Here is a 207,237-nt window from a genome sequence, read left to right on the forward strand (position 1 = left end):
ATAATATAATATAACATTATATTATATTATATTATATTATATTATATTATATTATATTATATTATATTATATTATATTATATGAAAGAAATGAAACATTTGTTTTGTTATTGCTTTGGTTGTATTATTAATAATAATAATTATTGTTATTGTACTATATATTATAGTAATATTGTAAACTCTAATCTTTGTGTTCTGTCTCTTGTCATCTACAGTACGTGTTAGAAAGCACTTGTCTTCTATTTTGCATGGACACCTGCAGTAAGGCACAAAGAGTTAACACCGCCCCGCCCGTGCTTCTCTGTGATGGAGAAATGCTGGCCCACCGTGCTCTGCCACTCACCTCGGCCAATAGCAGCACTGGAAGATGATGTCATGCGATAGGAGGGGTGCCGCCGCTGATGCTGCTGAGCTCTTGTATCCGAGGAGCAGAAGAGAGTGAGGTGAAAAAGAGGATACAAGAGAAAGAGACAGAAGAGAGAGAGGGGGGAGACAGGGACAACACCTCATCAAGGAGAAAAGGTAAGTGTGGGCATCACAAAATCAAATGAGAGGCTGCATGTGCTCTGATGTTTTTTTGCGATTTGAACATTGATTACTAAAAAGAAAAAGGTTACCTTTGACTCAAAGATTCAAAGTGCCGCATCAGACGTCTAGTGGGAACTCAGTGTTCTTACAGCATGCTGTGTCTGCCATCAATAATGTATGCCGAGCAACTTTTATATGCATGAAAATTAATGTATTGGCAAATGTATCTGTATCTGTGTGTATAGATATGCACCAATGTGTTAAAGATGACATAATTCAAGGGTGCACTAGACTATGTCATTCAAAGGCAAGAGTCAGTAAACAGCCTTTCACACACATACACACTGACTGCAGTTTTTTAGGGTTGGATTTAGATTCATTTTGTTACTTATTGTGTTTTCTATTAATATAGTCATTTGAGAAATTATTTTTACTGTGTTTAGCCTGACATTATGCACGTATGCCATTTGGGGCAACAGATAACAATTATGTAAAGGAATCATGAATTTGTTTTGTAACGTTGATGTGAGAATATAATATATAATATTCAAAGTATAAACAGGTATCTGCTTCTGTAACAACTAATAAGCTGTAAATATACAGCTATACGTGCAGTAAGGGGCTGTTAATCCAAATGCTAATAAGTGTGTATAGACAAAAGTAGTTGTATGTATGAACAGGGCAGGGCAATGCTTCTCTCTCAGTGGTGTCTCTCCATAGGGGTCCATCCATGGCAGTTTTTCCTCATGATTATAGACTGAGACAGACATACACCACCACCCAGTGACCGCCCAGGCAACTATCTCTTTAGGTTTTAGAGCTCCCCAAGCTGAACAAAGCATCACTGTGTCCTTCCATCTAATACCTGGTATGAAATGTCATCTGGGCTGGCATCAGTTTGGGCATTTAAGATCATATCTGGTATTTTAGTTTTAGGATTTATGTAATGTTTAATGTTTGTAATGCTTTCTAAAATGGTCTTGTACTAAGTGGCAGCTTTCAGGCAGAGTAACAATACAGAGATTGTGCGTGACACTCCCTGCTGCCCCTCATCTAAATTCATGCTCCTCTTTCACCAAGTGTCCCACCACATCACAACAAGCGCCTTTTAGACACATCTCACAATGGATCTGCATTTGATTTCACATATTCTTCTTGAAAGTACGAGACATTAGTGTATTAATTAAATGGGATTTATTTGAGTTCTTTTATAATTCTGATGTTTCAGAACATTTACTTGAGGCCAGAGTGATTTATCCTTGTGCACTGTTAGACTTTTCAAGGGTTTTTTACAGTAACTTACTGGCAACACTGTTGCCAGTAAGTTACTGTAATTAAGAGTTACAGTACCAAACCGTATTTCAGTTTTGTGTAATACAGTGCATTACTGTAAAAACGAAGCTAATCAGTACAGTGCATTACTGTAAAAACTAAGCTAATCAGTACACTACTGTAATTATTTTTATTTGTACTAAATATAAATTAGATTTGATAATTTTATTTTTATCCTACATAAGTACTACTTTCATACAAACCAATTAGACAAAGTTATCACAAAATACCATTTTTTTATTTAAAACATTTCATATATATCACAAAATAAACATGCCAATGCTGGAAATGATGTGTGAATTTTTTACACATTAATGGGTAAGTTTAGAGACAACATTTTTTGTGTTAATTTTAACTCATTCATTGTGTTAATGATTTTAACAAAGTAAATATGTCAGAGAGGTTAGCACAAAGATGTGTAAACGTGTTAAATTAACACATTATGTGCTGTCCTTCACTGCAAACATTTTTGAAAACATACATAAAATCATAAACAAAACATTAGCATTTGACTAAATGAATGTAGAGTCATTGGTTGTTTAGCTTATACAAGTATTATAATGAAATATCAACCATTACATTCATAAAACTGCAGAATATAAATACATTAAGCATTCAAAAAGGAAATGTCCAAAACAGGACAAAACACAGTTCTTTTCACAATACAAGACACATAACCCCACCTTAAAAATAATTTCACTTATTTCCAAAAATGTGTTGGATTCATGTACACTGGTGGCCAAAAGAAGTATTTAAGTGGCGTAATGTTTTTGAAAGAAGTCTCTTTGATGCTCAAGAAACATTTATTATTATTATCAATGTCTGACTGTCTACTCCATCTTTTCTACAGCATAGGAGTAAAAGTCATCATCAAAATAATCTTTAAAAAGCCAACACAATGTTTTTGTCCACCTTTGTGAATAAATGAACTTCTCCAAAGATTGGTTCCTGTTCAGAACTTGATTGACAACATCAGAGTGTTCCCTGGTCTGTGTGCGTGTCCACAAACACAAATGTACTCAGTCCTTCAGAGGAGATCCCGGTTCCAAAACTATGAGTGAGAGTGAGAGAGAGAGAGAGAGAGAGAGAGAGAGAGAGAGAGAGAGTATTAGTGTCACATTATTTTTAACCTCCTTTTTTGTTAATTTTTATTATTATTTTCACAAAAACTTAAGAATATATATTTGTAAACAGCTTTTGTCAATAAATAGCATACAAAAGAACTAAATTAAATTATGCCAGATTAAATTTTAATACTTACAAATCCTAAATTCTGTCCAAAAATGCTGAGATGCATAGAAAGAAGTTGAACGACTGAAATAGATGATTTTAGCCCATTTCAGCTTGTCTGCAGTGAAGGGGTTCCTGTTTGAGACAAATACACAGTAAGAAACATGCAAGAAATCACTGTGTGATGATCGTTCTCCTTCCTACAGTAGTTAACCCACCTGTGCGCTGATATTAGGACCTTCCTAGTCAGGTGGAACTGCAATGGTAGAGTCGCTGGCTAATAAAATATAAAAATAATGCAAAAATATAAACTTAAGTTGTTTAGAATGCTAGATTTGGTCTTAGTGAGAGTTTTACTGCAGTGCTTACCTGGATACATTTAATCTGGTGAGACTGAACAAAGACAATGGTCCATCTTCTGATTGGTTCATTTGCTGTGTAATAAAGTTAGACATAATGCAAAGGTCACTTATTTGATATAAAGTTAGCCAATTTTATAGAGATTTTATAAGATATTGTTAGCTACCTAGTCTGCACCAGTGGCTCAAAAGCAATTTTCACATAGTGTATGCTAATCATTTCAGCAAACTTCTCAAAATATATCACAAATGGGCTGGCCTACCTCTGGAATCTTGCTAAGTCACTGGCGCGAATTGGCGCTTTGTTGCAGTTGCCTTTAAACACAAAAATGGAAGTAAATATTAAATTCCATAAAATAAAAAAAACTATAATATGGTATAGTTTGCAAACTAATGCTAAAACTATAAAGGTTCTCATCAGTAGGCCAACATTAAGATATAAACAGAATTTCACATTAGTTTATTCACATTTATTGTTAATGTAAACGCGTTGCTCGTTGGCATATTTTAACTCGACAATTCAATAATCTAACAATGTGTGTAAAATGAAACGTTAGCTCAGTTTACCATGGTAAAGTTCGTTACCGCCATGTTGACGACGAGTAACGTTAGGCTAACGTTAACGTTATAACATACGTTAAACTGGGCACAATCCTGTCAACATACACAGAATGTTTTTTTTTTTTTTTTTTTTTTTTACCTTGCTTGCTGATCTCTCTCTCTCTCTCGGTGAAGTGAATTCCGTCTCTTCCCCGGGCCAGACACGAACGTCGCGATCCAACAAAAGACAGACCCCATTACCTACACTGGATGTCTGTCTGACGCGACACGACAAATCCCAGACAGTGTAGTGATGCGCCGCGGCCGTTATATTTCAGACGTAGTCCGATACGAGTCCAAGCGCTCGCACTAGTTCTTACAAGGGATAAACAGGTTTGCATTTAAAGGTCCGGTCGCTTCAATGTGTCCAATATAGACAGCTTCTGGCTATTATAGCGTTGTAGACACGTGGTGTAAGGCAAAAATTAGGAAATAAAAAGCACGGTGGAATGGTGCCAGCCAGAGAGGCAGTTACGTCAAATACAGTGGTATACAGCAAATTTAAAAAATACAGTAAGTCTCTGTATGTGGTGTTAGACGTCACAGAAAATTCCCATGATGCAATTGGAATCACAGTTATTTACTGTAAAGAGAAATAGCAGTATAATACTGGGGGATTTAAAGTAAATAACTGTAGAAATTACAGAAAAGTCTAACAGTGTGGCCAGTAAACTAAAAACACACACTCGTTCCTAATCCTCTCTTTCTCTCTCTCTCTCTCTCTCTAAACAGGACAGAGCGAAGGGTTGTAAACGACACGCAATACTGCATAAACATGACCTTGGCAGGTAAGCCACAAAAAGTCAGCCCTGATTCTCAAACACCAAAGCCCACATTGTCAAAATCAATATTTTAAGGCACAGGGTATGATTTTTGTTCTGAAATGTTAACACAGGTGCTTGGTTTAAATGTTTTTACAGAAACTAGGAGAAACTGCTTTGTTTTAATACGTTTCAATTATTATGATTAACTAAATCAGAGTATCAGACATTAAAAAAAATGGCAATACAAACATTTTAGATTCGTTGATAATAAAAATGTAAATTTAGTTTGCCAAAGTTGTAGGCCTACACTTCAAAAAATATCATGCATATTTGAAGCAGGTTTAAATCTAAAAATATATATATTCTTTTTAAATTATGTAAAAATGTTCAATTTATTTTAAATAAACCTGTCTCCAAACAGGTTTCCCAAACGCTCCCTCAGACTCCCATTGGTCGAGCAGACCCCTAGTTCCGCCCCCCAAATCACGTGATTGGTTGGGTTTATCAGAGAGCCGTCTTCAGGGTTTCTTTTCTAACGCGCTAATGTTTGTAATTGCAAATGGACGAAAGAAAAAAGAATTCCATTGTTCTGTTTATATTACACCTATACATTTCACAAACGCTTTTATCCATAGCGACTTACATTGTGTTAAAGGTAGCCTACATTGAATACATTTTAGCAGTTCAAGCAATCCCTGGGAATGATGCTTTACTTTACCCTATGGTTAATTCAAAGTGAAATCTTTCAGGTAGCCTAGTTTATACATTTTATGTGCAATTGCTTACAGATGCTTTTAATGAGATTGTTTTGAAATGTGTACTTTTCTGTACCAATCAAGTATGATTTTGAAGAGAATGAAGGCTTTTGTTTATATTTACGAGGAATTTTATATTTACCTGACTTTTCCCCACACAGCATATCGAGACAAGGTGAAGGAGCTCCCTCTAGTGTCACTTCTGTGCTCCTGCATCAACTCAAACAATGCAGAAAATCCCACATACAAGGCTGAGGGTAAATATAAATAACAAAACATTACTCATCAGTGTTTCTATTTTATAAACACATCTCTACCACTAAAATGCAGTGAGCATAAATATAATGAAGACTTGATACATTTTGCTCACAATAAGTACTCTATGTGATCATTCTTAAAGAAGCAGTGGATCTCAACTGGTGTGTGATCAAAGATATGGAGGTCATTGAGCTGAACAAGCGTGCCTCGGGCCAGGCATTTGAGGTGATCCTGAAACCTCCCTCTTTTGACGGCGTGCCTGAGCTTAACACTTCCATGCCCCAGCGTAAGGACCCCTCACTGGAGGAGATCCAGAAGAAACTGGAAGCCGCTGAGGAGAGGCGGAAGGTTGGAATTTACACTCACATACCCAAACCATCACTCTCTTTGGTCTGATTTTGATGCTGAAACTGTATTCTCTCCAGTTTCAGGAGGCCGAGATGTTAAAACATCTTGCTGAGAAGAGGGAGCATGAGAGAGAGGTCATCCAGAAAGCATTTGAGGAGAACAACAACTTCATTAAGAATGCTAAAGAAAAGCTGGAGCAGAAGATGGAAGCCATCAAAGAGAACCGTGAGGCTTTGCTTGCAGCCATGCTGGAGAGACTACAGGAAAAGGTACAAACTAACTGACAAGGATGTAAAGTATACTTGAGTACTTCATTATATGTGAATGGCTGTTTACAACCCATTTTACTTTCATAATGAGACATATTTCATAGGGAAACAGGATATTCAACAAGAATAAAGGGACTTTAGGGCATGACTTTAAAGATTTGTTCTGAATGGAAAAGTATTTTATTGGTTTGTTTAGCTAAAAAGCTAAAACTAAGAACATTTTTACTTTTAAACACTTTTTTTTGTGTACCTTTATATGTGTAATTTTAAATGTATTTTCTACCATTCAAAAGCTTGGGATAGATATGTTTTTTATGTTAAGTATCTTATTCTCACCCAGACTGCATTTAAAAAAAATAAAAATAAAAATAAATAATAAATTATATATTATAGCCTATATTTTTTATTTTATTTTATATTATTAAAATTTAAATGAACTGTTTTCCATTTTAATACATTTTTAAATATCATTTATTCCTGTGATGGCAAAGCTGAATTTTCAGCAGCCATTACTTAGTCTTCAGTGTATAATTAGAATAATTCAGAAATATATTATATATATATATATATATATATATATATATGTGTGTGTGTGATGATAACACATTTTGTGTTTTCCTGGCCTTTGTGCTTCTGAGTCCCTTCCCAGTCTAACTATAGAATCAGTATGAATATTGCATTAGCATGGGGTGGAAAGTTTCTATACTTTGTTTATGTTGTTGTATTTTGCTTCACTCAGGCACACTAATAAATGCATCAACACAGATCAAGTAAGTTTTCTTTTGTGTGCCAATTTAGGACAAACACGCAGAGGAGGTGAGGAAGAACAAAGAGCTGAAAGAGGAGGCCTGCCGGTAGAGGAGCGCCTGCTGCGAGGACTGCTGTGGCTGTAGTCAAGGGGAAAAGATATGGAGATGAAACTGGTGAAGAGAAAATAAAACAAATGGTAGCCAATACATCTCAAAAAGGGGACATATTGGACATCGATAATGACAATTTGCTACACACCAAGCTTTTGTGGGGATTAACAACATCAAAGCTACTTAATGTTATTAAAAACAGAAAAAAATATTGTCTAGATGGCAATGCAAGGTGCACTAAAGGTATGTTGCTTGGTGGAGGACAGGAGGTTGCTTCAGAGCAGAAGAATGAATATACCAAACTGATCTTTTGAAATGACTTGGAAAGGAGGACAAGAAGTGAAATCTATGAAGAGATGCTTTTTATAACCTCTATATCCAGATGAATGTGTTAACTTAAACTACGTCTTAAAGTCATCCTTCACTAATGGAAATATCTCTTTACAGTCACAAAAGCATCTTTTTCCAAAACGTGCCATTTACTGAGGCTTCGGCTAAAGCTTTTTTAATTATCGTTTGATATTAATATTCAATAATCAATAGGGTTTCATAGAGCCTCAGGCATGCTTATACAATATGTATTATTAAGCATCAGTAATCAGATGGCTAGAGGTACAATATCTATCACATTTCCTGCTGTGTTGATGCAAGGTGAACATTTTATAAAATTAATATTAGATTATTAGAACATTCTGGATGCCTATAAAATCTGAAAGCTCATATTCCTCTCACATAATAAAAGTTGAGCACAGTGACACTTTAAGCACAACTCAGAAGCACATTTAGCTTTTTCATTCATTATTTATTATTTTGACGCTTATCAGTAGATAAACGCATAGTGGCATCTCAGAAAATGAAGAATGGAAGCACTCAGGTGTGAGAAAAAGATCCGGTTTGTATTTTGGAAATAGTTTGAAAGTTTTAGAAATGAATGGTGCACTTTGCTTTGGCATGCCACTGAGCTTTACCGTATAGTCTTGTTTCTTTTACTCGTTCTATACAAAGACAAAGGAGTTTGATGTTGGTACGCAGCATCAAAAAAGAGCCGTTGTATGTGCAATGATGAGAATTAATGTTAACCGAACTGATTTTGTGAGAAAATGGAACGTAAATGCTCACTGTGTTTGTAATTTCCAGATGACTAAATTCTCTAAACTATGTCAAATAAATGCTTCTCTTAACTAAAACGAAGGTTTGTTTAATGCATTCTAACATGTCTAATTCATACAATTATTGCACTGAAACAAACTATTACAAAGTGAAACTATCAAGAAAATCAATAAATGTTACAATAATATTTTATTAATCGAGATTACAATAAATACAAAGCAAAGTTTTCTGTACCTATAGGCAGATTAATACAACAATATAGCAGTACACAATTAAAAGTACAGTAAAGAACTAATTCTGAGGCACAACAATGGGTAAAACGCATGTACAGCCTAGACTAACAATGATAGTCTCCAGTTTAAGGGCGTATTGCGTGGCATTTTTGCTCTTCACTCTCCTCAGAACATTGATCTGGTAGTAGATGGGTTTAGACTCCAGTCCCAAGTCTTCCTCACCATCTTCAGTTATACAGCCTTTTTTTTCACATTTTGCCTCAGAGATTTTCTGTGGGATTCGTGAATCGTCAAAGGAAGTTCTGAATTGGAAGAAGAAACATTCACAGAACAGCCTTTTGTGTAATCAGTCAATCACAATCTACCTTCAAGTGAAATTCCCCAAAACTACTTCAAATCATTGCTACCATTCACATAACTGAGATTAAAATGAACAACAGTAATGATTGATCAGATCAAAGACTCACTCATATGTCCATGGTGACAAAGATCTGCTTGGAGACAGAGAGGCACTCACTGAGGTGAACAGAGATGAGTCCTGGACGACCAACGGTCCTTTCTTTTTACGTCCAGCACCTACATGTTTTGAATTTCCTTTTCTTTTACGCTTTTTCTCAGAAGAATCGCATTCTACACCTAATATAAGGGCAAGCAGGAAAAGCAGAAGCACAGCTCTGAAAACCTGAGGAGATGGAGACAAAGAGTAGAGTACTGCCGCGTGTTTCTTGGACTTTCTTGGTTTCTGTTTTGATATTGTTCATTTTACCCCAAAAAGCATTCAGCCCTTAACTATATGTGAATCTTAAAGATCCATTTTTTAGACTAACCTTAGACATCTAATGTTATGAGACATATACACACTCAAAAAACATTTATCGAGTAAAAGAAAAAGAAAACTAGAGCTTAATAAAACATTTTGTATAAATCTTAATGGACCAAGGGAATGTACCATTTCAGTTTATGTGATTCGTATTCATAAATTTAAAAAAAGAAAAGAAAATATGTTAAACTAAATGGTCCATTCCCTTATTCCATTAAGATTTATACTCGTTTAAAATTATTAATCCATAATATGAATAATATATAAGGATTATTAAATTCAGTTTGGTGGAATTTTACTATACAATTGAAATTCATAAATCTTAAAGAAAAAGCTTAGAAAATGTATATAGTTATTGAGTTGAATGTCAGTTAAGCATCTTTATTTACATAAATGAAGTGGTGCATATCCTAAGAACTAAACAAAACTAACGAAATTAACATTTTCTCACAACAAAATGTTGTCCTGCAGATCAAATTTCAAGTAGATATAATATCTAGATTATACTCTAAAATGAAAACAATCTCCTAAAACCGTTCTAGTCACTGGTAAAAAGAAAGAAAGAAAGAAAGAAAGAAAGAAAGAAAGAAAGAAAGAAAGAAAGAAAGAAAGAAAGAAAAAGGAAAAGGAAAAGGAAAAGGAAAAGGAAAAGAAAGAATAATTAGAGTTAAATGAATTGGTGTTAACTCACCAATGAGAGCTGCATCTTCAGAATACAAACTGCACTGAATCTGCTTCTGTTTATATGGGCTGGTGAGAAAGAGACAGAAACTTCCCGATCTTGACGTAGACAGAGAGACAAATGCAGAGTAGACAGTCATCTTCAGATCACTGAACTCCTTGACACATAGACCAACCTGCAATGCATTTCTTTTTCTGACATCAGTTCTTTTTTTTCTAGAAGAATCTCAAAGTGATAAATAAGTTCGATCAAAGGTAATCAAAAATTTGTCCGAATATTTTATGAAAAATTTGTCATTTAAATGAAGTAACCAACTACAATTTTCATCATGCAATTTGTAATCAGACTGAGAGACACGGGCACAACTCTCTGTGCCCTCCCACGCTCTCATGTCTCACCTACATACACATCAGTAGACTTATGAATAACAAATTTGTATACCAGCAGTGCATTGAGATGCACTTTATATGGGTCAACAGCTTTGACAGGATATGTCGATAATGTTCTAAAAGACAGGCTTTTGCTGATCATATGTGATAATGAGAGACAAAGTGACCCATATATATATATGAACTAATGCACTGCAAATACATGTTGATTGTGGCCATGCACATAAAAAACTTTTATAGCAAAACCTACGCTATGTGTGTCTTGGCTGTCTATTGAGAGGCCTGGGAAAACTTCGAATTTTATCATTTAAATCATCTTTTGTTGCACAGAATGACATCTTGCATCTAAAATCTGACAAAGAACTTTACTGTGTTTTAGGGTGAGCCTGAGTTAGGGTTTCACAAAGTACAACATGTTCCTGGATCGACATCTTTGTTGATCCTAGAACAACGTTCCACATAACCAGATTTGAGGGACAAGTTTACAGTTTGTCAAGTTTAGGATTACAACAAGGGTTAGGTGCTTCTACATCAGTTATTCACCCATCATTTCCCTCAGATTTTAGGGATAAGTTATGGGTAGGGATAGGACTACATTTTTAAAACAGCAATGTTGTTCCAGGATCAACCAAATATATTGACCCAGGAATATGCCTTTCTTGGCAAAACACATCGACTTCATCCACCTTTAATACATTAACACTTTACAATAATGTTCAATTTATTAACTTTAGTTAAAGGTATAGTTCAGTATATCTTCTTTTGTGTCATAAAGAAATTCATACAGGTTTAAAGCAACTCAAGGGTAGGTCAATTATGACATTTTTCATTTCATCATCTATCTTAATAACATGAATTAACAATGTACATCATTTCTTAATGTATTAATCTGGGTTAATGTTAATTTATAAATGCACTTGATTGGTGTCAGTAAAAAAAGTTATACTTTTATTCAGCAAGGACATTAAGTTGATCAAAAGTGACAGAGAAGACATTTCAAATGTTTCAAAATAATTCTATTTCAAATAAATGCTGTTCTTTTTAACTTTCTGTTCATCAAAGAATCCTGAAAAAAAATATCTATCAGTTTCCACAAAAACATTAAGCAGCACAACTCTTTTCAAAATTGATAAGAAATGTTTCTTGAGCTCCAAATCATCATATTAGAATGATTTCTGAAGGATCATGTGACACTGAAAACTGGAGTAATTATGCTGGAAATTCAGCCTTGCCATCACATGAATAAAGTACATTTTAAAATATATTAAAATAGTTATTTTAATTTCTAACAATATTTCACAATATTACGGTTTTTACTGTATATTTGGTCAAATAAATACAGCACGGGTGAGCATAAGAGACTTATTTCTAAAACATAAATAAATGCCAACTTCAAACTTCTGATTGGTGCACAGAAATAAACACGAACCAGTATTAATTAGTGCTGTGAAAGTATGGTTACTTCATGTTAGCTATTTCATTACCTAACATTAAGAGCATTTGATGTAAGGGCTCTCGTTGGAAAACCAGTGTAAAATTTGCCCCAGGTACACCAACTGATACTTGCAGCACTACACGATGCTCTTGCACTCTTCAACTAATTTCAATTTAGGTCACGGAAGTGCTGACTTGGTTCTTGAAACAGTACGTTCCAGCAGCCAACACTAGCATGACCACAAGCATATGATAACATCTCCTGAGTCATTCGAAGAAATTCAATTACAAGCAGATGAGAACAACAACAATGAAATGTTTAAAGTTGTATGGCATAAGAACAAGTTGCATAAATTCATTTTCGGTAACACTTTATTTTACAGTGTCCTTGTTACATTTGTTACATGTACTTGCCATAGCAATAACAGTAAATTATGCATCATTAAATGCTACTAACCCTTAACCAAATCCTAATCCTACCCTAACCCTATAATAAGTGCATGTAGTTAATCGTTATTACTTAGTACTTAAATATATAATTACATTGTTACAATTACACCTTAAAATATAGAGTAACCTCATTTTCTTACCCTGATTTCAAACCATATCATCTTTTCGTCCATAATGGAATTCAATGGGGTTTGGTTTTAAATGTTCTTCAAAATATTTTATTTGTCTGAATGAGAAGGTAAGTCATACAGGTTTGGAACGATCTGAGGGAGAGTAAACGATGACCAAATTTTCATTTTTGAGTGGTCTGTGCCTTTACAGTAGATCAGGAAACCATAATTCTGTTTACAATGTAATGAGAACATATTTTATTGCAACCATTGCTAGGGTTTCTCCAGCTCCCATGCAAAAAAAAAAATCACCAGTTCTGGGGAACCGGGAAGCTGGACAGCAATAAGATGCATCTCTGCATGCTCAAGTAGAAAGGTTTATAAATGAGGAGCTGCACTTTGCATTTAAATCATCATTTGCTCTACATCTATGAGACAATCCAGTCATAATGGTACAGACACTGAAAGGGCAATGTGGCAAACAGTAGAAGACTTGGAATGTCTGAAGCATGACTAGCTTGAGGTTATGTGGCTTTCTGGTGTTACGCAAAAGAGCAGAGATTCATGAAATGCTAGATCTGGATCTGTAGTCTATTTGTACATTAAGTATATTGTAGAAAAATACAGTCAACGAGAGAACAAAAGTGAGATATTCGTTTTTCTTTTTATTGACGGAGGCAATAGACAGAAGACAAATATTGGGATGGGAAGGGGGGATGGGTTCGAGATATGGTAAAGACTGGATTGAAAACTGCATCTCCAGCTTGTGTTTTGTCATTATTCTGACACTTTTTTTTTTTTTTTTTCAGTGATGTCAAACTTATCTTTTTAACAATAAATCATTATTTACAAGTTGTCACAAAAAAAAAAACTGGTCCAAGCTAAACCAACAGAGAAAACACATTTCTGTAGAACATTAACCAAGTCTATAACGGTGGTAAACATGAAACAAATGCATGTTTTAAAAAAAATTCTTGGCAAGAATAAAATAGTTGTTTTTTAAATGCATATGTACGCATCTACAAGCAAGGAAAAATGTACAATATGATGTTTGAGATCATATTTTTTTTTTGTTTAAATGCATGTATGCATGTAAAAGAATTAGAAAATGAACATTGCACACATATTGCAAATCTTCTGAAACAGATTAACCAGAAAACACATTTATATAAGGAAGATGATGTCATCAGCCACCATAACCTGGTTGTCGTCCTGCATGCGGGCGAGAGCGGCACGGACCTCGGTTTCATTAAACGGTGATGGGCAGCTCTTGTTGATGCTCTCCATTAGAGCGATCATGCCCACTGACTGAGCATGAGCGGAGCGGAACACCTCCAGCAATGCGGTTTTGAACTCCTTCAACCTACAGCAAACACACACATTGTGCATCAGACAAACGGCATCTGAAACAATCAGCAGACCTGCCAGCGAGTTTCTGTTTAGAACTCAGTCAGAAACAATACTTCAAAAAGAACGTGTCAGCACTTTGAAAACGCTGAGTGTGATACAGAAAATTTCAGCAGACAAATCCTGAACGCCTACCTGTCATCAGACAACTCCGTGTGACCATTTTGATCAGGTGTATCCGTTGGCTCCTCACCCTGCCTGGCAGGAGCTGGGGACTGAACTGAGGGGACAAAATATATTATTAATCATTTGTGCATTTTATATGCAGAAATCTTTTTGAAATCTTTTATATATTTAACTTACAAATATTTTTAAGCTTAAAAATAAAGTTATATATAAAAATAAAAAAAGATCTATGATTAATTTATCCCAATTTAACTTATATTTTAAAACATTTGTTTGTTTTTTGTTTAAAATATATTTCTTTTTTTAATAATGTGAGATATTTATTTTAGGATTAATTTAATTTATTTATTATAATATGTATAAAATGCCTGTTGTTGGTTTTTCTTACTTTGTGGTATGTCAGTCTCAGTATCAAAGTCATAAGGGTCATATGACTCACTGCCCTGAGATGGTCTGCGCTCAGAATGGCGCCTCCTACAGGACAAAAAAAAAGGGTTAGGGTTAGAAATTGTTAGCCTGGTAATACCAAACTCTGCTACTTCGCTTTGCTTCATAGACAGAGTCTGGCATGGCATAATTGAAAAGCGTTTTCTTTCTCGCGGGGGGGCGCTTGTCTTGTCGGTTACCCGTAAGCCAATCACATAACGTTTGGTTATGGCGTGTGTTATGCTCATGCTCAGCCGCATCGAACTTCCACTGTAAACACATGTATGATGCGAAAACAAAACCATCGAGCGAAATACCGGAGTGAACATGGCTGTGAACGACTTCTGCAGATTATTGAAGTAAATCTACGCATCCACGGTACAATCAGCGTCTACGTCACGGCACTCAGCCCGCCCTCTGTTCGTTGATTGGCCTGCTGTTTTCAGGCCGGAGGAAAACGGAAAGCTATGACGCTGTCTCAGACTGAGTACAGAAGCGAAATGAAATTGAGCGGAAGTACGAAGTCTGACGTAGTCAGGCTAAGAAATTGTTACAAAACACTGTAAACTAACATTTTATAAAGGAATCATTACACACCTGCTGATTTTAATAATGAATACACCGCTGTTTGGAATCAGTACGATTTTTTTAAAAGAAATCAAGTGGCAGTAAAGACATTTATAATGTAACATTAAAAAAAGAACGTACCAACCCCAGACTATTTATAGCTTGGAAAATTCATAAAAATCGACTTTGTCATGCTATTGTGAATAACACTAGACCTTTTTCTCTGTGGTTGAGGTGTTTCTTGTGCTTCATTCTCATCTTCCTCCTCATCCTCTGAGTCTGCGTCCTGCCCCCCATTTCTAGAGCGTTTACGTTCCTTCTCCAAAACCTGAGGAATGGGAAATGAGGGTAAAAGATATTCATTTAATTGATAGGAAATTTCCAATGGATTTAAATCAGCCACTGATGAAAGAACTATAATAAAAAGTAAAAACTCATATCTTAAAACACCAATGTAAACAAACAAATGTCAGGGCTCGAAAAATTTCAAAATCTCTGGTAGCCCTTCGGGCAGGCACTCTTCAGATTTTGGTAGCCCGAAATGAATTTTACTAGCCCAGATAAAAAGACAATTTTCAATGTAGAAAATTGGTTAGGAGTCAAAACAATGAATCAAAAACTTTTTCAAAACACAAAATATCAACAAATATGCATCTGGTTCTGACTGAACTGAAATGTGTGTGACAAGTATGGAACATGAATCAGTCTGTATCTGTGGCTCAGCCCCCAATGAGGGTATGATACTTTTTTTTTTTTAAAGTAACACTTTAGTTTAGGGTCTAATACTCACTCATACTCAGTCAGGGGGGTTCGAGAATTTTTTTATTTCTCTGATCTACATATGTGCATTTTAAGATGTTTTGAAGGCCAAAAAAAATGGATAACAATAGCTTTAAAACCATGTAAGTGGGCAGCTGATTATTTTTCTCTCCTCATCAGCATCACACTCCTATTCTCTTTGTCTTCCCCTCCTAAAGCTGAGCTTTGACTGATATAGGCTTTTCATTTTTGTCTGTCAGTGAAGTAAACATAGGGTCATCTGATAGGTTGATTTATGAATCATTTTCTCAGACGCATTAATTTACTGAAAGCTACTAGGAAAGCTAGGTAGCCTAAGTTTATTAAATTCATTCACAGTATGTACACATTCATTATTGATCTTATTCCTAAGGGCCGTAGACAGGGCTTTATAATCAAAGAGGTCCTGCATTTAAGGTTATTAGGGGGTTCAATTTTTCATTTTTTTGTCCATTTCAAGACATTTTAAGGCCAAAAAAAGGATAAGAAATAGCTTTAAAACAACGTCAGTGGGCAGTAGATTATTTGTCAATACCTGCTCTCACTTCTTATCCATCACTTTCTTTTTCTCTCAGTCTCCTCATCTTGCCCTGTCTCTTCCCCTCCTAAAGCTGAACTTTAATTTACTGAAGGCTACAAATTCAATATATTAATTCTCAATATGTACACATTCATTATTAATCTTGTGCCCAACATGAAAACGGCTTTGTTAATGCTCTGTTAAAGTCCCCTCACAATGACACCAAACTAATTATTAGTCACGTTACATAGGCCTATTTTCAGTTCAAAATGGCGAAATTCGACAAAAGTATATTCGTTTGTCTGATCATTTTTGTCATTCGTTTCACATTTATGACCTAAAAAACTGTCAAATATGAAATGTTTAGTTTACTTACATCTTATCTCGCAGTCGCTCTGCTCAAATTCGCGCTCAGAAGCTTCTGTGTATATAAAGCCCGCCTACTTTGATTTGATTGGTCATCTCAAATATTCTGACATTGAAAGACCAATGAGACTCAGATGAACACACACACACACACACACACACACACACACCCTGTCCTCTGTTTCTGACGTGCGCTCTGCTCGGAGCCACTGCGGATTGAAGATGAAGAACGCGCTGAATCTGATTATAACAAGACTTAAGCGAACAGTATTTCAGATAGCCCGTTGGGCAGGCCGGTTATACATTTTGGTAGCCCGAATCGAAAACAATATAGCCCCGGGACGTCGGGCAGGCGATTTTGCGAGCCCTGAATGTGACTAATGAGCTATAAGCAGAGGTGGACGAAGTACACAACTTCCTTACTTGAGTGAAAGTACAGATACTACTGGTCAAATATTACTCCGTTACAAGTAAAAGTTGTAAAGACCTATTTTTACTTAAGTAAAAGTACAGAAGTACTCGTTTTTAAAAGTACTTAAGTATCAAAAGTAAAAAGTAAATGTCAATGCATTGTTTTATTATTGTTGCATTGTTGTGTGTAATACTTACAGTACCTTATGCCTCTGAATCTATGCCTGCACTTATATTAATATCACATTTATTTCTAGAACACAGTTCCAGTAGTGGGATTGAATGTGAGATTGAATAAGTGCTCTCAATAACGTCCACAATGGTTTCAGACACCCAAATGGCTGTTCCCTCAAATATTGCCCTATTTAAAGTTTTTTGGCTTTTAGTATGAATATGTTAGCCTTACTGTTATCTATAAGCTAGTGTGCTCCAAAAAAGTGACAAAATTCGCATTTAGAAAACCAAACCCAACGTTGAAAATGAAAATCAGGTTTATGTCAGAATCCAATGTCAGATTGACGTTGATCTCCAACATTGGACAGACGTTGTATTGGGGTTGAAAATTAAAATCGGGTTGACGTCAGAAACCAACATCAGTCGGGTTCTGACGTCAACCCGACTTTTATTTTCAATCAATATCCAACGTCAATCTGACGTCGGGTTCTGATGTCAATCAGATGCAGGGTTCTGACGTCAACCCGACTTTCATTTTCAACCAAAATGCAACCCCTGCAACCAAAATCATCCATTGACTGATGTTACTTCCTACTCAAGGATCTGACAAAATTGTAGTGGAGTAAAAAGTACGATATTTGTCTTTCAAATGTAGTGAAGTTAAAGTAAAAAGTTTCCAGAAAAAATAATACTCAAGTAAAGTACAGATACTCAAAAGGTGTACTTAAGTACTGTACTCAAGTAAATGTACTTTGTTACTGTCCACCTCTGGCTATAAGCTATATTAACAAACAAACCTTCTTGAAATAGGCAAACTGCACAAGCTCCACAGCAATTTCTGCGTCCAACAGTTCCACAACTTTGCTCATGCGAGCTTTGGCGTGAGCTGTAGAAAGACGGATCAATGTCTCCAGGGTTCTGGCGGTGACCGGTGATGTCTGAGGGACAAAACACAGCATAAATTCTTCAAATGAGTTATCTTACAGCATAAGAACTTCATTTACTAATACCTGACCAGCAAAACCACTCAGACTAGCTTGAAAATGTGTCTGTATTTACCCGTGCAATGTCAGAGCCGAGCTGCTCCTGGTTGCGCAGTCTCGAGTACTCCTCTGCAATGTGATTGGCTGCATCTTGAGTCAGAACAGGAGAAAGAGCCTTGGCAACGTGGATGTACTTCCTCATGAACGCTTTACTCAACACTCTGTCCCTGAAAAACACAATAAACATTTAGCTGTATAATAATGGGGTGTTCATATTCTTTTGAGCTTTCTATTCATCCAAAAAGTATGAAAAAATGTATCACGGTTTTCACAAAAATATTAAGCAGCACAACAGTGAAAAAAAAAACCCTGGAGTAGACTGGAGTAATGATGCTGAAATCATTAAATAAATAGCATTTTAAAATGTATTAAAATAAAAATTTATTTAAATTGTAATAATATTCCACAACATTACTGTTTCTGCTGTATTTATGATCAAATAAATGCCACCTAGGTGAGCATAAGAGTCTTCTTTCAAAAACATTTAAACAATCTTACCAACCCTACACTTTTGAACGGTAGGGTAAAAGTATCTTAGAAAAGCAAAACATGGCAACCCTATTCAAATATCAAATCATTATTGAAGGCACATCAATAATGTGAGCTGAATTAGCATTAGTGATTTGCATTAGAGAAAAAAAAAAAAAAAGAGAGAAAAGAAACGCCACTTCATACTTTTTTTTGCTGCCATGGAGAAGTGGATTGTGTTTCTCATACACTTGTAGTTCCTCTTCTTCCTCCTGAACTGCATTAGGGTCTTCAGTGGCCAATGCATCGATCGTACCACCAAGAGCTAAAGCTGAAACACACAAACACACGCGAGTTAAATAAACACTACAACACAATACTTTCAAAATTCTTTCCTAATATAGAATATATAAAAAAAAATGACACAGACAAATCTGAAGTGTGAAGCTTTTGATGTTAAAATAATTGCTCCTATTCCATCTTTATCTAACTCTTTTTGGTGTAAGTGACACAAACAGAAGTGACACTTAACACGAAATATATAGCATAAAATGCTATCTATCAGCTTGTACCTGCTCCTTCCTGCTCATGGGGATCCCTGTAGCGGTGAATGCGCAAGACGTGGTCGGATACCTCACGGTCCTGCTCTGGGTCCATCTGATCCAGCATGATGAAGAGCAAATCAAAACGAGACAGCAGCGAGTCCTGCAGCCCGATGTTCTCCATGGGGGTCTTATACTGATTATACTGCAGATGAAGAGAGACAAAATCATAAACATGAAATACTAGGAAAAGAAAACACGACTAAAGTGTCGGCCCAGATCCGGCCCACATCTGGTACGTGTGGAATCCGACACTGTGTTGATGCCTGGGTGATATCTTGAACTACACTGGATATTTATCAAGAATAACATTATGAAATTATGCACAGATACGGATTACTCACAGATTCAGATTTTACAAACACCAATTGAAGCACTTACTCTGCCATAGACGGGGTTGGCAGCTGCCAGGACGCTGCAGCGGGCATTGAGTCGAGCATGGATGCCTGCCTTGGCGATGGTGACGCGGCCCTGTTCCATGACCTCATGGATAGCAGTCCGATCCATATCTGACATTTTGTCAAACTCATCAATGCAGACCACCCCGCGATCCCCCAAAACCATGGCACCAGCCTCGAGACGACGCTCACCTGAGGGACAGACACAACTTAATATTAAAAGAACAAACAAGAGCAAACTTGTTATTAATGAACCTATGGTTTCTTGGCTTGATGGTGTGTGTGAAACGCAGTACCTGTCTCTTGGTCAGTGGTGACGGCTGCAGTCAGACCTACACCTGATGAGCCTCGGCCTGTGGTGGCAATGGCACGAGGCGCAGTGTGCAGAACGTACCGGAGCAGCTGAGACTTGGCCACTGACGGGTCACCTAAGAAATAGAGAGATTTATGCAGAATTGAAACACATCTTATGCGTTCATTTACTAAGTATTTTGGCTAAATTGATTATGTTTGAAGCTGCCAATAAGAGTATAATCCTCTCGATTTTTTTTACAATAAATACTTTTTTAAAATCCATTCTGCAGGTTTTTCCGCAAAATCAGTTCAGATATTATTAAGAAGACATTCACATTTGTCTTAATCATTTATTTAAAAAAATTAAATCCAGGAAACTGCTAAATGGCGGCATCTGGTGGATCTGTAAAAAACAGCGCCCAAAACCAGCATTGAAGAACTGCAAGTTCAACAGAAAACAGGTCAAAACAAAGCATCGAAACGTTTTAGTTTATATTAATACAAAGTTGCTTTGTAACCTGAACCTATTACATATCATACATGTATTGTTACATATAATAATGTTTAAAAGACATTAAACATATCAATTGTTCTCTAAAGAAAAGATTTTTAAAAAATCTATGCTATGGGAATCATAAAAAATTTCATAGAAAAATGGGGTTTAAAAAGCGCAATTTAATAATAATAATAAATGTTGTTATTATTCTATAAAAATAGTATAATTAATATGATTATTATAATAAATATAAATAATATATTTAAAATATTAATTACAATGACATTGTTGTCTTTATTTTATCATGCTTACTATTTCTCCCACAGAATATGAATGGGTCTTATAGGAAGGGGCAACTCACAAGTTTGGGGCAAAAAGTTTGAAACGCTTGGTCTAGATCCTCCGTATGTTTTCAACTTAAAACTATTACATATCATATATGTATTGTTACTTATAAAGTTTATATGATATAAAAAAATTATATCAATAGATGTCTACAGAAAATGGCCCCCAAAAAAAAGCAGATTTCATCTGAGTTTACTTGCGATTTATATAGTTACAAAAAAGTAGTTCTCGATTTATATACAAAATTTGCTCATTATCTGTGCAAATCTAAGCAGGCCAATACCTATGAGAAGTAAGTTGATGTCTCCTCTAATGCGAGAGCCGTTCTCCAAAACCTTCTCCACCCCTCCTAGAAGCATACACAGGATGGCCTTCTTTATGTACTCGTGACCGTGAATACTGGGGGCCAGTGATCGAGCCAACTGATCAAACAAGTTCTAAAGGAGAAGAAAGACGAATAAGGCATTCATATTAGGAGAACATACACATGTAATAACTTAATAAAGTTCACTTCACAAAAATGTGCCTAAAACTTGAATGCAATCCAACTAGTTAAATTCAGCTGACACTTCCATTCAGAAACACTTCCATCCTCTTACCTTTGAGCGAGATCTGCAGAAGCTCTTGATCTTGGCTACATCATCTGCAGAGAAGTAGTGAGTGACTTCTTTACTCATCTGTTTGACGTGGCAGGCGATCATGATGGTCCTGAACAAACACACATGGGGAACAAGATATATTAAGGCTTTGACATAAATAGTATTATTAATAATAGTAATGCTAAAATAATATGCCAAAACAATTGAACCGCAGCTGGTGCAGCTGTACCTGAAGGTGCCCGAGGTAAAGCCGCCCTTCTTGCCGGGCAGGCAGCGGTAGGTCCCGATCACCTGCGTGCGGTCCCCTGGCTTTACACAGTCCACCAGGTCATTGTCCAGGATGATGTCCACAGAGCGGGGCAGCTGACCGGCAGGGGCTTTCTCTGGCATCTCCTGCACTGTGATGGTCTGATGGTCCTTATAGATAGACAGACCAAACTCAGTCTCCAGTGGATTGTTCTCCTCGTCCTGAATGGATCAAATATAGACACAGAGCATTAATAATAATTATTATTACTGTTGCTGTTGTTATTAAAACAATTTGACACTGAGAGAAATAGTAAGTGTGGTATTAACAATTTCAAATTATTTTAGTATTAATAATATTAATAATTACTATTGTTATTACTATGTAATAATAATAATGTTATTATTACTTAAATAATTTGACATTGTTGTCTTTATAATATCATACTATTTATCTCACAGAATCCCTTCGCATGGTGATTCTCAATCATATTCTGGTCTCAATATCTTTGCACAATTCCACTAATCTAAGTTGTGAGATGGGACAAATCATAGTACCTTGGTGGGGTAAATGGCACTTGAAGGGAAGGCTTCCAGAGAGGTCATGTCTGTGTATTTGCGCTCCATAGTCTTCTTAGTGGCTGGGCAGTAGTGCACACTGCGTACTACTTTGGGACGAACCAAGGAGCCTGTGAATACAGACAATCTGATCAATTCACTGTCCATGACATGCAAAATATCAAATCTTTAAAATGCACATAAAAAGGCTTGGACTTACATTTAGTGACAATGCCCTCCAAACACACCATGCTACCCAGCAGACGAGAGGTCAAGGTTCGAGGGGAGACGTGTTTGCTGCCGAAGCTGCCCTCCAGACCTACGAAGAACTCTTCGTGTTGCTTGGCGTAAGTGGCATCTATTGAAGCCACCAGATCTTTCAGGGCACGCTGGAATGCCACGAGCTCTTCAAAAGCATTGTTCAGCAACCTGAGGACCAGAGGTTGTTCATTTCAATTAAAACTTTGTCACACTTTACATTATAATGTTAAACTGTATTTTCAGTGCAATTTAATACGGAATACATATATTTATAGTTAACATGCATGACAATTCTGTATATTTATATATACTGTAAAGTAGGCCTAGTTCAATTATGCATGTGTACACTGTAAAGTGTAAGTGAGAGGGAAATGTAAAAAAAAAGAAAAAAAAGAAAAAAAAGGTTAAACACACTTGGCTGCTCGCTTTTCGTTGCGGCGGCGCAGGTCGTTGAGGTTCACAATGAGCCTGGATTTGTTTTCGCTGATCATCTGTCGTACTTTGCTCTGATAGATGCCCTGGTCTTGCTGAAAAAGGTAAAAGCCCAAGAAAAAGTTGTCAACAAACAAAACGTGAGCAAAAATACCCACGAAAAAAAGTTTAAAGTAAGTTACATTATGGTTTATGAGAGTAGGCCTTTGTTCCTATAAGACACATTAACTTCAATAGTATAACATGTAATAAGTATATAATACATGCGTTATGCTTACATCATCGTCAAGAAAATCCAGATAATCCCTTTGCGCCTCTCTCAGTTCCTGGTCGTCCAAAACTTCAGCAGCCATTTTTGTATATAGCTTCTAAAAATGTTAAGAAATACTCAGTGCAGAACACCTCGTGTCGATCGCAGCACTGTTGTGTGTCTTTTCGCGCCAACAGGCTTCTCTCGCTGTGGAATCCGACCGCTGATTGGTCAAAACACCAGTGACTTATTACCATATTCTGTCTTTTGGGTTGCGGCGTCCAATCAAATCCATAGCGTGAAGATTCGCCCGGCCCAGTTGAGTGTTTCGCGCGAAAAGAGAACCGGTGCTGCGCATGCGTTCACAACTTAAGATGCAGCGTATCCGGAGGAGCTGTTGTGGCAAACAATGGTCGTTGAAGACGAAAAACATGAGTCCATGTTACATGCTGTTTGCTCCTTTATCTTGTGCACATTTTAAGTCACTGTTGCGTGTTGCCACTCAGACAGTCTGTATATCAAATTGTACTATTTATTCAACATCATATCAAAGCATTTTACTTCCCTGCCTATCGATGATACAGAGCCGAGGAAAAGAAAAGTCACAAAATGATGTTATACACAGTACAAAGTACATAGTGTAAAATACACATTCGTTTTATACACGAAAATCACTCAGGTTGTCTTTTATGCATGATGCATCATTGATGGCCGACCATCCACCATAGTTTTCAGGCTACTTTATATTTTCAATATAGGTCTACTCTACATGTCTTGTTGCTGCCGTCATAAATAGTAGTACAATAATGAATAGCTAATTTTAAAGTCAACATCTCCTGAGAAGCAAAACAGGAGTTGAAAGACAGAACGATATCTACAGTCACCACCATTCACTTTCACTGTATACTGAAGCATAGTTAACCTGATTTGACAGGATTTTTTCTAATTCATTTAATTTTGAGAAAATTAGTCTTCAGCCATCAAAATCTGAATTTTACAATCATACAAACAGATTTTACTGTGATAAAAAAAGAAGAAAAAATATATATATATTTTTCTTAATATTTTACGTTTTTCGAACACAGTGAACTGAGTCATTTTCTGAGTCAGAATCCCTTCAAACACTAGTGATTTTTCGCCCCGCCCAAATTTTCAAGGAGCCGACACAACCGGTCTCTCAGTTGAGACTTGGACATGGACAGCACAGTTGCCAAGGTAATAATAATGCATAGTCTGAGAACCGGATTTAATCTTTAGGTTGATATGAAACCCCTTATCTTTTAAAAAGTGAAAAGTGAAGTCTGGGTAGAGTGAAGAGCGACTTCGACCATTGCCGCACAGGTGAGAAGCTACTAATATATACGTATCTAAACGATAATATTTACTCTTTTTTATTTAACGCATAGTTGCTACAGAAAGTTTACGGCATTTTTCCGGCAATAAAAAAAAAAAAAAAAAATTGCAGAAGGTTGTATAAATGTCACATTCTTGCTCTTTCTTTACTTAATAAGGCACATTTAAAAGTAGCCTATTTTGTTATTCTTCATTATTTATAATGATAATTTACAAGTTTACAATTAAATATACAAAATTTGGCAAACTGTTCTCAAGCCTTGCCTACATTGAAATGTGCTGTAAGGTGTGGTTTCAGCAGTAGTCTAGATAGTATTGAGTTTTTTTTTTAAATACAGAATACTAATCACAGAATGCACATATAATTGATAACCTAAACTCCCTATCTAGACAACATTTTTAGGCATCATACATATGCAACCATTACTGAAACCATCTATAACCCCCAACAGTGCTGTATATGGATATAATGCAACATACTAGGTTTCAAGACACAGCTAGTGTTTTAAAATTGAGAAACGTTGGTTTGGAGGAATATACGGCAGGGCACAATGTGAGTATGCCTACTTGGCAAACACAATGATCAATTCAACCAGGCCAGATATTAACTTATCAAGTGTAAGAGGTTTAGTTCAGCAAGAACTGGCTCTTTGTCTGGCAGAGGTATGAATCATGGCATACTGATTCCTCAGTATAATTTATCCTCGTGCTGTTTTCTGCTTCTCGTTGCAGCTCATTTTTGTTATTGATCCAGAGTTTCACCATGCCAAGTGGAGTTTTGGGCCGTCTCAGTGCACTGACATTGAGTATGCAGCAGCTGGGTCAGTTACCACACTTGTCGAACTGGCTGCCCCGTCTACCTTTACCTCAAGCCACCGTACTCGCCTCTGATGTGCCAAGCCTGTTTCGCGAGCCCTACATCTTGTCTGGCTATCGCCCTGTGCGTCAGGAATGGCTGAGCTACTTCTGTAGCCTCTTTCAATGTCACAATGAGTCGCTCAATGTATGGACACACCTGCTGGCGATCCCTGCGCTTCTACTCCACTTTTCTTTATTCGCAGGGGCATGGGGGCTAACACTCAATGTGGCGTCTTTGCCTCTGTTTTTGTACGTGTTGTCGTCACTTACCTACCTCAGTTTCAGCGTAGCCGCCCACCTGCTTCAATCACACTCTGAGCTGGCCCATTACTCCCTCTTCTTCGTAGACTACGTTGGCGTTGCTGTTTACCAATATGGCTGTGCACTAGGCCACTATTTTTACTGTTCTGAGCCAGAATGGAGACACAGCGTAGTGGGAGCTATGTTTCTACCCGGTGCCGCGGTGCTGGCCTGGTTGTCCTGCGCCAGTTGCTGCTACGCCAAATTCCGTTACCGCCGTCCATACCCCCTCCACCGGAAGATCTGCCAGATAATTCCCACCAGCCTGGCTTACTTGCTCGACATAAGCCCTGTAGCTCACCGCCTGGTCACCAGATCTTGGGACGAGCCAGTGTTGGTGTTTCACGCCCTGCAAGTGGTGTTTTTTGTGTTATCGGCTCTGTTTTTCTCTTGCCCAGTTCCCGAGCGCTTCTTTCCAGGGAGATGTGACATTGTGGGCCACGGACATCAGATCTTCCACATCTTCCTGGCCATGTGTACTATGTGCCAGCTGGAAGCAATGTTTAGAGACTATCTGCTGCATCAGCAGTCTGGAGTAGGTGTGCATGGAGAACACTTAATTTTACTGGCCGGAGGATCCTTCTTCTTATTGGTGCTGTGCTGTGTTCTGACTGCAGTTCTAATGAGAGGAGCTGTGCAAAGACAGCTGAAGAAAAAAGACTGCAAAACATTTTGAGAAGATTTTACAAAACAAATTTTGAAATCCCACACTTTCAGAAGAAATGTTACAAAAGTATGTACACTGTAGGCACGAATATGTACCTCTAAAGTACATATGCACCCTTTATGGGGTAAATAAAGTACAGAGGTGTAACTTTTTAAAGGGTAGCACCCCAGTGACAGCTTTTGTACCGTTTTATCTGAAATGGCAGATATCAGCCTCAGGGAGGCATTTTACTTTTGTGACTATCAAATACTTTTACAAATCAAATCAAACATAAATACTAAATGGGGATTTCCCCACAAATGAATTCACTGCTGACTGAGGATAATCTACCACTTAGCCGACATTCCTCTAAAATCCAGTACTGTATGGCTTTTACACAACTGGCCTATTTACTTGAAAACTGTTTGGAGTCTGAGACAGGAGTTTTTCGAAGGCAAAAACATTCAAATTAAGGAGTAAAGCTAGACTTGGCCCAAATTAGAGTGTGTGTGTGAGAGAGTTGGAGGGGTGTAGGATAAGGAGAATAAAGAGGCTACTTTTATTTTGCACTTAGCATAGTCAGGCGACTGTGTTGTGGTGGAGGAATGGATCCACTCTTGTTTCCTCAAGAACATTGATACAGAAAATACATTCTATTCATATGATTGAAATGCCATGTACAGGCCAAAACAAAAATGTCCTGCCTAAATCATGGTGTAATGATGTTGTATTTTTTTGTTTTGTTTGGGCAGTACAAATAAAGTTTTTGAATGCATTTATTGTACTTTCGTGTATGATGTATAGTATTTATTTTGCATAGTAAATAATTTCTACCTCAGTGGGGCAGAAATTCAGTTTAACCCTGGTGCCTTAGATACTGCTTTGTACTTTTGATTGGTGCTTTGTATTTTAATAAATGTTTACATTAAAATCCAAGCATTCTAATAAACCTTTGGTGAGTTTTGATTTTAGTTAACAAAGCTGAATGACACATCTTATTTATAATTAAAACCTTTACCATGCTATTTCATTTAGTAATTATTTCAGTGTTTTTAGAGCAGCCACATAATTAAAATACAGTTTATTATACCTCCTTTGTCCATTGGGAGGCAGCAGTGTTCAATTTAAAAACTGGAAAATATTTAAAGTTTCTTGAAATGTTTTAATTATTTAAATGTAATTCAAAACAGAACAAACCATATATCTTTAAAAATCTGTAAAAGAATGATATGGCTTTATACATAAATCAACTACTAAGCTAATTTCATGAACAAGAAAAATGCAAGTTAAGTGACTTCTTTCAGGATATAGTGAGATATGGATTAGGAACTGGAGTGGCTGCTGGAATCCAGAATGAGGAAGTGTGACTGTCAAATCCCTGTTGGATCAGTGTGTTGCTGCCAGTAAAGACAGGATGATGACAGGTGATCTAGGATCGGGTAACTGAGGTCAAAGGTAAAGGGAGATTCTCTTATTCTTTTAGGCAGACTGATAGAAAAAGGCTGTTTTATAGGAAGTTTCTAAAACAGATCTCTCACAGATCCAAGCAATAAAATAATTTTCATTTATATTCAGTTTAAAGATATGTATTTTAATGTACATTTTAAATTGTCTTAGTATCACTTTTTACTGCTTTTTTGGTATTACTTTTCATGCATTTTTAAAATAGTAATACACTAAACATTGCCGTCTGTTTGTGTTAACATGAAAGAGAGGTGTGACTTGTACATGTACTCACCTGTGTAGTAGCTAATCATATTTGTGAGAACAGCAATAACAGCTTACATTATATTCGCTTTCATTACTTTTGCTCATTGGCCCATCAACAATCTCATTGCTTGTTTTGATTGAAAATATCAACTGTGGGAGATATTGATGTTAGTTTCCTTCTATTCTTACCTTTCAGTCATTACAGAAACTGGATGAAGAGTGATGGCTCCTGTTGAGGAGGGTCTGATTCCCTGGTTATCAGGTTGTTCTTCATCTCTTCAGATTAGTATAGTGTCAGCCTTCTTCATCATCATTTATGTCACACTCTACAGCCTTTGTACAAGCTGTTTCAGGTAAGTCTCTTACATTTTTGTCTTTCACTGTATATTTAAATGCATATTTAGGAATTTATTATTCATTTTCACACTGATTCAAAACACACCCAAGAGAAGGGAGTGATTGTAACATAAGCTGAATTGCTGTGAGTAAATGGGTGATCTCAGTGGAATGTGCAATGACAGGTTCAGACGCACAAGTCACCAAGAGCCCAGTTCACATGCACGGCATGAATATCGCTTGTGTTTGTGATATTATAATAAAAGTAGGGACCTGTTTGTCAACCGCATATGTAAACCATCAAGATGCAGTACTGATAATAGCCTATCATGTTTGCATGCAAAAACCGTGCACTGTGGATGACATTTGAAATAGTGACTTTTCTTTTTATGTCTCCAGTATGTTTGACACTGACAGTGCATCATCCAGCCATTTACACAGACAAGAGAAAAGAAATATTCCATTGGAATCTCCACAAAATGTAAGAGACTGACATAAGACACCACACATATTCAGAAAACAGTAGCCTACATAAGTTTGTATTACTGTTGGCTGTTGCTACACTCTAAAAAATGCTGGGTTGTTTCAACTCATGTTTGGGTCAAATGGACAACCCTTACGAAAAAGAAGCATATTTCAAGTTCATTTTACTTGTAATGTTCAAGTATATTTTTAAGTATACTTTATGTAGTAAGTATACTAATATCAATGTGTACTTGTAGTAAACTTGTAAGTGTACTATTTCAATACTGCTTGGGACTAAATTGGCCCACTTTTAGTATATAAAAGAATACGTTTAAGTGTACAATAAGTGTAAGAGTAGTAAACTTTAAGTACACAACTAGGTTTCTCATTTGTAATGCATCTGTACTAAAAGTAAACTTATAAGTATACTAATAGTTTACTATTTTAATACAAGTAGTACATTTTTTAGTTTATGAAAGACACACTGAAGTGTACTCAGAAAACTACTAGTTTAGTAGTTTATACTGCAAGTATACTTGTACATTTTCTTTAAGTGAACATAACATTATACTTATAGTTTACTATTTATATATTATTTTTGCATTGCAGTATACTACTATGTACAAATTTTGATATTTTTTATACTAGAAAAATACATTTAACTGTACTTTAATTTTAAAAACATTTTATTAGCTTCATGCATTCTTTTTTATCAACACTTGAATGTCGGTAAGTTTCATAAAGAAAGGCAACATTTTAAACAAAAAAGTTTGTCAAAGACTACGCCTTGATCTGATTCAGAACGATGATCAAAACACAGATGGAGTAGATCGAGTCCAACACCCCCAAAGCTTCACAGTCATTTTTTTCTTCATGGGTTCGACATTTCATTTGGTAACATTAAGCAGTTTTGATTTACACGCTGTTTAATGTTTGATGATCACGTTATTTTACATTTGCGTGAGCAATCTTCTACCACTTGTTTCAGCTTCTTCTTCTACTGTGTTTTGATCCGGAGATTCTGTACTAGAAGATTTGTCATAGTGCCCCCTTACCGTATATAACAGTGAAAACACACGGATAGCTGGAAAATTTAGTCAATGGGGGGAAAGAGTAAAGTAGAATTAGAGTAAATTCCTATACACTACCAGTGGACTAGCCTACACAAAAATTCAGATACGCAGAATTAGAAACATATCTTTTTTATATCAATATTCTTATCAATATTTTCAAAGAATGTAAGATTCATAAGACTGTATTTGAAAAACTATGTAAAAAAAGTATATTTAATAGGCTACTCGATCAAAAGAGTTAACACAACTACAAGCCAAGTATACTTTGAATACTTAATTATACTTTTAAGTATATCTCAATCAAAATATTGAGTACAAGTACCGGCCAAATATACTAGGACTTTTCTCTCAGTATAAGTCAAGTACACTTAAGTGTAATTTTAAGTATATTTCTGAGAAGTACATAAAGTATATTTCTGAGAAGTATATAAAATGTAGACTGAAAGTATACTTTCTTATTTTTAGTTTAAAAGAAGTATACTAATAGAACACTTGAATAAACTTCTTTTTCGTAAGGGAAACTCAAACCATTGGGTTTAAAATGTAATTTTAAAATATAAAGCAACGGTTGGGTTTGTCCATTTTTGACCCAAACCGTTTTTTAGAGCATTTTTTTAGAGTTTACAATGGAAAATTGTTCAAAACTGAAGTTCCATGTAAACATTATTTGCCAGGGTTGCTTAAAAATAAATGTGAAGAATTTAGATAAAAATATAAATATCTATATTACCTGGTTTTATTCAAGTCAAAATATTATTTAATATGACCAAATCAACCTGACTTAATTAGGTTACACCAACAAAAATCATTGTAAGAGATCATGCTGAAATGATTCCTTTTCCTTGTGCTAAAAAAACTGCACATATCTACTTTCCCAGTGTACTATATATGACAGTATAAACAAAGCTTTTATTGAGTGGTGCGGATCACTTTTGACAATTTGCTTTAAGAGGAAGAAACTTTTTCCTGCTTTGAGACCAATTGCAATAGACTGTTGAACCATATTCATCCTATTATGGTCAATTAAAATCACTTAGTGCTAAATTGCAGCGAATCAGCAAGAGAGGTTAAGTAATTTCCAAAGAGTTATTAGATTAATCTTGTAAGGGAAATGACATTGTAATGGTGAGCAGATAGAGAAAGCTACTAATGATTTATAAAAAAAACTTTTTTAATCATGAAGGACTGGCATGTGACATGGAATGGGGAAAAAAAGTAAATAATAATAAACAATTATTCTCACAAATTGATGTCCTCATTGCAGATTATACCTGAGTCCCAGGGTGCTGAATGTGTGCCAGCTGCCAAGGATCTATCTGATCATATATACTCGCTCCTGGAGGCTGAACTGAATGAGGAAAATCCTTACGAGTGCATTAGAGAGCCTCCATCTGACAAAGCTGAAGGGGAGAATGAGAGCCCTTCCACAGCAATGACAAAGCCTGATGATGATAATCACTCTGTTTCAGCCCTCAACAAACAGGCAGTGGAGCAGCGTCTCTCTTCACCTCACACCCATGATCTACATTTGACCAGCTCAGTTGTTTATGCTGCAGTGAACTGGAAAAACAAAAGCACAAAACCTCTGTTTAATTCAGATACTGTGGTTGATATGAGTGATATTACTAGGGAGGCTGTCCCTCCCATTCCAGAGAAACATTTTTAGTATGATGACGCAAAGGCAACATTTTAATTTACAATGCAGCATTTATATTTATGCTTTTTAAGTCTTTATACATCTTTATAATTTATTAGTCTTAAAAACAGACTTACCATACAAAAACATTTAGATTAATAAATAAATATTATATCTGTTTTAACATCACTGCAACTTCACATAAAACTGTTTAAAGGAAGCCAAACACGTCTGGGTTATTGTAGGTCAGCATGAGTCACATGATATAATGCCTCGAGCCAATACCCAGACTGGATTCAGAGACTGAAACCCAACATGCTTGTGCTGTCCAGACCTAAAATCCCCTTTGGAGGATGAAGTCCGTCGGCCACGGCCGCAGACAGAAGAAAGCTTATAATCCCCAGACATCATTTACACGGTGAACGTGTTCTTCCAAATGTCTGTTTGCAAATACACAATGCTGAATATTTAGGAAATAGACCGAAGGATGTAGGTGAAAGGTGACACATGTCAAGGGATTGCTTTTGAATCTGCAGGCAGACTTCTGTCTAAACTGTACATTTAATTTAAAATGACTTATCCTGGGATACATTTTTATCTATTTTAAAGATGGACATAAATAAGATAAATGTTGATGTTTGTTACATGTTGTTTTCATGGGACTGTGTGTGTGTGTGTGTGTGTGTGTGTGTGTGTGTGTGTGTGTGTGTGTGTGTGTGTGTGTGTGTGTGTGTGTGTGTGTGTGTGTGTGTGTGTGTATAATAGTGTGGAATACTTTTATCATATATATCATTAATATTGAAAATAAAAGATGTATAATTTTAACAAAAAAAAAGTGATTATTGTAATGTGGTAGAAAAACACGTTTTATGTTCCTACTTGTTTAAGAAACACATGATGGAACAGACCAATAGACTATTTTTTGTCAAAATAGACAATAATTGTTATTCTCACACTGTGACTCACACACATGTTGTGTTTTCATGTTTTATGGGGACATTTCAGATATAGGATATTTCACCTATACCCATCACAGAAAGCTTTCGGCATTGCGTATGATTTCAAAGCTGTTTTCCTCATGGGGACCAAAAAATGTTTTGTCATTTTTTTGTCCCCATTACATTTACCAGGACCATACTTTTTTGTGTGGTTTATGACACTCTCCATAGGCGTAATGGTTTTTATACTGTACAAACTTTATATTGTTTCCCCCTAAACCCACCCTCACCCTACCCATCACAGAAAACTTTTTGCCATTTTTCTTCTTTTTTAAACACCATTTAGTATAATTTTAAACTATTCGGTTTACGAGGACACAGGAAGTGCTCTTGTAAACCCTGTTTACCTTGTAATACCCGTCATTATTGTGTCCTCAAATCATATTTACAAGAACACACACACAATCTACTATGTATAAAATAAAGAAATTTTAAAAAGTGTGGAGCACTTTATTATAGGCTAGGCTAGGCCTATTCTATATTATTAAAAATAGCTTACATGAAATAAACCCCGCACAGTTAACAATGGTGTAATAATACTGCGAATAGTGACTGTCTATATAGAATAACACAATTGTGTGGCACCGTGTTAAGCTTTATAAACAATGTTGTGAGGTGTTGCACTTATAGCTGAGTAATATTAGGGCACGTAAACCGACGCAAGCGCGTCGTACAGCCCTCCCTCCCTCACTGACTGACTCACGGCAGGCAGGCAGGCAGAGGAGCGCGCGTGACGTCAGCAGCAGGCAGCGGCGGCATCTCTCCCTACGAAAACAATCTAGGTAACATCATTAAACACGCCGGTTTTTCATTGACGGTATGGCAGATACTCAGGTTATTTTTTGTTACTGCATGTTTACAGACTTTTCCTACTATAATCATGTAGCCAGTATTAATGTGAACTGTTCTGATTTCAATCCTACTGCGGTCGTTTCGAGAGCGTACGGTGTTTAAAATGAGCTGTTTTAGCGTGGCTATCTAATGCATGTCTTTTAAAAGATTTTAAGTATGCATTTTCGAGAGTAATTTGCACAAATGTGATTTATTGTATTGCAACTGTCTGTTGTTTTGCCTATTAGATTGTGTACATTAACGGGGGTTGAGCAGAAACTCGTGTACGCACACGTTGTTGGGCGAAGGTGTGTCCTTCGGGGGACCGAGTCAGCCAATCAGAGCACAGCTTCCGCCCCCAGTGGGAAGGTTGTTTTTTGCTGGACGTAAACGCCCATTACGAGCGTCCCAGCTAAAGTATGGATCTGGATTAAACAAATGGCACGGTGTAATTTAACTGTTCCAAATATTCAAACTAAATCTGCATTTCCTGGAGGAAATGACAGCAAATGAATATCGTTACATTTTAGGCAAGCATGTTGTCGGCTTTGTGTAAATTAAACGCTGTCAGCAAGCATCTTATTTACTGTCATCTGTGATCGAGACAAGAATCAACACATAAGTGCAAAGGCGGACATGAACTGGTAAATACGTTAAAAACAACAACAACCGCAGTTCAAATAGATGCAAGAAAGAAAAGCTGACAAATAAATAGATTAAAAAACGATAGTTTAGTTGACTCAGTTGACACAATGATGTAACTTACAGAAAGGAACTCTGGAAAATTGTGAGCGAATGGATTCAAAACATTGGAGTCACTCCGATGCGGGTTTTGGATCTCTCCATGATTTCACTCCCTAAATCCGGAGTTACAGTATCTGAGAGGCTCACAGTGAGGGGGTGTGTTGCCCTAAAAAAAAAGTAAAGGCACCGAGCAACATCCTACTGCATTGCTTGTCCATATGCAAAAATCTACCGCGTGTATTCGTGAAGGTATTTTTACATTAAAATGTTGCCTTTTTCATGCAAATCCCATATCTGATTATTTAGGTTCACATTGAATTTCGGGTATTAGCATTAGTATTTTGTTTTGTTTTTTAAAGAGATTGATATTTGTAAATTGATTAATTTATTATTTTTGCACGTTTTCATGGCCTCGTGGCGTTGTCGCAGAGAATGGGTGTTATTATTAGCCAGCTTGACCCTCAGATTAAAACATGCAATATTAAATGAACGGTGTTGTTATAACATGCTTTTCCCTGTTTTCCAGATTTTTTTTACTGAGAGACAAAGCCGACTGTTTAGCTGAGAGCATGGCAGCGGTGAGATCCAGAGCAGGACTGGACACAATACCAATGGGCACAGAAGGACAGGACGGATTGGTGTGTATCACAATAATTGATATATAGCCCCTGCAACATACAAATAGAAGGAGGAAAGTGTGGATAGTCTGTATATATTTGATTGTTTCCAATCCAGCAGAGCTACATGCAGTGTTGTGGGCAGGAAGGGGTGAGCATGCAGAAGAAGATGAATTCAGGACCCGGGATCGAGTGGTCTGCTGATGTCAGCGCACAGCAAACAAACCTATCATTCTCACACTCTTCCCGTGTGGATTTACCTTACAGGTTAACCTACAGATCTTTGTTTGTTGTATTGCGCACAAAATCTTATCACTCTAATCCTAACTCTCTTAGAGAAGACTTTATCTATGTGTAATGTTATTGTGTGCATCATGTTCTTCGTAGATTTATGTTGCAGTGTAATGTAGTGTGAACAGTTTTCTTACTCTCTGCCATATCAGAAGTCCTGAGTCGGTGGAGATGGATGAGATCATGGCTGCAATGGTGCTCACCAGTCTGTCCTGCAGTCCAGTGGTCCAAAGCCCCCCGCAGAGGGACCTCCTACCAGGTGAAATGGCTTCTTTTGGAAACCATATCTTACCAAACAAGGAACACTATTTCAGTGTATGCTTGTTTGACAAACCAACGCAGACTGTTTATTGGAAACAAAATCTCATCAGATTTGAAATAGAATTTAGTAGACTTTTTGTTTTTATTTTCGCTCTTTGAAATATGTTTGTTTGATTGTTTTCACCTTTAATATACACTTATATAAATGAACAATTATTGTATTGTATTTTTATTGTATAGCATAACACACAACCCCAAAATGAATGTAGCAATTCTATGGTTATTCCTGTGTTATTTACATGTTTCCTCTCTTTTTATCATAGGGGACATGGAGTGTTGCGGAGGTGAGCTGTCTGACAGCGGCAGTAGCGGTTACTGGAGCTGGGACCATGGCTGTGTAAGCCCAGCCCCTTCTCCATCGGTCACTGAGATGGACAGGAGCTCGGGCCAACTGACAGACGAAGGACTGCACATGGAGCTGGACCAAGCCGCATGTGAGGAGCCGGAGGCCAGGAGGTGCAAGGTGAGAATGAGAAGACTGTCAGGTTGCTGAACCTGAGGGGGAATAGACAGCGTTTTAAGCTGATGTTGTAAAAATACATGTGAGTCACTCTTTGTTTTTCTGTCTCACTCTCAGAGCTTGAGCAGGGGAGCATACAGGTGTCTGTGGCCTGGCTGCGGGAAAGTGCTGACATCACGGGTCGGAATGAAACGGCACATTCGCATTCTTCACCTGGGGTGAGTATGTCCGTGCATACCGAACTCTTGGAACAAATGAGATGGCATAGAACCGTTATGATGCATCTTTAACGCTAAAAAGCCTTCTGTATTATATCTTATATGCAACTACCATTCAATATGAGCCATGAAAGCCTAGTGTATCAAATATGGTACTCCACAAATAAAACATATATACAGACTTTTTGTTTAAAGGTTCAATAAACTATAACATTAAAAAAGATTTTTTGGTAATGCATATTACTAGGACACTGGCTTTTAGTACTTGTAAAGCACATATTAATGCCTTATTCTGCATGACCATATTCTACATCCCTTAATTCTGCCCACTACTTGAACCTAACAACTACTTTACTAACTATTAATAAGCAGCAATTAGGAGTTTATTGTGGCACAAGTCATAGTTAATAGTTAGTTAACTCTTTCCTCGCCATTTACGGAATTTTCCGGCTTTCCGTGTTTTCACTGTTATACACAAGGGGGTGTTATTACGCAACTTCTGAAACGGGACTGAATCTCCTGATCAAAACACAGGCAAAAAAGAAGCAGACACAAATTATATGTAAGCTTGTAAAATAATGCGATTATCAATATTAAACAGCATATAAATCAAAATGTTACTGAATGGAATGTTGACCCAGGCCGAGCTATAGCACTTTGCAAGGACTCAATCTACTCCATCGTAATCTTTGACAAAAATGTTCATTGGCAAAAGATTTTCTCTGCTTTTTGCTCAAAATGTTGCTTTTTTATGAAACTTACCCATATTCAAGTGTTGATAAAAAAGGAATTCATGAAGCTAGAATAAAAGTTGTGGTTTTGTTGTTGTTTAAAAGCAGAGGGTCTGTTATATACGGATATTCATACAACAAAATATTCTGGGGGCCATGAAACTTTTGTGAAAATGATTTTAAAAAATGGCAGTGGCTGGCAACTTTTTTCAAAAACGCTGACTTGGAAAGTGTTAATAGGGAGAATTAGACCCTAATCTAAAGTGTGACTGTTTTTTCTGACTATTATTTCATATGTCAGGGTTAATAATGTTAAGCAATGTGTTTTATTGGTTTGAAAATCCATGTATACTATGAAAGTTTAGATTATTTACTAGGTCTGCAAATATACAACAAATAAGGTTTCTTATTCTTCCCATTATATGATTTTCTCTCAAACAGTGGGGGTTCAGAGCAGTCCCATAGGGAGGAAGACTTCTATTACACAGAGGTCTCCTCTGAAGATGAGGAAACTGCACCTCCATCTCCTGCTCCTTCCTTCTCAAGCGGGGCCTGGACGTCCTGCAGCTCCACTCAAAGCCAATCCACCCCAGGACACCAAGATACTTCAGTCCAGTCAACCCCACTCAGCCAATCAGCTCCAAGCAGCGTGTGGCAGATCCACACTGAACATCTCTATCAGGTACAGATGACTGGCTGAAACTGATTGTTTGATGCTGTTTGGAAATTATGTATAGAAATCTTGTCTTAAATCTTTGTGATGTAAGTGTGTTTTGTTGCATGTGATTTAGTTTTTTTCATCACTGTGTTGTTTTACTGCAGGCCTGCGCGCCCATTCAGGTGACAGTCTCTCCAGGTTCTCCCACCTTTTGTACCTGGAGCCTGCCTGGTGGTGTCCAGCAGAAACCTCAGGTTGGTCTGCCTCTCCAAAAGCACTTAACATCATAAGTGATGCATTTTAATACAGTTTATGCCATCTGGCCTTTTATTACTATGTTGCTCTGTAGATTCCAACATCTCGCAGCCGGTCAGTGAGTGTTGGAGAGCAGTGGCTACAGCGGAACAGCACCCCCACCAGATCACAGACCATGAGTGCATCTCCTTCCAGAGGGCACTGTTCATTCAGGTGAACCGCTTAGTTAAATGCTGCCCTCTGTAGTCAAGAAAAAGGTCTCTAATCAAAACTAAAACTCTAGTAGCACAAATAGTGCATATATATATATATATATATATATATATATATATATATTGTACCGATCAAAAGTTGGAAATTGGAAACATTACTATTTTTAATGTTTCTGAAAGAAGTCTCTTATGCTTATCAAGCCTGCATTTATTTGATCAAAAATACAGAAAAAACAGTAATATTGTGAAATATTATTACAATTTAAAATAATGGTTTTCTATTTTAATATACTTATAATTTATGTGATGCAAAGCTGAATTTTCAGCATCGTTACTCCAGTCTTCGATGTCACATGATCCTTCAGAAATCATTCTAATATGCTGATGTATTATCAGTGTTGGAAACAGTTGATACTTTTTTCAGGATTCTTTGATGAATAAAAAAGAAAAAAAAGAACAGCATTTTATTTAAAATATACTTTTTTTTTTTTTAACAATATACACTACCGTTAAAAGGTTTGGGGTCAGTAATTTCTTTCTTTTTTTGAAAGAAATTAATACTTTTATTCAGCAAGGATGTGTTAAATTGATAAAAAGTGATTGTAAAGATGTATTGTTAGAAAAATATTTAGTTTTATTACTTTTTATTCATTAGTGAATCCTGAAAAAAGTTCAAAAATTCAGCTTTGCTTCACAGAAATAAATTATATTTTAAAGTATATTAAAATAGATATCCATTACTTGCAATTATATTTCACAATATAACTTTTTGATCAAATAAATGCAGGCATGATTAGCATAAGAGACTTCTTTCAAAAACATTAAAATAGCAATGTTTCCAAACTTTTGACCGGTTTTGTTTCCAAACTTTTGACCGGTACTGTATATATTAATATATTATATATATATGCCTTTGCAGCCTTTCAGATACATTGTAAAATGTTTAATGACTTAAAAATGTAATTTAATTTAACATTACACAACATAAAAAGTCATTATAAAATAAATAAATTTAAATCAAGTAGAAATAAGTGTTTACTATAATTTTTTTAATAAAATCTTTTCCTTAGGAAGGGCCGCGGTGAGGCCAAAAAGTGCCGGAAAGTGTACGGCGTGGAGCGCAGGGACCAATGGTGCACCGCCTGCCGCTGGAAGAAAGCCTGTCAGCGGTTCCCAGACTAAACTGAAAGACTTTAGGAGACAAGGAAGAATCTCCATTTTCTTTCTTTTCTCCAACTATTTCCTGCACTGTAGAGGATCCCTCTTTTCACTTTTCTACCTTTTTTTGTTTTCCTATTAGCGTTAAAAGTGTTTTGACTATGATTTCCCAAGAAGTGAACGCTGGTACTAGCTATCGAGACTGTGGAGTAGTAGGATCCCAAGCTCTTAAAGGTGAACTCTCCCTCTCACTAGACTTAAGGTGTAACCCTGTATTTGAACGAGGTGTTTTTCTACCCCAGTCCTGCACTTCATCCATACCTGAGATATTTAAGTGATTGTTGATTTTTGTATACTGTGGACAATGTATTGCTCTCAGCATTGTCATGATGTTTTTTCTATTGCCGTTTTGTTAGCCTGAAAGGTGTAATAGTGTAATGTCATGTATTGTCTTTTTTTTCTATGTATTTACTCAGAATTAAGTCACAACTTTTGAGTTTCGCAAGGTTTGACTATCGTTTGCCACAGCTCTTCCTAATCAATCTAAACTGCCAGATATAAAGCTAGAGTGAATGATATTGGCCACAATGGTGGTCACAGTATGTTGTCTGGAGATAAAAGTGCAGCTATAATCTTTTGATTGAATACCAAAGTGCTATTGCAAAGAGTTAAAGGGAGCTTGACTGAATACTGCCCGGACAATAGATCGGGCTTGTTTCCTTTTGTAAGTTTTTCGACATCCTTCCAAAAAGTGTTAAGGTCTTGTACAATGCCGGATCATCCCCTTGGAAACATCTAAAAAGATTCGAAAGCATAACATCACATTGAAAAAAGATATTATGTATAATTAAGAAGACACAAGATAAAATATGCAAATGTCACAAGCTTGTCATTTGTGCATGACAAATATCAAGAACAATTGTAAAATTATTTTATTGGCCTTTTGTGTGCATTTCATGTACAAGTGGCAAGGATTAAAAGAAAAAACTTCCATAAATGCTTGCAGAATGTGTTTGAAATGAAAATTATTCACAAAGCCAAAATGTCTACACAGACAAAACCATACAATTATTTGCAGAATACTGTAAAGTATGCTGAAAGACTACCTGCTAGTTATTTTTTTACATGTCCGGGGTGTCAGTTTTCAAAACCTATTCCGTGACATCCGATGAGTATTAATGTGAGGGAGAATCTGTCAAGTACTAAGATGATCTCATTTGTATATGTTCATGCACAAATAAATGCAGAAAGCTGGAACACATGCTACATTTATTCTCATCAGTTGGAAGCAAACAATTAAATGTGCTATTTCTGTGGAGCCAAACCGAATTGCACAAATAATGACTATGAATTGTTCTCAAACAAGTTTTCTGAACACTTCTGAAGGACAGAGAGCTACCCCACATTTTCTGATTGGCTAACACGCACGGGCCACGGTCAGATTCTGCTTTGTCTACAGAGCCTATCTGTCACATTAGATGCATTCATGCCATGTCGTAAATACCGTAACGATTCTGAACTGTAAAAAGCTGGTAACACTTTATTTTAGTGTCCTTGCATAATTACTTGCAACTAACCCAAAATCAAACCTAATCCTAACCCTAAAGTAAGTACATGTAGTTAATTAATATTACTTAATATTAATATTACTGCAATAAGGACACCGTAAATTAAGGTGTAACCAAAAAGCCTTCACTTGCTTGTTGGACTTGTAATTACAACATGTAAACTCATGCATTTTTGAGAGCTACGACTTGTACCACATGGCCTGACCACTGCAGATTTAAAGGGTTAGTTAACTGAAAAAAAAATTAAAAATCGGACATTTATTACACTGTTGTTCCAAACCTGACTTTTGTTCATCTTCGGAACACAAATGATGATCTTTTTAATGAAATCTGAGAACTTTCTATCCCTCCATTGACAGCCTATGCAACTACCACTTTCAAACCACAGAAAGGTAATTAAAGACATAATTTAAGTAATCCATGTGACTCCAGTTGTTTAACCTCAATTTTACGAGGAGACGTGAGTGCTTTGCATACGGACCAGAATTATCATTTTTGGGTGAACTAACCCTTTAAAGTGTGTTCAACTTGAAGCGGCGCTGTGCATACCGATCGGTGTATGACATCAAAGCACCGCAAGAGCGATTCAAAGCATTCAGAGCTTTATTTAAGATAGGCTAATTATGACATGGCGTGAATGCAGCTATTTTCAGTGACATCTGTCAGGATTTTTTAATGTGTGGTATTCCACAAAATATGGACAATAATTTCGAGTGTAAGCTCTAGGGGGCAGCATTGACTCACAAAACCATCAAAAACCCTAAAGAATATATATTGGGACTAAAAATTATCACCTGTTGTTTTTGATTTTGAAAACCAGTCTGATTGATCCCAGATTGCTTCTGATCTTGCTTCCTCAAATTGCTTCTGAGATTGTTCCATACAACACAGCTGTGTGCAAACAATCAATCTTAGCACAATACAGTGTGCAAGGTAAAAATATAAAGTGCTTTTCTCTCAGTAATCCCCAAAACAGAACAAGAAAACCGACTGCTCTCATTTGTAACTGATTCACGTGCTCAATTCAAGTTTCACTGCTTTGCCTTTTATTTTATTTTTTCACAATGCTTCAAGGTTAATTCTAGGAGTTTTGATTCTGAAATAAACAATCAGTTCTCATCAGCAACATTTGTCCTAACGACTTGATTGAGATGTATTTGATGTCTGGAACGGCACCATGGAAATGTCAATGATAAAAACCAACGCTAAACAAAATATTCCTCTTGTTTGATTAAACACAGATTTATCTAGTTCTGGCCTGTGTGGTGCATGACAGATGTTCACAGTTACTGATGGCTGATGAGCAGTTGAGTTGAGGTAAGTGAAAAGACCAGGGCCTGTAGGCCTTTCTATAAGGCCATCTAAACTTCACTCTGTCTTCGGATTCTGGTGGAGAGGTTACGCCCCGAGCGGCCCGTCAAGCTCAGGTACTGCCTCAGTAGCTGACTCACGCGCTTCTGGTTGTTCCACTTGCGGGCAGATTTCCTTATCCCTATGAAGCCACCGTAGCGTTTCTGCAAAGGCCTTCCGGAGCTCACCAATTTCCGGAAACCGTGACGACCTTTCAAAAAACCTCCGAAACGCTTGGATACGCCCACGGCTGCCTCATCGCTCTTCTCTTCTCCTACACCATCCTGGTCCTCCTCTGTCCCCGGGTCAAGGTCTGGGTCATATGAAATTCCGAGTTTCTCCTCCTCTGAAGGCTTTTGGCTGCGGAGTGCTTGCGCGGCGTGTCGAAACCGCTCCAAAGCCTCAGTATACTCGACACCATTGTCATTCTCTATGCTCACTGTGGCCAGAGGCTCCACTTCATCATCAGAGCGCTTTGATGTTTCCTCCTGCTGTAACGGTAGTGGAAGCTGGTTCAGACCCGCAGCTTGGTAACACAAATCCCAGGTCAATGCAGGAGAAGCCTGTGCCTCACATTCCAGGATACACACCTGCAAAATAGCAGAGATTGTTTTTTGTGTGTTTTTTTTTTTACATGACATGAAAAATAGTTTCATAATAGAGATTTTTTTTTCTTTAAAACAGATAGATAAAATGGACAATTACTCATCAAAATGGACTGGACTGAACACAATTTTAAGGTTGAAATGATTTCCCTCTTTATAATACAGTAAAAACAGGAACATTGTGAAATAATATTATTACAATTTAAAACAACTGTTAACACATGTAACAATGTAACACAATAATACATTTAAAACTTTATTAGATTATTTCTGTGATGGCACAGCTGAGTTTTCAGCATTATTACTCCAGTCTTCAGTGTCACATGATCCTTCAGAAATCATTCTAATATGCTGATCTGGTGCTCAAGAAACCTTTATTATTATTATCATTATCAATGTTGAACAGTTGTGCTGCTTAATATTATAAAAACTATATATTTTTTTGTGTATGTTTATATTTTGTTCCATTAAAATAACGGATAGAAGAATATAAAACATTTCCCATTGAAAATGGAAATATATTTTATCCTTTGAAGATGTATGATGTTTTTTGAATTTGCCCTTTCTAATAAAAAATCGAAGTATAAAACATTCCTAGTGGCACAATGTGCTGCATGCAAACGGTCTTACCGGTGCAATGAGATGTGAAATGATTTGTGGCATTGGTGCAAGAAATGATATGATAATTGAGTGACTAGAATGGGATAAAAATCTTTCTTATGTATGTATGTATGTATGTATGTATGTATGTGATCAGCACAGCAGTGCTCAGCTCTAGACAAATGCAGGTTCTTTCCTCAAAATGTTCGTGTGATACCCTCTCTAAAGACGATCATGTAGCGTGAGCCTGTTTTTTATTATCTCCCATTTATAGGGGTAAATAGATCATAAATGGTCTAGCGGCTTATACTGTAGCAGTGGAGTGAAACTAGAAGTTGCATGCATGGAAAATAATTGGCCATTGCGAGTTAAATGTCGATGGCATCTGAAAAACAATCAGATAGAACATGAAAGACAATATATGGGGATAAGAAAAACAGATTTAGCATGCACTGTATGCGAGTGTGAATATACTGTCTTCATCTGTTGTTGAAATGTTAAAGTCTGACACCATTGTGGTGTCACAGAGGAAAACCATGCCCAAAGGGACACATCTGGTCACAGAAAGAGCGCCCCCACCAAGTGTCAATCTCTACCAAAACATCAGCAGCTGACAGCACCACAGCAGCCAATTATGGGCATGCATTACCCCAGTCACCCCAGTCACAGCTGTTTGGTCTACACAGTCATTAGCAACTTCATTACAGCCACTATTGTGACAAAGACCAACTTTTAACAAAGTTGATTTGTATTACAGTTTTCTCATCCACTCCTGCTTTAAGATATCTTATAGACATATTTGATTTATTACTTGTTTTATTACAAACACCACACACATATGTGCTTGCTGAGCATTTCATTTCAAAACCATGAACATTAATAGGGAGTTTGTACTTTTCTATTAGTAGACGGGGCACTTACCAATGTATTAAAAGCTTGATGTTCAGGTAGGATGAGTCCACAGGTTAAACAGTCCCCTTGGCAGTCGCTGTGACCCGAGGAGCACAAGCATAAGAGCAGCAGGGTCCATAAAGGGGTCTTCATGATTTCTTCACGGAACACACACCGGATTAAACAAAAGTAAGAGTAGCCACTGGGAGCTCTGATGAAGGAAAGAGAAGAGGGGTGAGAGGTTTGACTGGTAATCATTTTCTGCATTAAACAACTGCAGTTTACAACTTTTTGCTGTAAAGTGTAAAGTCTTCTACAGGTATACTCTAAGCACTTTATAGTGACTAAGACATCATAGGTTCATAAAGTAACAGAGCAAAGTTGAAGTGGTCCCAAGAAAAACTCTTAAAAATGAATGTGCAAAGCAATTGGGCTCAGGGATTGTAATTTAGTCATATTTGCCCCTTGGGTTCATCTTGCGCACTCATTTTATGTCTCCAGTTCTAGCAGGGCTTTTATTTTTTTACCAGGGGTCTGTGGAAGGTACTCCACAGGAGCTCCTTGGAGATGATTGTTACATGATATATATTAATATATGTATATATTTTTTTTATAATAATTCGATTTTTTTGACATTTCTAACTACACTAACGTTGAAAAGTTTGAGGGGGAAAAAACTTGAATCCTGAAAAAGCTCAACTGCAAAATCCTGCATTGATAATAATAAGAAATTTTTCTTGATATTAGAAATAGAATGATTTCTGAAGGATCATGTGACACTCAAGAGTTGAGTCATGGGTGCTGAAAATTCAGGTTTGTCATCACAGGAATAAATTACATTTAAAAATATATTGAAATAGAAAATATTTCTCAAAATTACTGTTTTTTGATTAAATAAATGCAGCCTTGGTGAGCAAATGAGTATTACTTCTTTCTTTTTCGGCTCTAAACTTTCTTGCATTATCACAAATTTTCTAACTATATGAATGATCATTTGCTAAATATTTTTGATCTAATGGGGTAATATTCTTAATGAAAGCAATTATGAAGTGTTAGGCTTCCAATCAATTTCCAGGGGATGTAAAGTTTGAAAGGTCTAGTACATTTTACAAGGACGTTCCCGTGCACATCCAAAGCCAATTTGACCTATAGCTAATCAGCTCTGGAAACACCTTTTTTTTTTCACCCTTGTCAATCAGCTAAACGAATTCCTGCTAATCCCAGATATTAGAACTGATAATTTGGCTATTTAAAGATAAACCCAGAAATGGGTCAATTTTTCCCAGAAGTCAAACTCATGTCCCTCTGGAGATAAGATCAAGACACGACAATCACAATGAAGACCAAAGTCTCAATCAAACCTATTTGCAAAATTCACACATGAAAGTATAATGATGTGGATCACCACCACCACTGAAACATGTCAAAATTCGCAAGCCACCATCTGTTTTTTTCCCCACACATACTGAAGTTCATTAAGGAAACTCATCATAGGCCCTAATTAATGTCTGAATTAGCGTGTGTGGCATAATGAGAAGGAAATGAGTGCGGGAGAGAAAGAGCGGGAATGCAGTTCCCATCAAACTCTGACTCACACACTGCGCCAGCACACATTAGTCACGACCGCATTAGGAGAGAAACGCACACATGCGCGCACCTCTAAAAGCTTTCTTTGATGAAAGCCAACAAAAATCTTTCGGCGGAGCAGTGATGAAAAGTTGACAATAAAAGCATCTTGAGATGTCTCTGCTCAATGAGTATGTATAATTACAGCCCCTCATGTGGACATGGGAATCCAATGCACTCTGAGGGAAGGACTATCAAAAAACACTACACAAAAAAAGTTTTCCAACCAATTAAATCCCTTGCATCATTAATACAGTTCAATTTAGAGAGTGATTTGATGGAACTTTTTTATGATCATCCCCTGCTATAATATCCTATTAAAAGTGTTTGGAGGAGATAATGGAAATATGAAAACAGCTGGAGGGAAAGTGCAAAGGCATCAACCCTAGCAACTTATCATCTGCAATACTAATTCGGTGCCTGTATTCCCAGTGAAAAATAAATATACCAAAATGCATTTGAAAAGTAAACTACAAATACAGTTACATATTTATGTACTTATTATAAATACCCTGCAATTGTACTTTTGGTATACAAAATTGATGTACTTAAATCTACTTAATTGGAACAACTAATTTTGAACTAAATGCACTTTAGTTATCCAGAAATTAGGTCCAACTAAAGACAAGGTAGTATATAACTTAAGTATATATGATTGTGCTAAAATGGCACTATTGCAAATATACTTTAGGTACACTTTAAATATCTTGCATTTAAAGACTGATATTATACAGAGATCATACTATCCTAATAGTGATATTAAAATGCATTTTAGGGTTAATATTATGAAATGTGCATTGTGCATGAAGAAATATATTCCAAATAAAGTTTAATTATAATATTTATATCAGTAAGTCTCAAGCAATATGTCAGTCAATATGTTAATTGGTTTTTTTTTAGTAGTATGAGAATAAATGTTTTTTACATTTTGGTATAGGTTTTTTGGTTATTTTGCTGAGAAATAGAAGTGTCCTGTTTGACCTAAGGTACCTATTGACCACAGTTTCATAGAAGAGATAGAAGTCTTTACAAAATATTATGATACATGTCGTTTCAAACCTGTATGACTTTATTTCTTCTGTGGAACACAAAAGAAGATAATATAAGGGAAAGTTAGTGTTGTTTGGACCCAATTGATTTTCATTGTACTGACAAAGAAGGTTTGGAACGATATGAAGATGAGTAAATGATGACAGATATTTTATTTTTGGGTCAACTGTGTGTCTATGAAAGCTGCACGCGGTGATACATTTCCTCATAGGGAAGGTGCTCTGTCCACAGTCTTTGACTAATCTAAGGGAATGCGACTAATCTGATTTGATCAGTCTGCTCGCTCTCTCCTACAGCCACCTGATCGTATCACCTCCACGGTAAACACCAAACCCCATTCTCATTCTGTCCCCGCGCCTTGGCTGAAACACAACTGCTTTGAGTCACCACCAGATTCTGAAAATCAAGTCTGCTGCTTTTCTTCTGCTTTGTGTTTTTCCCATTTCTATTTTTGTCAACTGTGTCATGACATTCCAAGAATCAGCAAATAGGCTAACAATTACTTTTGTTTGTTTGTTCCACAGCAGATGGAAGGAAGAACGTGACCTCTTTCTCATTTCTCATCCACATTAATACCATCCGCTGAATGCACTTCATCTTGGATTTATTGCACAGTAAATGATAGCTCACCTGTTTGCTACATCTAGCACATTTTTTTTCCCTGTCCTTCGCAATAGCATCCTATCAAAATAATCTAGGTTCTCTTCTTTGTCATTACCATTTCCGATGAGGAATGGGGGGATTCGCATGGTTACTTTAATTGAGAGCACAACGATAGCCAGAGGGCTCAGAGTCTGCAGTCCCGTTGCAGATGATCACGGTTCCCCTCCTCACACACTGCCTCTTCACTGGCAGAACAGCAGCAATCATTGCATTATCCTCCCCGTGGCCATGACAATGAGCATAAAGAGAAGGGGGAGGGAGTGAAAAGTTTCTTTCTTTATTTATTTTTGAAGAACTATTTGCATGATATTTCAATTGCGAGGAGAAAATGCAATAAATGCCACTGTCATCACCTTCCAAATCAAAAGCAAAGGTGAAAGTAAATGCAAACATCAGACATACATCAGATGGTTTGACTTATGGAAAGTCACAATTCCTTCACAGGGTTTGCGATTTCAATGTAAAAATGATATAGGCATCAGAAGCAGTTATGATAATAATGCTCACATGAGCTGTGGAGGTGTATACAATTCTAAATTCTATAAAACATTATGGCATTTAGTTAACAGTCTTAGAGTCCAAGTTAAGGAGCAGCTGAGAATGGGATAAAATACATTCAATTAAGTCTCACAATTATGCATAATTACAAACGATGTGGTTATGGCAGCTTCAACCTTTTACTAGTTTTATCTAAGTGATCCCTCGATTCTGTGCAGCTCACAATTTTTATTGCAATTAATATTAAATATGTTGCTCAAGCTTAAAAGTTGGCAGCTTCTGTAAATCCAGTGAGGGCATTCATTGATTAAATAGATTTTATCTAGCCATTATAAGAGAGTACAACTTTAATTGATAGATGTACGTAATTATGCATGCAATGCTTCTGGTCTAATGGATTTTAGGGTAAAAATCAATTTAACATGGCTCAGGTAATTAGGAGAACTAGTCTCCCTAATGCAGTGCAACGTTTTAAAATAATTACATGAAATTAGACAAGCAGCTTTCATGTTTCAGTTCAGAGGATTGGTGCATGCATTTATTATGGGATGCATAATCTGTGCAATTTGGAAGATTTATTTAGATGCGTCTTAAATTTTCCTAAGTCCTCAGATGCATTGGTTTGAAAGATATTGGTATTGGATACACAGATATTGGTTTAAAATATATGTCCACTTTTTAATGACATTCATGAATGCATGAAGATATTTTGCAGGCCTTAAAGAGAGAGTGCTTCTTACAGAGAATTTGCAAATAATGAATATAATAATAAAGGACAAATGAAGTTTAAAAAGTTAAATAAATGTATGTTTATATATAATTATAATCAATACATACATTGTTATATTCCTTAATTTGGGTAAAAATAACATTTAAAAATTATCTAAAATTCAGCTGTATCTATCTTCATTTACATAATTTCAAATAATGATTCAACTATCATTATCTTTTGTATTGTTTAATATGATATATTGTTTATAAAACAAAATATAATAAAAAAATTTACCATAATTAAAAATGAACTAAACTTTTTTAACAAATAAAATCATCACAGATAATTATATATAACAGTTCATATTTGTGCCTTGCCTTCACAAAGAATACTTTGCATCATGCATTGTAATATATATATATATATATATATATATATATATATATATATATATATATATATAAAATAAAATAAAATATGTATATGACCCCACACAAACATATTTAAATTTATCAATTATTTATTTCAGTCTTTTTTATTATTGATGTTATTTACTAGTATAAATGAAATGTTGTCTTAGAAGCTGAAAATATTAAATGAATAGCGCACTTGTTGCTATTCTGCGCAGGCTGAAATTTGATTAAAAAATTGGAATGAAAAATAAGCACTAAATACTCTAGTTGAATAAAGGGAGTCTCAGTGGACACATTGTTATAGGTTTAGTTTAATTACAGCTGTAAAAACAGCTGTCTCAGAATTGCTGCTCTTTCCCTCTTCACTGGCAAACCCAGCGCAGACACTCAAGTGTCTGTGATCAAAGCTTTGTATGGAATGCATTTGTTAAGTACTGTTGTCTAGTGTTATATGCAAGTTCAATCAATTGTAAGCGGACTAAAAATGTGTGAGAGAGCCTAACACTACACCTCCAAAAAGAAACATAATCCGGGTTTTTTTATTCTATTTTTACAATAAATCCATCCTTTGTAAAAGTGGCTTATTAACCAATTTTTTTTTTTTTAAGAATAAATCAAAAGAAAGACAGATGTCTGCAAATGAAAAACTTAACAAAAAGTTTACAAACAACAGCAAGAAATTCCAGCCACATAGGTTAATGTCGGTTAATTGGTAACCATGAAGATGATTAATGAGGAAAAGCCATGAGTAATGGAAAACAATATTATTTAAAGAGCAGCACTTAATATTAGCTCATTCGCACCCCCATAAGAAAAATATTGACTGTGAATGCAATTGCAGTCATTATAGCTTCAACAAATATTAACATAAATAGACAAGCAATAAATAAATAAAAAGCGAGTAATCACAAAATACTTGTCACATCAGGAAAAAAAGAACCAAATGACCCAATAAAACAGGTCTAATCTGCATTCTTTCACTGTGGAATTAGAATCAATACAAAAATACAGGCATCACCATGACACCTTGTTTTACCTGCCGTCTGCGATAAGAGGTTGTTGTCAGTCTCTCTCTCACTTTCAGTCTTGAGGTGTGGTGGTTATGTCCAATCTTCAGCTTCTTGGTTTGTTCAACTGCTTGCCTGCTCCCTTTCTCTCCCCTCTTATAACGACACACCCCTTCCACTGGTTCAGCCCCCCCAGTGTCGGTGGATGGGGCTACACCATGGCAGGGTATTACGCACAACCTGGACAGACATACAACCCTTAGTCAAGGCTGACGTATAGACCAACGTCATCTCTTTCTCCATCCCAAAAGATAGGACCTGGGCTAAAAATATGCATCATTCAAATTGTATATCCATTCAAGCAATCATTGGTTTTATCTATTGACTGTATATGTCCAAACATAGTTCCCATCAATTAACTGATGATAAGAAACATAGATAATGTTCCTTTAACAAGATAAGCGCTAACTTGGGAGTGAGAATTGCAAATTAAGCCTGAGACGCAATTTACAGTTGAGCGGTGCATACAAGAGAAAAACAAAATCTCCCAGAGGCAAAGGGAAGTCTCGGTGGACGCTGACACTTCACATCCACTCCAAAAGGAAAGACGGGATTGTACCAGTAAGGATAAGAAGACAAAAAGGAAAGCAATGTTTAAAAGAGTAATGAATAATACAACTATAAAATTAACTTGATTTTATACAGCATTTAAATCAAATGTATTTGTTTTTAATATATCAGCCTTAAAACATTAAAACATACTTCATTGGTTCCTTGCAAGTTGCAATTTGAAATACAATTGATCTGAATTGGCCACAACCCACAGGAAGTTGACTTGAAATTTAAAAAGGAATGAGAGGAAGAAGAATTTACTGAACTGCAATTCAGAGAAATTCAACACAGATTTGTCTTACACTTTGGCCCACAAAAGCTTATTTATGAAATATGATGTAATTTCAAATTTCTATCTGTAAGCCATATGAAGTCAATATTCAAAGTCTTTCTTGACAAATATTCCTTTTCTAGTTAAATATTCCTACACTGTGAAAAATTTCAACTGATATATATATATTATTATTTATTTTTTTGCATTGTTTTTTTTGAGTTTTACTTACTCCTAAAGTCAAGATAACTTTTTTAAAAATGATTTCATTAATTCCAATACATTGGAAAAATCTATTGGATAAACACACTAAATTAAGTTAAGAAGATTTTTTTTTATGGCGTACTTGTCACGTAGGTGGTCAGGAAGAAGACGAGGTGAGGCACAAAGGATCTTATTTACAGCACTGTTAACTTTAATATACTAAACAAAGCAAAAAATACAATGAAGACAAACACTAGTAACAGTGTGAGCAAACACAAACAACACCAGTCAAAAAACAGACTCAACTGAGGCAATATATCAAGCAAACTCAATGAACAAAACAAGGAACAGGTGTGTGAAATCAATGAAACAATAAGTAACCATGACGACGACAAACGAAAACATACTTAGCAACCATAACAACAGAAGGAAACACAAGAAATAATGTGATACAAACTAAAAATCCACGCAAAAAAAAAACTGAAACAAGAATGTGACAGTACTACCTTGCATTAAAATTCAAATTTGAGTTTGCTAAAATCAATTCACATTCAAATCCAGGTAGACCAGCAAAAAACAGCTTGGATCTGGTCTTTCCCAGCAAGGATGTTGTGATCTTACATAATGAGCATATATAAGCATGCAAAGCCATCAAAAAACACACGAAATCCAAAAAAGCACGGGGGAAAATTGAAATACTGTAACATTGTGTTCCAGCTGATAATTACTTGAATGAGCACATTATAATTGTAAGTGGTTCAGCCTTAGAAAAATAAACTAATTTGGGAAAGACCAGTAGCTAATACAGGTCTGGATAAGAGCACACTTTAAGTAACAATAGCTTGCTTTGATCTTCCTAATCATGTAATTTCAGAGGCTGTTAAATAACATGGATTAGATGCAAAAATAAACACAAATCCTGATTTGTAATTAATCTCTAAATGCACATAGTGATTATAAAAAACATGTGTCATGCATTTGTGCCACTGATGAAATGAACCAATAAGCATCACAATTATTAATTTGATGTGTCCAGTACTCAGTCTTTGATAACTCGTTCCTAAATAATATACAACCAAAATAATCCACCACCTGAGTCCCTGTCCCATGCATTTGCATACTGTTTCATGCAGTAAGTCTGGAATTAGATATTATACACAGACAAACAGAAATGCGCCTTGCCGCTACGGAGGAACTCATCAGATTCTGTGCCATATCATATTACAGCAGTGGCTGAATCACGGAACCAGCACCTGAACGCATTGTGGTGAGATACCACCTCAGAGTAAGATTGAAGTCAGTTTACGCAAGATATGCAATTATACGAGTAGGCTTATTCACCTCTGTGACGCAGAACGATTGGGGGGCCTCAATGTTGTTTCATTCCCTTCATCATTCCAGGGCAAAGTTTTAGTGTTATATGAGGCGATGAAGAGCACTGAGGCTTGTCCGTCCCTGTGAGACACTACTATGTTTTATGGGAAGCCCTAGGCAATAATTTTCAATGATGACTATTAATTCTAGACAATTGATTTAAACAGAATGACCCAAAGACATGATTCAATAATTATAAAATATGGGAAATATAAAGCCAGTGGGTGAGAGAGATTGAGGCTATAGAATTTTCTCAAGGCTGTAGAAAATCAACACAAAACTAATCTGAAAGGACTAGATAACATATGGCACTGAGCCGGAATATATCTCAGGACACTGACTGGATGAGGAACGAGAAATTATTTGGTTATTGGTTAGACATAATGTAGGTGCTGCTATAGTTAGCAGAGAAGTAAAACTAGAAGAAAATAATTGGATGGGTATTTTCTGTAATGTGAGAATGGGAGTGACAGCCTGTTCAGACAGTGAGGGCAGGGGATGTTCTTGTGTTATCATAGAGGTTTCCTTATCTGTGTCTGACATTTTGGTAACTTTAGGCAGGCATTAAAGAGCCACCTTGTGTCAGGGATTTTTATCACATTTTAAAAGTTGGAAGGACTTAGATTCTTATGGGGGATTTTAGTGCTTTTAACACAAAATAGCTATAGAATTACTGTTTAATCCCACTTTTAAAGTTGGATAATCCTTGATTCTGAAAGGGTATATGGGAGACCATGAGGTGTCAAAGAAAGAAAGAAAGAAAGAAAGAAAGAAAGAAAGAAAGAAAGAAAGAAAGAAAGAAAGAAAGAAAGAAAGAAAGAACATAAACCCCAAATGATTGAATATTTCCTCTGTTATTGCCCTTGCAAAAAAAACCCAAAACATTATGGGGTAAATTGTCCTAATGTAACCTACTATTAGGTTAGTTTTTTTCAGCAAAATCTTAACAGCAACAATGTAAAAGGAAATGCACTGACATGTCAAATAACTTTTTTGACCAACAAATTGTATAAATGTACAACATTTAAAACACATGTGACAACTTGCCCCGACATTATTTATTAGTAGGCTATACAACTCTTGATCTGACTGCATTTCAACCTACCTTTATTATGTAGCTGCGTCTTGTCTGAATGTATGCGTGGTTTTGTTGTGCTTACTAACAAGCGATAACAAAAATATGATTATATTGAATTTTAAGTTTAGAAAATTGAATTCACAATATATAGGCTATCATTTTCCAAACTATATAATTTAACTGGGTTTTAAACAGATTAGTGTAGTAGGTCTACTGGGCTTGCGTTGTTATGATTATCAAACCAAACCAAATTACACGCAAAACCTGACAAAACTGCATAATTACGTTTCTTGATTTCCAAACACTAATAAAGGCCTTTAAAAGATTTGTATCAAGGCGAGCATTGTTAAAGAGAGTTTCATTGGTCACTTTTGAAATGGGTGTTGACGTTCTAGTATCTTATTGGTGAACGCGGTCTTCAGAAACGGCATTGACCAATAGAAACGCAGAACACCACCAGACGCGCGAAGATCTAAAAAATACGGAAGTTTTATTACGGAAATGAGGTGCTGTTTACGTTTGAGTTGTATTATGAGTGCTTTCAGGTGGGACACTGACAAGACGTTTTTATATGAATTACATGTGGATAAAAAACAAACAAACAAACAAACTTTTGAATAACTACACTTTCCATTTGACGCGATTTAATCGGTAAGTTTATTCACATTATTGACAAAAAGCAACAGGAGTGGAAATGCTAAGTAGTGCAATAATTTGATGGCGTCCATTTCTCTGTTATTTTAAAAGCAAGATAAATGTTTATAGTAAAGACAGTTAATTTGATTAATATGAACTGTGTTAATAGGAACTGTAAAAACAATTGTGTTGTCTAGTTAAAGGACTTTGTTTACACACACGCACACATTATATACAAATATATTTAAAAAAAATTATATATATATATATATATATATATATATATATATATATATATATATATATATATATATATATAAATAATGAAACAGATTGTGGAAAAAAATATTTTTGAAAAAATATTTTATTCATATGTTATGCTATGTCCTCTGTAGTGGCCTACGTGGCCGGTTTTAGTGGATAGCCAGGTATTTTTCAGTTTAGTTTGCGCCTACCCTATCCTGGGTTTAAGCACCATGAAAGTGGTTAGGCTTTTAGCAGTGTTCATCTCCATAGTACCTAATGCTCCATCGCTAGGTTGGAGGTTATGTTCCAGGAAAAGAACCCGAAATTGGACCAATCAGCTGTGACACACGTCTGATGCAATAACGTGACTCCACCTGTTCCTAAATTAAAGGTCACACTCACTACATAGTGAAAGATTTTTAAAGACAAAAAATTTGTCTGGCTTATAAGCAATGCTTATTTATAGTAATAATTTTGTATGATTTAGATATTCTTTATGTGATTATACCCTTAATCCATTACACATGTAAAGTTTTTAGTTTAGCAGTTATTATTAAGCACTTAGTTTAAATTAATATAAAAATATAAAGGTAATATAAATAAGCTTTAGAATCAAAAGATAAAGCGATAAAAATGACTACATGTGAGCTTAAATGTTCAATTCTCTCTATGCCTATATCAAGCATATAAACTAACATCACAACTATTATTTGCACTGATATAGAAAGATGTTTTCTTTTATTTGTCCTCTTTCTTAGACAGCTCTTTTCCTCTTGCTGGGTAAATTTGTTTAAATTCTTATATTTTTTTTCAATCTCGTAATATTCAGCAGAAGAGAGAAGTGAATAGCAGTTTCCTAAACTCCTAAACTCAGGAGCAAAGCTTGAGTTGACAGAGGAAGTTAATGATCAGCATCATGGTACCAACAAAGCCTGATTGGATTGGATTGGTTTAGTTTTGTTAATTCTAAACTAATCCCGCATCTCTGAGTTTGTTCAACTACCATCATGGTATGGGCCCCAGGACTCAGTTGTTTAAAAAATAATAAGACATGAAATGACATATAGCCTAGGCCAAAACAATGGGATTTTATTTTTTTATTTTTTTCACCAATCAATTTTTAGGTTTTAGGATTTTTAACCAAACTTTGTTAAAAGATGATTCTCTACTATGTTATGAAAGATATAATGGAATGAATTGAAATTCCATTTTACGTTATGCAATATGTGGGTGAAATAGCCATAAATGGGTATTCCCATTCAATACAATGTATTTATATCAGTTAATCAGTTATTAGCCTATATCAGTTTAATGTCAGTCAAAATTAATTTCAGTCCTTTTTAAAGACCAAGGAGGTGTTGTTGTCATGGTGAAAACTCCAAAAAGCCCTGAATGTGCTCTTTACAGGACATCCAGACTTAAAACTGTGATGTGATTGTGTATGTCAGAGAAATTCACTAAAATATAATGTCCACAACAGATATATATATATATACACATTTAATTATATATAAATATAATTTGCATACTTTTTGTAGTTAATGTAACTCATTTTACAGTTTTTTTCCCCCCCTTGTAATATTAGAACAATGGAATAAAACACTCAACACCTGAGAACACCAGCGGATCTTGCATATGATTCTGTGAACAACAAAGGCTGCTGGGATGGATGATATATACACTTTGCAACAAGAAGTGGGACGAGGCAACTATGGAGTGGTCTTCAAGGGACACGTGACAGAGACTGGCTGGTGGGGCGATAGGGGTGACACAGTGGCCATTAAACGTCTACCATGCTGTAGCCCAGAGAGTATAGAGCTGTATTTGCAGGAGCTCTGGGCTATGAGAATCACTGCACAGAACCACCCCAATGTCATCTCTCTATACAACTGCCTTCTAGAGACTGGACCTAGAACACTGCAGCCCCTAAGATCAGGGAAGCTGCCTTTGGATTTGGTGGAGAGTGTTCTCAAAGGGAGAGTGGTGGACGAAGACTCAAAAACCCAAATGAGGAATCCTTCCAGGTCAAAGAGGAGACTTATGTCCACAGAGGAGGTTCCCAGGCGCTGCTTTGCCTTTTGGTTGGTGATGGAGTACTGCGACGGAGGGGATTTAAACCAGTACATTCTGTCCAGGCCGCCGGATGCTGAGTGCAACCATGCAGTGCTTGAGCAGCTCAGCAGTGCCATTACGTTCCTGCACGGCTGTGGAGTAGTGCACCGTGATATAAAGCCAGATAATGTTCTTGTCCGTCTTACTAAAGCAGGACCGGTCATGAAGGTACAAAAAGGATGCAGTCTAAAATAATATACCTTGTTATATCAGCCTATATAAGCATCGACTTCTAACAATGATATTGGTTAAAATGCTCAATGCTCATATGAGGCTTATGGAATATTTGGAGTCAAACTAAGTGCAATTGTCATGGGCCGATTTGCATTTTTTCCCATGCTTTCATCTTGCTTTTGAAATAGCCTACACTGCTAATGGAGCCACATTGTCTTTTTTTCTACCGCCTTCCCTTTTTACATTTTTTTTTATTAGTCTGTAGGCATGGAAATTGCTCCACTTATAATAAATAACAAAGCAATACAAAAGTACGTATTTGCGTGCTAGGCATAGCTCTGGTGTTGCCCTACAATATAAAAACTATTCACAATAGTGCCCGGAGAACATAGATAAGAAAACGACAGTTTATGATGTAAAACATTTGGAATATTGTTGTCCCCCCCCCCCCTCCAACAATTGACTTTTATGTAAAGTCACAAATTGAACCTGACCATTTTTAAGCCTTTTCTGTTAATCAATACCAGAGACTGGGTATGTCAGCTACAATGCAAAAAGGTCTAGCAAAACAATCAGCTTACAGATAAAGTTAGAAATGGATTGTCTTAAAATCCATTCTTCTAAAGTTTCAAATAATGAGTTTTTTACGTTTCATTGCATATAGAGACAATCAATGTAGTGTGCTTTGAAGCGACTGATCCATTTTGCCCTAGATACAGTCAAATATTAGGCATCGCACAATGTGGATAATAAGTTGCCTTGGGCTTTTCTAGAGTTTGAGTTGTCTATAGTTGTTAAAGTACTTGAACTTCTGTTTTTAACTATTTGAATGAGTGCTTTTGTAGTTTACAATATTTTCCATTTCAAGTATATCAGATATTTACTGTAGTAAAGTTTCAATAATATTAGACTATATTTAAAAAAATGTCCTTATTCGGTGGAACTGTCTTATGCAGAGACAAATAAATGATTTGAATAGATATAAATGGTTTAATAGATATAATTATTTAAAATAATATATTTTTAAATATTATACTATTTAAATACTTTATTATACAAGTGTTTAAATGTATTTTAAACAACAATTTTAATGGTTGTTAAATGAATATAAATGTGTAAATTAATATTAATTTAAAAAAATACAATAACCCCAGGTCTGAAAGCTGGTTCTAGTTATTAACAATGTTACCTCCCTCCTCATGTATTACAGTTGGCAGACTTCGGCCTCAGTAAGATGGTGGACAATCCTACAGATGGCGTCCAGAATAGACTGGCTCTTTCCTCTACATGCGGCTCAGACTTCTATATGGCTCCAGAAGTTTGGGCAGGCCGTAGTTATACAGCCCAGGCTGACATCTTCTCTGTGGGTGTTCTTTTCTGGGCTGTGCTGGATAGAATCATTTTCCTAGAGGATGGCACCAATCAAGAACAACTGGGTGAGTCGAGCGAGGGAAAATACTGTGGCTCATTTAGCATTACCCATTTAATGTTTTTAAGGTCTTCGTCTTTACTTAATCAATCTGGATCCATGATGCATGTATTTTTATGATTAAAATGAAATAGGAACTTGTAAATGAGGTATTATGATCGCTGATTAAAATAAAACCCACCATCTTGTGATTGTCACAGCTACTTCACAGGAAATAAAAATAGGAACAGGAATAGAAATTCTCACAGTTTTCAGAGCCTTGCACTTGCATTGGCAGGCAGGTGGCTATTTTGGTTATTCCTCTTACTACTTCCCTCATCCGGACCACTTTATATTGGTGAGAAAGCTTTGTTGTTGAGTGCTTGATATAGTAGCCCATTAACTTAATGCGTAATAGCTGAGATAATGTAAAGTGGTCTGAGGACGCAGGTTGTGTATGAAGTGCATAAGCTATTCAGGCAGTCCTCAGTAATTACTCGGACCCAGCGACTTTCTGTGCTGCTAGCAGGCATTCAAAAAGGTCAAATGTCGTAGCTTATTTATATAAGGGCAATTAACATCTTTCCACTCATTAACCTCTCTGTGTGGTGGGTATGCCTTGAAGTTTTGTGAATAATAATGAATTTGTACTCGGCAAGTTGTGCTTGGAAAAAATGCATCTGTTTGTTATTGTTGCAACTATAATGAACAGGGCAAATTCAAATGCAGCGTTTGGGAGATCAAAGAAAACTCCTCGCACAGTAATGAATGAAGGACCTGTTTCACAAAATGCTTGAAAATTGATTAAGCATAACATTTCCTGATTAAGCATAACAACGTTTCCTGTTTATTGTCGCTCTAGGTGCATATGTAATGCGAGGCCGCTGGCTCACCCCGTTAGGTGAAGCGCTGAGTCAGAATCCCGACCTGCAGTTGACCATCCCTATGAGGTCAAGACGTGCTCCACCACTGCCGCCACCTCTAAACCACGCTATGTGCGAGCTACTGCTGGACATGCTAGATTCTGACCCTGACACCCGGCCCACTGCAGACCAGCTGGAGAAGAGGGTCCGGCGAGCCATAGAGCTGGGCTGAAATCAGAGCAGCATGCCAACAACCAGCCTACTTTGTACACTGAATAACTTGAAGATGGAGCCAATAAAAGTTATCGAACAGTACTGTTCGTCCAGCTGGAAATTGAGATAAAAAAATTGATTTATGTGTTACTTGCCTTGCATTTTCATTTAGTGTATCTGTTACTATATGATGCTTTATGAATTATAAGTATAGTATATAGGGCTGCACAATATATTGAAACTTCACAACTGTTCAAATCGCAACGGCTTAAGATAACAATGGTTTTAATACTTCAACAAGTTGATATAACTATATACCTGTCAAAAAGTTGGTGCTTTTTTAATTGTTTACATTGCTGAAAATAATTTGTATGGAATGCTACAGTAAACACTGCTGTTCACATTCAGTTGTAGTAATGCTTTCTTTTCTCAGATAAAACTTAAAACATGTTGGTTATATCATTTTCAGTTTTAACTTAATTTTACACACTTAAAACAGTATCATTGTGTTTTTCTTCAATATCATGCAGCCCTATTAATATAACTGTTTTTGCTCTATTTTGTGGTGTTTTCATTGATTTGAATGTTTTTTATGTATTTATTTAAAGACTACTAAAGAATACAAAACAAGTGCAACAACAGTATTGTGTGAAAAACATCTTTTCCAAGTCCAAACATGGTTTATCAGTAGAAAACATAACAGCCTTCATGCTTATAAGGATAGTCAGTCATAATCGGTTTCAGTCGTGTTGTCAGACGCAGCAAGACACGAGAAACGGCACATTCAGAACGGTCACACCACAAATCGCCACCTTGAAGCGACAGTGTATTTATAGAAAGTCAAAATGACTGAATCCTTTGAAGTTTCTCAGTTGGTGGCGCATGTACAACATCTAGATAGGAGGGGAAATAATTTGGTTTCCCTTTAATGTGTCTCTGTGAAAGATGGCACACGTATCAATCATTCAGATCGCCTGTTTTCCACCGACAGGGCCTTCTTGGTTTCTGCCGCTTTAGTGGCCAGTCTTGTAGTTGGTTTTGTTTGCACATGGCAGGATGCATCAAATGGCTTTTTGGTTTGGGAAAGTGCTCCATCTTTTACAGGAAATGAAAGTCTCCCTTTGTGATGGATATAAATGATTTGTGGCTGGATTTAAAGTTGTGTTCAATAGTTTTCAGGTCTAGAAAATTACATTTTGACAAATCTCTGTGATCAAGACAAAAAGCCATCAAAAAGCTTCAGTGTTGAGTTGATGAAAGCCAATAATAATGCCAAAGTTGAATATTAATGACTTTAGAGAGTGTTAAAGGGTCACAGAGGGTTTCAAAACCTTACAGCCTCACCGGCAATAATATATTGCATCTGAGAATCCTTCTAAGTGGATCTCATCTGTGACATTTCCATCTCTAGAGACACTTTGCCCTTTTCCTCACGCATCGCTGGTTTGCAAATGAAACACTGCGATGGCTCATCCTGACCTTGGTGGCGAAATATGCACATTATCTAAACGCAGCACTCAGCCTTCTCTGAGGTCATCATCTTGGCTACATCAGTATTAACTCTGCATTGGTAAGACTTCACTCATGAGAAATAATGACCCCAATGATCCAGCTTAATTAGCTAAATCCAGTATGGTATTGTCTAGTTAAAACTTCCTGAGATTTAGTGAAAGCTGCCGATTGGTTTGTATGATGACACTATGACACAGTGCCACTGTTCATTGTTTTAACCGTGAGGTTATGCCATTAAAGTCACAACAAAGGGTATGTGCTGGGAAATTACGAGATCAACGATTGTTAAATCATCACTTTATTGTGGGGTGCTGGCAAAACAGCATCATGCCGTTTATTGGAAGCCATTTCTCTGATGACAAACCTCTTACAAGTGTGATCTGACTGAACTTAGCTTTAAAGCGCAGTCGGTCATCATTCGCCTGACACCTTGACTCACAGGCAGAGATAGCGATATAATCGGGTATTGCGATGTCAAATGAAGCAGTAAAAACCCATCAGCAGACAATCATGAGGTCTCCTGCGGAGGAGAGTCTCGCCATGCCGGACGGCATTTCTCAGAAATTGGTAGTGTGGTGACAGACACTAAAACGCAGCAGAGTAGTTCCAATGAACTTTCCATTCTGTCAAAAATAGAGGCAATTGAATTTCAATCATTTTGGAGACAGTTTTTCATATCTGAGCCGGACAGGAGACCACCGCAGATGATTTCTTACTCATTAATTCTTTTGAATGTTCAGTGATGGCTGTATTATGTCTATTCAACTTCATCCAAATCGCCTGCCTTCATGCCAACATGTGATTTATGACAATGTACAATCATGTGATAACTGAAATCCCGGATAAATATCTTTTATTAACAATAAAAAATGGCCAGATGAACACTTTACATGCAAAGCCAAGAAAACATGAAAATGCAATTATCCATCTTCAAAATTAACAGAACAGGAAGAATGGTGGATTAATCAAATGTGCTAAGCTGCAAGCATAAATTATTTCTCCCTCCCAAATCCACAAGAAAAATGTGGGCTTTCATAGCGGGATAGCTGAGAGCCTCCGCAGTTTTTTTTTCTCTTTTATGTCCAATGTTGTCAGTAGAAACCGAAAATAATGTGACGAAAAAATAATGAGTGATATCCCAGAGAAGTAAATGCACTGGCAAGTATACTGGAGAGAGAACTCTGTAAAATGGGAGCTAAGGCCAAGGGAGAATGGTGTACCTTTCTAACAAGCACTGATACTTGCATCATGGTCTTCATGACAAAACACATACAGAAAACTCTTTGGCTGGCATGTAGCAGAATAGTGCAGTTTGCTTTGTGCTGACCACATACACCCTCTCTAGTCCTCATGCCCAGTCCAATTATAGACAGGAGGTAAAGATGCCTTTAAAGTCAGTGTCCTGCATGTCAGATGAAATTCTCCAGGGAATATGATGCATCTTGGTTTGAATTCCTCTCTGCTTCAGTAAAGGTTTTTCACCATGTACGGCCCCTCCAGTTCATAACCCATTTTTCTGTAGTAATTCCTCGTTCCGACACCTGAAACACCAAACATTTAGAATTATAGTAGAAAATAACCTTTCTTTCAATGTTACATCCTCTAATGGAGGCACCATGGAGAATGTTATTTGGAATAAAACATGAATATTTGAAAAAGCAATAAAAAATAACATTGTATTAACATGCTTTTGAGTACTATTGAATTGGGTTAAACAACATACACAACAGTTCAAAACTTTTTTTTTTTTTTTGATATTAATGCTTTTGATCACTTTAATTCATCCTTGAAAACTAAAAGTAACAGTAAAGACTTTTATAATGGTACAAAGACTTATATTTCAAATAAATGTCTTTATTTGTAAATGTTCTATTACAATTTGTAAATGGTCTACAAAAATTTCAACATTGATAATAATAAGAAATGTTTCTCGAGTAGCAAATCAGCATATTAGAATGATTTCTGAAAGATCATGTGACACTGAAGACTAGAGTAATGATGCTGAAAAATGTTAAATAATTTTTTTATTGTAATATCAATGTAGATCTTGATACTAAGGAATTTGCTCTGATTGAAGCAAAAAAGAATATCACTCTTTTATGTCTAGTGAGAGGAACCATCATTTCAGTGTTTCAATGATACTGATACAACATATTTAAAGCAAGAAACAGTAAAATTACAATAAAAAGAAACTCTGAATGTAGTCTCAGCCTTTTGAACCCCACTGTATTTCCAATATACTCTACTGTTGATGCTTTGCTTTGCTTTGTCAGACATGCATTAAATTATCAGAGCCAGAATAATATGAATGCAGATTTTCATTTATTTTCCAATTGCTGTTATCTCCATCCTGCAGCTTATTTGGGGAGGTGCATGTCAAAATTTCGTATTCATTCTTTTCAAGCGAGGGCAAGAGAAGACCCAACAAAATGAAAGTGCCATTTCCGTTAACGCTGAGAATACTTTTGATACCTGAGATAACAGCCAATTTGCCCGAGCCGTGCTCATCCCTGGCTATCCTCTCGGCCTCCTCCATCAACATCATCCCAAAACCCTACAAATGCACGAAGCGAAAGACAACATATGAGAATGCAAGTCAGTGAGACTATAACAATACATGAAGAAATATGCCTTAAATAAAAATAAAATGGTACAAATCTGGGCAATTTACACATTTATCTTAAGCTCTCGCACCAGAGAAACATACACCCTTTAGGGTGTGTTCACATTTGTTGTTTGGTTCTCGTGGTTCTTTTGGTTTGGACCAAAACAAAAAGATAGATTTAGTCCTGGTTTGGTTAGCTATCACACTGTCATTTTTAAAGGGATAGTTCACTTTGAAATTAATTTTTGGTATGTTTTAGCTTACCTCAAGGGCATCCAAGATGTAGGTGTCTTTTTTTCCGCAGTAGTTTCAATTTTGATATTTTTAGGTCAAACCGTTCTTGTCTGTCAGTCATATAATGCAGGTCTATGGTCATCACCCCAAAAAGCATGCACAGAGTCCAAATTAAAACAATTCCCCGTCGTCCAAATTAAACAATTCCCCATCATAAGTACACATTGATGGCCTAAGACACGAAACGAGCGGTTTGTGTGAGAAAACGAACAGTATTTATATCGTTTTTACCTCTTATACACAGCCATGTCCAAGTGATCTGATCTGACGTGTACGCACACTGGTGCACAGATATATACACACTAGATGCCGCCTTGTCTACGGCAGTTCATTGGAACGAATGTCTTTAAGGCGACATCTAGTGTATATATCTATGCACCAGTCTGCGTACACGTCAGATAAGATCACTTGGACATGGCTGTGACCTGCATTATATGACTGACAGACAAGAACGGTTTGACCTAAAAATATCAAAATTGAAACTACTGCGGAAAAAAAGACACCTACATCTTGGATGCCCTTGAGGTAAGCTAAAACATACCAACAATTTTTTTCAAAGTGAACTATCCCTTTAACACCAAACCTACAGATACAAAAAACAACAATAACAAAAAAAATTGCAGGACTAAACATGCTCATTGTATGCATGTACATGTATACAAGCTCATGAAGAGCTTATAAATTGTGTAAAGGAGTCAAAACAGTGCCAGGTATTCCTCCATTACACACACAAATTATGAGATCTGCTGCAAGGAGACGTGGTTCCAATGCCTGTACCGAACTGTTAGGGGCAACGTAGCTCATATGACGAGAAAAAAACAGGTATGCTTGAGCATTACGCCCCTTTTAGGGTCACATCTTGTGACATCACGTCCTCTTTTTGTTTTGTTTTGATGTCTTTGGTCAGTATTGCATTCATATATCAGTTGTACCGCACCACACTTTGTTTGGAAGAGAACTGGTCCGCTTGTTTGATGCACACCTGGGTTCGGATGGCAGCATTCGCACTTATTCAAATTAACTATAATAAACAGAGCAATTGCACCAGAGTTCGCTGTAATCGAACCAAACCTGCCTAGTGTGAACACACCCTTAACCATCATTAATGTAAATGAAATGATACCGCAACTCCTGAAAAATCCTATTAGCAGGTGCATAGAAATAAATAGAAGCAAATAATCTAACCAAAATATATGAATAACCCACACTACTATACTTCCTAATCATATTTAAATTCAAGGTTTTGGTAATGAGACCTTCATGAGGGAACAGGCATCAGACATCATTAATGTTGAATCATGTTAAAGCAGTTTCTGCCTTGTGTTACTGGCGGAAATAAGGTGTCTTTACCTGGTGCTGGAACTTGCTTGGGTCTCGGCTGCTGACAGGGACCACGCTTCCGTAGACATGCAGCTCCCGAACAATGGACACGCCACCCTTCAACTCGGGCCGGAAGGACTGTGGTGAACAGCGGCGAAGACGCAGGAGACCAATTAAAATGTCCTGCTCGGGGTCCTCATAAGACAGGAAGGTCTCCCAGCCCCCATTAGCCACATAGTCTCTGCGGATCAGCTCGACCTGATATGGTCGAACTTTGTGATGAATCTCTTGAATGCCCACTTCTCTGGTTCGAACGTCTCTACACTGCAAGAGTCAACAAATAATAATTTAGTAATTATTGGCCTTGAAATCATACGGCAAACAAATTAAATGATTAACGATTTTAGGTTACCTCAGTGCCCATGTCTTTCATTCTGGCCAATGCCAGCTCTCTCAGATTTCCATGTTCCACCCCAGAGCTCACCAATGGCATGGGGATATCCCTGAAAAAGGACACAGATTATTAGCTTCTTCAAAGCCGTTTAAAAACTAAATAATGGTCACACTACAATGAATCTGGGCAGCAGGAAATGCTTCTGTTTTGAATAAATAATACATTTGGGATACATTTCACACATCAGTACCATGTAGATTTTAATATTGGCTAATAATCAGATGAAAAATTCACATTTGTGCATTTACTCTCCTACATTCTTAATGGAATACAAGATCTAGAGTGACCCTTTAACAAAGGTCAATTCTTACTTTGAAAGGTAGTATCTAGAAAACTAACGTTAAGTCCGTTACCTCTGTACACGATACACACGAGTCCATGGTGGGACTAACGCTAGTATTCGTGCTACCAGATCCACCAACGCACTGGGAGAGTAGCTCTTATAGCGGCCCGTTTTCCACAGCTCATACAGTCCAGTGCCTCGAATCACCAGCGTAGGGTAAAGTTTGAGCCCATCTGGTCTAAACGCAGGGTTCTCAAAAAACTCCTGAGGGACAGAGACAAAAGATGTTTTTGTGCTAACATGAGACTAGGACCAGTAATGAGTGCACTAAAGAGCAATAAATGCCATGCATAAAAATATTTTGAATTCTAGGTAAATATTGTGTAAAATATGTTTTTAATTTAAGCAGTTTTGTACAATATACTGTGTAATGTAACTTCTTGTAATGCAAGTTTTATAGCTTATTTGCCTTCATAATACTAAATTATTTATGATATATAGGCATAATATCAGTCACCCTGCACTATAATTAGTGGCATCTGCCGGCTCTAACCCACTCATGATAGACTTTACAAACTTCACAACTCATTATAGCACACAATAATAAAGACATATTTTACCAGTTATCAAACTTTTAATCTTTTTCCAAACGGTTGCCACTGAAGATCTCTTCATAGATCTCTTCATAGAATTTAGAAGCCATAGACATGAGATGTATGACACAATTTCAAGTAGAATATAAACTTTTCAGCTTGCATGCTGGTAGGCTTTGTGCTCCTGTTACATACTTGTGATGCAAAGTCTACTGATTCATTTCACCTAAAGTTCTTAAACGTAATTGGAAAATAACTTCATTCAAGAGTTCAAGAATTGGTAAAGGGCTAAATAAAGACTCATGACTTCCGTCACTGATCCTGCTTACGTCTGCTACTTAACACGTAATAGTGCTGGGATTTTGTTTTGTCCCAGTCACTTTGAAAACCTCAGGGTTCATGCAGCACACTCAAAAATGAAACCATTACAATCAAAGAGACAATGCCAATGGTCATTTAATTGGAACTGTCCGTCTTCCTGACATACTAGCGAATCATCGGACTTGACACTGGTGCATTTAAACAAAGACTGCATGGTCTAAACTAAACAGCGACTCGAAATAGTGCAAACAATCAAAAATAGGCAAATTGAAATGACGGATTACTCGAGTCACGACTATCCTTGCGGTTTGAGCTTCTCCTTACTCTAAGAGTCAAATGAAATGAGTCTTTGTGTGATATATTTACGCTGAGTGTTATTTTTTCATGTAGGGAGGGGAGCCTGCACACAGTCAGATAAGTGAGAAGTGAGAGTTGGACGAGTCAGTAATGGGATTCCATTATCGCCACGCTCCTTTCCACCGCACACTCATCCTGAGATAGCGCCGACAGGTCCCCGTATCGAAAGGTGGGGAGAGGCGTGACGGAGAGCGAGCGAGCGAGCAAGAAAATACGGAAGTGGGAGGGGAAGGGGAGAGCACGAGCATCAGAGAAAGCAGGTTAGGGGAGATAAACCAGCTGAGTGGTGCCGGTGGGTGACACAGGTGAGGTTGTGTGGGCACACGGTGGCGGAGGACGGGAGCTGATAGCGGTGGGGTCAGAGACCACCTTCCAGAGCCATTAATCTCTCTCTCTCTCTCTCGCTATACACTCAAATTTATGCATGAAACGGATCCCAATAAAACGCAGAAGGAATTAGGAATTAGGAGGCAGATCGGCAAGCAATGAGCCAATTATCGTCAAAGATTTGCACAAAGTGTTGTGCTTCATATTGGTACTCATACAATGTACAAACGTTTCATTTTCCTTATTACAAAGCAACAACATGGTCAGAAATATGAAGTGGAAAACCAAATGACAGGAACTTATTGCTGACGAACACGGTTTGCAGGGATATGGTCATGCCGATCCAAATCTACAGATAAGAAAGAAGGGGTCTCTTGTGCTTAACAAAAATATTTTTTTTATTAATAATAATAATAATATAATTTTATATATATCAAATAATTCATATTTGATATATAAACTTATATCAATATAAGTCAAAAAATTGAATAAACATTGCTAAATATAATCTTTATCCAATCTCAGAATGAATATACATTTTTATACTGTTTTCATAATGTTGTGCTTAAATACTTAAATTCACTTTTAAATGATTTAGCATTTGAAATCATTTTAGTTTTAAGAGTTTTATCTTTAATTTATCTATATAAAATAGTAATAAACTTGAATATTGTCAATTTATCAATTATTGGCCATAACATGAAAATTATTAATAATCTTATCAGTCAGAATTTTAATATCAGCCATTTATCCGTTAACAGACATAACATGAAAATAATTCATCATCTTATCTGTATCAACCAGAATTTTAATATCAGTAATTAATTGTTTAATGATAGCATGATAATAACTAATCATCTTATTGATAACTTTAATATCAGTGCATCCCTACTCTGGAGCGACAGAAAAATAAATGTCATGGAACGGCAAAGATCGTACACAAACGTCATTATATATATCATTATACCAACCTGTCGTACACAGGCGACTTTCCTGAGTTCGTGAGCTGTGACAAAAAGAAGCAGACACTTATCACACTATTAAGAGCTCTTGTAAAAAAAAAAAAAAAGAAATCACACCGGTACATTTTTATTTCATCAGTGTATAACCTCTTTCATTACATGGTTCTCTGTTTTTTGGTACAAGAAACTATGACTAACATTAAAAGAGGACAAAAAAAATAAAAATCCCACAAAAAAATTGGATATTTTAAAATAAAGTAGATTGTTTTTCACTTTTAGGCTCTAATTGCAATCCTACAGTTACAAATTGTACAAATAGAGTACAAAAGGTGTTGCTGTCCAAATATTTTGGAGCTGTCATTTGATTGCAGCAGTGTGGAGGCGAGTAAGAGCCTCCCCAAGGGGAAATGAGGTAGGTGTAATGTGGGCTTGGTACAACAATGTAAAAATCTAAGCAAAGACTTTTAGCTTAAGAGACGCATGCCTTCATAGACTCTAGAGACTGGATGATTTGCAATAAAAAGTTAATGGTTCTCTTCTACAGTTAAGTGGCATTTATGTGACTGTTAATGCAAAATATTATTTATATAATTGTACTCAGTTAATCATGATGTTTCTTATGCAACATTAATGTCACTCGCTTCATTCTAGGCTCTTATGTTCTCCTAATGGGAAATAATCACCAGCTTTAAAATCGCTAAACTCCAGAGATCGTGCACTGACAGCGTTCGCTTAAGACATCAAAGAAACCTGTTGGCACCTGGATTGCTCCCGGTTGGCGTTTAATACAGTCTTTCAGAGAGAAGCACTTTGAATGGGTTCCAGAGCGCAGTCACTGATTGGATCTCCATGCCTCGGTAATGAAACCCATCATAATGAATGCTCTATTCACTTCATATAATGAAGCCCCTGATAATGTGAACCAATGCGTCACAGCTGGACACTGACAGAGGCCATAAAAGAGCAGCCTGCCATGGCACATCACTCCCCACTTCATTTACATCCACCCATCATTCCTGCTATGTGACAATTAGCTACTGCACCCAATAATAGCGAAATTTTCCTTGGGATAGTCGTGTTATGGTGTTCCTGTACTGTACGTCTCGTGTATAACCTCTGTTTGCCTCTTTGCATTGTAACCTAGGGCTCTGTGATATGAAAAACTATTTCATTTTACTATTACTTATTGCTTCAAACTTTTCTAAAGGAGCAACATTTCTCTAGTCTCATTTTTGTCCTAATACCTCTGGGCAGTCTGCTTGATGATGACTATGACTCAGTAGTTCCTTCTACTTTGAGTGTCAAAATTAATAGAGCACCTGAAAGTGATATGGAAATTTTGGATACCCCAACAGCTATTTCACAGAAACGTTGATTAATTGGACTCTTTTAGTTGATGAAAATGACATTTTGTAAACCTGTGAGGTATGCAGAGATAAACCTGTGCATGAGGAATCAGTTGCCTGTCTCTCGGCTCCTCAGTTCATTTACATTAAAAGAGCTTACAGAATAAACAGTTATAAGTATGAGGACCTTAAATTACAAACCTTCCCATAATCCTTTTGAAGTGCATGTTTGAGCCTTATTTGAAGAAATCCTTTCAAACATGATTATTAAAGTAACACTTTTGAAAGCATTTTAAAATTATAATTTTTTTCATAATTTCGTCACCCTCAAGTTGTAACAAACCTGCATGACTTACTTTATTCAAGGGGATAACAATTATTCTTGTTATACAAAGGAAACATTTAGCTGAATGTCAAAATCATGAAAAGATAATCACCATAAATGTATCATAAATGTAGTCCATACTACTAGTGTACCATATTACAAGTCTTATGAAAGCATACAATAAATTTGTAAGGAACAGACTCAAATTTAAGTTGTTATTCAATGAAAATCTCACCCATTGATTTAAATGTGCATATTCAAAGTGACATTTGACATCATCAAACCTGTTGTGATGTCTTGTTCAAAAGATTGGCATTGGAAACTTTTTTTTATGTTTTTGAAATAAGTCTTTTATGCTTACCAAGGCAGCATTTTATTTGATCGAAAATACAGTAAAAAATATAATATTGTGAGATATTATTACAATTTAAAACCACTGTTTTCTTTTATATTTTAAAATGTTATTTATTTCTCTGATGGCAAAGCTGAATTTTCAGCAACCAGTCTTCAGTTTCAAATGATTCTTCAGAAATGATTCTAATATGCTGATTGGAAACATTTAATATTATTATTAAGTCATACAGGCTTGGAACATGAGGGTGAGTAAATGATGTAGGTGAACTATCTCTATAAGATTTATCTTCTACTGAGTATTTTCACACCAAACATTTTGACCAGTAAAAATATACCCAAAAATTTGATACAATGATTCCATACTTTAGCTCACTCTTAATCATTTTGCTGTTCTTACATTGCGTTTGGTGCCAGAGTTTAGAGATGAATGCTGCAGAATTAAAATGATCTAGAAAGTACTCACTATAAACTGCTCCACGTCTCTTTCCATGCCGACATTGGGTAAGTCTGGCATCATGTGGGCTACAACTTTAAAACCAGCATCCTTAGCAAGCTGAAAAGATTCACACACAGCCCGAACTGTATGTCCCCTAGAAAAAGAACATGAAGTCAATATAAAAAGATACAAGCAGTTAATGGAATATCATCCTAAGTTTTGTAGGACTGAATTTTGTATGGTCATACAACTGGGTAAAAATATAGATTTTCCAATTAATCGTGATTTTCATTTCAACAATCTGATATAGATCTAGAAAGATCTCATTTGAGGCTTATAGTTTAAGATCTGTCCTGCTAAAAAGGTAACGGGTAAACTCCCACTGTGTCCTTTAGCAAAGTGCTTACAACTACACCAAAGGGTGTAAGTATAGTGTAATTAGCATAGTTGCTAAGTCTCCTAATGCCTTGCAGTCAAGTGATCCCTAAATGACACGTAATCAAGCGAGTAAACTGCAATTACCAACACGAGCCAGAAACTGTAGGAACAAAATGATTCACTGGAAGTCAACACCGATGTTATGCTAATTAACATCCCAGGATCAAGTTTATACAAATTCCAAACACTCATCTTCTACTCTACGGCTCCTTCCTTTAAAGTAACCAACTCTGACCTGTTGGTATCACGAGCCACATCCTCATATACACTCTGTACGCCGATCTCTAGTCTGGTACAACCGTAGGCCAGCATGTCACTCAAATGTCTCTTCAGGCAGTAGTCCGGTCTGGTCTCAATCGTGATGCCGACACATTTGGTGTTACTGCGTTCAGAGTACCTGAGAAAAAATAAATATCAACTCAGAAATTTTTATAATATATTATATATGTATGTATGCATTTATATATGTATGTTTTAAAAAAAATAAAAATAAATAGGAACACATTAACGATGCCAATTTAAATTGATCAAAAGTCACAGTAAAGACATTAAAAAAAAGTTACAAAATATTATATTTTAAAACAACTGCTAAATCCTAAGAAAAATGTTTTACATTTAGTTTCCACAAAAATATTAAGCAGCACAACTGTTTTCAACACCGATAATAATAAGAAATGTTTCTTGAGCACCAAATCAGCATAATAAAATGATATGATTTCTGAAGGATCATGTGACACTGAAGACTGGAGTAATGATACTGGAAATTCAGCTTTGCATCACAGGAATAAGTGACATTTTAAAATATATCAACAAACAAAAACCTCTTTTTCTTTCCTATAATAATCTTCCTATAATAGTTTCTGATGATAATATGAAAACTATTTAATAACTGAATTGGCTTCATTTGGCTTGCAGCAATTTAATAATAATTCAGAAATGTGTGGTTTTTGGCTTCCTGTCATGCCTGACATAGTTCTAAAGTTTTAATGGATGTTTAATAGCCCAAAAACTCTTTTTGTCCATTTAGCTCCTGTTTCTTGCACCAGATTTTAGACAATGTAGTTATGAAACCAACAGAGTGTTTCTCATTTGTACTTGTACTTCTTTTTATTTCTCTCTCCCTTACACACTCACACACACACACACACACACACACACACTCTCTCTCTCTCTCTCTCTCTCGCACACACACACACACACACACACACACACACACCTAAGATAAGCAATGTGCCTGAAATCGAACTGTTGTCTCCTCCATCTCTGGCTGATTAGCCGCCGGAACAATTATGGCAATCGTGTCATCTTAACAAACCCGCTGATAAGCTGTGGTGTGCCAACAATTCTGTGGACCTCTGCCTACGTGCACACACACACATACACACTCTCTCTTATCAAGAAAATAAATAACAAAAACACAGAAATAAACTAACAGCGCCCTGCAGTGGCAGTCTATCCACATCTTGCAATCATCTCCTATGCCTTTCATTCTAAATTCAAAACGTTTACCTTCCTTATGGAGCTGATGTCACCGGGGTGGTCAACAGCGTCTGAGTCACCGCTTTGCCAAAACTGATGCAAATACGTTTTATGAAAAATCTTGGCAAATATATAAAAAAGTATAAAATATTTTTTCAGTTTCGTTTGGTGTTGTTAGTGGTGGCACAGAAATCACATGCATCACCTATTTAAATGGTCTTAGACTAATGGTCAAAGTGAAAAGAGGGCTTTTATTTGCTTGGTTAACCAAGTTAATGACGGCTAAACTGTTAAATAACATATCAGGAGATGTGACTAATAACATACTTTACCTTGTCTTCATCATTTAATCAGAGCCCAAATTCCACATTCTAGGCAGAAAGCAGAGCCAATGCAGCTGCTCTGACAGTGGAAGACCAGTCCAAAAGCACCATCTCTTCCTCCCAAATTTGCTCACCAGGGGGTTTTGGCGCTGTGCTTTAACTGATCCAAGAGCTGCATTTGTTCATTTTGCTAATAGACTAAAATTATCCAACAGCAAAAAGCACTGATCCCAGTTCAGAGCTTATTAACTAGTGATTTTCCCCAGATACACATAATAAGACAACAGCTGCTCCAATCCCAATGACCAGTTGTGTAACGGGTTAAAGACAAGTACATTTATGTATAATTACTTCTGAAGAACATGTGAGTAGGCATTCATGATACATAATAATATAATATTTATTATAGTATTACATAATGAATATAAATGAATATATATATATATATATATATATATATATATATATGAATATATATATATATTTTTTTTTTATGATATAATGCTACTATTTGCACTAGTAGATGCTAAACTGCATTTTGTTGCTGAGTACCTGCATTGTGCAATCAATGACAATAAAGTTTTATCTATCTACATCTATCTATTGGGTTATATATTGTGTTTATATCAGCTAGGGGGTGTAATGGTTCTCGGTAAAAAAAATAATAATAAAAAAAACCCTCGAACAATACCGTTCTCCACCCCACGGTTCGGCAAGTACTTGCACCGCCGGTCATCTCAAATATGATGAAACATACACATCTATAATACAGTTTGTTGAAAATAAATAAAACAGACAGGCAGAGTTAGGCTAATATATCGATGTAGCCGTCATCACCCGGGTGTTGATAGTGTGAGTGCAGGTCAGACCTGAACAGCTCACATTGCTATCTGTGTTTAAACTAAACTCACTTAAGCATTGCCAAATTAAACATTCGAGCGCAAGACGCGAGAGAGAACTCGCACGTGCGCACACAGTGAGCAAATACTGAGTTTTCTTTTAAGTCTTGCGCTTACACAGACAATTTCACAACATGCCCGTCTTGGTGAGTATCCTAGCAAACATAGTCGGTTATGTCTTAAGTGAATGTAAACACTCGAGAAAGACAACGCATGTGTTCAGTATCAGTGCATTATGTCTTAAAGTGACAGTAGCCAAATATTCCTGCTGTCTGTGTTTTTTAATGTTCATTAAACAACAAAAGACAAGGAAATCACCCACTGCTTTTGAATGATTAGTTTTTGTAACTTTAATAATGATTAATCTTTATTTAATTAGCTGATATTTTATATTTAATTGTGTATGCTTTATGGGTTTTTTATACACATAAAAAGCATTTCACTGCATGTTGTACTGTGCATGCTTGTTTGTGACAAATTAAATTAAACATTTAATCTTGTTTTGCCTAATTTCATTAAGTTTTTAGTGTTTTATTATTCATTTATTTTAAACAAAATTGCACTGAATTTTAATCAGTCATAATTTTATTTTTTACATTATAACTCGATTTCAAGCAACATTTGATGGCAAATAAAATAAATTATTAATTCTTACTTTCTAATTCTTACAAAGACAAGTACATAACGACAAAAAGATTGTTGTCTTTCCTAAGGCATAGCACCCACTGGTGATAGACTGTTTCTTGCCCTCTCCTGGCCCTGTAAATTTGTGTCGGGACTATCATAATTAAGAGTGGCCTGATTCTATCACTCAGACAAGTTTATCATGGGGCGCTGGTACCTGACAGCTTCAGTGACGTTGTTGGACGTGTGTCCTGACAGCGCGTCATGGAGGTTACGGATGAAATAGTCCCTGTACTCCTCCGGCAGAGCCATGAATGTGCCTCCCATCACAATGAACTCCACTTTATCCACGCTGTGACCCAGCTGCTTGAGCTAGATGTGCAAACACAGCAGCATAATGTCATTAACACCATCTAAATGAGTAGAAAAGCTGAGAGGATCATCAACCCTGCAGATCTAAACCGTAACATCAAAACCATTAAGTAGTATGTAATGATCACTTATGATTTTAACTGCACAATGCTCAGAAAGCAGCTGATAAACATGAGCTATGAAGATGACTCACCTGTTCTACTCGATGCCTAGTCTGGAGGTAGGGATCATATCGTGCACGGATGGCTCTCATTGACGTAGGCTAAGTAAGAGGGAGAATAGACAGTCAAAATGAAGCATACAGCATGACACAAGTGTGAAACTCATAAAAATATGCGTGATAGCATTGCTTTGGAAGACAGATGGATAATTACCTCGTATCCTGTGTAAGACTGTGTGGAATATTCAAAATCTGAGTCCGGACCCCCTGGGCAGTAGCTATTTGAGCAAATGAAAACAAAAACACACTACATCAAATTCAAAACTGAGACCAGTTTTATCATTATATCCTGCTAATAAAAGTTTCCCCACCAACTGACACACAATGCTAACAGCTTGAACCAGATGCAGGCCCACATGGAATATGCACTGTAAAAGGTTCAAGGCACCTGAATGAATAGCTTGTGTTGTAGAATTGCTCATTTGTATAAAAGCATGAGCTGAATGAATAAATGTACACTACTCGTCGAGGTCGGTAAGATTTTTTTTTTTACGTTTTTGAAAGAAGTCTCTTATGTGGTTAAAAACACAGTTAAAACAGTAATATTGTGAAGTATTATTAGAATTTAAAATAACTGTTTTCTATTTTAATATATTTTAAAATGCACATTATTCCTGTGGTGTCAAAGCTGAATTTTCAGCATCATTCCTCCAGTGTTCAGGGTCACATGATCCTTCAGAAATCATTCTGATATGCTGATTTAGCGCTTAAGAAACATTTCTCATTATCTCATTATCATGTTGAAAACAGCACAAAAATATTGTAATATTTTTTGTAGAAAACGTGAAAAAAAATTTTTTTGAATTCCTTGATGAATAGAAAGTTCAATAGAACATATTTTATTTAAAATAAAAAATCTGTTATAACATAAATGTCTTTTGATCCATCTTAATGCATCCTTGCTAAATAGTGCTAAAAAGTAAGTAATTTAAATTAAAAATCTTACTGACCCCAAACTTTTGAACAGTAGTGTAAAAGAAACACAAGGACACTTTATTCTGGACATACTCACACACAGATGTTGCCAGTAAAGCTGATGTGTGGACAGCGATGAGGCTTGCACATCACAGCAACAACTGCAATCTACAAAGATAAATTAAATCAAAGTCTGAGCACTGGGTTCATGTCTACATTATGATATCTTTACACCATCGCCAATACAAATAACAAATGGCCAACAAACCATCCTTACCCCACTGGCAGTGCGGATGGGTTTGGCTTTCAGTTTGGGCACCAAGGCTCTTCGATAATGAGACGGCACTGCAGCAATAATGTCCACAAGCCGTGGCTGTGCACTGAGACCGTATTTGGCTGATGTCTTCGTCTTGACTCTATAAAGACACAATTTAAGTTGTCAATCTATCTTAATTTATAGTTATCCAGTGAGAAAACAGTTCTACTTTGTTTTTGTGTTTTTTTTTATTTATCACCATGAAATGGAGGTTGTGATAGTTTTTTCTTCCCTATTGTGACATATATCCGGATGAAATGGCTTCTCGAACAAGAAAAAAATGTAGGACAGGACTTGATTTTGTCTATCTGGAATAGATAGGATCGTTGTGGTTTGCTATTGCTGATGTCATGTGAGTGATAGGTTGTCCTGCCCTCGGACCAGTAAACATATCATCAGAGAAGAGAAGTAGTTGCAAAAGGGAGGTGAAGTTACTCTGATTAAAGTGTATGAGGGCATATGAATTTAAATAAATAAATAATGATGTGCACGGATAAATCATTCATTATAAATATTCCAATATTCCAAATAGTTAATTTGTTTCATGATGACTTTAATATTATCATTAAAATAAATTAATCTTTAAAATGCACTGACTTGTTAAGGTTAATATCTTTTCCCTGTTCGTGGGCCTCAACCAGCTGATTGATGACATCTGCAATTGTCATCATCATCAGTTCTGCACGGCTCAAGTCACCTGATGTGAACACAGAAAGCACTGAGTTAAACAGACGGGTCATGTTAGAGAAACACAAATCTCTATCTGTACTCTTGTCTCAGTAGAATGAATCCAGACACCTGACACTATTGTTAAGGACTAGTTAAATGATAGAACTAGTTCCCTGGGATGGACTGACAGCATTGATATTTACAACAATTTTTTAATCATAAACCTTACACCTAACTCAACATTTTTTCCACATATGCTGACACACACACGTGGCTTTTTTATTTGGAGTAATTTGACACAGTGACGCATCCTTAACAAACAAAACATCCAAAAAGATAGTATGCGTGTATAGTGTATAGTAAGTTATATGATAACTTTGACAACTTTTTGTCACATCGTCATTTTAATAGTGACGAACAATTACTAAACTGCTTATGTAAATTAAAACCGAAATATATAATTCTCATAAACATACAATACCCAAGTCATAGTACTAATCTACTAAGTAGATGATGAGAGATTAGACATTTCAACATGCTCTTAGCAGCTAACAGAATACGTCCTGCTTAAAATTAGCAGTAAATACTCACTCTTCTTTTTCGGCTTCCCCATCTTGGAAACAATCTACAAATAATCCAGAACTCGTATACGATAAACACGAAAACTTGCAGTTAGTTAGAACATCAACCCACTGATAAAAACGTCAACATCAGAGAGCATGCTACACTCTTCCGTAAAGCGAATGCGTGTGTCGTAAAGCAACACATGTAAGTACAGTTGTCGTAAAGTTGTCAGGCACTTTGCTACAGCTTCTGAAGAACACACTGGAGGACCTCTAGTGTTCAGAATCGGATGATCCCTGTAGTAGTATGTTTTGTCTTATAAGGCTTATTGTGTGATATAAATATTGTAATATAATGTAATATAAATAATATTTTTTGTTGAAATTATCTTGTCAGAAAAATACAGTAAGCGATTGTTATGAATATCATAAAAGTGTCATTGTAATAGAGTAATCCCAGTAGCCTGTGAATGTTTCAGAATTGCCTCTGGCCATCAACTACTATCATTTATGTCCTACGTGATATCAGAAACTTGTACTGCAATTATAATAATTGCTATGCAGTCTTTTGAAGCTATATTTACCCCATTCATATCTGACCACAGCAGTAACTTGCTATATTTAGGCTGATCTAGGGATTTGATTCTGCAGCTGTGCAACACTAAACTGATTATGCATTGCACATTCTATCTATCTATCTATCTATCTATCTATCTATCTATCTATCTATCTATCTATCTATCTATCTATCTATCTATCTATCTATCTATCTATCTATCTATCTATCTATCTATCTATCTATCTATCTATCTCAGTGGTTTTCAACTTGTTGGCCACGGCCCACTAGGGGGCCTCAGTGATCCTCCAGGGGGCCCGCGAGATAACTCAAAATAATTTAAATATAATTAATTAATTTGTATGATTAATACGTAGAATAAAAAATATATATATATAAATTAAATGTATAAAAAATAAATTAAAACAAAGCACCACATCTCTCGAAATTCCGTGATCGTTGCGGAAAAGCCCAAACCGCTTCTCATCGCGCTGTGTGAAATACTGACTGAACGGCGGCTCAAAACATCAAGCGCTTCATGAATTAAGGATACGCAAACTACATCTCTCAGTTGGATAAAGAAAACCAGTGTCACTAATAAAGCTTTGATTGATGATGATTGTAATGAAGGTAAAGACGATTACAGTGACATACACATATCGTATATTAGTCACGCGCGAGTCCGTTATTACTGATGCTGCGCAAACAAACTGTGTATGTGCGCTCTCGGCTCACTGATCACTTTAACATCATATTTCTGCATGAACACAGTTCAATATATTCACGTAGTTGTTAAAATTGCCGAAGAAGCGTGTTTTAGAGAAGTTTGTGAGGATCCGTGTGGTGTTTATGGCTCCAAACATAGACACGATTGCTTGTTCTATCAGAGTTCGTTCATTGATGACATCGAGTTTCCACACATTCAGAATGTTTTTATTTTTCAGTTGTATTTTGTTGTTTAATAATTCAGAATGGATAGCTATATTCAGTCCTTTGGCATCTCCATGTGGTCTTGTTTGGTATTGCAACAAAATAGTCAAGTAAAAAATAATAACATGGAGTTGAAAAGTAATAACACTAGAATACAAATGTTTTTTTTTTGTGTGTTTGTGTGAATAAGAGGGATCCTTAATGCTTAAATGCAGTATTGATTCGGAGTAAAAAATGTTGGGAACATCTATCTATCTATCTATCTATCTATCTATCTATCTATCTATCGGATGTATGTGTATAGGATGTATTATAGCCTATAGTGCTATGAAAAATGGGAAGTTGAGCATGAATTACTAAATGCAGCCTCTGTTAAGTAATTCTTGACACAGTGAGTCAAATGGAAAGAAAAAAAAACCCTTCAGCTGGCTGGCTTGAGCTTGTGTACATTTGGGTGTGTCCGTCTAAAATGAGAAGGCACCGTAGGGAAATAACCCCCAGTAATTCTAGTCCCTCCTTCTTAGCCCAGCTCAGTCTGAAACGCCTACATATTAATAATAAAGGCAGCGTTGAGAGTTTCAAGAGATAGTGGCAATAAAAGAATGACTACGATAGTCTGACATAGTGGGCAAGACGTTAAGGGAGGGTGTGTTTTCTACAGTGCCAAGCAACATCTGTTGTTCTTCCGCAGTTTCCCTGCAATCTTTGGATCCCGTCCGGAAAAAAATATTAAAACTGTACACATATCGCAGTTCATCATGTTTCAGCTTATAAGGAAATTCGTGTTCACCGAGTCGCATTGTTTGGAGGAGGACAACGCGAAAAGTTTCGCGGAGTTGTTTGAGAAGTTGGATGTTAATAAAGATGGGAAAGTGGATGTTTCTGAGCTCAAGACGGGCCTGGCTGCTATGGGCTTCTCTATGGGCAAAGGAGAAGCGCAGGTAATTCCAGTTCACTGGCTCTCTGCATTTCTGTGGTTGACTCACTTTTGTTTTAATAGCTCTGCGTATTGGGTGCAACATAAACCACATAAACCACGTTGACAGGCTGTTTAGCATATTGTTCGCCTGCTAGGGAAATTTACTACTAAGAAAAATCCACCATTTTGTTTGATGTAAAAATGCAAATAAATAAAACATGCTTCTTAGCCGAAACATTATTAGAAAATGCTAATAGTAGTAGTAGTAGTAGTAGTAGTTACAAGAAATGATGCATTTAGTGCCAAGTCTGCCAACCCATATCCTCCTCATCTTCTCCTCTTAACATTTGATACTATTCAGAGATCGGAGTAAATAATATACTCATGCTTTTTACGTTTATTGCACATTGAAGTAGTCACCAAACTTTGACTACAGGGAATAGAAGATAATAGCTTTTTGCCTCAACATCCACCAAATAGGAATTCCTTTCAAATAGGGTTTTCCAGTCACATAGGTTATGCCATTTCCTGTAATTTGCAATGAAATGCACTTAAAGCAAAAGGGTGGGTAAAGACACTCCTATACTGCTCATTTATAACCCACATTCCACTATCCCTTGACATTCCTAACATCTGAGACAGCTGATATAACCCCACCTTGCCTAAGCAAATGAGACTCACTGTATCAAAGTTCCAAGACAGAGCAGTATTCCAGCAAACTCATCAGGTCACTTAAATGGGGTTTATAATAGTTATCCTGTTTTGAGTGATCATTTATTGCTCATATGATTTGTATTCAAATGATCAACTTCTACACACTTAAGTATAACGCAGAAATGTAGGTAACATTTCTGCGTCACACTGAAGTGTGTAGAAGTTTATAATTGCACCTAAATGACAACACTGGGTGGCAGTGTTTGAATATGAAAATGAGGTAAATGTGCAATGTTTTATCTTGTACAAAGTTGAGAAATTATTGTTTCCGATGAATTTATATCTTTAACAGAATCTTTACAATGTGTAAATAATGTTTGTATTGTATATTTTGTTACAGATACAGTACAGAGTTTCTTGTACTCAGTGATTGACATTTTTAGGAACCTCATGTTATGTTTTTCTCTTACAGAAAATTGTTGCCTCTGGAGACACTGATAAGGATGAGGGGCTGGACTTTGTGGAGTTTTCAAAGTATCTGAAGGAACATGAGAAAAAACTCAGATTGACCTTCAAGAGTCTGGATAAAAATGAGGATGGTAAGTTTAAAGTATACTGTATGTTTTTGCTCTCCTTTGAGGACTAATTTTGAAGCACTTTTGGACCATTAGATTAATGTGATCACCTATACCATAATTATATATTGCCATATTGCCTAGCCTTAAAACCACTCTATATTAAGGCATTATAGACTTAACAGTATGACTGTAAAGCTGCTTTGAAACAGTGTGTATTCTGAAGATCTGACTTAGAGTCAAATTGAAAACTTGTCATTGTACATTCTGCTTTTGTTGATCACAAAATAAACATTAATTAACAACATTATTTGCGTATGCAGGTCGCATTGATGCCAAAGAGATTCAGCAGTCACTTAAAGACATTGGCATAAACTTGACAGATCAAGATGCAGAGAAGATCCTCCACAGGTAGGCTACTCTTAAGGCCTATTCTCACCAAAAACTAAATGAAAAAGTGAAACAAAAATTTAGATGAAATGTCAGTTCGCACATAATCAAAATTCATCCAAGACTTAATTTATAGCAATATAGACTAAAAATCACTGGACAATAAAGATTCCTCTCAGTTTAATGCTAAATATTACACACCTGATTTGTGTATTTTATTTTACTTGCTTTAATGTAGTGATAATGTGATAGTGTTAACTTGTTGTGAACAGGCCTTTATGTAAAATGTATGTAAGTCTTTGCAACTGGTTTGTGTTGTCAGTGATTAGGGAACTCCACAATATGCTGGTGTTAAGTCTTTGCTTGTGAAATGCTCATGCTCAGTCTAGTTAGTTCGCTGATAAAAGTACTGCAGAGAAAGACAGAGTTTGATTATCATGCAGGAAAAAAAGATTAGTAATGGTTTGAAAGGGGACAAAAAGTCCCTATATTGCCCTAGTCCCTATATAATTAAAAGACAATAATTTTCATATTATGAAAAAAACATGCAAATATAACAATCTCACAAAAAATAGGCTTTGTTTTTTTTGTGATTAAAAAAAAAGTAGTATATGTTCATATATACGTATGTATGTATGTAATATGGATGTATATGCTGAAATAAGACCTTTCTTATTTCATTGACAATTTCAATTGATTCACCCATTAAGCTCTATGGGAACTTTATCACATAGAACATTGTTCTCCAGACCTACTTGTCTTCTCTCATTTGACCTTTGTTCTCCAGTATTGATGTGGATGGAACTATGTCTCTGGATTGGAATGAATGGAGGGATCATTTTCTCTTCAACCCAGCAGATAACCTTCAGGAAATCATACGCTACTGGAAACACTCCACTGTAAGTTCCACAAAAGAACTCAGATATTGCATATCACATTCATCCATTACCATCTGATTTGATCAGTTATTAGGAAGAACACTAAATGTGACGGCCTGGCTTTGTTTAGTCAAACAGTCACATGTCATTGACTGGTCAGACAGCCTTTCAGTTGTCTAGTCAGGCACACAGCTAGGTAGCCCTTTAATCAGCTTGGCCAGCCATTTATATCCCTCTGTGAGTGGGCAGGATTGGGAAATCATGGGAAAAGTGTTGAGAGCAGGAAGGATAAGGAGTCTCTTATCTGATTAAGTGTCAAATGTTAACAAAAGTCACACTAATACTAATGTTTAAGACAACTCTTGCACACACACGTTTACTATATAAATGAGGACATACCACAGACTTATATTGTTTTTAAATAAAGCTAATTATAATTACTACTGATTAATTAACCTTTTTTTTCCATTAAAAAAATTAAAATAATACAATGTTTCTGGTTATTTCTATCTAAAATACTTAAGTTTTAAGATTTAAAATAAGCGTGTGAATCACACAGATTTTTGAGCAGTGCAGGTTTAGGGAGAGTCGTTACAGCCAATTGCAGCGAAGCTAATTTAAGACTGTCCTGTACTGGGATTATCCCTGGATGTGCTCGTCATCTGACTGCTGGACTGATGGAAGTGCAGTGATGTTGATGCGTGAACCGGTACTGTAACATTGTGAGAAGAGCAGGTGAACCAATAGATCTTTGTTGTAGTTGTTAGCATCTACGGCTGGTATCAAATGAGCTGGCAGCAGAGGTTCAGCATGGCTTTGCTGCAGGAGCACAAGGGGAAATGGCTCATCTTTGATTTTGAGGATGAAGAAGCTATATATGTGATGGATGTAGATATGGTAGGTCCTCTGATCCGCATTATTTCATAGAGGCCAAAGCAGCTTTGGCCCACTGAGCTGTATCCTCCATATTTTGACATAAAGATATGAATGTGAATATATTGTGGTATATTTTGTTTCCAAATAGCTTAATTTCCGATTCAAAATGGCATAGTTTACAAAAAATATATGAAGGTTGTATTAGTCATTTATTCAAAAATGTGTCATTTATTTACTTTACTATTCCAAACCTTTATGATTGTATTTCTTCTGTGGAACGTAAAAGATGATATTTTGAAAGATGTCGGTAACCAAACAGTTTCAGTTCCCATTTACTTTCATTAAATGGACAAAAAATACAATAGAAAGTAAAGGGGAACCACAACTGTTATCTTCAAAATATCTTCCTTTGTTCTGTAGAAAAAAATAAAGTCTTACAAGTTTGGAATGACATAAGGGTGAGTAAATGATGACATAACTTTTATTTTTGGGTGAACTAACCCTTTAATAAAGATAATGTTAGTGTTGCCTTTAATAAAGTCTGTGATGCAGTACTGATAATTACTTACATAACTGATAATTAATTACACTAACTTGGATTAGGAGCTGGGTTGTAATTAAGTACAGGTTGGATGGGATATGTGTTATGAATTAGGTGCAAATTAGATGTGTGAATAGTAGAAATGTAACATTATACAATTCAACCCCCTTCAGTGTAACTTAAGAACTGATAACCCCTTTGAGCTTTATTTTGACACTTGTCTCTTATGAACGATAAATCTTCAGGGAGTCAGTAGCTGTGCAGTGTGAAAGGTTTAAGGTCAGAGTTGGTCCAGTAAAGCGGCCCATGTACATTCTGCTTAACACTGCAGCTTTCACACATAAACTGTTATATTGCATCCCTGATGTCTGCCTATTTTCATATTCTTTGCATATTACTGTAGATTATAGATTACAGTCACAAAACAGTAACATGATATTGTTTTCATATTTCAATCCAACACTATTTTTTAAGTCAGTATAGGATTCAGTATGGTTTGGTTAGTTACTCTGCAGGATAGCTGGTTAGGAACTAACTTTACCTCTATTGTGTGCTAGGTGTTGGATATAGGTGACAGTCTAAGCATTCCAGATGAGTTCACTGAGGAGGAGAAGACCACTGGCGTCTGGTGGAGGCAGCTTGTTTCCGGGGCCGTGGCAGGGGCGATCTCTCGAACAGGAACCGCCCCCCTGGACAGAATGAAAGTCTTCATGCAGGTGCAGTTCAGATTTTCTAAAACCAAATTTGCACTTCAACATAGTTTTCCTTATCAATATTATTTCTAGTAAAAAATATGTACACATCCATAAAACAAGATACTTTTACTTGAGAAATAAAATTCTGAGAGGCAATAAAAAAATAGTTTTTCAGAGAATAGATATTCAATAATCTGGCCATATTGTATGTGAAATGTCAATTACTCAATATTATAACTAGTAGATTATAGAACTGTTTTACTGAATATCAACACAACATGATTATAATGTTTTTGTGACAGGTGTCTTGCACAAGCAGCATGTCAGTGAGAAATTTACTTGAGAAATACAATTCTGTGAGATAATAAAATTAATGATCAACTAATATTTGAATTGGCTGATGAATATCACAATATATTTAATGTAATTAACAATATTTACTTGAAAGGAATATTGAGATTTAATTGGAATAAAAATAAATTGCAGCTAAGTAGTTAAAAAAAATGGCTAAAGCTTAAACTAAAACTAAAATGAAAGCTTTTATTTTTTTTATTTTCAGTTAATTAAAAAATATTATAGTTGTATTAATAAAAAAATACTATAGTATATAAATAATAGTAAAATAACACCAGTCTACTGCTGAATGAATACATTTCATGTAATTAACTTATTATTTAATTGAATGGTGTAACGAGTCATTAAATCTATACTTTTCATAGGTTCATTCCTCGAAAACCAACAAAATCAGTCTGTTGGGCGGATTCAAGAAGATGATTAAAGAAGGGGGCGTGGCCTCTCTGTGGAGGGGTAATGGAGTCAACGTCATAAAAATCGCTCCAGAAACTTCAATCAAGTTCATGGCGTATGAGCAGGTGAGAAAACACCCTCTAAATGAACAAATAATACTCTAGACAGATGCTCAGGGAATATATCTGTTGGTTTAGAGATGGTGTGATTGCCCAATGTCACACTGAGAAACCAAGATTGCCAAGAAACCCACAAACACTGAAAACCACTTCCACTTTTGCATTTTTCTTTGCCACAATCTTTGTTTTTTGTCTTTGTGATATACTTTTTCTTGGTGAAGCTAGAATAAGCAAAATAACTAGCCAATATTGTGCGCGGAAATGTCAGTTCCTCAAAATTAACTTGTAGATTATAGAACTGTTTTACTGTATATCAACACGGCTGTGATTACGATAGTCATATACTCACGTGACATTGCTTAAGTGTCTTACACAAGCAGCGTGTCAGTGAGAGCTATTTTAACAGCAGTCATTCACAAAACCCTGGACTGGTAATCCGGTGAGGAGGACAGACGATAATTGCAATGGAGAAGATCGCTTTTCCTTTACCTAATGAAAAGAGAACCGATTGTTTTAAACCCATCTCAGTTTTGCTTGGATGAGCTTTCACATCAGTTAAATCAGTCTTGCATAATGTGTTTTGTGTTGTGCTTTGACAGTACAAGAGGCTGCTGGCCAGAGATGGTGGGAAAGTCCAGTCACATGAGAGGTTCATTGCTGGATCCCTGGCCGGCGCGACCGCTCAAACGGCCATCTACCCAATGGAGGTGAGAAATGAGACCCATGGAAATGGTTTTTTCTATATGATGTTCTTTGAAGAAAGTGAAGACTTATAAAGATGTCTATATATATATTGTGGCTTCAATATTGACCATTTAAAATGAACTGTGCTCACTGGCAATAATGACACATGGTGCCCACCTTAAGGTAAATGATTATTAATGTTTTAACTCTTTTAAATTGTAGGTATTGAAGACCAGACTTACTCTGAGGAAGACCGGACAGTATTCTGGAATGTTTGACTGCGCTAAGAAGATTATGAAGAAGGAGGGTGTGAAGGCCTTTTATAAAGGCTATGTGCCCAACATCATTGGAATTATTCCGTATGCTGGAATAGATTTAGCAGTGTATGAGGTGAGGACAAACTCTGAAACACTGTGAAATACCTCAAGATCAGTGGTTCCCAATCCTGGTCCTGGAATACCTCCAGGGCCTATTTACACCTGGTCACTTCATGTGTTTTAACTGATCGGATAGCTATCTGATTTATTAAAACTGTTCCATTTACACTTGGCCCCATAAATGTGCCTCCACAAAACTAATATGAATCCGGTCTTCAATTAACATGCTATATGCAAATTTAACGGAGTTCACGCCAACTATTTAAAGGTGCTCTAAGCGATGTTGGGTGAAGTCACTTCTTGTTGACGTTCAAAGTATTGTCAAACAAAACGGAGGCTAGCTCGACCCTCTCTCCTCCTCATCCAGTCCCCTCCCCCTCCCTTCCGTATTTCCTGAAACAGTCATGAACCATTTAGAAAAACTGGATTTACCCACCTGTCCAGCAAAAACAGAGCCACCTGAATTTCGGATTGGAAGCCCTTCTGCCGGCGGAGTTCTCGCCACCTTTTGAACGCTTTTCCGATGTAAATTCGGGACTTTGCGCGTTCCTTCTCCTTTTCCTCCTTCTTTGTTATTTGTTCATCGGAACGTCGTCTCTTTGGTCGTGTGTCGGCCATATCAAAATTCTCATGAATATAAATTTTTAACGTTAGTCGTTGTCGTTGTATAGGATATCTCTCCTCTAGCTAACTTCCCTCTTCATGCTTCTCTCCTCCACTCCCCACACCCCCCTTCATGTGCACGCGCACTAACCTCCCAACCCCCACCCCCACCCCCAAATCATTATTGTCGTTTATTGGCTGGAACACTGTTTGTTATGTTTCGTGGTCCAGGCTGGGCCAGTTTGTTTTTCTTGCCGTTTGTGGAATCTGGGCTGTCTACAGAGATCGCGTTTTTTTACAGTGTGTTCTGGGGACAGGCAGCTAGCGGATAGTGAGGAGATGTTTGCTGTATGTGCCAAAAAATATTTTGGCCTAAAAAACGCGTGACATTGCTTAGAGCAACTTTAATCTCAGGATCAAAGACTGCAGTAGGAGAGAGCAGCATCAGCACTGGTCAGATCATTTTGTCTCATTACTTTTAATGAAGATGATTGTGTGATGAGCGTCTGCGACACCAAACGTTCAGTTTCAAATGTCGGCTTGCTGAAGAGATACTCAGCTACTCATATGAGGCGATGCGTGTTGCAGTAGCCCTGTTACATCTGACTATAACCCATTATATAACCTATGACGAGCTCTCAGGTTTATTTTTGACCATTTTGGGAGGTGTAAAATTTACATATGTGGTTTCAATAACCAGATGCATTTACACTTGTCCAGTTTCGTCTGGAATGTGTCTCACACAACCTCCTTAAGTGGTTTGAGTGAACGAATTTAAATCCGTCTTGAAAGTATTTAGGAGGGCATTTACACCTGGTCATTTCACGATCAGATAGCTATTCAATTAGAGAAAACGTATGACGTGACCAGGGCCGTGTCCGAAATCGCCCCCTATACCCTTAAATAGGGCATTATTTGAGAGCCCAGCCTTTTATAGAGGTATCCGAAACCATAGTGGACGTTATCAAGTGGACTCGTTCAATCCCACAATGCACCGCAAAAACTAGTGTACAACTGATGTATTTACAAATGATTATTAAACTGCAAGCACAAACTGCAAAAGCGGCAGCCCTTTCAGCGCACTCAGTGTCTGAATTCATGCAATCGTTTTCATTCACTCCCTCTCTCTAGTCAACTAAATGAGTGGACTAATGTGTTCAGTGTTAAGGGTTCTCCAGGACCAGGGAACCACTGCTCAAGAGATTATATTGTTAGACTATAAACCCAGTTCCTGAATATGCAGCTATGCAGAATATGTATTTTTAGCTTAAGTGTTACACCTCTAGACATTTTCAAGTTTTTCTGGTTTGTGACCTACTTATAAATGCGGCAGATGTTTGCATTTTTGTGTATTTAGTTCTCATAAATATAGTCGGCTAGGTAAGTCGGCTTTTTTACTTTATCTGAAGTGCACAAATATAATATTTAGACAGGTTTATTGTATTAATAAATGGGTACTAAAAATATAATTGGTACTCTTTCGATGAAAAAAAAAAACTACTGTCAGGATTTACTAAAAGACATACATTTTTGGAATTGTGCTCTCATGCTAATTTGACCTGTTGAGCTGCTAAAACTAGCCTGCTTCGACCTTTAAATACCAATTCCGCAATATGGGACTCGTGTGTCTGTGCTATCTTCTTACTTGATGACATTCATTTTAATGCAAAATATGAATAAATGTATCATTTTATTCGTTCTATTTCTACAGACCCTGAAGAACGCCTGGTTGTCTCGCTATGCTAAAGACACTGCTAACCCAGGAGTGCTGGTTCTTCTCGGTTGTGGGACCATTTCCAGCACATGCGGCCAGTTGGCCAGTTACCCTCTTGCTCTGGTCCGCACACGCATGCAGGCCCAAGGTAAATACTCAGGCCAGAATACACACCTCATCTATGCTTTTGCACTGTGATTTGCCTAACATTTCCTTTTATTCTTCCCAGCTTCAATGGAGGGATCAGAGCAGGTGTCCATGTCCAAGTTAGTGAAGAAGATCATGGAGAACGAGGGCTTTTTCGGGCTGTACCGTGGGATCTTGCCCAACTTCATGAAAGTGATCCCAGCTGTCAGCATCAGCTATGTGGTGTATGAGTATATGAGGTCTGGATTAGGCATCTCGAAATGATGAATTTTCGGATGACAGAGTCTTGCATGTTTTACACGCACAACTTTTAACCACCTCTCTTTAAAAACACCCTCCATGATGGGAAAAAATGTTTTGTTCAGTAACCAAAGTGTTTAAAATATCAACTCTGGAAAAAGCCATGATGGTGTCTTGCCTTGAGGTTGGGGCCCAACCTAATTAATGTTTACACTGAAATATAAATGTACCTATGTGTAGTTAATAAATTTCTGAAATATTCTGATAATAATTTCCATTTATATGCTTTTATCATGTGACCATGTTGTGGTCATGTAATATCTGACCAGAACACTGAAGCCATTGTGAGCCAGTGCACTATAATGCTATACAGTATCAGTCTCTGTTTTACGATAGATAGATAGATAGATAGATAGATAGATAGATAGACAGCCTTTTAGTATAAAGTAATTATACCTTATTATACATAGATAGATAGACAGCCTTTTAGTATAAAGTAATTATACCTTATTATACATAGATAGATAGATAGACAGACAGACAGCCTTTTAGTATAAAGTAATTATACCTTATTATACAGAGTACAATTTTTTAAGTGAATTAGGTTGGGCCGTATTCAAGTCTTTATACACTGCAGTCAGTAATTTTTCTGTATATTCTGTGAAAAATGCAAAATATCCACAGTAAAACAAGGACCAGAGAAACAATCCAAAATGGGAACCCACATAAAAGAGCTAAATGTGCCTTATATCATTCATTGTTCGATTGTGCTGTGTGGATCCCTTTCCATCTCAACTCTACATTGGAAAAATTATTTTAACTTGCCTTTTATCCCCAACGTTTGGTTATTTTTGAAACCCTTGTTTACATTAAAGGTTGTATTTTAATACAATTTGTTGTGTTTTATTGCACATTTGAAGAATTTTTTTTTTTTTTTTGCAAGAAACCATTAATTTAATTAAAAGTGACAGTAAAGAATTTTATGTTAAAATGATAGTTCACCCAAAACTGAAAATTCTGTCCATTTTTTCCTTCTGCTGAACACAAAATAAGATATTTCGAAGAATATGGGCAACCAAAAAGGCTCAGGCCCCACTGACTTCCATAGTATGGGGAAAAAAAATTCAGTAGAAGTTAATGGGGTCCATCAACTGCATGGTTCTCTTACGAGAGTACTCTCGTGTTGCGTAAGCTAGCTTACGCTACGGGAAAAACCCTTTTCTCGAGAATACTGAAGCCCAAAAAAAATTATCCTTAATTTTGCATTAGTTTAAAACGCATTGCTGCATAAGCAGACCTAGGCAGAGCGGCTCGCGCGCCTATTGGTTGCTCAGCAGCAACTGCTGCAACCTATCCAGGACCTGCTCATGACGCAGCACCAATGAGGGCGCGGGCGCCCGTCCGCGTCACGTCACGCCAGAATGGGCGTGGCTACAGGCTATAAAAGCAGGCCCGTGAGGTTGTTCTCTGATTTTTCAACTCTTCAGCGAAGTGGACACTCACCTCGCTGTTCTCCGGAGAAGCTGCGCCGTCGAAGAGCCTTCAGCGGGACGAGCTTCAAGCCGGCCATCTCGCCGCTTCCTCTGCCGTTCCTGCTGCGCTATCCGGCGCCGAATATCCTTTTTCATTACCGCGTGTTACGTTACACACGCTTGCATATAAAAGAGCGAGGCGTTGTTGCAAATGCCTCTTTTCAAAAAGTGCGGCTCCTGCCGAGCCGATCTCAGCGACGGGGACCGCCACATCCTGTGCGTTTCCTGCCTGGGACAGACACACGCGGACCACGCGCTTTCCCTGGGCGGCTGCCCGGAATGTGAAGTGATGTCTATGGCGACCCTGCGGGCTCGCCTAGCATCTTTCAGCGTGAATCCCGCCCCTCCGCTTCTCTCTTCTGGGCCGCGCCGTAAAAAGCGCCGTTCACAGAGAACACCGGAGGCATCTGCCGCGAGCGCTTGCATGCCGGATCTCTCCCCGTGTGCATCGCTCTCTGCATCCCCCACCTCTATCACGGCCGGCCAGCCGCCCGCTGTGGATATCGAGTCGGGGGGAGATGACGCAGAAGGGGACAGCTGCTCTATCCTGGCTTCTGACTGCGAAGGCTGGTCGGGCTCCATTCCGGACCCCGCCCCTTCTCTTCAGGAATCGAGCGGTGTGCGGTCTACGTTCGACGCCGAGCTTCTTCGCCTGCTTACCAAGGCCGTGGAGGACCTCGGCCTCGATTGGTCGCTTCCTGACGAGCCTGCACCCAGCAGGCTGGACGGTTGCTTTCTGCCAGGCCGCCGCTCGACGCCTCACACGAAACCTGCCCCCTTTCTTCCGGAGCTCCACGAGGAGCTCACTAAGAGCTGGAAGGCGCCATTTTCTGCCAGGCTGCGTTCTACTGTCTCTTCGACGCTCTCTCTAGTAGACGGCGCGAAAGACAAGGGCTACCTCTGCATTCCTCCGGTCGAGGAACCGGTAGCCAAGCACCTCTGCCCGCCTTCCGCCGGATGGCAGTCTCATCCTTCACTGCCTTCCAAAGCCTGCAGGACTACTTCGGCTTTGATCGGTCGCGCCTACACCGCCGCCGGTCAAGCCGCGTCCGCACTTCACACGATGGCCGTGCTTCAGGCCGACCTTCTCCGTAAAATGGACGAGGCGGGCCCGAACCCTGAGAATTTTAATGACCTCAGGAGCGCGACCGACTTAGCGCTACGAGCTACTAAGTCCGCTGCTCAGGCCATTGGGAGGAATATGGCGTCTCTCACTGTCACCGAGAGACACTTGTGGTTAACGCTGTCCGACATGAAGGAGTCCGACAGAGCCACTTTCCTCGACGCGCCCGTGGCGCCATCCGGTCTCTTCGGCCCGGCTGTCAAGGGGTTTTCGGAACGGTACTCCGAGGTTCAGAAAACCTCCCAGGCTATGCGGCATTTCTTGCCGAAGCGCTCCAGTTCCGCTATGGGTCGCTCTAAACAGCCGCCCAACCGGAAATCAGCGCCACAGCCTCCCCCGCCGTCAGCCTCACAGCGCCGTCAGCCGAGGGATTCCCAGCGCTCACGCTCTTCCAGCCGCCACAGACCGCCTCCCCCTCGGGGACCCCGGTCCAAGATTGTGCTGAAGGCAGAGCCCTCAAAGTCTTCCTGACCGCGTTAGGAAGACGAAGATGGTCGAGTCCCGCTGCGGCCGGACCGCCATCAAAATCAGCGCGCCTCGCTCTCACAGTTCCCTCAGCAGAGGTGACTGGAGATGTGTATTTCACAGCCAACGAGCCCGTTACACAACACGCTCGCCTGTACCCAAAGGCCGTTTTTACGGCCGCCCAAATAAATCACAGAAAGAGCATTCTGTCTGTTTATCCGGCTCACGCCGATGGTGTTATAAATGTAGGTCATGTGCCCACTCCACAGTGTTCGCGCCTACATACAAACACGGCCGACTCAGTGACTCACACTCATTCACGGCCCATATCCATAAACTCGGCTCACGCCGTGTGTGTTTTGGTAGTGGGAAAGGTGCCCGCTGTACAGCGCTCATCCCTACACACAAACACGGGCTGCTCTGTGATAAGCACTCATTCAGAGCCCCCGTCAATAAACACAAAACGTGTCCCGTGTGTAAATCACCCTCTACCAGACACGAGCTGTGTTATGTGTGTGCGAAGCGCGCGCGCCTCCATGAGCGCGCGCTCTCTCTCAGGCGCTGTGAGATATGTGCCACACACACACACAGCGACAACAGCCCGCGCGTTATTCTCCCTCTAGCTTTCACATAAAGGCATGGAGGGAGCTGCCGGGCGTGTCTGAATGGGTACTGAACACGGTAGAACGAGGTTATTCACTACAGTTCGCTCGCAGACCCCCTCGCTTTCGAGCCAGGGTCGAAACCACGGTGAACAGCGAAGTAGCACACCTACTTCGCGCCGAGATTGCGAAACTGTTAGAGAAACGAGCCGTAGAAGCCGTCCCTCACACACTGAGCGAGGCAGGTTTTTACAGCAGATATTTCCTCGTTCCAAAGAAGGATGGGGGTCTCAGACCCGAGAAGAGAACCCCAGAGAATCTCTTTTCTGGGAACAGACTTAGACTCTGTGTCAATGACAGCGCGGCTGACGTCACAGCGCGCGCTGCAGATTCAGCGCTCAGCTGCAGCTTTCAGGACCGGCAGCATTTTTCCTCTCAAACGTTTTCAGAGGATGCTGGGTCTTATGGCTTCGGCCTCGGCAGTGCTTCAGCTGGGCTTGCTTTTCATGCGCCCGCTGCAGCACTGGCTGAAGACGCGGGTCCCGCTGCGAGCATGGTCCGCTGGCCGCGTTCGCCTCAGGGTAACTCAGAACTGTGTCACAGCACTGAATCCCTGGAAGGCGGCAGACTGGTATCAGTCAGGAGTGGATCTGGGCATGGCTTCGTGACGAAAAGTAATCTCGACAGACGCATCCAACTCAGGTTGGGGCGCCCTCTACGAGGGCAGACCAGTGTTTGGTCTGTGGGCAGCCTCAGAAAGGCGCCTACACATAAACTGTCTGGAGATGAAAGCGGTCGAAAATGCCTTGAGATACTTTCTCCCCTCCTCAAAGACCACAACGTTCTGGTCCGCACGGACAACATGTCAGTGGTGTCATACATCAACCGCCAGGGCGGTCTCAGGTCACGGAGCCTTCACAAGCTGGCGGAACGCCTCCTCTTGTGGGCCCATCACAACCTGCGCTCACTGAGAGCATCACATGTCCCGGGCTCCCAAAATGTGGGCCCAGACATGCTGTCCAGGGACAACGTTCCCCCCGGGGAATGGTCCCTGCACCCTCAGATAGCCCAGTTACTATGGGACATCTTCGGCAGAGCGGATGTCGACCTCTTTGCGTCGACGGAGAACGCGCACTGCCCAGTATTCTTCACGAAACAGAGAGATGCGTTGGCCCACGACTGGCCCAGCCGTCCGCTCTATGTGTTTCCCCCGATCGCGATGTTACCACAGGTAATCAAGCGCATCAGGGAGAGCAAATGCTCTGTGCTCCTCGTGGCGCCACCGCTTTCCGGTGAGGAAAGATCTCCTCTCCCAGGCCAGGGGCGCGGGTGGCGACTTATGGGCCCTGCATGCATGGGCCATCAACGGGTACCCGCTGACCTCCCAGCGGCAGTGTTGAACACAATTACTCAGGCTAGAGCACCCTCTACGAGAAGGCTCTACGCCTCTAAATGGTCAGTGTTTTCCGGCTGGTGCTCGGCCCGAAACTTAGACCCACAGCGCTGTAGCGTTGCAGAGGTTCTCTCCTTTCTGCAAGAGCTTTTGGACGAGGGCAGGTCCCCCTCCACGCTCAAATACCCCTTTTCCACCAAGGCAGAGCTGGTGCTGGTTCGGAGCCAGAGCCTAGTTTCAAATCGGTTCTTTGTTTTTCCACCGCCAAAGCACCAGCTCCGAACCAGTAAAACTGGTTCTTAAGTAGCACCAAATCATTGCAGGGTCTAGAACGGAGCCAAGAAAGAACCGCTTGCGTCAGAGGCTGGGGGCGGGGTTACCGTGGCCAACAAGACTGAAGAGAAACTTGTGACCGCCATTTTTAAATAGCAGCTAGTCGAGCTAATAGCAGCTCGATTATAATATCCGTCTATGTAAGTTACGGCGAGCTGCACGAACGCGTTGGATTCGCCGTGTTTGGATGCCGATTTATTTTCGCAAACCCATGAGCATCCATAGTAACGCAACGTCTATTATTGTTGATGCCTTGTTCGAGATGCATCGGAGCAGCGTGGACCGATCAGAGCTGCGGGAGTGTTTGGAGATCATACGACTCCTTGTGCTTTTTGATCGCTTTCGCAGTGCTTTGATTTCATGTGCTGATCGTTCTGCGAGAAGCCGATGCATCTCGAACAAGTCTGGTGTGTTTGTGTTTGGCGCTGCCGCGCTAGCGTTGCTGGGCAACATGATACGTATGCAGTGACGTAAGATATAGCTCTGTTGTGGCTCTCTGGCCGGTGGAAACGCAAACCGGTTCGTCAGTCGAACCAACTCCGAACTGGCAATAGCTCTAGCTCTGAACCAGCACCCGGTTCTTGTTGGTGGAAAAGGGGAAAAAGTGTATGTGGCGGCCATTGCGGCGTTTACAAAACCTTTGCATGGCCGGTCACTGGGTAGAGATGACCTCATTGTTAGGTTCCTAAGAGGAGCTAGGAGGTTAAATCCTCCTCAGCCCCCTCTGGTTCCAGCCTGGGACCTCTCCTTGGTCCTGGAAGCCATGAAGGGCGAACCCTTTGAACCCCTTCAGTCCGTGGATTTGCGGTATCTTTCACTGAAGACCGCTTTTCTCATGACTCTCGCTTCAGTTAAGCGAGTGGGTGACCTTCACGCGCTCTCTGTGAGTGCTTCGTGCTTGGAGTTTGGGCCTAATGACTCTAAAGTCATCCTTAAACCGAGGCACGGTTATGTCCCCAAAGTGCTTTCCACTCCGTTCAGATCACAGATCATTTCACTGTCAGCTCTTCCGAGATCTGAGGGTGAGGACGATGTGAATTTTCTCTGCCCCGTCAGGGCGCTGAGAATATATGTCGAACGGTCTGATGCTTTCAGGCAGTCAGAGCAGCTCTTCGTTTCGTTCGGTGGCCGCACTAAGGGCTTAGCCACATCGAAACAGAGCCTGTCCAGATGGATAGTTGACGCTATCGCTATGACTTATAGGTCTAAGAACCTTCATTGCCCTCTGGGCATCAGAGCGCACTCCACCAGAGGCATGGCCTCGTCGTGGGCGTGGTCTCGCGGAGTCTCGCTCCATGATATTTGTATGTCGGCGGGCTGGGCCTCTCCGTCTACATTTATCAGGTTTTATAACCTGGAGGTGCCTGCCCTACAGGCTAAACTGTTGTCAGTCTAACATACTAGCTCTGTTCACTCTCGCTGCAGATCGACACAGACTGTGTGTGGTTTGTGTTATACACAGGCTCCAGATCGACAGACCAGGTCTTCCTGTCTGTGATCGTTTTTCACCTGTCCTTCGGGTTCAGGTGGCTGACAGGCAGTGTTATCTTTCTTAGTTCAGCCCACGTATGTACCTGGCTGCTCTATTGTACTAAGCACCCATTCCCACACTCTGGAATGGTTATCTCTCCCTGGGCCCAACCCTCATCGGCCCAGATATTACCACTTACGTTTGTCCCCGGGCACATGCCCTTGGGAACGTAACGTGCATGTGGACCTTCTCTAGCACGCACGGCATTTACATTGGGTTCCCGTAGCGTAAGCTAGCTTACGCAACACGAGAGTACTCTCGTAAGAGAACGCTCTCGGTTACTAACGTAACCTCGGTTCTCTCTAGATGAGGGAACGAGTGTTGCGTAACCCTGCCGTGCTTGTGCTACTTCTGGTTCGCTTCAGATTGAAAAACCAGAGAACAACTTCACGGGCCTGCTTTTATAGCCTGTAGCCACGGCCATTCTGGCGGGACGTGACGCGGACGGGCGCCCGCGCCCTCATTGGTGCTGCGTCACGAGCAGGTCCTGGATAGGTTGCAGCAGTTGCTGCTGAGCAACCAATAGGAGCGCGAGCCGCTCTGCCTAGGTCTGCTTATGCAGCAATGCGTTTTAAACTAATGCAAAATTAAGGATAATTTTTTTTGGGCTTCAGTATTCTCGAGAAAAGGGTTTTTCCCGTAGCGTAAGCTAGCTTACGCAACACTCGTTCCCTCATCTAGAGAGAACCGAGGTTACGTTAGTAACCGAGAGCGTTACCGACAGTCTTCAGCAGAAGAAAGAAATAATTCATACAGGTTTTGAACAATGAGGGTGAGTAAATGATGAATTTTTCAGTTTTGGGTGAACTATCCCTTTAATAATTCTGTTAGTCTTTTTATTACAGTTTAGTCTTTTCCTACACACTGAAGACTTGAGTAATCGCTATTGAAAATTCAGCTTTGCCATCAAAGGAGTAAATTAAATGTTAAAATATATTAAAATATGATATAGTACTGTTTTTAATCAAATAAATGCACCCTTTACGAGCAGAAACAAAAAATAATTTTTCAAGAAAAAGAATCCATAAATAAATGCATCCCAACTCCAAACTATTGAGCTACCTTGTAGTGGAATAGCTCACGTTCTTTTGAATTATGTCGGACTCGGAGTAATGTAAACTTGACAACGTGATACGGTCAAAATGAAAAGCTACCCCTTGTAACTCCATGTAACAAATGATAAAAGGATTAAAGACTTGAGAATGGTTAACTGAAGTGGCTTACACAACTCTGACGCAAAAGATGGCCTTCTCAGTGCGTTTGGATTCACTCAGACTTCCTGAGCGGCACGCTGTTATGAATAATTCAAGTACATTATACTGGACACTGAACAGGACAGAGGAATTCTTCCTGATAAAAGCTTTCAATTACACCCTCATTACCGATGTGGCTAATATGCATGATGTATTAAGCATGTCATAGGTTTTAATGTAGAATAGCTGTATTGTGACATCTGCTGGTACAAAGACGTATTGTTGAGACTAATGTATTGAGAAAAGTTCTTTTATATATAAAATAAAATAGAGGTTATGATAAAATAGAGGTTTTTGAATATATATATATATATATATATATATATATATATTTTTATAAATATTCTTTTAGGTTTTTGCCAATAATAAATAACTGAAGTAAGTATTTTAAGAAATATGGGCAAAAAAATTACACTGAGAGACGTGTATGATTCCCTTTTTATTAAATCGTCCCTTTTTGTTTTGAGAGTTTCCTCCACACACTTTTCCCTGAAATACACATGCATTTTACTCTCTTTAACAACCCTCACTCAATGTACATTAATTTACAAAGGGAAATTTAAAATCAAATTTGCATTGCTACCAATATTTTAAACTGATAGTCCAAAATTACAAACCTCTGAGAAGTATTTGATTGTCATAGAACAGTGAGTGCAAGTTGAACTTAAATGAACCATAGCTCTCCTTTGTCTCAGGAGTTCATCGTAACGCGCCCATGCGTTGTGCTTTGAATCTGGACTCTCATAAACAAACATAATATACAGAACAAACAAAATGGCACCAGTTCAGTTGACATATACAGCAGAAACCCCAGGACTTCTTGCACGGTTGTGGAATACTGAAATACTGCACAGCGTAAAGCTATGTGGTTCATGCAAGAGCAATAGGCTTTCTTTCAAACCCACATACATTTAAGAACAGTAAAGCTATGCACATGTTGTGTAGAGTTATGACCAGTCTCACAATCTACAATTTGCTAAATTGTCTGCAGTGTCTAACACAATAATAATTTAACTCAGTAGTGTTGACTTATCTTTAGATGTTTCACTTTAGTATTTATCTCATAGGAACCAATTTACAGACATTGCAAATCTATCACGGAGGGAGAAAAAAAAGCGAATAGTAGAATAGAAAAGTAAATAAAAACAAAACAAAACAAAATGCATAACAAAACAAAAACATTAAAACAAAAATCCAAAATGGTCCATCAAGAAGAGCTGATACAGCAAATATAAATATAAAAAACTCTTTTTTTTTTTTTGGACCAAAACCAAAAGGTAATGAAAAAAAACTATCAATAATCTCCATTACGAGAATGAATATAAAAAAGAGAAAAGATTAAATAAAAACTGTGTAAAAATAAAAATAAAAAAAGGATGGAAAATGAAAAATAAAAATAAAAAGGGAAAAAAGTACATTTAAAGTTCATTAAAAGCAACATACTAAAACTTTGGCAATAACACAGAACAAACAAACGTATAATTTCAAGACTACAGTAGCAGGCTGATTGAAAGATTATTGCACCATCGATCTTCAGCTCGTCCCGGGGGTGACTTTCATTTACAGTGTAGCAGGTCTCGCTGGTCGCACAGTAGTATTATAATTGCACATTAATTATGTTGCTGGTTCAATATAAACCTTAACACCAAACATAAACCCATAAGATATTACTTTGGTTAAAGACATGGATTGCCAATCCATATGTCTATAATACTAATCTACTCAAATGCAACTTTGAGAGCTTTTTGGTGGTTCTTATGTAGCAAATAAAACTGACTAATAGATCTACACACAATCCAGGATATCTAATGCATTTTATGGTGAAATAATATGACACTGATTCACTCAGAGACAGGGAGAGACAGCAGCACTCAGTCTGGAGGACACCTGTAGTCTGTCACTCCCCTGTGCCGGCCATGAGGCAGTCATCACTTTGTGTTGATCCTGAGCATGAGGGGTCACGAAATTCCAACCAAGAGAGGAGGCGTATTTAAGGGAGGCTCCCGAGACCTCACCTGAACAAAGAGTGACAGGAAGAGTCATTATAATGTTGTATAAGAAACTTGGAATCACTCATAATGGCATTAAAGGACAAACCAAAAGGAATGTTCTTTATTGAGATTATGCACAAACAAAAACTGGTTCTGTAGTTTCCCTCCAATCCAAGAGAGGGAAGCATACTATGTGATGACAACTTTATTGTCAGATCTGACCAGAACACAAAAATGAGCTCACTGACATGATTAGTTGTGATATGACTGACTGGATTACACAGAATGCCACAATAAACTTCTGAGGAGGAACTGGAGTTCAAATTAACTTATTGAAAGTGTTTTGTTTTGTGACATACAAGCTTCATTCATACTGCAGGTGAAATCTTTTAGACACTATTCAAAGTGCAAGTTATACAACCATTCAAAATTTTGGGGAAAGTCAGATTTAAAGATATTAATACTTTTATTTAGCAAGGATACATTGAATTGATCAAAAATGACATAGAAGACATTTAAAATGTTTCAAAATATTTATATTTCAAATGAATGCTGTTCTTTTGAACTTTCAGGTAATCAAAGAATTCTGAAAAAAATTATCACGGTTTCCACAAAAATATTGAGTAGCACAAATTGATAATAAGAAATGATTCTTGAGCAGCAAATCAACATATTAGAATGATTTCTGAAGGATCTTGTGACACTGAAGACTGGAGTAATGATGCTGAAAATTCAGCTTTGCCAACAAAGCAATAAATTACATTATAAACATTATTTTTACTGTATTTTTGATCAAATAAATGCAGCCTTGGTGAGCATAAGAGACTTATGAAAACATGAAAAATTAACCACAAACTTTTAAACTGTAATGAACTGTATATGCATTCAGATTTGTACTGTCACTTTTGCTTGCGCACCCACATTGATTGTTATAGTAACGTTGCAAATATTAATAAGCAAGTTGCTTGAAATCAGATTTCATGTGCTGTTTTCACACAAAAAAAGAACAAATTTCGATTGGGAAAAAAAGTAGTTTTTTTTTGCTGCCTGAAAATATGATGAAAAAGAAGCTGGATGACACTTCATGCTGGTTACGCAAGATTGGATCAGGCATGCATGTGTTGCTAGACAAACACATACACACTAACACACACTTATACCAGTACCTCTATCAGACCAGGAAGGAGTGGATGAGACCGAATAGAAGGATGAAGGGAGAGGGGTACAGCCTAGAGAGGCAATCTTGAGTTCATTCTTCTGGAATAACTCAGAAGACATAGAGATACAGAGGAGAAGGAAAATAACCCGATGAGAAAGAGCCGGAGATAGAGCCTTTAATAGCTAGCAATCGTTTGATGGAGTCCTTTTAGTTTTGCTCCTTTGACAAAAATATCTATTCGGTTAAAACTATTCTGAGACATTGAAAAAACATTTGGGCTACAGCAGTGGCGGCTGGTGGAAAAATTTCTAGGAAGGGCTGCACTGCAGTTATTGATCAATTTCAGCAAACATCCCAGTATGATGCTATTTTCTGCAGGCGCTTTTTTGTTTGTTAAGGAAAAGTAAAAAATATATTTCATTTTTCTTTAATCACAATGTATGTATACACTGCAACAGCAAAAACTGAGGAATTTTTTTTTTTACATTTGTTCAGAGTTTTTTCATATCTAACTACATGCCAATATGTGATACCAAACATGACAACATGGAGATTCCAGCCGCCATCTTAACCTGACTGCATTTATACTATACAGATCCATTCAGAATTACTGAACACAGCAAAATACAGCGTTCTGAAGGCGAGTCGACAGCATCAGTGAACAGTTCCAAAACAAAACCTAAACAAAACACGCTTTTCTTAGTCGAGCATCCATTATTAAAACACTCGACCGTATGGAAATGTGCTCATGTCTTTACCTTTATTACAATTGTCATCCATCAAAACCTAGCGCCCTCTATTGGCCAGCTGCCACTGGGTGTGTGACACTTTGGGTGTGTGACGGGGGAACTTGTTTTACAAAAAGAAACATGAATGGTAGAAAAGGCTTACCTCTAGATTTGAGCGAGCCTGTTTCAACACATCTCGCGTTCTTGACACTGGAAACAAACAAAAATAGTGAAGAGAAGAACAATAAGCATGAACAAAAAGAAGAGAAAAGAGAAGAGAGTCGCTCACGTTGATTGACGATGAATTGCTCCATGTTGTCTTTAGTGCGACTGGAGGTCCTCAGATTCTCCATCGTGTCCCTGAGAAGCTGCTCTTGCTCTGAAAACTTGCGCCTCAGTGCGACAACCTCTTTTCTCAAAGACTGCTCCTACACAAACATTTAAAGAAAAAAACGTTTAGGATTACACCAATAACTGACATTCAAATTGGTATTATTATTGGTTTAGTCAAGTAAAGGTGCATTCCTGAAATCCATTTCTGTTGCTGTGAATTTCTTTTACAGGTACATGCACATGTGATGTCACAAAGAAGCACAAAAGTGGGTAGTGTTTCCGAGACTTATTGCCAAATGTTTACTTTCTAAGTGCCCTCTGACCTTTTTAAGCTGCTGGGCCGAGGCCTCAGTGCTGGGAAGAGCCGCCCTCCAGAACATTCTCAAGAGAGAGCTTGTCTCCTCCAGAATCTGCTTCAGTGTTGTAGTGCTGGCATTCAAGCTCCTCACATAACCCTGCAGAGAGAGAGAGACTGCACGTCAATAACATGTCATTTGGAGTACTCAAACTTTTCAGCACATTGCCTTTTTCCATTTTAGACTTGCAGCTGTTACAAAACTCTACAATAAAAGTACGATTAAAAGCATTTACTAAATGATCGCACCGAAACATTTAATGGTCTAAATGTTTGACTGTAGGTCAGTGATGTTCTTACAGTATGTTTTATGATATAGGATATATATAAGATATATATCTGATATATATAAGAAGTAAAAATGGTAATCAGTAATATTGTAAAAAAAAAAAATTGAATTTAAATAATTGTCTATTTTAATATTTTAAAATGTATTTTTTATCCAGTCATGGCAAAGCTGAATTTCAGCAGCCATTACTTCAACCAAGATATATTTTTCTGGATTTTTTTTATTAACAGAAAGTTGAAAAGAATACCCTTTTTTAAAAAAGAAATATTTTATAAGAATTATGACTTTACTGACACTTTCGATCAATTTAATTCATCCTTGCTGAATAAAAGTATTTTCTTCCGAAAATTATATATATATTATTGACCATAAACTTTTGAACCGTAGTGTATTGACTTTTTGTGAAGTCTATTAAATTCTTTACTCATCTTCTGCAATATAATCTTAATTTGGGAGGTTTTTCTAAGCAAATATTGATATATGCAATTCATTTTGATTGATTTAATCATCATATCATGTAATTCATTCAATTCCATTTTTAATTGTTTAACAGCCCTACTAAAATATATTAATTTCTCTGTATTGTCTGTCCTCCTAGTATCACATCAGCCTTTCATCTTAACTCGGATCTTTATACTGACCTCCGGTAGGTCATGTGATTCTGTGCTGGACTGCAGTGCCGCCTCCATTTTGCAGATAACCACCTTCCCCTCCAGTAGCTGCTGCTGAAGGGCACTGAAGTCATCTACGTGACCAATCATATGATGGCCCGTCCTGCAGGCGAAGGAGCCGTCAGGGGCCTCAGCTTCCAGATCTGCAGCAGACTTTGGCGAGTCTAATCAGAAGATGCATTGATCAGTTTTCTGTGACTTGCACTTAGTTGAGTGAGGTTTATCTCTTACTGTATATAAAACATCAAATGTGTTTTATAAAAGACTCTTACCACTACCAGAAGACTTTGGGTCGTCTAGTTCCACGGCTGGTGAAGCAGGGCTGGAGAACCCTGTATCTCGAACGGGGGGAGATGATGATTGGTCTACAGCAGACGGTTAGATCAAGGTTAATGGAAATATCATAAATATGGCACAATGAATCCGCAAATGTGTGCATTTAAGTCATGATAAACTTCTTATACTGTAATTAATTCTCTCACCGTGGAATAGCTGTTTTCTGGCAGAGAGGCCAGGCATACACTGGTCCAGCCTCTCTCTCAACTGCTGCTCCAACAAATGTATTTTAGACTCTCGCTCACGTAGGTCAAAGGTAGTAGAGTAGCCTAGAGTAGTAGAGGGCGCAATATATCAGTACATCATTGCTAATTATCATTTTAGGGTGTAACATGCGTTCATACCAAAAGTTTTCAAGACGGGTCTTTCTATTCATGTGTACCGCTCGAATACATTTTGTTGTTTTAACTACTACATATGCAGAACTTATCTGTGTGCGAAACATAATTTAAAACAACAAGTTTTCCTCATAGGATGGGACAATATTGTTTATATCTATGTTGTCTTAAACATCAGACAAGCTTTTTATTAAGCGCTTCAATGAAATCATAAACCTACATGGCTTGCCCTACTGTCAGATGTGTGTGCTGTTTAAAACGACTTTAAAATGTTACAAATTCACGCAAGTATTTCCATTTTGCATGAAAAAGCAAGCGAAATATTAAATAATCAAATAGATGGAGCGGATTAGAATGGGAGTGCAATAATTCTAACCTTTTTCTAAAACATTTTCAAGACATATTTTGAATCCAGAATTTTAAGCACTTCAAATCTCTTCCCCCAATTACAACAGCACCATTAACTGCAGTGTTGTTGCTGTACAACATGGGAACTGTTCCAAAACCACGTGTTTCCCATGTGCAAAGTGTGTGTTTCACATGTGACCACATGTTTTTGCACATGTGAAATTCATGTGGTTTTTCAGTAAACCACTGTATAATAAAAATAAAAATTCTCTGCTGTACCAAAAACATCCCGAACCACCATGACTTCAAAACCGAGATACGTACCGAACCGCCATTTTTGTGAACTGTTACACCCCTACTGTTTATTCAATCATCATTTTGTCGACCTATCCTGAATCTAAAACCAGATGCACTCTGCAAGATGTTTGTTGTAATTTTACAATCTAACACAATTTTCAGTAATTTTGCTTTATGAGTTTCAGGCAGATGCATTTGTTTCTTACCTGTATTGCTCTCAGTAGTGCCACAGACTCTCTGATACACCTGTAGTTCACACTGCAGTGTGTGCACTAAACATTGACACTCACTCAACTGCTGCTGGAGAACATTCACTTCGTGCTGTAGCCTGTTCACAAATGTATACACATACACATTATTTAAAGCAGTCTGACACATTTTTGTCGAGGGCAATATCTCAAAACAAATACTGAAATTTCAAGAGGCCAAAAAGGGTCACTGTAGACTGACACTGTACCTGGTGCTGTTGTCCAGGCTGTTCTGTTTGTCTTGTTTGAGCTGTAGTACTGCCTGAGCCTGCTCTCTAATCTGAGCCTGCAGCCGTCTGCATTGATCCGCCCACCTGCCCGCCTCTAGCTCCGCCTCCTTTAACTGGCCACGCCCAGACAGAACCGCCTCTCTCAGCCGCTCTGTCTCTTTAATGCCATCTGCCCATAAATGCAAAAACATCTCAGGACTCAGGAGAGCTTGGCTACATTTTTGTTACTTAAAATAAATGAAATGTCAACTGAAATGCTAAATAAATAAGTGGAATTATCTAAATAAAACTAGTTGACAACGCCACATTTCTCATTTTCATTTAGCTTAAAGTCTTACTATTGTTTATATGTCTATGTGGTGTTTTTAATATGTTTTAACCATGTGTAAATTCATAAGTCAACACCATTGCTGAGTATTTTCTCCTTTAAAACTGCAGTGAACCAAAGACAATCTCAAAAACACGGTTTGAAATCGCTGGTGTTTCTGATGTCACAAACTACCCTGTAACCAGTCACATCAACGAGTGGATCTCTGAGCTGGTGTGAGTGAGTTGAGGCGGGGCTAATTTGCATATTCATAGAACCGCATTTACTAAATGAGGCAAGGGTTACATTCAAGCTATTTTAAGGCATGAAGAAATTTTTTTAAGGAAAAAATGCTTAAATGTGTCATTTTGGTGATCGAAGATGAGTTAAAATAAGGGAATAAAATGAGTTCAATAAAAATAAAATGAAACAAATAAAAATGAATAAAAACTATATCTATAAAGCATACAATCCTAATCATAATGCAATTCTTACAGCTGTAGTGCAGTACCATATAGTATGTATACTGTGCACAGTATGCAAATGTTCTGCATCCATAAAAAAACCAAGATTACATGATACATTTGGCAAAATGTGCCATATACTGTGCAACAGAGCTTCCTGCATGGAATTTTGTATCCCACAATGCAGTCGACTTCAGTATTATCTGATAATTATCTGACTTGATAATTTCTGCCAAATATTAAACACATTGTAACACAAAATGTTATTAAAAATGATAACTAGATGATAACCAACTAGAATGTATGACGAAAAAATACCTATGCAGTGTATACTGTGCAGTTTTCAGTGTGCACTAAGCTACTATTCCATTGTGAACACCGACAAAAATGATGCTTGCTCATTTACTCTTAATATATTAAAGCTGGTATATAGTACTACTGCTAACATTCCTTACGAATATGGTAGGACTAAGATCTTACCTGTCCTGGCCTGCTGGAGTTGGTCCTGCAGGGTGTGATTTTCCTCTTTCAGCACTCGAATCTCATTGGACAGCTGATTGACAGAATCAAGGCCTTGGATATAGATGTTAGTGGGTGCTCCTCCTGGCAAAAATGTAGATACATTTGAAACTTGTATGAAATATATAAACATATATACAAGCAAAAATATTACATTTTATAGCCAAAACACACTGTTGGACTTTCTGATTGGACGAATGTGAATGTGTAAGTCTCTGACCTCCATTTCGCGCAGAGGAGGCCAGTCTCTCCTCCAGCTGTTGTCTCAGACGGTCATTGGTCTGGATAGAATCTTCTAGACGCAATCGGAGAGTGCGAATTTCCCTAAGATGCTCCTCCATCAAGTCTGCGCCTGAAGTATATTATAAAAACAGCACGATAAACATATTATTAACATCAGGATTAACTATGTAATTTCCACAGCTGGAGTACCTGTATGGCCTGACTGATATCCCGAAGAACCAGAGGAAACGTCTCCATACACGCCTGGTATTATTGGTCTTTGGCCATACATCATATCCCACATTGCACTGCTCTCCAGAAGGCTTGACCCTGATTTCATAGCGGGACTGGTGTGCCTGCTTCTGACAGGTGACTGTTCAAAGGCATGATGGGATAGTGGGTGTAAACTGCTATGGTCAAGCTGAGCATGGGAGCCCAGTGGAAACGCAGGAAGGGGTTTGATCTGAGGACCATGGTAGCCTGTACCGGGATAAGAAAACCAAATATTAATGGAGAGAATGTAAGCAGTGTGAGAATATACACATTACTGATAAAAGCATTTAGGGTCAATGAGATTTTTAATGTTTTTAAAATAATCTTATGCTCACCAAGGCTGCATTTATTTGATCAAAAATTATACAGTATCATTATTTGATACAGTAAAAACAGTAATATTGAGAAATATCATTGAATATGAGAAAATAACTTTTCTATTTTAATGTTAAAATGTAATTTATTTCTGTGAAAGCAAAGCTGAATTTTCAGCATCATTACTCCAGGTTTTAGTGTCACATGATCCTTCAGAAATCATTATTATATGCTGATTTGCTGCTCAAGAAACATTTCTTATTATCAATTTTGGAAAACAATATTTTTGTGGAAAACTTTTTCCATAATAGATTTTTTCTGACCATGTAAATGGCTTTACTGTTTACTTCTACTTCTACTCCTTGTTGAATAAAAGTATTCATTTCAATTATAAAAAACAAACAAAAAAACAATAACAATCTTACTGACCCCAAAACATTTGAATGGTAATGTACATTGAAACATGATTATATTGCAAACGCAGGTAAAAACATAATAACAAAATATGCATGCCAATTTTCCTATTTTTAGTAAATAATTTCTTGTTTTAGGCAAAAATCTAACCAAATTTAGTGAGGTATATGCTTAAAACAAGAAAACAAAATCATGCCAACAAGGTAAGATAAATCATTTTAATTCACAATATAAAAATAAGTCTTTATTATATTACACAATTTCTTCAATTCAGTCTTTAATAGAAGAGGTTTAGATATTTTTATTGGAAAAATACAGATTAAGAAAAATATTTTTGCATGCGTATTAGTGAGTCAACATTCAATGACTGCATAAATCATCAATAGATTCTCAAGTTTGATTGGCAAAAAGGTTACAAATCAGTTTACTTTATTGTATTTCAATCAACTATCTTATTTTCTTTTTGGCAATAGCATTATTCAGTTCAGTTCAGAGTTCAAATCTTGCCTGTACTGAATCAGTCACAGAATTAGTATGAATTATTCAGTGCCACACACACTCAGATGCAGGCTCACTGTTTCCAAGCTGTTTCTGGAGCATTTGAAGCTCTTGGTGAACCTCTGCCAGTGAGAATCCCACACCATAAGGGTGACGGGTTCTCAAGGGATGAGTTTGAGGCTCAAACACAGGTGAAGAGGACATTTGAGGACAGTGGAGGGAGGTGGAGAAAGAAATGGAGCTGGACAGAGGTACAGTGGAGAGGCCTGATGGGAGGACACATGGAGAAAGTGCTACAGATACTTCATTGAGTGAAACTTTTGCTGGTAGAACAAACTAAACCCTTTCCTATATTATTAATTAAAAACAATACAATACCATTACAAAAGTTTGGGCTCTGCTTTAGGTATGATTTTTTTATGTTTTTTAAATAAATCTCTTATGTTCACCAGAGCTGCATCTATTACTCCAGTCTTCAGTGTCACATGATCCTTCAGAAATCATTCTAATATGCTGATTTGGTGCTCGAGAAATATTTCTTATTATTATCAATGTAGAAAACAGTTGTACTGCATAGTATTTGTGTGGACACCGTGACACATTTTTGTTGCAGGATTCTTTGATGAATAAAAATGTCAAAACAACAGCATTAATTGGATATAAAAACCTTTTGTAACATTATAAATGTCTTTAATGCATCCTTGCTGAATTAAAGTATTCATTTCTTTTTAAATCATACTGAACCCAGACTTTTGAACGGTAGTGTACATAGTGATAAAATAACATTGTTATGAGAGATACTTAAAAGGGCATGTGTGATTTGGTACCCTCGCATTGCACTCTTCCTACCTGTCTGCGCCTGGGTTTCCATTGGCCTGTGTGGTGTGCATTGTATGCTGGGACAGGTGTTGGAGGACTGGTGGCTGTGAGAGGAAGTAATAGATGGAGGATTGGATGGGTGTAATGAGGCTGAGCCTCTATGGTTGTGTGAATCTGAAACAAAACAGATGGACAATGAAAAGAGGTGAATGAGAAGCTAACCTGAAAATAATAAAGTGGGGAAAACATGATGAAATGTTCAAATATGATGATAATAAATTCAAAAACCTGTGGCACTTCTTGCTGCCTCCTCTTGGCCATATTCACTGGCAGCATCTAGTTCGGAGCACAGCTCAAGATCCTCATTGGTTGAGCCGTGGTCTTCTGACACAAAAGAGGTTCTGTCTGATTGGTCTGTGGCCACAGAGAGGGCATGGCTGCTAGTAGGAGTATCCGTTCGTGGTTGTTGCTGGTCAAGTTTAGAGCGTAGGGACTCAATAAGTTTGTCTTTCTGTTGTAGCTCCTTACTCAGCCTGAGAACAGACAAAAATGACATTTTGCATAGATAGTATTTAATATTGAGCTAATTGTCCGCCATGAGATGACAGTGGGTTTTATGTTTAATGTACAGCTATGAGGAGCAGTGACTTTGGACCAATCAGATATCAGAATGGGTCGGGCTACCCAGCTGCAGAAATAGAAACCGACATCAAAATATCCTGTTGCTTGTTGTGGCTATTTATGATGGTCAGGACAAAAACATAACCATTGAGCACAATCTGCAAACAAAAAATCTATAACTATTGTCAGAATATATACAAAATAAGCATTCTCACTTTTTCAGCTTTACACAAGTAAATGCTTCTACAAATTACGATTTAGGATTATTTTTGTTAATGTGCCACACACATATGATGAAGCACTTGTGTCGTGTTTCTCCTTTCTGTAAGTCAAATTTGCTAAACGAATAAATGTAAATGGCAGGTTATGATTAAAAGTGAGTTTTGGGTTTATTATGCTTATGTGGATTCAAATGAAGTGTGTTGTACATGCAAATTGTCACCATATTCTGTTTGGCACGTGCCAGGTGTGTCCCGCATGTAGGGCATTAGGCTAATTTTGTACCCACAATTTGTTCCAAGCTGGATTAATTAGGACCTGTTTTTGTTCTGTCAGAGCCAAAACACACACACACATACATATGTTGGGGTTTCCATGTTTTATGGGGACCTTCCATAGACATAATGATTGTTTTACTGTACAAACTGTATATTCTACCCTCTAAACACAACCCTTGCAGAAAAATTACTATATTTTGACATTTTCAAAAACAAACATCATTTATTATTATTTATAAGCTGCTTTCCTCATGGGGATTAAAAAAAAAGTCCCCACATGGTCAAACATTTTAAGTTGTACTACAACGTAGGTGTTTCCCAGATCACACACACACAGTTACACAGTGTGTGCCATCTCTCTCACATCTCACAACACACTCACACGACAAAACCCGATAAAATGTCTGTCGGCGCAGTGTGAATTGCCCTTTACAATACAAAATGAACAACAAGTAAAACATCGCTCTTTCTTCTATTCCACACAGCAACTTTTTCAGAAGCTAAAGACCTAGTAAGCTGCCTTACTGTCTACATAGGCATCTGTCTTCCAAGACAACATCCTAACAGAAATGGAACCCCATAAGAGACATAGGCACCAAATAGAGCACCTCATGTAAAATGAACAGGAAACTCTCACAGGAAAGTTTGGGGTCAGTAAGATAAAACATTTTATTTTATTTTATTCAGCAAGGATTCATTAAATTGATCAAAAGATAAAGTTAAGGCATTTATAATGTTACAAATATTTCCATTTTAAATAAATGCTGTTCTTTTAAACTTTCTTTTTATCAAAGAATCATGGAAAATTAAAGCAGTTTTTTTTCCCACAAAAACATTAAGTAATCTAATTGCGAGTTTAAATGTCACAATTCAGATTTATTTCAGATTGTGAGATAAAAACTTGCAATTGCAAGTTATAAAGTCCAATTCTGAGGGAAAAAAGACTGACTTTTTTTCCCCTCAGAATCGCAATTCTTCGCAACTTTTTACTTTATAACCCACAATTCTGACTTTATTTGACTATTATTTATTTGATTCGCAATTATCCTTTTTATTTTTTATTCCGTGGCAGAAACAAGCTTCCATGCATGAGACTCTCAAAAACATACAAGAATCTTAACACCCCCAAACTTTTGAACTGTAGAGTACACAAACACAAATATTGGTTTAAATAGTTTTAAGTTTACAAAATGATTTACACCCGTAAAACACCTTGAAGCTCTTACTTCTCAATCTGTCTGTGCAAGGATCTTCTCTCCCTTTCTGCCTGCTTCTTGAGAATAGCCAACTCTCTCTTCTGCACCTGCCATTCCCACAGAGAGAAGGAGAAGAGGGAGTCACGGTACAGGGGGCTGCTTTTGGACAGCATGTTCCTCCAAAGTGGGGCCATGGCCCCCCGACCAGCCTGACCCCTTATGCTCCCTTGAGGCCTGGTCACCGCCACTTCATCCTGACTTTCCAAACTCACGACTGGCTGGGAAACACAGAGGAGCAGATCAGGGGCCGCAGGACCGGCAGCCGACGTGGTGCCTGTCAACTGGGTCTCCGTGGTAACTGGGCTGCGATCATTCGTGTGGCGAAAGAAGGGGGGTTTGCCCAGATTGAGAGTAGTGATGGGGGAGGAGTTGGGAATTCTCCAGCAGGCAGTTGGGTGAAGAGCAACACAAATCCCGAGATTACACTAAATGCTAAGAGACTGATCTGTTTATTCCCAAACACAAAGGAGAGTTTTAATAAATCCACATATGCAAAAACACCAACTGTTGTGACATCCAGCGTGGCAGTGGTCTTACCCAAACTCTCCTTTTTCAAGTCCTTGCCGGACAACAGGAACAGATCAAACACATCCTTGAGGAACTAATCACAAAGCCAACCTGAAATTCCTGGTCTCCATTTCAAAGAAACATAAGCCACTGATGTTGAATGTTCAGTAAGTCCTTCTTCTCAGAGACTAGTGCTTTTCTATTTATTCCCAAAAGAGGAAAAGGGTAATCAGAGTATCTTCCTGAAACGTAACGTCCTTCCCCATCAGCTCTCAAACACAACAAACCCTCATGGTGAAGTGTGCGTGTATGTGTGGTCCTTGCCGTTGGGCTGAAGTGTTCCTCTGTGCATAAACAGGGTGCTTCAGTCAAAAGAGACACATCTGTGTTCCAATAAACAAACATAAAGCCTATCCAGACTATTAAATGCTTATAAAATTTGGAAACCTAAAACATATCTCTTGTAAATCATCACAGCATTGCTTTTGCTAAAAGTTCCTTCTTATTTCTGTATGGTTTTGCGTATCCATAACCATCCAAATGAAGACATACGACAAATGAAAATACGACGATATTCTGTCGTCCCTCCTCTTGTGGCATTCAGTCACACTCTTCTTTCATATAGCCTCGCATGTGGTCTACTCCTTCCACCGTCTTCTCATCTTTCTCGCTCTCTTTCTCTGTCAGCTTTAGCTGCCTCTGACCTATTTCACTCATGAGGTTTTAATAACTTAACCTGATTAGCGCGGAAGTCAACACCCAATCCAGAGACGGGTGGTCACAGCACAGCTACCAACCATGTGACAGCTCTGTCCCAGGGCAAATGTTCTCGAGAGGACACGAAAAACACACTTAGGACATCAAACTGATGCAAAATCCCCTCCGTTTTCACTCAATTACAAGCTCCAGCTAAATTAACCGAATGGCAACAAAATAGGGTTAAATCCAGCCGTGCATCTGGTTGGCCATCTGCGCACCCTTTCTCTCTCTTTCCCCTCATTAAAGGCTGCAGTATTAGAGGCAAACAGAGACATTTCCAGAAGGAGATTACACTGGGTATCATCCTTTTCTGGCTGTGAGCTTCCATTATGACAGAGCTACAAAGGAAATAAGGGACGCAGAGGTGACATGCCACTACCAGATCGACAAAGATGGCTCTAAACTGCAATTAAAGCCATTAGGAAGATGACAGATCCACTGTGATGTAAGAAGGGAATTATATTATTCGTTAAATGGTCCTTTGGAAATTAGTCATGGTTTGGTGCGGTAGGGATAGAAATCATAAAGAACTTAATGGTTCCGGTTCCGATTCCTCTTAACAATATATTAAAAAAACATTACTAAAACAAAACATGTTCATTAATTTACTCATAATGTGCATCAACATTAACACTTAAATGCATGAATGTTTTGCCAATCATTATTACATATTCGGGTCTTCAGCGACCCGGATCTATATCTAACACGAATAGATCTCTACCTGTCATGATAATATAAAACTCTCCTGATATTAGAGTAACAATTACAGAAGAATAACATAAAGCATATTTTGTTCGGTTTGAGCAGATGTTTAATACCATCAACACCGTCCTCGTCAGAGCTAATTTCCCTGTACATTAAGCATCTGGCTCATATTCACGATCTCAAACATATTCTCAAAATTATAATTTTCAACATCTTCAAAATCAATATTTTGATCACTGACAGCTTCTTCACCAGATCCACCATGAAGTGACAGTGGCAATAATATTTGATTGCTTTCAGTATTGCTCGGCAGTAAATTGCTGATTTATTTTTTTCTTGTTATATTGTTTATAATTAATTGATTGAGGAATACTTAGAAGGTTGATGTCTAACTTAAAAAAATGTATGAGGAGGAGGGTCGTGAATGACGTGAATTGTTTTGACAACGTTGTTGTCTGTACGTGAAAAACGCAAAGGAAAAACGTTTCAGTTTTTAGTACAACATTGTCTTATAAACATACCCTAACTCTCACTGTTATTTGTAAGCTAAAGTGATTGATTCACTAAAAGAGCGGACTCATTAAAGTCATTCGTTCAGGAATCGGACTACACTGATTACGTGTACGTGTTTGCTTCACTAAAAAGGACAAGCTGATAAGAGTACAATAGTCTACAATAGATCGGACAACAATAGTCGGATTATACTGCATGTTTTTAAATCACTACAAAGAATTATTTCATAAGAGTAATTTTTTTTCGTTTCATTTGTGAATCAGACTACACTGTTTGCGTTGTATAATTTTGCTTCACTAAAAAGTATCAAACATTCGGAAATCGGACCATACTGGTCGCGCTGTATTTTTCGACAGTGTAAATACAGTAGCGGTGTTGCGGCACCGCTGAATGAGTAGTGCAAGAAAATCCCCCAAAAAATGTTGTACGGTGTTCCATCTGTATCGGTTGCAAATGTAATGTGCGAAACCCGTTAATACAACCAAATCTTTTCCACTTCAGGTATCCAAAAAAAATAAAAAATAATAATAATACAATGAACAGGTTCTTGGTTACCAAAAATATTTCACAAGAAATATTGATCCTCTGATGTCTAGTGGTAGTCTCTCTATTCTCTTTAAAATATGACCATCTCTTCAACTAACCGATCCAGCTAACCATCCCAGTTTTGGATGCTTTTGGAATCCCACTGTATTTAAATCCCAGATACAGTGGGCTATACATGGATCCACACAAACAATTTAAAAGGATGCAGGAGAGCTCGATTTCACCAGAGATAAAAGCAACGGCCAGGTCCTTCTTGTATTCAGGTAAATTTTTCTAGATATTCCAGCAGAAACTTCAAAAATATTGATATTTTAAAATATATATATAAAAAAATGCTTAAGAAATCCATTACTCCGCCATTGCGTTCAATATACAAACACAGATGACTCTGTTCACAGGCAGACAGTGCTCACCAGCTGACTACCGCTCAACACAATGCATGATGGTGTAAGGGAAAGAAAAATAAGGGTCATTTCCTGTAGGGGAATGGGGGCATGAATTCTGTTCAAATGTCCCATGAGTTCTAAACATTTCAGAGATGCCCTAGAACTAGCGGTGACATTATGTAGCAAGCTTCTGACAGTTCACATTAGCATTAGTGTACAGCATCGCTTAACCGGCCTGCGGGCAAAGTCAAATAAGTCCACTTCAGTGCCCGTGAAAGAGTAGAATGAAGTAAGTGAGTTACAGATGGAGGTGAAAGGGAAGAGATTATGAAAGAAAAGAGAAACGGAAAGTGAAAAGAAATAACAAAAAAACAACCTCTCAATACTGAAGGTCACATGTCAACAGATTTAAATGTAAAACTGGCAACAACAAAAAAAGTTCCATTCTGACTATAACAATATTTGACAAACTTGACTGTTAAACTTCAGCATGCAATCATGTTGGTAATGCTTTTTTTTCTGAATAATTTATTAGTGTTGTGATCAAAACACAAGCTTTACATTTTAAACCCAATTAAAAGGTTAATGTATCGCAGAGGCTTCTTCTGTAAGTGCATTCCCATAAATGTTTTTCTGTTTTTACAAACTTTTTACAAACTGCGCTTTATTAACCCCAAATGCTGATTCATTCATCCAGTATAACTGGATTAACTTTTTTTTTTTGAGTGCTTTGTATTTATATGGCCCGAGACTTGACCATGTCTCATTACTGAAATAATCTCTCACATTGATTTATTCAGCACAGACCGAACTTTCCATGATGCTTACTGGGTGAAAACTCATCACAGCTGGTGTCCAAGTCAATAGGACGCCAAAATGCTCTGTGGTTATTCCACCAAAGGCATGCACTGCCAAAATTAATCATTACATAACAAGCTGCTCTGCGTTATGAACACACAAAACATACTTTAAATGCACTGCAAGCAATTCGACTTTACTGAGGAAAAATGCTGAGCAAAAACACTCCTCAAAGGCTCTTTATTGGGAGTTTAAACGGAAATTTGTGTCAGTACAGTCAGTCAATATGAAACAAATCTCCACAAATCATTATGGCCCATGAGCTGTGCTCATCACATGTTCTGACTGATTTGGTGTACTGACAGCAAAGGGAAACCTAATTCAGTTCTGAAGTGGTATAATGACAAGGTGTGATCAATTAAACGTTCAGCTGACTCACCGTATTGCGAGCAGCTCATGTCCTGATTTATCATCTGGGACTTCAGAGTGATCCCCTGTAGTGATAAAATAATGAAATGCTTTTGTTACAGAAAGGCATTTAGAGACACAGTCAGATGTATATGGGTAAGTATGCATGAATCACTCACGGCCGCTGATCTTGGTGCTGACTCTCTGGGCGAGGGAGATGCTCTGAGAGAGCTGGTCTCTGAAGCTCTGTCCCATGTAATAATCGATGTCATTGGAGCGTAGGAGCTCTTCAAAGGCCTTGGTGGTGTCTCCCAGGTGCTGAGTCAGAATATGACACACGCCACGGCCCTCCCGCATCCTCTGACGCAGGTGAGACAGCTCACGGGCTTGCGCTTGGATCAGCGTGTCAAACTTACTGCAGGGAGAATGGTGAGAGTAGCAATTAAGCATCATTATTACTTAGAGTGAGAATACATGGTGTGAAATTTTTGTGCTATCAATTGATAAAAAATTTGATCAAATAAACTATAAAATAAACTGATTAATTCAATTAATCGTAATATATTAATCGCAATAAAATATTTTTATATTACATTACATATACATTTCTAAAATGTAATTTATTAAAAGTCATATTTTAAAAAATTTAAAGAATTAATCACTAATTAAGTGATTAATTGCGATTAATCATATGTGTATTTATATTTAATGTAATTGTAATCTTGAACTTGGCATATTTTAAAACTTGAAATGCACAATTTTTGAATGCTATATATATATATATATATATATATATATATATATATATATCAAAATCAGAGAAAATATCTCAACCTGGGGCGCATCTGGTACTCACAAACAATGGGTTTGGGTGCTCCAGAAGGGGAACAAAAATCTTCCCATTTTTACTATATATGGTATATATATAGTATTCAGTAATATAAAATGTAATATATATATCGTTTTCAATAATACTGTATTACATTGAAATTTTTTAAATGTTACAAGGTTACATAAATATTTCATATAAATACAAATAAATGTAAGATTAATTGCAATTAATCACTTTTAATATATATAATATTTTAATATGTATTATTATACTCTTTTAATATATTACATTTAATATTATTTAATACTATATACTGTATATAGACACACACACACACACATACAAATAAACACAAACAATAAAAAGGCATTATAAATTAAATGTAATATTGTTTTAAATTGCATAATTGCAAATTAAAAGTGATTAATTGCAATTAATGTTACATTTATTAGTAAGACATATGCCTATCTTAGGCATATGTACATTCAATATATACGTAAACTTGTAAAATTTCTAAATGTAGGTGTAAAGTCTGCTGTCCTGCAAGACTATTACATAAATGAACTCACCCCGGCCAGTTTACAGCCTTGCCATCTTCTGCTTGACCTTTGCCCTTCCTGAGCTGCTCCTCCAGTGACGTCACACGGGAGACGAGCTCCTGCAGCTCTCGGTCTTGCTTGGGCTGGCGGGGGAGAGAACCGAAGCCGTCAGACGATTGCCAGCCCTCGTCCTCCTCAGCTGTACTCTGTGCCTCAGAGTTATCCAAGCCCCAGTTGACCTTACGAAGAGTGCTGACTGGAGTTTGATCACGCATTTGGGCCTGCAAGCTACGTATCTGAGCCTGAGATCGGGACAGCTGACCGCGCATGTCCTCTACCAGCTGCTGCAGGTACGTCACGTCATGTTCAGTCTTCCCAGAGTTCATTGAGCTGGGACCACCCCACCACTGAGAGTCGCCATCACGATAGGAGAGAGATGTGCACAGCTCCAGATCATCAAACTCTGCAGCAGAGCAAGAAGTACATTTTGATATTGTGTTCAGAAAGTAAAAATTCAAGTCACCTTTATTTATATAGCACTTTTTATAATACAGATTGTTTCAAATCAGCTTTACAGTGATAACAGGAAATTAATGCAACAAAGATAAGTATTTACTATGCAACAAAAATAAATATGACTTTAAGAAATGAATGCCCCCTAGTGGTAACACCAGATGATATTACCTGGACTGCTGGTGTCTTCTCTCTCTGCCTCATTCTCACTGCGGCCACATGTTTCATAACCCAGATCCTGGATGTCCACCTGGACCTGCTTACTGTCCTGCTGTACTGAGGTTTCCGCTAAACGAATGACCAGATAAACCTTTCATTTAAAGCTTTCTATTTATGTGCGTTAGTAAGTGTTAATATTCATACTGTAATAATCATAGACTTATGACAAAAATACCCTTTAAATTATTATAGTATTTCATGATGTCAGATTTATTCATTTTAGTTCATTTTACTCATGCATCTAATTTTAGCCTACAAAAATATTTTAGTTGACAAGAAAGTGTAAAATTAAACCAAATATTCAAACATTTTATATATTAATTTAAACATACCACCATTTAACAAAAATCAATTTGAAAACTTTTTAGGGTCCTTGTTTAAAAATAATAATAATTATCTCCTGAAATAACTAAATATGGTTATAATTGAGTACACTATTGTAATAAAATTTTGTTTATTCTACATATGTTCGTTATTCATTGCATGTTTACGAACTATCATTCTAAATGGGTTCGCCAAATGGCATTCTGACTATCTAAGCAATATGCGTTCATTAACAATCGTTTCTGCAAGCAGTTTCATTGATGATGTCGTGTTTACACTCACTGAGCAGTTCTCTGTAATCTTTGAGTTGTTCGGCTTGAGCTTGAACTGTGGCCTCTGACACCATGAGTCTCTCCTGAAGCTCTCTGCTCTCCTGCTGGACCTGCTCAAGGTCAGACTTCAGACACACCGAATCCTTTTCATTAGGCTGAAACACAAATATGCATGAACGTTAGCAGTAAAAACCTATGGACAATATTTACCCTCAGATGTAAAGTCAAACTCACCTCTGTACCAAATGCTTCCACCAGTTGTCCATCGGACCTATCTGATGTGTTCTTCAGTCCATCATTCTGAGGTTTTCTTCCTGTCACCGTACTCTTGAGCTCCTCATTTTCAGAGCATAGAGTAAAGAAAGCTTTCCTGTTTCAGGAACACACGCATTCAAATAATTTCACACTTTTTCACTGCAAAATAGCCTTTGTAACTATGTTTGTTATATGGATAGCTGTACCTCATCTGAGAGAGAGAGGAGAAGCCAGCCTTTTCCAGCTGGGACTTGAGCTCCATCAGCTCTCTCTCTACTGCCCTCTTCTGCTCCACCAGTAGCTTGACCTCGGTCAGGCCCGGACCTTCAGCTACTGCATCCTGGCAGCCTTTAAGACCTGTATGCTGATCACAGCTCTGTGAAAGGAGAAAGACTATGGTTAGGAAAATGATTAGGAGACCTGTGCTATACTTCAAAATAAACTATGACTGTAGCCTCTGTATATAGTGCACTCAGAATTATACATTTTATATGCATCAATCCACATTTGATGTCTTGTAAAAAGGTTGTTCTTGATATTTTACACTTCAGGCAGATGTCTTATGGAAGACTGCAATAACATCTGTAGTTTAGTACAGTAATTGTGTAATATATAGTTCAGTGTTGTTATCGTTAACCAAAACTAAATTAACAAATAAAAACCTGAAAACTTTTTGTTAAATGAAATAAAGCTGAAATAATATATATATATATATATATATATATATATATATATATATATATATATATATATAAAAAATAAAGTAATTTTAATTTATTTTAGTTTCAGTTTTGATTTTAAGTTTATTTCATTTATTTATTTATTCAAAACACCTAAACATTTAACTAAAATTTAAATGAAAACTGCAAATATAAATGAAAAGCTAATATTATAAATATTTATAACTGTGGTATAATATTGCAGATTTTTACTATGATTACTTATACTATTACTATTGTATATAACACATATTACAATTATTTCTCATATGTACTTTTTGATTTATTTTGCATACATTTTTTTTCTTTCCTAATTTTAAAATAAATAATATTGATATTTACATTTTTTTATCTCCCTTTATAACATAAAGCACTTTGAATTACCATTGTGTATGAAATATACTATGTAAATAAATGTGCCTTGCAATTCGATTGTATGGTATAAGTCAGTATGGTTGTAGAATTTAAAAATGTTTGTATGCTGCAACTTACTATGGTATAGTAAGCTAAATTTAAATATTTGAAATTCAATGTAAATGCAAAATATGTTTCAGATTTGCTTTATATATTATATCTTCAGACAAGAACGGGTATTGTTCAAAATTCATGTATAGCTTTGATGAAAGGTTTTGATCCACTTCAAATGTTGACTACTGTACATACAGTACTATAAAGCTTTCAGCATGTTGACATACCTGTATGCTGAGCAGAGACTGAGCAGTCAGTTTGGAGCGTTCCTCGTCTTCGGCACTGTCAGCAAACTCACTATTGCAGTCTTCATCCTCCTCCTCTCCATCATCTGATGTGAAACCTAGAGGAAAAAGTGTTGCATTGTTAGTACAGAAATACACCCAAACGCATTCACACACTCACATAGACACTGTACACTGACTGTTGCATGCGTCACTATGGAGACTAGTGAACATAATACTCTAATGAGGCTCGTCTTACTGACAATGGGCTTCTCTGAGTAACCTTTCATCAGCAACGTATTCACAAACTATCCAGGATCATTTTGACTCTCAGTGACTAACAGATTCTCCAGGCCAGTATGCACACAAAAAAACAAGCAGAAAGACAGGAAGAACAGGAGCAAATAGATAAAAATACTCATTTCCTGAGCGGCAGCACTGCCCAGTTTTGGTTTCGTTTCATCACTGTACAAGTTAATATGTTTTGCACAAGTTCACAGAATATTGAAAAGGTCTGTTTTGAGTGCTGTATTGTAAAATCAGTGGTATATTAATCTTTTCTGCAGCTGACTTTAAAAAAAGGATTAGAAAACAAAGTGTAAACGTTATGACTTGTATGTCTAATGGGATGCTAAATCTATCAGCACCTTGTATTGTAACTACAGGGAAACTAGACTCTGGAAAGAGGTTTAGCTGTTTATAGCCAACTAGATTCTAGAATTATTGAATATTACAATTTGAGCATGTATAAAAGGGAAGCTGCTACATGCTCTACACATTTAGGAATGCTCAAAGTGGAGCTAAGGGCTGGTGTGTATTGCATTCATATACTAATGACTAGAGTCAATTTGACATTATAATTTCATGACAGATATAAATATATAAAATATATATTGATATAAATCAGCTACTGATAAGTTTTGAGAATGAGTGATTGACAGGATTGTTATTCTGGACTGTGTTTGACACAGGAGCTCAGCTGTGTATGTTGTGTAATATCCGAAAACTACATTTCTAGGACTTTTTGTCAAATATTTTCGCTGCATATACTGCATGGATCAGTTATAAACACACAAAGGGGAACGTGTTTGGTTAGGTTTACTGTGCCGTATTTAAACTTGGGCATTGACTGTGCTTGTGACTTTGGGAAATGAAAGAATAGAAAGAGAAGATAAAGATATAGAAGAGAAAGGATCAGCCCCGAAGGCCCGATATATGTCCCAGTATAAAAAGAATAAACAGGTTTTCACCATAACACCCAGTATTTTTCCTTTTGAGTATATTTCATCAAATAATTTACTGAGAGTCAAAACGATCATGGTACATACAAAAATATGAAAACTAAATATGAAAGCACAACACACATCAAGCAAATGTCCATAAAGGCATCAGTTAGGCAGTGACATTATGTATTCAGCTCAATACTAAGTGCAAACAATCTGTATGACATGCTACAAACATCAGTTCTTGTTATTTTGCATGCAGAGACACACTTGTTATCATATATTAAACCTATGCTCTTAACCTATTAAACAAATCATTATTCTAAATGAACACAGCAGCACTTAAATACAGTGAAACTGTAATGTTTTGGTACTAGTCCTTCTAGAGTCCATTTTGTTACAGGTTTCTACAGTGAACACAGTGACAGTAAAATAATATAATGCACACTTTTTTGTAGTCCTCAAATTAATATATTACGTTTTTTGCTTTTCTCTTTAAATTAATTAAGTATAGCGAACTACATGGAATATCTGAATAAAAATAAACAAAATGAGCTCAAATACAAATGATTGCACTGTTAAAAACAAAAAAAATTCAAAAACCTCATGCACACAGATAAGAGGAAACATAAGTAAACATTTTGTTAGAATCCATAACAATAGTATCTATGAGGCTCTAGTGGCTTCAAATAACAAAAAAATTCACAATTCAGTCTTTAGTTATTAATAATTTCAAACATTTGTTAATCTCAGAACATGCTTATATAGTAATTATGAACATGATTGAAATGCACAAAGCATCATTTGTCCTCTGCAGCCCAGGAGAACCCACATTACAGACCAAACCGCAGCCTGTCCCCACCTCCAAAATCAGCATGTCCTGTTTCCATGGGCACCAGTGGATCCAAAACAGCCTGCTTAAAAAATAATAATCATACAGTACACATATGAAAAGCTGAAACTGTACAGTAGACATGCCTGCTGATTCAGTCTGTTTTGTTAAAGCTCAGTTGTTTGTGTTGACGCTCTTGACTTACCTTGTGATTAATGCAGGTGGCATCGTGATGTTCCACCTTCTCTCTCAGCACCTGCAGCTCTTGGGTCAGTTGCTCTACCAGTGGTAAACCTGATGGCTCCACTAACTGCATCTGCAGGTCCTGAAAAACAAACTTGATAAATATACATGTGTACTACTAAAAGATACAATTTTAAACTCAGAGCCTAAACACAAACCTTGATGATTTCCTCTTTGACGCTCACAGTCCTGCTTAAGGCCTCTAGATCTGAGACCTGGGCCTGGAGCCGGTCTTGGTGGGACGCCAGGGTGGAGCGCAGGGCGGTAAGCTGGTTCTGGGCCTCTCTTTCTCTGCGCAGAGTCAACTGGAGCTCATCCTGAAGCGCCTGAGTGTCGACTTCGGTTAACTGAGGGTTTGAAGACCCAAGCTGCCTGCGTAGCTCCTGCAATCGAGCGGTCTGTTCAGCCATTACCTGACCCACACGCCCTGCAGAATCCTGGGAGATTGAGTGTCAGGTTAAAAAGCTATTTAAAGCTCAGGAGATATATTCGGCTTTTAACGATGCCTGTAGTTTAGAGATCAGTGATAGAGTGTCACCTTTATGTACTGCTCTCTTGAGTTGATGGTGTTCAGAAGGTTTTGGACCTGTGAGTGATGCTCTTGAGTCTGTCTGGTGCGGTCCGACAGAAGCTCCTGGAACAAGCGCTCCTTCAGCTGCAGCCGAGACTTGAGCTCCTCAGCCACCTCACTGGACCCGACTGACACCTTACTGAGCAGAACCGAAGTCATATCCTGCAGAGATGCATGGTGGATGGAATAAAGCAAGTTGAAAAGAACATGGATATGCAATATATCTTAAGCATGTGTTCACCTCCGCCTCTTTAGTGCGTGTGTGCAGTGACGTCTGCAGCTGGCTGATTAAAGTGTCTCTTTCTCTCAGGCTGCGCATGTGTGACTCCTCTCTCTCACGCTGAACACCCTGAGCATTGCGCCAGGCCTCACACACCTGCTCCAGCTCTAAACCTTTGCCACGCAGCAACAACTCCAGACTCTGTAATGATAAGCACAGACAAAATAGTTTTAAACAAATTCAATGCTGGTATTCACAATTTTAAGCAGGATGCACGTGCGCCATCAATACCGTGATTGTTTCCTCGTTGTTGGAAAGCACACATCGAAGTTTCTCCAGGTCTCTGTCTTTCTCCCTCAGTAGCAGTTGCAGTTTACGCACCTCGTCTTCTTTCTGTTCCATGCACGTGAACTTCTCGTCTACCGCTCGCTAAGAAAGGCCAGGGAAAGTTTGATATCGCACATTTCATACACAATAATAATTTAAAGAAAATATTGTCTTTTAATTAACACCTTTATTCAGCGAGGATGCATTTATAATGATTTATATTTTAAATAAATGCTGTTCTTTCGAACTACATCAAAAAATCCTGAACAAAAATTCTCTCACAGTTTCCATAATTTTAATATTAAGCAGAACAACTGTTTTTAACATTGACAATGATAATAAATGTGACAATTGAAGACTGGAGTAATAGCTGAAAATTCAGCTTTGCCATCACAGGAATAAATTATATTTTAAAGTGTTTTGAAATAGGCAGTTATTTTATATTTCACAATATTACTGTTTGTTGATCAAATAAATTAAGCATTGTTGAGCATAAGAGACTTACTTTAAAAACATTCAAAAACAACTTAGTACTAGTGTATATAAGGCCATTTTGTGTCACTTAAAATAATTCAAGAACATTAAGACAAATAAAAAAAAATGTATAAAAAAGAAAGAAGACAAAGAAATATTTAGTAATTAATAATTAAAAAATAAATAAAATATATATTTTTTTAATAATTCAAAATTATTTTATTAATATTAATTATAATAATACTGTATGTTTGGTAAATGTGTGTTTATGTACCTCCAATGCTCTGTCTCTTTCCTGAATGCGTTGTTTGAGCTTGAAGATGAGGTTGTCTTTATTTCCGGCAGGCTCTTTCTGACCATCCACCAGCTCACTGTAGTCCTGATCAAGAGTATATAGCATCAAAGATTTACATCCTTACAGTAAGTCTATCAGTACTAAAACTAGAACTAATAATCAAAATGTTATTTGTATTTCTTACTAGTAACAGTTGTTCTTTGTGCTCTAGTGAGGTCTTTAGTTCTCGGATGGTCTTCTCTCTTTCCTCGACCTCTTTCTCTCTCTGTCTCCCTTCATCTCTCCATTTCTCCTCCATTTGCTGCACCTCAAAGCGAGCCCTCTCTAGAGCAGCAAGTAGATCGTGGTTGTGTGTTTCTGCCTCCTGGTGGTGCTGCAGGGCTCCCTGCAGGTCAGCCTGGAGGCGCTGGTTTTCTCGGGACAGGTCATCTTCTCGCCTCTGGCCCTGCTGCTGTGCTCTTTGAAGGCCCTGCAGCTCAAGCTGGGCTGAGAACAGAGAGCCCTGGAGGTCCAACAGATCAGCCTGCAGACGGCTAGGAGCCACACCAGACACCTGCACCAATGAGAAGTCAGGACGGTGGGACAGAGAACCAGATATAGTCATCAAAATGGGTTTATCGGAGTCATTCCCAAGTGGTTGTAATAAAACATTGTCGACAATGAGAAAGTGTAAAACAGTGTGTGATCTGTGAGCTTTACTGAAGGAGGATTCCCACCTGCTGCTGCTGGAGCTGGAAATGGTTGTTCTGTTGTTTCAGAGAGTGCAGAAGCTCATTCTGCTCTTCAGTGAGCCGATGGAGATCAGTAATCTAGTATAAAACACATTATTTTATATTAATATTACATTATTAATATAGTTTAAGTCCCAGACTAAATTCATTTGAGACATTTATGTAGATTATTATTTTTTAAAAGAAACAATTTGGATGGTTTGACAGTTTAATGTTATTTTTGAGTCCATTATCTAAAAAATCCAAAAGCCAAACAGTGTGTCTCAAGCCTGTGAGGAATGCCTGATATTCCAGTCACTGCTTTGTGCTTGAGGGGCAGACATACCTCACAGTCTTTAGTGTTGAGCGAGTCACTCAAGGTCTGTATTGTTCTCTCTTGACCACATGCTGCTTCTCTGACAGAACGTAGTTCACTTTCCATGTCCCCGAGCCTCTGCTGTAACTTCTGTGCAGACAAACAAAAGAGCTCAGTGCAATAATGATTTAATGATTCTCATCCCCGTTGAGACATAACAATGCCATAGCAACAAAACATAGCAAACAACAGTACACCATATGAACATGACAGTCAAAAGACAAAAAGACTGCTTGATGAAACAGCTTTTACATTTGATGTCAATACCTTATTGCTGGTCTCGCTTTCTCGGATCTTGGTCTGGAGAGACTGGACCTGCTGTTGGGCCTTCTGCAGCTCGCTCACACACTGACCCGCTGCGTTCTCATACTCCGCCAGCTGACACTGCTGCTCCTCAATCAACCTCTGAGACACAGACACATCACACAAACAAATGCTTTAAACTATAGGATTATTGTTACTTGTTTCAGAGACAGCAAAGTTTATTCAACTAGCTAGGGAATAATAACATGAATCAATCCAAATCAAATTCATTCATGTCTTACTTTAAATAAACACCTTGCATAATATATAGTCTGCAATTACTAAATGAGCATATATGCTTGAAAACTGTATTGATGTGAGTTAGAGGACAGGCGCGGTGCAGAACAAACAGTTATGACCATAGCCTCACTCAACAACTTCCTCAGGATGTCCTATTTTTCCATGGCGGCATGCCGTCCACTTCCTTGTTTTTTATTTTCACTTAGAATCATTTCTTCATCATCTATCATATCATCTTATAATAAAAAATATAAATTAGTCTCTATAATAAATAAAGACTTGACTGTGCACAAAAATAAAAGTTTGTCTAGCACAATAGGGGTAGCACCAGTAACTGGAGGATAATGTTTCTGATCCAGCCCTGCATACAGTAACATACAGTGATTACAACTGGTTGTGTGTAGTACAATAGTGCAGGCTGTGAACACTAAAGATCAGATTACTCGCACTGCCTGTTGCTTTATCTGTCACTACCTATCAGGGTTTACCTTTTGATAGGTTAGATTAAACATTACATACAATTATATTGCTAAAAAGATCATACTTAAAGGATTAGTTCACTTCAAAATAAAAATACTGTCATAATTTACTGCTTAACACAAAATAAACTATTTGAAGAATGTCGGCAAACAAACAGTTGATGTACGTTACTCCATTGACTTCCATAGTATTTATTTTCCTACTATGGGTCTCATCAACTGTCTGGTTAATGACATTCTTCAAAATATCTTCCTTTGATGTTCAATACAGGTTTAAAACAACTTGAGGGTGAGTAAATGATGACAGAATATTCATTTCGAAGTGAACTATTCCTTTAATGCTGTTTTTTAAGATATATACACTCTATCGTTCAAAAGTGTAGGTTGGTAAGATTTCTTAATTGTATTAAAAGAAGTCTCTTATGCTCACCAAGCCTGCATTTATTTGATAAAAAATACAGTAGAAATTGTGAAATATTATTACAATTTAAAATAAATGTGTTCTATTTTAATATATTTAAAAATGTAGTTTATTCCTGTGATGCAAAGCTGAATTTTCAGCATCATTACTCTAGTCTTCAGTGTCACATGATCCTCATTCTAATATGCTGATTTGATGCTCAAAAAACATTTCTTATGATCAATGCTGAAAACAGCTGTGCTGCTTAATATTTTTATAGAAACCTTGGCACATTTTTTTTCAAGATTGTAACATAAATGTCTTTCCTGTCACTTTTGATCAATTTAATGCATTCTTGCTGAATAAAAGTTGCTGACCCCAAACTTTTCAACATTTACACAGCCAATATGCATTCATTAGAAGAGCAAGAATATAGCACTCCTTTTGGAACTGGCCTGTTGCTCACAACAACAGTTGCTATGTAAGAGTTGCTAAGAAGATGATGGGTAACCTAGTAATCAAAAGCAATCAGAAAGCTGGAGAGCTCTGGGAACAAAAAAAAGCCTGAGGGAGTCCTTGATCAACTCATCTAGTTAGTATCCTATAAATTCATCTTTCCTCTTTCTTAATATAGGCCTACGTTGTACAAACAGACCGTCCAAAGATGATTCTTTCCAAACAACCCTCATTAATTCCTCCTTTTTTTCATTCAGATTTTTTTTTTTCTGAGAATCCGTAGATCTTCTCATGTACCTTCTCAAGCCCTGATGGCTTGCACTGAATGTAATCATCCAACCACAGGTCTTCCATTTCTGCCAACTCAAGTTGAAGCTCCTGCTGGATGCTAGAAGGAGCATCTGGAAGATGGGGGGAAAGGGGAAACTCCATCCCAGTGGGAGTCACCTGGAGCAGAGGGTAAGGACTCTCCATGGGTGTAGCGTTAGGTTTGAGGAGTACAGGAATCCGACTACCTCTGTGACTCTGGAGAGGGTGATATTCAAAGCTTTTAAGCAGGCTGAGGGCAATATCAAGTCCACACACAGAACCAGGCCGTGACTCTGGCCTCCTGATAGTAGATTGTTCCTCTTCAGACTCTCCCTGCATGGTGTTAGGAAGGATCTTTGAATGAGACTCTTGGGTGAGATCTACAGCAGTGTCCAAAGACTCCACAGAGGAGCCAGGACTTATGCAGAAGGGCTCTTGATCACTGGGGCAGCGAGTTTGGTTGTTCTCGACCGGTTCGGGTTCTGGTGGAGGTGCGGATGGGACGGTCTCCTCAGCGCTGTCCTGAACACTACCGGAGTAGCGTGTGGAGGGTCCACAGGAAGTGCTCCGACCCACTTTCCTGGGAACCTTGCAGACAGCCTCATAATCTGAATCTGCCACTCGCAGCGCAGCGCATCCTTTGCACTTCCTGGGTCGGGGACATGGACTGGCATCCGCTGCCGCATGGCACTGATGGTGAGGGCATTGGTGGTCTTGAACCTGCTCTTGAGCGCCTTGCTCAGCCCATGACTCATAGACAGAGTATGTCAGATCTTCCTGCAGTAGAGCACTGTATTCAACTTCAGTCAACTTGGAGAAGTCCACTACAGGAGAGTCCGAAGCACCATCATCCACTCCAAAATCATCAGCATTGTTTTTGCGGTACAGTCCGCCGATGCACTGTCTGAGCCTGTCTTTCTCCAACAAGAGCTTCTGCATCCGTTCGACTGACAACGCCTCCACCCTGGCGATCACAGTGTCGAAGCGATACATTCGGTCCAGCATGAAGGTACACTTGCTGCAGGCGAATTCTCCCCGGCCATCTCGGGTCATCTCCTTGCCCAACGCATAGGACAGCAGCACCTGCAGACTCAGCTTGGCAGTTGGGTGGAAGATCCATCTGCGTTGGTTACCATACAGCTCCCTTGCACAGATTCGACACAAGTCCTTCATCTTTGAGTCCAACATCATAAATCTTCAATTGAATAATAATCTAGAGGTGTTTGTGCCAAGACTATACCAAGAGCGAAAGTGAAGATGTCATGACATATAGAGATCTTATATTTCTATTTTTCTTCAGTTCCCATCAATTGAAAATAAGACATTAAAAAAATCTTTATATGTATATCAATTGGAAACTATATTACTTTCACGTCAGGTTGTTTATCATAGATTAACGTTAGATGAGGACTTTCATTTATCCCAGACAATCCACTATTTCTTAAAGTTGTAGTATTTTATGTCCTTATTTATGTCCTTGAGATCGATCTTTAAATATATATATCGCTGGAAATAAATCTCGATTTAGATTTTAATGTCCAGATGCTTGTCCTCGTCAATGGAAATTAAGATGCGTGTTTTGTCCTTCACTCGCGCGGTCCAGATAATGTTTCATTCGCTCTTCTGTGAAGACGCCGACATGACAGGACATCATTTAAATCCCAACGCCCGACTCCGGTTTAAAACACGAGTCATTTTCATATAACCATCATTACGATTTGTAAACGGAAACAATATCATATTCTATCCCCAGAATATCTGCCAATATTCTGTGTATAACCGGGTCTCAATGAATGTGCAGGCAGTGAAGCTGCAAACGATGTGGCAAAAGTGAGGCAGGGAAAATGGCGCGTACCATTTTCTGGACAAAAAGGGGGGGTCGCAAATATGCGTTTCTACAATAAATGCTACTTATTTAAAACGTAGCAACGGCTGTTGACTTCCGAATACGCAATAAAACTACAGCTACTATCTAAATCGTCGTTTTATTGTTCATTACTTGTCAACGGTGTTTTTGTAAATTCTCTGATCACCCCTCGGTATATGTAGTGCTACCGGCCGAACAAAGGGAACAAGCCAAGAAAACGCTGACACTACTTTACATACTAATTTCCATTTTCGAAAGGAAGTGCGACTGGGAAAGTGATTTTGATTTTCATACGCCCTGGTTTTATAGTATCTATCTACACCACTGATATAAATATTCCTTCTTACGATCCTGAATTTGTGTGAATGGTTGTTTTTATTAACATTAATAATTGTGCAGTTGTATTGGGTAAATTAATTACTGCATTTTAGCACTGCTTGTAAATGGCAGCAATGAAGAATGTCATTTGTTGATTTTACAAAGATTTAAACATCCAGATTTGCTATCAACAACCACATGAGCCATTCAACCTTGTAAGGGATAGATGGATCAATCTCTTATAAATTACTATTGATTCTAGCTAGAAATAACTGAATGATGTCATGTTTTATGGCATGTTTGCACATACTGGCAGTTTTTGGTGTCCCTGTGTGAATTTTTCATTCAAATGTCTCTAGAATTTAGACAATGGAGACAGAACACCATAACAGTGCTAAAACACAAAACAGCCTTAATCAAAAACCTATTTATCCTAATCAGGCAAATGTAGTATTATCTCACTGTTTATGTCAACCAGTGACAGTGATGGCAATGAGCTGTTGTGAGACAGTAAAATTAACTGTGTTTTCATTATTATTCTGTGTACAGTGTGATGTAAATGATTGTATATTTTAGGCCTAAATTACATTTTGAAAAATCACTTCAAAGTTGAAATACTTAGTTTAACTGTGGGAAAGAAAGTGTTAGGATTTCAAAAATAGATGTCATCACTTGTCACCTTGCAAACCCAGGTTAAACAAGAAACCGAATACTGCATATACCTTTAACCCCTCAGATGGATAATGTTTTTTGTCTATGGCATGACAAAAATGACTTACAAGAGCAAATAGCAGCACTGAAAGTATAATACATGAAAATACCAAATATATTTATATATAAAAAACCCAGAAAAACAGCTTGGATTGGATGACAAATGGCAAGTGCTGTGAAATACTAACATGCTGTTCGATTTTTAAAATGGTTGTAAATGTGTGTGCTCGTGTGCAGTCGCAGCTTGCTATGGCTGTACACTAGATGTCGCTCTCAGCTCACTGGTTTCTTCTGTAAAATTACAGCCATTTTCCTAAAAATGGGACCATTCATTCATACCTTTAGATTGACTTATAAAATAATACAATTAAAAGTCTTACTTGCATCTCCTGCTCTGTGCTGCTTTTTCCGTGAGCCAGTTCTTCTCTGGGGGTCTAAAAAAAAGAAAACAATATGTACCCTACTTCTTTACAAAACAAGCCATGACACAGTTTAAAAGACTAATATAAACATTTGATTTTGTAGTTCTGTTTAACCCTGTAAAGCCTGACATATGATTATTTGGAATGTTATTTTTCATATAAAAAAAAAAAGTTTGCATGTTTTTGTTGATTATACATCAGGCTTTTATGACTCTGAGGCCCAAACTGAGCAAAAAATATGCAATTTGTTGCCAAAAAGTAAGAAGAAATTCTGATAGCTTGTAATGTAAATCAGTAAGATCTTTATAACAGTATAGCAGACTACTTAAAATGCATATAAATTTGACACATCACTCTATATCTCCCAATAATAATAGTTCATAAAATATTTAAATGCTTAGTTTTATTATCAAAGCTCTGTAGGGTATATATCAAAATACAAAATACAATGATGATTGAGAGATGTGTAAATAAACATTCCTCAAAAGCTTGATGTATCATATTTGATGCATTTAAACATGAATTTTCTTAAGAACAATGTATGGATAATATGTGAACCTAAGTTGCTTTAGGACAGTAAGTGTCCATATTGAAATATTATTAACAATATAAAAGTTAATCTTACTTTTACTTTATAAAAATCAGAAAAGGTTTCACAGCAAAAAGTTTATTCAGAATTATACTAAAAAAGACAGAAGGCATGTTAGATTGCATACAAAAGCAAAGCTTTGATCACGTTGATCATTTAAAGGTCTTAGAAATGTGTGTATTAAATATGATACAGTAAGCTTTATAGAGTTAAACAATTTCCTTTGCATTTGTGTCAATTTGCATATTCTAGTCAATTTGATTCATTGTTACAATGTTAAACATGTTTATCTACATGCAGGCTATACCAATTTTATACGTCTCAGTTTACATATGAATCTAAGGTGAAGTTAATATAAATCTCCCTGTTTATGTGATTTATACCCGTACTGTAAATATACTAATCTGGGAGAAGTATTGAATCACTCCTGCATGTGCCATGACCTATTTGCAATAGCATGACTGTGTGTGTATGTGTTTATAAATACAGTCTGATATCCGAACCCACTTTCTCTTTTGGGGTTGAATAGGGGCCAGAGGCCAAAGTGACCTAGTTAGCTGCCTTAAACACACTGAAGAATACAGTAGAGCCAGATGTCACATGCACAATCACATATAACACACAATTATGTGAGCATGTAAGTTTGAGTGTGTATGCTATATGCCTAAAAGCATTAATCTGTGACACACGCTGCAGGGGTTACACAGATTTAAGAAGGCCACTGATTATCAAGGCCACATGAAATCTACAGTATGTGTGCATTTAGATGGATGAGAGTCCTATTGTATACCTGTGTGTGTTTCTCTTTCTGCTGGAGGGAAAAGTTGAGGCTCTGCACTTGCTCTTCCAGCTCAGTTAGTTTTGCAGTAAGGACCTCCCTCTGTGAACTTAGATCGGATGCTTCTTGCTCTCTCCTGCATACAGTTTCATTCAGTTCTGCTATTAACCTAAGTGAAACAAAGAGAGGAAAAGGCATAATAGATTGAGTAACAGATTATCAGAATAATCAACATTATTTAAAACAGTATATTCAGTCATATTCATGGTCAGTGCTGTAATGTTTACCTGTCCTTCTCAGCCATCTCATCAAGCTGTGCCATGGCAGACAAGCTTTCATTTCCCCCCTGCATTTCCATCATCATCCTCCTTTCTAGGGCCAAACAGCGTCGGGTCTCCGAGTCAGCCAGAGAAGCCATTTTTTCTGCTTCACTTCTTGCCAATTGAGCCTCCTGAAAGTAAAAATTGCAGTAAAATTAAAAGCAATGCAATAAAATAAAATAAAACGCAAAAAACTGCAATGCAATAAAATCAAATAATATGGACAGGTTTGGTTCTGCATGCTGAAACACGTTAAGTAAAGGATTTTGTAAAGTATCTTATACAGACTTTGCTTCAAAAACACACACTTACAAAAGTAACCTAAAGCAGCAAAAGTGTTTTAAATACTAAGCACCGTAATGTGGATTTTTTTGTGAGTAGGAATGTAATATGCACCTCCTGCAGAAGCTGGATCTTGGTCTCCAGAATCTCTTGCATGTGTCCGATCTCCTGCTGGCGTTCCTCACAGCGACGCTGCACCTCCACCTCATTCTGATTGGTCAGACTCTCTGCTGTGGTTCTGTGAAGTAACACAATACAAACAAAACAGCTTTAGTGAACAATTCGGAAAGAATGCGTCAAAACAAATCCATAGATACAAATGGGAAAAGGACTCTTTTGATCTGAATGCTGCCTGTGGCATTGTGGATTTGTCTCATAGTTAAATAAGTGTCTAAAACTATGAATTATTTCTGCCATGATCCATAGAAATGTACATGGTACAATGTTCTTAAACAAAACGTGTCATGTAAACAGCGCTGAATATATAATATTTAATCTTAGATTATAATATAATCTTTGAAATTAACAAAGAAAGGAAGTGTTTTCATTGAAATAAAAGTTACTTCATTTATATATGCACAGCACAGTTAAATTGGACTGTGATTGGTTAGTGAACGCACCTAAACATTTTGAGGGAATTCTACTTCCTAGAAAGTAACTTTTCTAATTTCTTTAGGACAATAATTATTCTCATTTATTATCAGTAATTGTTCTGATAATAAATGAGAATATATAAATATATATATATATATATATAAATAAATAAACAAACTATTTTAATTCTAAAACTGTAGATAATTATTATTTATAATTCTAATTCTAAAAATAAATAATACACGTTTTGGGAAAAATTCAGTTAAAAATTAAAAAAACAAATTACTGCTGTGGTCATGTTTGATTTATTTAATCTTTGTCCCTGAGCACATTCATACCTTTCAGACTCAGTGAAAGAGTTTCATTTCATTTTTCAATCCCCAAAGAGTATTAAGGCAAAAGAAGAGAGTCACAAAGGTGACTCGTAACAATCTTTGCTCATGTCTCCTGTGGGATGTTTTTAACTGTTCTTTGTGTGTGTGGAGGGTGTTGCTCTGACATTTTAAGTATTCCGGAGTGTCTGTGAGAGCCTTTCACTCAGCGCAGCGCTCTAGAAGCCTCTCGAGGACTTCATAACAGCTTTTCCAGACCCCGTTGCTCCATTTCAGCGGAGCTGTTTTTGAACGTGATGATGGCTGCGGCACTGACCCCGCTGTAATTGTTTGATCCGGAGCAAACGGCACCTCTGGGTTTTTAACTGTGTCGTGCCAGGACATCCATAACTGCAACGAGCGGTCTGAGCGATCGTCCTGATCAGTCACTACAACATGTTAGCAATCACAGCCTAAAGACATATCATTTAGCTTGGGAGGTGAAATCATTCAGTTCTAATTTTTTTAGTCCTCGGTGAACCGAATGTCAGTTTTGAGGGTCGGAGCGATGGCTTAAGGGAAGCTATGAAGAAAAAAGTGAGGAGAAATGATGAGGGGATTTTTTGCTTGATGGCAAAGACTCAGACTCAGGTCACCGGCAAACACATCATCAGAACCGAACAGAGCGTGTGATGGAAATGACACATAGCAACTGGCCCTTCAACGGAACAATGATGTCACCTGAAGAATAACACAAAGCAAGGGGGTCTCATTTATATGTGATCCCCTAAAGGCCAATGGATCTACTGTAAATTTAAACATTACTGACACACTTCCAAGTTGTAGAAGAAAAAGCAAAGCTTCTGCCATAAAGCACCAAACTTAACCCCACTTACTTGAGGACTAAGTTGCTCATTGTGTGTTTTACTGAGAATGAATTAGCCCCTTGCCACTATAGACAGGTGCATACAGTACAATTCAAACGTTCGGGGTCAGTACGATTTTTTTTTTTAAAGAAATTAAAACTTTCATTCAACTTTCTTTCATTAAATTTATCAAAAGTGACAGTAAAGACTTAAATTGTAAAACAAAAAGTGCAAACAAATGATTATTTTTTACTTTGGTCATCAAAGAATCCTGATGTTTCTACAAAAAAAGCAGCAAATCATCATGAATGATTTCTGAAGAATCATGTGATACTAAAGACTAGAGTAATGAAGCTGAAAATTCAGCTTTGCCGTCAAATAAATAAATGACTGTGGCGAGCAGGACGAGGCCGAGGGCCGTGAGAGAACGGCGCGAGGCCAGTGGCGTGATTGCTGATGAGCGACATCTGCGCGACGCACCGGTCTCGTATCTCTCACGGAGGAGTGGAAGCATAAAAGGAGGAGCGACGATAGTGAAGGACGAGAGGTGTTTGTGTTTCTGTTTTATTATATGTGGCAGCAGTCGTCCGTGAGGGACTTTCGTTTTGTATTTATTTATTTATTTGATTAAAAGTTGTGAAACGTTCGCCGGTTCCCCCCTCCTTCTTCCTATAACAACAAACTTCTACAATTACATTTTAAAACGCAGCCTTGGTGAGACACAAACATTAGAGACACAAACTTTTGAAAGGTAGTGTGTGTATTCAAGTGTCTAAAAAGGGGCTCAAATAGCCTCTCCATCAGCAAAATCAAGTCACAGGGCCATGTGCTGCAGTAGCCTACACAATTTCAAAGGGTATCATGACACTCTGTCTTAGATAGGCTTTGGCCTTTTGCATTTGACAGTATAGCAAGATAAGTCGCACATGCCTATGAGAAGCAGCTATTCTGATAGTAGTTGGAAGCAGCCCAGCATTATGAGTGAGAGAGAGGATCACCAGACTGAAGAAAAGACAGATTCATAAAAACACAGATTTCTGTCTCAGCTGCTTTCCTTATTATGCTTGGCTTCACTACCTGCTCTCTTAATAAAGACTTCATTTTATAAAAGCAGTTATGATGACACTTAGCTAAACATTGTCATTTTATATTTTTTTATCATAGCTGTTTAGCTTAATAACTAAAAGGTTACATTCACACGGTCAGTGTTTGTATCATTACCTAATCGATTATTCTGTTCGTTTAAGCTCTCAAAGTGCAGGTATGAGAGGTATGAAAATGCATGGGAGTCGGTTAATTTATACTTTAATTTATAACTGAACTGTGCAAATATAACTGGATTTAGAACTCATGACTGACAACCATAGTCTGCTGTGTGAATGTAGACTAACTGTAATTTGTGAACAGCAAATATATAAGGAATATATTTGTGTTGTTTGATACTTACAGGGCCTTGTCAAGCTGTTCCTGTCTTTCCTGGAGATCTTGTTTCAAACTTTCCACCTCAACCTTCAGCTCAATGTTCTGAAAAACAAAGGGATTCTTTGAAAAAGTCATTGGAATCACATTTTGCAAGTCTCACAGTTTGCATGCTGTTCTACCACATTGCATTCCTGTCTTTATTCCTGTTCAATGATTATTAACTCTAATAAACCGTCCATTAGAAATTCATGCTTCCAACACTATTTACTTCTACCAACATTTTTGTCTGAAAAAATGTATCTGCATTATGCTAAATAAAAAATACCCCCCAAAAAAAAGTTTTTATGTTAAATATTTCATGGATCTTCTCTGCTGAGTCTGCAGAGCCTGCGTGAGCTCTCTGCACGTGCAGCTGCAGTCTCACCCTAAAATAGAACAAGAGACGCCAACCACCTGCTCTTTCACTCTCTCTGACAAGCACTCAAACCTGACCCCTTTACTTTCCTCTTCCCACAATGCACCAGGCCACAGCAACAGAGACTTTTATAACTCTCACCACCAGATACTCAGTGTAGCTGGCAAGAGATCAGTCCCTGCTAGTAACTTGTGTGTGCATCGATATGTTTTTGAAATGATACATACACATCCCATTGTAACCCTCAGAGAGCTTTGCCATTTAAATGGTGTTTGATGAATAAAAAAAGCACTCAGGAGCGGCTGTCATATATCGGTCGTTCTTAATGATTTGTGCTGCCTATATGGGTCAGTGGGACTAATATTTGTTTTATCAGGTTCATTTGAAAAGGTCAGACACAGAAATAGCCTGGTTTTGGCACTAATACAGCATCTTTGGGCTTTACACACACACACACACACACACACACACACACACACACACACACACACACTTCAGTTGTGAGTATCAGTTACCAGAAAAGCTAAGCAAAGCTATTTTAAGTCCAATTGTGCATGAATGCATGTTTATCTAATAAATCCAAATGAATCAAATTGTTCCAATCAAGATTGTTAAGCCATGTATACCGTAATGGTGTGGTTTTCATAACAATATTAATGCTCTACATAAATATTATAGCCAGCACCTTAGGAATAATGGGCCTCCATATGTGACCTGACATGTGATGCATAAACATACAGTGGGGTCCAAAAGTCTGAGATTTGTTTTTTTGTGTTACAAATTACCAGCATAAAAATTTGAGGGAAGTTTTGGTTTATTAATCGCACATTTTCAATGTGATCTCAGACTTTTGGACCTGTATTTCACTCTATATGCAACAAAAGTATGTTTAAACATAGTGATGCATAGTGATACACTCTTCTTTTACTGTGTTCCAGACTGGTATAGTAGTACATGGACAACAGCTGCTAGAAAGTGTCACCTTTACTTCCCCCTAGAAACCAAACCTAACCAGTGTCAGTCAGTCAACTCTACCCATGATCCAGTTTTTCCCGTGCCGATAGCCAGTTTGTGACAGGTGCAGGAGACTGCTGGTCCATTTTAATGCAGTTTATTTAAATAGAGCCACATATCCAGGCTGCAGTTGTTGTCCACTGTTTGACTTAATAGATAGTTGGGTGTCTGCAGCTCTATGGGCTATTTTAGGTCTTTGCATTTGTCAAGCCAGCAAAACAAATGCTATAGCACTAGAATTTACTTATGTAAAAGCTTACTGTCACCTCCAACAGATTCAGTGACAGTTATCATGTGTGTTTCAAATGTATCACTTTTTTTCTATTTATTAAATGCAATATTTGTTGGCCAGAGCAATGGTTTGATATTTTGTTGTTACAGTTTTTGGTGTTTCATGAATTGTTTTGCATTTCATAATTGCTTGATTGCACAATTGCTGTTAAATTGTGATGAAAATACTATTATAAAAATGTTTAACGGCAGGACAACTTCCCATAACATTGTTGTCACAAAATATCAACATGTGTTTAATGAACTGAAGTAAAATCTGTGACTTGCCCCTGTCTTTTCTTATTATGCTAAAAAATGCATTTTCTGGCAATAGACAGGCAAATGATGGACCTTTGTGGCTAATAATTGGTTAATATTTTTTTGTCAAATTTAATTGGTTACTTTAACACATTAAGTGTAGCCCAGTGAAACTCACCCTGCGATGGACATCCTCACTGCTACTGTCCTCAAATTTCTGCTGGAAACGCTCCTCCAGGAAGTAGATGCGAAGCTTCAGGCTGAAGTTCTCCTTCTTCAGGTCATTGAGGTGCTGTGAAATAGTACGGTAGCCGTTAAACATGATCGCTTCCTTCACGTAGGGGTTCTCAGACCCCTCATACCTGTGCCATACTGCCTAAATCACACGCTAACGTTAAATGCGAGTGAAGATATCTAAAACAAGCCAACTTAGATGTAGTAGGTTTTCTAAAACTAGGACAACAACATCAACATGAACTGTAAGTGACACACTGAGGGTCCTCCTTCTCAAAAGGGGTCTAAACCCCCTCCCCCTCCACCATGTGTGGTGTATGCAAAGAAGGAGGGGTGATTATGAGGATCTTTTTTTACTTCAACAGCCACCAAAAGGAATTAACTTTAAGGATCATGGGCATGAGTGATGTGTTCACTGATCCCGACAATGAAATAGAACAGACAGAGAGAGAGAGAGAGGAGGCTTACGTGCTAAAAATCACAGACTGCTCTTCCAAAAGTGGACGATTCAACTAGATTCAACTGGATTTACTACTACTAAACCTGTTCCTCAAGTCTCACTCATAAAAATGTACTGTGAGACTGTGTGCATGGTGTCAGTCTGACTCAGGTCGACTATATCTATAACTAGAATAGGTTTTCATGCTTGACTTTTTAAAAAACACACTTTTCCCCCACATATTTTACTTTGTTGCAGCACCTCTCTTCCCAGTCTGTCATTAACATTCTCTTTAGTTTCTGTGAAAAGCCCCTTCTTCCGAAAAGCACAATGTGATCTGATTGGTCAGCTGTGTTTTGATAAGTCAACGGCCTTGAACGCGTTTCAGAAATGTCATTCCCCTTACCATAACCGTGATTTTCAACAGACTACTAAGGCAACTCAACCAGGCCTCTGCTCTGCCGTTTTTTGCCTTGATATTATGACGTTTACGTTCCCAGAGGAAAACTCAAGACTACTACAGAGGTGTTTCAGTGAGTTCAGAAACAGTGCTTACTGATAAAATATTCTACTATAATAACATATTAAAAAAACATACCAATAATAATAATAGGACCCCTTTAACACACCAAAAAAAATTTCCTGGAGTATGATGTCAGTTAAAAAGCCAAGCAATTTATTACCAATTAATACAATATTATCTTTGGTTTGAAATATTTTGATTAGAGTGAGGAAAAAATGAAGAAACATCTGGAATGTTTCCAGATAGTTTTGATATTATCGAAGCTCCACATTGGTGAGTAATAGAGTATTTAAAAATTACCAATATAATTACCACTATTCAGTTAAAGTAATATTTTGATACAACATTTTCTTCCAGATCATTTAAAAGATTTTGACAAAAGAAAACTAATTAATATGATTTGCACTATTTCTTTCAAAAACATGAAAAGATCTTACAGACCCCAAACTTGAGATTAATCATTTATCCTATATACATGTATTTGTAATGACCCACTTAAAGATTTATTTATGTAAATATGCCCTTTAATGTATGCGTATTTGTCACAGAGTTTAACCATTGGAGGGCAGTATGGCTCTAAACTCTGCAGAAAGTGAACTTTAGTAAGACTCAGGGTTATTTTCAGGAGGTATCCTGGAACAGCTGTCACTAAGGAATTCTGGACTGGATCCGTCCTTCATACTAGCGACAGCCTCCTCTAACCACAACTAACATATACATCAACACGCCAAACACTTATGTGGAGACAGATTCACCATTTCCCAATAAAATCACTTCACAAAGGCTTACACACACACCTAAAAATAGCATAAAAATGCTATTAATATCACTGGTGGGAGCTTCTACTTTCTGTTGCTAGGATTCATGCTAACACTTTAGTTTAGGGTCCAATTCTTACTATTAACTAGTTGCTTATTAGCATGCATATTACTAGGATATTGGCTGTTTCTTATTCGACATCCCCTAATCCTACCCAATACCTAAACTTAACAACTACCTTACTAACTATTAATAAGCAGTAATTAGGAGTTTATTGAGGCAAAAGTCGTAGTTAATAATTAGTTAAAAGTGAGAATTGGACCCTAATCTAAAGTGTGACCGGGTTCACAATTCAAGCTTCAAAAAAGTTTTTGTTAGATGAAAAAATATTGCACAAAATAATGCTAATCAATAGATGGCTTAAGTAATGAAATTGAACATGATTGATTTCGCTGCAAAGAGAAATTCCATATGCACAAAAAGCTCGGCGGACTAAACTTCAAAGTCTAGGACAACTGGGAATGACAACTGGAGACCCCTAAAAACTCATTAGGGGCTCATATACTGTAGAAACGTCGCTTCGGGCACTTTAAATTTAAGCAAAACCCTATTTATTTCAATCTGGAATCAGTCTTGCCATCAAATGCATGAGACTTTGTTAAAGGCAGTGAGACTGGATAACATAAGTGCAATACTGTTCTTTCATGGTTATTTCCCTATAGCGCTGTCTGTCTGTGCCCGATCACGAGAGTGATTGCGTTGCTCAGTCTGTCAGCGAGGGAACTTGAGTTCTACAGGTCTACAGGAGGTTTTCCATTGTGGGAAGAAAATGGGAGGTTTGACATGTTTGTAAAGAGACACATCGGCGTCTGGACTCTGTCTTTCTGTCGCTGTCTGACGGGGCAGAGGTCTGAAACAAGGAGGCCAAAGACAGTGAGCTTCTGTGTGCCGTACGTACTGAGGTATATATGCATGCATGCAGTCTATATTCACTGTCAGAGCTGACTGACTGACTCTTATTGAGTGCTTGAGCTTTGATATTATGAGCCAGCTAATGGGAACTGGCTTTGAAACAGTCGTTTAAAGGATTACACATGCCGAAAAAATGCAAATGAAGGGATTTGTCTGCCATAAAAGTAATGCCAGATGACAAACTGTACAAGTGATATGGACTTTTGGTTAGAAATTAGGAATGAAAGCATATATCAATCATTACTAGGAGTCATTAATCATAATAATAACTACGTATAAAGACAATGAGCAACAAACACAGAAACTCAGTCAGCAGGTCCTATAATATTAGTGTGATATTATCCAGACACAGAGTACATTTAAATCCAAGCCTTATTAATCAAATTCATCTTACTATGATTACAATCTCTTAAAAATACAACAGCATAGCTATAAAATGCAGAGTTTGCAATGAAGCACATCTAATTACTGAAGCCAGGGTTGCTCTTGTTTCTGTGCAGGAATGTATTCATGATCAGCTCTGTGTCTCCCTCATTTGCATTTACTGTAGACGGTTAATGTTGCCATGGCGCCCTGTGTCAGAGATACTAGCTTCCTGAGTCCCAACTGCTGCTTCACCTCTCACGTCTTATCAGTATGCAGCAGTTTTTGTGGAATACTCACTAACAAATATATTATGAATGTAACGTAATGCAAGTTGACGACAAATGGTGCCAAAAGACACAAACATACACAGCAAATATATTCACACATCTCTCATTTTCTTTTTGTACTGTATATGTCCTAAAACATATGTTTTCACAAAAAATATTAAGCAGCAACTATTTTCAACATTGATAAAAATATTTTTTATTATGAAATCAGCATATTAGAATGATCATGTGACACTAAAGACTGAGTAATGATGCTGAAAATTCTGCTTTGCATCACAGGAATAAATTACAATTAAATGACATTACATATTAAAATAGAAAAGTTTTTTATATTATGAATTTTGCACAATATTACTGTTGTACTTTATTGCGGATTAAATAAATGCAGTTTTGGTGAGAGGCTTCTGTCAACACTAAAATAAACACCAAAGATTTTAATCTACAATGATTTTAGGCAAAATTATAGTGTTCAGTATGAAAATGGATATTGATTTTGAGATTAGATTTATCAGTGTTGTTAAATTTAGTTTTTTTGTGGCAAAAAAAAGTGTTGGCAAATGTAATCTAAAAGTAAAAATAAGGAAAACGAGTACGCACAATTCTATACACTCCAATTCTCTGAGCTTCGAATGAGCAACTGCTGAGAAATAACCTTTTTCTCTGGAACAATATGGCATGTACAAGTGCACACAAAAACAAAGCATAAAATGCACCAAACTAAATTTGACATCCTTCATGTGGTGAAATATTTCAGTTATTAAATAATAAATGAGACTGAGGCAGCAAGTACCCATTGGCAAATGTAGTCTTGAAGCTCAATGGGGAAATGCCTTTAGATAATGCTATAAAAACATATTAAACAGCCTGATGTGCTATAAACATGCTGAAGGCCTGCAACGTCTCTCATCTGATACAAATTAAATCCAGAACAAATTATTTTAACTACAATTTTACAGTCCAATAAAGACGTCAATTATTTTGGACCATTTCTATGTTTATTTGAATCTTGTAATTCTGATGACCGAAGCACATGGCTGATGTGTTTGTGTGAAACTCAGTCTGACAGGCTAAGCTTGAGAGGGTTGAGAGCTCAAAGACTGCGCTCTATTTAACACAGACATAAATCAAGCAGAAAATCAACAGTCACGGCCACTCCGCTGTACACAACCGTTGTATCGTCTTAAGTAATGATCGCACTGAGTCACCTTACATCTCTGACTGATGCATTCAGCAACAGTTTGTTGTGGCATTTTCATGTATTTTCAGCCTTCTTGCAGAGACCCAGATTCCTGAGCCAATTTCACAGACATCCTTCTTGTTGCCATGGAGACAGAAAAGATAGATGGAAGGGAGGCGGATGGGAACCTCTCTTTGAGCTTGATTCAAGCTATTGTTTCATGAACCTAAATCTAAAACAATTCCTCTCGATTACAGATTCATAAATAAAAATTTCGATCCTTCACCCAAAAATGAAAATTCTGTCATCATTTCCCTTACTTTCTTCTGTGGAAATGTTTTGAATAAACAATGAAAGTCAGTGGGGTCAAATCAGGGTTATTGTAGTTAAACAAAACAAAATATATATTTTTTTTTTTAAGTTTAAATTTTTTTAAATGAAAATGGAAAATATAAAAACACTGGGTCCAATTTGTTATTCATTGTATGGACAAAAATGTCAGTCTTTTCTTATATAAAGCTATTATATGGCTTCAGAAGACATTAAATATTGCACAAGTCATCACTTTTATGGTGCTTATTTTGTGTTTAATGGGTTTGAAATTACATGAGGATGATTAAACGACGACAGAATTTAAAATTTTTTGGTGAACTCTTTCAAACGCTTTTCCAATTCCCCCTATGCAACTTCTCTTTTTTCCAGTCACAATCTCCCCCTCGTCCTCTCTCACTGCCTGGTAAATCATTTCCAGATGCGATGGCACGGATGGTGCTCGTGGTGCGTGTACATTGGAGCCTCTGCCTGTTTGCCAGCATCACACTGAGGCGAGGGGAGAGCTTTTCCACAGACTATGCCAGCCCCACTGAGCCTAACACGCAAGCACAAGCACTCGCAGACAAACACGAAAGCCATACGCCAGACACACATAATAACACACACCTTAAACAGTAAAGAAAGCAGGTTCTGTATCTGAACCACTACCCCTCGCCCTCCACAGTGGTGACTACATATTGTGAAAAAGTCAAGGGCCCTCGTATTGGCTTTAACAGTTCATTGGCAGAACGTTTATGAGGTAAAGTCTAAAGACCCTGGTGGCTTGTGCTCACAAAGGTTGCATGCATTTGATCAAAAATACAGTAAAATGGTAATATTGTGAATTTTTTATTTTATTTTTTATTTCAAAATGTAATTTATTCTTGTAATAGCAAAGCTGAATTTTAAGCATCATTACTCCAGTCTTCAGTGTCACATGATTCTTTAGAAATTATTTCAATATGCCGATTTATTGCTCAAGAAACATGTCTTATTATTATGAACATTGAAAACAGGGCTGCTTCATATTTTAATGAAAACCATGATACTTTATTCAGGATTTTTTGATGAATAGAAAGATTAAAAGATCAGCAATTTTTTATAGAAATCTTCTGTAACCTTATAAATGCCTTCACTGTCACTTTTGATTAATTTAATGCATCCTTGCTGAATAAAAGTATGAACTTTTTAAACTTTTGTTCAAACTTTTGAATGGTAGTGTATACGTATATTGCATAAAACCAACACTGCAACAGCTCAGTTAGTTTTCAGCTGGATTCTTTGCAGTAACTTCAAGAAGGAAATGAAGAGAGAACATCACATCTTGGTGCCATTTACACATCCAAGCCATACATTTTAACAGTGAGATTACTTTTCAGCTTGACACTGAATACCAGACCAGAGCCTTCTTGGCCAAAGATCTGATGCTGCTGTCGGAGTTCCCCGGCCCTTGCAGGGTTGTGATATTTTACCCAGGCAAATGTGGACGTCCCTGGGCATGGAGTGTGACGGATGGCTCTCGTCGTTGAGCTCGCATCCACTCAGCAGAACGATACTCCCGCTGAGACTCTGGGCTTCGGTTCAGGCTTCAGCACAACAACGGCTGCAAAATGATCAAACTACACGAGATGACTTATTCCCATCTCCCATTTTGTCTGTTAATTTGTTTACTTACATCTTTCTTCTTTTCGCTAAATTCCAATTAATGCTAAGCCTCTTCGCTATGACTCAGGAAATACATCATACATCTCTTCGATTGCAGCGCACGTCACTCTCTGATAGCAACCGATTCATTATTTCCACATCTGTTTTCGGTAATGAGAGGAAGGACAGTAATCCGAGTTTTAAAGAAAGGTTTAGCTCCACAGTCAACAACGTAAAGCCATTAGAGAAAACAGGGATCACTTCATCATGCAGGACATCTTAACATTCAGCCCTCATGTTCATGTTTAATGTCTGAGAAACACCAAGGCACTTTTGCTTGAAACATACTCAACATTGGGTTAGTGCTTCATAACCTTTCCTAATCTTATGATAACTGATTATATTTTTTTACTTTAAAACATACTTTAAAATTAGGCCTACTATGGCGTTCTATGCCACATTGGTCATATCTCTCCATTCCTACCAGAGCAAACGTATACGAGAGAAAGAGAGAGCAAATGAGAGGGAAAACATGAAAAGTTGTGCCAAGGTGTTACTGCACTGGCAGAAGATCTAAAGCCTGGCGTCTCTCGCTCTAATTGCTCCCTCTTTCCATCTCTTGTGTCATCTTTGTAAACACATTCAGAGGTGTGAGTTCTAAGTTTCTGCCAGGAGAGGAAATTACCTCAACAATATCCCTAGTGGAAATACAGGAATGGAAAAAAGCTCTGGGTGCTGGTAAATTTTTAGAAGGTGCATTTGACCTGGCAGGTGCAGTTGAATCAGTAAAGGTCAGATATTAAAAGCATTTTAAATATGAAAACATTGAACCCTAAAGAAAATGGTAAAGCTTTTCAAATTCATGTAATTTAATCTTTAAAAAAAAAAATAATAATACTCTTTTTCATTATTCTTTATTATTTTTTCCCTCTTTATTTTGTTACTTTATGTTTTTTGATTGGTCTTTCTACAATTAGAGTTATTGTGGGTTTTTTGTTATTTTATTTTATTTTCTCTAGACTGTACAATATAAACTAACATTCAAAAGTTTGGGGTCAATATATATATATTTAAATAAATATTTTTATTTAGCAAGGAAAGATTAAATTGATCAAAAGTGAAGAAAACAAACAAAAGTCCGTTTTTTTTTCTTTTTTTCCTGAAAAAAAGTCAGTTCAACCGTTTTCAACATTGATAATATTGATTCTTGAGCACCAAATCAGCATATTAAAATGATTTCTGCAGGATCATGTGACACTAAAGACTGGCTGCTGAAAATTTAGCTGTGCCATCACAGGAATAAATTACTTTTTAAAATGTATTAATATAGAAAAAAAGTTATTTTAAATTGTAATAATATTTCACAATGCCACTATTTTCACATGCAATTTTTAATTAAATAAATGAAGCCTTGGTGAGCATTAGACTTCTTTCAAAAACAATAAAAAAAAAAACTTCGTTTATTTCCTTCCTAGGTTTTAATATTTTATATTATTGAAAAAAAAAAATGTAACTAATACATTTCAGCATCACTGATGTCGAATCTGGCTAAACATGTCTTGATGCACCATAAGAACTGAATGTAAGCAATGAAAAACAAATTGCACTGCGCGTTTCTACACAAAGCTGTTCTACTGAGAGCTTCACGTCACTGAATGGATTTGCTATATCAACACGATTTTGCCATTTCTAACAGAATGTTAAATGAGCAATCAGCTTCTTATGTCTAACAGAAGTATCTGATCTCAAATGAGAAATCACTTAGTGAAAGAATAATCACTTATGTTTATGTACACATAAAAGTCACTGTAAAACAAATCAAGTCACTGTGATCATACTGGCCTTCCTAAATGAAGTACAACAAAAAGCGACTGAGATTGACTACTGTGTCACAAGCTGTCCAGCAAGGCTTTTTCCCAGAGCAAACCATAAACACAGCGGACGAGACCTCCTCTGCGTGAGCATTTCATGTTACATGCTGAATTCTGTTTGGAAGAAGCAAAATAAAACACTGGTTTTTCAGTCATACTTCAAAGACTAAATCTGCCTTTAATTCAGTGTGTTTATGGTGAGACTGAATTATGAGATCAATTTCAACCAGCTCTGAAACCCACTGCCAATTGTCATGGACTTTTGCATTGGATGCTATTGTCCATGTGTGACGTGCAACAGAATTTCCCCTCGAACTCTCTTTGTCTATTTCTGCTTAACATGTTTGGGGAAAGTTGCTTCGAATTAAACAGAGCTCAGAAACAAAGAGAGCAGTCATTCTTTAAAACCAGAGCACAGAAGAAGAAAAAAAGTCCAACCAAGCCAACAACCAGACCTCCACAGGTCACTGCAGTCCTCCAGCATCTATCCGTGTGGATTCACTGACTGAAAAGAGAAATCACAGGCCTTTGAAATAATAGACAACACGGATATCTGCGGTTTGAACAAATATGTCCTTTATAGCTGTCAATAAATCGAATTAGATTAAATTAGGAGATTAGAATCAAAGTTTAACTGAAAGCAGCCACACGGTGCTTACGATTTCATTTAACTCCTAGACATCCCGCTAATTACAAATGGAGTATAAGCATTCATTCAAGACACTGACAAAAACATGGGTTTGTGTTTGTACCAGTATGCTGCTGTCCATATGGGTGAATGGCAATATACAATCACAGACCTAGGGCACTTTAAGTTAATGTACTACTACCTACTATTTCTTGACCACAACGGATTTATAAAGAACAGGCTGCTGTGGAAAGACCTCAGGGGTGCTCGACATGCTCGTTGTATACGTGTACACAAATACAAGAGAGAAACTGAAAAATACATAATATGCACACAGGATAATGGTGCCTGACATATGCCAATTATACTTGCCATTTATCATTATATATAATTACAGAGTGAGGTTTGAGAGCACTACTGTCAAACACTGAGAACTCAAATGAACAACAGACCATCTGAATCTTCCGTGGCTTCCCTTTTTCAGTCTTATATAAGAATCTGTGGTCAACAACACATTCAGCCAAGAGCTTCTGGCTTTTGCCACACAAGTATGAGGCTTTTTTCAACCTGGGTTGTGCGATGCAATACTGTATAGCCTATTGCTATGATAGTACATGGAGAAAATCTCTCACACTGCCTCCATGTTTATAAGAGGTTTTAAACATCTAAACTTTCATGGTCGGTAGCCAATACCCAAAAACGGTGCTGTGCAAATATACATGGATGTAACTTGTGATTATCAGGAAATAATAATAATTAGGAAAAATAAAACACTATATTAGATAGTATCTAATTGGTAGTTTAAACCATAAGTAATTCTTTCCTTCTTTCAGAAATAAAAAAAAATCTTAATCTGATTTATTCTGTCTCAGTTGTGTGCTTCATTTAGGAGATGTGGAAAAATAGTCTGAAATCCAATTAGAGTAAGTCGACCCCTGGCATTTCCTTACCAGCTAAATGTTTGATTATGGCCTTAAAAAATCAACAAGAATAATACAAACACACGGGCGCAAGAGCCTCAACGCAGCTCCATGACTCTTGAGTCTTGCTCTTCTTAATTTTACCTTCCTGACAAATTAAATAAACGTTCATCTGGTTCCTATTAGTGGCGCATTACCGATAATTGGAGAGGTATTTACAAACACCGCTATTCCTTCCTCCCAGGCCTATAGTGGCTCACCGTTTCTACAGAACCAGCCAGAACACATAACGGCCCAGTACTTCTACCGCACAGTATCATCCCCTGAGCTCTGAGTGCTTTAACAAGGGTTTGATGGTTCAATTCTTGTATTTCATAGGCAGTTCGAATATTTTCACAGGGGGTATGAGGCACTCGAGTTAGCTCATTAAAGCAGACGTTAGGTATATTTTCAAAAATCGGATTACGGCCTCGCCTGAGAACATGCAGGCCTGTGCGTTTGATGTCAAAACTGGACTGGGATCTCAAAATATGATCTCACGGCCTTTAAGTTTCCCCCAGGAAAGAGTGCCCCCGGTGAAATTAGTATTATTACCATTCCAAACTACCACGCCAGAGAACGCAAGCACGGCGCAGACAGAGAAACTAAAGAACATTTGAGTACTGGCAAGATGTCAGAAAATGGAACTGCATAAACTGCAAAACCTGAGTGGGCCAAGGAAACAGAAGATGGAATGAAGGGGAAAACCACCAAACACTGGAACAAAACAGAGCTGTTTGATAAACCCAACAGCAAAACATCTGGAGAAGAAACGGATTAAACATTAAGATAAAAAAAAAGAGCCCAATTCTGCTCCACCCAAATCAGCTAGATATTCTCTATGTATACTTCTATATATTAACATTAATTAATATATAACTATAATATAATAAATATATATACAAATATTTTAATATTATTAAAGATTGATTACAGAATAATTGGCTCAAAAAATAATGCATTACACATTTTCTGTAGTAGTGAACAAAGCAATCATTAAAAAAAAAAAATCCCTGAGAATTAATACATGACAATAGACTGTCCACTAGAGCTGCACGATTCTGGATAAATTGGGAATCACGACTTTATTGTTTAATATAAGGATCACAACTCTCCCATAATTCTGAACAGACAACTAAACAAAATAGCAAGTAATTTACTAGAGGTTTTGACAAAATGTGAATTGCTACAGTCTATATATATATATATATATAAATTAATTAATTAATTTAAATTATTTATTTCTAAATATCGGTTTGAATTAATGATTCAATGACTCACTCAAAATGACTCATTTCTGGATGAATCAGTGTTTCTGAATGACTCTCTTGAATGATTACAGATAGCCTACATGACAGATACATTTTATTAACAGTCACTTGACAAAAACTATTGGTGTAACGATGCAATTGATGTACAATCTTTATTTGAAGCATCAAGTTACTTTGAAAAGGCGATTGTTGAATTGTCATTTAGGAATAAAATCACGTGAGAGTTTGAATCGAGATCGTAATCTTTTCAGTTCAGCTCTGTCCACATAATTCTTATTTTCCTTGTGATTGTTGTAAACTGGATACATATAGTAAGACAGAAGTTAAATTAAAAACAAATGCACATGCTTTTCTTCGCTTCAAAGCCCTTTTGCTTTGTGGAAGAGAGAGTCAGTGGGTCAGAGCAAAGTTCTGTGTCACAGCCCTGGTCTAAAGCACTCGCTATTTACACAGTGACTCACTACATTGATATATGAGTGCTGGCATACACAAAAAACAGGTTACATTTAATTAAGAACAGTTTGCTTCATGATTTAAGCGCCTTTTTGAATAGGGAAAAAAGACCCGGCCGATCTTTCTGTCATTCAGGAATCCGACCGCAGCTCATTTATCATCTGAGGTCTCATTAAATCTGTAAATTTGAATGTTTCTTCATTTTTTAATCCAACTCTGCCATGCAATTTGGCCGGAGACTGTCAAGATTTACAGAGTATAGTTTGGTTTGCTGGTTCTTTGACCTCAGTTAATGTCTTTGCTTTATTGTACAATAATTGCGGCATTAGGTCTGCCACTAAGTGCTGAAGCAATTCATAAAAATATGGCTTTTGCCCCTCCCTGCATATTTTGTTTGTAATTGGTCCCACATGGCCTCAAGGAATAATACAAATACAGAAATGGAGACAGGGATGTCTTACGAATTCAAAATGTCTCACACACACTAATTTACCTATAAAGGAACACAGATACTGTGACACTTCTTCAGAAAAATATACACAATGCTCAATCTGTGAACATCTGTGAATAGAGCTTGAAATAGCGATAATTTCACAGCAGAAGGTTTGAAATCTGAAGCCAGAACAAGACTGCTTCAAACATACAGTGGGATCCAAAACAATTAGATCACTAGTGAAAATATTTTTCTAATTTAATACAAACTTTTCATTACAAATTATATTAGCATAACAATTTCAGTAAATTAAATGTTGAATAGGAAAATAAATACAAGTAAATTATATTATGTAAAATCTGAAATATTTCCTATTTATTTTACATCATAACTTTGCTTTATATTTTCTAAAACTTAAAAATCTGTTTGCTTCCAGCTTTAAATTCGATTTTGAATCCTCTATTTTCAATGTGGTCTCTGACTTTTTACTGCAGATCAGGCTTGTCAAAACAGTAAAATAACAATTCTCAATATCAATTTCAATACAACAATAACAAAAAAAAATGTAAAAAGAAGGTAAATAATAATATAAATATTAACAAATGAAATGAAAACAATTGTGTGTAGCCTTCAAGTATTTCTCAAATAAATAAACATTGTTTCACATTTCTCAATTCGGTGTAGGTGTCAACATCAACATCAAAGATGCACATTAAGTAAATATTGCTTTAGCTTTTTTAGGAACTTAATTAGCATGTGACGGTAATACATTTTCACATTATGATAATTGCTGAAGCTTTTATCACAGTACTGAAGTACATTTCAAAAACTGGTTGAAAATACAAACAAACTGTCATCCTCTGAATAAGTAAGGTAAACACCATAGTGATACAAAAATCTGAATGGCTGTTTGAGCAGAAGTGCGATACCAAACCATTACATATTTTAGTTTATTATGAGCTTAGTATTGAACTACCAGTATACTTTTGACAACCCTATGATAACTCCAAGATCCCCAATTTCTTCCTTGCATTTCATCTATAGTGGCTCCTGCAGTCTTTTCCTATACTTCACAATGTAACCGAATTCACAACAGGGGTGATCTATAAGGATGCAGCGAATAATACGGAGGAAAACCCTTAGTAAAGTAACGTGGTGCATCTAGTCTGTAGACAGACATGGTGCAGATTAGATCCTACACTACATTATCATCATCAACCATGACTGTCTCCATAATTTACTCAGCATGATGGCTCTGTCCCTCTGATGCGGACCACTGATTTACTACAAAGATCTGGCTCGAATTAAGCTGTCTGGCCTCAGTTCTCTCACTGTATGCTTGATGGTGCTGATCAGTGAGAGTGTGTGTGTGCTTGGGGGTGGAAGGAAATGGGGTCAGGGGGTGGATAAAATATACTGTTATTGTGAAACAAACCAGTAGAGGGCAGCGCAAGACATTTATGTTGCTACATGTGTTTTCCACAGCCCAAAATCGAACCAAAAATTTTCTCCCACAATCTTAATCTTAAACATTTACTCCCGCCTCCTTCTCCCAGAAGGTTCTATATAGCCTTCATATTGGAAATGAAAGCAATTTAGCCTGACTGTATCAAGTATCACTCTCATGTCAGAGAAGAATAACCCAACAATCCAGATGAATTTGAGTGAGATGAGAGAGAGAAGAAAAGAAAAAAGCTTTTCATATGGACAGATTGGGAGAGAAAGGCCACATGTTAGCGGTTATACCCATTCATCAGTCTGTGATATCCAGCATGGAGGGGAATAATACTGATCGATTCCCTAAAAAGCCAAAAACGCACTCGAATATACACCACGCGCCTCAGTTTAATATATTCTTTTCCATCATTTTGTGTATTCCCTGTGCCGGCTTGTTTCAGTGAGAATTGCCTTTGTGACATGAATCAGACACGAGGAGCAAAAAATAATGAATGCTTCAAGGCATGTGTTGCTCTTCATGCAGAAAATGTTGACCTATTTTCTATCCAAATGAAAAACTACATGTAGGGAGTTCTGCACAGAGCTCAGAAGCTCCCAGATAGACAGAACCGGCTCTCGTTGTCTGAGGCTTTCTGAGTTTTGCCGACTACTTGCTGAAAGGTACACAGAGAGACAGGTAACATGGAATCAGGTCTTGACAGAGCCTATCAAAAATCTCCACATTTCTGTGAAGTCTTCAAAATAAGGGCAAAATAACAGATTAGCAATTGTAATATGTCCTGAGGTTGTAATAGCCCACAAACAATCTTATTATATTCATTTAAATGACCTTTTTGGTTGTTACGGACAACGGGCAACCATATGCTTTAAATTTCTTAAATACAGCAAAAAGTTCTTTTTCAAGAAGTGTGTTTTGATTTTTTCCCACTTTCAACTCTTCTGCCTTCCAATCGCACCCCACCGAGTTGTTTGACAGCTAAAAATGATATTTTGGCAGATTCATATTTCAAGCAAGTTTGGAAACGATTGGCTCTTCCAACTGACAGGAATTTAGGCTAGAGGCCGACTTTGTTCAATAGAACGAATGTTTCATCCATGGAGAAAAGATCACTGCTACTCACGTATACACAAACACAAAGGTACAACACAAAAAAGATGATTCAAATATACATATGCACAACACTGTGGACAACATGCACCACCAATTAGCAAAAACAATTAGGTATCGAATCGATACAGATAACCTGATTCTATTAGATTCGATTCTGATTCATTTGAGTATATTTCTGCATTAATGTCCATTTTTCTCTTAGGGTAGTATTTCAGAGACTGATTCAAATCAGTTTGAGCCATTCGTTACAAGATTCAGATACTGCTTGTGCCATTTGTTATTAATTCACTAAAACTAGCCATTTCTTCATAAATCGAACTACAGTGTTCACATTATCATGCAGCCACTGACAAAAGGCATAGCATCAGAGATCTTGAGATTTTAAGTATCAAAGAAACAAAGGATAAATGAAGATTGGGATTTATCTGGAATATATATATATATATATATATATATATATATATATATTAAAATGTACATAAAATATTAAAATGTTACATTTTTAAATATACTGTATAATATGTTATATAAAAACATTACACTATAGATTATAAAATGTAAAAAACATTCCCAGCCCTGAAAAAAACTATAAAAGCCAGTTTTAACTACAACAGTTTTGAGGAGCATAAGATGAGATTTCTTCTCTATAAAGCAGTACATGCAAATTTATGAAAATTAAACTGCGGATAAATCGGAGTAACTCAGATCTGAATTAAGAGGGTTAGAATACAATAGCTCAAAGTCCACTTTGATTTTTATCAAGCATTTTTGTTATGGAATACTGATATGCGTTATGATATTCTAATCAGTGGTCTGTCATTTTTTTGTTTTGTCTTTATTTAATGTTTTTCACAAAACTCTCCTGAACCTTTGCAAAAAAAAAAAGAAGAAACTGCAGTATTTCACAGAGGCCTCTCGTAAATGAAGGTAGCAAGGCTGAAGTTATATCACCGCCATAATAGGCTGGCTCATTTCCCAGAAAGCATTTTGCAAACAGATAGACCACAGCAGCGTGTGTACAGCAAGCATTCCAGATTCTGCTCTGCTCCAGAGTGTGTTTTATGGAAATCACATAAAAATAAAAAAGAACACTACAAAAAACATATGTAAGTTTACTCGGCTATGCGTGTGCATACGTAGTTCTTGGGAATCTTGATGGATTCCATTGTGTTTACTGGACAACAGCATGGGTAAATGTGATTAGAAAGGACAACGAGCTGAAAGAACATGTCAATAGTGATGTTGTTCACAATCTGGCATTCCCAGAATGAACTAGGACAGCTTGATGGCGTATTAACATGTCAGAATTGGTACAAGGAACGATTAGCTGTGCAACAAGAGGATGGTTCTGATTACTCAAGAAAACAAAGTGTAGTATTTACATCTGCGTTTTAAGTAAGCTCTCCAACTAGTTCACCCGATCACCTCATCTGCAGGCAAAGACCAAAGATTAACGTCCTCAACACAGTGGAAGCCACTCAGAGGACTGACAAATGGCTTTCACAGGCTTGCAGTTGCATGCAAAAGCTAATTTCGGGGAAAGGAAAGCAAGCACCTACCTGTTCAAACTCTCTCAGGCTATGTGTCTGCAGAACAGAGCTCTTCTCGGCATCATCACTGGAGGAATCTGTTAGAATACAATCAATAACAGTTAGAATCTCTATAGAATTTTTTTTGGTTGCTTTATTAAAAAATAATCTTAAGTAGAATGTTGGAGGAAAGAGAGGGAAATGGGATTCTGCATACCAGACTTAAACAATAAATTATTTGTTATAAATAAATTCTGTTTATTTTTAAATAATATAATATAATGCTGGGAGCACATACACTAGAGCAGAACTGTGTCGAGCCATTAACAGGCCAGGAACAGGGCTAAAATTATGTGTTTTTTTCCAAGCATGAGAATAGGATAACCCCCACAGGACATAATCACAGAAACACTGGTAAGGCCCAATCTTCTTGCAGTTCTTTAAAACCATGGCATGGCCTCATTAAAGCTTATTACAGGACTTTTAGTTAAAATGTGCCAGTGATGTGTACTGGAAGTGAGCCTGGGGGTGTATTGGAGACGAGTGCATGGCACAGGCCTGTTGCACTACACTTTAACTGTGCCAGAGAAATGTCAAACACTCTCACAGCGAGGTGTCTGAGAGCAAGTTTTCTGGAACTTTTACTTAAACATAATTAAGCTATTACCTTAATAATGCTCATAAATATGTCCAGAAATATACTGTATTTGCTTTTATCTGAGGAGAGGAGGAGGGAAAGGATGAGGGAGAGATGATTAAGGGTAGGTTTACAAGACAACGATGCACTAAAAACATTATTTTATTTTTTTTGCCGTTTTTCGCGTACAGACAACAATGCTGTCAAAACGACCCTTGTTTACATGGATCTGCTAGCCTGGGTTTCCCCATGCTGCCTTGCGCGCAGCACGATTTTATTCACGCTGCTAGGCAGCCTGGATTCCATGGACCAGATTTTCGCCTCAGCGAGGGGACCAATCACAGAACAGGGAGGGAGCAGCAAGACGATGACGACGTCTATGCGACACACCAAAGCAGTTTGTTTATATCTATGGATCTAACATGGCAGCAGACACGAAGTTACCTTTCGATGCAGCCTTAGATAGTGTTCTAAGTAGTTTAGAACGCAAGTTTATTTCGTCTTCTTCCTCGTCGAATTTATGTCGCTCTACAAACGTCATCTGGTATAATTGAAACGATTGGCTATGAGGTACGTACAGATGCATTTGATAGACATTCGTAGCGCCCAATAAACGGCTCTGGGCATTCGTAAACCACGCCTAAAATACGAGAAAATGAACATGTGGTTCCCAGACCACGTCTCAATGAGAAAGAGGTCTGACGTTTGCCAGGCTATGGATCTGCGAAAACGACAAAAGAAAATGCTGTATTATTCATGCCAGGCCAGTAGTTGGCAATGTCACGTTGTAAAGAAACATCACACGGCTAAAGACTGGACATGTAATACATATACGTATGACGTCAAAGTTTTTGTAGTTTCCATGAAGATAACAGTATCGTTTTCCAGAACTTTCACTTTGAATTTTCAAAAGTTTGCGTTTTCAGGCACTCAAAATGCCATTGTCGTGTAAATGAATAGCCAAAACACATTAAAAGTTTTCCGTTTTTAGTTGAAAACGGTGTCGTGTAAACGGCCCCTTAATCTTTTTGAAAGAGCTGTCAATTGATATCCAGAGAGAAGCAAAACAACCAAGCAGAGACTGAAATGGTTTTTCAAAATGTCACTGCCACAGTTTTTGCACAATCAGGTCTAAGATTAGGCTAAATGAGTTGTTTTGGCTAAATTTGTCCAATATTCTATAAAAAAGTGACAAGCTGATTCCAGTGAAAGTGAAGCATTCCAGAGACTTTACTGTGGGTAAGAGGTCTTCTTAGGCAAGCCATGAAGTGGCATGTGTTGTGACAGCGTTAAAAATAATTGTACATTTGGAAATACTTGCAAAAACTGGTGAGTTCATCCATTGTGTAAAACAGAAAATCTACCAGTAAAATTATATACTTACCACCCATATTGATCATGCTCTTGGGCCGGGCCGCTTTATTTCCATTATAGTGTCTGAAACATACAAGAAAAGATTAACATTAACTGTCTTGTATCAGTTTAATTTGTTTCTGTTATAGTATTATATAAGTTTAAAAAAATTAACAGGAAACAATGTTTTTTGGTTCTACCCATTTTTAAACATTCTCAAATGTCAGATACATCCAGTTCACAAACCTACAGAGTTTCCACACTAAAGGCTCATCAGTCTGTTCATGTTAACCAAGTGACACATAATCAGCACACCTGATCATTTTTAATGCCTAATTTTTGTCTGAATGTCTGTAACCTGTCATCTGCTTCACATTTGTTAATTGGGCAGCATGGTCAGTTGTACTGCTAATAAACAGGCATTCTTTGGGCACTATGATAATTATAGTGATGTGATTATAATAAGAGGTTATATAATTGCATAAGCATAATGCTGACACGAGCTGTGGGACAACATATCTTAAATAAAGTAGCTTTCCTCTCATTCTGCCCCATATAGAAGATAGCAAAGTTCCTTCCTAGTGCTCATCTAAACATTAATATTTAACCTCCTAAACATTCTTATTGATTAGTGCCCACAGGGTCTAAAACGCTGCTCAGATTGCAGATCATCAGCACAAATGGACACAAGGACTTTTAAGACAGACTCATCTTTCACATGCACTCAGTGCTTGAGTGCGTGGCTTATTTTCGAATGACATCGATTTTGTAATTCTATATTCCAAGAGTCTTCAGCCTTTTCCAGTCTCCAGTCTTCAGTGTCACATGATCCTTCAGAAATCATTCTAATATGCTTATTTGGTGCTCAAAAAACATTTCTTATCAATGTTGCTTAATATTGTTGTGGAAACTGTCATGCATTTTTGTTTTTTAGGATTCTTTGATGAATAGCAAGATCAAATAAACAGCAGTTATTTGAAATGGAATATTTTGTACATTATAAATGTCTTTATCTTTTGAATGTGCCTGCTGAATAAAAGTATTCTTTTTTTTCAAAAAAATCCTAATATAACTTTTGAACCGTAGTGTACATTTATGATGCCATTATATAGCCATTTAATGATTATTACAATGTCATATACTTGCACATTACATTATAAAATTCTATTCTACGGCATATTTTCATTTTATCATTAATTGTCAAACCTGCATGCAGTAATGTTGCGCATTTGAAGACCCCTAGAGTATTCCAGCGTATTCAGTAGCATATCACAATTGTCATGAGGCAACTGTTTGTTGCTGCATCAGTAAATGGCTGATTTAAAGTAAGTGACAGTCTAATAGGGTAATACGGTAAAATGATGCTTTCTCATGCTCACATGCCTCAATAATAGAAAACATTTGACTGCACTGCAGTTTTTAAATGGCTGAAAGGAACATGCTGAAAATGCAGAATCTTGTAAAGTCAATGCCTCTCAAACTTTTCATACACACTACCGTTCAAAAATGCCTTTACTGCAACTTTTGATCAATTTAATTCATTCCTGCATAATACAAACATTAATTTCTTTCAAAAATGGATGTACCCTACATTCCCATCAGGCTACAGTGCTGCTTCACCAACACCAAGTCAGATTACTTTAACAGTTTTAAAGGTTTGACGAAGCAAAAGCTAAATCTTACCCCCTGGAACCTGCTTGAGAACCCCCGGGGGTGCATATACCCCTGGTTGGGAATCACTCATCTAATTAAAATAGTTAACTAAAATCTACTTTAAATAATTACTATTGCAGTTGGGTACTTGATGTTACAGATGCAAGGCAGATATAATAAACATTTCCTTGGTACGACAACAAAACATACAGTACAGGCCAAAAGTTTGGAAACATTACTATTTTTTATGTTTTTGAAAGAAGTTTCTTCTGCTCATCAAGCCTGCATTTATTTGATCAAAAATACAGATTTTTTTTTTTATATTGTGATATATTATTACAATTTAAAATAATTGGTTTTCAATTTATTATACTTTAAAATTATCATTTATTTCTGTGATGCAAAGCTGAATTTTCAGGATCATTACTCCAGTCTTCAGTGTCACATGTGACATCCAGTCTATCACATGATCCTTTAGAAATCATTCTAATATTCTGATTTATTATGAGTGTTACAAACAGTTCTGCTGCCTAATATATTTGATGAATAAAAGGTTTATAACTGCATTTATTCAAAAAAAATTATAATTCTTTACTATCACTTTTTATCAATTTAACACATCCTTGCTGAATAAAAGTAAGAAAACAATTACTGACCCCAAATTACTGACCAGTAGTGTATATTGTTGTTACAAAAGATTTCTATTTCTAAAACATTTGCTTCTTTTTATTTTTTTATTTGTTTTACTTTTTATTCATCAAAGTAGGCTATCCTAAAAAAGTATCACAGGTTATGAAAAAATATTAAGTGTTAACTGTTTCCAACTTTGATAATGAAATATTAGAATGATTTCTAAAGGATCATGTGATAGACTGGAGTAATGATCCTGAAAATTCAGCTTTGCATCACAGAAATAAATGATCATTTAAAGTATAATAAATTGAAAACCAATTATTTTAAATTGTAATAATATATCACAATATTATTATTTTTTTCTGTATTTTTGATCAAATAAATGCAGGCTTGATGAGCAGAAGAAACTTCTTTCAAAAACATTAAAAATAATGTTTCCAAACTTTTGGCCTGTAATGTATATCCAGTGAATGTTCATAAATACAGTTATGGCGCTTTTCCACTACACAGTACCAGCTCGCCTCGGCTCGCCTCGACTCGACTCGACTCTGTTTGGTTTTCCACTGTGTAAAAGTTGTACCTGTACCTGCTTCCAGGTACTTTTTTTCGTACCACCTCCGGCGAGGTTCCAAGCGAGCTGAGGCGAGCTGAGGCGATACTAAAATGTGACGTGAAAACACGGCAGACTGCTGATTGGTCACAGAGAATCGTCACTATTCACTGCGTCATCATTGCACGCGCCAGACGGAGTATCCTGAATAAAAAACAGCAAAAACAAAAACAAAAACATCCAAAAACAGCATACACTCGATTTCCTCCATTGTCCTGTGTGTGTGGGTAGCGGGTGTGTCTCGCGCGTCTCCCGTAAAAGATTAAGTCACGGCAGTTTCCTGCGGCGTCGCTATGACGACCAGGTACTATTGTGGAGGTACTATCTGCAATGGAAAACGGAGCGAAAAGCGAGCCGAGCCGAGCTGAGTCGAGTCGAGTCGAGTCGAGTCGAGTTGAGCTGGTACTGGTAATGGAAAAGCGCCATTAGTCTTCCTCTCTTGATCTTTTCAATACCACTTCCAAACTATATACCCCTGGCCCATTCCTAAAGGCCCATTAGAATAGATGATGTCTGTCGTGCACATTAGCTGAGCTCTTCACACTTATCCAATAAATGGGTTCAGGCAATAATACAGCCTAGACAATAGTGTGACAGATGGGGCCGACCATTCAATTTCCTCACTTTGATCCGAAAGACAAAGAGTCGGGCGCCTAATTTACATGATCCATATCAAACACTTAAAAGATCTCATATTCTCCTAAAAGCCAAAGAACATCCATCTCACATTATTGCCCCATAGAGAGTGACAGACAGAAGGGTTCAGCAAGCAAAAGAGAAAAAAACAGATGGTCTTCCACACACAGCTAAACAAGGGTGCCAACAGCTTCACCATGCCGGCAACGATCCACCCACAAAGGTGTGCATACTGTGGGGGATGGGCCTATGCTAAAAGTTTGTAACGAACCTCTTTGTTTCTCTAAACAGCCACCATTGCAGTCAGATTTTCCATAGAGAAGGACAGCTTCATCACATACAAACAAAACATGTCCAATAGCTTCAGTTGCCAAGAAGATCCCTGAGTCATGACCACCTGCTCTAGGTCGCTCATAATCACGCTGGTGGTCAGCTGAGAAATGAACTCCCCCACACTAACATGACAAATGGTCTGCTCAAACGTGAATGCTGTTTAAACAGTGGTATTGCATAAACAGAGGGGCATAGTTTAGTATTCCCAAACATTCGGAGTTGCTTAAACATAAATGGCATTTAAAAAATGTATTTACTTAATTAACTCATGCAAAGTGTGCTTTTGTAATGATTTCAGCCTTAAGATGAGGCAAACCAGACATTGTACTCCCACATTTTTCAAATTACGGCGAGTTATGCCTGGATTCAAACTCTAACAACAAACAAATCCCAAAGACATGGTGGAACACACAGCAATATAAAAACGAATTCCTCAAAAACCGAAAGCAAGCTGTTTTCTCTCCTGAAGTATATGTTTCCCGCTCTGTTTCGAGGTGAATACCTTACCTGCCACGATACAAAAATCCACTCATCTTTGCGACATCCAAACCACAGGAAAGTTAAAAAAGAACAGACAGGAACAAACTCAGCTTCTAAAGAGGGAAACAGCCAGGCTCTCTTCTGTGGCTCTGATCTCAATCCAGTGTTTTAGTGAAGAAATCTTCATTTCCAAAGACCAGGCTGGTCAGGAGTCCAACCAAACACAAGCGCGCACACACACACACATGCAGGGAAAAGCTACTATTTCTCTCTGGACGGCAGACAAGAGACGGTCATTTGACGTGGCAAGGCCAGACCAGAAGTCAGTGAAACACATACAGGGTTGTTAAGTGGTAAACAGCACAGAGGTGAGGGTACACACACACTCAGAGCGCCACTGGCTTGCCCTGAAAGAATGATCTGTTCGTGCATGCTCAAATACAGGTTTTTCTGTGTATGTGTGGGGAGGAGGGTGTGTTGTTTCCAACTGGAAAAAACCCACATTGGGCCTTCCTGCCCAGGCTTGAGGAGCATCCTTTAAATTGTAAATGGGCCATTCGCCCCTAGCTGTTACTGTCTATGAGCTGAGAGGAGGGGCGTTGAGGGACACAGGCTCAGACAGGTCTGTAGGTAAAACACAGCATTTAAGAAGATTAGCCTATCTCTTTCTGCTGAAGATGAGGAATCTGATGTTACCGAGTTCAAAAAGCCTTTGAAAGTTAACTCAGCTGTAAAAAACTGAGAACATACTGTATATATATAGCACAGACAAACTGTGAGGTTCTGTCTCGCTCCAGGATGATTTATAAAATCCACAGTGTGTGTGACTAAGACTAAACTAAAGGAGACTAAAATGGAAATTGCATTATATTTTCCAGGGGAGTGGCAAATGAGGTGCGTAACAGTTTAGTCAGAAATATCCACATCAGTTTCAAACATGCAATCTCACTGAGAAAGTGACTGATTTAGCATGCAATTTCATGGAGGTTAGAGTGAATACAGAAACATACACACAATGACATAAAGGTTAACAAATGATGACAGAATTTTCATTTCAGAGTGAACTATCCGAAGCTTAAATAGAGCTTCTCAGAACAGTTATGTCACTTTTTTTCTAAAGGTACAGACTGACTAGAGCAAGAAATAACATTCAGGCGAGTTACATAATTTCAAAACCTCCCCCCAGTAAAATAATGTAATTGACATTGGAAGAGCCTGCTAGCTATTAATCGTCATGTTCATCATCAGCTATACATTTGATTCCTTATTAAGCCTGCCGTTGGTCTTCTTGCAGGCCTGGGAATTGGGAAATGTCACGCATTACTCTTTCAAGAAAAGCCAGCATGCGACTGTGTTTGGGCTATCTGAGAGGTTTCTCCTCAGCTCAACTGAATGATTAAAAATGCTTTGAGATTTAAGGAGAATATAAAACTGAAGTTAGGTAGAGAACACATTAAATGTACAGAAAGAATCACACTAAACCCAAGTATATTTCCAATAACAGAGAAAGAGGTAGTGTATCTAACCCAGGAGCAACGGTAACCCTGTAATTACCACTGAGACTGCACTATGTTCCCACCCTTCAATCTGAAATCCCTGTGTTTGAACAGCTGCCCAGGACCAGCTGCTGGGTGTACGACTGACAGAGAACCACAAGTCACACAGGACCCTAACTAACCACAAATAGTCCGTTTTACATCAGAAAAGTGGATTCTTTCATAGTGAGCACTTTGCCTCAGAGCAGGTGATCCTAACAGCTATTACATCACTTCATCCAGTATTTTTATAGACCATAAATATATAGCAACTGAGCACCCTTTTATCCCATAATATTTTTGAAACATAATGTGGGTGAAATGTTTTCAAGCATTAAGACATCTATGACCTCACATGTTATGGTTACGTTTACCGACTATTACATGGCGTGTGAGCCGGCAGGCTACGGCTATTATTATTTAATCATTTCATTGGTGGAATTGTTCATGCTTCTATGTCTTGTATATAATGAATTCGCAGCACTGACAGGGAAATTCTGGGTTGCCATATGTGTAGAATGAATCCCAGGCAATCCCTGCACCGGCTGATTAGAAACAGGACATGTCCCCATCATTGTATATACGTCTGTGTGTAAGAGGGGGTGAGGCGATGGACTCCATAATTAACTCTGTCACATTTTTACAAGCTGTTAATGAAGTTGTATAACTCCTAGTACAATTCCTTGCTATGCGTCCATCTGCGACAGTAGAATTAGAAGCAGACACAATATTATGTCAATTACAATTAGAAAGCCATTTGGAAACAGATGCATTGCTAAGAAAGTCATTATCATAGTCATTTTAACATTCCTACTCATCAAGCACTGAAAATATTAACAGAAGTAAATGACATTGAGAGCTCATAACATCAAACAGCTGCTCTCACATATGCTGTAGCAGCATTTACCCACAATCTTGAGATGAAAATAAATGTGCTAGAACATAAACTGTGATTATGAACATCAGTAATGTCTTATTACAGCTATGTTTAGATCAATAATCTACTTTAGATGATATATGTAACAGGACCTACACAAACAGGATAACTGACATTACAATAAAGGAAAATTGTGTTTCAAATGAACAATAAAACTAAATACGGTATTATTAATTGAACTCAATCTTAACATAAAATTAATATTTAATCATATATTATTGAGTATAATGTATTATTGCATATTTACAAGTTTCAAGCATTTGAAGGATAAAGCAAAGTCGAATTGAATATGATGGAAAATACATGTAAAATTTAAAAAATATATTATTTGTATTATTTGTCCAACTTAAATGGATGACTTGTAATAATACAAATGCTCAAATTGGAAGTTGGAGCTTACTAGGTGCACTTTGAAGGAAGATTAATGTACCATCAAAATGTACCATTGTAAGGATGCATAGAGATATTTTATGTTCTTAAAACTAGCTGTTTTTCGTGCCCGGTTTTATTTGTACACCTAATGTTCTAAAATATATATATATATAATTATGAGACACCAATATTATTTTCTGTAACATTTGGTTAAATCCTTTCAAATACATCACTCCACCCATGATGGTTCTTTCACTGGAATAGTTTCAGCACCCTAGACAAGCACTTGCTAATAACTGGGATTAGTAGCCTTATCCTAATTATTCTTCACTCATGTGTAGTGCAGAGCAAAACTGGTGATCAAAGAGCAGAGCACTAAACCCCAAACACAGACTTACATTTCAGCACAGATTCAACCTTATTGATATCTAAACAGATCAACATGACAGAATTCTGATGGACACGTGATTAACAGACGCTTGCATTTTCTGTCAACACATGCTCCAACGTGGTCATTATTTTCTTCATTAACCCTTTGCAGCTTGAACTGTATCATGAACACACGTGAAAAAAAATTCATTTTCAACTTGTTTGCAGTCATTGAGGACAGGCAGACATACCTTTCAACATCTCTCCGGTATCGCTCATCGGACGCTGTCCAGTCCATATTAGTCCATATTTCATGCGCCTCCTTGTATATCCACAATACCGCGTCAAATTAAGGTAAATTAACCTGTCATTGTGTTGCAGATGTCATAAAACCAGTCGCATAGCTTCGAATGCAATATGAGGATGCGCAGTTCATTGTCATTGGTGTCTGTCGAGTCAGTGCAAGCAAGCAAACCCCCCCGCGGTCCAGTGCTCCGTGTATAGCACGCGTCAGGAGAAGCTAGCCGTATCAAAGGAGTCTTGTGCTGGCCGTGCCCTCTTCACTCTACTGTCAAAACATTCATTCATCGTGTGCTTGTGTTTACCGTTGATACTGTTGAATATTATAGCTTATAGCTATTATTTTTGGTGGATAACTGTAGCCTATTGTGTGTGTGGGCAAAATACTGAACTGTTTTCGTTGAAAATAACATAGCTACCGAAGAATAAATATAGGGCCTACACAAATTACCATTGGCTATGAAACAAAAATTGGGATTTATTTTCTTCCCTGTTGTGACGTATGCTATATCCCGAGGTTCCTGCGGAACAAAAGTGGGCGTTTCTAAATTTGTGGGTGTTTTCAAACTGGTGGGTGTTAATAAATTATGCAATGAAAATGAAATGAGTTTTCGAACAAGAAAAAATGTAGGGCGGGACTCGATTTGGGATCCTGAGTTACAGGTTGTTGTTTTGTTGTTGTTGTTTTTTCATCAAGTAATTTTGATTAAAGATTACGAGAGCACATGAAAAATAAAAAAGGATGTACACAGAAAAATTATTGATAATAAATAACTAGTGCTGGGCAAAGATTAATCGCGATTAATCGCATCCAAAATAAAAGTTTGTGTCTGCACAATATATGTGTGTGTACTGTGTATAATTATTTTGTAGCCTATATATAAATACACACATATGCATGTATTTATTTAAGAAATATTTGCATGTATATTGTATATGTATTTATACATAATTTATATTATATATAAATATAAATAATTTATATATTAAAAAAATCTTAAATATATACATGCATATGTGTGTATTTATATATACATACAAAATAATTATACACAGTACACATACATATATTATGCAAACACAAACTTTTATTTTGGATGCGATTAATCGCGATTAATCTTTGCCCAGCACTATAAATAACGCAACATTCCATTAAAAAGTTAGAGTTTTGATTAAGCTAATGGGACAGTCTGTTTAAGGATATGCCATTTTGTTTTGTTTTTTACAGAATAATGGTTGGTCAAATATTCCAGAATACTGGCAGCTCATCCGGGACACTGCACTCTCTGTTATGTCTCTCAGATGTTACAATGAACTCATGAATATTTCATGTTCATATATTTAAGTTTTTTTTTAGTTTTTTTTATAAACTATGCTTACTATGGCACATTGTGTGTGTACAGGTGCAGGACACTATGCAGAAAGAGTAAAAAAAAATCTCAGGTGTTCATCAGGCAAAAACAAAATGCATTTTGTCCTTAGTCTTTCATTCACCATTTATTTAAAGAAAAAAGTACAGCATGAGGGAAACATCTTTTGGACCAGTTGGGCCTCTTTTTCTATAGCTACAATGAAGAAAGATGTGGATAAATTTAACACATGTTGGCCATTTCAGTGTTTTGAGAATAAAGGACAAAAGCCTAAAATAGAGTTTACTGACTAAAAGGGTAAACAGTTGAGTTGCATCCTTATTAAGACTTTGGTTACATAACTAAGGACCTAAAACAGAGTCAAGTAATTCCTCTCTCTCCTCTAATGAATAGTGAGAAAAGAAAGGCAAGGGAAAAGTAAAAAAGGAACAATAAAGGAATGGCTCACATTATCAAAGAGGAAATCAACAAAGTAGTAAACAGTTACTGATCATAGAGGTGAGTCAAAGTCACCATGAAATCAAAATATACTATTCTTGTTTTTTATGGAATATTGCCGTATTTATAATAAATGTTTTTTTCGTGCAAATCATTATTTTTTTTAATTCCTGTGCACCCATAATCTTTAATCAAAATAACTTCCCCTTCCTCTCTTTTCATATCTGATTATGTATTTGCTGGTGACAACCTGTCACTCACATTACATCATAGCAATAGCAAACCACAACCATCCAATCAATTTGACGATTACATGACTATCGCAACTTCCATTTCATGCTGACTAAAGAGTTCGGTTCAGGTCACATCTGGCACTTTTTTTTTTATTTTATTTTTTTTATTACTTTAGAACATTGGATGTTTAAATGTGTTAAGACCTCTTTCTAAGATAATTACAGATTGTGGCTTAACATGAGTAAGCTGAACACTAAGATAAGAGATTTTAGCTTATTTATGGTTCTCTGTTTTTCTTTTTGGTAAGCAAGGAAACAATTTTCGCTACTGGAGCAACACTTTACTTGAAAAGCATAATTATGTGTTAGTTACTAGTTCATTTACCAAACGAGGCCAACCTTCAAAATTTACCCACAACAACATGGAAATAAACAAATTGTTGTCAAATGTTTTGGGGTCACGAAAAACACATGGTACCTGCCACCCACAGCCCTCCAAGATCCATGCTTGCTGAGCATTTTAACGCCACCTTGTGGCCAATACTTGCTAAAGCACATCATTAGATTCACATAGGTGTGTGTGTATATGATAAGATAAATATTTCTAAACTATTTTTAGGTCACTAATAAAACAAATCAAAATGTTCTCAAATTGTTATGCTTACAATATTATATATAATTGAAAACATAAACTAAATTAAAATGATTTTTAAAACAGCAAAATAGAAGCATTTTCTTGAGTGTTCTCAGACGTTTGACCCTACTGAGTTTGTAACAGCCTTACATGTATAAAGAACAATTTATGACTGAGTGCGTGAGTAAGAGGGGTTTTGTCATTAACTGGCCCCTCCCTGTCTCACCCAGTCATCACTCTGTCCCTCAGTCATCCCTGGGTTTGTTTGGAGCTGTCATAACAGCCTGTGATTCGTCAGCCATTCCTCAATGTCTATGTTAATATTACACTCTGCCCTCAATGTCCACAGGCTCCTATTTTTTGTTTTTCTAATTATCGATCTGCTTGCTGTCATGGTGACCCCTGAGGGAAGAATCCATGTGGAGGCGAAATGGAGCCCAGAGTTGGCAGTGAGCGAACAAGTCCAGCGCACGAAAAGGGGAAATGCACTAAATTCCACTGTGCTCCCCTCAGAGAAGCAGGGCTGGTGCGCAAGCTGCAAGAAAAGCCTCATCTGGACAACAAACAAAGCATATAGATGGACTGTTTTCTTTACCATGGCATCCACAGTAAAGAGTAAAGAGACTTTGTCTGGCATCCACACTGGCTGATTAAATTAGTAGCCTATAGTGATGATCAGTCATGAAAAATGAATGTGTTAATTAATTCTTTTGACCAATTTTAAGTATCTTTAATTTAAAATGTTATTTCAAATTACTAAATTAATTTTTAAATATCAATGTACTTTTTAAAATAATCACAGTCTATTAGTGAATCCTCTTTTTTGATTCATATTTACTCTTGAGAATTGAAATTTGATTTGGTGAATCGGTTTCGCAAAAATTATTCACTGATTCGACTCCCTGTATGTAGGCTACTATATGTTCCACTTATGTAAATTAGAGTGTTTTTGTTGTATTTAGTATTAATTTGCCTGTTCAGGTTTGATATCACCCTAATTGAGTTCATTCAATTGTTCATTCATTCAAAATATGTCATTGTTTTTGTGCAGCAAAAATACAGCTCCGATTATAAATATTTTTATTTTATTTATAAGAGCAATTGTCAACATTATAATAGTGTTTCTTCTGCGTATGAGAAAGAATAATTCTACAAGACATGAAAGTTACAGTTGGATTTCCTTTGTTTCTGAAACCACTGATTCTAGGGAAACCTAAGAATTGCTCCATCCCTGGAAGCCAAAACAGGTTCATTGGCGCATAAACCCTGTCTGAAGATATTCTTGAACATTTCAGTGTAATATTTCATTAATTCAAAAGGCGGTGGAATGCTTTTCATTAAATGCAGACAGATGGTTACTAGGTTTTCCCTTAGTGTAAGAGTTGAATATGAACCAAGACGTCATGCTCACCTGTGGCTTTTGGGGCCGCTTTCTTTCAATGAATGCCAATATAAAAACATCAACAAACTGAGTTTTAAATACTTGCGCATATCTTTATGAGCCAAATGATTTACAAGCCTCACGGGATACATGCTTGAAAAATTTTAGAATTTATTCATAGGCCCTTGTAAATAACTAGTCTTATATAAATATAGGCCTACTTTTGATTAATAATGTTAAACAAAGCCTAATATATCAAAAGTCACGTCTATAAATTTTAAAACAGGCTCCAGATGTGCTGAACTTGAGTTAAAATTATTAATAAACATGTTTGATACAATATTACAGACTCAAGGAATGTTATGTTCATTAGTGTGAATGGGAACCCAGTTTTAGCAGTGCAGTTCTGTGCATCCGCCCTATAAACCAGTTTTTAAACTCCAGTCAATCCCTGATTTTACATCAAAGCCTGCAGGCGGATGGCTGAATGTTTTGTTGATCATAAATTATTACTTTGTTTGTTAGTCTACATTCATGGATTGTGTAGGCTATAGGCAGTGGCAACAGGCAAGATGAATATTTCAGCTCAGTGAGAAAGAATTGACTTCTGGGTTAGTTAGAAAATTACATGGACCGGATCCAAACACATAATGCCCTATATAGAGCATGAAACATTCCTCTTTTCTTAAGGATATTTCTTAACGCAAATATCGTGCAGTCTAAAATAAGCCAATTCATTCTGGAATTTAACTGGCAGCATATATGGGCAAAGAAATAAATGCTCGCAACTTTTCACTTGGAGTCACACAGAACACATTTTTGCATTCAACTGTGCTGCTTTTCCCTTGTTTTTCTGCATGCTCCAGTCTAGACAGACATCTTTGATCGTTTTGCTCACTTTTGCAGTTTTGCTGATGACACAGTGTTCTAAATGTTTGAAGTTAGAAGTTAAAAGATGTATATGATATTTCCCCCCAAAATTTAAATGTTCTCACCCTCAATTTCAAACCTGTAGGAGATTCTTTTTTTCTGCTGAACACAAAAGAAGATATTTTGAAGAATGTCGGAAACCAAACAGTTGATGAGCTCCATTTAATCTTAAATGGGGATTAAATGGAGCTCATCAACTGTTTGGTTTCCGACATTCTTCAAAATATCTTCTTTTGTGTTCAGCAGAAAAAAAGAATCTCCTACAGGTTTGAAATTGAGGGTGAGAACATTTAAATTTTGGGGGGAAATATCATATACATCTTTTAACTTTTGTGTTCAGCAGAAGAAAGAAATTATATATGAACTATCAAAATAGATGAGTGTCATACAGAACCTAATACATTGGCTGCTTCGAAAATTGCATACTTCCCTACCATATACTGTAGTAGGCGAAAAACAGTATGTGACAAAAGAAGTATGTCCGAATTTTTACAGTATAAGAGTATGCAAAAAGTACCCAGATGACCTCTTCCGGCGAGATTTTGAAGAGTGCATACGAAGGACACTTTACTATCCCATGTGGCCACGGGAGAGGATTTATAAATGGCAGTGAAGAGACGTAACTGACGAATGTAGTATAGATTACATTCATACTACACACACTCATACTATATAGAACTTACTTTTTTAGCGGTCAGTTACTTACTCAAAATAAGTACCAATGAGTATGTGATTTCGGATGCAGCCATGAGAGGAAATCAATCTTACCTTTCCTTCATCAAAATAAAACAAAACAGTTGTAGATGATTACATTTAAGCTATTTTACAGTATTTCATTGGCATTTATACCATTGTTTAATAAAGTCCCTTTCGGTGAGTCTCATGCAGCACTATAGGCAACTTACTGTAAAACAGACACTGAGCAGAATAAATGCTTGCACTGCTCTGTTCTGCACTCTCTTCTCCTGTCTCTTTCTTCTTCTGTCTTTGCAAGCATCTGTATGTATGTGTGTACATGTGCTATGTGCGTGCACATGTCGGTGTGTGTGCCAGTAGAGAAAATTAAAGGCAGACTTTCCGTGGCAGGCGTCATCCCCAAATTGCACATTTGGTGGGGAATTTGACCTGGCTCGAGATGTGACAATAATATTCATTTCACCATGTATATACCCCGGCACCCTCATTTACACAGTAGAGATAATTCTGAAATAGAAAACCTACCCCAAACTAACACAGGGGGGAAAAAAGAGTGATTGTGAGAGAGAGAGAAAATGATTTCTCCCACTTTTGGAAGATAAAAACCATTGGTAAGCAGATCTAAGCATCGGCTGTTTGGAGAAGATATGATATACTGAGGCTTTAATAAAGATTAATGACCAGATTACTTCCTCCCTGTAAAGTTAAAAGAATAGACTCTTCTATGTAATATAAAGCGAACTGTTACTTAAAGTGTAGGGGGATTCCTAAAACAAAAGCTCTTGATCTTTTCTTTTGATGCTTATGTTTGCTGAGGGTCTCCAGCTGACCTCATACCTTGTATTTCTATCGCTTTTGTCTAGGTAACTTTGATTTCTTTTCCTACACAAGTATGCATTTAAGTCTGAAACAGCATAGCCTTAGTCATCATAATCCTAATGAATGGCTTCCTTACATAGGACCTTTGATGAAGAACTAATCATATGTCTGAATTAACATCTTAAATTATCCTCTCCAGGAATGACCTTTCTTTTAAAACCTGAGGAAATGGTGTGACACAACTTATTTACGTTGTCCTGCGGTTTTAAACGGCACTAGGGAGATTCGGGTGCACGCTGGTTGTTGACCTTTGTGTTTGACTCGGGCGCCGTTGTCACAGCACTGCTTCCTCTCCAGCAGGCCGGCGCCGCTGGGACTTTCTGTCATCTTGGCCCTGCTGGCAAGAGTAATGAAAGCAGGAAGTTATCCAGCTCAAATTAGTGATAGTTTAAACACAGAGGTCAGCCTAAACAGCCCGCTCCACACTTCTTGAATATATCAGCAAATGACAAGGCCTCAGATCCTGTCAGCAAGGTAAAGTGGGAACTTCAGGTTTCATCTTGTTTGAGAAATGCTTTTTCTCTCCATTTTGGTAATATGCTAACATTTTTGTGAGAACAGCAACCTTTATGTAAAAAGGAAGCGTGCTTGTATTAGACTAGGTATCTTGGAATGGATCTTGTAGTTTCCAGTCAAGCTTTCCCAGTGCTGGCGAAGCATAGCATAAATAAATGTTATTTCTAACCACTTCCTTTCAATAAAAGTCTACTCATTCAGTTGAATAGTTTTGCTTCTGGTATAAAAGGGCCAAGTGCATCTGTAATTACGCCACAGGATGGTGCTCATGAGCTTGTCATCTGTCATGTGTTTGTTGAGTCTATGGAGATATTTACATCTGTCAAATAACAGTACATTAACATGCCATTCATAAGATTTGAGAAAAGTATTAATTCTTCATGTGACACCCACTCAATATTTTATCCTTGGACTTAAAGGTAGGGTAGGCAATTTCGGAGAGACTAGCAATAGCGAGCTAGCTTTGAAAGCATAAGATCCCGCCCTCCCTTAGAGCGTCTCCAAAGCCACGCCTCCTTCAGAGCATATTAACACACACAGCAGAGTCTGCAAAGCGTTAAATAACCTCATGTCTCAAAGTCAAGTCAAGTCAAGTCAAGTTTATTTGTATAGCGCTTTTCACAATACAGATTGTATCAAAGCAGCTTCACAGTATTAAATTAAAATAATACAACAAAGTTTTTTTCAAGAGGAATTTATTGATTGATAAAATTATATTAAATATCCCCAAAATATCCCCAACTGAGCAAGCCAAAGGCAACAGTGGCAAGGAACCGAAAAACTCCATCAAGTGACCTAATGGTGTCCTAAAACTCCATCAGGTGACCTAATGGAGAAAAAAAAAAAACCTTGGGAGAACCCAGGCTCAGTCGGGGGCCAGTTCTCCTCTGGCATTTATGAGCTAGAGGCCGGATTGTAGTTTGAACTGTAGGATTATATGAATGCCTGGCTGAAGAGATGCGACTTTAATCTAGTTTTAAACTGGGAGAGCGAGTCTGAGCAACGAACAGTATCAGGAAGACTATTCCAGAGTTTTGGAGCCAAATGTGAAAATGCTCTCCCTCCTTTGGTGGTTCTGGATATCCTGGGTATGACCAAAAGCCTTGAATTTAGTGATCTTAAAGAGCGCGATGGATTATAGGGCGATAGAAGATCCGTTAAATAGACTGGAGCTAAGCCGTTTAGGGCTTTGTAAGTCAGTAGCAATATCTTATAATTAATACGGAGCTTTATAGGTAACCAATGCAGTGATGATAAAATCGGTGTTATATGATCATATTTTCTTGATCTCGTAAGAACTCTAGCGGCGGCATTTTGGACTAACTGTAGCTTGTTTATTGAGGATGCAGGACAACCAGCTAATAAAGCATTACAGTAATCCAGTCTCGAGGTCATGAATGCATGAACTAACTTTTCTGCATCAGACACTGATAGCATATAACGTGGGGTGGTTGTGGCGCAATGGATAAGACACATGCCTTTGGTGTGAGAGACCCGGGTTCGAATCCACTGTGAGACACCAATGTGTCCCTGAGCAAGACACTTAACCCCTAGTTGCTCCAGAGGCGTGCGACCTCTGACATATATAGCAATTGTAAGTCGCTTTGGATAGAAGCGTCAGCTAAATGAATAAATGTAAATGTAAATGTAAACGTAGCTTAGCAATGTTTCTAAGGTGGAAAAAGGCTGTTTTTGTAACATATGAAATATGATTTTCAAAAGACAGGTTGCAATCGAGTATAACACCCAGGTCTTTTACTGTAGAGGATAAAGTAACAGGACATCCTATGATGTTAAAGTTGTATTGTGCGAGGTTTTGTGGGCGGTTTTTCTGCTGTTCATTGACCCCTTCAAGGTCAACTAAATGGTTAACTGTACTCCATTAGGTTTAAAAAAAAATAGTTTTTTAATTTATGCAAAGCCAAGCCACACAGAAGGAAAGACAGATTTTTGCTCTGAAGTAATTTGGCAAGAGGGAAAGATGTTTTGGTCTGCATTTCTTCTCCGTTCCTCACTCCAGAACAGAGAGAGTTGAAAGCTGTCACCAGGCTAGGCCAGGGCTCACATGTGTTTTGCTCTGAGCCATGTAAACCCAAACCCCAATCCACTTCTCCATTGCCCCATTTATAAATAAAAGCCTTTTAACAGCACATATTTTAAATTGTTCAGCTGTTGAGGGAATAGATGTGACTTTTCGTGCCGGGGGAAGCTGAAGTTGATTATATGGTGATGATGATGAAGACAGATGTCACATCAGCCACCAGACTTGTGCGCGCTGGTGGTTTGTTTAAGAGATAGAAATGAAAATACATATTCATCCAAGCCTGAGATGTCCAAATAGCCAGTTAACATCCCCCAAATCTAGAGTATATAATAATTAGCATCCTTTGAAATTGTAGCGACAACCTGTAATTACAGACACAGTAAAAGTGCAGCAAATTAGAAAGCTGCCATGGGGGAGTCACTCTCTCTGATTTCAGCAAGTTTGCGTGAGGTCAAGGTAAAAAAAACAACAACACTAGAACAGAGTGCCAGTAATGTTAAAACATTTTTTTTAATTCTTAATCAATCAAATGAAGCTGAAAATATAACAAATACATGATTATTTAACACAGTTAATAGGCTACCACTTGATGCTGCTTTTATTTTACCTACAACATAGCCTGCTCATATTTTTAATTCACACCAGCAAGCATCAGGTGAGTTGAAAAAAGGTTGTTTTTTTATTCAGAATTGTTGGTCTTTTTCCCAGCATGCACTGGGGCACAATTAATATGCATTGTTTGACCATTGTTTGTCACGTTAATTATTAATTAAGTGTGTATACATTCTAAAAATCGTCTAATCATATATAACACAGGTAACGACTTTTAGTTAAATAACAGTTACTTTACTTAGGCTATCACATATTTCCAAAATAATATTATTTACGTAAAATAACACGAATTACGCTAATGCAAGACAGTAAAACGCGCGTTTATCCTATTCTGTCTTCAGGGGGCGCGCGCATGTCTTTCTCGTGAGGATGGAGGAGATGATAAAAGTATCGGAAATTATCTACTTCCTTTTCTGAAATCGTGCTTATGAGCTCGCGCATTCACGTTTTTCTTTTTTCTTTTCTTTTTTGTTGTCGGAAAAATATCGAAACAAGGAGACCAGAGGGTCTGTATGGGAAAATCTTATTAAAGCCAAAATTATATTTAACGTCCCATTCACTGACAACCGCTATACTCTTCTGGAATTTCGGTCAAACACATGCTGCTTTCGCTGTGTATAAAACATACAATAGGCTACGCTTCAAATGGATATTATATAGCCTTAGTAAACATGCACTACTTTAATGACAAGAAGGCAATGTAGGCCTTGCTGTGAATACCAGTCACAGCAACAATCGTTCTCCTCCGCCATGTTTGAAGTTTAGCCTATGTAGAAAGTTTAAAGTTTCCCCCACCTCGGGAACGTATCAAAACTATCCTCGAGCAAGGAAACTCAATCAATCAGTATTACGATAATTCCGATAGCGCGTGAAGGCAGCATTTGAACTTGAAAAAATCCGTGAAAATTTCTTAACACCGATGTAAACTGCAAGTTAAATATAATCTCTCATCCAGGTAACACAAGGTAAAATAAAATGTTCCAGATTTTAAATAATAACTTGAAATTTAAAGTTCATTTTAAAGCTCTACGAAGTACGAACAGCTCATTTTCATAGTGCAATGTGAACTCAAAGAAAGTAAAACTACACAAGGGAATTTCACCAAGACTTGCACATTAAACATACATTTAAAATGCCAATCAATCCATCTGAAAGGCCAAAGTGCTATGTTTTTTGTCATAAAGATGATTCTATGTTCCCAGCAGGTGGATTGTGGTCAGTGAACTCTGCACGGCAAAAACACATTTCATTCAACTCCGTTCAGCGTCAGAGTATGTCAGCACACAATGCCGCCTTGGCATTCGCTTCTACCGCACACTGTAAACAGCTGGACTGTATTTTGCAAAAGACAAGTAACTTTTAGTTTTGTGCAAACCCCAATCCAAGCTCACATTAATAAACTGGCTGTGGCCACATGTTCTCAGCGCCTTAGCCAATAGCCAGAGGGCTCACATGGAAGGCGGTAGATTTGTTATGGAGCAAAGGAAAAAAGACAAGAAGGGAGATTCAAGAGACGAAAAAGGTCACAGGAAATAAGTAGACGCATACACACACTCAGATATACTCCAAACATCTCCACCTTATCATGCATATATTCCTCACATACGCTTGTTCAGACTCTTCCCCCCCATGCTCACTTTGACTGTCTCCTCTGTAATAGGCTCCAGATGTGGTGCTGAGGGGGTGAGGTGTTTGTATGTCATCTGCTCGGGCGGCTGCGCGTACACCCATCCGAGGGGGATGCTGTCAGCCCTGATGGAGGGGGCCCGGGCCCCAGGCCTGAGGTGGTGGGGCGAGCGGGTCACAGCCTACACACATCTGGAAGCACTTCAGGTCAGCAGGGCCTGGCTGCCTGAAAGGTGAGACGCTTCGACCTGACCTGAGCATCACAGCATGGAGAGTATGCAATAGTCTGGACTGAGAACAAGGCACTTGCATACACACACACACACACACACACACACACATGAGTCATGTCACTAATCAACGCCCGTGGGTGTAAACACGGACCTCAGAAAGCATTTTCAATAGGTCAGGCCGGCAATAATGATGGGAAATAATAACAAGTGAATTTCCCAGAATTTCTAGCGCTTCTAGTCTTGCTCATTGTGAAACTGGGTTTGACTATACTGAATAGCATTTGCGAGTTTCAATATGTGATATCACCAGGTGATTAATAAATAAGTAAATAACATAGAGATATAAAGAATATGTCACGCAATCACTTTTTGCCATTTCAGGTTTTGCTACACTCACATACATTATATTTTAACTGTTAGAACAATGAATGATGATCATTATATAGAAGTACATCGAATATATTGCATTCTTGGTTTATTAAAAAAAATCCCATCAGACTAAATTAACTTGTTTTAGTTGTAATTAAATCTGCAAAATAGGGCAGGGTGCAGACATGCATGTTTTGAGGGATTCTGCAAGCATCTCTTATTTTTCATCACTGATTTGCTTGTATTCATCAACACAGTTTTCTTTTATTCAGTTTGTTTGGTGTTTAAAAAAAAATACAGTTTTGGATTTGTTTTGCTTTATTTGAAGTGCAAAAAAAGAAAAAATGTTGGGCATGTTGTTCTTCTATATAAATACCTCATATATATGAAAATTTTTCTTTGTTTTCCCCATAGAAATAAAGGGGCAACCGGGATTCACTTTCCACCATATTGTGTGACAAACATGCTTGTGGCTGTCTGTTCGTATTATACAGGACAAAACTGGTAGCCGGTCTTAAAACTGAAATGCTCTAAATTTCCCCAAAATGATCACATCGTACAAATGTACTCATGTAAACAAATATTGAGTCTAAAAGATTCAGGGTTAAAGACATTGCAATGATCTGCGTGAGTAAACAACAAAACTGAAATTCATGCTCAAAAAGTTCATCACATTGCACGCCCAGCAAATTAAAAGTATATCAGATCTAGAATCTAATCTGTACTTAACACACCTAGTAACCCGTTCAGTACAGATATTATAATATATATATATATAATATATAAAATAATATAATACACCATAACACTGAATGTAATGAGCTTCTGTTAAAAAAATGATTTAACTTGCAATTAAATTGAAAATAATCAATTGAAACATTTGGGGGTGTTTATTGTGCCTAATCTTCACATGCTGCTACTGCTGCTGCAGCAAAAAACAAAAAAAACAGATTATAAATTCAGTTTGATTTGAAATGCTCTAAAAAGTGGGACATTTTCTTTCTCTGTACATGAGAAATCAACATTTGCTAAAACAAAAAGTCCTGAGATTTCAGGAGTTCAGGCAGGATTAGCACAAAAAGTAATACATAGCTCAGCGGCATTGCATAGTATTGCACAATGCTCAAAAATTATATTGAACAGCACGAATGTGTTGCTTAGTGCATTCCACGGGAAGATTTTACCTGCCAAAAGTTCAAACAGGTAAAAACTATTGTCGGATAAATCCAAAAACACATTATCCTCTCACATAGTATCAGACCCAATTTTAAAGGACATCGACAACCATCAAAATCTATAATACAAACAAAATTCATTTCGGATTATTTATTTTGTAGGGTTGGTGTTTTGACTAACATAAAGCAAGAAATATTACATGCAGATATATTTTTTAAGGTCATGTAGTTACACTGTTGCCTGCAACAGTTTCTCAAATGTGAGCATTTAGCAAAAACAGCACAAAGGTAATGTCTCTTCAACCGCAGGATTCAACACAATAGTATAAGATTTATTGCTTGAAAATGTTTTATTACTATATGGTTTCCAAATATAAGAAGAAAAAATATGATTGATAAAAAAAATCACCTCCAGAAAAACTGAAACATAATTTTGTTAGTGTACTGTGAGCAGATACATAGGTCACCATGGGGAACAGTATTTACCTTAAACAGTGGTGTAATATTCAAGACATTAAAAGATGTAATCCAGCCCCAGTGCTTCCGTTAGCATTGATGGTTTTAAACATCTCATGTCTACTGATTAAACTCCACAAATGTCTCTTTATTCTACTGGATGTAGACATGGAGACATTTTGGGTCACTATATTGCCAAATCTCAGCATTAAACTTCTGGTGTAATTTAAACCATTCAGCGGTGAATAGTGAACAACAGTCCTCCATTGTTTGCCATGAAAGTGTCTTTACTTTCCATCCGATCGACCCAAAATACAGCCAAAAACAAACAAGCAAAGAACAGCTTACAGCATCCAGACGTTCCGTCTGCCACTTCTTACTGATTTAGCGGAGCCGTGCTCGTCGACTTGTTCTCCAAAGAGCAGGCCTTGCGTTGTCTTTACAATCTTCGGATCAGTACAAAATGAGATTGAGTTTCTCAGAAACGTACCTTCATCTGTGATGAAGAAAAAAGCCAAATGAGAGGGACTACAATGCAATTCCATTGGTTTATGAGGGGGTGAAAAGTCATATCCATTCTGCTCTGACACTGCAGGAGGCCAAACTCATCCAGCTCTTCTGAATTCTTCTCTTCTCAACGTCCCTTGCTTCTCTTTGTCCCCCTCATCCCGTCCCTCTTTTCAGGCTTAGTTGACAGTGGGCACTTGGTTGAGGCTGTACTCTTTGGCCTTCAGTCTCAGGTTAGCAATGCTGTTGGCCATGTTCATTCCCTGTGTGGAAGTGGTGTTGGCACAAGTGGGTGGGTAGGTTGCCATGGTGCTGAAAATGAGATATGAGAACGATAGTCAATTTAAATTTTAATATGTTAAATGCATCACAATTTCAACTAGAAATTGATGAGAAATGTGCCTCAAATTTTAAATAAATAAATAAAAAATGGAAAAATTGGACTGTCTTCATGTGAACCCAAAGATAATGCTTAAGATTTCAGTTGAAATGATAAACCATAAATAGAAATTTAAAAAAGTACTTGCATTCTGTGGGCAGCATTTTCTGTGGCACTCGCATTGGCCCTCCCTCCGGCCTTGGGTACCAGCTTAAGAATATATAAATAGTTAACAATTCTTCATAAATACTGCATTAATATGTATGCATTTTATGTGCACAGTAATGCGTCAGGTGTGCGTTGAAATTGTGCAAGCTCGTTTTACTGGCATGGTCGCTGGTCAAATGCGTATCCATGCCAGAAAGAGTTCCCGGTTGAATTGCATATTTCAGCTGCTGGGAAAAAGGTATTTGGCCGGAGTGGCAGGGTTAGTTACTCTATACGGCTTTTAAGAATGAAGATTACTGTAAATCAGAACCATAGTGTAACTAGAGTCACAAAAAATCCTGCCCAATGGACTTTACTTCCTCTGAAAGTCAATTTGTATCCTGTGGCCCAAAGGTCATGAGGGTCACAGGTGGATTTAATATGGTTTGTTTTCAGATTATCACTTCATCTTCGGGGGATCGGCCCACCATCACTTCCAAAAAGAGAGGCGGAAAACGACTCGCTAGCCAATCATTGTGCTACTTTGGACTATTTTACCTACGCAACGCTGCTGGGAAAAGCAAGGAATTGCCATTTTTTCCTTGTTTGCCGACACGGCCCTCCGATTCCACCAAAATTTTGACGAGCTTAAGAATGACATTGTGCAAAAAAATCTAATTTAAACCGTTTGGATAAAGAAAATATGGGCAACTGGAGAAGATGAAGTCACGGCAGGAGAGCAGAAGACACATACAGAGAGGAAATGAAATGAAACCAAAGCGCTCAGATGAGAAGGATTCAGAGGGTTACCTGTACGGGGCTGCGCTCCCCCAGGACAGGTAGTCATTTGGACGGGGTGCGGGACGGGGGACAATAGGCTGCTCCACTGCTGTTACGTCTCCCGAGTAGGATTTGAGAAGTGAAGCGTTCTTACTGGCCAGCATCGCCCGCTCATTACGCCGAAACTTTGCCCGTCTGTTTTGGAACCACACCTATGAGAACACAAGCCGAAATGACACAGTACAGTGGTTACTCCGGATATTTAGTGCACGGCGATGAAAGGCAAATTGCAGAGCAAAGCAGATTCTTAGACTCGACACATAAGTAGTATAATATTTCCCACATCGAAAAAAAAAAAGAAAAAAAAAGGTTAGAACAAAGCTATAAAGTTTCAGATTTTTTTCTATGTTCTCTGGCATTAGATGATTCACTGTTCTGCTTGAGATTGTTACTGACATACAAATATGATTGGCTTAGCTATGATGGGATTCAGAAAATGGAGCGTGAAAATTGATATCAATTAAATCAAAAAAACTTTGAAGTCGTTTTTTCTCAGCCTCAGCCTTGGCGTAACTATATTTTGCCTTTGTAGGACTGCGCTTTTTAAAATTCAGCCTCATCTGCTGGTGCACACATGTACACCTTTTTTGCAGAGGACACATCAGAAGCTTGAAGAATGAGCAAACGCGCTTGTGAAACATGGTTGAAGGCAGAGCGGGGAGCCCAGATCTCGAAGCCTTGGCTGCAGCACCAGGCCTGGTGGAGGCACAGTGTCCGGTTACGCAGCGCCTGAGGAATGAGCTCAAAGTCTCTTTTATCAAAGCATTTCTGTATTGCTCCCTTTCTGGGACACATTAATTGCAGATGTGTTTGTTCTATTTCTTTCCTTTCGTTCTCTTGATCTATAAACGGGAATAATCCCCATCTTTCTACAAAAACAGTCTCATTACAGGAGAATGTGGAGACTGGCTGCGGCCTACAGCATGTGTGCTGAGAGGCAGAGTGATCGGCTGGGGCTTTTTAAATGCCGAACTCTGTCGATGGGGGCGATGACAGTGGAGAAACAACACAAAGCTTCAGTGTTACCATCACGTTTATCTGTAACTGCATCCTTGCTATAACCTTGAATTAGCAACTGGTTAAGGCTTCATTTTTAACCATTTGTTACTTTTGAAGTAGCTTTATTTGCATAAAGCTTCAGTAATTTTTTGTATAAATTCATGTATTTTCTAATCAACCAGCTAATGGACTGCAGTTGATGATTGTGAGGTGTGAAGTTTACCTGAACTCTAGCCTCGGTGAGATTGACCCTGCGCGCCAGGTCCTCTCTAACAAAGGCATCTGGGTAGTGTGTCCGCTCAAACACTCGCTCCAGCGCCTGCAGCTGGCTGCTGTTGAATGTGGTTCTATTCCTCCTTTGTTTCCGCTTCTTCTTTTCTTCTGAGTTTAGCTGCTCATCTGGTAAAACATACACATATGATATAGTTATCGCAGGTGCTGCAGCTTTTAGATAAATGTCCCATCAGCAGGCTTTTAGTTCCCACTATGTAATATTTTGTCATTGACATTTTTATGTTATCTCATATGCTCTTGATTTTGATAGCAGATGATAGCAAGATTATTATAAAATTATAAAAAGTAAAAATAAAATTAGATTTTTCTGGGATTCTTATTAAAGGGATATGAAAGAAAAAGTTAAAACTAAAGTTAAAATATTTTTGTGTGCAAACCAATAAAAAAAATTATATTTACTTTTATTTTTATTTACACGACTTTTGTAGTGTTTTACAGTGGCTTGAAACATAAAATGTAATACTATAAAATTAATTACACTGCAACCAGTGAAGTCATCCGAGTTAATAGACCGATGGACATCACTGTAAAAAATACCTAATGAAAAATATTTTGTAATGAGCCTAGACATTTCTAATGAGACCATAAACCAGAGGCTAATTTAAATTTTACTTTTTTTTGTTGATAAGTTTGAGTTTTTGTCCTTGCTCATGTTTTATCTTCAGTGTGCAGTAAAGGAGAGATTTAGAAAATGACAAATGCCCTTGCTTGCCGTACTTTTACAATCCAGCAATAAATAAATTATAAAAGATGTAAAAAAAAAAGAGCATGTTCAAATAGACATATTTATAAACAAGTTTTAAGAGTCTATTCCCATCCGTGTCCCCACTTTATAGCCAAAAGCACAGAAGTAACTTAGACTCTCATGAGACATAATCATTCAGCTGACAGCACAGACAAACTGCAGTGTTTTTTTTGCACTTCATGACAACAGTAGTTCCCAGATCATAATTTTCCAAAAGGATCACAAGATGAAATTTGACATTTGACCTAGGCATAGCAGGGGGTATAGTCCCTTTAGGCCTGTTGGAAAGATTGTCCAATGCCAGCATTTTATTGGTTAGAATTTCAGATTCACTAGATTGTAAAGGTCAGTTTAATTGCAATTTAAACTTCCTGTTTGTTACATTTAAATGAAAACTCAAGTTGTTTAATGGGGCATGGGCTTGTTATGGGGATTCTAAAAAATGAATCCAAGAGTTTAAGGAAAAACACTAACAAATAATGAATGAGTGAATTAATTATAACAAAACATAGCCTAGGCTACTATATTACATTGTGTTCAAATACCTTGTGCATTTTATTCTGATTTCCCTGTCGGCTATTTGTAATTTCTCAGTATCTTGGAACAGTGCTCATAAGATGACAACAATATGGCCATTTGTTTTAATATAGCCTACATTTCAATAGGAGTTTGATCATATGGGAGCTGATTTCATTAAAATGTTGTTTATAAAAACATAATTGTATGTGCTAACCTGTAAATGATAAACTTATATTCTCAGAGGTTGAAATTCTAGTTGTGTGAATAATGTGTGTGTAATGTTGATTTGTTAAAGAGAACTAACGGATTTATGCTTTTACAAGAGCCGGGTAATAAACGAAAAACTGATGTGTCGAACAATGCAATAATGACGACATTTCATTTTCACTAATTACATTTTTAATTTCGGGATAGAGAGATAAATACAACAGAAACAGTTGTGAAAAAAGTGTTTAGATTGTGCATTTTAAGAACGGCAATTTACAAGCCTACGCGATTAGCTTATATTGTTGCAATAAAAAGAAATAAAAGTAGGCTAATGTAAAAAACAAGAAATAGGGCCTATCCGTAATAGCCTAGCCTACTGATTTTTTACTGAAGTTTATATAATTATCCCCATGTAACCTTATAGGTAGACTAAGTTTGAAAGATAGCAACGGGCCAAAATAAAAATATTTCCATTTCGGCCATGCAGCAAAACACTGAAAACACGATTTATATTAATAGACAGCCTAAGTAATGGAAGTTTGCTATTTGATACTATAATCGCATATGTATGTTCTCCGGATGCAGGATAATGATGACAAATTATAGTGTTTAAATGAACTGAAAAGGTCCAGAAAGTAGATTTAGGATTTTGTCTGGGTTTTTTCCAACGCCCTTTTTATCGTTGCTTGGACCAAGCAAACTAAATAATAACAGCGATCTACCAGTTATTCAGTTCCACTATTTGTTTTTAAAAAACTGAAATTCGTTGCAGATATTCTAATTATTATATAAAGCAAATTATCTTATAAAAGTCAATGTCAATGTTTACTGGGCCATATTTTCATTAATGCATTACGGGCTGGAATGTCAACAATCATAAATTATGTACAAAATGCGTTTACGACCCATAAACTTTTCTCATGCGGAATCCTTTTTTTCTGCTATTATTATTTCTGGACAGAAAATTCGCCTCACCTACACATTTGTTAATGAAAAACTGTGTAGTATAATAGAATTAAAAAGTCAACATAAATTCAATTTAGTCATTAACACAGGGAATCGTCTGACAATAGGGCTGTGTGCGGGTCCTACTCCATATTTACAGAATAAAATAGTCAATAAATCTGACAGTATTTTTTACGCTATATGCAAGTATCCTGTAGTTTATTGTATATTGTGCTGTCTCTGTTCAGTGGTATTGATATATCTACAAAAACACTTGATTTTCTTACGGAACATGAGCAGACACACTTACTCTCCTGCTGTGTTGTATCGCTGCCGCTGGTTAAACCCGGAGATTCCAGCATAGTTCTGCCCGTTTCTCCAACACTTTCATCTGCCTGAGAACCGACCATTTCTCTAGCCTCCTCTAGATCCAACAGGTGGCTCACCGAGAAGTTCTTTTTGGCTTGCAGGTTTTCCAGGTTGGCTGTAATAGGACTCTCCAGTCTGCTGGATATGGTTGCTTGTCTGTCCATTACATGTGCATAGCTAGAAGTCATGACGCAAATACGATACAAGAGAGAAAAAAACTGGGCAAGTGTATTAGGTTAAGCAAGCAGGTCCTCCTCGCATAAATTTGAAGACAAACTCATAAGGAACAGCGCCTCCAAACCGCCTTTGCTCACTATGATAGCTAGCTACCTATAGGAAAGTTGTTCCCACAGGTCCAGGTGGAGCAAAATTACAACCTGGTCTAAAACTTTTTTTAACTTAATTGTAAAGATCACGATGTCTGTTGAATCCGTTCACCCATGTAATCTCTTTCTGCAAAGTAGCCTACTGTTGGTTCAATAAGAAGAAGAAGAAAAAACTCCCCGAGCTCCACGGAGTTGTTGACTGAGCGCCGATCCAGAAATGCTGATGCCTTTCAGATGCATGTGCGTAAAGCGTCGAGAGGAGGCAGGACACTCCGGAGCTGTTGGCTCTCTCCTCTACTCCTCTAATCACTCACACCCACACGCTCTGGCACTTCAAACGCGCGCTCACTGGCATGCAGTGGACTGGATTGTAAATGAAAAATTGAGACCCCTGGGAGAGAAGATGGAGCTGAAAGGCTCTCGTAATTACGTGGCAAAAGACTTTGTGCTGTCTTTGACGTTTAGCAGTAGGCTACCCACCCCTCCCTCCTCCATCACAGCTTCCTTCTTCGAAGGTTAACCCTCCCCAATCTTTGAATTCCTGATATCTGTCACTTATTATCATTTTGCACAACAAAACATGACATAAACAATGTTTAAAGTGAACGGTAAATCAATCGTTCAAATAATGGGATGGTTTAGTTGAATAGCCTATAGCCTGCTTCACCTTTAGTCAGGGCAGGGGTGACACCATTTTTAATTTTGCAAATGAAAACTAGGTTGTCAGGTAAGCTGTTGTACATGGACCATTCACACAGAACGCTTTGAAAACGGAAGACTCAGGGCAATGGAATGGGGTAAAAAAACAATGTAGAGAAGGGTTTATAAAAGTTTAACTTCTTTTAACTTTAGCGCTGTGTTTTTAGAACGCAATGCAACTGCCAAAGACATCTGTCTAGCGTACATTTACATAAAAAACAACATCGACAAAAAGCGTTGGAATTAAAAAACGCGTTCTGCGTTCTTTGTCAATAGTATTTTTCCCCTGGAAAGACATGTTTTAAAATTGCGTTTAGCGTTTTCGCTTCCTTGCACAGCCTCTTTTTCATTTGCTAGAAATAGAATAATGATGATGCTGATAACTTTCATTTATAATTTTTTTCAGTGTCCTCAAACAGGCTAAAGAAGCCTAGTCGACATTTATAGGCTACTTTATTCAGCAGAAATATAGTATTTAATTTCTCACGTTTTATACAGTAGTCCCACTATAAGAATATGCACATTCATTTGCTATAAGGCTTTGGCTGCAGTGGCCTACACATGTCCAGCTGGGACGGGAGTCGTGTCAGGCCATTTGGTGCCTTTCACAAGGTAGATATATCCATGTGTTACAATGGCAAGATTCTATAGGCTCCTCACTGCCACAGACATCCCGTAGCTTCCAGCCCCAGATCTGGGAAAAGAACACTTGATGCCATCAAAGGAAAACGGATTGAAACCAGATGTGCTGCTTTCGTTCTTTCCATGTATTTAATTAAGCCGCTGTTGGGATGGAGTAGACCTTTTTCATCATTAGTTTTCCCTCTACATTCCCTCAGCTGCCAGCTCCTCTACAAGCGACTTCTCTCAAAAAAAGCTTGCTATCGGGGTGATCGTGCAATATAGAAGACAGTTTGTAAAACCGGTCCTTTCAACCACAACCAAAACGTTTTTTTATTCAAATGTCAAATCCTTGTGCCACATGTCCATCGTCGTTTAAGCACAGACGTCTCAGATTAAAGGCATTGGGCTTCATTTGTTAAGGGCCTGTCAAAAGGCAAACTTTAAAAGTTTTTTTTTTCTGTTTCGTGATGGTTTCGAAAAAAATTTTTTTAGAAGTCCCAATGACCAAAAAGATCATTTGGACACCTTTGCGCTTGGATCAAATTTCTTGCATCATTTCCTTTTTAATCAAATTCCATTGATTTAAACTATATTTGACTAATGAAGTTCCATGATTTATCCGCTCATTTGAGATTGAAATAAAACAAACTAGAAAAAAGTGTATTCTCTATTTTCACCATTTACGTTTTAAGATTTTATTCATCTCCAGTTTTCCAGGCCTGTAAATCACAATATTCCTAGGTTTTCCATGACCGTGAGAACCCTGTAAAGATGGACAGAATATGAAATGAAAGTCTATTATATTTCGCTCTGAGTGCACCTAAAACACACACACACACACACACACACACACCAACGGACAAATCATCACTAAAATGTATTTTGTTGGCTAAATGTAGGCCTATTTCTTTGCCTGTTAAGATATAAAAGATTTTATAATGTACATGTGTGTAATTGAAAACATAACTCATGACTCATAGCCTATACTGTGGATTAACATAATGGCATTCTGATAAACACAGACTCAACTATCCAGCTTAACGCATGAATTACAAAAGGAGTTAATTGTTTATCGAAATAAAACCCTGAACAAGAACAATGCACACGGTTCACGACTCAGAAAATAGGCTATTTGTATCCACAGAATCGAAAACCCTTGAAAACTGTTCCGTTTGTTTTAAAGTGGCTATTTTACAACAGTTAAAACAGACACAAGATCTTGTTGGACGAAAATAATTATAAAAAGGCAATTTGTTATGTTCATTGTAACCACACTAATTAAAGCAAGAAGTAATTTAAACTCAGGGGATCCAGGGCAAATGTGACTTTGTTTAGTTTATGGGCCTAAAATGCAGCACCATCGCATCAATATTGATACATTATTATTCACACGCATGTTTTGATTTGGCCTGGTTTACGTCTGACCATATCATTACACCAGCACGGAGTAATTATAATATATTTAAGTAAAATATTGTCTTAAAATGTGCTTTATCATTGAACCCACAACAGAAGTCGGCCTGTTTGGATGGCAAGTTGAGCGACAGGCACTTTTGAATTCCCCTGGCACTATCAGAGCGCGCGCGTGTATGTCTGCGTGTGTTTCCCGCGCAGGATATGAAGCGCGAGCACAGAAGGAAGCACTTAAATTGTAATTAGCGAAATAAAAGCGGACTGAGCTCGCGGTCGTCTAATCAGCACCAAGGGTCAATGGACAGCACTACCGCGCGTGATCGGGTTTAACACGTCAGAATGCTCTCCTAACACGAGGAATTTAGTCGACTAGTTAAAGCACAGTTTTAGAAAGACTTGAAAGAGGCCGTTTTGTAATAAATCAACCATTTACAAATACAGGGTAGAAAAAAGATTTAGGCCTTAATAAACCATTGTAATGTTTGGTGTTAAAAATGCTCTGTTAAATTTTTTTTTTTCACGAAATTAACATAGTAAGCACTTTAGTTTTGTTTTACGATTTCTGTTATGATTCTAACTAGCGTTCGTGCCTTATTTTAATCTGCGTTGCCTACAATATTTAAATAAAAAAATAAACAAATTTCGGTCGGTTTTGTATGTTAAAGGTTTTTATGATTACAATATAAGATGACGGAAGATGATTTTAATTAACATTAAAAAACGAAGATAACATTTAGGTAGCCTATTGATTTTCATTTTTCATTATGTTGCGCGAGGGTAATAATGGTCATTATCAAAACCGGATAACATTGACTTTCCAGAAGGCAGAATGTTTCAGTAAAAGTTGATCTTGTGCGCTTTTTTTTCTTTTTCCCTCGAGTTTCTCGAGTTACTTAGTCTTTTCAACCTGTCCCGGCGGACTGAGGGCACATAAATCAGAAATGCGCTCACAAAATGGGCTTCACGAAAATCTCTTTTCCTGTATTTACTTCCAGGATTTGTCAGTCCTTGTTTTATACAGTTAAACCAGAATAAAAAATAACATAATATTGTATTTCGTATTGTGGTGATTGGATCGAATGACCATATTTCATAAATTACCGTTAGACATATTAACAACAGTATTATTAATATTTTTAAGACCTTGGCGTAAAAGTGACACTGTTTTATCAATATTTTAAATGTGTGGCGGAAGAAAAACAAATAAACGACATAAATTCGTTTATAAAATTTGCAAATATTAAATCAACAGTTTCAACGTTCTTTACAAATAACAAATGCTAAACAATATTCAAAAGACAAACCAAAATGTAAACTGATTTCCAGTGGTTTATTTCAAATATGCAGCGATGTGAAATAAAACAAACAGGTTACCATTATTAAAATATTTTATTCACCAACGGATAATTAAAATATTGAATTCATAGCATACTTCATACCTATCATAATGCACACAAATAGTAAAATGATTGACAAAAAAATATATATATATTAAAAACATACATTTAAAATAAGTAAAAGCTATAGTCAAAAGAGAAGTCAAAAGAATAGTTTTTTTTTTTTTATATAATAATAACATAAAGCTGTTAAAGGTCTTTAGAGTTGGTGAATAGCTCTGCATGGAGTATCTGAGGTTTATTAGAAAGAGCATAAAAATATACATACAACATATACATTTAGAAAAACAGCTATGGTATTCCACTTCCCACTTCAATCGTTTTTTTCCCACTACAGTACAAAATTGTTCTCATCTCTGCCATAAAAAAACTGCTGTTATTGATTTGTTAACATTCACATAAAGTAATTTTACGAGACAACTGCCTTATACAGATAAAAGATCTTACCATTCACTTGTGCAACATCATGTGAAATAAATCACAACTAGAAACTACCACCAGACCATCTGCCACTATTCCATTTTGAATAATGTCAGTTATGGAACAATCAGTAAAGTTTTCTGTATTTAGTATTTTATAGGGTTATAAATATGCACAATATTTTCAAGAGATCAGTCTGTTTTCTTAATTTAAGAAAGATTAAAATGCACAATGACTGACTTTCAGACGAACCACAATAAAAACATTGAATGATGCAGCATTAAGATCAAGTAGCACCTTCAATGAAAACCAAAAACCACTCATTTCTGCTCCTATTATTGCATCTGAGCTTAACGGATCATAATCAATATCTGAGCGCCATTATAAAAAGGCATTTTAGTGTTAGTAGTGATGGAATGAGGTTGTCTTGGCATCTTACAAAAATAAAAAAAATCAACATTTCTCTAACAAATGCAGGGTTATTGGTTTGTTCAACAATCTCACAATGAAAAAAATGTATAAACCTGGTAGCAAGTGTTATGTAAACTGTCATACAGTCACTATTAAATTGATGATGCTTGGAAGCTAGCTTAGCCCATCTGCAGAAACATCTGTTGATTTGCTCTCCTGATTGTCTTGGCTGATCTTTGGTTCTGTAATGGAACAGTCTTTGCTCAGACTTGAGTCATCCACGTCTATGTCTGCTGCGGGACCGTTTTCAGTAACATGTTGGGAGTTGCTCTCCCTCTCTTTGTCCTTTAGATTGGTTTCCTCTGGGCTGGGGACTTCATCTGCATTAAGCTCTAACTGAAGCATCAACTCCTCCAGTTTGCGGGCCTTGCGCAGCTCATTCTGTTGGATGATTGCACACAGGTGCTCCGTCAGCTGCTCTTTCACCTCAGTCTTCCTGTGCAAGTCCATCTTAGCGGAAACATACTCGGCCTCTGCTTTCTCAAAGCGCTTCCTGTCAACGATAGGAGATTGGCAATGACAAGATAGTTCATTTTAAATAAGATAGTTCAAAACGTGTCCAGAAATAAACTGAATCACAAGGTTAAAAAAGGCATGCGAATGTTTTGCTTTAAGTAATAATTTGGCTGAATTATTAAAGTAAGGCTACAGAGGGCAGTATTTTCAATCCTGAGCTAACATACTTTTTTAATCACTCTTATCATGGAAGTGAGATTTTTTTTCTGTAATGTGGCAGATTTTGAGGAAGTGGCACACACACAAACTGATGCTGCTTTAAACAAGAAGCTACTGTGAACTTGGTTTGAAGTACACTTGGAATGGACCAAAAATGAATAATTACCATGCCAGAGAATAATCCATGCTGGACTGCTCTATCAGTTTTCTGAGAACCCCAATGTCATTGGACACCGAATCGTCCAGTGCTTGAAGTTCTCTCTGGATCTTCTTCAATTTCACAGCTTCAGCCTGTGTCTGTTTGGACCTGGGAATTAAAAAAAATATATATATCATCTTTGAATTTTCATGTAAGGTTATCCAGACAGATTGATTTTGATAATGGTTTAAAACAAGATTTCCTCTTACTTTAAAGCAATGGTCTTTGTAAGAAGAGCTTTTCTTTGTTTATTCTTCTCTTCCATTATCCGTTGTTCCCACTGCAACTGCTGGAGACGGTTCTTCTCTCGGCTGTTATAAGAAAAGTTTGATGGAGTCTTACAATTGAAGTCATTACAACATAAAATAACACACATATGATCATCCACAATGATTCATACAGATTCAATCTATGTTATATTAATATAACCAGTAAAATATTTTTGAGTTATATAAACGCATTGAAATATATATATACAATATTAGGACAGGCTATTTTTATATTGGTTAATATAAAAGTTGACCAGTTCCACATAAAAAAAAACATGGCAATGTAAATACATGCATACATAAATACATATTGTTATACAGAATGCATTTTTCTTCTAATTTTGGTGTGAAATAGGATCCAAACATGTTCTTGTATAGTAATAAAACAATATGTAATATTCCATATGAAATATAGTACAAAATATCTTTACATATTCATATCTGAGCTAGTGTTTTGCAAAGGAACAAGACTTACTAACAATTCTACTTCCTGTCTGTCCAGCTCCTTGAAGACTGCTGGTGGTACAGACTCCACAGGTGATTCTCGCTCAACAGGTTCTGCCTCATTCTGCGACTCCGGTTTGGACTCGTCCTGTGATTTTACAGGAGCAGGATGACTGACGACAGGTGGGTCTGGGGGCTTGGTCAGCTGTTGGTCAGGTGGAAGAGAGTGGCTGCCCTCCTTCTGCTTGGCTGTCAGCTGCAGAGCCCTCTCCCGCTGAAGCTGCTGTCTGCTCCGGTTAGTCGGAGCGGGTCTCCGGCCACGACCCAATGTGACCGGCACAGCCTGGTTTACTGAGTAAAGAAGATTAGAGCAGATTTATCAGGATTCACCAAACAATTAGTTAGGTACTGCGTTCCAAAAACTAGTGGACTACCGATTGACATATATGTTTTGATACACGGCACATTTTCTCTGTTTAATAAAATAAGTGAAGTGAATCGAGTGAAGTTTTCAACATTTTTACTCACTGAGATCGCCGCTGTGCTGCAATCTTTGTAGTTCTTCCTCTGAAAATCCAGCCCACGCAGCCATTTTTTAGTACCCTATAAATTTACTTGCTAACCGGTTTTATCAAAGACAAATATACGTGGGTTAAAATGTTATTTTTCAACATACACATGCAGAAGTTAACATTACGCTCTCATTTGGCCGCCATGTTTGTGTATACTGACTGACTGCCACGTTCAAGACCCTAGAAAGGCCCCTTTTGCGTGTGCCCTCGGAATTTGCCTGTTTGTTTTTGGAAACGTATATTTATTTTAGTATAATGTTGCGAATAAAAAAAAACGTTTTATTTTATATTTGTAACTTTTGTATTATGTATTATTTTATAATAATAGGAAATAGATTAAGGTGGCTTACATTTACAATTTCTTCAGGCACATATCAAAATAAACCCGTTCCTTCCGTGTGCTTAATTGTAATGTAAATAAGCCCTGCATTCTATTGTGTCTAATTATTTAAAGAAAAAGAAAATAATGCGTAGGATGTATGCAGTATTCAGAAACAATAAGCAAACAAAAAAGATTTACTGATCTGCTGAGATCCAGAAGTGTGGAGCTAATGAATGCTTTTCTATTCCATGAGTTGGTGGAGAACTGTAAGCTAAGTGGCTTGGTTACAAAAAGTTTACAGCAATTGAAAAAATAATTAGTCTAACAAGTCAATGTCAGCACTGTAAAATATCAAGACCGCATAAAAGGTAATATAAAAGATAACATGAATAACATAAAAAGGGGCCAGTATTAATAATTATGACATTTACTTTAAAATAGTTACTACTTTAAATAGTTTTGCCTGACTTTATTGTATGTAAAATAATGTGAATTAATGCTTGTATATTATTTCATAGTAAACAGTGACATGGTTTGATATAAGTTTTAAATAGAATAACAACATTAAAGTCACCATGAAACCAAAATTCTTGTTGCAGTATTTAATGATTTATCTGTACACATTTTATTTTAATTCATGTGCCCTCATAATCTTTAAATTAAAATAACTTCCCCTCCCTCTTGCAGTGACTTCTCTTCTCTGATGATGTGTTTACTGGCTTGAGGGCGGGGCAACCTGTCACTCACATGACATTACATCACAGCAATAGCAAACCACAACCATCCAATCTATATTCAATGGACAAAATCAAATCCCGCCCTACACTTTTTCTCTAATATACGTCACAATAGGGAAGGAAAGATTATCACAACTTCCGTTTTATGACAACTTTAGAGGCTATATGCTTATAGGCCAATGGATTAAAGAAGTTAAACTGTATTGTTTTGTATAACTATTTCATAAAAAGTGTTTAAATATTGTACGAAAAGTGTTTGGTTTTTAGTAGTCCTCCAGGAAAGCTATACATCAGACTATTGGAGTCAACGGCTAATTTTGTTTATCCTCCTCTTCTTGCTCCAATTACCCTCTTCACATTCACTGAGCCATCCTGCACTCCTAGTGGTAGAGAGGTCAGAGGTTAATGAAAGAGCATGCTTGGTGATAAAAAGCATGAAATCCACAGAGAAAAGGAAATGTCAAACAGTTGTATTGAGTTTCACTTTTGCTTTATTGCCAGAAGCACCCATGATTGTGGCAGGAGTAAGCGCTCTGTGTGAGGCTATGGGAGGCCCTGTAATTTGTTTGGATCAACTGCTTATCTGTGTGATCTGGCATGTGCTGCCAAATTAGTACGAGTTAACTCATGTCTGATACTTTTGCTGCAACACTGATGTCTGATTTCCCATTATTACCATTAGCAACAGAGAGACATTCTGGTTATGACCTCCATTTGTGGTGGATGGTTTGGTTGCCTATAAGTGTGTGAGCTGCCAGTGTTGGCAAGTAGAAGCACTTGGTGGTCAAACACTGTCACGTGTAATTTTTTTATTTTTTATTATAGTCACTGAAAGATATACAGTAATTCATTTAGATTTAGAGGGTTTCCCAATTGGACAGGAAAAACAAGACGACTCTGATCACAGTGCATAAATGAATGAATTAATAAATAATAATTTTCATTATTCAGAAAAGATCTCTTTTTTTATTATTTTAATATGATCAAACACAGCATATGAAGTGTTATAATACAATTTATACACATCGTGTTCTCCAGACAGTTTTGAGAGACTGATGAAGTCATACAGAAAATTATTACTTAATGACACGTTATTGCTGCTAAAAATTATACTTAGTTTGTCACACATTTTTGCTTTATTTTTGTTAAATAAATAATGACACAATATGTCATGTGTTGTTGTTCATCTGAGGTTGTATTTACCTAATTTTAAGATCTGCCAAGGACCAGATGATTTTTTGTATTATGTCTTGATGCATAAAACTATAGAATTCAAAAGGGTGTACTTACTTTTTCACGGGCATAATATAGGGAATTGTCTATATTAGTAGTAGGGTAGGATTTTTAGAGGGTTCCCAAACTGCAAAACAAGACAACTCTGGTCACTGAATGAATTAATGAATATACTGTATTTATATTTTAAATAAATTTAAATGTAATCAGTTTTCACAGATGTACATCTGTGTCTGATTTAATGTGGAACTGCTAAACTTTTGAAAATGCACTCTTTTGAGTCTTTTTTCTATACAATATGTCAAACATGACACCATCTAAATGCTTCAAATATATTTTTAAATGTCTCTTAGAGTGATTCTTCACAAATATCACCCATTAATTCATTTAAATTGGCAGCCATCTTTGACAGATTCAATGCGTTTGGCCCATTGCCATTACATAACACTTCATCCAGACAGAAAACCATAAATAAAGACTTGCAGCTAACGGTCACCTTAATTCTCTCTAGTCTCTCTCTTTTTCTCATCTGCTCTCTCTGAGCTTTTTTTAAAATCTGGGTCTGTATGTCAACGCGCAGAGGACAAATATGCTTCTGGCCCCCCCAACCATTCCTCAACTGTATTTAGTTAAAATGTCAAGCACTGTTAATTGCCCTACACAGGGCAACCAAACAATCACTATCACTTTACAGCAGCTTTTTAAAGGCAGACTCACATCTTTGATCCATCTGGAATTATTTGTACACTTTAAAGGAGAAACACCTCAGGAAAGGATAAATGTAGACTTTGAGAAGACAGACTGATGCGTGGGCTCCATATGGCAGGGCGAGTGAACGTGAGCTTGTTTTAAATTAAGATGGAAGAGTATTTGGCACAGACCTGACCATATTCCTAGTTACAAGAAAAGCCTGTGAGGAACGTCCACCGTGACCCAAAAAACAAGGAGCCTGAATTTGTAGTTCATATGTTCAAACTTCAGAGCGAGAATGGCAGTGTTAGATTGTGTGCCATTGGCAGAATAAACTTGCACTTTATTGTTCAGATGTGTTGAGTGAAACTGTAGAGTCAAAACACTCTGAATGAATGAATTCAGAATATGTTTTTATGAGATACAACCTAGTCCTCTCCATTAATAAAAGCACATTTATTGCAGGATTGAAATAACATAAGAATCTTGGCATGAGTGATATTAACCATGAATGTCCTAAATGGAGTAATTTGTGCAAGTAACATCACCCAACACCTTGGTAACAAGTTCAGCTTGGCTATCTAAAATTAGACAGATAAAGTTTCTTTTAGAAATAAACATATGAATCATATGGAATGATTTGAAAGAGAGAGAGAGAGAGAAAAAAAATATTGAAAGATTCATTTTGTGTTAAAACATAAAATAGCTTTCTTTTGGCTGAGAAAGATAAAAAAGGAGGATTTGGGTCTCCATTCTATTAGAAAACCAGATGAACCACATAAAATGTAACGTTTTAAACCCATGTGAATAAAAAAAATATGAAAATGAAAATGAAAATGAAAATGAATACAGCTTTATCTTCTTAGAGTTACTTAAAGTTAATATTTTACAATGATGGTATGACAACATAAAAAAATTTATTCAGTCAAGAAATTTCCGGAAAATTCATTAATAAATTCATTCATCTGAACAAAAAGTCATGTGAACAGCTGTCTTCATTTTTTATGCACTTGCAAACCTTTATTTTTTTACACCGCTCTTTTTCACGTTACCTTACATATTTACCACTACCGGCATGATATATTTAACAAAAATATGGCTGTACAGTCCAATATGAAGATATATCTATTTTGTGAGCCAGATAAATTCACACATTAGATAAAGTTTGACATTTCAGACCATGTAAGGGAAACAGGAAGTTTTGCTCTATTGCTAGTGTGTCTTGGGAAGATAGAACAGATCAGTATATACGTTTATAGGCAATTAAGTAGGAATCAGCGCAGGAACAGCAAGTGCACATTGTGGCCTCGCTTTGACTTTTAGCCATCAATAAAAATGCACTTCCCTTAATCAGTCAGGGAACGGGTCAAAAAGACAAACAGCCAATTGATGGTTGACCTCAAGGAAGGTTGAGGTCAATATGGGGATGATTAGGGGTCAAAGCTGTCAAAGCAGGAAGATGTAATGGGCTCAAATCCCACGTTTTGACTCTCCCACATTTGTGTCCGTCACAGAGCGGTTCTTTCTGTTTACGCTGCGAGACAGAGTTTCAGTTTCCAGTCGTGGCCATCTGTAAAGAGTTTAGGGGACCAGAGGCGGATCTGTGTGATGTCATGCGATGATTTAAAAGGACAGAAATTACCATGTGATCAATCCCTGAATATTTTGGTCCCACTTTATATTAGTTGTCTTTAACTACTGTGTACTTACATTTATATAAATTATTTGATACAATGCACTTTTTGTATACATGAATTGACATTAAAAATACCTGCATATAATTACATAGGTAATTCATTTCTGTAATGACATCTATAATTACACTGTTCACCCGTCCCTTACACCTTAAAACACCTTTAAACCTACCCATACCACCAAACCTGTCCCTAACCTTCCATCTCAGCATCAGAGTTTTGCAATAAAACATGGACACAATACGTATTGATGACACCTAATATAAAGTCTGACTATTTTTTTTAGGTCAAGTAAATATTGATTAACTGGTCTTTTTTTTCTTTCTTTGTCTTTTGTTTTTAGGAAAATGTCAAACCAATTATAACATTGGTGGGTTGGATTAATGCAGTTTTTTTTCAAATAGTCTTACACTGGAAGTTTTGTAGTTTTATTTTCATTCTCCTTCTCCTCAGCATGCACTGAATTAACATGATTGCATTATTTGACCATTTTATTTACTTGATTATTTTTCTTTTTGTCATGTTAAGTAACTTTTTCTTTTCAAACCCTTCTTTTTTTCTCCATTTTTTAAACAGTGCTCTCTTTTCACGTTCCCTAATATATTTAGCCCTACTGGCATGATGTGGCATTGATTGACATATTTAACTTATAACCTGTGAGTTAAGTTACTAGAGGTCACCAGAACAAGAACATTTTGGCACATTTCCTGAATCGTGTCACCTGAAGCTAACTCCATGCATATTTGTGCCAAAAGCACTTGAATTAGCAGCTTTGCTCTGACCAGTCCAGGCTCTGATCCAGGACTTCTCTGCAAGTTTCCTGTTTAGCCACCCACAGCACATCTGGCAGAAACCTCAGACATACAGCAAAACAAATTTCAAGATGAAACAAGGGTATGTAAGACAATAAAGACGGTTCCACAGAAATGCTCTATACGCAGAAATCGGTAAATAGTTGAGAAAGGCATGATTGTTTTATTGAGAAAAGTATATATTAGTTTAACATAAACTAGTTCAAATGAAACTAGCCCCTCCATTGTATTTATGTTCAAATCTTGCTGTCTTTATAAAGATTTGTTCACCCTATAATGAAAATTCAGTCATCATTTACTTACCTTCAAACCTGTATAATGTAATTGTATGGAATACAAAAGAGGATATGGATGATAACTGCAAGATGAAGAATTCACACACACATTCATTCACACACAAGAGTGACTGAATAACCTGAGAAAATAAACCATTTATGGTACATTATCAGTCTCAAGATTCTACACAACAGATGATATGAATAGTTAATGAAAGAATTCTATTGTGATCATTTAAGTATTTTAGAGTGAAGTCTGATATTGTTTAACATTAAACAGATGCTGAATGAATCATTTACTGTTTGCTGAGATCTTGTTGGTATGAGAATTGCAAGGAATTGAATGATTCTGGTTCCTTAACTTTGAATGTAAAGATAGTTACTTAGGCTACTTCACTGATTTCTCATGAACAGTACAAACATAACACAGTATCAATTATTGGTTCATGGAGCCGGATATGACATTATTGACTTGCAGACAGTTCAGTATGTGAGTCAGATTAACTGAGAAACTGCTTCAACTGATTTTAATTCATTATTGATTCACAAAAACAGAACAAAAAAACACTAACCCATTAACACTAACACAAAGAAAAAAAAGAAACTTGCTACGTGTACTGTGCTGGACTAACTGGACTAGTCAAAGCACTTGCATATTGTCGCCCTATTGTTGGTTTGAATGCTTCTAATGCTCTCCTCATTTGTAAGTCGCTTTGGATAAAAGTGTCTGCTAAATGATTAAAGGAACCGTATGTAAGATTGTGGCCAAAACTGGTACTGCAATCACTTTCAAATTACTGTAGAACGGTGTATTGAAGCGACAGTTGAGTACTGAAATTGGGATGTACCTAAAGTTTTTTGATTCACTAAAAAGAACCAGTTCAAAAGAGTCATTAGCTCGGGAATCGGTCTTCACTGGTCGTGCTGTATGTTTTGTTCTGCAGGAAACACTTTCAGAGTATTTTGTTATACAGTGTTTTGAAAAATGCATGTGCGGAAACGAACCACATGAAATTCGCTTGGTTTCTCACATTTCTCCTAAAAAAGAGATTTAGTTTTAAGCACTATACTTGCTTTTTGAGCAAAATATTTGAAACACTTAAACAACTAGTTCTTGCATTTGCTCTCTTTCTCTCCCAGTGCTTTTCTAAAAGCTCATTAATGAACATCTGGTCATAATTGTTTTGAAGTGTACCCATCAGCAAGATGGAATTGGCCCACCCTGAGCCCCCATCAGCAGCCACTCTGTGCCCGCAACCCACTCAGCCCACCTCAAGATGCACTCAACACCAGCCGCAAGGCCTAAAATAGTTTATATGGGATTTGTAATGTATTTACTACAGGAGAAACTGGCACAGTCGCAGCCACCTTCTTCAATATAAGCATGCCACTGTTGTGCGCACCCCACCCAATAGCAGCCCCCCTAATGTGAAGAACAGTTACTGTAATGCATTTGTTCTGTTGTTATGTTAAACACAAATGCGCGCACATACACATGCGCCTGGGTGATTTACTGCCTCTATCTACTTTATGAATGTAATTAAAAGTTTACAGTTATTTTGCGTTGGAGGAAAGTGCTGCCTGTGTGTTTTGTGGAAGGTTTACAGCAGCGTGAGATGTTGTTGAGTTTTAACAAGAGGCCACAGGCTTTCTTTGATGTGTCAGCTTGTCCATCGCAAGACAACAGTGTTGATTATGGGTTTGCTTTTCTTTTTCTTTTTCTTTTTTTTAAATCATCTAAAATCATTTAATTATCCTCAGTCAAGTTGGCTTCATTTGGAACCAAACAAAACCATAACAGCCGTAATAAAACACTTGTTTGGTTTAACCTTCAGCAAGGCAAATGAGCGAAACAACAGCTGTGTATGCAGTTTCAAGGCTTACATGTGTGTATGTCAACAGGTTTTCCTCTGTCGATGATACTTAGATGTAGTTTATGTTAAAGACTAATATGTTTGACTTAGGACAGAACTGAAGACAGTCCAGACTAAATCGAAACAGGTTAGCAAATGTTAGCTGTGCTTTCTGGTTATTGTTTTATTTCTTGTGGCATGGAATGTAATGCTGAATAATATGAGTAATGGCTAATATTTCCCAGAACGCATACAATGCACAATGTTTTTATTGTCAAACAGAGTGGGTTATATGTGGTCATTTTTATATGACATCTGATGTTTTCTTTTTTTTATTAACTTCCAAAATGAGCATCCAACACAGTGTTATTTTCATATCATTATTATTGATAATATTTAGAATTAGAAATAAGAATTAGATAAAATTTTTATATTTTCAGTTTTTCTTTCATTTTAGTAATTTTAGTAATTTAGTAAAGTTTTGGTCATTTTAATAATTTAGTAACTTTTAGTCATTTTGGTGTGTGTTTTTGTCATTTTATTAGTGTTGGTTTTCATGTCCATATAGTTATTTTTTTTAAATACATTTTTATTTATTCGTTTTAGGGTACGCTTACATGAAAATAATGTACTAAATAATATACTGGCAAATGAAAAACAGAAACGTTTTTCCTTCGCATTTTTTAAAAGTTTTGCATACATACTTGTCAAAATGATCACCATTCACACGGATCTGCGAAAACAACAAAAAAAAACGCTGTATTATACGTGCCAGGCCAGGCCAGTAGTTGGCAATATAACTTTGTAAAGAAACACTATGTTTCCATAGACAGAAAATGTAATATGCTTGCGCATGACGTCACCATTTTCACAAATTGGCATTTTTGTAGTTTACACAGAGATGATAACCATAGAAATATATATGTAGAAGCCACATTCGACCGCTCCAGACACGCCGCTGCGCCCGCCATCTTGAAATGGTCAGCTTGTTGACACTCAAGGTCTTTGCACTCTCGTCCGAATTTTTTGCACGTTAAAAAATAAATACGACCTCACGTTGTGTCAATCACATTTACACACTGTCTCCAAAACTTTCGTCCATCATAAAAAAATTCTGATCGGATTAAATTTTCTGCGTTTTCCACATCTGTAGCAAGCATTTTGAGAGGTGTTTCGACAATTCAGAGCCACCAAATGACGAATACGAAAAAACGCATACGAAAATTTCGGACCTCAAGAATGAAAGATGCCACAAAATTGCTGCACAGCTTCTGGTTGTGAAACCGGCGAGATATAGATTTACTTTTACCATGGTAACTTTTTTAATGTCGTGTTAGTTGACGCATTCGTCTTGTTGTATTATGTTAGTTTGGGAAATTCTATTGCAGGTATTCATACATACGTCTAACTACGATTGCAGACACAGTCAACTTACTCTCGAATGTTCACAGACTGGCTTTGACTGTTCCAATATGGCGGACAGCTTACACTAAACAATTACCATATGAATGGTGAATTTAATCCAAACAATTTTGCAAAATTGCGTCCTCCTCAGTAGGACTAATGTTCATTCATACAGCAGTGTCCTTAAGTGGGTGGCAAGTCATCTAATTATCCAGTCCTGGCTGACATGTTTTCATCAGTGCATATACAGTGTGGAGGATACACGTCAGTCTGCCTCCAACCTCTGGCATTTCTCATTACGTACAATAGCCTGACACTGTCAAGAGACTTTGTAAAGGTAAACTATTTTTTCCCCCCACTTCTTATACTGAAGAGCTGAAACGACATGCAGCCAGTGAGGGACCCTGAAAATGTGGTTTTGCTTTAGCTCAGCTGAATTCGAAGAGAAGGGAAACGAAAGGCATCTGTCTTTATTTTAGTGTAAGTTATATGTATACAAAACATGCCTAACTTCACCAATTTTCCTGTGACATCCTTAACTGGTTTAATTTGCTACATATTTATGGTGCGGTGTTGTAGCTGTTTGTTTAGTGTATGATGTCTAGCAGGACTATAAAAGTACCAGAGTCTAGTAAAATCTCTATGGTGATGACACTATTAATGCTGCTATGGGAGTTTCATACAGTCTAGATAAAAAAAAGGCAAAAAAGAAACATAGGTTAGAAAACATATGTTAAATATGTAAAAGAAAAAACACAATAAACACAAAACTGTAAATCAATTATTTTTTATAATATAATTTTTTCTTATTTATCTATTATTTAATTTATTTATTGTTTCTATTATATTTTTATAATATATATAATAATATAAAAATATGTTTTTATAATTTTAATTTCAATATTGAGAGAAAAGAGAAAGAAATCCTTTTAATCAGATTAACTGCAAATTAATTGTCCCCAACGAGGATAATTCAATAACAAAAACATCAAATAGACATTGTTAAAGGTGCTCTAAGCGATGTCACGCATTTTTTTAGGCCAAAATTTTTTTTGTCACATCCAGCAAACATCTCCTCACTATCCACTAGCTGTCTGTCCCCTGAATACACTGTAAAAAAAACCGCGGTCTCTGTAGACAGCCCAGGCTCCACAAACGGCAACAAAAACAAACTGGGCCAACCTGGACCACGAAACATAACAAACAGTGTTCCAGCCAATAACCGACAAGAATGATTTGGGGGTTGGGGTTGGGGGGTTAGTGCGTGTGCACATGAAGGGGGGGGGGGGGAGGGGGGGGGCATGGAGAGAGAAGCATGGAGAGGGAAGTTAGCTAGAGGAGAGATGTCCTATACTTCGAACGTCAACAAAAAGTGACGTCACCCAACATCGCTTAGAGCACCTTTAATAAAGATATGATTCATTTAGTCAAATTTCTCACGCTATTTTCTATATAATTAATCACACTATTTTGACGTTTGTAACTGAGAGTGACAGAAACAGATGGAATCAGATCTCAATGGCCTGCAAATGAACTGTCACTCAGGGGGAAAAAACACTCAATTTTCACTTCCCGCACTTCATTTTTCTTCCCTGATGGAGATCTGTCTGTTTGCAGAGCGTGTCATACGTGTGTTTTCAGTTACAAGTGAACCAAAGCATGCATGTCCATGGTGCGATATTCAAGAGGAGAGATTTTCTCATTGTTTGCCATGTGCGATTACATCAACCCAAACTTTTAGAGTCACTCAAGAGCTTTGAGGAGTTTTTTTTTTTTTTTAAATGTCTGTCCCCTGAGATGTCAGATTGAATAAGATGTCTCCCTGTTGCCTCTCACCACAACAGGAAGAATATACTGTGCGTTTGCTTCATGTTCATGGGAAAATACTAAGAGAGCCCTAGAGCTCCAGCAACCCACGGCTTTCACACTGCATCTCTGTTACAGCTGCATTGTATTAACTGATTGACTCATGATGGTAACTGCTGACACAGGTCTCTGGAATACTTGATTCTGATTGGTCAATCATTCAATCCAGTGTTCTGATATTTCTTATTAATTTCACATTCACCCATGGCAACACTGTATTGTTGACCGCAATACATGTATTGTCATATATGTATGTATTGTCAGACAGCTCATCCAAATGAAACTGGCGCTACTTTCATATAGTGATGGGAGAAACAAAGCATTTAAAAACTCTACATCTGAAATCTGAAACTGCATACAGAAATCGCATATTTTTCTAATGAATAAGTAATTACTTCACAGTAATTACTTATTATGAATTGTATTATGAATGTCATCTGGATGTACTACATTTGTCATGTTGCCATTTACATGTGACCTACCAGTGTCAGTTTTGTTGCTTCAAGACGGCCAGTCTTGTAGAGCAAATAGCTTTACTATTTTTTACTGTTAATTTTTTTGTTATTTACCTAGAGGCTAATGATCCTGCACATTCACAGAATTATTATGCATTGCAAAATATGGTGGATAACGATAAGGACACAGAGGAACGATAGCCTATCTTTGGAATCACTTTTAGAAATTTTTGATAACACTTTATTTTAAGGTTACGTAGTTGCACGTTACTACAAACGCTTACTATAGTGATAACAGTAAATTATGCATAATTACAAGTAACTAACTCCATTATTAAAGCCAACAAAGCCTTAAAATAAGTGTAACCGTATATGAACCGTAAACCACTGGACTTTAAGCATTTAAAGCAGCATAAGCTATAATAAACAACTTTATCGTCCGTCTGTGTGGACATAGTAGTTATAGTAATCTATAATTGTTGTTTTTTTGTGTGAACGGGCCATTTTTACTTTTACCCTAACAATCTCTTTCCCTCAACATGTACTAGCTCCATTTAACACAGCGTGATACCGTGTAACTCAGATCTGTTCGCTTCTGTCAGCTTTGCTTTTCAGTGATGATGACTCATGAAGGTCTTTGTCACAATTTGCACTCAACAGTCCTAAATGATGAGTAATAAAAATATTTTCTCCTAACAAGAGTAGGCTGCCCAGTCCCTGTTTGAAAGGTTTAATATTTTCCAACCCATATGTCCGGCACTTTTTACAGTTGGCGTCAGTGCATGGAGAAGGTCTAAGTGCAGGCACTTTGAAGTGTTTGTGGTGTCGCCACATCTGCCAACAAGATGTGTTTGCGTGGTATATGGAGCGGAGTTAAAGCCAGGGGATTCAGGAGTTGTCGGAATTCTTTAACGTCATGTGACAATGAACAACATCTCTTTCCTGGTAAGAGAGACTCATAAAATATGACCATTTATGTTAAGAATCTGCGGGGTGTCAGCATTTTAAATTATGCCTATTAAACTATTGGAGTTAATATGGTCACTGAACAAGGGTTTAAGAATAGATAATAAGGACTACATGGAAGTCATTGATGGGAAGTGACTACATTCATTTTCCTGACATCGTTTGGATTAGCTTAATACATCCCGAGTAATAAAACTAAAATTGTCCCTGTCAAATTGTCCTAAGACGTGGGCATGGAAAATGCGGTGAGCTGTCAGCGCAATTTCTCCAGCCAGTGCATGTCCTAATCCTTTCACACATTCCAAATTTGGTGTAGGAATAGCAAAGAAACTGATTTCCAGGCCGTCTTAAAAACTCCAGGTTCCATTTGGATCTTTAAAAATAGTAACTGCACAAGACCATGTCTGAGGTTCACTAGCGCCAGGCAGAGCCATCTCCATATTTCTGTTAACCTCTGCACCCACAATTATGACTACAGAGCCTGTAACACAGTTAAACGATGGCAAAGCCACAGAAACTGTAGTTTAATCAGGAGTTTATAGAGCCAGTTTCTGCGGTGCCCATATCTGACACACTGCAAAGCATTTTCACAGTTCATTAGAATGACTTTGCCAAAAAGTGGTTGGCCTTGGGGTGTTATTTTCCTCTATAGCTTCGGTTTTGCTACCATGTGCCAATCCCGACAGCAGCTCTGCCATTTGTTACCATTATTAAAGTCATATTTCTCAGCTCGGTTCATAAATCGTACTTGAAATTGATGAGCGAGCTGCCTGCTCTCTCATTAGCAAGGGCTTTGCTGTGGCTGAGAGATGGCTGTTTGCTTAGGAAAATTCAGCATTCTTTGGTTGGAGCCAACCAATGTGAAATGAATGAAAATGAATCAACATGTTGTGAGCTGTAAATGTAATTGCATTAGGCCTAAATGTATTCAATGATGTTGGTGGTTGTTTAACAGTTTTTTTGTTGTTGTTGTTGTTTTAAGTGACTTACAGTACATTACAAGTGCTGCACTGAAGGGCACAGTGGTGAAGGGGCAAGAAGTGCATTTTATTCAAAGTCCCCTTAAGTCAGGTCACTCACTGGCCATCATGTTTATATTCTTATATATGTATATAATTACATATATATATAATATATATATGCCCTATGGTGTGAGAAAATCAAACATGAGCAGGTTTGACTAATATACTGTATGAATCTGATCATTTTGTTCTGTACCGGATGCAATCCATGATATCCATATCGCAGGGATTTCTTAACCAGTAATGTAACCTTGAATTTAAATGTATACATCCAACATATATTTCCATGCTAAACATATTATAATCAAGATGATACACAGATCACCAGACATTTATTTTAAGTCATGTCATTTTTTCCTCCAAACTATTCTGCTCCCAAAGAAAAATTAATAATAGTCTGTTGGCATTATCCCACAAGTTATTATACAAACCAAGCCTGAACCCCCAGTGGGGAAAAATGAGCTCAGCTTCAGAAGATCAAGAAGCAGGAAATACCTGCCGCTTCGTCCACTCTTTTTTTTTTTTTTTTGGTCCAGTTAGATTTAATGGCTCTCTCTATATTTTACCCTCTTATTTATTTTCTTTCGCGGTGATCTGCTCTCACGAGCCAAGCTGCAGTTCACCACAGAACAATCTGAAATGGAAGAGATTGTTCTTAACAACAAAAACATCGTCCCCCTCTTGCTGTGGAAACCAATAGTGAATCATGAACCTGAATGGCTTTGGTGGAAAACGGTTCGGGCAGGCTCAGTGTGCATGTGAGAGTTATTTTGGCTCATTATAATGTGATCTGAAAGGTTAGTGAATTGAAACCAGCATGAGGAAGTATTCTTCCAAAGCCTGAGAGGAAAAGAAAATGCCTACAAGGTGATTATACAAGTTTTTCACAAAGAGCAAAACCAACAGATTACAAGAGACAGATTGTGTTATGTCACCCACTCCTTTAAATCAAATTGGGTGGGTTTACAATTAAACTTTGTACAACGACATTAAATTAGGTGCTAGCTGTAGCTAATTAGCTTGAGTTAGTTAATGGGCTTGCACACATAATTTCCTTCCCTTCTTTGGCATAATTGTGCTGGAAGACCCCCGCAAAGTAGTGAAATAGCAATGTTTTCCTCTCTGGGATACGGCACACAAAACAAGCTTCTGGCTTAGTTGTGGCAGAAATAACACATGTTACTAGTCAGTCTGATAGCTGAGGCTGCGCTAATTCGGAAAACAGGCATCGAATCTAAAGGCAACTATGTTTACTGTTTATGCCAGTGTGGTCAATTTTAATCCCCCGCACTGTAAAAGCCCAATCCAGTCACAAGGACAAATGTCTGACCTCAGGAACCAATCAACCACATCAGGCCAGGCCAAACAAGGTCACATGATAGTTGATGGGGCAGCCGTGGTTTGCGGCTGACATTTTAAGGTGACTGTGGCCATAACTGCATTCTCCTCAATAGTACTAGTCTGACCGCATTGATGAACCAGACAGTTCTGAAGTAGTATGGTGCTGAACATCTGAACATCCATTTTTAAAACCTGACGATCTAAAACGGGGAGTACCTAATCTTTTTGTCAGCCAAAACCTCTTTATCCTGAAACATTTCCTTAAAATACCCCCTGAAAATTTAATTTCAATAATTTAACAACACATGCATGTTCACCGTTCTTGGTAATGGTCACATGGCATGCTGGTAAACATAAAAATATATATTCTTTTCTCCCACTGACCCTCAAATATGGAAAATATTCACTTTGAACGGCCTATATTTTCTTCTCACTATTATGGTAAAGTTAGAAGTATAAATCTTTACAAAAATATTTATGACTGTTAGTGGAACATAATCACAGTTAGAAAAAGTAATAATATTGAACTCGCTAAACTTGTTAAAAGAAATTACCGTGGCTGGATTGAATACTGGATAATGAAATGGCGCCATCCAGAGTAGGAGTTATGGCCATGAAATCAAAATAGACAATTATCATATTTTTTTTATTAAATCTTAGTTTTATGCAATATTTGTTGTAAATGATTTATCCATGCACATCTTTTTTCCGCCTTTAATTTGTGTGCCCTTGTACTCTTTAATCAAAATACCTTTCCCTCTCCCTTGCAATAACATCTCTTCTCTTCTCTGATGATGTGTTTACTGGCCCGAGGGCGGGACAACCTGTCACTCACATGACATCACAGGAATAGCAAACCACAACAATGGACGATGGGTTTTTCCTATTCGAAAAACCTTTTCACTTCAATATACGTCACAATAGGGACGAAAAAACTATTGCAACTGCCGTTTCATGCTGGCTTTAACAGTATATATTTTAAACGTTTCCAAAGCATTCACCATTGGTCACCCAACCCAATAGCCCTGTTCCAAGATTTGACAAGTGCCACAGTGTTTGCAAATTTGTGTGGAATCAACTCATTATAGTTTCTGCATATTAAAACTGTGATACTAGAGGGCATTTGACATTTTAGAAATTATATTCCCTTTAAAACCTTCATGTTGCTGTAATTTGTCAGAGTTTGAACAGTTTGGAGATCAAATTAATGTTATCAGCAGGACATGATAGGGGTAGTGCATAATAAACTATTGAATATCAGCATGACCTATAAAAAGGTGTAACT

At 37.3% G+C, this 207,237-nt stretch overlaps 12 protein-coding genes and 2 long non-coding RNA genes across 27 annotated transcripts; 7 read left to right on the forward strand and 7 right to left on the reverse strand.

Moving 5' to 3' along the window:
• Positions 1-373: 373 nt before the first annotated feature.
• stmn4 (stathmin-like 4) lies at positions 374-8,489 on the forward strand. 2 transcript variants are annotated; one of them, XM_082147620.1, is made up of 6 exons: positions 374-521; positions 4,781-4,836; positions 5,729-5,824; positions 5,971-6,173; positions 6,251-6,442; positions 7,241-8,489. In XM_082147620.1, exons 2-6 carry the CDS (start codon positions 4,824-4,826, stop codon positions 7,298-7,300), a joined length of 564 nt encoding a protein of 187 aa, XP_082003746.1. In that variant the 5' UTR covers positions 374-521; positions 4,781-4,823; the 3' UTR covers positions 7,301-8,489. The 2 variants fall into 2 exon arrangements, with proteins under 2 accessions (XP_082003746.1, XP_082003745.1); XM_082147619.1 differs by having other exon boundaries at positions 375-521; positions 5,968-6,173.
• LOC309481574 lies at positions 2,165-3,766 on the reverse strand. Of its 3 annotated transcripts, none has more exons than XR_014200059.1 (5): positions 3,712-3,766; positions 3,459-3,523; positions 3,308-3,366; positions 3,121-3,224; positions 2,165-2,910 (listed from the first exon to the last, which is right to left on the reverse strand). It is a non-coding gene; the product is annotated as an uncharacterized lncRNA (long non-coding RNA). The 3 variants fall into 3 exon arrangements; XR_014200060.1 differs by having other exon boundaries at positions 2,165-2,685; positions 2,757-2,910; positions 3,459-3,759; XR_014200061.1 differs by having other exon boundaries at positions 3,459-3,759.
• A 4,686-nt stretch (positions 8,490-13,175) lies between the features above and the next one.
• mcm3 (minichromosome maintenance complex component 3) lies at positions 13,176-23,544 on the reverse strand. The gene is made up of 17 exons (XM_082148356.1): positions 23,346-23,544; positions 23,050-23,162; positions 22,595-22,803; positions 22,375-22,505; positions 21,800-22,038; positions 21,571-21,679; positions 21,255-21,408; positions 20,133-20,264; positions 19,820-20,028; positions 19,409-19,583; positions 19,044-19,167; positions 18,385-18,535; positions 18,123-18,263; positions 15,272-15,384; positions 14,452-14,537; positions 14,073-14,157; positions 13,176-13,893 (listed from the first exon to the last, which is right to left on the reverse strand). Exons 1-17 carry the CDS (start codon positions 23,418-23,420, stop codon positions 13,695-13,697), a joined length of 2,445 nt encoding a protein of 814 aa, XP_082004482.1. The 5' UTR covers positions 23,421-23,544; the 3' UTR covers positions 13,176-13,694.
• A 456-nt stretch (positions 23,545-24,000) lies between these two features.
• On the forward strand, positions 24,001-26,504 carry paqr8 (progestin and adipoQ receptor family member VIII; the record flags this gene model as incomplete). Its single annotated transcript, XM_082147696.1, has 1 exon — positions 24,001-26,504. The coding sequence occupies exon 1, from the start codon at positions 25,434-25,436 to the stop codon at positions 26,502-26,504; it is 1,071 nt and encodes a 356-aa protein (XP_082003822.1). The 5' UTR covers positions 24,001-25,433.
• A 1,097-nt stretch (positions 26,505-27,601) lies between these two features.
• LOC309482813 (uncharacterized protein) lies at positions 27,602-32,754 on the forward strand. Of its 2 annotated transcripts, XM_082148357.1 has the most exons (4): positions 27,602-27,929; positions 28,381-28,537; positions 28,920-29,001; positions 31,323-32,754. In XM_082148357.1, exons 2-4 carry the CDS (start codon positions 28,407-28,409, stop codon positions 31,722-31,724), a joined length of 615 nt encoding a protein of 204 aa, XP_082004483.1. In that variant the 5' UTR covers positions 27,602-27,929; positions 28,381-28,406; the 3' UTR covers positions 31,725-32,754. The 2 variants fall into 2 exon arrangements, with proteins under 2 accessions (XP_082004483.1, XP_082004484.1); XM_082148358.1 differs by lacking the exon at positions 27,602-27,929 and having other exon boundaries at positions 28,019-28,537.
• A 651-nt stretch (positions 32,755-33,405) lies between these two features.
• On the forward strand, positions 33,406-40,454 carry znf395b (zinc finger protein 395b). 3 transcript variants are annotated; one of them, XM_082147054.1, is made up of 10 exons: positions 33,406-33,474; positions 34,794-34,905; positions 35,006-35,151; positions 35,328-35,434; positions 35,760-35,959; positions 36,074-36,174; positions 37,347-37,587; positions 37,728-37,817; positions 37,913-38,031; positions 39,101-40,454. In XM_082147054.1, the coding sequence occupies exons 2-10, from the start codon at positions 34,837-34,839 to the stop codon at positions 39,210-39,212; spliced, it is 1,185 nt and encodes a 394-aa protein (XP_082003180.1). In that variant the 5' UTR covers positions 33,406-33,474; positions 34,794-34,836; the 3' UTR covers positions 39,213-40,454. The 3 variants fall into 3 exon arrangements, with proteins under 3 accessions (XP_082003180.1, XP_082003179.1, XP_082003181.1); XM_082147053.1 differs by lacking the exon at positions 33,406-33,474 and adding an exon at positions 33,491-33,509 and having other exon boundaries at positions 35,003-35,151; XM_082147055.1 differs by lacking the exon at positions 33,406-33,474 and adding an exon at positions 33,491-33,509.
• A 145-nt stretch (positions 40,455-40,599) lies between these two features.
• pnocb (prepronociceptin b) lies at positions 40,600-50,335 on the reverse strand. Its single transcript, XM_082147057.1, has 3 exons — positions 50,201-50,335; positions 44,233-44,413; positions 40,600-42,696 (listed from the first exon to the last, which is right to left on the reverse strand). Exons 2-3 carry the CDS (start codon positions 44,353-44,355, stop codon positions 42,118-42,120), a joined length of 702 nt encoding a protein of 233 aa, XP_082003183.1. The 5' UTR covers positions 44,356-44,413; positions 50,201-50,335; the 3' UTR covers positions 40,600-42,117.
• A 3,862-nt stretch (positions 50,336-54,197) lies between these two features.
• LOC309481945 (serine/threonine-protein kinase pdik1l-B) lies at positions 54,198-60,003 on the forward strand. The gene is made up of 4 exons (XM_082147056.1): positions 54,198-54,361; positions 56,178-56,872; positions 58,089-58,314; positions 59,149-60,003. The coding sequence occupies exons 2-4, from the start codon at positions 56,258-56,260 to the stop codon at positions 59,379-59,381; spliced, it is 1,074 nt and encodes a 357-aa protein (XP_082003182.1). The 5' UTR covers positions 54,198-54,361; positions 56,178-56,257; the 3' UTR covers positions 59,382-60,003.
• A 1,707-nt stretch (positions 60,004-61,710) lies between these two features.
• On the reverse strand, positions 61,711-77,856 carry elp3 (elongator acetyltransferase complex subunit 3). Its single transcript, XM_082147049.1, has 14 exons — positions 77,698-77,856; positions 77,035-77,134; positions 76,399-76,537; positions 76,219-76,289; positions 75,361-75,424; positions 75,180-75,248; positions 74,832-74,986; positions 71,525-71,686; positions 70,879-71,005; positions 65,901-66,094; positions 65,506-65,596; positions 65,124-65,417; positions 63,347-63,428; positions 61,711-62,415 (listed from the first exon to the last, which is right to left on the reverse strand). Exons 1-14 carry the CDS (start codon positions 77,717-77,719, stop codon positions 62,339-62,341), a joined length of 1,647 nt encoding a protein of 548 aa, XP_082003175.1. The 5' UTR covers positions 77,720-77,856; the 3' UTR covers positions 61,711-62,338.
• A 1,825-nt stretch (positions 77,857-79,681) lies between these two features.
• On the forward strand, positions 79,682-90,206 carry slc25a24 (solute carrier family 25 member 24). The gene is made up of 10 exons (XM_082147365.1): positions 79,682-80,096; positions 81,201-81,327; positions 81,627-81,714; positions 82,481-82,592; positions 84,546-84,704; positions 85,403-85,555; positions 86,149-86,256; positions 86,456-86,623; positions 88,925-89,075; positions 89,157-90,206. Exons 1-10 carry the CDS (start codon positions 79,914-79,916, stop codon positions 89,336-89,338), a joined length of 1,431 nt encoding a protein of 476 aa, XP_082003491.1. The 5' UTR covers positions 79,682-79,913; the 3' UTR covers positions 89,339-90,206.
• Positions 90,207-97,972: 7,766 nt separating this feature from the next.
• pde4dip (phosphodiesterase 4D interacting protein) lies at positions 97,973-164,387 on the reverse strand. Of its 7 annotated transcripts, none has more exons than XM_082148683.1 (44): positions 164,182-164,387; positions 156,404-156,456; positions 154,413-154,480; positions 138,135-138,248; positions 136,025-136,101; positions 132,921-133,044; positions 132,492-132,655; positions 132,217-132,373; positions 130,796-130,849; positions 125,600-125,737; positions 125,303-125,422; positions 124,963-125,055; positions 124,431-124,799; positions 124,226-124,330; positions 123,442-123,579; positions 123,172-123,351; positions 122,898-123,092; positions 122,518-122,796; positions 122,322-122,441; positions 122,147-122,201; positions 120,065-120,180; positions 118,857-119,026; positions 118,630-118,765; positions 118,406-118,550; positions 117,752-117,868; positions 117,098-117,530; positions 115,876-116,111; positions 115,728-115,782; positions 108,989-109,233; positions 108,731-108,874; positions 107,941-108,147; positions 106,592-106,861; positions 106,380-106,511; positions 106,121-106,243; positions 104,849-105,038; positions 104,598-104,719; positions 103,555-103,677; positions 103,345-103,437; positions 103,043-103,236; positions 102,081-102,212; positions 101,714-101,852; positions 101,588-101,634; positions 100,704-100,794; positions 97,973-99,561 (listed from the first exon to the last, which is right to left on the reverse strand). In XM_082148683.1, the coding sequence occupies exons 1-44, from the start codon at positions 164,226-164,228 to the stop codon at positions 99,392-99,394; spliced, it is 6,480 nt and encodes a 2,159-aa protein (XP_082004809.1). In that variant the 5' UTR covers positions 164,229-164,387; the 3' UTR covers positions 97,973-99,391. The 7 variants fall into 7 exon arrangements, with proteins under 7 accessions (XP_082004809.1, XP_082004810.1, XP_082004805.1 ...); XM_082148684.1 differs by lacking the exon at positions 164,182-164,387 and adding an exon at positions 160,745-161,135; XM_082148679.1 differs by lacking the exons at positions 130,796-130,849; positions 132,217-132,373; positions 132,492-132,655; ... (4 more) ...; positions 156,404-156,456; positions 164,182-164,387 and adding an exon at positions 127,508-130,450 and having other exon boundaries at positions 122,147-122,198.
• An 11,199-nt stretch (positions 164,388-175,586) lies between these two features.
• On the forward strand, positions 175,587-177,117 carry LOC309481950. Its single transcript, XR_014200152.1, has 2 exons — positions 175,587-175,822; positions 176,606-177,117. It is a non-coding gene; the product is annotated as an uncharacterized lncRNA (long non-coding RNA).
• Positions 177,118-177,502: 385 nt separating this feature from the next.
• prrx1b (paired related homeobox 1b) lies at positions 177,503-184,557 on the reverse strand. Of its 2 annotated transcripts, XM_082147062.1 has the most exons (5): positions 183,715-184,555; positions 180,918-181,093; positions 179,666-179,847; positions 178,857-178,918; positions 177,503-178,641 (listed from the first exon to the last, which is right to left on the reverse strand). In XM_082147062.1, exons 1-5 carry the CDS (start codon positions 183,959-183,961, stop codon positions 178,586-178,588), a joined length of 723 nt encoding a protein of 240 aa, XP_082003188.1. In that variant the 5' UTR covers positions 183,962-184,555; the 3' UTR covers positions 177,503-178,585. The 2 variants fall into 2 exon arrangements, with proteins under 2 accessions (XP_082003188.1, XP_082003187.1); XM_082147061.1 differs by lacking the exon at positions 178,857-178,918 and having other exon boundaries at positions 183,715-184,557.
• A 3,589-nt stretch (positions 184,558-188,146) lies between these two features.
• On the reverse strand, positions 188,147-191,451 carry gorab (golgin, rab6-interacting). The gene is made up of 5 exons (XM_082147085.1): positions 191,239-191,451; positions 190,746-191,061; positions 190,207-190,308; positions 189,965-190,105; positions 188,147-189,616 (listed from the first exon to the last, which is right to left on the reverse strand). Exons 1-5 carry the CDS (start codon positions 191,300-191,302, stop codon positions 189,238-189,240), a joined length of 1,002 nt encoding a protein of 333 aa, XP_082003211.1. The 5' UTR covers positions 191,303-191,451; the 3' UTR covers positions 188,147-189,237.
• Between the last annotated feature and the right edge of the window lie 15,786 nt (positions 191,452-207,237).

The sequence above is a fragment of the Leuciscus leuciscus genome, assembly GCF_965113295.1.
Source record: "Leuciscus leuciscus genome assembly, chromosome: 19".
In the NCBI taxonomy this organism is placed as follows: Eukaryota; Metazoa; Chordata; class Actinopteri; order Cypriniformes; family Leuciscidae; genus Leuciscus; species Leuciscus leuciscus.

What these genes read in the sequence shown, in the direction of transcription:
- mcm3 (XM_082148356.1), bottom strand. Translation starts at nt 23,420, where the DNA reads ATGGCTGCTGAAGTTTTGGACGACCAGGAACTGAGAGAGGCGCAAAGG. An exon ending in AACGAAAAGCGAGCAGCCAA is followed by an intron (nt 22,804 to 23,049) that starts GTGTGTTTAACC and finishes TCTGGTCCTCAG; the next exon opens with GTTGCTGAACAATGCTTTTG. An exon ending in TCGGCTCTGACATTGCACGG is followed by an intron (nt 18,264 to 18,384) that starts GTAAATACAGAC and finishes TTTGTCCCTCAG; the next exon opens with ACATCACCGGTCACCGCCAG.
- elp3 (XM_082147049.1), bottom strand. Translation starts at nt 77,719, where the DNA reads ATGGGGAAGCCGAAAAAGAAGA. An exon ending in AGTCTTACACAGGATACGAG is followed by an intron (nt 75,249 to 75,360) that starts GTAATTATCCAT and finishes CCTCTTACTTAG; the next exon opens with CCTACGTCAATGAGAGCCAT. An exon ending in GTGGCTCGTGATACCAACAG is followed by an intron (nt 71,006 to 71,524) that starts GTCAGAGTTGGT and finishes TTCTTTTTCTAG; the next exon opens with GGGACATACAGTTCGGGCTG.
- LOC309482813 (XM_082148357.1), top strand. Translation starts at nt 28,407, where the DNA reads ATGGCTCCTGTTGAGGAGGGTCTGATTCCCTGGTTATCAGGTTGTTCT. An exon ending in CTTTGTACAAGCTGTTTCAG is followed by an intron (nt 28,538 to 28,919) that starts GTAAGTCTCTTA and finishes TTATGTCTCCAG; the next exon opens with TATGTTTGACACTGACAGTG. An exon ending in CATTGGAATCTCCACAAAAT is followed by an intron (nt 29,002 to 31,322) that starts GTAAGAGACTGA and finishes TCCTCATTGCAG; the next exon opens with ATTATACCTGAGTCCCAGGG.
- LOC309481945 (XM_082147056.1), top strand. Translation starts at nt 56,258, where the DNA reads ATGGATGATATATACACTTTGCAACAAGAAGTGGGACGAGGCAACTAT. An exon ending in AAGCAGGACCGGTCATGAAG is followed by an intron (nt 56,873 to 58,088) that starts GTACAAAAAGGA and finishes CATGTATTACAG; the next exon opens with TTGGCAGACTTCGGCCTCAG. An exon ending in CACCAATCAAGAACAACTGG is followed by an intron (nt 58,315 to 59,148) that starts GTGAGTCGAGCG and finishes TTGTCGCTCTAG; the next exon opens with GTGCATATGTAATGCGAGGC.
- pde4dip (XM_082148678.1), bottom strand. Translation starts at nt 128,710, where the DNA reads ATGATGTTGGACTCAAAGATGAAGGACTTGTGTCGAATCTGTGCAAGG. An exon ending in TCCTCTCTCTCTCAGATGAG is followed by an intron (nt 118,766 to 118,856) that starts GTACAGCTATCC and finishes TTCCTGAAACAG; the next exon opens with GAAAGCTTTCTTTACTCTAT. An exon ending in CAGCACCAAGATCAGCGGCC is followed by an intron (nt 115,783 to 115,875) that starts GTGAGTGATTCA and finishes TTATCACTACAG; the next exon opens with GGGATCACTCTGAAGTCCCA.
- stmn4 (XM_082147619.1), top strand. An exon ending in CCGCTGAGGAGAGGCGGAAG is followed by an intron (nt 6,174 to 6,250) that starts GTTGGAATTTAC and finishes TATTCTCTCCAG; the next exon opens with TTTCAGGAGGCCGAGATGTT. An exon ending in TGGAGAGACTACAGGAAAAG is followed by an intron (nt 6,443 to 7,240) that starts GTACAAACTAAC and finishes GTGCCAATTTAG; the next exon opens with GACAAACACGCAGAGGAGGT.
- gorab (XM_082147085.1), bottom strand. Translation starts at nt 191,302, where the DNA reads ATGGCTGCGTGGGCTGGATTTTCAGAGGAAGAACTACAAAGATTGCAG. An exon ending in GCAGCACAGCGGCGATCTCA is followed by an intron (nt 191,062 to 191,238) that starts GTGAGTAAAAAT and finishes TTCTTTACTCAG; the next exon opens with TAAACCAGGCTGTGCCGGTC. An exon ending in ATGGATTATTCTCTGGCATG is followed by an intron (nt 189,617 to 189,964) that starts GTAATTATTCAT and finishes TATCGTTGACAG; the next exon opens with GAAGCGCTTTGAGAAAGCAG.
- znf395b (XM_082147053.1), top strand. Translation starts at nt 34,837, where the DNA reads ATGGCAGCGGTGAGATCCAGAGCAGGACTGGACACAATACCAATGGGC. An exon ending in CGGAGGCCAGGAGGTGCAAG is followed by an intron (nt 35,960 to 36,073) that starts GTGAGAATGAGA and finishes TCTCACTCTCAG; the next exon opens with AGCTTGAGCAGGGGAGCATA. An exon ending in GTGTCCAGCAGAAACCTCAG is followed by an intron (nt 37,818 to 37,912) that starts GTTGGTCTGCCT and finishes GTTGCTCTGTAG; the next exon opens with ATTCCAACATCTCGCAGCCG.
- pnocb (XM_082147057.1), bottom strand. Translation starts at nt 44,355, where the DNA reads ATGAAGACCCCTTTATGGACCCTGCTGCTCTTATGCTTGTGCTCCTCG. An exon ending in ATCAAGCTTTTAATACATTG is followed by an intron (nt 42,697 to 44,232) that starts GTAAGTGCCCCG and finishes GCTATTTTGCAG; the next exon opens with GTGTGTATCCTGGAATGTGA.
- slc25a24 (XM_082147365.1), top strand. Translation starts at nt 79,914, where the DNA reads ATGTTTCAGCTTATAAGGAAATTCGTGTTCACCGAGTCGCATTGTTTG. An exon ending in GCTACTGGAAACACTCCACT is followed by an intron (nt 82,593 to 84,545) that starts GTAAGTTCCACA and finishes ATTGTGTGCTAG; the next exon opens with GTGTTGGATATAGGTGACAG. An exon ending in CACACGCATGCAGGCCCAAG is followed by an intron (nt 89,076 to 89,156) that starts GTAAATACTCAG and finishes TATTCTTCCCAG; the next exon opens with CTTCAATGGAGGGATCAGAG.
- prrx1b (XM_082147061.1), bottom strand. Translation starts at nt 183,961, where the DNA reads ATGACTTCTAGCTATGCACATGTAATGGACAGACAAGCAACCATATCC. An exon ending in CGATACAACACAGCAGGAGA is followed by an intron (nt 181,094 to 183,714) that starts GTAAGTGTGTCT and finishes ATGTTTTACCAG; the next exon opens with ATGAGCAGCTAAACTCAGAA. An exon ending in TCACCGAGGCTAGAGTTCAG is followed by an intron (nt 179,848 to 180,917) that starts GTAAACTTCACA and finishes GTGTTCTCATAG; the next exon opens with GTGTGGTTCCAAAACAGACG.